The sequence below is a fragment of the Fringilla coelebs genome (assembly GCF_963513975.1).
Source record: "Fringilla coelebs genome assembly, chromosome: 1".
NCBI lineage: Eukaryota > Metazoa > Chordata > Aves > Passeriformes > Fringillidae > Fringilla > Fringilla coelebs.
In genome coordinates, this window is record NC_140028.1 from 150,254,972 (window position 1) to 150,506,618 (window position 251,647).

General features: G+C 42.8%; 1 protein-coding gene across 1 annotated transcript; it reads right to left on the reverse strand.

Annotated features, from left to right (window-relative positions):
* Nucleotides 1-22,778: 22,778 nt before the first annotated feature.
* On the reverse strand, nt 22,779-133,029 carry LOC311152154 (vasoactive intestinal polypeptide receptor; the record flags this gene model as incomplete). Its single annotated transcript, XM_084203003.1, has 13 exons — nt 132,426-133,029; nt 85,845-85,941; nt 71,419-71,526; nt 60,379-60,482; nt 54,612-54,712; nt 51,964-52,096; nt 39,745-39,898; nt 36,704-36,764; nt 34,335-34,404; nt 30,460-30,551; nt 25,856-25,985; nt 25,204-25,245; nt 22,779-22,970 (listed from the first exon to the last, which is right to left on the reverse strand). The coding sequence occupies exons 1-13, from the start codon at nt 132,501-132,503 to the stop codon at nt 22,779-22,781; spliced, it is 1,362 nt and encodes a 453-aa protein (XP_084059129.1). The 5' UTR covers nt 132,504-133,029.
* Nucleotides 133,030-251,647: the final 118,618 nt, after the last annotated feature.

Sequence of the window (251,647 nt, forward strand, 5' to 3'; positions counted from 1 at the left end):
TTTGGGCTGGGAAAGACTTTAAGGATCATCCCATTCCACCCCTGCCATGGCAGGGACACCTTCCACCATCCCAGGCTGCTCCAAGCCCTGTCCAACCTGGCCTTGGATACTCCAGGGATCCAGGGGCAGCCACAGCTGCTCTGGGCACCCTGTGCCAGGGCCTCAGCACCCTCCCAGGGAGAATTTATTCCAAATATCTCATCTAAACCTGACCTCCTCAAATCAAAGCTATTTCCCCTTGTAAATGTGACAAAAGTCCAGAAAACTATCCTTGGACAAAAAGAGACTCTTTGCCACGTTGGCAGCAGGTGTTTTGGAGGAGGAGCTGTAGCACCTGAGTAAAAACCCTTCATTCTCTGATTATTTCTGCTCTACCAATACTCAGCTGCTCCTCAGGTTTAGTGCAGGGATGCAGCAGAGCTTCCAGAGCAGAAATCCCCCAGGGCTCTTCGAGGGAGGGCAGGAATGAATGCAGCCCCTCCTTTCCCACAGAGGGAGGCAGGCTGGTGCAGAGATGTGGAAAAAGCCCCTCTGAACCACATCCAAACCTGCTCCTCCTGCTGTGTCTCCATCATGGCAAAGCCCAGGGAAAAAGAGGGATTCAGGGAATTAAAGAGTGATTTGTGTTGGAAGGGAGCTTAGGGATCATTCCTGCAGTTAGGAACAGTTGCTTGAGGTATCATTCACAGGAAAGAAAAAGAAAGATTTTCCTTCATGCTGTGGAAACGGGGAATGGGAGAAGGACAATGAGTTAATATGCTTTGATCTCTCTTTCAAGTGCCTCCAACAGCTGCCAGGCCCTTCTCCCTCCTCCTTTTGGGCTCCCTGCCAGTGCACTGCACCTCTTGAGCAAGGAGAGAGCAGCTCCTCTGCATGTTAATGTCTTACAGCTCCTACAGGGGCCAGGCTGGGCCAGGACACACCTCTCACAGAGTGCTTTTGATTTCTGGCATGCAGAAAGGGCAACGTGCTGTGCAACCCTCTGGGACACTGTCATTATCACCCCTAATAATGAAGGCATGGGGCTATTTTCAGGATAGGAACAATTTATTGCTCAGATAAACATCGGGCTCAGAGGCTGTGAGATTTTAGAGGAGCAAGCAGTCGGCCCTAGCTCAAGAATATTCACAAGTTCTTTGTTACAAGACAATATAGAACCTTCTAACCCAATGGACAGTTGTGCCAGGGTTTATTTTGCTTTTCTAACCTATCACCTTTACCTCTCCTGCCTTGTGGATACTTTTATCCAGTGGGCTTCTGTCTCACATGCACAAATATGCTTCTATTATAGCTTCTAAACTCCTAGCTTACTCTGTACAAGCCTGTATCATAAACCCTTCACCATCTTATCAGTACAGTTTTTAACTTACTTAAGGCATGTTCCTATTTACAACTACAGAAACATCAGTTCATTATTTTACTGCTAAATATCTGTGTAGTGTATTTCTACATCAATCCAAGCTTCTGCCATGCCTGCAAACCAAACCCTCCCATGACTGTGGAAGTTTCTGTTTTCCTGATTCCCACAGGACACCCCCATGGTGCACCCACCCTGCACAAAGGCTGCAGCACAGCCTGCAGGAACATGCAAAGCTTCAGCACACGCTGCAAACACACCAGAGGCTGACAAAAATCCTCCAGGTGCCCTCTCTGCAGTTGAAAAATGCAATGAAAGTGCCTGGTCCTTACCTGTGTCTCACCTGTCACAGCTGCATCACAGATGTGGCACCTGAGCTGGCACTGCAGGAGCTCAGGTCATGGTGTTTGGTAAGGAAATGCTTTTGGTAAAAGGCAAAGATTGTCTGAGGTTCTGTTCTAAATCAGAGGGAGCTGTAGGGACCCCGTGCTTGTTCCCACCACCTGGGGTTTAGCTCCTTCTCTGATTCCAGCTGAGGAGTGCACTCTGGAAAAGCCATGGGCAGTTTGGCTGTGCAGTCTGTCCTTGTGCTAAACAGGATTTAGCTGAGCTCAACCTGTAGGCAAATCCTCTTCTGTACCAGAGAATTTCATTTTAGAGTAGAAAAGAATTATTCTGTCCCAAGCACACACACAGCAGGATTGTGTGCAGTGACTCCAGCATCCCAAAATCCCACCTGACCATCCTAGACATGGATTCCTGGAATGGTTTGGGTTGGAAAGGACCTCGAGGGTCACTCAGTTCCAACCCCCTGCCCATGGAGGGGGTTGGAATTAGGTGGTCTTTAAGGTCTTTTCCAACCCAAACCATTCTGTGACTCTATGAAAAACCACAATGGCATTGATACATTGACCTGTGACGCTGCTGACATAAAATCAGGTTTACAGATTGGATTTAACCCCCTGGACAGCCCTGTGAACAATTTAAATTATGTCCACAAAGTGCCAGGGAACATTTCCAGACACTCAGTTGATCACCTATATAGTGAAATTATTATAAACCCCCTTGGTGTTTCTTAGGCTTGTTTTTCTGCTGCTACTGCTGCCTGCATAAAAATGTGGTTACACAAGTTAAATAAATGAGCCTGATCACACCCCTGATCAGCTTGAGAAATTTCTCTCACAGTTACACCCAGTAAAACAAAGCTATTTTAGGACAAGAAAAATTCAGAAGGAATGAGTTTGAGGGGCTCATGAGGCTTTGCAAATCCGGTCCAAAACTTAAGGCCTTTAGGTAGCAGTGGCAATACTCTTACATGGTATGGACCAGGCATCTTTTTTCTTTAATTTCCCTGCTGGAAGCTTTCCAAATGGCTTATCATTGATGATTTTTATTCAAAACCACATAGTTGACAGAGATCATCTGCAGGGGTGGCACTAACTGGAGCTCTGGCTGAATTTGGCAATGATGGCACTGGCAGCTCAAAAGAACATTTTGGCCAAGTTGAAGCTTCAAAGCTCTCAGCAGGTTTCCCCATTCTTGGTTTTGATCCTGGAATGGTCAAAACAGGGAAGCTTGTCATAAAATATTAACCACAGACCTGTCTGGATGGAGAGGTGACAGCAGGCAGAGAGATCTCCCTGGTGTGACCCACACAAGGAGATGTGGAGATCTCCATCCAGGGACAAATTCCTCTTCTCCAACAGGCTGTGTTAACAGAAAATTCCCCTTCCCTGGAAGTGCCCAAGGCCAGGCAGGGCTTGGAGCAGCCTGAGATAGTGTCCCTGCCCATGGCAGGTGGTGGAATGGATGATTTTTAAGGTCCCATCCAACCCAAAACATTCTGGAATTCTGGGATTCTCAGAATGAGCCTGTGGCCAATGCCGTAATTCAGCATATTTTTATCAATCTTTGTGGTGCTGCAAAGTCCTCCTTGGGCATTTTGTCTTGTCTGCACCCCTAATTCCAACCCTCATCTTGCTCAATTAGCACAAGTCATTCTCTGGAGGATAATTCTGTGGTTCTATGGCAGGACTTCCTGCAGCAGAGGTCCTCCTCTGCTTGTCAAGCTCTTCTTTCTCTGCTTTAATTCACCTTCTAGGCAGAGAAAAAATTCACAATTGAATGCTTTTATTTCAACAAAACTTACCAATTTAGCCCATTTCAGTGAAAGAAAAAGAATGGCTTTGCCTGTCTCAGTGTACTGAGGTCATCCCAGTGTCATTGGATCAGAAGGCTTCATTATTAAAAGATATAAATGAATTAATAAAGAAGCCTTCAAATGCCCCTTTGCAACTGTTCCAGGGGTAAGAGTGCTGTGTTTCTCAAGGTAAACCAGGTGTGGCACAGAGCTCAGGAAAATTAAAAACACACACACACAAAACCCAGCCTCCCCTATGAAAAGCTGCCTGATATGTTTTCACATGAGGTTGTATTAACCAAGCTGCCACGACTCAGACAAATGGTCTCATTTGTTCAGATTTTGCACAGAAAACAACACTGGTCTGGCCAGTCAGCAGAAATGATGGTGTCTGGAGGAGGACAAATCAAACCAGCTTTTTGCCTCAAACACAGAGCCACTCATGGTTTTTTGGGGTGGTGAATGGAGATCTGTGAATGCCTCTTCAATGCCTTGTTTCTCTGTGGTTTTTGCTTGGTAGACGAAAATCAGGCATTCCCCAAAGATGCTGTGAGGAGCTGTCCTGGGGTAAAGGAGATATGATTGCAGCAAGACAACAAGGTCAGGGGGATGAGTGAGAACAGGGACAAAAAGAGGTGAAATGCATTTGGCCTTTTTTAAACTTTGATTGCAAATTTGCTCTGTACTTGAGATCCTTTGTAATTCTTTTTTGCATTGGATTTCAAGCTTAGCTCTACCAGCAGCTGTGAGTCAGCCACTCCTTCCTACCACTGGCTCGAGCCTTTAACAGCACTCCTTGAATTTCTGCATGGTCTAGAAGCTGCTCTAAATCCCACCAGTGGCTGGGAAACTAAATCTCAATTTCCTGATTTCCAGTTGGATTTTTTTGGGGGGAGGGTTTGTGAAAGCCAGTATGGAAAATGTGACTTTTTCCTCCAGAGTCAGAAAGTTTCTCTGTGAGGACACAAGCTGTCCTAATTTCTCTTAGGGTCAGAGAAAATGAGTCTTTCACCTTTCTATTTAGGGCACTGGTGAGGTTGTTGAGTCAGCTTCTTCCTCAGCAAGATCATCTTTTCCTACTTTTGCTTCCCTTAGACATCCTACAATGTGGATGCTGAGAGTCTGGTCAGAAAAAGAATCAGATAAACTTTCCCAGACTGTGAAGTTTTAGGAAGTTTCAGAGAAAAAAATTAAAACAATTCCCAATCTTTACAACTAGTGTTTTTAAACATGTTGTTTTCTTGTAAGATGTTTACAAGAAGGGTGTTATTCCTAATTATATCCCATATTCAATAGAGTGAAGAGTGTTAATTAAGGACCAATCAGGTCCAGCTTTATTGTAATTGTCTATAAAAAATGTGTAGTGTCTAATAAACTTCACATTTACCTTCTGACTTAGAGTCCATATGTCACTTTATTCACCCTTCCTCAGTAAAACAGCGACACTACAACTCCATGGACAACTTGCAGCTACTGTGATGTATTTTTGGAGCCCAAAGCTAATTTGGGGAAGCATCATCAGCACCAACACAGGCTGCTGTGAGGAGAAGGAGCAGCAGGGAAAAGCAAGAGAGGATTCTGGCCATTTTTAAAATTCAAAGCCGTTGAGGTGGATGACCCTTTTGCATACCACGTTTCCAGATGGCATGAGGAACTGAGCCAGGACAAAAACTCCCAGCAGCAAACCCTTCTTCTTGCATGAAGTTCTTGGTGCTTTGATGGTTGGTGTTTGCAAGGTCACCCTGTGTGGGAGCAGCCCCTTCCCTCCCCTTTGTGCCGTCTCCCGTGGTCGTGGGCAGTGACGTAACGTGCAAAAGCGTTGACATCCTCCTGGAGAGCAAGAAACTGGAAATACAACATGGGGAAAATGTGATTCCAGTCAAGTCACTGAAGTGCTTTGATAAAAAAAAGCAAAGATATCAGATAAATGCATTCCTAAGTCACCAGGGAGGGATGAAGTGTCACTATAGGACATGAAAGAACACACACGCGCACACCGCTGTTCTCAATGTGAAGAAAAGGGAAGTTTATTTTCTGACTCCAACATTATAGATTTCCAAAAGTGACAGTGGATTGGAGGGTGACAGTGCCACCTCTCCAATGACACTGGACAAAACAACAGCCCATCAAATTTCTCTTCTTCCATAAAAGAATGCAAAACAATGAGTTGATTAGAGAAAGTGTGTGAGAAAGTTCGCTACAAAAATGTCAACATCAGAAGGCTTAGAAAATATTAAAAAATAAGAGCGACAATGAAGTGCTCTGAAAACCACATTGGGTAATGGAATGATCTAATTCCCTATGATATCCAGTGGTTCTGTTGCTGTCAGTTGCCTTTTACAGACATTTAGAAAGTGCAGGGAAACAGTTTTGAACCTTCCTGAAGGAGCTGAAAGCAGGCTCTTCATGTGCAGGAAGAGGGAGGCAGTGGAGAAGGTGGAGGAAAGCAGGAGCTGTGTGAACATCCTGAAGGCCACAGATCTTGGCTCCATCTTCAGCTACAGCCTCGTTTCTCCCACAGTGGCAGCTTTATCCAGAGCTGTTTTTTTTAAGTTTGGGATCTTGGAAGCCATAATGTTGCCTTTGGACTGCACTGGCTCGCCCAAAACTGTCCCAAACAATAAATTAAAATTTAGATCATTAGATTTTGCAGCCAAAGAAAAAAAAGGCTCCTTGTTTTGTAGTACTTACAGTAAAAAAAAAAAAAAAAATCACAATGTGCAACAGTGGGTGAATTGTCCTGGCCTGGCATCAGACATTGCCACTGCTAACAACTCCAGCTGAGACTGCCCCAAGGAATCCTTTATTCAAGGAAAGAAATGGGCACTTTGGGTGAGGTTTTCAACTGCCCAAAAACAGGCTTGGAGAGCTGTAGCAGATGCTGTGGGGCTTGAAAAGAGAGTAGGTTTAGATTGGATATCATTAAGGAATTCTTCCCTGGGAGGGTGGGGAGGCACAGGGTGCCCAGAGAAGCTGTGGCTGCCCCTGGATCCCTGGAAGTGTCCAAGGCCAGTTTGGGCAGAATTTGGAGCAGTCTGGGACAGTGGAAGGTGTCCCTGCCATGGCAGGGGTTGGAATGAGATGAACTTTGAGGTCCCTTCCACCCAAACCATTCTGCGATTCCATGGTATTGACAAAGTCTCCCATGATTATAAAGGAGATTCACTGTAAAAATGCAACCCAGGAAATGAAAACATGATTTCAACTTGAACAGATTCATGGCAAAGTGGAAAAAACCGGCCTGAGAAGTTTTTCTGAGCTGGTTTCATGGCTGAGCTGGTTTTTGTAGCCACAAAATGAAGCTGTGGAGAAATGCCTCGATGTAATCGTGCATTGGGGAAGAGACAGAGTCAGCAGAGAGCAACACACACCTCTTGTCACACGTGCAGGATAAATGGAACAAGCAAAGGTCTGATCTGTTACTGCTCCCATCTGGAGGGTAAACCTGACATTTCTATCTGCCAATAGCAATTTATTGTGAAGCAGAGCTGCTGGGAAGGTTTCCTTGTGCTAAATCAACCAGCAGGAGAAATGAACCTTGTGTTACAACCAAATAAGAAGCTTAATCACAGCCTACATGTCTGGCTGCATAAATAATTCAAATACATACAGCTGCAATTTCAATATATTAAACCCCTACCTCCCAAACAGCCCTGTGAAAAACAAAAATTAATATTCCATTAGTAAAGAAATGGAATCAATTGAAGTTCAGGTTTGTTCTCATTTTGTCTTTGGGGAAGAAAGAACTTTTTACAACCCACAAGGAAAATAACTGTATTAGTGATCATCTGGGGGTTATTCTCTCCCAGTTCATCTCTTTCCTGAAGCCACAGTCAAATTCTCTCTGTTGAACCAACAGTGCCCCAAAAAATTATTCCAGTCACTGAACCAAGGTCATGAGTCTTAGGTGTATTACTGGAGGTAGAAAATGTTTTCTCTACTTTTTTTAAAAGCTCTGAATTTATATTTTTCTTACAAATGGGAACATTCACTAATTGCTAATGTAGTAAAGATAATTATGTTCTTAACAACAGCAGTGTCCTTTTGGTGACAAGTGTTTTCCAATACTGTAATATGCAAGGTTTCCATACACATTGCTCACCAAAAAATTCTTGTTATAAGAATTTGATTTCAGTATTAACTTAGAGCAGAAGCAAAGCCCAGTTATTTCTATGAGGAGAGAGTAGTGGATATCCTGTGATGTGTACAGGTTTTTCAAACAAAACTATAATTGTTGTCACTTTCCTCCCCCAGCTTGAAGGGAAATGGGTTTGTGCAACATCTTCTTCATCACACCTTTTTTACTGGGGTTGTTTCCCACATCTTTCTTCACAAGAACTTGTTAGCAATTTTTGTATTCACTAATCTGACAGGAACCAGAGCAGCTCTGTCTCAGAAGGCCAAGGACAGCTGTGGATGCTGCTGATCCATCCATTCCTTGGATGTCCAGTTGTAGCCCTGGATACTGAGAATTTCAGATTTCTGTGCTGCCAGGCACTGACCCCCCAGAGAACATTGCATTGACCTGAGGCCATGGAGAAGCTTCCAGAATGGAATGACAGAACTGGGATTGGGGTGTGGAGTTTGGATAGAAGTGTGTGATATCACAGGGTGGGAAACTCAGAGTTTAAGGGTTAGATATGGTAATGGATATAAAGCCAGAGGGAGGTTTAGAGTGGAGGCTGCTCCTTCTTCTTCATCTTCTTCTCCTTCCTCTTCACCTCCCTCTCCATGGGTTTGGGTGGTTTTGTGTAATTGGATAAAAAAGTCCCCATTGCAGCCATGGGTGGTTGGTTATTGGGTTAAAAGTGAAAATAATTGAGGTGTCATTTCTTAATTGGACAGTTGATCCTTCAAAGGCCTTGGAGAGAGAGAGATGGGGCTGCATTTTTAGTTTGTGAGAGTGAAGTGCTGCAGAGCTCAGGGTTTGTGAGGCTGTGACAGAGATAAGAACTGATAAACATCTGAGTCTGAACATGAAACACCGTCTCGAGTGCTTTCAATCCCCACCCTGACCAAGGCAGAAAAGAAGATAAAGACCTGACAGTCCAGGTCTCCTTAGCAGCACCTCTGTAGTCATCACCTCAGACCTTTGCAGAAAAGTTCACACCCATCAGGAGTCTCTAAATTCCTCCTTTATGGTTTCCATGCAATGCATTCAGCAAGAGGAGGACTTTGTGCAGTGCACATTTTGCCCCTCTCAAGGAGAAAAATTGGAAATTTCAGTGTCTTCTCTGTCTTTTAGTTCCCAAAGTCTTAAATCAGACAACCCAGGGTTATTTAAATATATTTAAATTGAGAATAAATTTGTCTGCTGCACCTGCACAGATGAATTTCCCCCTAAACTGAATTAACTACATTGACAAGAACTCCCTAGAAATGAGTTCAAATGAGTGGCTCTGGCATTAATAGCTGCTTAATTGACACTTAAAACCCCTTTCTCCCAGAAAATCAATGCTAAAATAACAAATATGTAAAAATAAAATAACAATTCTCTTTGTGTTTACAAAGCTGACAATAGTTTTTCACATCCTGTCCCATCTAGCAGAGGGAAACCAGCATTGCTCCATGTGCAATGAAATGCAGTTTTTCAGCTTCTCTCTGTAGAGACACCTTGTTTTTCTGGAGACAAACATTGGGTGGAAGGTTTTTCCACATTCTAGGGCTAAATTCTGCCTGTGGGATCTATTCCTAAGATTTCTGTGAGGAATTTGTGCTCACCCTACTAAGATTGGGTGAGGAAAGAAAACTTTAGGTCAGAACAGCTTTAAATGGGGGTTCAGAATTAACATTAACAGGAATTCAGAATAAAGGAAATTTTCATTGTCCTCCTCACCAAGCTGTGCAGTGAGGACTCTCATTTATCTTCATTGCTGAAGTGCTTCAAACCTGTGTGTTTGAAGCAGCCTGCACTTCTCCAGCACCCTTCCAGCCCTTGGCTCCTCAAGGACTTTTTTACCTCCTGACAAAAGATGTATTCCAGCTATGTGTGTGGGACCCCATCTCAAAAGCTCCCTGGAAATTTCTTTCTTGCTGGAGAAATTTCTGCTTTAATCTTTGCCTTAATGACACCTAAAATGCTTTCACCTTGTGAACAGACCATAGCACTTGATGTTGAATCTGAAGAATTTCACTCTTGTTCAAGGCTTGGGCAGCTTCCAGAGCTGGCATATTACTATGGATGTGAGCAGCTCTCCAAAGAACATTGCATTAATTTACATTTTGCACTGTAATTAGATGGGATTTGAATGATGAGAGTTGCTGAGTTCTATACATGGTGTTTTGATGTTAGAAAAGGTGCTCGTTGACTCTTGCTGCTCCTGAGCTCCACAGAACAACCCTTGTGTTTCTCACCTGCCACGAGAATTATGTGTATTATAACTACAGACAAATAAATCATTGTGTACATAGAAAAAATGAGCTGATACAGCTGGGTATTAAATGCCAGAATGGTTTGGGTTGGAAGGGGCCTTAAAAACCACCTTGTTCCACCCTGCTGTCATGGGCAGGGACGCCTTCCACTAGAGCAGGTTGTCCAAAGCCAGGACTCAGTCCTGATCTGAATTGTTGCCCTCACTTTATTTAGTTGCCCTGACTAAGATGAGTCAGTGGGAGGGAGGCAGAGCCATCCTCCTTTTTTTCAAGTTCTTTCGAGTTTTTCCTTTCCTTTCCTTTCCTTTCCTTTCCTTTCCTTTCCTTTCCTTTCCTTTCCTTTCCTTTCCTTTCCTTTCCTTTCCTTTCCTTTCCTTTCCTTTCCTTTCCTTTCCTTTCCTTTCCTTTCCTTTCCTTTCCTTTCCTTTCCTTTCCTTTCCTTTCCTTTCCTTTCCTTTCCTTTCCTTTCCTTTCCTTTCCTTTCCTTTCCTTTCCTTTCCTTTCCTTTCCTTTCCTTTCCTTTCCTTTCCTTTCCTTTCCTTTCCTTTCCTTTCCTTTCCTTTCCTTTCCTTTCCTTTCCTTTCCTTTCCTTTCCTTTCCTTTCCTTTCCTTTCCTTTCCTTTCCTTTTTCCCCTTTCCCCTTTCCCCTTTCCCCTTTCCCCTTTCCCCTTTCCCCTTTCCCCTTTCCCCTTTCCCCTTTCCCTTCTGAAGTGAAATGTTCCTCTTCGTATCACAATAAAATTTCTATTCAAAAGGTATTTTTATGATTCTCTTTTCAGGGAAAAAAAAAAAAAACAACAAACCCATAGGATGTCTAATTTAACATTTTGTTCAAAATAAAGCTCAGTCACTTCTGTCTGGGTTCCTTTCCCTTTCCTTTCCCTTTCCCCCAGCAGCCAAACAAATGCAATCAGCCTTAATCACTGATCCAGCTGATGAATTCCAAATCTTTCCTTGGAGATGGGGGAGCTGCTGAGAGCCCAGAATTCAGTTGTACTCTATAATTTTGATTCCAAGCTTTATCCTTGCCCAGTTCTGGCCAAAATTACAGCAATTGTCTCAGAAACTGAGGGTTCCTGCCCAGAAATGGAAGCAGGGGGAGGATAAAACCATCCAGTCTTCTCCAAATCAGGTAATTTGCAAACAGATCCTTGGAATGTGAGCATCACCAGCTGGGAAAGGGCTGAGTTCAGACCCAGCCAAGAGGGACCATCTCCCATCGTGGACCAACATGTTTGGAATTATCTCAAAAGCCAGAGAATTCCTGGAGCCCCCTGTTTGAACTCCTACCATGAACTAAATAGGACATGAGGAGAGCTGGAATTTAGTGGCCAACTAGATCACACTTGATGGGAACTACTTGATGGGATGGAATGAAAACCTTCATGCATTCCAACCCAAAAATCACATTACACACATAAATCTATTCCATGTAATAAATTCTTTCATCACTGCCAACTGAGGTCATATTTCTACCTGATCCTCATGGTTTTTTTAGCTGGGAGCAGAGAGGACATTATGAAATATTATGGATTTTAATGGCTTTATGCCAAAGAGCTCAGGATTAAGTGGCTGATAAGGAACAGCCATTAAATTAGGTATCCCAGAGCAATAAATCTGTAAGAGCTGGGGGAGGCAGATTCTTGGCAGCAGTGCCCAACTCAGTGTTGGGGTCTTGCTGCTGATATTTTACTTCCTTTTAAAATAAGTTTCACAAGTGGATTCAGGTTAAAAAATGTCAATTGGGTGCAGTCAGTTTTCAGGAGAGAAAGACAAATCTGTGGGTGTTGTTTCAACCCTAGCTTATTTCACATCAAATATTGGAATCCCTGTGCTTTAAAAGCCACTTCCTTCATTTGGACCTGATATTAAGTGACAGAATTCCTGTTAGTCACCCAGAACACCTAATTATCAAGGTATTGAAGTTCTGAGTTGAATTAATTGTCCCATCCCTGGAAATGTTGGATGGGGCTTGGAGCAACTTGTTCTGTGGAAGATATCTGTCCTAGATTGCAAGGCAGTATGTATTCTATTTGCCATCTGTTAGAGGTGGGGCAGTTATCTTCTGTTCATTGGGCAGTTTTCTTTATCTCTTCCACAAACCAATCCTCCCTCTGGGGAGACACCTGCTGTTAATGGGCCATTGAATGTCACTGCATGGCTGATAAAAACTACAGCATCCCATCGTGGGATGCCCTGCCCAGAGGGAGGAGCCAAGCATTCCTACCTGGATATAATCTCAGTTTTTTGGGACACCAGAGCAGCCTTTCCACTGGATTCCCAGAGGAACAGCTGCCTTTTCCACTGGATCTTCAGAGGAAGAATACACCCTTCTACAGGATCCCTGCTCCAACAGAACCACCCCTGACACTGCAGGAGGGCTGCAGCCACAATTCCAATGGGACTGCTACCAACACCTGACCCACAGGGTATCATGTTGAGTTCTAACTCCATCAGTGGCTTTTCTTTTGTATTTTGGTTTGGATTTTTTTCCCTTTTCCTAATAAATTGTATTTCTAACTTGAAGTCTCTCACTGGTTTTGCTTTCAAACCGGAACAGTGTGCCTGGCCATTGCAGGGGGTGGAACAAAATGAGCTTTGGGGTCTCTTCCAACCCAAACCATTCTGTGATTTTATGATTCCTCTTATGGACAGCAAAATATGCTTTAGAGTGTCCTGTCTTCTCCAACAAGCACATCAAATCACAGGTTTACAAGCCAAATGTTCTCCTTTCTTTTTTCCTCCCTCTACCTCAGTCATTGTACAATAATTATGTAGATTTGGGCTGCAAACCAAGGGCAGGGGTGATTGATGTTGGCTGGTTTCAGCATCCCAAGTTACTTCCTGTACCCTTAGGCCATGTGTGGGGAGGATTCAAGGTGTTGATCTAGACTGGGAGGAGTGGAGATGTTTCCAAGGGGTGAGGTTTAATCCGTATTGATTTGTGGGCATGGACTCTGGGAGAGGTTTAGATCCATAAAAAGGGATCTGTTGCCATGTACAGGAAACTTTTGCCTCTCTGGTCTTTGGATGCAAGGCCAGTTTAGTTCTGAGCTTTCCACACCTGGACCAGTGCCTGACCGGAGTCCCCACCCCTGGAGGTGTCCAAGGAAGCGCTGGAGGTGGCACTCAGTGCTCTGGGCTGGTGACAAGAGGGGGATCAATCACAGGTTGGACTCAGAGGGCTTTTCCAGTGTCACTGTCATATTTTCTGAAAAATCCCTTCAACAGGATTTCTTCTCCTGGGAAGATGAGAAGCCTCAGAGAAAAAACAGTGTTATCTCATTTGCTTCTCCCTGTTTTGCTGCTTTGGAATGTGGTCTGGAGATTGTTTACCAACAGTTCATGATTTGATTGGTTTCATGTGAATTGTTTTTACTTAATGACCAATCACAGCCAGCTGTGTCAGACTCTGAGGGGGTCAGTCACGAGTTTTCATCATCATTCTTGTTAAGCCTTCTGTCTGTATCCTTTCTCAATAGTATAGATTTAGTACAGCATAATATAATATAATATAATATAATATAATATAATATAATATAATATAATATAATATAATATAATATAATATAATATAATATAATATAATATAATATAATATAATATAATATAATATAATATAATATAATATAATATAATATAATATAATATGCCTTCTAAGAACATAGAGTCAGATTCACTCATCTCTCACCTTGTCTTGGGGACCCCTGCAAATACCACGTCCCAGCCTCAGTGATCCTGTGATTCTGTGACCTGGGAAATGGCCATTTTAGATGGCATTGCCACTCACCTGCCTTTGCTCTTATGATCCAACACAGGAGGAAGTGTATAGGGATAAAATGTTTTTAAAATCATGGGATATTCAGGGGAGTCAGAAAAAGTTTGGGCCTGGTAGGCCCTGGGAAAATGTTAGACTTTACTGGATCATGCAAAACTATACCTGTATAATCATTTAATGACTACGATAAGTGATATGATTGTTTGGAAATTGGATATAATTATTGTTTAATCGTAACAAGAATCATGAGAAACGATGTTTGGGGGGTTTGATGGAAATGACAAAGATCCATGCTTGGATGAAATCAATGAATGTAATAGAACAATATAAGTTTGATAATTAATATGCAGTTGTATAATGATAAAGGTATAAAAATATATTCATCCCAAACCCATGTTGGAGTCAGATTTGGGTGTGTACCCCTGACACCCAGAGCTCTCAATAAAGCACCTGCATATAATCATTCTGTGATTATGAGTTCCTGAATGCTAACAAGTGCACAAGGAGTTCTACAGGAGGAATGATTTCCCTGTGAGCACTGTCAGTGTCAGAAGAGGTTTTTAGGCTTTCAGGAAGTGTTACAGCTGTGACACCATGCCCAGGCTCTTTGTGACACTTGTCCTTGGAATCTCAGGACAACCCAACTTATCTCTGAGCAGAGGACAGCCAAATTCCCTCTGTGGATCGTGCTGAGGCACAGTTCAGTTTATATCCCAGTGTGAGGGTGTAGATACAGCCAACTGCATATGGGGTGAAGATGATTTAACCACTAGGATTGATCCACTACATGGGAAATTGCTTTAATGTCATGGAGTGGAGATCACAAAATTCCTCATCCTGGTATTTTGCCATGGAAACCACGGGGGGATCAAAGGAAGAGGGTGTCATTTGCCATCTTTAAACATGGTTCTTTCTAATAGAGAAAGATGCTTTTGCAGTCATGAAAACTCAGCTTACACAGAGAGGCCCTAAAAGCCAAGCTCAAAAACCTTTCAGAGGTTGTGATTGCATGTTCCATTGAATTCAGAATAATGGTGTGTGCCTAAGAAAAGCCATGCCTGGCTCTTTGCCAGCCAGGAAGGACACACAGGATGCACAGCTGGGACCAAAGAGGGTTGGACTGATTTTTTTTTTCTTTTCCAGACTTCTCAGATGACCTTCATCAAACCCACTTACATTAATTTCTGAGCAGAGATTTGAGTTCCACATGGGGAAGATGTTTTTTGGCAGGATGGGATTATCCTCACCTCTACAGACGCAGAATAAATGTAAGTGGCTGGTTTTCCCTTTCCTCAGAAATCAGGGGAACAAGCTGTTTTCCTGATTTCTGGCTTAACCCACAGAGAGATCCAGTGGAAGTCAGTACAAAGAGCTTCACTTCTGAGAACAGCCCAGAGCATCAGATCCCTTGATTTTAAATGAAAATGGTTAATCCATGCAGAAAGAGGGACCAATATAGCCAAGACTGTCATTTCCAGTTGTAGGTTTGGCCTTTATCAGCAGTGTCAGCACTGGGTGTAAATCAGTTTAAGGAGGGGGTGAGTGGCCAAACTGGCCCTGTGGACATGGAAAAGCTCACTGACCTCTTGTTGAGACCTATTTTTCACTGCCTGATATTTGTGTGCATCAAATAATGCCTTTGATATGAACAATTATGGTTCACTTGTGGTCGCCTGCCAGGCTTTTCTCCAGCACAGAGGAAGGCTCGTGCTTTGTTCTGAGCAATAAAGATGTTTGCTGGAGGATATTCCAGAAACAATCAGCACATCTGTATTTGTGTGGGAGGGTTGTAGGTTCCTGTGAATGCAGGAATCATCTCACACCTGTGGATCGTGACAAAATCGTGACAAAATTATGGACAGGGTGTTCGTGATTTCAGGGTTGTCACCTCCACACATCAGTCCTGCCTCCAAAGCTCCATCCATGCCCCCAGCTCGTGCAGTGGAGGAGGTTTTGGGGTCCATTATGTGGGATTTGTTACTGGTTCTTCTACTGGCACAGATATTCTCAAATAAGGTCTCCTCAGAACTCCCATCTGCTGCTCCCTGTTCCCTGCAAGGACTAAATGGCCTTTAAAGGTCCCTTCCAATGTTAATGTTTCTGTGATTCTCTGATTTTAAGAGTGATTTGGTCTATCTGATTAAACTTTACAAGTATGAGGTCATTACACTTAATTCTAAGCAAGAACCTCCCCAGCTCACAACTTCCTTCTTAGTTTTCCTTCTCTGTGTCTTCTCCAGGACTGTGAGGAATGAATTAAAATATCAGGTGGAACATCTCAGACACGATATCTTCACAATGGTTTTATTGCTTGTTTTCAGCAGTGTCAACCACAGAGAAGAACCCCCTCTGAAGCAAGGAGGTGAACCAAATACAGAGGGGAAAAAAAAAAAAAAAAGAAATAAAAATAGCCATTTCATTGTTTCATTGCATATGTACAGAGTCAGACCAAAAATAAATAACACCAGGCAAAAGGCCATGGAACAAGGCAGAGATTTCACCTGTGCTGAGCAAGCAGGCCTGTTCTTGCTGGCATGGAGGAGACATCACAAGCACCTGGTAGAGAGAAGCCCACAGAGACAGAGATTCTCTGCTCACAGCCAGTGCCCATCACCCTCTGCTGCCAAAGCCTATTTACAGGAGGGCAGAGCAGAGGTGTTCACAGCTGGAGTGAGAAGGGTCAGTTGCCACCAGCTGCTGACCCACAGCTTGAGGTGTTTGAAACAGGCTCTGAAAAATGCACTTTTGAGTTCAAAACTGCCTTTTTGAACTCGATTTATCATCACCGTCACCCGAGTATCAAAAATGTGGTGTTTATTTTTTTTTTTCTTTTTAAATGTGCTATTCGGATTTCCTCTATGTACAAATGTACAATATCCACAAAACTTGGGTATAAAACACTGGTGCTCTGCTGCTGCCAGTGTGTGTGTCCTCAGAACACAAGTGGGCATTATTTTCCTTACAGACCTGTGGCCTCCAGTCCCAAATGTTTGCTTTCTTCCCTGTGATTTCACAGTATTCTAGAAATAACCAGAATTTCAAACCCAGGGCTCTTCAGCACAGCATCATGCAAGTTAGGAAGAGGTGGAAAAGATGATCTGTGCTCCCAAGAAACTCCTGATTAAAAGCCATATTTTCATCTGCACAGGTCTCCAGGGGAAATAACAAGGTCAGTCACTGAAATTAAACCTCATCAGACTGAAGTGCAAATATTTGGTTTAGAGAGGGGATGAAAAGCTGACTGACTGAAGGGAAATTGATTGAAATCCACATTTTGGGACATCCACCTGCTAGTCTGGGACTCGAATTTTTTCCTTTTTGCAGCAGTTTAGTGCCTGAGTGATGCCAGCAGAGTCCTTCTGGATAGATGTGGGTGTTAGTGAGCCCCTGCTCTTTGAGGTTCATCTCCAGTGAAGCAGCTTTGTGGTGCTGGCCCCACCAGCACCAGGGTGGGAAAAGTGCAAATTTGCATTGTGAGCCAGGGAATTCAGGACTGCAGTCCCTGTCCCCAGGAGTTTGGCACATTAATGGTTGCGGAGATGCCATGGGAAGAAGCCCAAGGCTGGGAGGGAACCTGGGCTGTGCCAAACACCCAGTGGGACACAGAAGGAGGAATGTTTTATGTGTTCTTTCCTGTTACAGCTGCATTCACCTGCCAGAGAAGGGACATTGCTTCTGGTCCACCTGTGCTTCCACAGGCCATTTATCAAAGCAAGATGTACCTGTGTGGTCAGAATAAAATAAGATTCATGGAGACACACACTGGCACTTCCCAGTTGGAGAGATTCCCTTTTAGTCTGAAATTATTTTGTATTTCCTTTCCCCATATTTTCTTTCCCCTTGTTTAAACCCTGGGGTGAAGCTGGAAGGAATGGAGACAAAAAAAATCCCCCCAAACCCCTTTAATCCCTGCCATGGAGCCAAGTGGTGTTCATTCACTCCTGAGCTTTCTGGGGAACTTCATTTTGCTTTTGAAAAACTGCCATCAATCTTTCATTAATCAGCAGGTGCATTTCTCTCTGAAAGCATTTCCATCAGATTGGAGCAGAGATTTGGGTTTAATCCCTCTGCCCTGTGGCACAGACATGACCCTCATTGCTTTTGAGATGAACAGGAACCCAGTGGGATATAAAGAAAAAAGGAAATTTGGTGATTAGTTCACGTATAAAATATCTTTTCTCCACCAACACCTTCCTGGAGAGAAACATAACTTGTTTCATAGCAAAAAAAAAAAAAAACAAACAAGCCAAAAATAAAACAAAATGCTCAAATCTTTCATCTTCTGGCCTTTCTCCTTTTTGATTCCACAACTGCAGTAATGCTGCTGCTCCTGCATACATAACTGATTTTAAAAACTTGTTTGACTTTATTGCCCCTAAAATTCTGCAATTTCATTTCTAAACCCTAAACATGGTCATATTCTCATTTCTTGCTGTTTGTGAGAGGGTCACAAAGCAACACAGGTCCCAGCTGAACAGAAATATCTCCAGTCTAATGTTAGCATTGAACCTGCTACCTCTAGACCTTGACAATAATTAATTGTTTATATTTTAATTGTTCTATACTCATTAATAAATAATTCAATCACTGAAGTATAGAACAGGAAGGGCTTACTCTATCCCTGATGTAAAAAGGGAGTAAACAGCTCCAGAATGAAGAAGAAGGAATTATTTTGAAGGCCAATCCCAGTTTAATGCTGGTGTAATTCAGGAGTCACTGCAGTGAGCTGACTGGTGCAAGCAGGATCAGAATTTGCTTTATTTCTATAAAGAGTTTTGGAGCCCAAATTCATGATCCTCAAACACATCTGTGCCTTTGGACAGAGGCAGAAGAAGCTTTCACAGAATTCCCAGAATGACCAGGTTGGAAGAGACCTTCAAGGCCATCCAGTCCAACCCAGCCCCAACAGCTCAACTCAGCCCTGGCACCCAGTGCCACATCCAGGCTTTGTTAAACACACCCAGGGATGGGGACTCCACCATTCCAGAACTTTATCACTCTTTCTGGGAATAACTTTTCCCTGCTATCCAACCTGTATTTCCCTTGGTGCAGCTGGAGGCTGTGTGCTCTGGTTGTGTCAGTGCTGCTGCAGACAGAGCCCAGCCCAGCTGAGCACAGGCACCTTTCAGGAGCTGCAGAGTGATGAGGGCAGCCCTGAGTCTCCTTTCCTCCTTTAACACCTTTTAAGAGGCACATCTCTGGTCTCTGATGCAGCAATGGATGCAATTGCCCTGCTGGGGTCAGTTTTGGGGTCAGGCTGGAGCTGGGGGAGCAGCAAAAGTGCTGAGCTCTGTTCTGTGCTCTGTGTGGGGCCAGGCTGTGGGGCCAGGACAGCTCTCTCCACGTTGTCATCTGCAGTGAAGTCCTTGAATTCCATTTTATTGATGAGCTGGATGAAATACAGAGTGGAGCTGGCCAAGTTACGGAGCCAAATTCCTGCACTAAGCCAGTCAAAGAGGGCCCAATCCCAATGTCATCATTCACTTGATTGCTCACATCCCCAGAGTGAAAAGACTTCTCTCTTTTTAAACTGATTTCACCCCCAGCTCCTCTGTTTTCCTGGAACACAGCTGGGCTGGCAGCTCTGCCTTGCTGACATTGCCATGCCTGTCGCAGCAGGTCCATTCAGCACGTTCATTTAATCCCTCAAACACCCTTGACAGCAGAAAGGAGGCATGGCTGGATGCTCAGTAATGAAATAATTGTGAGTAGGATGCCTGGGGGCACAGCCCTGGCATGCTGATGTACTCCACATTTTTGAAGGAGCCCCCTCAGCTTAGGAAACATCCCATCTTCAGGGTCCTGTGCAGAACAGCCTGGTGGGGAATGTGACAGGCTGCAGAGAGCCTGTGGTGAGGGTAAATAACCAGCTGGGGTTTTTCTCTGTCACATCTCCAAAAGGCAAACCTTTCCTGGCAGTCTTTGGCATATGGCTGGTGCTGGCATGGGTTAGCACAGGGCTGGAACACAAGAAAAGCTGCAAACACACAAATTTCCTCCTGCAAATGGAGAGGGAGCACAGGGAGAGGAAAAGGAAGGTGAAGACCAGAAGGAAAATGCTCAGTGTGTCTCAGAGCTGGTGGCTCACAGGCTTTCCCCCAGCAAAGCTGCCTGGAACAGATGGGAAGGGATTCCCTCACATCCCACAAAGGAGGCTGCTGGCAGTGGTGCTGCACTTCTGCTCTACAGCTCTGTGCTTCAGTTCCTCTGCTGCTTGCCTGGGACCTGAAATTGCAGTTCATACTTCAATGGATGTATTCCCAAGACTGGGCAGTGCTCCTCTGCAGCCCATCAGTTTTGTTGGGTATAAACATTTACCATGACAGATGAACAGGGGGAATGGCTTTGCAGCCTAAAGGATCCAATCTTTCCCAGATTGACATCTTTGCTTCAAAACTTTGAACCAGTGAGACAAAGCATTTTACACCAAGTGGAAGAACTTGGAAGCTGAGACAGAATTTTCTTTTGCTTCTTCTGGGCTTCCTTGCAGTTAGTCATTCGCCTGGAAAAATGCAGGTCAAATCCTTGCTTTGAACCAGGCACAGCAGCAGAACTGGTGGTACTGGTGGGATTTCTCCAGTATTTCCTGGGTGAGTCCTAATCCAGGTCCCAAAATGCTCAGCAGAGCAACACAAGCACCAAACACAAAGAGAATCACAAAATATCCTGAGTTAGAAGGGACCCACAAGGATCATCAAGTCCAACTCCTGGTCCTGCACAGGACAACCCCAAAAACCACAGCAAGTGCCTGAGTGCATCATCCAAACTCTTCTTGAGCTCTGACCAGGACCACTTCAAAGGTTCTTGCCTCTGAGAACCTTGTGGATTTCAATGGGATATTGTTTGAGGGGTGTCAAGGAATCAGGGCTTCAATGCAAGAAAAGTGGAGAAATCTTGAGCATCCTCTTGTTTTCTCTGCCTTTTGGGAATCAGGGAGCTGCATTTTGATGATCTTATGGCACATCAGAGTTGGATCCTCACTGTTGATGTGGGCTCAGTGCACAGTAGCCATAACAAAGCTGCCTCACACCTGGCCAGCCTGGGATCACCAGCACAGTAATTCCAGGAATTTTCATGTCCTCCTATCTTCTGAGGACCTACAGGCTGGGTAGCCATGGCTGCACTGTGACAGGATCTGAGCTGGCTCCCTGCAAACTCAGGACTGCAAGTTTGCCCTGGGTAGATCACAGCTCCTCGTGGCCCTTTACTGACTCCAGCCCCCACGCTGTTCTCAGTCCCAGAGCTGGAGAAATCCTTTGGGAGCACCCAGCTCAGCTGATAGCAGACTCTGGGAGTGGTTATAGCATGGAACACCGCCCTGTCAGGGCTCAGAAAGGAGCTGGATCTGCCAGTCTCCTCCTGTGCTTTGTGTGGTTTGGTGGCACCCTTTGCTTAAGGCCAACAACCCCCCAACCCCACCAGGCTGCAGGTGCTTCCCTCCATTGAACATTCATTTCACTGTGGAGAAATAAAGCAGGTAAGTCGAGCTCTCTGAGCTCTAAAAGAGGAGCCCACCTCCCTCTCCAGTGCCTGTGTTGGTGACCCAGACACTCCTTTTAGTAGGATGGCAGCAGCTGAATTGCTGAGGGTACACATGAGCTGGGCAGGGATTTCCCACCCTCAGCATAAAACATTTTCAACCCCACTTGTTCCAGTTGAGTGGGACACAAACATGAGCATCTGTATCCCTGTATTTTCTGTCTTCTGACTGAGTTTGGGACTGTGGGGCTGCCTCGAATGAGCAGGACAGGGCTTTAGCATTTCTCCTTTGCCTCTCCACCACAAAAACAAGAATTAAAAAAAACCCTACTCCCTTGGTTTTAATGGGATCCATGTGCATTCTTCAAATAGGAATTGCCCCTGTGTGGAAACTAATAGGCCTTCAGAAAAGAGGTAAAATGCACACAACACATCTTAAATATCTAACAATGCCTTCATATAGGATGAAAGCTCCCCAGAAAAGCTGAAGAAGAAATCTATTTAATAGCTCCTTCCCTCCTGCCTCCCTCCTGGAGTGCCAGTTGTATGCTGAGAACAACCTTGTCCTGATGAAAGCAATTTAACCTGCTGCTGTGACTCTAATTTTTTTTCATCTGGAGAGTGGCTCCTTATGGCAGCTCTGATTCAATTAAGGATTACAGGGCCCTATATTTCCCTTTCCTGACAGTGTGTGCTAAGCAAGTGCAAATGAATTACAGCCCAATTATTTTCCCCTGATCCCTAATGATCCTGGGTGCATCCATGCACCGAAATCTATGGGACAACTTAAAGAGAATGAAAAAACACAGCCGTGCTCTGCTTTTGGCATCTGGCCCTGGTTTTTATACATGCAAATCGAGTTTCCTGTTCATGGAACACAACCAAGCAAAACACCATGTCACCAACACAGTGCAGAGAAGGTCCTCATGCCGGTCCTTCTCAGTGATCTGCTCTTCCACAGGGTTTCTGGAAAGTTTCTGCTCCCAAGGATGGTGGGGAAATAGCAGAACACACTGGGGCATCCTCTGAGGGGCTCTCCTGGTGCTGCAGCTTCATCTCCACCCATGTAAAACGTGGGGGCCATGTGCTGGCCTCTCCCTTCCTGCTCATTTTCCTCCTGTCCCTTCTACCCATGTCCCCAGCACCATCTTGGTGCTGTATCATCACCTGTTATCCACAGGAATTTTGGCACATTCATATGTTTGGTGATTTTTTTTCCTGCTTCCTGCTTCTGTCTCTCCTTTACTGGCTCATTAAAAAAAAAAAAAGAAAAAAAGTGCAATTTGTCTGTTTGAGAGATGCCAGTTCTGTAAAGACACTGAGGCTCTCCCTCCCTTACCCCCAGTACTTCATTATTTATGACACACCAGCATCTCCCAGGCTGTCCTCAAGCAACTTGGACAGTTCCTCAGAGCTATCAACCCCTGAGGGCTTGAAACTGAAGAGTGAAAGGCCTGAAAAGAGGAAGAGCAAAAGTGTTTCTCTGCCTCTTGGCTTGTCCGATCTCATCCTGGATGCCAGCGGCTTTTCCAGTTGCGTGTCCTCCGTTGGCTCATGTGGAGCAGGTCATTTCACAGGGGTTTGTCATGGGATCACCGATTCCCAGGGATCCTCGTGTCTCAGTTTTGGATGCTCAGTGCCTGGGGAGCCTCTCACACCAGGGAGAACTCGGCCTGGAAGCCGGAGCAGCGGCGCGTCTTTGGCGAGCACTTGGTCAGCATGGAGATCTGGGTGCTGAAGTTGGTGCCGTTGCTGCCCAGGGAAGGGTGGTGGTACTTCATGTCCGAGCCCAGGAACCGCTCCAGGTGCCACCTGCGCCACTTCCTCTTGAGCTCAGCCTGCACCTGGGCGTGGGACAGACAGAAAAGGCAGCACAGGGCATCACTTGATGTTGTTCATAGAATGACCAGGTTGGAAGAGACGTTCAAGGTCATCGAGTCAGCCCAGCCCCAACAGCTCAACTCAGCCCTGGCACCCAGTGCCACATTCAGGCTTTGTTAAACACACCCAGGGATGGGGACTGCACCACCTCCCCGGGCAGAACATTCCAGAACTTTATCACTCTTCCTGTGAAAAACTTTTTCCTAATACCCAACCTAAACTTCCCTTGCTGCCGCTTGAGGCTGTGTGTGGCCACATTCCTCCTCACGGAGAAAAGCAAGGCACAACTTCCCAAGGATATTTCTGGGAATCACAGCGAGCAACCTCAAAACAGCAAAAACCAATTCTTATCTCAATTGCTGCTCCTCTTGTTGTTCACAAGTGGAATGCCTTGTTTACATAAAGGGAATTGGTAATTGGATTCTGGTGTGTTTTGATTCATTGGCCAATTAAATCCAGGTGTGTGTGGGGGGGATTGTTGGCTGACAGTCACAAGATTCTGTGAAGTTGATTTGAGTGCTTGTGCAGATTCAGTTTAGATGTAATGTAATATAGTGTAGAATAATATAGTAAAATAAAGTAAATAATTAGCCTTCTGATATCAGTGGAGTTCTCCTCATCATTTCTCCCTCCCACGGGGGTCATTTTGATTTCAGATAACTGTGTGCTCTGGTTGTGTCAGTGCTGCTGCAGACAGAGCCCAGCCCAGCTGAGCACAGGCACCTTTCAGGAGCTGTGAGAGTGATGAGGGCAGCCCTGAGTCTCCTTTTCTCCAGGCTGAGCACCCCCAGCTCCCTCAGGGCTCCTCTCAGGGTTTGTGTTCCCAGCCCCTCTCCAGCCTCGCTGTCCCCTCTGGATGTGCTCAGTGTCCCAAGGTCCTTCCCAAGCTGAGGGGCCAGAGCTGGGCACAGCACTCCAGGTGTGACCCCAGCAGTGCCCAGGGCAGGGCAGAGTGACCTCCCTGCTCCTGTGGCCGCTCCATTCCTGCCCCAGGCCAGGAGCCATCGCCTCCTTGGCCCCCAGGGCACTCTGCTGGCTCATGGTCAGTCTCTGCTGGCCGGTGCCCCCAGGTCCCTTTGTGCCACTGCCCAACCACACCATCCCCAGCCTATTCTGACCTGATTGTGTGAACAGCCTTGGGTAACCCACTTACCCCAGGGGCAAGAATTACTTTATAAAGGTCACTTCATACTTCTGTAAAGGCCACTGAACTTGGCTTGGCCAGAAATTTTAACCACATAAAGGGATGTTCCAGTCAGTAAATTACTGGAGCAGAAATCTCTGAACTTCATCAGAAAGAATATTCTTACTGATACAGTCAAGGTGCCAGACTACTTAACTTCAATGACAACACTTGGTGAGTATAATTAAGATGCTTTTTTTTCCACTGCCCTGGTTTTGGTCCAAATAGAAAGGATTTAACTACAGCTTGTTTGTAAAGCTGTCAATACAGCTGTGCTTTTTTTTGACAGAAGCTGCTTGATGCTGCTCAGAGTGTTTACAGAAATAACCTGGTCTATGTCGTCCCAATTCAAATCCTGAACAAACCTGACCACTGTCCTTGTCCCCTTCTGCAGCCCTCCAGTGCAAATTTTTAGGTAACAACATGAATTAGAAGGAACAGCTGTGTCTGAAGGGCTCTGGGAAAAACAAACACAGGAACAGCACAATGCCAGGATGAGAGTGCCAGGACTAAAATGTGGGCAAGTCAAGATTATTCCTGCAAGGCAGAAACACGTTCACCTGCACTGCTGTGTGCAGTCACACCAATGCCTGTGCTGGTTTTGGCAGTGGATGTGATCCTGGAGGGGATTCCTGGAGGCACTGAGCATCAACAGGGCTTAGGTGGGATTTATCCTGCCCTGCTGAAGGTGGTGCTTTGGGATCAGGGATTGTGCAAGTTCACACAGGAGCTCTGCTGATGCTGTCTCATGAGGAGAGGATGGGCTCAGCAGCAACGCTGCAGTGCAAGCACGAGTCGTGATGTGTTTATTAATTATTGTTACTAATTGTGCTGAAAACTGTCAGGCAAATGGTTAAATTGCTTTCCTGGAGAGAGAGGTGTGATTTGGATGCTTCCCCCCAATATTGTAACACCAGAATCAGGAATGGGACACTTCTCAATGCACTCTCCACATGCATTCATTCTGTCCTAGCTGCAAACATTAACCAAAAACCCTGATGGTCTGGTCTTACCTCTCCATTGAGAAAGCAGTACAGAACAGCCACCACAAATCCCTGGGGAAAGGAGAAAACAGGATTTTAGCACTACAGACAAGGGCAGAGTGTAGATCCATTCAGCTCCCAAAGGAGAGATCACACAACCACAGAATTGCTCAGATTGGAAAAGACCTCTAAGGTCATCAAGCCCAACCATTCCCCCAGCACAGCCAAGTCCACCGCTGCCCCATGCCCCCAAGTGCCACATCTGCACAGTTTTTGAACCCTTCCAGATGCCAGATGTGCAGTGATGATGATGCAGACAGGGATGTTAATCATAATTCACCACTGAATGAAACTTGCTGCTCAGAGCCCCATCCACCCTGCCCTTGGCCACATCAATAATACAAAATCTGAACTGAGGTGTTTATTTTACTCCCTTTAGTATGAAAAAACACAGACATGCCAATGTACAGAGGAACATTTTCTTTTCATTTCCTAAAATGAGGGAAGAGAATCTCCTTCTGGAAGGCAAAATATAAATTCATCTTTCATCCTGGCTAGGCTGGAGTGAGTAGATTTCCCACAAAGGTACAAGAGCAGTGTGGGGCATATCCAGAAGAAAACCATGTACAGCTCTTTGCATTTGTCCCTGGTGACAGACCTGGTGACCCAAATGGTGGCTTACCTGGAATGACCCAACCACGAGCTCAAAGACCAGCTTCACTTCTGCTTTGAAATTGTCAGGGAAGAAAGCAAACATGATGTAGTGAATGCCAAAGAGAGGGATCAGCAGCAGAGTGGACTTGGCCAACCTCCTGTTGGAAAGACAAACATGAGGCATGAGGGGAGAGGGAAGAGGGTAAGAAGCTGAGGAATCCTGCAGCTGAGCCCTGAAATAAACCCTGAAAATTTATTATTTCTCCTTGTCCCACAGACTGCAGATGGCTGGTGATTTCAGACCTGGTGGCACCATAAAATGTGACATTTTTATTCCCAGTAGCTCCACTGGAGGTATTTCTTTCTCCCTCCTCTCTTCTTCCCCTCCCACCAGAGATCTTTTTTTCATCTCCACAAGCTAAATCATCATCTACCAATGTCTTTGTTTGCCTGGGATTTCTGAAAATTACAGCTTCTGGGAGAGAAATGGTATGTTTAGCTTGGAATAATGACAGGCTACTGCACAATGAATGTCTCCAAAGGAGGGGGATGAACAGTATTAGTGCTTAATGGCATCATGCTGGGTAATCAGGGGTCTAATTAGGAAGAGATGACAATGTATTAAGTGTAATCATTATTAAAAAGTAGCTGGCAGAAAGAAAATGAAATCAAGGGTCTAAGGATGCTTGTGGGTGTTTTGTCTCCCTTGGTCACTCGTATCTTGTGACATCTCCCCCTCTCTCAGAGGCTTCTGGAGGAAATAAAGCTAAGGCTGGGATGTTGGAAATATTCATTTTCCACCTGCAACCCCTCCACCTCCAAAACCTCATCAGGCTCAGACCTCTCAGACCATCCTCATTTATTTGGCACCTGCAGGAGCTGGTGGGAGGCTGATGTGGCAGCTTTGTGCAGAGGATGCTCATCCCTGTGCCTGCCAGAGCTCCTCTGTAGCTCTCCCTGGGCCTGGCCCAGAGACAGCTCAACATTAAGGCTGTGATTGGAGGCTGTGGCTCATCCCAGGCAAAATGAAAGCCTGCAGGAAGATGAGGAACTTTACAGGAATTTGCCTTTCCCACCTCCCTCCCTGGCAGGCACATCCCTGCTCATAGGGATCCAAAGTCGGAGTTCTCTGAGGAACATCAGCTTAGAGGAGGAGATGTGATGCTACCTTTGTGTCCCACATTGACACAGATGCTGTTTGCAGCCTCCAGTGGATTAGAAAATTTCATCTTATTATTGCAGACAACATTGGGGCCTTAATTACAATATTTTCCCTCCTGGCTGAACTGTGGTGATGGAAAGAACATTAATGACAAAACTTGAGCCCCCTCCTCCAATCTGCACACCTCACCCCAGTCTCTTGCTCCCAACACTGAGCTTCACCAGATACTGAGTTTTAGATTTTATTTTGGCATCAAGGCAAGGACTCTGTGATTTTTAAAAGACTCCACCACCTAAACACTGCACTCAGGAAAATCATCACCCAGTCCCGGTGTAATTTCTCCCAGGAAGCTCAAGCCTGGCTGTGCTGGAGGCAGAATTGCTTGGGGAATTGTCTGAAACTGGTTAAATCTGCTGGATTCTCAAAACCCTCATTACTCTGATTCCCAGCACATCCCAGACCTCCCCTCTCTGACAGATACACGTGGTGACAGGTAATTTTGGGAGAGCAGGTGTCCATTAACCTGCATGGAACCTGCTCCTGTCCTTGGGACTGGGCAAGACTGGACCAACATTTCAGTCACGCTCCTTGAAATCATAATGGAAGAGTTACTCAGAGGACTTTAATGACAATATTGATCCACAGATATGGAGAGAATGGGGAGATGAATTTTGCTCAAGTTTTCTGTCGCAGAAGACAAATTCTATTTGCCTGAAATTTTGCTGTCCCATTCTTGCACATGTCCCTGTCATTTCCAGAAACCTGTTTAGGGAGACTTGTTTTTAGAGCTTCCAGTACAGTTCCCTGTCTGCAGCATTAATGAGGGAGTCAGCAGCACACCTGAACTTCCAGCCTGCAGCTAAATTCAGACCTTTTGCAGTTGAGCAATGCTGTCAGCATGTCAGCAGGCTTTGTTTGTAGAAAATAAACAATATAGAACACACATGAGAAGGAGGGAGAAATGCAAATGAGCTATCCAGGATGCTGTTCATTTAAAACAGATTTGTCTCAGATTTGGCAGGAGGAATGCACACAGAATCACAGAGGCATTAGGTTGGGAAAGACCTCCCAGCTGTGCCTGATCCCCACCTTGTCCCCAGCCCAGGGCTCTGAGTGCCACATCCAGGCCTTCCCTTGGACACCTCCAGGGATGGGGAGCCCACAACCTCCCTGGGCAGCTCCTTCCAATGCTTCACAACCCTTCTGCTGAAGGAATTCCTCCTGATGTCCAACCTGAACCTCTCCAGGCACAACTTAAGGCCATTTCCTCTCATTCTGTCACTTGTTGCCTGGGAGAAGAGCCCAGTCCCCATCTGGCTCCGACCTCCTTTCAGGGAGTTGTGGAAAGCAACAGGATCACCCTGAGCCTTCTCCAGGCTAAACACCCCTAGTTCCCTCAACATTTCAGCAGAAGTTTTTTGCTAAGAACTGTTGGGCCCAGCAGTCAAACCCCAGAAGTCTCCACAGATTTCTGTCTGAAAGTAAAAATCTTAGGACCATGCTGAGAACTTGCCTTGGTGGGGCCCAGCCTTGAGTTTCAGACAATTAATATTTGTTTCCAAAGGAAAGTGGGGTGTCTTGTACCTGCTGCAGTGAATTCAGTCAACAGGGTTTTCCAGATGTGGCTGGTGGCCAGGTGCCACTGTACAAGGGGACAAGTGTCCCATAGGTTTTCTGTGTCCTGGGTGACCTGGGGGACAGGTCCATGCAAGTATTGGGAGTGTCCTAAAGCACCTCATGTGGCTTGGAAACCTAAAATTCTAGGGCCAGGTTGGAAAGAGCTCTGAGCAACCTGGGATAGAGGAAGGTGTCCCTCCCTACGGCAGGGGTTTGGAAGTGGAGGAGCTTTAAGGTCCCTCCCAACCCAAAATGTTGTGGGATTCTATGATTTTGTGAAGTGAGCAACTGATTAATTCCCTAATGGAACTGAGCCATCTTTCCAGGTGGCGAAGGGAGGTGAGGACCTGTGGATGCCAGGATCAGTTGTCCTTCAGCAGAACCCCCTGTTGAGCAGGTCAGTGAGGGGAGCTCTGTGTTTTACCAACATGCCCTACGTTTGTTTACAAGGCAAAAAGAGCTTTCCTGGCAGCTCCACCTCACTGGAAAATGTATTCTGAACCCAGAGCCCAGCGTGACCTCTGAGATAATCTGGGCATAACTCATCAGGTGCACGTTGGCAGCACTTCTGCTGAGGTGAACAGGAGCCAGCAGTGCCAGGACACTGCTCAGTACTAGAAATTATTTAAATATGCTGATTTAATCTCTGCACCTGCTGCAAACCTGGGGTGCAAAGATAAAATTCCCAATTGGAAATCCAGAAGGGCAGGTGGTAGAAAGCACAGGGTCTGGTAATGTAGGTGTGTTGTGATGACAGAAAAATAGGTAATTGGCTTTGGCTGCTGCCGGGAAAATTAGGGTAAAAAAACTGGCATTTCCTTTCATAAATCTGAGAATCTCTCGAGGCAGATGAAATGAATAATTCACCATCACCAGAGAGAAAGTCTCAGTGCTGTGGCTGGGCAGGATTTAAGGAACATATTGTTACTTTTTTCCATCCTGCAGGAAGATGAACTGAGATTTTTCAGGGTACCCAAAAGCACAGCTCCCTCAGAAGACAAAGATTTACAAGCAGTGACCATGTAGACACTGGACTCTCTTCTTTTAATTCTTTTCTAGGAAACATTTAATAAATATCCGGAGCAGAGCCAGAACAGTGGGAAGAGTCAAAAATAACCTTGTCTGGACTTTTATTTTATTTGCATTGAAGCCAGAATAAATCTATGATAGACATTTCTTTTACTCTTAAAATACTGCAGCTGAGACCAGCCTTGGCCATTGAGAGACATTGATCTCTCTGGCATCTTGTTCATTATATAAAGCCCCATTAAGGTCAAACTCATATCCCTGGAATAAAAGTATTAAGTCAACTAAAACTTCTAAGGCAGTGATCCTTCTCAACAGCAAAGAGAAATGTATTGAGTTAATCCAGTCTTGTTTAGAGATCTCTTTTAGGATAAGGAAAATTTGTCACAGATCCCACTGAATGGTAAATTTCTAGATCTTTCCTTCTTTAAATCTGAGGGTCAGGAAAAAAAGGCTCTGTACTGTGGAGATCAACATTTTGTTTTCAATCAGGGTCCTTCTGCCTTCAGAATCCAATAAATATTAAATATTCAAAGAAAAATTATATTTGGCTTCATGATCATTATTATTACTCTCATTTCTTCATCATTAATCCTTGTTGAAATCCCTCTCACCTGCCACAAACTGACATAAAACCTGCCCAGCTCTTTTAGGAAATGCTCCATTTCCTGATTTTTAATCTGCTTTAAGCAATTAAAATTAATTGATTTTGATCAGTGCAGACAGATGCAATCATGATACAAGATACAATAATGAACTATCAAGCAGCCAGGCAGGTTTCCCAAAAAACCACTTTTAGGATAGGCTTGGAAAAGTTTGGGACTTACGAATATTGGCTGGTTTCATTGTGCCCAACATCTGGGGAATGCAGCTTCTGGACTAAGATACGGATGATGCAGATGAAGAGGATGAAGTTCACCTGTGGAGATGGGAAGAGAGGGGTAAAACATCAGCATTTTCCTCCAGGGAAAAGAGCCCATCACTAGAGGGGAACCCCTCTCACTGGAATGGTTTTTGCCATGGAAGGAGCTGCCGTTTAACAAGCCATGAGCAGAGAGCCCCTCTCAGGGGCGGGGAGCACATGGAAAACCGACACAGGATGGCATCTTGGGCCTGACATCAGCCTGCTTGGGACTTCGTGTCATACATCCCAAGTATGATGATGTCAAGCCCAACGAGCACAGCTCCGCACGACGTCCTGCTGCGCGCGCGCGGAGGAGCCGCGGCGCCCGGCGGCTCGCGAGGCGGTGGCATGGGGCCAGCTGCTGAGCGTGGTGAGCCAGGGAAACCAAACCAAAGCACGAAGCAGGATCCACTCCAGCGGGCCTCTGCTCAATCCTATTTGATGCCGTAGGATTTAGGCTTTTTGTTTTTCAGATCCTGTACTGCTTTAGGGTATAGGTCTACAACTCCATAGCCTACCAGCTGCTGTTCTCCCGTCTTATTCAGACAAAACAATTCCTCTCTAAGCCTGAAACTCAGGGACACCTGACTGTCTCAGGCCCTGAAAAGTATAAACAAAAATGAGAAAACTGGGGGTATATGACTTCATTACCTGAAGCTGTACTTGGAGGATTTGATGCCTCGGGTTTTAGCTTTTCATTTTTTTTCAGATTCTGTGCTGCTTTAGTGTGTGGGTCTGGGTTTCGTATTAGGGGATGGTGAGCTCTCTTCACAAAGTAGGGAGACAAAACAGTTCCTTCTCTAGCTGGGCACCAAGGACTAATGATCCAAATCTCAGCCCAAGAGCATAAACAATGTGGGGTGAAGAGAGGAAAAAAAAGGAGGATGGGACTTTATGGGCTGGAGCTGTGGTTGGACAATTAACTCCAATATGCAAATGGACCAGAATTTATGAAAATGTGAGATCTTGTGACCAAGCCCTCTTTTACTTCCATCTTGGAGGCATCCGGGCAGAGCCCTGACTCTGGCTCCAGTACTGCCAGGGTGTGGCCTTTGAAGGCTCTTCAGTAAATATCCTCTTTGTTCCCCTTAACTCTGTATAGCCTCTGTTCTAGCTGTTTAAGGCATCAGTATAACCTCTGGTCTGTAAATGGACCAAACTTATAGCTGCATGAAAAACTCATGGCCATCATCCATCCTGGGTGTAGCCCCTCTCAGAGGTTTCTGACTGCCCAAGGTGAACCTATTGAAGGTTCACTTTTATTCTCTTAATCTTGTCTAGCCTGTTTTAGGTAGCCACTCCAAGGCATCATATTGGCCATGTCCTGTCTTGTGCAGCAAGGGATAGACCTCACCAGGGCAGTGGGGAATGTTCCCTCCTGGGATGTTAGACCAGAGCAGCCTGGCTGATACCCCGATTTTAGGTGGTTCTTTTCACCCCAAAATCTCACAGTGCTCTACCAATGTACCCAAGCAATGCGAACCCTATTTAATAGCAAAGGTGTAGAGCTAGGAATGGGAATGTCCTGATGGCATGAACTGAATGAAAATCTGCTTCTTTCAAGGTCCTCTCTGTTGAGTCATCCTGTTACTCATGCAACACAGACAACAGAAAAGCAATGACAGATTTCTGGGGATTAGTTCAGTTTTAGTTTGGCACACAACCCCTTTCTTTATCCTTTCATGGTCAGTGAATGTGCAAATGATTCTAGTTTTTAGAGGCTCAGCAACTGGAAGGGATTGTGTTAAACCAGCCAATCTGATTCCCTGCAAAAATAGATGATAAGATTTCTTCCAGCAATTCCTACACTTATCACAACAATAGAATAAAACAGACTGAAGCCCGACTCTCAAATAGACAGTCTTTCTTCAAAGCCTATGAGTGATTGGATATTCATTGCATTTCTTGGTTATGATGCATTGCTTAATCACTTCTTACCTTTCCTGAGCAATTTATCATAGTTTCTGTTTGTATTTACTTCCTTAAAAAATGGTTTGCATGTCTAATTTGGTGGGAAGTGAAATTTATTAGTCCCAACCAGCATTATCTAGATCAACTACACTAATGATCATTGATAACACACAGGCTGCTGCAAGGAAGGCAAGAGTGGAGCAATTAAATTCTGACTGTGTTGGCTTGGAGAGGTCAAGAGCAAACATGGAATGGAGTGTAATGTATGGGCTTGGCATAACCTTGGAATTCCATGGCAGAAAATACAGGAATCAGGATACTGGAGAAGGTGCTTAAAGTATTTTTTATCCCTAGAGTATGATGACCATACTCTATGATCATAGAGTAAGGTGATCAATGTGTTCCCCGTGCTTAACACCTTGTACACAAGATATATCTCATGTATCATAAAGATCTTATAGATCTTGTCTATGTATTTCTTCCTTGTACACAAGATATTTCTCATGTACCTCAAAGGTCTTACAGATCTTGTATATCTATTTCTTCCTCACACTGAGATATCAGCTGTATTCCCGTGGATTTGGAGGGAATGCTGCATTGGCCCCTGGAGAAACCTGCTGTTCATCAGCCAGTGGCCATCATGCCCTTCCTTTAGGACAGATTTATAGGATATCTGCTGAGGGAAAATCAGGAACTGCTGGGTAAATTCTGTTTGGCAATGAGGAAAAGATTTATTGGCCAAAAGAAAGACCCATTGATCTGAGGAGAATAAAAGGGTGTATTTTTTGACTGAAATCTTATCTCAGGAAAGGGAAAATGCTATCTATAGCTTTCCAGGATGATATAAATATTTGGAAATGTGTCATCTAAGTACTCTATTTCTTTCCAGTGACGTAAACAGAGCAAGATGTCATTATTGAAACTTTCAGTCTGGAATTCCTGCATGATAAATGCCACAGAAAAAAAAAAAATAGTCTTCTTGTAAAAGTCATAATGTACATGGAATAAGAAGAATGTCTAAGGAAAGATTTTTGTTTAAAGAGATAAATTTGATTTATTTCTGTTGTATTTTTTTTTTCTTCCCTTCCCACATCCTTGACTTCATTTAAGAAAACTCAAAACTAAGTTTAACTCCAGTTCATTTGATTTTAAGGCTTGGATCCAGGCCCAACAGAGCAATGTTCAACAAGGATGGAAGGGCCCAGAGTTCCTGAGAAGTGTCCTGGTTTCTATGGTCAGGATTGATCATATCCAGAGAATGAAAATAAAATAAATGAAAATAAAACACTTCTGATGATTTTTCTGGAAATTAGCCAAACTCCTCTAGAACTTACTCCAAGAATATGCAGCTAGAATGCAACTCTGTACTGCATGCAAGAGGCAAATTCCTGAGGGAAGTCATCTGTTCCCTTTTTATCTAAGTGGAAATTCATGGTGGGACTCATGTTAATTTGCAGTGTTGACATCTACAACTGAACAAGTCATCCTGGTCAGCTCAGAGAAACAAAACCCCCCCTAGCACGGGTCATCTGATGGAATTCACTGATTCCTGGGGCAAAATGAGCCTTTCCTGGATGTCCAACCACATTCCTCCACCTCCCATGGCCACCCCACCAAGGAGATGGAGGTGGTCAAAGCTACATCAACTCAGCTCCACCCTGGTGCCCTGCTCACTGAAATTCCTCCTGTGGTCAAGGCTGCAGGTGAGGGTGTTTATCTGGAGGAGGAATTCCCTCATCTTAAAGCAAATGTTCAGTGTGCAGTGGGGTTTTACCTGGCAGTGCATTTTCCATGGACATTTACAGGACACTTCTCAACACCCCTTCACCCCTCCCCAGTTAGGACTAAAGATGGCTTTGCAGCCAGCAGAACGTGCTGATACTTTACCAAAATAGACACCAAAATAGGAGTTTTAATGATCCACCAGAATGGGGATTCCACTATTTCCTCCCAGCACCTAAAAAGAAACAAAGCCAGACTTAAAACATCAAGCGCAGCAAGCAAGCGGGGCTGTCACCTTCTCAGCTTTCCCTAAAAGCTAAGTTTTGCTAGGCTGGGTTGTGTGAAGAGGACTAAACCTCATGTGTGTGGACTGGGAATGGACAAAACTTGCTTTGCAATGGCTGTGAGCACTGGTAGGTACCAAATATCCCTGAGGTAATTTTTTCCCCTTGGCCATGGAATGTTAGGCAGGGTGAACGAGGGGGAGGATGGTGATTTTTCTTAATTTCTCCTACACTGAGCTCTGCTGCAGGGAAATGCTATTGCAACCATGAAAATTGATCAAAATTTATGAAAAGATTCATCAGGGTTCCAGTGCTCTCCACCAGCCTGGATGGAGGGGGTTTGAAAAGCACAGAGCAATTGGCACCAACAGAAAAAAAAATAAAAAATCACATCTTTCTGAAAAAAATACCAGCCAGTGGTGGGGTTAGTCCCACAAATCCAGCAAACTGCACCTGAACTATGGATGGAGTTAGGAAAGTTAAAAAGGGTCCAGGGTGGGATTTATTTCATCCTGAAGCCAGAGCTGCCTGCACACACCACCCCTCACCCGGGACTGCATTTTAAAGCCAACCAGGAAATGAGAGGAAAGGACTGATGTAGGAATCCCTGATATTTCTTGGGACACCTTTATCTGCACAGCCAGGTGACAGAAGGTGCATTTTTAGGAAAGCATTCATGGAAATTGGGCTGCTTTCATGTAAAAATAGCTTCTTGGAGCCTACTGCAGACAATTTCCCCCAGATTCAGCTCCTCTAATTCCAAATATTGGCAGTGAAGGCTGTAGGAGATGAAGAGAGGCACTTTTAGAGCACAGTTCCTGAGACCTATTGTAAGCATCAACTTTAGGATGATAAAAATTGCACTCTGTGGACTACACTGACTAAATCTGCCCTAACTCTACAAGGAGATGAAGCAAATTTCTCACATACAGATGCTTCCAGTTAGGTGTGTGCTGCCCTCTCATTTAGAATTCAAGTGGCCCTAATTTTGTCTAGTGCGCTTCATTTTTGAAATAAATTGAGACAGTCTGAATGAAGGTCACTTTCACTTGGAGTTAGAATGTTTAAATAAAGTCTTAGTGTTGTTTAACCAATCTTACCTAATTAGGGTTTATTTAATCTGGATTAATTTCCTGTAATTTTTCTCTGCAGGTAATGGAAAAAAAAAATCTGTGTTAGGTATTAATATATTCTGTAAATTCATTTTCTGTTTTACTCAGCACAGAAAATGCAAAGATTTCTGTATTTTCATTAAGAATTTTTGGAGCTGAATGGGAATATATAGTAAGAAAAACTGGTATCCAGAATGGTTAAATGCTCCTGTCTCTGTCTCATTGTAGAGGCTATTTATTAACAGACTAAATAAGGTCAGCTTTATGCAGATAGAGTGAAACCATAAAGGAAGTGAGTAGCCCTCAGGAAATGTGCTGGCATGACTATAAATCAAAAATGCAGTGAGAAATCTGAGCTGCTTCTCATAGTGAAAAAGGGGCAAACCAGGACACATTTGGAGGGGAAGAATGCATGGGAGAAAATGGATTTAACTCCAGGATGCAAATGCAAGAAGTGAGGGAATGCAAACTGAGGACAGAATAAGCACTTGATTCTGCATCTCTCTGGGGTGTTTTCCCATAAAACCCTTTCCAATTACTGCAGTCTGACCACTTGAATAAAAGCAAGAATGAGGATTTCAGGATCAAATCCTCTTTGCTTGCTCATATCCTTGGATAACTCTGGTGTCTGCCTCATTTTCTTAGCTAAATTCTGTCTGCTTCTTATACAAAATATCAAAGGCTGCTGCTAGGTTAAAAGGGATGAAGAATTAGATCCTAAAATCTGCTTGATAAAAAAACAATAAAAAAAAGAATTTTCAGCCTTTTCCTGTGGGAGAGAATTGGGTGTGTTTATAATTTCCCTGCTGCATGTTTAGGGTCAATTCTGCAGGGTGCAAAGCTCTGCTCTGAGCACGGGGACAAATGCAGCCATCAAGGTCTGCTCACAAATTCCCTGCAAATATCCTGACCAAGGCACTGGGAAGTAAAGAGGGGGGTGTTTGGCCTAAAATGATTTTTCAGGGAGACCTTGGAGCGTTTCCTGGCTCCTGGTGGCAGGGGAGAGGTGCTGCTGCTGCTGGATTTTGGGTTGCTAAGGCTGCAGGGCTTTCCTTGGTCATATAAAGGGTTTACAGAGGAAAATATAACTGATATAATTTTCCTTATAAAGGAAATAGAACTGAGTGCACAGGCTTACCCAACATCGAAAAAGTAAATCCTGACAATTGTCCAGGCAGTGATGAACACGGAGGGGGCACCTGAGGAGAGAAGAGATGGTGTTGCTGTCAGAAATCATGATCAAGTGGTTACCTGATTTCATTACCAGATTATTTAAAATCTGCCTCATTTCTCAGGGCTCTTCTCCCTTGCTCCCCACCTCTCCTGAGTGACTGAGGGGATGCCTTCCCTCAGGGGTGGGAAAATCCTTCACATTTTCAACCCTCACATGCCAAACAGGCAATGCTGCCTTTCCCTCCCTGTGGCCATGCAAGCTCTCTGGAACTGCTCCCAGCAGGCTGAAATTCCTGTTGCAGTGCCTGGAAAAACCTTCCAGGAGTGAAATGCAAGGAATAGGAATCACTTGGGCCACCTACAGAGCAGACTCCTGTCCCTTGGGAGGTCACCACAGGCTGTCCTGAACATCAAGGGGCAGAACTGTGTGTTCCTCACACACAGGTCATCCAGCTACGTTAAATGTTTGATTTAGAACAATAAGAATGAAATATCCCTGGGCTCTTTTGCCCTTTAAGGCAGCCTGGAGTGCCAGGTTCACACACAACTGTCTGTAGTTGGCCAGGTGAAGCTGCCTCTGCTCCTCACTCCATGATCTGCCACGTTTGGGTGGTCTCGTCCTTGTGCTGGCTCTTTTATCTTTGACTGGATTTAAGTTGGAAATACTCATAGGAGGACACATCTCTGCTCTGTGTTACTCACAGCTTGTGTACCCTTTATTCCCAGTGATTTCTGAGTGCAATGGTACTAAAACCAGTAAAAACTGTAATTAGTGCATCCAAATTATTAATTCATGCGTAATCCATTCCAGATCCATCCCTGATGCTCTTGCAAATGATGGATGACTGAAAGGCCAAAAGTTCCCTCCAGCACTTGCCATGTACTGGAATTGCCCTTCTGCACACAAACAACCTCAGGACACATTGAGTGCAAGAAATTTCCTTTGATTTAAATCATTACCTTCATGCATTTTTCTTTAAAACCTGCCAGCTCTCCATGCTGCAATAAAGAATATCTGGAGCACAAGGTGAGTTTAACAAAGGTAAGACCTGCTCCCATCATCCCTCCTTCTGCCCAGAGCATGGAGAACCATCCTGCTTTGCAGTGTGAAGCCAAGCATAGCTCCTGCCACTTTCAGTGGAAGTTACTCCATGGATAATTGAGCAAATCCTGAATCCTGCCATGTCCCTGGACATGGCACAACTTTATTTTACCTTTTCTTCTTAAGATTCTTCCCTGCTCTTATTATTTCTCTGTTTCAGCTATGGAGAGCAGGCAGTAGAAAGTTATTTGCTTACTTAAATATAAATCTTCAACTAAATGGCATGAAAGGGGAAAAATTATCTGTTTCCTTTTTGGATAAATAAAAGAAGTTGATCTGGTAGGATTAATTTGCATAAGTCGCCAATGCAGTTGTGAGTTACTTTGTGAAGAGCTTAATTCTCTCTTCCTTACCATTTTTCTAATTTTTTTTTTTGCTTATTTTTATTTTATTTTATTTTATTTTATTTTATTTTATTTTATTTTATTTTATTTTATTTTATTTAAAAATATTTTTAAAATTTTATTTTCATTATATGATTTTAATTTAATTTAATTTGATGCATCTGAGACTGGATTTGCATGAAGGCTGGAGAAATCACCAATGCATGAGCAGAAGGTTATCAGCATTAGCACACAGGTGATGGGATCTCAGGGCAGCTGGCTGGCCTGAATTCAGTGTCTGGTTCAGTCCAGGAGTTCTGCTTTGCTGGGATCCATCCTTACAAGGTCAATCCATGATATCAAATTTGGAATTCCTGCCCAATATCCAATCTAAATCTACTCTCTGTCAGTCTGAAGCCATTCCCTGTGTCCTGTCCCTCCATCCCTTGTCCCCAGTCCCTCTCCAGCTCTCCTGGAGCCCTTCAGGCCCTGGAAGGGCTCTGAGCTCTCCCTGGATGTTTCCCTTCTCCAGGTGAACATTCCCAGCTCTCTCAGCCTGGCTCCAGAGCCAGCCCTGGAGCAGCTCTGTGACCTCCTCTGGAGTTGCTCCAGCTGCTCCACAACCTTTTTATTTTGGGGACCCCATGGCTGGCTGCATCTCTGCAGGTGGGATGTCAGATGAGGAGAGCAGAGGGACGGAATCACCTCCCTCAGCCTGCTGGTCACATTACTTTTGAGGCAGCCCAGGACACAGTTGGGTTTTTGGGCACGTTTTGAACTCATGTCCAGCCTCTCATCCACCAACCACCCCAGAACCTTCCTGGGACTTAGGGAGGCTGGATGCTGTCGACAACATCTGTCCTAGGGTGACATTAGGATGCTTGTATCCCCATTGGTGTGCTCTGTTTATGCTGGATATTCTGTTCTGTGCCTTCAAGACTGGCTCTGAAGGGTGAATGTTTTGTTTTGGTTTCTGATCAGCCGCTCCCCCACAGCTGGCAGCACACAGAGACAGGGCAGTACAAAGTGCTGCTTTTGCTTTTTGCCTGGCTTTTGGCTTTGCTCCTGCTTTTTGCTTCTGCTCATCAGTTAGTTTAGCTAAGCAATCAGAATTTTTCCCTGGACTGTTTTTCCTTTCCCTTTCTTGGAACCACTCAAGCCTGCTCTGGACTGGGACCTGGGACACCAAGAGTTTGCACCCTGTGGCTACAGCAGCCATCCCCAGCACCAGAGGGACTGATAACAGAGTGACCACCCCCAAGAGAGACTTTCTGAATTTGTCATCTTTTTCAGAGTGGTGAAAGACTGTTGTCACCTGGTATTGTTCATTCTGTGTGCTGGGGGATGCTGTACCTGGTAAATAAACAGGTTCTTTCCACTTCTCTCCCAGGAATTCTTCCTGAACCGGTTGGGGTGAGGGGCCCTGTGGGTTTTCTTTCTGGAGGAGCCCCCTTTGGAGGTTTTCTCCCAAATTTGCCCTAAACCAGGACAACATCTCTGCCCCACCTGAGTGCCCAGGTATCTGTGCTAAATTCCTGCTGAAAGCACCAGCCAGGACCCCCTCCTGGAGGAGATGCGTACCCCAGCCGATCAGGATGTACCACCAGAAGTATTTCCTCTCGGAGAAGAAGGAGATGACCAGCAGGGTGTGAAGGTACAACCCCTCCACCAGCAGCCAGAAGAAGTTGGCCATGACACAGTACTGGAAGAAAACCATCATGGCCTTGCAGCCCACCTGGAAGAGAAGAAATGAGCAGAGGTGAACTGTTGGAGCCCTGGCTGCTGAGAATTTCAGATTTCTGTGCTGCCAGGCACTGACCCCCCAGAGAACACTGCATTGACCTGAGGCCGTGGAGAAGCTTCCAGAATGGAATGACAGAACTGGGATTGTGGGTGTGGAGTTTGGATAGAAGTGTGTGATATCACAGGGTGGGAAACTCAGAGTTTAAGGGTTTAGAATGTAGTAATATATATATAAAGCAAGATGGGGGTTTTAAAGCAGAAGTTAGTCCTTCTTCTTCACCTTCTTCTTCATGAGTTTAAGTAGATAAAAAAATAAGTATTAGATAAAAAAAATCTGCATTACAGACCACGAGTAGTAAGTTATTAAGCTAAAAGTAAAAAAAAACTTGTGTCATTTCTTAATTAGACAATTTATCCTTTAAAAAACCTTATAAAGAAAAAGATACAGCTCAATTTTTAACTTAATAGAAAGTATTATAAAAGTCACCCTTTATGAGACTGTAATGTAAATAAGAACTAATAAACATCTGAGTCAAAACAAGGAATACCATCTCACACATTTAAACCCATCCTTAACAAAAAAAAAAAAAATCCACATAGTGGTGCCCTGTGTTAGGAACTGCAGCACATTCCCACAGGAAAGAAATTTCCACCAAATTACCAGTGACCTTTGCTCTGGGTGTATCTTTGGGATTGTTTTGTGCAGCACCTGATTCCTTATGGAATGAATTCTGTGGTGAAAAAAGTCTACAAGAAGTCACTCCTCTTCAGGAAAAGAAGCACTGGGATGTGTATTTTTCAATAAAGGACAGGCAGGAGAAGCAGGGCAAGCACACAAAAGCACGCACAGCTTTCATTGCTCTGGAAGGCGAGAGATTTGAAAAGGGAAGGTGAATTGTTTACCTTCAGGAAATGAATAATTAAACACAGTAACTTCCTGTGTGGAGACTTCACTGCAGCTCAGGTAATGGGAATAGTTCCCTTAGCAAAGAAATAAATACAAATGGAAATTTCTGCCACTTGGCACCCACTGCATCATCACACATCCTCCAGGTGTTGTCAGCAATTGCCCTGCTGCTTTCAGTGGGTCTGCTTTGGTGACACCCTGCATTTTCTGGAGCAAGTGTTTGCTCTCATCCCCTGCTTGGTGGCACTTCCCTGGTGTCCTGCACGTGTAGAATGTTTAATTGAGAGCAAAAATTTTAATTTAGAGCACCAGTGACAAGACCCCATTTTCCCCTCTACTCCTCTCCAGCTGAAAGCAGTTGCTATGAAACACTGGCTAAAAGGAGAAGTGTGGAAAGAGTTTTTTCAATGCCACCTGTTTTGGGGGGACTGTCCCCACGCTCACCCCTAAAGCCATGAGTGTGTGACCCTGGGAACCCTGCTGGGCTCCTGATAACCAACTTCTGTGCACATCAGCTCCCTCCTGTGAGGCACAGCATAGACACAGACTTGCTGAGGGGTGCTGATGGGGGAAGGTGGAGGCAGAGCAGGAGGTGAACTCCCTTCCAACTCAGAGTATTCTGTGTGTCACTTCAGGGACTGCCTGAAGGAGGGAAGGTGGCACAGGGCTGGGCTGGCAAAGCTGGGGATGAGGCAACCTCATCCCAATAGCATCACTGTGGAACTCACATTCTCTGAGAAATCCCTTCGCCCTGGATTTTCCTCCTGGGAAGCTGAGAAATATCCCAGAAAAAGGAAAACAACTCTTATCTCATTTGCTTCTCCTGTGTTGTGCTCATGTGGAATGTGTTTGGAGATTGTTCACCCACAGGTGATTGTTCCATTGCATTCTGCTGGGAGTTGTTTTCACTCTTTGGCCAATCAGGGCCAACCTGTGTCAGGACTCTGGAAAGAGTCAGGAGTTTTCATCATTATCTTTTTAGCATTCTGTAAGTATCCTTTCTGTGTTCTTTAGTATAGTTTAGTGTAGTATTCTTTAATATAATATAGTATCAGAAATGAATAAATTAGCCTTCTGAGCACATGGAGTCAGATCCATCATTCCTGCCTTCGTCAGGGATCTCAGCAAACACAATACATCACCACACTTTTGGTTTCTCTCTGACTTCATGTGCACGTGGCTGTGTGACATTGCCAGCCCTCCTTCCTTTCCCCCAAAGCCTGAGTGCCTGCTTGGTGTGTCTGCAGCCAGCAGGGATCTGTGTGTGGGTGAATTTCTTCAAGGTTTCCCTCTGTGGGTGTTTGGCCCTAATGCAGCAGCTCCCAGGTGAGACAGGAGGTTTGAGGGGGCAGATCTGGTGCATCTCAACCACCTGCCTGTAAAACAAGGGTTTCCTGTGGGGATTGTGCACCAGGGGATCCCTTCTGGATGGTTGCACTGAACTCAGGGCAGAGGCAGGAGGCTGGAGCACAGCACAAGGGGCAGCAAGGCTTCACAGAACAAGGGAAGGCTGCTCGCAAACACTGCACGTGGTTTCTGCCCAGCAGAAGAGGAAAGGAAATCCCTCAGGAAGGCATTTCCAGCCTGACTTGGCAGAGTTATTGCTGTACAGAGAGAAAGCTGTGCTGAACTCGAGCAGTGGCAGCAGAAATCGCAGATCCAAATCCATCCCCTCCTCTCCCAGCACTGGCAAACATCAGTTTTGTGGCAGTCTCTGACCCTAATTCCTCCCTTAAAGGAGTGGTGGCTTGTCACAAAGCTGAGGTGGATCACGGTTAGCAGCTGGATCTGATAAGCTGTGAGGTCTTTCCAATCTTAATAATTCTATAATTTTTATTTATTTATTTATTTTATGGTTGTATTTCTCCATGAACATGGGCAGCAGCTAGATTTTGGCGACTTCTCTGCAGCAGATCAACTCTTTGCTCCTTGCTGAGGGATATTTGCTTATTTGATCATTTCCTACTACTCTTGGAATTTTTGGTTTTCCCTGGAGAAAAGACCATTTTGTGCAGCATTTTGAGCGCATGGCAGTAATGTCTTGCAGCCAGGGATCCTCTGTGGCACTGGAACAGAGCTGGATGCACTGTCCTGTCCATAAAATCAAATCATAACATTTTTCCACTGCCTGGCCTTGCTACTGTTGCCTAAAGTGGGTAAGTTTAATGGAGATATTTCTAAGAGAGGTGCAGTTTGATTGTTGATGATCCAATTGATCCTGTTTGACAGTGGCACATTTGGAAAACAGCTCTTCCTGGCTTTTGGGAGACCTTATTCCTTGCAGCACTTGGTAATAGGTCTCCACCTTCCTGACTGATTAAATTCAGCCTCAGAGAGGCTGGTTTAATGGTGGGGAATAAAATCCTCTTTTATGTAAGTTATCTTACCCTTTAGATGACAGGCACAGGGCAGAGATGAGCCATTACATCTCTAGAATTTATTTTTTTTCCATAAAGAGCAGAGCTCACCATGTGTCACTGTTGAAAGAGTAACATGGGCTATTTTTAGAACAGACATTTTCAAGAGAAAAAAAGCTGAATTGCATCACTGCTTTTGTTACTCTCTCTTCTTCCACAGGCTCATTTACAGATTATTTCCTTGTCTTTCCTCAGGGATCTTGCTCTGCTCATGTCCACAGCAGATGTGGCAGTGAGATGGTTTTTCCCTTAGTTTTGTGGCTCCTCTCTTGTTCCTCTCTTTAGAGCTGCATCAGGGATGTGCCATTTGCTTTTCCCATGAAAACCCCTCCCTTTCCACATGTGTTTCCAATGGCTGAACTCTGGGAAGGACTCTGCCTCCAGCCAACAAGGCATTGGGCTCTTGACCCCTCCTGACAAACTCTTGGACCCCAACACATTTGTGCTTCTCTGCCAATTCCAGACAGTCAATAAGAAAATTTAATTTTGATTATTGTAAAAGTTTGCTTGAGGGTGGGGCCTGTCTCAGACCTGCTCGAGGGCTTTAAAGAGTAAGAACCAAAGAGAAGGGACACAAGGATGGGGACAAAAAGGCTGAGAAACAACCCTGCCAGGCTTCTTCCTTGTGCCCAGTAGCACATTTTATTTTTGGGTAATGTCAGCCCTGAGAAAATATCTTTATTTTCATTTTTTAGGTGGGTCAGCTGGTCACTACACCAGTTTTATGACCCACCTATAAAAGTACAGATGCTGGAGGCAGTAATTAGCTCAGAGCTGAATCTGCACTAAATATACATTTATCATTCTCCTCAGAGGCAGTAACTCATCCATAGCTCCTGAAATTTGTCAGTCTGGACTTTTATTATCCTGGAGTCCTACTGTAAATCCAGCACTGCAAAGGCCACCACCAAAATGTGTCCCCAAGAAAAAGAAAGAGAAAGAAAAAGAGAAAGAAAAATAGAGAAAAAAAGAAAACAAAAATGAAAAAGAAAAAGAAACTAACTTATGCTAACTTAGGCTTAGCACACCCAACCTGTTGTGTAACGACAGCAAAAAAGCAAGTTAAAAACAAACAAGCCACTGCCTGGCAAAAAGCCATCACTTTAATTTCTTCCCTCAGTTTAATTGCAGCTGCAGACCAGGTTCAAACAGGTGGGCTATAAAAAAGCCCACAAAGTTTATGTTTGATAATCAAAGTGAATTGTCTTCAAAAGCTCAAATGAGGAAACTCCTCCTAAATCATTTGGGTGCCTTTGACTCCTTCCCTCCCTCCCTATCACAGGCTGTGACAAGCAGAGAATTTCCAACAATAAATTGTGGGTGGCTCTGCAGGTTTTCCTGGGAGATACACAGAAATTTGGGATGTTAAGAACAATATCTATGACTGAAGAAATGTGATTGAAGAAATTCTTAAAAGGCCATCTTGACAGAAGCAAAGGGGCTCACGATGGAAGCACGTGGACTCCAGTCTGAAAGTCTCTGTGAGAGCAATTTACGAGCTATCAGGACTTATGAAAAATAAAAGACCTTCATGGGAATAGTAATCTTATGTCTTGATGATGAACCTTTCAGAGGCTTCAACTCTAAGTGTAAAAATGTATTATTAACAGTACAGGCAGATCAATTTAATTGGATTCATGGTCACTGCCTGCCTCAGGCACAGGAAGAAGAGGTCCCAAACCCACATTTTCCCTGTTAACTTCCTGCTCTCCACCCATGGTACCCCAGAAACATTATGCAAGAGCACTCTACAGCCTTGCCAGTGGCTAATTAATTCCATTTATCTTAACCTGCTCTCTTTCAGGTCACAATCCATTACATTTTTATACACCCATCATTGCCCCAAGAGCATGCCCTGCCATACTTGCCTCATGTCAGCTGTCATTGGGCAATTTATGAAGCCATTATAACCTGGATTTGTGTCTGGGCTTGTGGATTTGTTACCACTTCATAAAGCAGAAATGCCATTCCCAGAGGGATGAGCTGGGCTGTACAGCCTGACCCAGGCACACCCCCCTGCCTCAGCCAGATAAGACTGTCCTGCTCCCATCAAAACTGTGCAGCAATGGAGACATCAGGAAGAAGCTTTTGGATCAGTTTCTATCTATTTCTATTTCTATTTCTATTTCTATTTCTATTTCTATTTCTATTTCTATTTCTATTTCTATTTCTATTTCAATCCTATTTCTATTTCTAATTTCTATTTCTATTTCTATTTCTATTTCTATTTCTATTTCTATTTCTTTCTATTTCTATTATTTCTATTTCTTTTCTGTGCCTCTTCTAACTGCAATAAAGGTTGGACCACTGATGAACCTGCATTGTATCCCTCATTAGGGAATTATTTCTGCAGAAAGAGCTCAATCCAAAGTCATATGAAATCCAAAGTCCCAAGACTTAACTTAAAGCTGATGTAAACTTGGTTTTTCTCTGTGCTTTCACCTCCTCAGTGCCAGCTGAAAATGGCAAGGGATTTATAAAGACAGAGTCCCAGAATGTTTTGGGTTGGAAACCTTAAATATCAACCAGTGCCACCCCCTGCCATGGGCAGGGACACCTCTCACTGTCCCAGGGTGCTCCAAGCCCTGTCCAACCTGGCTTTGGACACTTCCAGGGATGAGGTGAGGATTTACAAGGAAATTACATGAGACAGCCTCTATTCCATGTGCAAAGCATGTCAGGGGCAGATCCTGCAGTGATTAAAATAAATGGAGTTGCACCAGTAAATTTTGTATTAAAACAAATTGAGTTGCACCAGTGAATTTTGTATTAAGATAAATGGAGTTCCACCTGTAAATGTTGTAATAAAATAAATGGAGTTGTACCACTTTACACTGATGAAAAATGTGGTGCACATGGCTGCTCTTCATACCTTGCCCACTTCCCATGCAGGCTTCCTCAAATCCAACACTGGATTCAGGATTCAGGAAGAAACCCCTTTGTCTGCTTTCCCTCACACAAGAAGCAACTTTAAGTCCCATGACTGTGATCCTCAAGGCTATTTAAGAATTTCTCTTTGCTGATTTTAACAGGGGTTATGTAACTGTCAGTCTTGAAGGACTCAGCCTTTCTATTTTGTCTCTTAGGAATTCCTGTTTGATTTTTGGGAGCTGTCTTGTGAGTGTTTCTGAGATGCTGATTAGCTCTGGCTGGTCTAACCTGGGTGTCAGATGACTCAGAGTTGAGTTCAGGTGTAAAAATAGAACTATCTTGGTAAATGGGTTAACTGTGCCTGTTTTGTGCTCATCAATCACAGGATAAAGGCACTCATGAGCACATCTGCAGTGGTAAGCCAAGTCAACCACAAGGCAGCAACTAAAAAGAGCAGGTGATCAGGGTTTTAATAAAGTCCTTCCTCACATTTATCCCATTTTCCCTCTTTTTTGGTGTGTTGGTGCCAGCCCATGACAGTGGCACTGCTGTGTCCAGGAGTACAGAATCACTCAAGTAAAGAAAATTCCTCCTCCAGAGCTCTGCCAGTCTGACTTTCATTCCTGGGTGATTTCCTTCTGCCTCCATTCCTGGGTTTTTTCCTTCTGCCTCCATTCCTGGGTTATTTCCTTCTGCCTCCATTCCTGGGTTTTTTCCTTCTGCCTCCATTCCTGGGTTTTTTCCTTCTGCCTCCATTCCTGGGTTATTTCCTTCTGCCTCCATTCCTGGGTTTTTTCCTTCTGCCTTCATTCCTGGGTTATTTCCTTCTGCCTCCATTCCTGGGTTTTTTCCTTCTGCCTTCATTCCTGGGCTATTTCCTTCTGCCTCCCTTCCTTCCCTTTGCTTCCTTTCTGTTGTTTTGCATGATTTACAGGACCTTTTTCGAGGGCTTGTTTGGGGTTTTTTTTGTTTTGTTTTGTTCTTTTTTCTCCCTCCCCTCTGTTTTGCTGTAAACCTTAGATTGTAGCAGTGATCATCAGATATCACCCAAGGAAACAGCTGACTCTCTAATATTTGTTTTGCTTTAACACAAATGCATAAAAAACCTTCTGCTGTTCCATTTCTCCATCAGCCTTCAAATCATGGTGCTCCCACATGGATCTGAGTAGCCTCATTGCTGGAAATGAAAATGTATCTGTCTTCAACTTCCATAAATAAAATTCATTTAGGGGCCTGTAGCTGTTATCAGTTTGTCCTGAGGGAATTAAAATAAAAAGGCACCAATTTTTCACTCTGAAAATATGAGATATGCATGTAAATTCTCAACTGCTGAACTCCCACTCTCCTTTGCAAAGACTAATTTTTGCGTTGGAAATTTTTTGTTTTACTGGAATAATACAAAAGGGAAAAGATAAATGATGTGATCTCCCTTGGCTGTATCTCCAGCAAGGGCAAGCTTGCAGAGCTCAGAAAAAAATGTCAGCCTAAATTTAATCTGTAGAATCTGATCTTTGTTTACAGCAAACTGTTGGCTTTGTCTTCAGCAGGGCTGGAAATGTAAGTGGTTCATCATTATTATGCCATCCAGATATGACAGTAATGAAACTATATCAAAACCTATCCCTAAACCAATAAAAAATTAAATAAAACAACTATTGAAGTGTTCAGTTCAATCCTTCTACCACATTTGTTGTTTTGACTGTTGTTTTTTTTACAGGGTGTTCCCCAGGGAAAGAAAGGAAAGGGGAAGATAAATTGTGGAAATGCTAAGAGAGAAGGGCACTAAACCAAAGGAAATGAGGGAGAAAAACTAAAACTTCTAAGGAGGTCTCTTGAGTCTGGCAGGAAAACAAAACCAAACCAAACAAAACAAAAACAGAAAAAAATGAAGGCAAATCCAGACTGTAAAATGGTGCAATTTTTCAACACCATGAACAATTTACAGATGTAACAAAACCACGTGTGGTGTGAGTTTTCCATCAGAAATGACCAATTAGTGAGACAGAACATAACCTGGGTGAGTCAAAACCAATACTGAGGAAGCTGAATTGAAGAATTATTGAAGAAGTCAGGGTGGGTGGTTCCACAGAGCCCTCTGAGCTCATCATCTCCACATCCAAGTGCTTAAAGCACCAGCTGACAAACACACTCCAGCAGATGCCTGCTTTTAATCCATTTAAGCCAACAGGATGATTCAGTTACATATAATTACAATTAAAAAGCTACAGAAGTACTTTATGAGAGAGAAGGATGAAGTGGGTTTGATCTCCTCATGGTACCTTGAGCACAATGTTGTGTCTGTGCATGGCCACACACCCCTCTGGAAAATTCCCTGCAGGGTTTGGTTTCTTAATGGAAAATCTCACCAAAATCCACTTTTGGAAGAGGTCAGTCTAAGGATTCCCCATGAGCTATGAGCTTTAGCATAAGTCTCTGTTAATTTGGTGAGAGTTCTTCTCTATTTGACTTCTTATAGTCTGCATTGTGAATCTGTTAAGATTGTGGTGGTAATATATTTGCAGTCATAAGGTACTAGATCATAATTACTAAAAGGGGTTTTTGATAGTAGGGAGAGCTTAAGCTACTCTCTTTAATTGTTTCTCTCAAGTCTTTAATTATGTCATGTGCCAGTGGTACGTAACTGGGATTTGTATTTTGCTTGCTGTATTTTATTGGTATGGCAATTATTTGTGTTGATGTAATGTCAAAATCTCCTTCCTTTCATGTTATTTTTTTCTAATCTCTGCTTAATTGGTAGCATTTGGAATGTCTCTTGAAGGATCCTTTGTATTATTATTATTTGAGTTGACTCTTGGAAGATGAGGAAATGGGACTAATTCTCTGTTTCTATTCTGTGGGTTTGTGTCTTGCAAAGATGCTCCTTCTTCAGGCTTTGAGGCTGTATTCCTTCCTTCATTAATTGTGCCTAGACACAAATCCAACAGACTGGGACACCTGGGAGGAGGAGGAGTGAGGGACATTTACAAAGACACCAGTGCTGAGTTTCCTTGGAGTGGGAAAAGGGGCCTTGTGCAGGTTTTGGGTTTAAAGATCATTTAAACCTGCTCCATTTAGTCATAAAAACAAGCCCTGCTTGTCAGCTCATGGCTCTGCCCAATGAAAACAGGTTGATTTTTTCACCCAAGCAACAAGACTTTTCTTTCCTCCAGGAGTGAGTTTATCCATAAAGTGGGACCAAGGACCACACACCACTCTGCAAACATCACCCAGTGCTGGCTCACACCATCACTCAGTGATGCTCATCACATATATTTTATATTTTGGCTGCACTGGCCCTGAAATGCTTACAGCCACATTCTCAGGCACTGTGGCCCATAGAAATGCTCAATAAATTATTTTTCAGGGTGTTTGTTCATGTTGAACTCAGTATCAATCCAATTCTCTTTGAGTTTAAAGTGGTGGAGAGTTAACACCACACCTGCAGTGTCCCAAACTAGGTAAAATGAAGTAAAAATGCAGTAAAGCCTATTAAAAAAGGGGTTTTTTGATTACACATACAACTTTCTGTGTTGGAGTTCCTACTTGATTGACACATTGACACATTTGCTGGTTAATGTATTTTTGTGTGGCTGGAGCCCAAAATATAATTTAAAGTCTTCTTACTGCAGCAGGTAATATCAAATTGAGGACTTTGGTGCCTTCATCAGAAATGCTGGGAAAGGTTTCTATTCATCTGTTCTGTCTTTACCCTTTCATTCCCTAAAGGAACCAAGTGTGGGGTTTCTCTTTGAATGAAACACTTTTATTGCTTTGGGTTTGCCCTGTTGTAAACCAGAGTAGCAGTGAGAGCATTCAGCAAATTGTTTGTTCAAATCTCTCCCCAGACTGAACGAGCTCAAGGCCACATCCATTACACACACAGCCTTCAGTGAATTGTGTATAAAATCCTGACTATATGAATTAGTACCAGGTCTCCCAAGTCAAGCTTTATCCTGCAAGTTCAAAGCACAAACTTAGCTCAAGCCAACCTAACCTAACCCAACCAACCCCACAGGAATACAGTGGATTTTATAACAATTTTTCCTAACAAGATGAATGTCAGGAGAGGCATTTTGTATCAGTGTTTTTAGACTGTGACCTAAAAAGTTGTCCAAAATGCTGGTTCAAGACTGCAAGGGGTATGCTCAGCCTAATGTGATGGAGACAGGTTTGTCCCACATAAATTTATAACTGGTGTGTATCATCCAGCCATTCACCCTGAGCTGGCAATTAACTCAAAAATCTTCTGATGGGGAGAAACATAAAAATGTTGTAGCCATGGGGCTACCTGAAAGTGCAGGTATTCTGTATTCTGTGGGAAAATTCTGTGTTTACACCCAGAAATGTTTCTGCATGGATGAGAAGCAAACATTTTTCACTCAGCTCTCTGCAGCTGTGCCTCAGTCCTGATGCAGCAGAATCCAGTGCAAACTCCCACAGGGATGAGAGGCTGGTTCACACTCTGGCCTCTCCTGGCTTGGCTGATCTGCCAATTGGCATTGACAATTAATCTGTGGCAATTGATTCCTGTTTCCATGTCTTTATACCCGTTCATGGACCTTCCCAAAAAAATCCCATTCCAAGAATTCAGATCCTAGTGAATCACAGAGAGGAAGGAGCAGACAGGGAAAGGAATCATGCTGCACACAGTTCTTGGGAAAAGCTGAGAGGAGGCTGCTCTGGGTTTCAACTCAGACTTGCTCAAGCAGAAAGGTCATTATACCAGCAGGGACAGGACTCAGGGTAAGGATACAGGAAAGCCAGCAAGCAAGGAAGAAATTGGGTGGATGGAAAAGAAAAGAGAATCTTTTTTTCTGGTGGTGTAAGGCATTAAAAAAATTCCAGAGGTACCAGAAAGCAGTTCATCTAATGCTCTGAATTTACTATGGAGGGTGCCTGGTTTTCTTCTTTTTTTTTTTTTTTTTTTTTTCCTGAATAACTTCTGGTCACATCTTTTCATTTTGGTGATTTCAATTTCCTTCCTAAATTTATTCATGACTGGTGTCCTCTTACGTCAGCGTGGCCTTTAGATAAACAGCCCTTCTCCCTCCTTAATGTTTGCTCCAGCTGATAACACTGAGTTTGAAAGGTAAAAAAATAACCCAACTCCTTTATTCCCCTTATTTATCATCCCAGTAGGGAAATCTCACAGTTGCAGACAGCGAGCGTGGGATACTGCTTCAGATGAAAAATGGATGATGATGTCTGCACAGAGATTTCCTGCTTAAAGTCCTGCAGGGATCTGGTCACTGGAGCCCAGAGAATCACCCACACGCAGGGGCCTTCTCCCAAAGGACTGAACAGCATTCCAGACTCCAGGGAACAGATTAATTAGAGCCCACTATCTGTGGATGCACATAACACACACAGCTCATGTGGAAATTCTTACCCCACAGATAGCTAAAATTAGTTATGTGAGTATAGATCTGACTCCTATCCTCATGGAAGGAAAAGGTTTTATTGATTTCCTAATCACCTTTGATCAGGATATCCAAGAAGTTAGCATGTGGTTGGGAGATGGACACAGGACTGACAGGAGCCCCACAGTCCTGTACAGCCTCACTCGGGGGTTTGGTGTGATAAAATCCTTAATGTTTGAAAACACCTCTAAGACCATCAAGTCCAACTTCAGAAAGGACCAGACATAAAATATAAATATATACATTTTGGACTCTGATAGTCAATTTATTCCTTCTCCATATAAGTCAAATGGCAGCATTCATGGATTTTTTTTTTCCTTTCAAATGAGAAGAGGATTTGAATTCTTCCCAAAGTACCACCTCACATGCATTTGCAAGGTAATTTTTGGTGCATAGCTTAAGAGGGGCAACAAAATGAGGTGGAAATTTCGAGGCTACTTACTGAACTCACGAAGCAGTGCTCAGACTCCCCACTTTCAAACAGGATGACATCCTTGATGAAGACTGCAATGGCTCTCATGATGAAGGACATGAAGAGGTGCATGTGAATGTAATTTCGAGTACAGTGTAGTTTTCTGTTGGGAAGAAATTAAATTTTTCTGAATAGCAAACCTTCTCAAAAGCATTATGTTTATATTTACACATTTTTCTACTAAGACATAGAGTCCCAATTAAACATTAGAAACCCTGAGACAGGCGACAGGCTCTGGTCTGATGAACATCACCACAAATCCACTTAAGCCTCCTTAATTCCACAGGTTGTGGCAATCCATGTATCTGCAGCAGTACTGCTGCTTTTTCAATCCTCAGAAAAACAGGAAAAAACACAGGATGACAGAAAACAGGTCCATCCCACTGCTCTCTACTGGAAAAGAAATGTTTTTGACTGAGCAGACTGTGCTCATGATAAAGGGCTTTTTTCTGCAGAATGTTTCTGCTGCAATAATTCTTTTCAAAGTGAAATGTCTTTTCAAGCAGGCAAATAAATTCTTAGCATCTGTTCCCAGAATTAACACATATTACAGACTTTCTGGAATAACATGAACTATATTTTCACTTAAAAATTACTGGTTGTTAATGATACTGAGAACTACACCAGAGTTTTTCTATCCCTTGCCTGCTAATATTTTGAAGATGAATTCTGATCAAAGGGGACATTTTTTTTCAAGAGAGACTTTACAAAGTGAAAGGCCTAATAATCTGGAAATGGGTGCTTTGTACAGACACCAGAACCACACCAGACCTCACTCAGCAGCACAATGAAATTACCACTGGGCACTGGCAGAGGATGTGCTGCTAATCTCTGATGATGACAAAATAACGGGGCTGAGCTGAGTCCTCTGTGCCTGCAGGCCAAGGCAAGCCAAGCTAAGCTGTTTCCCACCAAGGAAAAACAGGATCCTCAAAGGTTTCACCAGCCTGGCTGGCACCTTGTACCTTGTGGAGGTTGTTGGCATGTGTCTGATTGACTCCTCCATTGTAAGAGGAGGGGAGAGAGCACTTGGGAGAAGTGCCAAGTTCTGAAGGGTGAGGCCAGCCTTGGTGTGAGTTGCCCTAGAGAATGTGCTCTGTCTTACATGAGGAGATGGAGCCTCATCCAATGGGTTCTTCCATCTCAGCTTTTTGCTGATCTCCCTCTACAGAAATGCATTTATAACAGATTACATATATGCAGACATCTTCATTGGAGGCACCCAAATTTAGATACCTGAATCTACTGCAAAAAAATAGAGAGCAAAAATTTATCCATTTGCTGCAATCTGGGATTCCAGTGCCTCTTGGTGGGCTGCAGACTATCTGCCCATCCATCCATGAGGCCCTGGGTCTCCTGCAGGCCCTGAATCCCATCTGCCACACTTGTGCACATCAAGGACACCAGCAAGTTAAAATGGTCCTGGGTGTCTCTGTCTTGCCATAGAGTGACAGCAGGAAGTGTTTTTGGAAAGGACTTTGGGGGGAAACAGGCTTTCCAGAGAAACTGTGGATGTTCCATCCCTAGAAGTGTCCAAGGCCAGGTTGGATGGGGCTTGGAACAACCTGGGATAGTGGAAGATGTCCCTGCCCAGGGGATGGAATGAGATGATCATTAAGGTCGCTTCCAACCCAAACCATTGGGGGATTGTGTGATCCTGGATATTTTTGGGTGCAATTTTGGATACCATTTTGAATACCACTTTAGGTAGAAATTCCCTGGTGTCCATATACAGGACTCTATGGACTGTAACCCTCTAAGAGAGATCCATCATAGAGCAATCTGCCTTTGGTGAGATGAATCCACCCAAATAACTGGATTTGGGTTACAACTCCCACACAAACGTGACAAATCACACACCAAAACACAGTGACACTGAAAGATGGAAGAACCTTCCTCCCCTATCCAAGACAGACTGACAGAAATCTTGGGCATCTTCTTGTAACACTCAAAACCTGCACAGCTGTCCCCCTGTTCTTCTAAGTTCTTCTAAGCTTCTGATGTTTACATTCTTGTAATGAAGATTCTCACACACTTTTCTGTACAGAATTATTGTTTTACATTCTTTTATGGAGGAGGAGAATTTGATGGACTGTTGGTTTGTCCAGTATCATTGGAGAGGTGGCACTTTCATCTTCTAATCTATTGTCAATTTTGAAAATCTATAAATGTTGGAGTCAGAAATTAAACTTCCTGTCGCTATAGGACACAAAACAACACAAGTGCACACACCACTGCTCTCAAGGTGAGGAAAAAGGGAAGTTTATTTTCTGACTCCAACATTTATAGGTTTCCAAAAGTGACAGTGGATTGGAGGATGACAGTGCCACCTCTCCAATGACACTGGACAAACCAACAGCCCATCAAATTTCTCCTCCTCCAGAAAGGAACACGAAACAATGAGTTATTTACAGAAAGCAGGTGAGAAAGTTTGCTACAAGAATGTAAGCATCAGAAAGCTTAGAAAATCTTTAAAAATCAAGGTGACAACTTCCTTCTCTTTCCCTTGGAGGTTCCAGCGTGCGTGTCGTTTTATTTCGTGTCCTGTAGTGACACACAGCCAGTAAATCACCAGCCTTTGAGCCCCTTCCTGAGCCTTTTTTTGTTGGCAGCCTTACCTGAAGAGACACAGGATGATCATGGCAGCCGTGAGGGCGATGAGGGACAGCGTGTGTCCGATGGTGTAGCCGGTCTTGACCGTTCCATAGAACGCCGTTTGCTGGTGAGAAAGAAGGAAAACAGAGCTTTCAAAGAGGTCCAAAAAAATCCTAAATGCAGCATCACTGACTGCTGGGACAAGGAAATCTTCCTTCTCCATTCTCTTAGACACCTCTGAGTCCTTCACCCTTTAAAATCCTGTCCAGAAGCGCACGTGACTCAAACACCGCCAGTGTGAGTGTGGAGAACTCATCTGGTTTCAGCAGGGCTTTGGACCACTCCAAACCCGGGTTAAAGTTACACAAGGGAAAGGTTCCTGCTGGAAGGAGGCTGATTTGACACCTGCTCCAGCCTGAAACCTCGTGGAACAGGAGCGATCAATGTTCAGCTAAACAGTGCACGACACCGGGTCTGATGTGGTGAGAGAAGTGAGATTAATTTTATTAAGGAGGTCTGGGGGCAGAACTGTCTGGGAAATTGGTTTGCTTTTGTGGGATTTACACTGTTGTTTAGGCAAGTAAAAGGTTCTCACTGTTTTCTCAGAAATATGGGTTAAGTTGGAAATTGGTTCATCGTTTTTCTCTTTGACAGCACACAGAGGGAATCTCTGAGCATGGCACACCAAAGGGCTTGGATCCAACAGGGAATCCCAGCCTGAATAAAATGGGCAAATAAGCTCCCAGCCTAAAAAAAAAAGGGCAAATAAGCTCTCCAAAGCTCTCTAGCTACACTCAAAATCAACAGCTTTCAATTTCCAGCTTAAAAAAAAAAAAAAGAAGAAGAAGAAAAAATGAAGAGGTAAAATTATTTAGGCATGTATCAATTAAAAACTCTGCCCTCCTTGTCACCATCTTCTATAAACAACCCAAACAACCAAAACCACAAAGAGCAGGTTAGGCAGAAAATCTAAACCCAACCTTGTTTGGAGAAATACTCTTCCATAACACCGAGAGTTGACATTTTTATGTGCTATTTTCACAGGCTTTGACAAGTATTTGGTACTTTACAGAAGCAGGGAGGCTGGGATGAGTTGCAATCCTTTAGCATTTGCACAAGCCAGCTTGGAGAGGGGTTAAAACAAGAGAGATAACACTGGTCATATCTTTGGTTTTCAGAGATAACACTGGTCATATCTTTCATATCTTTGACCACAGATCTCAGAGGTGATTGAAGCACGTGTCCTTCCAGCCTCATTACTGAGAGCTTTGGGTCACTCTGAATGGATAATTCAAGGGTTTCAGGAGAATTTATCTGCCTGGTCTTGCCCAGGTAAAGCTCTGCAGGTGGGGCCTCACCTGAGGAGGGAAGAAGGGCAGAATCCCTCCTTTCCCTGCTGCCCAGGCTGTGGGATCAGCCCAGGATACAATTGGATTTCTGGGCTACATGTGCACATGGTCAGCATGTGTCCAGCCTCTCATCCACCAGCACCCCCAAGAGAAAGTCTTCTTGCCAGCCTTCCTGGAGTTTGGGATCCCAAAGGCAGCTCTGACTTTTCTAATTAAAGCAGTCAATCTCCCTCATGTTTAATCTTTCTCTATTATCTCTGTTTTTGATGGCACCAGGGCAGAACTGTTCCAGGAAAGACTTGGCCAGGAGAAGGAAGGAGCTCATGGCAGGGGACTGTAGGAGGAAGAGTTTGTCCCACACTTCATTTAGGAGAACAAAGTAGGCCCTTCTGCCTCTCAGAGTTATTCCCAGGAGTAAGTTACACACAGAAGGTTCTTGGTGTTATTCAACAAGCAATTCCCTGCTTTCCCCCCCCATATTTTATGGTGACTAATCCTTCTTGTGCAGAGAGGGATGGTTCTGCATGCAGCTTTAATGCAGGATGTGGGGTCATCTCTGCTCTGGAAACTGCACATAACAGCTTCTCACTCTTCACTGCACTTGCTAATGACAGTTGGTTCCTATTTCAGAGATATCAAAGCAGAGAATTTGACCCAAGATCATAAATGGAATTGAAATTTCACTCAGGGTCCAGATTATAAAATATTCTTATTAGAAAAGAAAGGGATGTAGATAAGTGAAGGCAATGCATGCCAGGATGCCTGACTGCCTTATAGAATGAAATCAGACAACTTCATCATTGTCTCTTTGACTTCTAAAAGCTTCTGCTTAATTTAACAGGAGTGTGATAATAACAATTATTCTAAGTAGATGCTAAATTGGTTTCTATTCAGTAACCTCAACATTTGTCCTTTGGTTGACAATGGGAAACATTTACAATTTTGAGAGAAAAAGAAGAGAAATACTGATGTGAAGTCTTTCAGGAGCCAAGTGTTTTGGGGTTCATGTCATCCAGCCCAAAGTCATCGAGGTTCCCTTGAGAGTAAGTGAAAAGAAATTTCTTTGGAGAGAAATGTGGGCTGAAATGACCTCTGGAGGAGTCTCTTTATTTCACCATTTTCAGGCAGAACCTACAGAGACCCGGTGCTGGAACCCTGGATACTGAGAATTTAAGACTTTCTGTGTTGAAAGGCACAGATCTTCAAGAGAACACTATATTTGACCTGAATCCACAGAAAGCTTCCAAACTTGATTAATAACACAAAGATTATGAGCGTATAGTTTAAATAGAAGTGTGTAACATCACATAGAAAACTTAGTGTTTAAAGTTTTAGAATATAGTAATATATATAAGGCAAGATAGAAGTTTTAAAGCAGTAGCTAATCCTTCTTCTTCATCTTCCTCTTCATGAGTTTTTTATACTAGTAGTAGTACTCTTCAAGTAGTATTTTATAATTAGAAAAGTCCACATTGCATAACACAACTAGGTAGTTATTACATTAAAAATAAAAATAATGTAAGTATCACTTCTTAGTTAGATAGTTTTTCCTTAAAAGACCTTACAGAGTTAAATACAAAGCCATTTTGTAACTTATTAGTGAAATACTGTAAAACTCACAACTTATAAGACTACAATAAAAACAAGAACTAATAAACATCTGAATGCAAACACAAAATACCATCTCTACGCATTTAATCCCAACCATGACCAAAGGAAAAAAAAAAACCAACAAAAAACCAAAAAACCACAATAGCCCTGGGGTGGCCCCTCTGAGCAGATGGAAACACAGCAGGGAGAAGAGCATCACATCTGACAGAGGAGCAGGATAACAAACCCACTCCCCATTTGCTAATGCACCACTTTTAAAGGTCAGCTTGGAGAAGGGCTCATCATCCCTGCATGGACCCCAAGAGCAGCACTTTGGTGCCTATATCATCTACTGCTTTAGGGACTGCCAGAATTCACAGCTAAAACCTCACACACTGCCCCTATTTATTTTTCATATTTTTTTCTTGCTGTTTCTGACCTGAGACCAAAAGTTCATGAAGTTTTTAACTCCTGGAAGCTTATCAGTCTTTTCTAGACCTCATGTCCTGTACAGCCTGCTGGATTTTTTCTGCTCCCTTTACTTTTTGCTCCCCAAACTCACTGCCAATTCAACAATAAGAAAACAAAAATCTATTCTTCTTCACAGGCTGCTACTGCGTGTTCACCCCCTCAGCCACCTTTCACACAAATTGGACTTTAACAGCAAGAAAAAAAAACCTGTTGAAATCAAGGGAAAATAATTAAGAGCGAATTAAAAGAACACAATAGAAGTTCTCCTGGTAACACAGCACTCTGGCAACGCTGCAAGCTGCTGGGTGGCAGGAGCATGTCCCAGGAATTCCCAAATCCCCTGTGCAGCAGGGACACAAAGCAGAGCTCTGGTGGGGGTCCTTGCCCAGCAGAGCTGGAGCAGTGGTTTCTGCAGGCACACAGCTCTGAGGGACGGACACTTGGGGCTGTGAAGTGCTGGCTGACCCTGAAGGCACACCAAGGCTCTCTTCAGCACAGCCCTCGAGTTCTTTGTGCACCTCTGCCTTTGCTCTTTTCTGTTTTCTTTCCCACTCAGAGCTGGCTCAGATCCCCTGTTAACTCCTGGAGTGCCTTGGCAATGTGTGACAGTGCTCAGAGACCTCTCACCATATTTAGTCACTGAATCCCAGAATGGATTGGGTCAGAAGGGACCTTCAAAATCATCTCATTCCACTCCTGTCGTGGGCAGGAACACCTTCCACTACCCCAGGTTGCTCCAAGCCCTGTCCAACCTGGCCTTGGACACTTTCCAGAATGGGACAGTCACAGCTTCTGTGGGCAGCCTGTGCTGGGGCCTCACAGTGAGGAATTTTTTCCCAATATCTCATCTAAACCTGCCCTCCTTCAGCTTAACACCATTGCCCCTTGTCCCATCACTCCATGCTCTTGTGAAAAATTCCTCTCTAGCCTTTTTGTAAGCCCCCTTTAAATACTGGAAACACATACTAATTAATTATTGAGATTCCTATGTCCAACATTCATGAACACTGAGGTGTGTCTTAAACAGCAACAACAACAACAAAAAAAAAAAGCATGAGCAGAGGTTGAATATAAACACAGCAACCTATTATATAAAAATATAAATACTTCAACATGTGATTGCAGCCAAATCCAACTTTCCATGCCTAAGCTTTTTCTTGTTGACTGTGGGACTGCTTCAGGTGATAAGTTTAGATTAGATGCTGAACTTTGAGTTAGGTGAGGTGAATCTTGCTTCTAACATTTGTTATCCTCTTTAGACTTTACCCTTCATGTCTCAGCATGCAGCAAACCAGTAACAAACTCCTTCTTGTGGAACAACAATACTCTGCAGAGCTAATTATACCTAGGCCAGTGATTGCTAATTTATACACAAACAATATCCCAGAGAACTTTCATATTTTCTATCAAAATGTAGTAAAATTTTGAAAATGTGTGTTCCCTGCAGTGATGTAGCTATTTAGCTGGTTGAGATCTGCAGAGCAGCAAAATACAATTTTTATCTCTTTAGAGCTTTTTATGCTTATGTTGCCATAGAAAGACTGGAACCACCATATCTAATTAAGCATAAATATAAATGTGGAGGGCTTGCTTCAAAGTGAACTGTGGAAAATAAAACACCTAAAGTTATGTGGGCATCACAAAGACAATGGTCTGATCTTCTCAGGTCCTAGCATCCTGGAAATTTTGGATGTTCCATCCCTGGAAGTGCTCAAGGCCAGGTTAGAGCAGCCTGGTCTAGTGGAAGGTGTCCCTGCCTGTGACCGTGTTCACAGGGGTCCCAAGATGAGAGAAGAGACGAGAATCTTGACTCCATGTTTCAGGAGGCTTGATTTATTATTTTATGATATATATTACAATTAAACTATACTAAAAGAATAGCAGGATTTCATCAGAAGGCTGGCTAAGAATAGAAAAAGAATGATAACAAAGGTTTGTCTGGACAGCTGGACTGGGATTGGCCATTAATTAGAAACAACCACATGAGACCAATCCCAGATCCACCTGTTGCATCCCACAGCAGCAAACAATCATTGTTTGCATTTTGTTCCTGAGGCCTCTCAGCTTCTCAGGAGGAAAAATCCTAAGGAAAGGATTTTTCATAAAATATCATAGCTACACCTGTCCACAGCAGGTGGTGGAATGAGTGATCCTGAAGTTCCCCTCCATCCCAAGCCATTCCATAATTCTGTGAGTCTATGACATCAAAGGGAAGATAATTTCCTTGACCAAACATTTGAACTCTGCTTCCAAGGACGCTCAAGAGGATCCTTCCCTCTTGAGGAATCAGAGGGGGAATGGGAAAAGTTGGGCATGGGAGGATCATACAATTCTGATATTGATCTCTGTTAAATCTTGATGTCCACCTAAGTTTACAAACCTCTTCCCCTGGAGTGCTGTTGGAATCATATCCACAAGCTACAGCATAGGGTGCAGGGTACACATCTGACCAGCCCTGGCTTGTACAATTCCTGGTCACATTCCCTGGAAGAAACGGAAAAAAAAAAACATGATTAAAAAAAACCCCTTCAACTCACTGTTAAAACAACTTCTGCCTCTTGTGGTATAAATGCCAAAGCACAATTCTTGTAACACTTGGAGAAAAACTCTCATACTTTTTCCCTGTTATTAATTTTTCATATTACACAGAGCTCATAAATGGGAGTCATCTATTTTGTTTTAAAGTCCAGACCTCAGTAGAAAAGTACATTTTAATACAGAGGTGCACAGAAAACATCTCTTCCAGTGGTACCATGCTGCCAGTTGTACCCAGACCTTTGGTTCCTGGCACTGCACCAGTATTATTTGAATGTTTTATTGTCACATTGACTTTGTTCCTGGAAAATTTTTATCTAAACAGAGCAGTGAAGTATTTATGCCTTTCACTGTGCCTGTGAGAAACCAGGACAGGGATAGATAAAGGGCTCATTTCACACCATGCAGATAAGGCTGGGGGTCTGGGAATTGAATCCAGTCCTCCACACCCAGGCCTTGCCTACAACTGAGCCCTGGGCAAATGTGATTCCTGGGAAATGTACTGCACTCCTGTTTGTGAACAAAGCACTTCAAAATTTGGCTGTGAAGGGAGAAAATCCGCACACTGACAACCTGTCTTGCCTGTTTCAACTTGCGTACTCCAGGGCAGGAAGATTTCCTGGACTGTCAAGGTTGCTGAGTGCCTGGAGCCCCCTGACCAGCTAAAAAGAGCTTTAATTAACACAAGAACGTCTCACTCCCTCAGCCAAACTGTCAAAACTGAAGTTTGCATGGCTCTTTGGTACTCAGAACTGCCTGATCCATCCAGGACTGTGAGAGCAAAGCGCTTCTCACTTTGTAAAACATCTCTGCTCCCTGTCCCAGCTGGACCTCAAAGCCAGATAAGCTTAACCCAGCAAAAGGAGAGCCCAGCACTCAGGACAAGCCTTACCCCAAGAGGTTTGTAGGCTAAAAGGCCAGGAAATGGGTTTGTCAAAAAAATAATAAAGTAGAAGTGCACCCAACAGCACATTGCAAATTCCCCCAGCACCTTCCTGGCCACTAGTCTCCACTCTGCCCACCTCACTAAAATCCCATTATTGGGGCATTCCACTGGTGCCATTCACCTCACAAAACTGGAAAACTGGTCAATACACCAGAATGAACAAAGAGAAGTGAAACCTTGCTTCTTAAGGTGAAAAATTATACCAGTGAAGCTCAAAGAGCTTTGCAAACATTTCCAACAATAGAGCTCTTTGCACACAAGAGTAAGAAAACTCCTGCAAATGGGACCAAATCAGTTATGCAGCTGTGAGTCACAAAAATATTTGAGTATCACCTCCAGCAGTTTCTGACACTTGAGTCATCTGAGCATCTTCCCAACCACGGGCCTGTTCTGCACTGAGAACAATCCCCTGCCTGAAGTCACTTCTGCAATCCCTGTGACAGATGGATTTTGACCTTAAACTTGCCCCTCTAATCTGTCTTTGCAGCAGATCTGAATCTGGGAGGTTTGTAAAAGCAGGGCCCCCAATGCAGGGAAGAATGATGAGGAGGACTTCATTGATATCAGGAGGCTAATTAATTACTTCATTATACTGTTATTCTATGTTACATTACACTACATCTAAACTGAAACTGCACAAGCACTTAAGTCAACCAAATCTCCCAACAACTGTCAGGACACAGTTTGCAGAGATTGATCAAGAAAACAAAACACACACCAGAATCCAATCAGGCAAATTCCTTCAGGTAAGCAATCTTCCAACACATTCCACATGTTCCAAAACATAGGAGCAATAAATGAGATAAGAACTGTTTTGATCATTATTTTCTCTGCTTCTCTCAGGTTCAGAGACTGTGAATCCCACAGGGAGGGCTCTCAAGGGTGCTTTTCTTCACTTTCACAGCTGCTCCAGGAGCAGCAAGTCAGCCCAGCTCCATGGGCTGCTGTTCCAGGCTTTCCCTGCATGGCCACTGTTTGCAGTTCTTTCCACCAGGGTTCATATCAGGACCATAAAGGATCTTGTGCAAACAAATCAAGGACACGACTGTTTGGTACTTTCAGCTTTTTTGAGTTATGCAATTTCTGCTATTTCTTCTTTGTTACAATGGATCCCATTATCTGAACTTCACTGCTTTCCATTTCCTGCTCAAAACTCTGTTTGGGGATGGCTTAAGATTTCACGGTGGTTTTAAATCTTTGTTTCTTATTCTCAGTGAGTTAAGGTGTGTTTCTTTCAGCTTATTTTTCTCCTATTTCTTCTTTTGAATTGCACTTCCTCACAATTTTATGATTATTTAAAAACTCTCACCTCTCTCAATACTTTCAAAAATTGTCCCAATGCTTTAGCAGATGTGGAAACCAAGGTAGAGGGAAGAACAATGACGAAGCATCAGTGGGATTAAATAAATAATAATAAAAATTACTCTGATTTTAGGGAACCTCACTTCCCAGAGAAGGTTTTCTGCCACCCTTTGCAGTTCATGTCACTTTTAGACGTAGAAATTCTCACACAAGTTGTGACACAAGACAGCTTTCTAAAACCTCTCAGGTTCATCTGACATCTGAGAGGTACAAAAAGTACAAGGTGAGAAAACAAAGATTTGATAACGCTACAATTTACTTCAAATAATGGATGATGTTTCTCCTCAGACCAAATAGCATTCCTAATTACTACTATTTAAAATGTCACTTTCTATACTGAAAATGAGCATAGAATTTGGGAAAGTGCACCACAAGCTTAGCTTTCCTCTGAGGTTTACAGGTTCAGGTTAGACTGAGGCACCACAGATTTTTATGTTCCAGTGTCAAATCCCAGCTCTGCCACAGATCCCTGATGAAAATGAGATATTTTTTGTGGTCTCCCTGACACTTGTTTTTTCCAGACTTTGGTCATAAAGTCTAATTATTTGTCAATGGAAAGGCAAAATTTTCAGAAGTTGTATTTGCCATTTTCCAGAGCTGTTTCTCAGTAATTTGTGTAACAGGAGTTCTCCCTAAAATGAGCACCAATGGAGTACATTGAAATCTGGAGTACATTGAAAATGACAGCATCAGAAAACACAAACTTTCTGCACTTGGAATTTATCTCCAGCCTTTCAAAGTCCACTAGATTTCCCAAAAGTTCCCATTTCCTATCAGACTGGAGCTAAAATTTTCAAACTGTACTCCTGGAGATTTAATGAGAAAGGAGACCAGGGGTTTGTAACTACATGTAATTAGCAATGCAGAGTGGAGGAGATTCACTGAGAAATGGGAAGCATCCCAGTGCCAGCAGGTTTGTGCTCCAGACTCTCCTCTGTGTGGAGAAAGAAGAGGCAAGTCCCTGGTGAGAGCAGAGTCCCCTCATTCTCATGGTATTAGTTAAAGCCATGAATTAATCTGGGTTTCTTGTGGGGTTTTTATTTAATTTTATCAATCTTACCACTGTTTAAGTGGTATGACTGTTCCTGAAAGCAATAAGGTGAGGTTTTCCATTTTTAAAAAAATTGCAAAAGCCACAACTAACTCTCATTCATTTTAATAATAACCTCATAATGCCTTGCAAGAGCTCAGTGTCCTGCTTTCATAGCATCCCAGAATGGCTGAGGTTGGAAGGGACCTCTGGAGATCATCTGGCCCCAAACCCCTGCTCAGGTGTGGTCACCTAAAATTTAAGCATGACCAGATGCCTTTTGGATATTTTTGGAATCCTTCAAGGATGGAAGTGGCACAAGCAAATCTTGTCTCTGAGTTCAGAATCATGAAATCATCAAGGAATGATTTGGGTTGGAAGGGACCCTAAAGCCCAGTTCCAACCTCCCTGTCATGGGCAGGGAACCTCCCACGAGACCTCCTTCTTGGCACTGAGAGGAATTTCCTTCCATTTGATGTGATTTATTCATGACACAGCAGAAGAGGAGGGAGGAGTTTGTGGAACAGAGATAAAACCAGAACATTTTCTTTATCAAAGGTGTTTGATCTGGGTGGGAGTTAAACACTAAACAGATGAACTGAATAAATGCACAGAGCTGTTGTCTTGCTCTTCAGTTTTTTTTCTCCTACCTAATTTCTTTCTGCCTCTCATCTGTTTCAAACACACCTTTCAAACTCTGAGACGTGTCTGAAAGTTCATGTTACAGCTGAAGTTTTCCCTCTTTGATCTTCTTGGGAAAAACCCTCTTATTGGCTTTTAATGGGAGTTTGAATTCAGACAAAGAGATCTGAGGTCAATCATGGCTCAGGGGTCTTGGGTATTGCCCCCTCTTGCTTTCTTTGCCCTTTTCTGTAACAACTTCTAAAGCAGAGGGGAAGGTGTGCTCTGCCCAGCAATCAGTCCTGCTTCTCTAGCCTCATATTCCACGGACAAAAATCAATTTTTTCAAGCAGAAACTATTAAAGCAGTAACACTTCTATTATTTACCATTCCTGAGACACCGCTGAGCCCACTGGCACATCTCTATTTTCATTTTTATTATTGATCTGTCCCACTGTTCCTGGGAAACACTTGAAACTTACAGACAGCTTGCACTTAGCTGGATGCTGAAGTGCTTAGGCCTGGGAAAAACTTGTGGGGAAAGTCATGACAGGATAATTTTCCAATTTGCTTCCTCTGCCTCAGCAGTGGTCTCACAATATCATTCCTTCAGTGCAATTTCTGCCCATTGTTTAATGTTATTTTATATTTTTGTATTTCATAACTTCATGTCATAGTAGAACCTGTGGCATTGGGTCAGCACATCAAACAACACCAACTTAATTTTCTTCTTCTGCTGATTTTCACATCACCTGCCCTGCAGATATTGCTGCCACATGGCAGTGGCCTTAAACTTCCTGCATCCCCGTTTTTGTGGCAAAACTCAATTTTCCCTCATTTTCCTTTGCCCTTCCTGCACATTTCACTTCTAAGAATGAAGATCCTGATCCTTAATACAAATAATTCCCCCTTTCTTAACAATAACAGTGTTCCCCTTGATTAGGCACCTTTTGTAAACTGTTTGTTTTCTCATCCTGAAAGCAGAGCTGTCAAATTTTAGAATAAAATTCTCATTAGATCTTTTGATCCTGCAATTATAGGATTCCAGGAAACATTTAGGAGAAAAAGATGCACATTTTTGGGTAGAGGTGGAGGTGTAGCCCCAATCCTTCAGAGGAGTGGGGCACAAGCATTGTGACACCTCAAGTGCAACAAAATCATGGAATGATAGAATGGGTTAGGTTAGAAAAGCCCTCTAAGATCATCAAGTCCCATCATTAAACTCACACTACCAAGGCCACCATCAGACCATGTCCCCACATCCACACTTTTTTGAGAACTGCCAGGGATGGTGATGCTCTTTCTGAGCCTCCTTTTCTCCAGGTAATTTTGCCTTTCTAATATGAAGGCACATGTGGACACCTGAGCAGGTCGAAGGTTCTCAGTGAACTCCACAAAAACCACACTCAACTTCTTCGGTATTTTAATGACCATTGGAGCAAATAAGGAATGGGTAGGGTTCATTTTGGGGTTCTATAGGGAGGTGGTGTCTTCTTATCTGCTGCTCTCTGCTCCTCCCTATCCTCATTTTATTCAACTTTTGCTCCAGTTTCAGAAGAAATGCAGAACAAAATGTGTTCACGAAGGAGGGGAGAGGGGAAATAAATTTAGAACACCCGAGGAGAAAAAGGAGTTTGGCAAGCCCAAAACTCAGATGGATCTCACCTCTCTGAGTGGGATTCCAGAGCTTGGTTGTGCCCATCCCCACCCCCTTAGGTCAATTAATCTCAGAGCTGAAGCTTAAAAACTGTCAGTGCTAATTTAACTTGTGCATGGCGGACAATTTGCTTTTGGAGAAACTGTGAGACATAAATCCCCATTACAAATGCCATCTTCCACATATGGAAAGAGAGCTGGAACACTCTGGTCAAGGGGTGGAAAGCAATGCACTTTGATAATGAAAGGTGCCAAAAATATTTTCATCCATCTCCCTCACATGGCACTGATGAACGTCATGAAATAATGAAAACTTTCTGGATCTGTGAATGCCATAAAAAATTAATGTCAAATGACATCAGGACAGTTTAAGGTTTTGAAATGCCATGAGACATTTTATCCTTTATTAACCATGAGATGGGATATTAGTCATTTGAAGAGCTTATTCTCCACGAGGCAGGAAAATCACATTAACTCTTTGTTCCCTGGTATTTCACTCTTTTCCTGCTATAAACACATTAAAAAGATTTTCTCTGGCTCACAACTTGATAAAAGCTTTCCTGTTCCTGCAAAGGGATCAAAGAGTATGACACAAACATTACCCAGATGATTGAGTTTCTTGAAAGCTGCTCAATGACACTCACTGCTACAAAGGAAGACCTGCTTCACAACATTTAATGGCATTAATTTTGCAACATATCCTATAAAACAGGAGGCAATCTTCCCCTCCCTTTATTTTAGACCATAACTGCTTTCCCTGTTTGTTGATGGTTGTGTACAAAATGTCTGACTCAGAGAGAATCAAAGCTGCTGCTTCTGCTTTGGGAATGGCATCAGTTGTTCTGTTGGTGCTCTGCTGAGGTGGAATTCAATCCTCTTGGGAAGATGGGAAGACATTCCCATCTGCCAGAGCCACTCTGCAATATTTTGATTGCAAATGGAGAGAAATATGTGGTTTATGGATGGTATTAAACTCATCCTGGAGTGGGAATCTAAAAACCAGCTGAACTGCACCTTAAAGGAGCCGGTTCCTCATCTCTGACAATAAAAGCAGCTCAGAGATAGAGTCCTTGAGGTTTAAAAAGACCTCTAAGAACATCAAGTCCAACCATTAACCCAACACTGCCAGGTCCACACTAAACCACATTCCTATGTTTGAACACTTCCCTGGACAATGAATCCACCACTTCCCTGGGCAGCCTGTTCCACTGCTTGCCCTCTATATAGAATCAAATATACACAGTATTCTCCTCATCTCTCAGCTCTGGTGGGATGATGTACTAGAAGGCATTTTTAAGAGATTTTTCTTGGTGTTTTACTAACTCTGCTGGTATATAAAACCCAGTGAGTGACTGCTGTGCTCAGGGGGAGGGCAGAGAGCAGGAGCAGCAGGAAATTATTCCACACAACTGATCCTTGTCCTGCAAGATGTGATATCACAGCAGCTTCTGCCTCTTCTCCCTGGGTGTTGACACAGGAGTGATGAACTACCATGGAATTTTGGAAACAAGGAAGTCAGGGCTAGGATAGTGTGGGAGCCCTGGCTGCTGAGAATTTCAGATTTCTGTGCTGCCAGGCACTGACCCCCCAGAGAACACTGCATTGACCTGAGGCCGTGGAGAAGCTTCCAGAATGGAATGACAGAACTGGGATTGTGGGTGTGGAGTTTGGAATAGAAGTGTGTGATATCACAGGGTGGGAAACTCAGAGTTTAAGGGTTTAGAATATGGTAATGGATATAAAGCAAGATGGAGGTTTTAGAGTGGAGGCTGGTCCTTCTTCACCTTCACCTTCTCCTTCACTTTCATCTTCTTTTCCTTCACCTTCTTCTTCTTCACCTTCTTCTTTGTCTTTTTCTTCTTCTCCTTCTCCTTCTTCTCCTCCATGGGTTTGGGTGGTTTTGTGTAATTGGATAAAAAAGTCCCCATTGCAGCCATGGGTGGTTGGTTATTGGGTTAAAAGTAAAAATAATTGAGGTGTCATTTCTTAATCAGACAGTTGATCCTTCAAAGGTCTTGGAGAGAGAGATGAGGCTGCATTTTAGTTTGTTAGAGTAAAATGCTGCAGAACTCAGGGTTTGTGAGACTGTGACAGAGATAAGAACTGATAAACATCTGACTCCCAACAAGAAACACCATCTCACACATTTAATCCTGACCGTGGCAGAAAAAAAGAAGCCAAAAATCCTCAGGATAGGACTCCAGGGATTTTGAATTTCCCTTCTGTGCCTGCAAAGACTTTGGTGTGGCCTTGGGCAAGTCATGTAATCAGCATGTGCTGGTTAATGAGTGCAGTGCCCAGGCCAGTTAGACAGGGGTGATATTGTAGCCCTACCCCCATTCCTAATTTATCATGTGTGTTTGCACTACAAGGCTTTAAAAATGGAGGGTCAGCTCAATGCAGGATCTCCAATGCAAAAGAACTTAATTCTCTGTTAAGGCCTTCAAGGCTTCAGCAATAAAAATAGTGAAAAATAACTATAAACTACCAGGAAGCACAATCAGCCCTGCTGCTGCACAGCCCCTTGAGACCTGAGTTTTAAACCAAAGCTTCTCAGAACACTCTCAACAATGAGTTAAGCTACCTCCTCCATTACCCTCCCCTGCCCATTTCTTTGTCAGGTTAATTCCTTGGCCTGTGGTCAGATTTGTCATTCCAGCAGAAAAAAAACCAAAACAACTTTATTATGTCCAGGTCCATCTTGTTCATTTTCAGTCAGAGACTTAATTAATAATTGTACTAAACTGCTCATTTTGCACAACAAACACAACTGTCCCACAGGTTGATTCGATCTTCACTGCACAACATCCATGTTATTGGATTTCACCAGGAGCCATTTTTGCATCCCTGTGATCCACAGCAGCGCTGCTGCAAGTGCAGGGAGGATATTTTGATGTTTGGGAGCTCATGAATGGCTTGGAAAACTCCTTTAATTCATATCAAAACAGGATGACTCCCACAGCAAGGAGGAATGATGAGGAGGACTCCATTGATTTCAGGAGGCTAATTAATTACTTTATTATACTATGGTATTCTATATTATATTATGTTCTAGTGTGTTTTCTTTGTTTGGCAGGTTCCCTGTTTAATTTGTGGTTCTGTAATCCCCCTGTATTGTCCTCCCCCTGTCTTTGGAGTGGCACAGGCTCCCCATTTAGTATCTTGTGTTTCTAAAATTAGAGGTACTCCCTCATTGCCAATCAGTCCGGTAAGGTGTCAATCTTTTTGTTCGTCACCCAGCCACTCCCTATGAAGTTTTAATCCCCCACCTTCCCAGCTGTCAATCCCTCCTATGCCCTTCTCCCTAGAATCCCCCTTGCTCCCCCCTCCCACTGAGTGCCAATCCTGCCCACTCTTCTGGAGAATTCCCTGTCTGTGGTGGTGTTCACAGGGGTCCCAGGATGAGGGAAGAGAATCTTGACTCCATGTTTCAGAAGGCTGATTTATTATTTTGTTATATATATATATTATATTAAAACTATGCTGAAAGAATAGAAGACAGGATTTCATCAGAAGGCTTGCAAGGAAAGGAATGGAATGATAATAAAATCTTGTGACTGACCAGAGAGTCCAAAACAGCTGGACTGTGACTGGCCATTAATTAAAAACAACCACATAAGACAAATCACAGATGCACCTGTTGCATTCCCCAGCAGCAGATAATTATTGTTTACATTTCATTTCTGAGGCCTCTCAGCTTCTCAGGAGAAAAAATCCTAGTGAAAGGATTTTTCATAAAATACGTCTGTGACACCTATTATGTGTCCTTTAGAACCCTATTGGTTTACCCAATTTATTCCCCTCCCTAGTGCTCATTTATTAGTTCAAGTGTAAAATATCCCGCCTTCAACCCCTCCCCAGCCATACCCCTATGGTTTGCTACCCTAAACCCCTCCTCCTGAGAGGTGCTATAAAAGCTCTTGTTAGCCTTAGTCTTTGTCTTTGTGTGCTGGTCACGAAATAAAGCCACCCCAGTTTCACCCCAAGACCTGTGCTTCTGCCTTTTTGTTCCTGTGCTGAACCACTGCTGGGATTTGTGGAGTTTGTGAGGGGGATCTGTCACACCCCTGCTGTTGAACTCACCTGGCCAGGGCCTAATCCTCACTGCCACAATATTGCACTGTGTTACATTACATCTGCTCCAGATTGCAAGGCAAGATGGATTCTGTTCCCATCTGTATGGCAGTTGTCTGGTGTCTAGTGGGCAATTCTCCTTATCTCTCTCTCTGAGTGATCACAATCACTCCTCCCTCAGCAGGGGACATCTGCTGATAACAGCTATGGAATGTCACTGCATGGCTGATAAGAGCTACAGCATCCCATTGGGAGATGTGAGCCCAGAGGGAGGAGCCAAGCATTCCTACCCAGATATAATCTGGAGATTCTGACACACCAGCATAGTTTATCCACTGGATTCCCCAGAGGAGCAGCAGCTGCTTCTTCTTCCATGGATCTGCGGAGGAAGAATACACCCCTTTCCTACAGGACTCCCCTGCTCCAACAGAACCACCCCTGACACTCCAGGAGGACTGCAGCCCCTTTTCCAACTGGACTGCTACCAACACCCTGACCCACAGGGTGTCAGGTTGTGTTCTGACTCTGTCAGTGTTGTTCTAGTGTATTGCATTGTTTTATTTTATCCTTTTTTTTTTCCCCATCCTTATTAAAGAACTGTTATTTCCTGCATCCATATTTTTTGCCTGAGAACCCCTTAATTTAAAATTCATAGCAATTCGGAGGGGTGGGGAGGGTTTGCATTCTCCATTTCAGGGGAGACTCCTACCTTCCTTAGCAGGCACCTGTCTTTTCAAACCAAGACAACATCTAAACTGAATCTGCCAAGCTGTGTTACATTACATCTAAACTGAATCTGCCAAGCACTCCACTCTGCTCACCACTGCACTGAATCTCGTGACTGTCACCCAACAGTCCCGACACACACACACACACACACACTTGGCCCTGAGAGGCCAAGGAACAAAACACCATCACTCTGGGTAAACAATCTCCATGTTGCATTCTACTTTGGTGCAAACACAGGCACAGCAAATGAAATAAATATTGCTTTTCCTTTCTCTGCGGTTCAGAGAATGGGAAACCCATAAATATTCTTGGGAGGAATTGTGCCTCGCTTTTCTCTGTGAAGAGAAATGTGGCGACAGCCTCGTGCTGAGAGCTGGTTTCTGCCTCTTTTTGAGATGTTCCCCCCGTGGGATGCTGAGAAACCCCCCTGGGAGTGAAGCTGTGGAGCTGATTTGGGATTTGCTTACCCAGGTAGGAGGTCAGGAATCTGAAGTACTTGGGGCATGGCCGTACCACGACTTCTCCCACCTCTGCTTCGGGCCAGCACGTGATGTTGTCCCACTGCCTCCTGCAGCCTGGGGAAGAGACAAAAGCAGATGGTGGAGCACTCAGGGGTGCTGCATGCAGCAGAGCAGCTCTGCAAAGCTGTGTAGAGCCCCTCACCCCAGCTCAGGCACCTTTTGGAACGAAACCCCTCTGAATATTTCTTTTAAGCACGCAGCTTTTAGCTCCCCCAATCCTAAAATTCAGCACTGTAATTTTCCAGAAATCAGTATGGATAGAACAGCAGACAAGGGGAAAAAAAAAAAAAAGGCAAATCAGGCTTGATACAAGAACAGTGGCAGAAATTCCCAATTAAAAATCTCTCTTCCTTGCCCTTGTCACTCCCTGTTGCACCTGATCTGAACCTGTGAGATCTTGTCCCCTTCCTCCTGAGTTTCCCCCAATGCCATCATCTTTTCCTTCCCATTGCAGTGATTGTGCAGCTCTCACAGCAGGAAAGGGGCACAGATGACAATCAAGGAATCAAGGACCAATATACCAGAAACAGGTTTCTTCTTAAAAAGAAAAAAGGAACAAAACACTGCTGGAGGGTGAGCAGCGACAGTGCTGTGGCCAGGAGAGGATCCCTATGGAGGAGTGAGGGAAGGTGGCACAGCCAAGCTGGGAATGAAGGAATAACCAACACAGGGAGAAAACCCAGGGGTTTGTCAAAATGAGGCATTGCTGAAGATTTTCTGGGTAGGTTAAAAGATTTAGTGGAAAGAGAAAAATACCATGTCTTTTCCACAGATTTCTAATGTTTTGATTTTGCCCTTTTATTTCTCAAAAGGCATTAATAACACCTCATGCATGCTGCATTGTTGGATCATGTAACATTAATGCTGAAGCCAAAAAGGAGTTGGCAGGTTTGAATTTAAAAAAACCTAAAGGACTCAAACATATTTTTACATTGATATGTCACCATTTTAGAGTTCTTAGCAGAATTTTGACATTTTCCCCCCTGCTTTGTATTTCCAAGATCCAGGCACTTCAGTTGCTGCCTGGGTGAGATGGATGAGTTGTCAGCAGAGCTCCCTGTTTCCAGCACCTCTGCTCTCAGTTATTTGTCTATAATAAATGTTATTTAACATTTAACAGCCCATCAGATGGAAACACTCCCCCAAATGTGACTCACAGGCTGTTGAGGTCACCAGCCCCCCAGGAGAGAGTCTGGGGTGTGAGGAACAAAGTGGTGACAAAATGTTGAGGAAATAAATACTCCTCATGTGCCAGCAAAGGGAGCTATGAGAACCCCTGTCAGACTGCACTTGTTGGTAATTACACCCAAATTCCTCCCTTAAATCATCTTTTACTCCTTGAGCTAAGGAAAGGGCTGGTGTCATCACCAGGCAGATCTGTCTCAGATCAATAGAGAGCACACAGAAATGCTTTGAAGCTGTAAAAGAACCCTTAGCTGGCTTTTAAAGTGATTTTACAGGTTTTTCCTCCCCTCTTCTTTCACGGACAAACTGAATATTTCAAATAATGAAGTCCTGAGCTGAGTTTATCAGAGCCTGAAAAATGGAATAACTGATGTTATCTCCTTCAAGCAGAGCTCATTAAAAGTCAGGTTTCAGGTGCCCAGCTCAGGTCTCACAGCCTCACACTTATCTCCCACCAAACAGCCAGCAGCTCCAACAGTGTCAGGATATTAAAGATTCCATGGAAAATGATTCCATGGTGGAATATTTCACATTCTACAATCTTTTCCTCCACCAAGTGCAATAAATTAGAGTGCAGCCATTACCTCATGATGGGTTATAATACAAAATAAAAGCCATCTGATAGCATCAGATGGCTTTTTAAATGCCCTGAATTATGCACTCTGAGAGTTTTGGTGATTTGTATCTTTTTCTCTGTTGACATTTTTCAGCACCACCTGTGATGTGTGAAGAAAGCTTTTAGGTGCTCACTTTTGTATAAAAAGCTTTTTTTTTTTTTTTCCTGCTAAAAAGAAAATGAAACTGGCCTTGCAAGACACATAAAGTGTATTTTTACAAATTATTGCTTCTGTAAACACACCTTCTACCTGCCTGATAGCTCTTACCACACCAATCTTCCTCACTGCTGCCCCAGACATGCTGAAAATATTTCTGCCATAAATAAAGAAGGGCATGGAAAGCAGAACTCTGGCTGGCAGTGCCTGTCACCACAGGATCAGTGAATCTTGGAATGGTTTGGCTTGGAATGGACCCTAAAGATCATCTCATTCCAAATCCCTGCCACTGTCCCAGGCTGCTCCAAGCCCTGTCCAGCCTGGTCTTGGACATTTCCAGGATCCAAGGGCAGGCACAGCTTCTCTGGACACCCTGCTCTGAGAGGTCTGTGTCTTTCTTGGCTAATTTTCTGCAGTTTGAGAAAATCAGTAATTTTTAGTGAGTAGAAGAGAGTAACTGGAGTTTAAAGAATTGGAACAATTGAAGATTGATACCTGCAAAATGCTTTGCATGCACAGTCCGGTGCTGTAATAATCCCATCACAGGTCAAACTTTGTGCCCTTCCATCTAACCCAGCACACAGACAACATTCATCAAAGAACCTTCCAGAAAATGCTTTTCTTCCTCCCAAACCGATAGACTTAATCTTGGAAAACTGCAGGGATTGGGGGCTTGGCAGGCAAAAATCCATCTGAGGGCAGAAAGGGCTGCACTGTGCCTTGAAGGAAGGAAAACCCTCCCTTCCCTGTGGCATCACTTGGATGCAGCAAAGAGGACAAGTTTGGCCTGACCACATCTTGTTTGGGGATTGATTAGTGCTTCCCCATTAATAAATTAATGATCAATGTTGTGTTCTGCCATGCACTCAGTGTCTGCAGGGAGGTTACAAAGGTGTTTATCAATCCTCACCCAGTGCAGCAAGTGCCCCAATGAGTTAAAAACACATCTACTCTCCATTTCCATCAGGAGCACTGCTCTGCTCATGTGGCATTCCCTAAAACCAGGGGATACACACTGCCAGGGGCTGGGCTTTGCTTTGGGAAGGATCCCAGGTGAAGCTGGAGGAGCTGTATAAAAATAAGTGTGTGGCTTTTCCAGGTCAGCAGCACTTACCATCTCTGTGGGTGTCTCAGGTGCAGTCTTTAAAATCTTGTCATTATAAAAAAAACAAGCTTTAAAAAATTAAATAAATATTATTTAAAAGAAGAGGTGGGTTTTTTTCCCATTTTAATTATTTTAACAGTGACTCACACCCTCAGCTTTGCCCTGCCCTTCCTTGCCAGACCTTCAAGTGCTCTCTGGAGCTGAATATCTTCTCCTAAAGGGCTGCAGGGAGAAATCCTTCACTCCTCTAAAGAAGCTGGAGCTCAGATCCCTCTGCCCAGCAGCTCAGTCTTCCTCTCTGCAAGCCAAATACCCCAAGAGCTGCACCAGCCTCACCCAGAGCCCTCCTCCAAGAGGTTCTGGCTCAGAAGTAGCTGCAGACCAGTGACACAGCACTGGCTGCAGGGCATCTGGAGGCCCCAGCACACCTTTCCCACTGTCTCTGCTAAAAGTGGATCAGAGCTCTCATTTCCTCTCCCATTGAAAAGTTAATAAACAGAAAACAGGTCAATTTTCACACTGGTTTGCAGAACTGGCAGACTGGAGCATTAAAAAGCCATTTATTGGATTCATATCTACACTTACAGCAAATTGTGGTCAAAGCTTATCTAGGAAGCAGCAGAGAATAACTTTCCCTCATGAATAAACATGAATTCCAGAGCTTTGGCACGGCCCTGAGATGGGACTTGGTCTGGCTGAGGAAAGAGATGAATGGCAGCAGGCTGGTACCAGGCTCTCTCTGAAGCCAGGAAAACTCCCAGTGCAGGGAAAAACCCTTTCAGCACATCAGCCTTTCACTAAATCAAGGAATTATTAAGGTTGGAAAAGGCATCCAAGGGCATTGAGCCCAACCCCACCCACCAAATTCTCCCTGATGCTTGGGGTCACTCCAGGTTTTTTCTGAAAGACATTCCCTCACATTTTGCTCTTGGAATCCCTGCTCAGATGCAGGGCTGCCCATTTGACCCCTGGGGTATCTCAGGAGCTCTCAGCACCCTCAGGGATAACAGCAGGGCAAAGGCACAGCTCAGCAAAGCCAGGCTGAGCTATCCCAGGGCACCATCACAGCCTGCAATAAAATCTCATTTCCACTCCAATTTCATACCAGCAGGCAGTTCCCAAGCTGTCAGGACTGTAAACAGCCACGGGGGGACATTTATTGTCCCCATGGCAGGCCCAGCCTTGGTGCTCACCCTTGGCTTGCCTCATTAAAAGCATCTCATTACAGCCAATTATCACAGCATCAATCTCCCTGTCCCAGCTGAGCTCTGATCTCTCCCTGGCTGAAAGGAACAGACCCCAAAAGATGCCTGCAATAATCCATAACTCAGCACCACCCAGGCAGGTTGAATTAATCTCAGTGGATTTAATCTCACCATGAGCCCTGGGTCACTGCAGCCATCTCCAGAGATGCTGAGACCTCCCAAATGAGGGATGATTTTCTATTTAAAAGTTGTATGAAATAATACAAAATACCATAGATAGATTATTTTTCTCCCATAAATCTTGTAAATTAAATGCAATTGGATTTTGATTCTGAATCTAGGAAAATTTTCAAATTCACAACCTCCCGTGCCAAGGCATTGGTGTAAGTGTCCACTGATAGAAACATTCTATACATTTCTGAATTCACTTTGAATCTCTAAACAGCCACAGGGGGACATTTATTGTCCCCATGGCAGCCCCAGCCTTGGTGCTCACCCTTGGCTTGCCTCATTAAAAGCATCTCATTACAGTCAATTATCACAGCATCAATCTCCCTGTCCCAGCTGAGCTCTGATCTCTCCCTGACTGAAAGGAACAGACCCCAAAACATGGTGCCTGCAATAATCCATAACTCAGCACCACCCAGGCAATTTGAATTTAATCTCAGTGGATTTAATCTCACCATGAGCCCTGGGTCACTGCAGCCATCTCCACAGATGCTGAGACCTCCCAAATGAGGGATGATTTTCCATTTGAAAGTTGTATGAAATAATAAAAAATACCATAGATAGATTATTTTTCTCCCATAAATCTTGTAAATTAAATGCAATTGGATTTTGACTCTGGACCTAAGAAAATTTTTAGAATTCACAACCTCCTGTGCCAAGGCATTGGTCTAAGTATCCACTGACACAAAAATTCTATCCTTTTCTGGATTCACTTTGAACCTGCTCATTGCTGCTTTCACTAGAAATTGCTCAGTTCTTATACTAAGACAGAAATATTCACAGCCTAACCACAATATCCCTTTCCCTGGGGAGAAAACCCATAAAATCCTCTTTAACATCCCTCCTCAGGCATCTCATTTTCAAGCTGAAGTGTCCCAGCCTATTCAGCAGCTTCCACCATGGAAACAGCTCCCTATCATTTCTCCCCTGAATCTTTGGGGGGTTTAATTCTACTCCATCCTGCCCTGGGCTTGCCAGAGCAGAGTTTTACCCTATTTTTCTGTGACAGATTGGGTTTGGCTGGGGTTAGTTTGGCTCTGAGGTTTCACTAAATGCATCCCCCCTCCCTTCCCTGAAAAAGTCACTGCTGTGCCCTCCTGTCCCCAGTCCCACTCACACTCCAGCATCCTTTGGGCATGTCTCCTTCCCCCAGCTCCATCTCATCACATTTTTTATTTTTTATTTGTATCACCACTGACAGAATGCTCTGCAACAACCCCATCTGAGCTCCCCTTCCAGCTTTCCACAGCTTTGTGTTTAATTTGGGTATTTCTTGCCTGTTGTGCTGCCTGCTCTGCCTCCAGCCCTGCAGGCAGGATGTGTCAGAGAAGCCAAGCAGCTGGGGGAAAGCCACAACCCTGCCAGGGCTGTGACCCCTGGCATGCTGGCATCTCCTTCCCAGCACCCATGAGCTCTGCTGGTGCTCCTTTGCTCATCACTCACTGAGGGGTTTGCAGCTCCAGTGCAGCAGAAAAGCAATCACAGAGAGCAAAAAGGATCCCAAAATTCAGGATAAGTGAAAAGAGTTTGCTTTGGGCTTTGCCTCAATATCTGTGGCAAGTCTGTGATTTCATTTTTCCCACAAGCTGGACTTGATGATAAAGTTCTTTTCCACCTTAACAACTCCATGGTTCTATGACAAGGACACCATTAATTACTATAAAACTTGGTTTATACATCTGCAAGTAGAAGCTGTCTAAGCACTCCACAGGAATATATTAAAAAATTACTTTCTTCCTAAATGTTTGCAGAAATTTGGCCCAAAGACATAAAGAAGGAAGCCTCACCTTAAGGCCCCCAGACTGAATCAGTCTAATCAACATGAAAGAAATCACCAGTGACTGTTGCTGGAGGGTGATTTTTAAGCATGAGAATCCTGAGATTTTCCATCAACAACATCTATTGGGAAATAGTTTCATTTAAAAAAAAAAAAAAGTTTGTTATCTTTCAGCCTTTTTTAACCAACAAACTAAATAAACAGTCAACTTTTTTAATCCCTCCTTTTCATAAATCAATTTTGTGAGCAGAGCCCTTCTGCCTCACTCCAGAACATGTAAACTGAAAGAAAAGATCCAAGATTTAAGGAGGTTTACACAGGGTGTTGCCAAAACCATGACTTATCTCCTCGGCAGCCTCTAAACAAGATCTCCAGTGCTCTGGAACAGAGCAGGATTAAAGGATTGTTCCAGGGTTTCCTCACTCAAATCCCTCTGCTCTTCCAGGAGTTGTAGACAACTGGATTTATAGAAAATCAGACTTTGAATTTGGGGACCTTCCTAGATGGTTTTTCCCACATTGGCATCTCCAGAGAGAAATTAATAGCAAAGATGAGTGGTTCAACCTCTAGGGATGCTTTTCCCAGCTTCACTTTTGGTGTGTGCACTATTCCTCAGGTAGAAAGGGTGGACATCATCATGAAATTGCTCTGATAAAGTCAATATTAATAGAAAAACTAAAATAAAAGATGAGGAAGGAGAGTCTTTTTAACCAGGAATCTCATGGGATATGTGAGGGACAAACACAGGCTGCTGTCAGAAACAAAATCTCCGCATGGATTTAATCTGAGCTCCAGATTAATTTATTAATTTAACTATCCAGAGCTTTGAAAACACTTGGAACTTATTTTCCATGACACCAATGCCACTTCCTCTGTATTTCTAAAACCTCTGCATGGCTGTGTACATTTATCTACTATCCCATGTTTAAAAAAAAAGTAACCAAAACTTCTGCTGGCATTTAAGTGTGGCACATTCTCCAAACTAAAATGCTTTTTCCAACATGAATTTGTGTCCACTAAGTGGCTGCTAATCCTGACAAACCCTGGGACAGCTGTTCCCAAATCAAACAAACCCTGCTGCTTGTTAGAGAGCTTCCAGCCATGAGTCAGCAACAGCCAAACCAAGACAGAGCCTCCACCCCTGCTGTGTTTTAAGGCAGAAAAAAGATGTTGGAACATCTTAATATCTGTGGAAAGGTGAGGTCAAGGTGCAAAGCAGGGAGGAGTGATGAGGTGCTGAGTGGGGCTGTGCTGGAATTTCATCCTGGTTTTGATGGGTGGGTGGGTGGGTGGGTTCAGACAAGCAACTGAGGGACCACTGTTGGAAACATGGAATTGTTGAGATTGGAAAAACATTTTGTAGGCATTGAGGCCAAGAGTTAGCCCAGCATCACAGTGTTTACCACTAAATCACCAAAATTCAACTGGGAATTAGCAGTGCTCACTGGAGAGGTGGAGTTAAATCCAAGCACCTGGAGCTAAATCCCAATTTTCAGTGAGGCTGGGATTGCATTCCTCCCTTCTGAAATACAGAATCATGGAATAGTTTGGGTTGAAAGGGGCCTTTAAAGGACATCCTGTTCAAGCCCCTTGCCAGGATTTCACCTCAGCTGGCCAAATCCCCTCCAAGCCACTGAACACCAGCACAGAGATTTTCTGTGAAATGTGGGGGTTTTTCCCTCCATACCTGAGCTGCTCATTAAGATTTTAAATATTTAAATATCCCCTCATTTTAAATACTTTGACAACAGGCAGGACAATCTGAACAGGATTCATCACATCCTGAAAGAGCTGCCTACACCTGGCCAGAACACACCAGAGATACCCAAAACCAAGTGAAAATCCCTTGCCAAAAGTCATTCCCATGCCATGGCTGTCCATGGAGCAAGGATGGACAGAAGAAGAACCATTTTTAGGGAAAATTTTGCTGATTATTCTTTCCTCAGAAAGAAACTTCTGGTCTGGAAGGACAGCTTCAGCTTCAGGCTGGATCAGCCAACACCAAAATCTGGGGTTGGTTCTCAGGGTTCAGGCTGGTTTTACCCCTGTGACAACACTGCTCCTTCCTCATGTTTCAGGGGCCAGCTTTCACAGCAGGCTCTGCAAAAGTTCTCCTCTGAAAAACCCATGGCAGATTTCTTTATTTTGAGTTTCCAGGGAGTGGGTTCCACCTCTGTAAGGCTGCAGCATGAAGGTGTTTGGGAAGAGTCCCAGAGAAAGGAGGGAATGGTGAAGGAAGATCCTTTGGAAGGACCTGTCCTGTTGTGTATCGTGATCATTGCCAAAGAACTGGGAGAAAATTTCCTCATAAATAAAAGGGAGCTTGATTTTGGTACTGATCCTACAGGACAGTCTGGGATTTAAGGTCTTCAAGTCCCATGGCTGAATTTTCTACTGTTGTAGGGGAGGCGCCCCTGTCAAGGAATGGAGGGGACTGATGTCACATCTGGGAATTGCCCAGTGCTGCTGGTCTGAGCAAGAATGAAACTAAGAGACTCTTTGTATAACCTAGGCTGGAATAATAGGGAAAAAGTCAATTAAAAATTAATAAAAGAGAACATGGAAAAAAAGTCCAGCAGGTCCTTTTCCCTTTAGAGAGACCACCAAAATCAAACACATTTTAAACTGAGCTAAACTGGGGTTTTTGAGTATGTTGATAGAGGTTTGATTTAGAGTTTGATTTAGCAGATCAATAGCTGCCCTTTAATGCCATTCCTGTTGTGCCAGGATTTTTTAAGAGGCTGATGAATGTGGTACAAGACTTCTGAGAGCTCTACACAGCTCTGAAATGTCAGAATCACAGAATCTTTGAGGTTGGGAAAGACCCCCAAGGTCACCAAATCCAACCACCAGCCCAGCACCACCACGTTCACCACTGATGCACATCCTCGAGTGCCACATCCACAGATTTTCCCCATCCTAGTTTGGGCACTTTCTGGAATTTTTGAGCTGGATCAGCCTTCTCCAGCACCTGGAGAGCTGCTGATAACAAGATTGTCCCACAAATCCCACTGACACCTCATCTGCCCCAGGAGAGGAGGTGAGAATTCACTTGAACTTTTCCAAGCAAGGAACTATTAATTATTTCTTATCTTGCTGCACTATAAACAGATGGTGATGAATAAACAGGCTCCTAATTTAAACTTCATCAATGTTTTTTTCCAGCTTGATTTTTAATTTCCATATGTTCACTGCTTCTCCTCCCATCAAACTTGACTTGACTTCTTTAGGGGGGACTGACAGAGACTCCCCCCCCAGGCTCCAAATTTGGCTTTTTTAGCCAGCCTCCACTGTGGAACAGCAAAGGCAATATTCAGAGTTTAAACAACATGGGCCTGGGTTTTTTTCCATGTCACAGTGGTGATGATGAGCTTGCAGAACTCACCTCTACCTCACAAGTGTGAGGCATGTGCAAGTTAAGCAGATGTGAACAGGCACTGAGAGGGGGAATGCCACTATTTTTTCGCTGTGTTTTCTATTATTCTGGCTTTTTTTATTGGGTTTTATTCTGTTTCCAAGGCAGACAGGCTTAGAGAGCAAACAAAAAAGTGCAGTGTTGAAAGCACCAGGGGTATCAGGCCAGGTTGGATGGGGCTTGGAGCAACCTGGGATACTGGAAGGTGTTCTTACCCATGACAGGAGGTTGGAAGGAGATGATCTTTGAGGTGCCTTCCAACCCAAACCACTCCATGATTCTGTGATTCCATGAAGGCCATGCTCCCTGCACAGCTCTTGGTCTCCAGAGCTGCTCATCCCACCCAGGCACAAGTCCTGGTTCCTTATTCAGCTGTTATCCCTAAATAACTCTGCTGCTTCTGAAAGAGTATCTGATTGCAGAGCAAATTAATTAGCAATAATGGGATAAACAGATAATGAGCTGAGCCAGCCAACCTAGACCTGATTGATTTTCCTGCCTTTTCAAAAAAAGAGAGGGCTACTTCTTAAAATTTATTATCATTTAATTTGTGTGCTTCAGTTTAAGCTGAACTGTTTGTAATTACAACCATGGAGAAGAAAAGCCTTCTTAAAAAACAAAAAACACTTAATAAAAAAAAAAAAAAAAACCACAACAAATCAGAAATCCTCCTTTGTGCATGACATAAAAGAGGCAAGTGAAAGTCAGCAGGAAGCAGGGCAGTGGTGATTCCTGCCTTGCAGCCTTCAGGAGATCAAGAGAGAGGGATTTGCCTCTGTCTGTGAGTCTGGGAAGGAAATCCTGCTCTTCCAACCCTTGGGAGAACTTCCCTCCTGCTGCTCAGTGCATTGTCAGCTGAGCAGCCACTGTGTTGCACACACATGTCCTGGAAAAAGCACCTGGAGCTAAATCCCAATTTTCAGTGAGGCTGGGATTGTATTCCTCTGAAATACAGAATCATGGAATAGTTTGGGTTGAAAGGGGCCTTTAAAGGACATCTTGTTCAAGCCCCTTGCCAGGATTTCACCTCAGCTGGCCAAAAACCCTACAAGCAGTGAACACTAGCAGGGATTTTCTGTGAAATGTGGCTTTTTTCCCCTACATATCTGAGCTGCTCATTAAGATTTTAAATTTTTAAATATCCCCTCATTTCAAATATTTTGACCACAGGCAAACAGGATTCATCACATCCTGAAAGAGCTGCCTACACCTGGCCAGAACACCCCAGAGATACCCAAAACCAAGTGAAAATCCCTTGCCAAAAAGTCATTCCCATGCCATGGCCGTGTGTCCATGTGAATCTGGTCTTTGTCTACCTATTCCTGATTTGGATGGCAAGGAACCCACTCCTGTGGTGGGTCACATATTGCATTGGATGGCTCTGGCAGTGATTTCAGCATGGAAAGAACACCAGGGCAGAGCAGTGCCAGGCCAGATCTCACCAAATCCAGCCCCGTCCTGCAACACAACTGCACCCCACACACCCTTCCAGAAACTGGGCAAGCTCTGCCAGCAAATCCATAAAACTCTCCTTCCTGCAGGCCTGCAGAGAGGCTGCTGGGTGTCCTCTGATGGTAACAAACTCCCTCAAATGCCCAGACTTTGATCTTGGTGCTGTTTGGTTCTCCTCTGTACACACTGCCAGCTTCAACTGCTTTTCCCTATGGATTTCCCCCTGACTGAATCCTCTGCAGCCTTTTCTGTGCTGGAAAACAAACTAAATAAAGTTCTCCTCATCAGACTTAGGCAATATTTAGTGACCCCTGGGCTGTAGAATCACAGAATCATCAGGGTTGGAAAAGATCTTTAAAGTTATCAAGTCCAACTGTCAAACTTCCTAAAATATGGGTCAATCCACAGGTACTGAATCACACTCCTAAAATGGAACAGACTCACATGGATCATCTCCTTCCAACCCCCTACCATGGGCAGGACACCTTCCAGTACCCCAGGTTGCTCCAAGCCCCCTCCAACCTGGCTTTGGACACTTCCAGGGAGGGCAGAAATTTAATCTGAAAAGAAACCAGGATTTCATGCAGCCCCTGTGAGGAAGGGGTGGGTTTTTGAAGACAAAAAAGAAGAGGGTTTAGGAGGACATTGTTGTTTATCAGTGGAAATCTACCTGCTTAACTCCAGCCAGTGATCACCCTCAGCACCATCAAGTGCTCTTAAGAAGTGACTAATATGCCTGACACATCAAATTACAGCTGTGATTAAGCCCCTCTGATCAATACAATTGACAGTGGCTCCTAAACAAAGCTTTCTTTCCAGAATGTACCAGACACTGTGTTTATTTCCACTCTTTTGATTTGAAAGGATAACGAATCCCTCGTTAAACCTCAAGTGATTTTCCTTTTCCTGAAAAGCTGTGGGAAGTGCAGAAGGCAACACAACCAGCTGGCCATAAATCAAAGTTTAACACTGCAGACCACAGGAAGCCTCAATTTCTTTCTATCCTCCTGTTCTGGGGGATGGAGCTGGGTTAAAAATCATGTTAAAAATCAGAGTTTTGCTAGGATTTCTCCTTCCAGCAACACTCAGATGAAACAATCATCACCTTCACACAATCTCATATCATCACCTTCATGAGATTTCTCTCCAACAAACTCCCCCCTTGTCCCCACCCATCAAAGTTCAAAGTTTGATTTTTACAGCTCAGGCACATTTATTGAGTTACGGAGCCCCACTCCAGAAAAACGCCTCCTATGTCTTTCTTGTGCTCACATTCTGTGCACAGTCTGAAGGGCAAACACATCCTATGGAGGCACTTGGAAATTGTCTGTCCACATAACAGAGTTCTCCACACTCTCAGCCACAGCCCCCATTTCAGAGCCAGCAATTCTGCTTTTTCTGTTGCCTCCAGGACAGTTGTGAGTATCTGGATAATAAACCCAGCTACTGAGCTCCTAAATACCTGCTGATGTTTTGGGGTGAATGGATGCCAACTGCTTTCCACAAAGGAAGGGACCTTAAAATCATCTCCTTCCACCCCCATCCCATGGGCAGAGACACCTTCCACTGTCCCAGGTTGCTCCAAGCCCCATCCAGCCTGGCCTTGGGCACTTCCAGCAGCCACAGCTTCTCTGGAAACCTGTGCCAGGCCTCTCAGGAAGGAATTTCTTCCTAATATCCATCTAAACCTGCTCTCTTTCAGTTTGAAGCCATTCCCTGTCATTCCAGTTCCAGTATTGTTTCCATGGACAAAACTGTTTTCCTGTGCTTAAATCTGCAATTTCTGAATCAGTCCCATTCATCAGTAGTGACTGGTGGAGATTTATCCCAGTCCAATATTTCAGCATTCCATCAGGGAAAAAAAAAACCTCCAAAGGATTTCTATATACTTGCTTTGGGCATTAATGACTTCAGAATTGGGAAAAATACCTCCAATGGTTTACTTCTGTTATTATAGACAAAAAATAAAACCCAAACCAAACCAAAAAAAAAAAGTTTTGGATTGTACTTTCCAATGAGAAAAAATAATTTTGGAAAAGCAGAAAAAGTATTATCACTTCAACTATTTTAACTCCTTTTAATGTATTGTATTTAATTTAATTTCTTTAAATATCCATGAAAACAAAATTAAGCATTTAGCTGGCTTTTCAGATGAAGGTTTTTATCTACCCTGAGTTCTCCCTTTACTGGATTCCAGAAGAACACTTCTTCAAAAGACTCCATTTAAATGTACAGGGACACTTGAAACAGCTTCCAAATCAAAGACAACCATCCCTTAGTAGATAAAAGCTGGGGCCAAAAGCCTTCCTGGCATCCAGTGAAGCTCCTCCTGGGATCAGCTTGTCCCAGGATTCTGCTCCATCAGGACAGTCCTTCACTCTGTGGCCTGGCTGCAAACATTGCCAGGGGAGAGTTTCCTCTTCTACTTTTCCCACTTTTGGGAGGAGGGATGCAAATCTCAAGCAGGATTTCAGATTCATCTTCCCAGCCCTTTTCCCAGCAAAATGATCCCTTTCTGTTTGGATCCTGGCAGTCTCACCTGGGTCCCTACACACCTTTTACTGACTGGTAAATTGAAAGATGCATTAGGAGGGGGAGAGATTCGACTGGATGCCTTAATTTGGGGTTCTGACAGCTCTGCTGCAGGACAGGGTGGGATGGGATGGGGCAACACCAAAACCTTCCTCCTTTCCTGATCACTGAAGCAGGAAAAGGGTTAAGGAGACTGGAGACCCTTCCAGGGGGATTTCTCAGTGTGGTGAGTGCTCCATGAACAAGGAGAGGGTCTCAGCTGCCTGTCCCAACTCCAGGAATATTTCACAGCCTTGGAGCACCCTCTGCTTCACCATGAGGACAGGAGCAGGTTTGGCATAGGGAAGGGAGGGCAGCTCAATCAAAGGAGATGATCACCATGACTTCCCTTAGAGTGGTCCAAGACTTAGGAGAACTTCAGACTTTCAGCTCCCAAGGAAAAATTCCAGTTCAGAGAGGTGGACAGCTGTGATTAAACCCACTGAAACACCTCAGCTAGGCCTTCCCAGCCAAGGGAACCTGCAGAGCTGCTGGAACTCTTGGCTGACTTTGGAAGCACCAACTTCTCTCCCTCCTGAAGAGCAGCTGGAGGAATCCTTGCTCCAGCAGCAGAAGGGCTGGGAAACAGCCAGGACAAGGCAGGTGTGGGGGTGAGGGAGGTGTGTTTGCTGGCCAGGGAGGGACAGAAGTGTTGCCATACCTGAGGTCTGGTTGTCCCAGGTCAGCTCTGCCAGGCACTGGCTGCGCTCCTCCTCGATCTCCTGCATGATGCTGCACTCTGGCCGCGTGCTGGACGCCTGCAGGGAGGGCACAGAAGGTGACAGTGAGCAAAGCCCATCCTCAGGAAGGCACTCCTGGGGATTCATGGGGCAAGCTGGAGCTCCCCAGGACCACTGCACAGATGTGCACCCAGCCTTATTTTATGTTCACCCAAGAGGAGGGAGAACGACCCAGAGCTGCTGAAAAAAAAATCAGCATTTCTCTCCATTTCCTTAGGAAAAAACCCCACAACCTATTTTTTTCTGATGATCAGTACGATAATTCACTTGTGGGGAATTTTGGAAGGATTTGAGATGGGATCTCTGAGTTGGTTTTGATGATGCAGTTTATTTTTCTTATTTTCTACACAGGCAGGAAGGGTGAGCTCAGCTCACATCTTCACTGCATGGTTCAGAAGGTCACCAGACCCTCAGTTACAAGACCTTTTAAGGAGTTATTGACCAATAAAACACTGCCAACAAGGATATTTATGCTTTTGACCCAATCCTTAAATATTTAGTCTTATGGACTCATACTACAGTGTAAGCTTTCTTAGCCAGTTATGTTATGGCATGAACAAACTTAGCACAAACCTACAGTGCTGCATTCTAAACTCCTTGTTTACATCTGTAACTACTTTTATTTTTTCTATATCTTAAACTCTAAACTTCCCTTTACTTTGCTTAACATTGCTTTAAACTATAAATCCACATTCTTGTTTCTGTCACCTCAGTTTGGAAGCCTTTTCCAAGGTCTCAGATCAAATCCTGGGTTTAGTTCTAAGCTTTGGCTTACAGGCCCAAAGTTCTGAGAGTTCCTTGCATTTTGGGATTCCAACAGATCAGGAGCAATTCTGCTGCTCTATGCTCTGGAAACCCTGCCTGGCTAACCAGCACCACCAGCTATGTAGGGCAGGGCAGATTTAATATTTATGCCAGGAGCAGTGGGATCTGTGCTTCGTGGTTTATTCCCTGGCTCCTGGCTCTCACGCTAATTCAAAGCACAACAAACCCCAAATCAAATAAGAACAGAATCTCTGATGCAGATTAGGAGATCAAGGAGCTAAAAAAGCAGGAAATTCCCAGTGACAAGGCTTTTTCCCCTCAAGTGGTTTCTCCTCAGTCAGCCCTAATCAAGTTGTGTTTGTAATACAACAGTGGCCATAAACGTTCAGGTAATTAATTGTGGACTCCTCATAACATGCAATTCATTACCTGCCTCAATCACAAAACGTGGTTTTTAACTCCAAAAAAATGGAACTCACACATTTCTCAGTGTCCCCTTGTCACCAACACACTCTCAGCTTGGAGGGGACACCTTGACCATTGCTGTGGCCAGAAACTGAGGCTGCTCCCAACCCCAGCGCTTTTAAAGGGATTGCAAAGGGCATTCAACAGGGAGAAAACTTTTCAGAATTCCAGCTGCAAAGGGATGGAGAGAAGGGAATGATGTCAAGAGAGCCAAGCCTTGGCTTGAGTTCATCCTGTCCCTGTTAAATGTAATGTGGGAAAAAACATCAGTGGGGTGAACTTCAGGAACAGATCATGAGGACACAGGAGAAGTGATTGATTCAGTGTCCCCTCTTGAGAGTTTTGGGATAATCATATATTTTCATCAGAAATAAGCAGAGAAAATAAATTAAGGAAAGAAAAATAATTTCCTGTCTTGTTTCAAAATGCTTTGAGTTATTGCTCTGTTGATATATTTGCCAGTCAAGGTTTTCAGACAAAAAAAAAGTCCAGCAATCCTTTGAAGGAACAATTGTTTGATGTAAATTTGGGTTAAGATTATAAAATAATTTAACACATTAAATTAATCTCACCATTTCCTATTAACCTACCCTGCTATCTTCCCTGTTTCATGCCATGCCTGGTTTAGATTTTAATTTCCTTTAGGTTGGGAATGGGCCTTGATTAGTGGTGTATAAACAAATAATTGTGGTTTTCTAGTCAAATTAAAAATAAATAAAAATACAAACACCAGAAGAAGGGGAATCATTTGGAGTTGTCTTCATTCTCAAATATTTCTTTTCCCCAAAGGGAAACAGATCTTTGGAAATTTCATCTTGGCTCATCTGAAATACCATAGAGTTATTTTGTTTTGATTTACAGTTCTTCTTGCCATTTTATTTTAACCTTAAAAAAGCACAAGGGGAAGCGTGAGAGATTTGCAGAACACTTGCTGGAAAAATAAAGATTGAAATGTTTTCAAAACATTCTGACTTTTTCAAGGGGAAGTTTTAACCCTCTGGACTTAAACATTTGCCAAATTCATCTCACATCTATAAATACCTCTGGTTTTCACTTTATAAATTAATTCATACTACTCTAACTTTGATCAGGGCTGGCAGAGCACTCTATAGTTCTACAATATATGTGATTTTTTTTTTAGGCTGATTTTACACCCATTAGCAAGTACTTCAATGCCACTCCTTCCCTTCAGCAAAATCTCATGCCTGAGTTGGATAATTGTATATTCACCTCAATGGCCCAATATTTACTTCTGAGTAACTGGTTTTATCACCTTTAAAAACAAATGAGGTTCTGTTTTGAAAAGTGGGCTTGTGACAGGCTCAGGTAAATTTGATTATACATAGAATCTTTAAAATCTCTTTAAAATATTTTTTCTTTTTTTTTTTGCCATTCAATCCAAAAGAAAATGTATCTATGTTAGGCAAAACTCTGAAAAAAAAAAGAGTGGCCAGCAGCTAAGTACCAAAATAAAGAAGATCTTGGATTTTGTAGTGCTGGTGCTGACTTCTTGTGAGCTTTTAGGGAAGGTGGGTGCTCACAACGACCCCAGACAAAACTGCAGGTCGAGGGCAGAGGGGCTGGAAAGGTCCTGGGGTGATGGTGACAGAGCTGAACAGGAGCCCAGGTGGGCAGGAAGGGCAGTGGCACCTGGATTGGACAGGAGTTGGGTGCCCTGCAGGACCAGGGAGGGGACTGTCCCCTGTGCTGGGCACTGCTGAGGTCACACCACCAACCCTGGGGTCAGTGTTGGGCTCCTCATGACAAAAAGGACATTGAGGGGCTGGAGCGAGTCCAAGGAAGAGAATGGAGCTGGGGAAGGGTCTGGAGCACCAGGAGAGGCTGAGGGAGCTGGGAATGGGCTCAGCCTGGAGAAAAGGAGGCTCAGGGGGACCTTGTGGCTCTGCACAGCTACTGACAGGAGGGGACAGCCAGGCGTGGCTCTGCTCCCAAGTAACAAGCGACAGGACAAGAGGGAACGACTTCAATTAGCACCAGGGGATGTTTAGTTTGGATATTAGGGAAGATTTCTTCACTGAAGGGCCTGGCACAGGCTGCCCAGGGCAGTGGTTGAGTCACCATCCTCTGGAGATACTTAAAAGCCACGTAGATGTGGCCCTTGGGGACATGAGCTAGTGGTGGCCTTGGCAGTGCTGGGCTAATTACTCCTCCTGATGATCTTGGAGATCTTTCCCAACCTTAATGATTTTATGATCCCATAAAGAAAGAGCGGGAGGTATCTCAGCTTCTCTGTCAGTGGGACACATCATCCTCATTTTTAGCTGAGTCAGAGCTCTATGTTTAGTCTGACCTGATTTTTTCACCATTCCCCCAAGTCCACAGAGAGCAAGCAAACACCAGCTCTGAAGGCTTTCATCCCACTCCACTGCCTGTGGTTGGATGGCTTCAAACTTAAATACCCAGCACTCAGCTGGAAAAGGTCAGTGATGTGTGAATTTAATGTCCACAGACCTCTAACTCAATCAAGGTCAACAAAGAGATCCACGCTGGAGGACTTGGGAGTTTATGGCTCATTTTGCACATTAACTAAAGAAGTAAATAAATAACTCTATCACTCCTCCTTCCTCCTTCAGCCTCCTGAGTGATAAGAGCAATAACACATGTCACAGCAGTCACTGGTACAGGCTGACAAAGGCAGGTGGAATAAAAATAACTCAGAAGGATCACAGCTTTGGACATCATTAGGAAACAGAAAGTGTGGGGTTTTTGCTGGGGGGTCATCAGGGAACAAGTTCAGCTGCCTTAATTCCTCCCCAGGTGACAAAATGCTCATGGTTGGAAAGAGCCCTGAAGTGCTGTGAGTCCTGCCTGCCAAAGGGGATATTCCCTGGAGGAGGGGATAAGTAATTATCTTTCTTTGGGCTATTCCTCCTGGAAAAGTTGAATTAAACTTTACAGATAGCTTTGTACAAAGTCACTTTACTAATTCTCCATTTCTAGGCTGTTTTTTACTATGTTGTGTTCTGTTTGGGTTTTTTCCTGTGAAAAAGGCAGAGATTTTGGGCTTTGGCCTCTCTTTCACTGCAGTGGGCAGCTGGCCACACAGACAAAGGGCTGGGGAGCACATGAGTTCACTTTCCCCATCCAAAAAGTAAAGATAAAGCAAAAAGCATGACAAGCTCTGGTTAGCTCGTGTTAACATCAGAGGGTGAGCTGTAATGCAGTTTCTTGGGAATATCCATTGTGGGTGAGGCTGAAACAGGGTAACCACCCCCTCAAATCCCTCCTGGCATGCCCCAAACGCCCTGTAAAGCTGGGGTGGGTTTGTCAGGGGCTTTCCCACTCATACTCTGATGCCTGAGCAGAAAGATGAAGGGAATGTTTTTCTGGATGTGATTTCTTGCAGCCCTGAGCTCTGTAGCAGCTCTCACATAACAAGGAGTTGTAACCAAAGTCTTTATTAATGAGACTTTTCCTTCCCAACAGATCCCAGGAATTGTTAGAGGATTACTGTGCAGTCTGCTGCTGCAAATAAAGCCTTTGTGTACGCTCCTTAATTAAATACAATTCCAAAGATTGCCAAGACTGGAGGAGTTGCAGAAATGTTTAGTCTCATCTGCAGGGCCAGAATATCCAGGGGACACGTGGCAGCTCCTCAGAGACAGGTGGGAGTCACAGAAGAAGGGCTGTGAGCCTCAATGTGCCCCTTTCCCCTGATCCCAGGAGTGAGAAATGGATTTGTAGGGAATTCTCCGAGCCTGACAGAAGGCTCACAAAGTGTGTGCATCTGTGTGCAAACCTTGAGATAAAAAATACTGGTTTAGAAATACCATAGAATAAGACAGACAGCGTTGAGAGAGAAATGGAACTGCAAACAAGTTTCAAAAGATAACCTTACAAATAAGACTGGATACTTTGGAGAAATAGAACTATGGAAGATGCATTTTAGGGGGACCCACAAAGAATAATTTTAGATTATTTGCTTTAAAGCATTTTCATGGTGTGGCTAAAGCTGATAAGCCAAGAAACGCTTATAATGCATTATAATTTAAAAATAGTTAGCTTCTAATTATGTTAACATAAATTATAACATCTGTATTGTTTCACCCTTCACATAAAACTAAAAATAAAAGTTCTTTAAAACACCTCTCAATTACCCCATCTCCAAAGCAAAAAAAAAAACAAAAATATCCAACACTCAGGGTATTCCTGGGCCCACCTGGAGCTCACTGGATGGAGACCCCAGAGATGAGAAGCAGGGTGACCACAGTGACAACAGGATTTGGAGTCAAACAAAGGAGGAGTGGAACTGAAAAGTCTTCAGAGGATGCAATCCCACCCCTCACCCATTTCTGTTCAGCTCAGTGGATGAGGACACAGGGTCACCTCCAGTTCTGAGTGACAATTTCTCCCCATTCCCACCTTCCCAGAGCTTCTGTGAAAATAGGAGTGCAAAAAGGCAAGAGCAAGTTGCCTTCCAAGAGTTTCTGTAATTTGACTTCAGTCACTGCTCGAGGTGGAGATGAAGTTTCTTAACCCTTTCTCATGTGAACCACCAAGGAAATTAAAGATTTCAGCAGGCAGGTCTTATTTCAAGCATCAGAAATCGAACCTCCTCTGGCTTTCATCCATACTCTTTATTTGTAGGTGTACAGGACTGAATGAACTTCTCTCAAAACAGTCCTGGCTTTCATTTCTTCCCTAACTTCATTCAGCTCTGTCTTTAAACTAGATTTTCCGATTCTTTTTTGGTTTGTTTTTTTTTTTTTCCTTTTAAACATCCTCAGGAAAATAAAGCTTTATTCCTAAAACCCCTCTGAGTCAGCCAAAAAAAATACAGTGTAAAAGTGCAAGAATGAGAAAAGGAAGACACCAAGGATTTTTTTTTCCCCTATACTGATGGGTGACACAATTTCCAACAATAATGCTGTTAAAAGCTGCAAAAGCTCTGGTGGTCTGGAGGAAATAAAATTGTTTTTAAAAGGGAGTATTTATGAAGTATTATAATTATTTGCTCTTCTGAAGGAGCTTTGTGTAAGAATCCAAAACCATGTTACAAATGTCATGAAGTAAATTTTAAGTATCAGTAATATAGACAGAATAGGAGATAAATCCAAGTTTAAAACACCCCAAACCTCCTGTGTGCCTTTTGTAGGATCAGTCCGGGAGGATTTGCAAACCCAGTGATTTTTAAACAGAGAAAAGTTATTTTCTTTTGTGTTGTAAATAAATTTCTCTGTGACCAACCAGCAGTGAGGGACCACGGGCAGCAGCACATGTCCCTGGGAGACTTTGCCAAATAAAACAGACCCAGGCAAATTCCCAAATCTCCTGAGTCCCACTTAGCTGCTCAAACCACTCCACTTTATCTTCCTGCCAAACATAATCCTGCCAATGACAGATCCATCATGGGACAAGCAAAGCAGATGTCTTTTCCCAGCTCATCCAAGCAGGCCCTGTCAAACAAAGGCAACTTGGCCAAATCAATCCAGCAGCTTGGAGGCTCAGAGCCTCTTTTTAGCCCGATTGTCCCATTTCTGTGGAAGATCAGGGAAAAAGAGAGTTTTGCAAAAGGCTTGGAGAGCCCCAGAGAAATGGAAGACGAGCAGCTGTGTTCTTTAACTCCTTGGGGACAAGCTTGCAGATGCCTCTGCTGGGAAAGAAAAGAGATGAATTGGGGTTTTTAAGGAAGAAGAGAACCCTGGAATTTCAGTAATGACGCACAACTGCAAGAGAGGCAGCACCTGAGAGAATTCAAGTGAGCAGGACACAGCTCTGATGGCTGGGTAAGCACCTCAAATGATGAGCTGGAGTAGCCAAGGATGAGTTTCCTCTCCAGGAAGCTCAGAGGGAGGATCTGATTCCAAGCTGGAATAGAGGGATGCTACAACACTGGGATCAGCAGTGCTTAGATCTGCAATTAAAGTGCTGCAATATCCCTCATGGCTGAGGGAAAATAAGAGAGGAAGAACAATAATTATCCCAAAACAGGTAGGGACAGGAACAGAAAGGAGGGAAAGAAGTGGGCTCCACTACCTGGAGTGCAAATTATCTTGTAGCTTTCCCTGAACTACTGATTGTTGACTACTTTTAATTTCCTTTTCCCTTTGGTTTGAGGGAAGTCTGTTCTTTTTAATAAAAATGTTCCAAAATTTACCCATCAAACTACTTAAACCTTCTGGAAGAAATTCAACTCCAAAGCATCTGCTCAGTCAGTGACAGGAACAGCAGGAACACAAAAGAAAATGCAGAGCCAGGCCTGTCTGACCCCCAGGGCTCAGGAACAGGATTTGGGGATCTGTGGGCAAAAATCATGTGTTTGCAATGTAAACATCCACATCTGTCTTCACACTGATTATCCTACCTCACCTGAAGAGAGAAGCAGGAACTTTCAGGGCAGGAGTCACTCCAAACTGAAGGAACTCTCTAAAACAGGCAAAAAAGAAAACTTGCCCTGCACTGCTCTATCCAGGGAGCCTGAGGCTGGCTGGGTGGGTGCCTACTCTGCCACTATCTGAAGTTAAATGAGTCAAACCCCACAGACCTGGGCTGATCTAAACAGAATCATCCCCTCCAGACAGCCCCATCCTCCCCTGGAATCCCCCAAGAGCCTGTGGAGATGGAACCTGGCAGGATCCCTATAAAGGAGTTGAGTGAACACTTGGGAGTGCTCTAATTTGTTCACAGGCTGGGTTTTTATTCCAAGGTACAGCAACTTTGACATGCTGCTGTTCAGGAAAGGCCCTGGGCTCCAGCAGGATGTGCAGGTAAGCTGTTAATACTGTCCTGAATCCCTGCTCATCCAGCCCCGAGCAGCATCACCTCTTCACTGCTTTGCACAGGAAAAATGTTTCCCAATTCAGATGCAGGCTCAGAAGCCAATTCCTGATAGTCTGCATCCATCCATCCATCCATCCATCCATCCATCCGTCCATCAATCCGTCCATCCATCCATCCATCCATCCATCATCCATCCATCCATCATCCATCCATCATCCATCATCCATCCATCATCATCCATCCATCAATCCATCCATCAATCCATCATCCATCCATCATCATCCATCCATCAATCCATCCATCAATCCATCATCCATCCATCCATCAATCCATCAATCCATCAATCCATCATCCATCCATCAATCATCCATCCATCCTTCCATCCATCATCCATCCGTCCATCCATCCATCCCTCATCCATCATCCATCCCTCATCCATCCATCATCCATCCATCCTTCCATCCATCCATCATCCATCCATCCATCATCCATCCATCCATCCATCCATCATCCATCCATCATCCATCCGTCCATCATCCATCCGTCCATCATCCATCCATCCATCATCCATCCATCCATCCATCATCCATCCATCATCCATCCATCATCCATCCATCCATCATCCATCATCCATCCATCATCCATCCATCCATCCATCATCCATCCATCCATCCATCCATCCCTCCATCCATCATCCATCCATCCATCATCCATCCATCCATCATCCATCCATCATCCATCCATCCATCCATCCATCCATCCATCCATCCATCCATCCATCATCCATCCATCCATCCATCCATCCATCCATCCATCATCCATCCCTCATCCATCCGTCCATCATCCATCCCTCTATCCATCCATCCGTCCATCTGTCCCTGATTCTTTCCCTGGACAACCCCACAGGATCCCCACCCAGCCCTGCCTGCTCTCCACTCCGTCCATTCCAGCTCTGCCACCTAAGTCGTATTTCCCTCCTGAGCCCAGCCCTGATGTCACCCCCCAGCAGCTCCACCTGCCAGGACATTCAGCCCTGGAGCTGAACTCAGCTCTGGCCAGCTTCCCCAGAGAGATGGGAGGCTTTTTGGGTGGGGTATTGCAGGGGGGGTCCCAAATCCAGAGGAGTTGATTCTGGCAGGTTGTCCAGAAGAATCCTTAACCTGGCAAGTGGGAGTTCAGTGCAGAGCCTGGCACAAAATTAGAGCTTGATCTAAACCACAGGGAAGTCCCTGAGGTTTCTCTTCTCTGTCATTCCTCAGACCTCTCCCACTGCCTGGGATTGGTGTACACACATCACTTCCACAAAAGTTTTGGAAAACAGGAGCCCAGTGTGGTGGTGTCCACAGGGGTCCCAGGAAGAGGGAAGAGAAGAGGATCTGATTCCATGTTTCAGAAGGCTTGATTTATTATTTTATCATATATATTACATTAAAACTATACTAAAAGAATAGAAGAAAGGATTTCATCAGAAGGCTAGCAAAGAATAGGAAAGGAATGGAATGATAATAAAATTTTGTGAGTGACCAGAGAGTCTGGGACAGCTGGACTGTGATTGGCCATTAATTAGAGACAACCACATGACACCAATCACAGATGCACCTGTTGCATTCCACAGAAGCAGATAATCATTGTTTACATGTCATTTCTGAGGCTTCTCAGCTTCTTAGAAGGAAAAATCCTAAGGAAAGGATTGTCCAGAAAATGTGTCTGTGACACCCCAGAGGCCTCCTGCAAGGCTGGATATTGGGTATCACTTATAACCAGAGAGCTGGACAAAGCAAACTGGGCATCCTCCAGTTCTCAGAAAAGCTGCAGGGTCTTGGTTTGAGGAACAGCAGCTTTGGTCACAAACACAGGCAGCTCCTGCTAAGTTTTAGGGGAAGTGAAAGCCCTGAGAGTGTCTAGAAATCCAGTGTGAACCCAGAGTGAGCACACCACCAGGAAAGGAAGGGCTGGAGTGACGGACACCAGGCTTGCCCTGCATCCCTGCTGAGCTGGAATAAGAACCAACTTCACCTGCAGCTCTGGGGCAGTTTGGAGGGGAGGCAAATCCTGTCCACAGTTTCTCACTGTTTGTGTTTTTTTGTTGTTGTTTTTTTTCATGCACTCAGGTAAGGACAGCAAAGGGAAATGTTACAGGCCAGCTTTAAACTGAGAGAGAATAGGTTTTGATTGGATGTTAGGAAGTAAATGATTCACTGGTGAGGCCCTGGCACAGGCTGTCCAGGGAATTTGTGGCTGCCCCATCCCTGGAAGTGTTCAAGGCCAGATTGAATGGGGCTTGGAGCAGCCTGGGACAGTGGAAGGTTTAGTGTCAGTATCACATCCTGAAGAGCAACCAGGAGGAGACAGAAACAAGAAACAGAGAAAACAAGAAAAAGGGCATGCATAAAATAATCCTTCCTACGAGCTGTGTTATCCAGCAGTCACCACAGTGCCCTTCTAGAACACAGACTGGGATAAAATTTTAACCTTCTTGACTATCAGTACCTTCCACATCTTTTACCAAACCAACCTAAGAGAAATTCCAGGATGATTTTACTATTCTTACATCACTTCCATTCTAAGCTAGTGGCCCTAAACAGGGCTTGTTTGTGCCACTATTCAGAGCTTTCTGTGAAAATCCAGGTATGTTCCTGGAACAATCCATAAGCACGGCTCATTTCAAAGAATTCACTCTCAGAGGGCTGCTTCCCTACAAAGGGGAGCACAAAAAATACAAAGGTGCTGGCACAAGATGAGTTTGGTTCATTCAGACATTGGGCAAAAAAAGGAATGTTCCCTCTTTCAAATGGAGCAGAAGTGGCTCAGTCAAGGCTCTGGATGAGTACATTACTCATGGGTTTATTTTTGTCAGAGCCCTCTAGTGAATGGCTCCTCACAGATGGTCTGAAGCATCCAGGTGTGCCTTCCAGGAAGGAGGACATGCTGGGATGAGCTCTCAGCCTCAGGACAAAAGAAAAAGTCATTGTTTCTAAAAATGAGGGAGTCAAGAGTGTCCCAGAGGTTTGGAGCCACTCCAAGCTCAAGAGCTTCTCTGACAAAAAACAGGACAGGGCCACCTCTCCTCCCTTGGCTGAGGAGGGTGGGAAACAAAAGGACAAGTTATTTGTGAAACAGAGCAAGGTTAGGGCAACTCCAGGGAGCAACGCTGCCATGGGGAAAAAGGATTCACAAAAATGGGGAAAACCATGCAGAGAGCAAGCGAAGAGATCCTGACCTAAGGAATGTGCCTAAAAATGAGGGAGTCAAGAGTGCCCCAGAGGTTTGGAGCCACTCCAAGCTCAAGAGCTTCCCTCACAAAACTCAGAACAGGGCCATATCTCCTCTCTTGGCTGAGAGGGTGGGAAACAAAAGGACAAGTCATTTGTAAAGCAGAGCAAGGTTAGGACAACTACAGGGAGCAATGCTGCCATGGGGAAAAAGGATTCACAAAAATGGGGAAAACCATGCAGAGAGCAAGTGAAGAGATCCTGACCTAAGCCAGCAGAGGATGGACACATGGACAGAGCTGAATCAGAAGAACAGAACATGTTGGAGGACACTGATTGCCCAGGGATCTGCTAGAGGAGAGTTTTTAATTACATTTAATTTTGCCAGCTTTGAGGAAAGGCATTTTTGATAACCCTCCTGTGCCCAATGGCCAGTGCACATAGAGGACATCATGCATCTGAGCAGCTGCTGAAGAGGGACATCCCCATCAGGACTTGGCAGCCTGACTGCAGATTTTAGGAGGAATTTCACAGTCCTGGAGGAGTGAACATTACTGGACTCAGAAAACAAAACTATCAGCACTGCCTCTGCACAGTCCTGTGTGCAGGGCCAGTATGAAGACAGAAAATAAATCAAAATGTGGTTCCACTCCTGGTGCCTGAAAAGGGAGCTGAAGCCACAGGTTGGGCAGGTTGTAGTGTAAGCTTAAGAGCCTGAAATGGTGACAAACAGGACATGACACACAGGACATGACGCTCACCCACACTGTCTAAACCAGGCATGCACACAGCTCTTCCCCCTGAGGAGAGCACTGATGCCTCCCCAGCAGCCTGAGGGCCACATTTAATTCTTCTGACAGCTCCCACCAGCTTCCTGCTCACAGAGAGATGCTGTGACAGGGCTGCATCCCTGCCATCAACACTTCTGAGCACACAGCTGAGTGCCAGGTGGGACAGGTGATCCCAGGGAAGGGTCAGAGGATGGAAATATCCACGTTCCAAACCCAAACAAGCCCAGCAGCTTCCATGTTTTAAACACAGAATCATGGAATGGTTCAGGTTGGGAGGGACCTTGGAGATCATCTCATTCCACCCCTCTGCCATGGGCAGGACACCTTCCACTATCCCAGGCTGCTCCAAGTCTCATCCAACCTGCCCTTGGACATTCCCAGGGATGGGCCATGGTGAGCCTTGACCAGGGAAGTGATTTCCAATAGTTTTAAAGAAACAATCAAACCCTCTTGCTTCCCACAGGGGTTCACTGCCCCAGCTTGGCTGTTGGGTGAGAGCTTTGCTTCCCATCCATCCCCAAACAAAACCAACTTCCAGCACCCCCAAACTGTGCACCAGCTCATGGTGAACCTCATGTTCAGGTAGAAGATTAATTCTGCTTTATTCCCCCAGGAATTTCCTTTTGTAATTCCTTGCCTGCTAACAGCACAGACGGGGGAAAGAGATTAGAGGGAAGATGTTTCTGCTTTGTCTGGTTAAAAGGGAAAATATAGAAGAGCATAAATGACACAGAAAATGAGTGCTTGGATGACAAAACCAAATCTTTGTGGCACAGCATTGCCAGACCTCTCTCAGGTGATGCCACTGGCTGTAGATCTCAGTGTTTTACAAAGCTAGTGTCTCTAATGTCTTTTGACAGATGGAGAAACCAGAGCAGAAAACCCCAAAAAAAACCCCACATTAAACCAACCCAAAAAACCTCACAAGAACCTAAGGAAACCCCAAGCCACAGAAACCCCACCCAGAAACTCACAACAAAACTGTCAGTTGGTCTCTCTGCCTCCAAAATTTCCTTCCTCATAGAAGAAAAAAAAAATAGACAAAGCAGTAACAAACCCCCTCTAAGTACTTCACACTCTCTGTTCCCAGCATTTGAATGTCTCTAAAAGACCTTTCCATGTGCCAGTGTACATTGATATCCACATCTGGCAGAGAGATGAAATATTGCAATGTTCTCCTCAAAATACTCTGGTCTGCCAGCAAAGAGCCAACAGAAAAAGGGAGAATTTGTGTGGAAAAAGAAGTGGGAAAGAAAATAATTGGGTCCTTCTTCCATGGGAACAAGGGAAAGACTTCAAATCTCAATTTAGGAATTTTGGATATGAGGAAAACAACAGAGTAGGCAATTAGGAAGGTAAAACCTGAGATGGGCATCAGTGGTCAGGACACCTGGGAGGAGGATCTTGGAAAGAAAACAATGTTTAGAGCAGCAGGAGGAGCAGAAAACCTCTGAGCATTGCTAGAAGTCTCAGCTCTGGCTGTCAGGATCAACTCAGCTGAGCAGAAAATGCCTTTGAGCAACAGGGCTAAAAAGAGAACAGCAGGAAAAGAAACCAAGTGAGATTACTGTGCAAAGGGCTGAAATTCAAGAGAAAGCCAAATATAGCACCAAGAAAAGGAGAACTCACGTGGAGCCCCACCCCAGCTTCTGTTCACTGGCTTCTCCAAAGAACTGGAGGTGAAAATATAATTTTACTAATGCAAACTGGAATAGTTACACATGAAAATGATTTAGCTTGAATAATTGAGAACGACAACAGGGCTGGGTGTGAAGGGGTATGGAAACTGATGTGAGGTGGAAGCCACTCAGACAAGGAAAACGTGCTCAGATGGCAGGGTGGGGGTGGCACCATCTGGCTGAAAGTCAACAAAAGTAAAGCTTTTTTATTTGTAGGAAGGAGAGGAGGGGAAAAAGATCCAGACAGCTCTCAGCAGGTTAATCTGAGTTAAATACACAGGACTTTTGAACACGACTCAAAAGGAAGAGTGATGGGAAGTGGCAGCAAAGGGAGAGGGGAACAAAATGGAAAATGTGATTTATTGAAAGTAAATCACGGCAAGGTAACTTCTAGGTTTGTTTTATAAAGTAATTGTTTGGCTTGGGTTTTATTTTTGAGGGGGGGGAAGATGAAAGTCAGTGGATTTAAACTTTCCAAACCTCAGTAAAAAATCTGATTTTGTGCTGAAAGAAATGACTGCCATAACAATGGGCACAGGGATTAATAAAACTGGGGGGAAACTAAAGGAGATGGCCTGGTGAGGCTGTGAATTCCTCATCCCTGGAAGTGCCCCAGGCCAGGCTGGATGGGGTTTGGAGCAACCTGGGATGGTGGAAGGTGTCCCTGCCCATGGCAGGGGGTGGAATGAGCTGATTTTTAACCACTTGTGTGCCCACACCTGAAAATGGCCAATCCAGACCTGCCTAAGAATAAAGATGAGGCAAACACTGTTAAAAGGGGACAGAGAGGGGTAATTTAAAGGATGCTGATGGTGCCTTTAGAGTAATCAGCTCTTCATAGCCACCTCTTCCTTGCTTTAGCCACCCCTACCTGCCTGGCACCTTTTCCATCAGGAGCTGGATCTTTCCTGACTTTACCCCAGCATCCCTTGGTCACATCAAATCAGGACAGCAATAACCCTTGACAGCTTCCCAGAAACTGCAGCTCCTGCAGCAGGGCTACAATTCCCTGACTGGAAAGAGAAGGGGAAAATTAGGAAAAAAAAGGATTTTTTTTTTTAAGAGAAAAAAATATAGTAACTAAATTCAATTTAGGTTCTGAGGAAGAAAGCATGAAACTAAGGCAAAAAAAATTTCTGACTCCAAAACTCCTTAAGTGTGTAAAATCAATTAGTTGAGAGACAGGCAGCAGCAGGCTGAGCAGCAAGAACATCAGTGAGGAGCATGGGGAACATCTCCTTCCACAGCAGTCACCTCCAGAAGGGTGAGAGAGGAGGAAAGCAAAACTGCTGGGAAGAAATCAGCTTGTTATTTATACTACTTATGTTCCTTTTAAACACTGACTGTAACATGGGAGAGCAGAGGAAGAGGCTCTCAGGTGTCCCTGGGAGGTCTCCAGGATTTCAGCTCCCAAATGCCTTTCTGAGGTGGGGTGATTTCAGACTGACACTCAGCCCTTCTGTGGATGCTTAAAAAAAATATAAATAAATTCCCAGCCCTGCAAAAAGTCAGTAAAAAAGTGGCCATTTTTGCTGATGTGGCCTAGGAAACTCCTGACACAGGAGCTCCAGGCAGCTGAATGCAAGAGGCTGAGCCTCAAAAAACACTCAGCCCTCTCTTGGCGACACTGCCATTGTCACCCCTAAACACAACCAAGGTTCACCCAATTCTCCTCTCTGCTGGAAGTTCATCCAACAGAGCAGCAAAGTCTCCCAGGTGTGAGTTATCCCTTTCTCCACTGTTGAACAACCTCTCTCGCAGTAAATCTGGCCAAGGCATTGCCCCAGTCACCCCCCAGGAGAGGATGAAGCAGAGGCATCGTGGTGACCACAGCACAGGCAGTACCTGGTGCTGTCTGATCACTGAATTACAGAAAAATTGGCTGGCAGGGATCTCAGGAGGGCTGGACAGCCTTCAGCCTGAAGCTGGACTCACACCTATATCCCTCTTGCTCAGCCACAGGTTTCTCTACCCAAAAAACCCTCCAGCATGGAGATTGCACAACCTTCCTGGGTCATTTGTTTTGTTTTACCACCCTGGTAGTGCAGAAAGCTGCACTGTTTGTAGCTGCTCTCCAAGCACCTTCTGCCTGCAACCTCCTGTAGAACCTTGGGGTGAAAGAGGAGCCACATCTCCCTCTTTTTACACAGCAAATGTTCATCCACACAGCCAGGTGCTCCCCTTTTCACCTTCACAAACAGCAACCATGAGATTTGCATTGGCAGCCTGCTTGTGGCAAGGGAAAATTCTAAGACAAAATGAAGTCACAGAGGTTTTCAGTGATTTGGAAAGATTAGGCAGGATTGCACCCTGTTTCCAGGGAGCTGGCACAGTGCACACCCTGCTCCACCACTGAGAATGGCATTGTAGGAATGATTAGAAGCCTGGAAAATCTAGGATAAAAATAAATAATAATAAAAAAGCTGGGATAAAAAATATAAAGTTAGGATAAATAATAATAATAATAATAATAATAATAATAATAATAATAATAATAATAATAATAATAATAATAATAATAATAATAATAATAATAATAATAGTAATAAAGCTAGGATAAAAAATAAAAAAGTTAGGATAAAAAATAATAATAAAAAACCAAATTAAAAAAAGAGCCCATCTAAACTTAGAGAAAGCAAATGTGTAATCAATCACAACCAACAAGTGCCTCAACAATAAGATTTCTTCCCAAGAATGTCTATTTAATGTGGGGAGGAAAAAAGGGGTTAAATTCCAGGGACTGAACTGTCTAATGGGACACATGAGGATTAAAAGCAAAGCTGTGCTTGGGGATGGTTTAATAATGCCTGGCAGGACTGGCCAGAAGAGCCTTTCTGGAGGGTCTCTCCCAAATCATTTGGGTCTGTTTGTACTGCAGGTCCAAGGAAGAGCCTGATGGTTGGAGCTGTGCAGGTGGTAAAACTAAATTTCACAGAGGCAGACAGCTGAGCTCCACAGGTCCCTTCCAAACTCAGCTGACCTGGGTCTGCATGAAAATGATGTTGAGTTTGCCAGGAGTAAAGAGAGAAGGTGTAATTCTTGGGATTTTTCTTTTAACTATCAGAAAAAAAAAAAAACCAAAAAAAAACCCCAAAGATTAGGACAGTCCATAAGAGCCTGACTATTTTATCCCTGTTTAAAAGTAAGAAATCCCAGCAATGGTTTCTAAAACCTTTTGTCCCATCCTTTATCAGTGTGCCATTCCTGCACTCTCTCTGCTGACCATCAAAAAGCCTTGACCTATATTTTGAAACTCTAAATTTATGTGGCTGCAACTTCAGGCTTAAATTTGTAGTTCTGCCCTACCAAATCTGTGGTTCTAACCAGACTGGTTATGGAGCTTTTTTCCCCCTCCTGTTTTCTATTTGCAGAAGTTTTATCACATACTTAAAGACAAGTTGTGAGTTGTCCCTCAGTGTTTCATTTTCTAGAATAAACATCCCCAGTTCTTTCATTTTTTTTTTCTTCAACAGCATTTTTCAGACCTTTTATCATTCTTCTGGCCCTGCCTGGACTCCAGTTTCAAGAGTTTTTAGTCCAGAACAGATACATGTACTCCAGTTAAAAGTCTGTCAGGGATTATTTGCTTCTTTTTCTTTGGCCAAAACAAAAGTTTGGTTCCAGTTTATTGTTTATCTTACTTGCAGCCTGCCATAGGCAGCAGCCAGAAGTAAAAGGGGTTGTCTACGAGCCCAACCTCTGTAAAAATTAATTAAGACAAAAAACCAGAGAAATTCTGATTTTGCAGGTGGAAAAATGCATAAAGCTGGGGAGGACAAAAAGTTCTGTCAGGAACAGAAGCCTAGGGTAATTTTTCCAGGTCCCTTATCTGAGTCTTAGTGACATAACCACCTCCCAGCAAATTAAAATATCAGTGCACCAGATGAACTTTGTGTTGCAGAGTCACAGCTGAGCAGGGAAGATGAACTGCAAGGAATAACACCAACCCCAAGGAAAAAAGCAGGAAAAATCCCAGAAAAAGGCATCCCCCTCCATCCCTTCCTAAAGCAACAGCACATTTTCCAATAGCTTTTGGATATGTATTCATGTTGAAACAGAAGGGTAAAAATACAGCCTTGTCCTGCAAAATCAGCACCAAATGATAAAAATAGCACTTCTTAAAAAACAAACCCCAACATTTCCTCATTTTGGTCCTTCTCCCTTCACACAGCCCAGCAGCTCACATGCACATGAGTGAAGCTCACTGAGGACTACCCAGTTTCACAAATTCCTGGGAATTCCCTTTTTAATTAGGACTGTATTGTGCTCAAATATCAGGAAGCTTGGACATTGGAGGAATGAAAGCAATCAGGGAATCACAGAATCCGTCCTCTGTGGCTTTACTTTTCTCTGAGGGTTTGTACAGATGACAGGATCAGTCAGCTGTACAAACCAGACCTTGACATCATAGAATCATTTAGGTTGGAAAAGACCTTTCAGACCATTGAATCCAACCATTATTGAGTCCTCCATTAGTAAATTTGAGGACGACACTCAGCTGGGAGCACAGGTCCATCTGTTGGAAGGTAGGGCTCTGTAGAATGACCTGGAATGGTTGGATGGATGGGCAGAGCCCAATAAGATGAAGTTTAATAAATCCAAGTTCCAAGCCCTGCATTTTGGCCACAATAACTCCCTGCAATGTTACAGGCTGTCACAGCACATGGCACAGTTGAGACAGCCACAATGCACAGCATTCCAACACACAGCTTCAGGAGGCTTTCAGCATTCACCCAAACAGAGTAACAGCACACCACACCTCATCAGAAGGCTCCAGGCATTTGCCCATACACAGCTCCTGAAAGGTGCCTGTGCTCAGCTGGGCTGGGCTCTGTCTGCAGCAGCACTGACACAGCCAGAGCACACAGCCTCCAGCTGTGCCAAGGGAAATACAGGTTGGATAGCAGGGAAAAGTTTTTCCCAGAAAGAGTGATAAAGTTCTGGAATGTTCTGCCCAGGGAGGTGGTGCAGTCCCCATCCCTGGGTGTGTTTAACAAAGCCTGGATGTGGCACTGGGGGCCAGGGCTGAGTTGAGCTGTTGGGGTGGGTTGGACTCAATGGCCTTGAAGGTCTTTTCCAACCCAGTGATTCTCTGTGGTTCCGTGTGAGTAACCCAGCACTGTGAAATCCACCACCAAACCATGTCCCCATGGCACCTGAAGAGCAACCAGTGTAAGATCTTCACCTGCAATCTCCAGCCAGCAGCAATGTCCTGTCAGGATTTTAATTCAGGATGCAACTGGAAATGACACCTCCAAAGCCACATAAAAGATGACTCACAATGAATCCAGCCACGTTTACCCATTCAGGAAGGATAAATCTTGGGGCTCCAAAATGGTCTGGACTAGGCCATGGGTGAGGGGTGGAGCTGGCAGGGTTAAGGGTTGGGCTTGATGATCTTTGAGGTCTTTTCCAATCTAAACATTTCTACGATTCTGTGGATGCAGAGGTGAAATTGCACAAGCAGATTAAAAACCCCTTTAAAACTCCTTCTGCAACAGCTTGAGCTGCCATCAAAGCTTCTAATCACAAAATGCCTTAGAGGAAATAACCATAAAAAACATCCTAAAGGATTAAGGTGCTTCATTAAAGAATAAAAATAATAACGATTAAGAAATCCAGCCTCTCTTCCCTCCAGAGTCTGATCTTGAGCAGATTTTTCCTGGCCACATCACACACTCCTGGATATCCCAGATTTCCCACAGAAGGCATCCACAACAAGAACACTTCAAGCTTGGACACTTAACAAACATAGCCCAGAGAATTTTCTGAAACCATTAACTGACAAAACCCAGCCAAGTTCTTAAGCTGCCATCCATGCCCCATGAAGAGGAATATGTTCCATAAACACAGAGATATCTCCACAAACAGTGATACCAAACAGGAGATCCCCCTTTGCCCTGTTCTGCCTTTGTTCTGCTGACTGGAAGCTGAGTTTAATATACAGCACATTCTTTTTTTTTTTTTCCTCTGGTTTTATTAATTGTACCAAGTGTAAATCTGTTAATGAAACAACACTTAAATTGTTCATAATAACATTAAAACCACCCCCCTGTGAAATGAATGAGGTTCCTCTATCAGGTCCTCTCTGTGGGCTGTGGGAAATTTCCCTGTGCTGATTAGATTATTTATTAAAGTCAGGTTTGGAGTAAGCAATTGTTGTAGGGAATTGATCTCTGCTCTGTTGATCCTCTGCACCCTTCCAGGGAACTCCATCCCAACAATGCCATTAGGATGATGTTATCCAACTCCCACTGCCAAATTGCCATCTCTGACTTCCAGACAGCAACACCAGAATGCTGTAGGAGCCTATTAGAATATCTCTGCTGTTCCCCAAATGATGCTTCTTCAATAAAACCCATCTTCCTCTCACCATTTCTGCATCCTGACAAAAAACCTCCTTCTCCTGATGACCAGGCACCAGTTTGAGAGTGGGGGACCTCCTTCCCCTCCTCTTGGTTGTCCTTTTTATGAAATCATGGAATGGTTTGGGTTGGAAGGCACCTAAAAGCTCTTTTCATTCCAGCCCCTGCCACGGGCAGGGACATCTTCCACCTGACCAGGTTATTTTTTGCACACAGGTCATAGTTCTCCTGGAAGGAAGGGCCAGGCCACCAAAGACAAGAGGGTGATCCAAGCCAGGCACAGTTTCCCAATGGAAATTGTTAACTTGGAGTAAAAACTTTATCGTGGCTCAAGCATGAATTAAACAGGGGGGAATCGGAAGTGAAAATAAATAAGTGAACCAACAACCCAGTGTTTACTAAACTAAGGCAAACAGAGATGAAGAAATACAAACAAAGCAGCATGAAATTTAGAAGCATTATATGAGAGCCTGAAGACATCAGGAAAAGTCTGCAGCTGGAAAAGATAAGAGTTTAATGAGAAGTTAATATTTTTAGTTGTTTTGTTGTTTTTGTTGGTTTTTTGTTGTTTTTTTTAAATTTGATTTCTTTTTAGTTTGGTTTCCTTGGAGTATTTTGAGTTTGGAATTTTTTTTTTAACAAAAAAATTAACAGCAAACAACATTTTACAGACCATGCACTCCAGTAGAGGAAAGCTCAACATATAATAATTTTGATCTGCATTTGGAAAGCAGCAAGGCAACAGGAATGGCTCTGCTGATGACAGAGAAGCTTTTTCCAGCTCACTAGCAACAAAGGCAGATGTTAAACAGCATCCACGAGAGATAAACATTTAAAATTAGCAGGCTTGGACAACTTGCACCTAAGAGCATTTGTAAAAGCTGGCTGAGATCTGTTTGAACCCAGCCAAATGCAAAACCCGGGCTCGAGAAAGAACAGACTCAGCACAGCCCTCCAGTACAGCAGCCCAGATTTTGGAAAAGTGATGTGGCAGAGAATTTGGGGATGAAAAGAGGCAAATAACTCCACTTTAACTCCCAGAGTGTGCTGCTGGGAAAAGGCAAACACGAGTGTTTGCTGGATAAACTGAGCAGAGAGGAAGGACAAGAAGAAAATTCTCCTTTTTTACGCGGCACTGGAAGATCTGTCCCATGACACCACGTCAAGGATTTTAAAAGGCCAATAAAAACCAAGGGAGGGTGTGGAAAGGAAGCACAAAAGGAAGTAGAGGAGCTCTGCATCCTTCTGGATGCCCTCAGGTTATCTCAGTAGCCACTGGGAGCAGGTTCAGGCAACTTAACCAGGTGTTGAATGCGCTCAGAGCCCCTTTTGCTATCAGAAAATTCAATCTAGCAGAGTAAAGCGCATTGGGACATGAACTGAAAACCTCTGAAAATCCATAACCCTCTCCAGATTATCTCCAATAATAGCAAGGGCAGAGGAAATGTGTTGGGCTGCTCATCTGAGCCCCTTCAAAAGCAGAGTTCAGCAGAGCACGAGTCACATTTTATCAGAAGCAGGTGGTTGGACTCGTCTTACTGGTGGTAACTAGTGAAAATTAGCTGCTTTTAATAACTTGCCAAACAAAATAATCTGTCCTTCCCATCAGGGATTACTCTAATCTTAATATAGTTCCAACTGCACAGACTTCCTGGGTTTTGATGTCAGATTTTGGCCCAGGCACTGAGATGTTACATTTTCCTTGGACTTTCCCAAGTAGCTGTTGGCTTCCACTCATGAAAGCCCACTTGCTCTTGGTTGGGAAAAAAAACCCCACATTTAAATAAGGAAGTTTCAATAATGTTCTCAACTGCAAGAGGAGGAAATGCTGCTCAGATGTCCTTCAAAACTCCACTTCAGGGGCATTTCTCTTTGATTAACACCTTTGGGTTGGAGAAAGCCAGGTCAAGGTCTAACTACCCATGTCATGGAGCAAAAAGAGGCAAAGGAAAATCATATTGATCCTGCTGGAGCCACGGGTGCTGCCAGTTCCCAAAGTTTCATCAGAAAACTTGCATTATTTTCTTTTGTTTTTTTCCATATTCAGTACATCCTGGTGTAGTGGAAGATGCCCCTGCTGAGAGCAGCAGCTTGGAATGAGATGAGATCCCTTCCCACCAAAGTTATTCCATGATTCTGTGATCCCAGCCAAAAGAGGAGCAGCAGCAGCAGCCTTCAGGCCACCTTGGTGGCACAGAGAAGAAAGATGCCAAACCTTTGCAATCCAGCTGATAAATAAATGAGAAATTCCACTTTTATCTCTTTTTCTTTTTTCTCTGAATAATTTAATGATTTTTGCTGCTGGTTTTTCTGGTTTTTGGGGTTGCCAAAAGTGACCAGGAGCTATTGGTATTTCACCAGTGCAGACACTGACATGGAGCATGCAGGAATAGACAGAGAAATTGCACCCCAAGGCAGAATTCCTTTGCCTGAGGCTTGCTGCCCAAGTCCCAGGTGAAATTCTCAAGAGCTGGGAGAGCCCATGGTCCAAGAAAAAGTGTCTGAGGGACCTGTCCCCTCTGCAGCCTTCAGCTTCCTGAACTGGCACAAAGCCCTACCTGGGGGCAGATGAATCCAACATCAAAGCTCCAGTGACCACAAAAGCAGAGCTTGACATCTTAATCTGCAATCCACTCCCACCCTGGGGATGTTTTTACAGGACAAAAGGAGGATCTGATCCCGTTCTTGCTAAAAATGAAGAATGCCAGGAGCCTGCCTGTCCTCTGCATAACATCTCCCTCTGTTCCATGTGTGGGAGAAAGAAATCCATCTTGAAGGAAGGAAATGTCCTGCAATTCCAGGGAAGAGACACCACCTCTACTCTTTTTTTTTCTTGCTGTTTTCTGTTCTTCAAAGCAAGAACATCCATGTCATCAGTTCTGGGCTTGCTGGACCCCACAAACCCAGCCTGGGGCTGGGGACACAGTGAACTCTGGCTGCACCTGCCCCTCAGGAGCTCTCTGGATGTTACAAAAGAGAATGGATTGTGCAATCCCTGTGCCTGCAGATGTGCTGTGGGATCCCACTTTAACCCTCTTGCTATCTGTGAATGCTCCATTGTCATATTCACATTCTCTGATAAAATCCCTTCGCCCAGGATTTTTCTCCTGGGAAGCTGAGAAGCCTCAGAGAAAAGGAAAACAATTCTCATCTCATTTGCTTCTCCTGTGCTGTGCCCATGTGGAATGTGTTTGGAGATTGTTCACCCACAGGTGATTGTTCCATTGCATTCTGCTGGGAGTTGTTTTCACTCTTTGGCCAACCAGGGCCAAGCTGTGTCAGGACTCTGGAAAGAATCACCAGTTTTTAGTATTATCTTTTTAGCATTCTGTAAGTATCCTTGCTGTATTCTTTAGTAGAGTTTAGTATTGCATTTTTAAATATAATATAGGATCATAAAACAATAAATTAGCCTTCTGAGAACATGGAGTCAGATGCATCATTCCTCCCTGCCATGGGGCACCCCACAAATACAATGCCCCATCCCACAAAGGAGGTTTGCACTGCTCATGGTTTGTCAGACTCATTTGGGTCTTAACCTGGGAGCAGGGACCTAAAAATCATCTTCAGGGCTGGGATTTCACAACCCAATTGTTTGACTCTTCTGGCAGAGTTCAACCTTTTCCCTGGGGATCCTCAGAGCTGAAAATGCCTCTCGGTGGCACAAGATCACACTGCCATGGCAGAGGTTGGTCCAGCAAGGGAAGCTCTTCCAGACAAGAAGTTCAGGCTATTGCCAAGAGGAAAACCATGTTTAAGGTCAGGAGTCCTTCAGAAACTCTTCCCAGCTCCACAGACCAGCCCACCAGCCAGCCCAGTGAAAAATGAGAATTCTCTGTTCCACAGCCCGTGCTTAGCTCACTGCAGTGAACTTTGTGTTCACCATCATCTGGTTCCTACCATTAACTTCCCTTCACTGGGTTCCTGCCCCAAGGGGTTGCTTCCTGCCCAGAACATCCCATTCCCAGCCCTGCACACATTATTGAGGGCCAGTTTTTTGTAGATGAGAATTTATGGCACTTCTAAATCACAGCCAAACCAGCGCCAGGATCCAGCTGTGCCCCGTGCATCCATCACAGGTTTATCAGGCTGTGAGCATTTCTGGCACAAATTGGCTTCTCCAGGAGTGGAAATGCAGCTTTGCCCCTTAATTTCACTCCTAAATTCCCAGCTTCAGGGAATCACACAGAAGGGAATCACACACTCCTGCTCTCACCTGGCTGAAAGTCAAAGCCAGACACAGCTCCAAGCTTCAGCAAACTCCCATTCCTGCACTGCCAGGTAGATCCATAACTGCTTTGTTCCTGCTAAAGGTGGTCCTGCCTTGCTCAGTTTTGCCTGACAGGAAAATTGGCTTCTCCAAGTGTGGAAATGCAGCTTTGCCCCTTAATTTCACTCCTAAATTCCCAGTTTTGGGCTTCAGGGAATCACACAGAAGGCACAGCAGCAGCAGAACAGGGTGAGGAAAGAGAAGAAGCACCAAAGCATAAAATCAAAAGCTTGAAATCATTAGTACCTTTTTATGTGTGCTACTGTAAAGGCTGTTATTGCTGTAATTATAGCTGAGCTTACTGTCACTGCTAATGGATGTGCCTTCCATGCTCACAGGGCTGCAGGCAGGGAAGGAACCTTCTCCTTCCACAGCTCTCCCAAGCTGGGCATGGAGCCATCCCTCCACTGCTCCCAGCACGCCCAGAACCGAGACTTGCCAAGAGCTGGAGGAAAATCAAACTCAGGAACCCTGCCCCAGTGATTTACAGTGACACTCCAGACCACAGCTGTGGTTGTACAGCCTGGAAATATTCTTGTGGGTGAATAAACAAAATAAGTGAATAATTTTTTATTCTTTTTCTTTTTTTTTTTAATTCTGCAAGAGATTTCAGAATTCTGGGTTGAGTTTATAGAGATCACTTTGCTGTGTTTCTGCTCTTTTCTGTGTATCAGCCTTCTTCAGAGGGAGATTTGTGTCACTCATCTCCTTGGTGACATAAGTTAATATCAGACAGTTGTTTCTGGAGGTATTTGACAGCAGAATCTCGTGCCACAGCTAAACCTGGACCAGGTAAAGACTGAGCAATATAAAGATGTTATTTTGCTCCTTATTTTCTCCTAAGTGAACACACATCCCCTGGATTCAGCCTAGCACCAGATCCAGGCTTTGCTCCACAAAATTAAATACAGGATAGGAAATAGAGAGAAGTGCTCTCCTCAGCATCAAAGCACAGCAAAATGTGCAGATCTTCACTGAAAAGCCTTCATTTAAAAGCAAAAAATATCAAGGTTGGCTCCCCAGAGTGCAGCATCCCTCTGGGATGGCACCATGATCTCCTTAACACAGGGAATCAGAGCAAGGATGTCTTAAAGATGGGAGAGAAAAAAAAAAAAGAAAAAAAAATCATATTTCTTCCGAGAAGCAGAGAAATTATCCCTGCCCTGGGATCCAAGCCACTGAGGATTAAAACTCCTTGGAACAAGAAGACAATCACACTTTTTTTCTCCTTACACACAAAGCAATTTGCCTCTTCAATGGCATAAGAATTAAATCCAGCTGGAATGGCTTTTTAATTAAAATCATACTTTGCTTATCAGAGTGAGAGCACTTAGCTGATTACGAAGGGAACGTGGCAAACTCTGGCATCCCATTCCCTGTGCTAAACCCTGTGCAACCCTTTGCAGACTGCCCCAGCTGAGCTCTCCTCACCCCATCTGTGGGCCAGAAAAAGTCCTGTAGGACACACAGAGTCTCTGCAAAAGTTGAGACAAAAGCTCCTTCCCTGAATCTGCTGGAGTTCACTTTGCTGAATCCTGGGAATTTCCTAAGCTAAGAATCTCCATATATTTAATTTCATCTCCTTGGCTGGTTTTTTTATAGTCATAGACAGATGGTTCTCACTGTCCTGGAAGGGCCCTAAGGCCAAAGGCTGAGCCCATTCCTGGCAGGTTCCCCCCACTCCAATGGTTGGGGAGCCCTTTCTTCCCAAGCATCATCACCCACACCTGCTGCCAGATGGGGACCACAAAATTCCCAGCTCAGGAGGGGGACAAGGCAGGGTCACAGCTGCTCCAGGTGTCCCCTGAGGAACTCCCCACATCCCTGGGGGCACTGGGAGGTGCTGCCTGTGCCACATGTGGGTCTCAGCCCCCCGGGGCTGCTCCTGTCACAGCTTCCAGGAGCATTAATGGGGCACAGCCAGGCTCAGGTCAGCCCAGCTAAGCTGATTTATCCTGGCCAGGGTGGAGGCTGCAGGGCAGGATTTTCCCAAGCACAGCCAGGAGTTAAATTCCAAGGGCCCAATGAATGTGTGACCAAATTCCTGAGGGCTTTTATCTGCCTGTGTCCTTTGCCAGCTCCTTGGAGGGGAAGGGATGCTGGAGCTGAGGTCTCGGACTTTGAGCTGTTTCCAGTGATCCTTTGGGAATTCCCTTGAAATAGCCACAGGAGCTCAGCAGCACTTTCCTTACAGACAGAAAGGAGATCTGGTGCCACTTGCATCAGGAAAGACACAGGTTTTAGCTCCAGTAAAATTATTTCAGCCACAGGGTGCTGATTTAGGCTGAGTTAACCATCTTCAGGTGAAACCCAAGGACACGTGTGCTGCTCTTCATGTGCCTCCCACATAATGAAGAAAATGCAGCTTTTCCCTGGCACTCCTCCTGCCCTCTCCCTCCTGACACCCAGGAGTGCTGCCTTCCATCACACCACTTCAATGCCACCATTCTGCAGGGAAACAAAACAACAAAACCCACTGATAAACCCCACAGGAGACACCTGGTTGTGGCGTTGTGGGGTCCCCAGGATGAGGTGAGAGATGAGAATTTGACTCCATGTTCTCAGAAGGCTGATTATTATATTATATTATATTATATTATATCATATCATATTATATCATATCATATCATATCATATCATATCATATCATATCATATCATATCATATCATATCATATCATATTATATCATATCATATCATATCATATCATATCATATTATCTAAAACTATACTAAAGAAAGAGAAAGGATACATCTGAAGGCTAGACAAGAATGAATAATAAAAACCTGTGACAGACCAGAGAGTCCAACACAGCTGGCTGTGATTGGCCATTAATTAAAAACAATTCACATGTTTGGATAAACAATTCTCCAAATCACATTCCAGAGGAGCAAAACATGGAGAAGCTGAGGCTTCTCCTCTTGCCAGGAGAAGAAATCCTGGTGAAGGGATTTTTCAGAAAATATCATGGTGACACCTGATGTCAGTGGCCACAATTCCTCAGAATCCTAAATACTGTTAAACTCCAGACTTAGCCCAACATTGCATTTCTAAGCCTGAAAATGTTCTCCCCCAGTGAAGTCTGCTGCTGTAGAAGGGAGTTAGGGAACCCCAGACTCCCAGGCTCAATAGGATTGAAACTGATAGTTGTGATAGATTTTTCAAAAGTGAAACACTCCCTCTGTCTGATCTGTGGCACAGGTCATGATCCCTTCTCTGAGCTGGTCAGACTGACAGCCTGGGAATCAGGAAAGTGGCATTTCCCTCCTTCCCAGAAATGGCTCTGCTATCAAATAAAGATGTGGCCATCTTCTGCCCTAAAAAGAAAGTTTAAAAACAAGACTTTTTTCTTATTTATTCACCCCTCTGTTGAGAAAAGTAACTTAGGACTTCTGGACATATCCAGTCTCTTGATGGCAAGAAAAGGGGGAAAGGCTATTCTGTGTTTTTCTTCCTCATGAACTAAGAATGAAAATGATAAATCCCTTCACCCTCTCTCAACTTCACAAAATAACCCACCTTGGTGAGATTATTACTCAAGTGAAGGTTAGAGTTTTTGTTAAGGGAAAATATCTTTGGAAGGCAGAGTCAGCAAGGTCTAAAGTGAAGAGACCACTCACCAATCCTCATATCTTGGCCTTAAGATCAATAAAATCTCATTTCCCAGTAGCCACATGCCCCAGTCTCAGAGGGCAGCTCTGGTCACTCACTGATGAGCTCTGCAGAATTTTAATGGGTTCCCCACTGCAGACCTCACTGCTGGGGTACAAATTGAATTTTAGATTTCTCTCCCTCCTGCCCCTTGTAAGCAGCTCATGTCCCTGTGGGGCTGGAGGTGCTCACTGCATCTTTTCTGGTGAAAAGCACAATTTTTAATTTTGCTGTCATTATTTTAGCACAGTGTGAAGAGTCTGGGTGAGACTCTCTATTGCTCATACGAGGACAATCAAAAATATCAATCTCCCTCTCCATTCCAGTTATTTTACAGGAAATGGGCCACATCTGCTGGGTGAAACACCGTGCTGGGACTGTCACCCAACCCTGGTGTGACCACTGAGCACATGGCATGTGGCATCCTGATGGAAACCATTCCCTGGCTCTGCTCCCTGACAAAACACTTCTTTCCCTTCATGGCCACGGTCCCCAGGACACTTGGCTGGCCCAGGAAGGCCAGATGGATGGATGGATCCCTCAGAACAAGGGCGGTGTTGGCAGAGGGCAGTGAGCCCTGTCACACGTAGACCAAAGCTGTCCAGTTGGCTTTGAGCTTCTGCCACACTCACACATCCCCAGGAGGTGCACACACACTCACAAATTCCAAAATAAAGAGCCTAGAGGGAGATTGTGAAAAAAGGAATCATCACCCTGCCACCAGGGATCTGGCAAATCCACAGTACTGGTGGCACTGGGCTCTGAGGAGACACCACTGAAGTCTCCCAGTACTTAAAGGAGGTTTATAAAAAAGAGGGAGAACAATTCTTCACATGGGCAAATAGATATAGGGCAGGGGAAGGGTTCTAAACTAAGAGGAGAGATGTACTAGATGTCAAGAAGAAATTCTTCTCCTTGAAGGTGGGCAGGCCCTGGCACAGGGTGCCCAGAGCAGCTGTGGCTGTCCTGGATCCCTGGAAGTGCCCAAGGCCATGTTGGACAGGGCTTGGAGCAGCCTGGGACAGTGGAAGGTGTCCCTGCCATGGCAGGGGTGGGATGGGATGATGTTAATATCCTTTCCAAGCCAAACCATCCCATGACTCTGTGCTGACTACACAAACCCCTTGAAGATCCTGCCCATCCCTCAACAAACCACACTGGATTTCAATTTCTAAACCAGAAGAAATGTTCCTCTTTCCAGGATGACCTGTTCCCACCTCCTACTCTCACCTGGCTGAAAGCCAAACCCAGACACAGCTCCAAGCTTCACCGAGCTCCCATTCCTGCACTGCCAGGTAGATCCATACCTGCACTAATGCTTTGCTCCTGCTGAAGGTCCCTTGCTCCTGTCTCGCTCAGTTTTTCCTGGCAGGAGAGCAGGAGGGTGAGCACAGCACAGGGAACAGGATACATCTCACTCCCTCACTGCTGCAAACCCTCCCACACCCAGATAAATCCAGTCCCACTGAGTATAACACCCTCCTGCACCAGCACTGGATCTTTACTTTAGAATCATAAAACCCTTAAAGTTGGGAAAGGCCTCTGAGGTCACTGACCCAGCACTGCCACATCCACCACTAAACCATGGCCCCAGGCACCACCTTTACACATTTTTTGGACATTCAGGGAGGGAGATTCCACCACCAACAGGAGCAGCCTGTTCCAAAGCTTCACTACACGTTCAGAGAAGGAATTTTCCCTAACACTTCCATGAAGAAAAAGATACTTCCATTCCCCGATGTCACCACGAGTCCATGTCATCCCCATGACATCAATTAGCAATGCTAATCTACCCAAACATTAATTACAACGCCTTTAGGATGTAGGCAGGAAAAAAGTGAAAAGGAACAAGGCAAAAGTAAGTCTCATTTCAGGTTGGGTTTTAGGCGTTCAGCCACAAGACTACCCCCAGCAGAAAGTTCATTTTCAGAGTCTGGAACTGAGCTGAGCTTCCCAGCTTTATCCTGAGCTCTCCATCTGTGGCTGAATTTCTTGGTTCATCTCTTTCTCCTGCTGGTTTCCCCAGTGGATGCTGTTCCTTGCCTGTACTTTTCCCCAGGCTACTCTGCAAGGGAAATCAGCATTTCTTTCTAGGTCCATTGCTCTCTGACTGGTTGGGCTCTCCTCCCAGGGCTGCAATATATATTTAATACTTGTTTTCAGAGCTGACAGCCCAGGAAGTTTGAGTGGTGAACTAGCACAGGCAAGAAATCATTGTAAAGGAGAGGGGCATCAGCCTGCCAAACATTTTAATTCCCCTTCTGGAAAGAGAGATTTGAACTCTCAGCAGCCCCATAGTGGGGAAAGAAACAAGAATCAAAGACACAGTCACTGTTTGATGAGGATGATGATGGTGATGATGATAGTTTCACTGTGCAATAACAAATCTTGTCAGATCTGCAGCAGAGAGGAACATTGGGGGGGATACACGATCAGAGCAATTTGCAAAGGAAAAAAGAGTCAGTAAAAAAAAAAAGGCAGTACAGGAGAGAGAAGTGCACCTGGACTGCTCAGCATTCCCAGCACAGGGAATGTCCCTGGGAGTGCTGGAGCTTCTGGACATTGGTGATCCAGGTGGGACCAGCAGAGCCAGGGTATTCTATTGCTGGGAATGCCTCAACAAAGGCAGGAACGATGAATCTGACTCCATGTTCTCAGAAGGCTCATTTATCATTTTATGATACTATATTATATTAAAGAATGCTATAGTAAACTCTACTAAAGAATACAGAAGGGATACAGACAGAAGGCTAAAAAGATAATAATGAAAACTCCTGACTCTCTCCAGAGTCCCAACACAGCTTGGCCCTGATTGGCCAAAGAGTGAAAACAACTCCCAGCAGAATGCAATGGAACAATCACCTGTGGGTGAACAATCCCCAAACACATTCCACGTGAGCACAACACAGGAGAAGCAAATAAGATGAGAATTGTTTTCCTTTTTTTCTCTGAGGCTTCTCAGCTTCCCAGGAGAAAAATCCTGGGTGAAGGGATTTTTTCAGAGAATGTGAATGCCACACCAGGGCTCATCCCACACGAGGGATCCAGCTCAGAGTGAGATCTTTCCACAGTGGATCTCCCCAAGGGCTGTGCTTCCCAACCCTCTGCAGCTGGGCTCAGGACTCCTGCCCGTGGTCACCACAACCACCATCCTCTCCCTAATCCCATATCCTCAGGCAAATCCATGCTGGCATCACAGGTCCTGGCCGGACCCTGAGCTCTCCACCACAGCCTGCAGCAATCCCATGGATTCTTCTCCCTTCCCACTGAATCCTGATTTTAGAGGGTTAAGATTTTAGCTGAGGGTTAGAACCAGTTCATATTGAAGTTAGATACACAAACGATAGGTTAATGATTATTAGCTGCTTAAGCTAAAGCTAATTGTTACATTATGAGCTCATTTGTAGAAGAAAGTGGAGCAAGTGAACCGTTATAGGAACCATTATTGAAACCAGTTGAACAATGCCCAGCACCTTGACTCTGTGTCAATCCACCATGAACAAAGGGGCCTTGGATTGTGCCAGAGGGCCACAGAGACCTGACAAAGACTTTCCTGACTTCATCCCTGGGATCACTGACCCAATTCAAGACCAACCCAATTCGAGAGAAGAATTGCACAGGCATGAGGGACTAGTTGTTGGAACCCAAGAAATTCCTCTGACTGTCCTGGATGGCTCAAGCCCCTGCCTGGGGGGCTCAGAGACCTTGGCCCAGAGCCCAAGACCCCTGTGCCTCTGACCCACAGAAAAAGCAATTGCCAACCTTTATATGAAGAATTAAAAGTCAAGAGAGTTTAAGTAGAGAGTTTGTGACAGGGTGAAAAATAGATTTTTGAGGTTTTTCAAATGGGGGTTCAGGAGGCAAGATGGAGGAATCTGGGTGTGTCCTGTCTTTCTCCTTCTTAGCCTCCATCTTCTGCTGTGATGGTGGCACTTTTGGATTGGTGTAAGGTAGAACTCACTGTCTAACATAGGTGATGGGTATTGGGAAGTTATGGTAAATAATGTACATGTAGTGTTTAGTATAAAAAGATAAAACCACCCCAGGACAGGCAGTGTGCCTCAACCTGACCTGCCAGACAGACCTCGGTGGGTAAGAGAAAGAATGTTACAGATCAGAAATGATAAACAACTTTGAGAACGAGAACAAAAGAATTCTGACTCCTCCGTCAACTGCCGGGCTGGGAAGAAGAGGGTTGTACGTATCTCAGAGTCCCTCTGACCAGCAGAGATTCTGAGAACTAATAACTTCATTTTGATGCCCAGCAGGGATGGGAGGTGCTGGGGTTGGGCACGTGTATTATTTTTGGAAATAAATGGAAGGCAAAAATCCTTGTGCGGCGCGATCACGTGTTTCGGGGACGATCCCCACGGTGCTGCCTAATAAACACACCACTTTCTAATTTTCACTGGTTGGAGAGGCTTTGTCCGTGATTTCCAGTTTTGACTGTTCACCACCTCCCTTTCCAAAGAGCAGGGACAGTGCTGGTGAGTTACATGAGGGGTCCTCCCTTCAGGAAAACACCACCTTTCCTCAGGCCTTTGCTTTGCTCCTCTCCCACCACTCAATTGTGGATTTTGGAAGATGTCCCCTCAATAAATCTCTGCCTTTGTTTCACTTCTCTGCAACAACAACACTCAGCAAACAAATTCACCCAGACAACCAAAGCTTCAGCTTTGTAGCGGGGTTTAAAAAGATTTCCAGATATTTGCTTGGTCCCTTAAGGCTCAGGTCAAGTAGACCCAAGGCAGCGAGCTCCAACTCTAATTTCCTTTTCTGTCTACAAAACCATCAGGGCTTGGCTGACACACATTAACCACCAGACATGTCTGGCTCTGGGAACAGCTTTCCAGTGAAAGCAGCACAGCAAAAAGCTGGATTTTAAGAAAATGAATTTTACTTCATTAAATTTCATTTAAGAAAATGAATTTTACAGTTATGGTAAATAACTGAATACAGTTATTTACCAGAAATGCATGGTTAAAGTGGGAGCCCTATGCTGGCAGACAATTTAAGGAGACAGAAAAGTTGTTGATGTTATTTAATAGAATAAAATAATTCCTGTTATTTAATATAATAAATATTTATTTTAACAATTTAATATTTATTTTTATTTATTTAATAAATATTTTATATTTATTTAATAAATATTTAATATTTATTTTAATAGTCCTAATAGAATGAGGTAGCTTTAATTTTCTAACTTTAAAAGTTATCTTAAGAGTTGTTCCTATTATTTATTATAGTTATCATTTATTATATTAATAAATATTATTTATTATACTAGTTTAATGAATATAAAAGTTAAAATAATTATAAATATTATAATAAATAATATTATTAATAATACATAAATAGATTAAAATATTACCTTAACTTCCTCAAACATTAACTACTAATATATTAATTATATAAACAGTTAAAATAATTCTATTATAATAAATAATATTAATAATGATACATAAATATTTTAAAATATTACCTTAACTTCTTCAAATATTAACTACTAATATATTAATTATATAAATTCACAAATTCTTATAACAAAAAATATTCTTAAAGTATTTTTTTGAAAAATAAAAAATATTTATAAAATATTATTATAACCCCAACTCTGTAAGATCCAAATGAAAGCAACAGCTGAGGTGGAAGCACAAATACACACACCAATACCAGGAGTCCCTTCCTCATGGTGCATAAATTTAATTATAGTGTAGATCTCACACTTCTTCCAGAGCACCTTCAGCCTCTGGCAGACACCAATGGACCATCTCCAAAAGAAATAGGGAGCAAGATGGATGGATCTCTAAAAGCAACATCTCAAAGCAGAGTTTTATTAAGTGCTCTTCTAGTCGTGATTGACTGCTGATATATGACACAAGGTATTTTTTATTTGACTGACTAGCACAGCCAGAGGCAGAAAAAAAGCTTTTAAGGCTCTTTACCCCCTGGAAACACAGCGAGGAAATTTCCAGTGATGCATTTCATGGGTCTGCAAAAACTGTTCTGAGTTTTCTGTCAAGGTTGTTAATTACAGAAATAAAAATGAAAAAAGAGCAATTAGCCCCTGCAGAGACTAAACCAGCCAGGCAGGAGGAGCTGGGACCAGCAGCCCTTGGTGGGGATGTGAAGAGTTATCACTCCTGGGGCAGGTGGGAAGGAAATTGTGGCATGACATAAAAATCCACATCTCCACGGACTTTGGAGGGTTTAGTGCCCAGAAGAGCCAGGAATGTTAATTTGGGAGCTTGGCTGTAAATCTGAGCCTGTCAAGAAGGATGGGAGCAATGGTTTAGCCACAGGACACCCTCCTCAACCAGCACTGATTTCATCATTTTTGCTTCTATAGACAATATTTTATATTGTTCCCTCCACTATTTTAGTACTCTGCACCCTAATTTATCATTTTTACAGAAATTAAGTGTGCTTTTAACATCTGGGTATCCAAAACTTGGATAGACTTACAGATTTACAGGAAAAAAAAATCCAGTAGGATCATACATGAATCTAGGTATTCTACCTTCTTAGCAAGCACTGATTTGCAGGCTAAATCCACAGCAATGGCTTTATTCCTCTTTTGTCCCTCAGGAAGTATTGCTACACCTGAAAGCACACATTTTTATAAGCATAAATATATATACATATATATAAATGCCCATTTTCTTCCAATAGGAGCTGTTATTTCACTTGATAAAACCTTTCCTCATCTGTGCCTGTCATGAAGGATGGGAGCGATGGTTTAGCCACAGGACATCCTCCTAAACCAGCACTGATTTCATCATTTTTGCTTCTATAGACAATATTTTATATTGTTCCCCCACTATTTTAGTACTCTGCACCCTAATTTATCCTTTTTACAGAAATTAAGTGTGCTTTTAACATCTGGGTATCCAAAACTTGGATAGATTTACAGATTTACTGGAAAAAAAACCAATAAATCCAGTTGGATCATACATGAATCTAGGTATTCTACCTTCTTAGCAAGCACTGATTTTGAGGCTAAATCCACAGCAATGGCTTTATTCCTCTTTTGTCACTCAGGAAATATTGCTACACCTGAAAGCACACATTTTTATAAGCATAAATATATATACATATATATAAAAGCCCATTTTCTTCCAATAGGAGCTGTTATTTCACTTGATAAAACCTTTCCTCATCTGCATTGCACACAAAGAGGCAAAGATAAGCTTTTGATACACCCTGTGCTGGTGAATTCCCTGGAAAGGGAGGAGAGAGGGGGCCAAGGAGGAACAAAGCTTAATTTTGCTGGAGATGCTGCTGAAAACAAAACTGTTGGAACAATTCCTGCACCCAAACCACAAGGCATCACCTCCAGCAGGTGAAAAAACAAAAAAAAAAGCTTTGCACAGAGAAACTCTGCAAAAAACCAAACTGTCCAAGGAGAGTCAAGGAGCAAAGAGCAGAAAGGGTGGAAAATTTCCTTGAGGGGGATCATGGCTGAGACCCACATGGCTCTGCAGACATGTTTAATGTCATATTCCCCCCCAAAAAATGCACTCAGCCTTGCAATCAACATTTGAGCACATCAGAAATTCCTGGTGCAGTACTTGGCCTCCTCCTGGTGCCCTGGAAAGCTGGGAGCTCTCTCAGCAGCAGAGTTTTTCTCTGCTTCTGAGGATGTCAGGCAAAAAATCAACCTGTTCCTGTTGTGGAAACAGGCTGGAAAAGCCTAATTGTTCTTAAAAAGCAGGATAAAAATGGTAAAAACAGAGTAGATGGATGCTGATGTGGAAGGAAACAAGTGAAAAGTCCAATTGTTCTTAAAAAGCAGGGTGAAAATGGTAAAAAAACCAATAGATGGATGGAGGTGTGGAAGAAAACAAGTGAAAAGTCCAATTGTTCTTAAAAAGCAGGGTGAAAATGGTAAAAACCTCAACAGATGGATGGAGGTGTGGAAGGAAACAAGTGAAAAGTCCAATTTTCTTCAAAAGCAGAATGAAAATGATAAAAATCCAATAGATGGATGCAGATATGGAAGGAAACAGTTGAAAGCCTAATTGTTCTCAAAAAGCAGGATGAAAATGGTAAAAACAGAATAGATGGATGCAGATGTGGAAGGAAACAAGTGAAAAGCCCAACTGTTCTTAAAAAGAAAGATAAAATTGATTGAAAAAACCCAATAGATGGATGGAGGTGTGGAAGGCAACAAGTGAAAAGTCCAATTGTTCTTAAAAAGCAGGATGAAAATGATAAAAAAACCAATAGATGGATGCTGATGTGGAAGGAAATAAGTGAAAGCCTAATTGTTCTTAAAAATCAGGATGAAAATGGTAAAAACCTAATAGATGGATGGAGGTGTGGAAGGAAACAAGTGAAAAGTCCAACTGCTCTTAAAAAGCAGGATGAAAAAGGTAAAAAACCCAATAGATGGATGCAGATATGGAAGGAAACAGTTGAAAGCCTAATTGTTCTCAAAAAACAGGATGAAAATGGTAAAAACAGACAAGGTGGATGCAGATCTGGAAGGAAACAAGTGAAAAGCCCAACTGTTCTTAAAAAGAAAGATAAAATTGGCTAAAAAATCCCAATAGATGGATGGAGGTGTGGAAGGAAATAAGTGAAAGCCTAATTGTTCTTAAAAAGCAGGATGAAAATGGTAAAAACTCAATAGATGGAGGGAGGTGTGGAAGAAAGCAAGTGAAAAGTCCAACTGCTCTTAGAAAGCAGGATGAAAATGGTAAAAACAGAATAGATGGATGCTGATGTGGAAGGAAATAAGTGAAAGCCTAATTGTTCTTAAAAAGCAGGATGAAAATGATGAAAATCCCAATGGATGGATGCAGATGTGGAAGGAAACAAGTAAATGGACTCTTTTGCCATTTGCATTTTGCTTTGGGATGACCCCAGGGCAACAGGAAAACCCCAGGAGCCCTCAGGGAGGGGATCCCAAAACTCCATCACCCCTCCACAGAAGTCCCAGCACAAACCCAGCAAGGGGAGCAAAGCAGCCACATCATTCCTTGCTGAATTATCCCAAATTGCATGGGGAAAAAAGCGGCCAAAAAATGCCAGGCACAGCTCAGGGCTGAGCCCAGCCACTGATGGTGAGGAGGATGAAGTAACTTCAGCTTTTTAAACCAGGCACAGGTTTAATCTCCACTCAGGAAACTCCTGAGGGCAGTGAAAGGTGACTTTAAAAAAATGAAGAATAAAAAACTAAAAATAAAGAAGCAAGAATGCCACACATCCATGTGCAGGATGAACGAGTTCTCCTCTCCCCTGACAAATGGATGGGGTAGGAAATGTAACAATAATCACCACACTCACTTAAAATGAGAGGTGGATGTGGCAGAACAAAGGTGGCAGAGGTGTAAATCCCCAGCAGGGTTTTTGGATCCTGGCCATTTCTCAGCTGGGTGGATAAAAATGCTGAGGGTCAGCCTGGAGGCTGCTTTTTATTTTGGTGCAGAAGTGCAGAGCTGTATGTTATGTTATGTTCTTTTTTTCAGGGGTGGTGGTGATCACAAGCAGTGCATTTAATTTGATTTCATTTCCTTCCTGCCTGGCAAGGGGATGTGTGTTCCTCAAAGTCTGAGCTGCCACTTGGGAGAGATGAAATAAAACCTGGGCTTGGGTAAGGAATAAAGCAGGCTGCAGGGAAGAGCTCAGCATGGAGGAAATTTTTTTCCTTTTTTCTTTTTTCACTCTTACACTACACAAGAAACCAGTTTGAGGCTTAAGATCTCCAAAGAGAGGTGTCTGCCAAAGGAATGAAGTGCCACTGTACCTGTGCCAGGTGCAGAACGAGGTAACTTCAGTTTTGGGGTTCACAGCATCACAGGGTCCCAGAATCCTACAAAGGTTTGGGATAAGAGGGACCTCCCAGATCCTCTCCTTCCAACCCCACAGAGCATCTGCAGGGGCTTCCCTCTCTGCCAAGGGATGATGTGGGGATATTTTTCTATCCCTCCACTGGTCTGAGAGTGGTCAAGCAGCACTGACCCTGCCCTCACTGCTGACCCCACCGGAGCTCAGACCATCCTGGTCACTCAGAGACCCAAAATGCCAAAATTGGGGTGTCCTGATCTGCCAGGAGAATCCCACCTGCAAGGGAGATCCCAGGCTGAGCATCTGTGACAGCCAGTGACATCTGGGAGGGCCCCGGGGACACTGCTCAGATGTTGGTGGGGATGTTCCATATCACCAGGGATTAATTGAAACATCTGTTAAACACAGAATGCAGGCTGGAGCCTCAGATATGTCTGTTCAAAAGACACCCAATGGATTTCAGCTCTCAAAAGGAGACACCAGGTATTGACATTCTGCCCTCCAGACAAGAATTGTGTTTAAATAGATTTTTTTTTTTTTCCCCATAACTCTTGATGAGATGTCAGGGATGAGGATGGAAAAACCTGTGGAGCTGATGCAGGAGGAGGAACACCCCTGCTGAAAAAAAGAGCAGGATCATGGGGGTGGTGGCTCAGCAAAGCTGGGATCTCTGTATTCAATTCCTTTGGCCTCTTCTCCACTTTAAATCCATGCAAATCAACGGAGCCAGGCCATGACAGCCAGCAGGGTTTATCAAAACCACATCACCCACCCAGTTCTTAGTGAAACACAGCAAAAAATAACTCCACTTTGGTTCTGGGCTAGAAAACAATCACAATTCTGTGCAAACAGTGGCATTTAAATGCTAAGCAGAAGTGTAAATCTGCAGCTCCCAAGGCAAACAGTGAAATGGAGAGTTTGGGACTGCCCTGGTGGGGGGAGAAACGCACCTAATGCCGCTAATGGAGGAATTGAAAGCTGTCAATATCCACTGGTGCAGCTGACTGAAAAAGTGACTGTGTTAATTTAAAATACATCAGGGTCTCTAAAATTCCTGTAGAGGAACAGGGCTTTACATCCTGGAAATCCTACATCTATATATACATACATATCTATATATAGTATACACATCTATACAGATATATACACACACATTATATATATATTTATATACACATATATATGGGCATATATACACATATATTCACATGTATATATACACATATATATGGGCATATATATACACATACAAATTCATACACACACATATATATACAAATTTTTACACACACACACACCTATACCTCTACAAATAAATGCAAATATAAATGTAAATATAAATGTAAATATAAATACTATACATACATACACACACATATATATACATACACACATATATACATCTATACAGATGTATACACATACACATGTATATATATATTTATATACACATATATATGGGCATATATACACATATATTCACATATATACACACAGATATATGGGCATATATATATACACACATATATATTCATACACACATATATATACATATTTTTACACACCCATACATATATACCTCTACAAATAAATGTAAATATAAATGTAAATATAAATACTATACATACATACACACACACATATATACACACATATATACATCTATACAGATATATATCCATACACATGTATATATATATATATATACACATATATATGGGCATATATATACATATATTCACATATATACACACACAGATATACACAGATACATGGGCATATATATACATATATATTCATACACACACACATATATATATATTTACACACACATACATATATACCTCTACAAATAAATATAAATGTAAATATAAACATAAATGTAAATATAAACATAAATGTAAACGTAAATATAAATGAAATATAAATGTAAATATAAAATAAATATAAATATAAAACTATAAATAAATAAATACAAATACATATGTATATATATGTATATATGTATGTGTGTATATATATATATATATATATATATATATATATATATATATATATATATATATATATATATATATATGTATATATAACAGTCAGTGCTGGAGATAAGATCTGCCCCAATAAAGTGCCAGTGAAGCAGCACTAATGCAAGCTCTGCTCTGCTGCCTTGAGCAACCCGCAGCACACATCCCTGCTCACAGAAACCTCCCCAAATTCACTCCACAAACCGAGCAGCTCCAAATGGGGCTGCTGCCACCCCCCCATCCTCCAGCCAGGGCTGCCCTGACCTCGGGGCACTTCACTTGGGGCAGAAACAGCAGAGGCAAGGGCTGGAGGAGCAAGGAAATCTCACATCTGCTTGCTCCTCTGCACCTCACCTGCTTGCTCCCAGCAGGCCAGGCCTCGTTCACAGAGAATATTTATTTTTGTGCAGATTGGCAATTATTAATCAGAAGTGATTTGCTGTTATGGCTCTCCCCTCGTTGGGGATTATGTGTCAGGCAGAGCTGGTTCAAAGTGATTTGTGGCAAAGCCCCAGCCAAGGGGATGCTCCTAAAAAGATGAAGTTTTGGAGGGGAAAATATTTGTGCTGTGTAAAGAACATCCTCATCAGAGGGAAAGTTACTGGTTCATCCTCAGAAAGCTACATTTCTTAATTAAACTATTTATCCTTAAAAAAACTTATAAAAAAATACAACTCCATTTTTTTATTAAAATAAACTCCTATAAAGTTCACAATTTATAGAGCTAGAACAGAAATAAAAACTAATAAACATCTAAATCCAAACAAAAAAATACCATCTCACACTATTAATCCCAGCCCTAACAAAAAAAAAAAAAAAACAAAACTCAACCTGCACCTTTTCTATTACATCTTCAGGAGGTTTTAGTTTTTCTAGCAGTGCTAAGCAGCCTGGTATTGCCCCATTTAACAAATGAATGGATTTTATAATGATCCAAAGAGCATCCAATGGCTCTGGGAGCTCATCCCCTCCTCAAAAATCTCCTCAAAACCTCCCCTGGGCACTTCCTGAGTGCTCATGAATGAACTCTTCCTGTGTCAGAGTTCTGGATACTGAGAATTTTAGACTTTCTGTACTGACAGAAATGTACTTTTAGACTTTCTGTACTGACTAGTCCCCAGGAGAACACAGCATTTGGCCTGAAGCCATGGAAAAAACTTCCAAAATTGATTAATAACACTAAGATTACAGGTGTGTAGCTGATTAGACAAGTGTCATATCACAAAATACAAAACTTGGAGTTTAAAATTTTAGAATATAGCAATATATATATGGGACAAAATAGAAGTTTTAAAGCAGTAGCTAGTTCTTCTTCCTTACCCTCTTCTTCATGAGTTTGAGTAGTATTTTGTAATTAAACAGAAAAGTCTGCATGGCTGACTTAGAGAGATTAGTTATTAAGTTAAAAGTGAAAATAATTTGTGCCATTTCTTAATTAAATAGTTTAGCCTTAAAAAACCTTGTAGCCAAAGACTGTGAACCATTTTGTGCCTTGTTAGTAAAAGGCTCCAAAACTTCCTGCTGTGAGACTGTAACATAGATAAAAAATAATAAACACCTAAATAATAATAATAATAATAATAATAATAATAATAATAATAATAATAATAATAATAATAATAATAATAAATAAGCTAAACTAAGCTAATAATTATATAATAATAAATTATATCAATAATGGACTATCATCTCAAGCGCCTTCAATCCCAACCTCAGCAGAAGCAGAAAAAATCTGAGGAAAGGTGGAGGATGTGCCCAGGGAGGTGAATCAGCCCAGAGAAATCCCTGGGGCTCATTCTGCAAAAAGGAATGGGGACAAAAAGGCTGCTCAGGTGGGACCAGCCTTCTCCAGCCGTGCCCAGGACCTCCCTGCCATGGCAGGGCTGTGGAGCTCGGGGTGGATGCCACTGCATCACACCCCTGGCCCTCTCACAGACCCAAATATTTGGGTTTTCTGCCACTGCAGCCCCCTGAGATCTCATTTTCAGAGGCAAAAGCATCTCCCCTCTTGCTGAGGTCCCACCCAGCTGAAGCTGTGGGAGTTGGCACTTCTGGAGAACATCTGGGAGCGTGGAGAGGAGGGATTGTGGAGAAGCTGCACTCAGCAGCCACAGAGGGAAACCAGCACAGGAGGACAAACCCCTGCCTTGGCACAGGCCAGTCTGTGTGTCTGTCCATCCTGCTGGGTCACAGCTCCAGCTCCTCCTGCTCTGGGCTCTCCAGTCGCCTCCAGCTCCTTTTGTCTGTGCTTTTGGCCCCTGGCCTGGGGTTTTTTTCTTGGCTGCACTTCCTAGATTTTGATCCTTGCAAAGCTCTTTCCTCTTCTGTCCAACACAGAAGGGAGAAGGTTGATGAGAGCAGGGAGTGGGGCTATATTTAATCCCACAGCCTTTCCCAGGCATTGAAAAACCAGGAATGCATGTCCCCTGAGGCAGGGTGATGCAGCAGGGGAAGTGACAGCAGCTCAGAAGTGACACTGCCACGCTGGTGCTGACCTGGTCTGAGGGCAGGGCGTGACCTCCTGCATGCCTAAAACCCAGCTGAAACCTGCTCCCCACCAAAGCCTCACTTAGATTTGTTTTTTTTTATTTATTCTGCACAGATAATCGGAGCCCTTTCCTGAATTTCAGCCACTCAGGGTGTGACAAATCTCCTCCAAGTGCACTCAGGTCTGACTTAAAAAAAAGGTCATCAAATCTCAGGTCTCGCTGATCTCCACAGTGTCTGGCTGCCAAAAAATGGGACACTTGATGCTGAGCAGGGAGATCTCCCTCCTGTCCCTCTTGCCTCTGTTCCAAAAGATTTGTGTCTACATTCTAGCCCAAACACCAGAAAACTCCCAGTCCTCCCAGACTATCAGCATGTCATGTGGAAGAATGATTTTGACAAGTCACCAGTCTCTCCAGTTGTTTCTGCTGGAGACCATCTGGTAAAGGCAAAAACCTCTCTAATTTTTTTTTTTCTCCTTTTTTTTTCACCCTGAAAATGAATATAAACTCTGCAAGTTTGCCATTTCCAAGGCAGCCTCGCAGCTGAAACACCTCCCTCCTGACATAACCACTCACTCGGTCTCCACCTGCAATTTGCCAAATGTGCAGAGCATCCCCCTGTTCTGCATCCCCCGACTGCCCCGATGCCTCCTTGGAAAGCCAAGCGTGAGAGACAAAAACCCCTCTCCACAAAATCACTGCGAGAACAAGAACAAAACATTTTGTCAGCCTCAGGAGCCACCACGGGACAAAATGCAGCTCACCTGAATTTGCATTTTTATCCGGAGCAGCCCTCGGGCTCTCGCACCTCCCACTGAGGAGTTGGAACCAGAGGATTTTTAAAGTGCTACAAAAACGGGGGAAATGCGCCTCCACACCCAAAAATCACAACCCGGGCGGCTTTCCCTGTCCATGGTCCCACCTGCCTCCTGCTGCTGAGTGTCTGGTAAAAATCCCTCTTTAAATACACTTTTAAATACCTGGTGGACTCTCTGCTGTTACAGCCCATCCCAATTCCTGGCTGGCTGTGCGGAGTTTCCCTGCTGGAGACTGGAGACAAACCCCTGGGCTGCGGGGACAGTGTGATAATGATGGTGTAACACAGCTTTAAGTATTCCCTCTAGCACGTTTTTCCCCTCAAGATACTGTTCCCCGCCACTATTTTACAATTTTGCCTTTTTATGCCCTAAGTAAGAGCTCCCACAATATTATTCTTGCTGATTTATGTGTCCTCTCTGAAAACTTTATAGAGAGGCTTTCAGAGCTACTCACACACTGGGTTGGGCAACTGGTTCTCCTGAATAAAGTCAGTCATGCATTTATGCAAGCAAAAATGGAATAAATCATACACCCAGTGATGCACTCAGGGTTTGTGGCAAGGCCTTTGTTAAACACCTTGTTACTGCTAAAGGATCTTTGTGCTGGGTGCAGGAACTGGCCTGGAGGATTCCAGTGAGAACCTTGTGGTTGCTTTGTTTAAAGTATATTTATGTCACTTCACAGATTCTCAATCAATGACAGGAGGAAAGAGACACAGACACAGCTGAAGTGGTTGTCCCGATTTCTGTGGAGCTCAGATTTCACTGATTTTCCACACTGATCACATCTCCAGCACTTGGACTGATGAAGAATCAGATTTGAGCTGTTTTATTCTTTTCCATCACAAACCTACTTCAAGGCTGGAACAGAGCAAAGCTCTGAAGAAAAGCACAAATTACACCAGCTGGGCAGATTTGGCTAGCTCAAGGAGCTGGAAGTCTGAAGGCACGTGGAATCCACCAACTGCTTCAAATTATCCACATCTCATGTTCTAGACACACACTGGGAGAAAAAAAGTGCCTAATTTGTATCTCTTCAGGCCAAATTATCTTAATTACATCCCTAAAAACAACGCAGAAGAACCTAAAAGGGATTATTGTGCATTTACACCACATCCACACCACCATAAACACTTGAATTCCACCTTTTCCAAGCTGCCCTGGCAGGAGGGCAGGACTTTGGTGAGCACGGCCTGATGACCTCAGCAAATGATCTGCTCAATTCCCTCTTCTCCACAGAGGTGAAAGTTTATAACAGCAATTAGAAACCACATGGCTGCAAGAGTTTTATGGTGCTGAACTTGTTGATCAGCCACTTGTTCAGAGGTTTGTTTGGTTTTTTTTTTTCCCCCAAGGACGTACCAATAAAAATTATCACAATAAATTATACAAAACAAACCCAAACCAACCAAGCTCTGCTGAGCCATCACAGGTCCCAGAGCTGGGTTATGACTGCAGAGCTACTTTTGCTTTAAAAATCAGCACCAAATCCAAGGTTTAAGCTGAGAAACAAATCAGGGGTTTTCTCCAGCACTGAGGCAGTTCAGTATTAGTCACCTTGTAGATCAGTGCAGATAAGGAGCATGTGAATCTTTTTAACCCACCAGCGTGAACCAGATCCCAGGAACATTAACAACAACAACAGAATAATAAGAGGGTTGGAAAGGAAGCAGTTAGAGGATTGCACCCAGGCTCCTGCTGCCCCAAAGCTTTAGGGGTTTGTGCTTATTGATCCAGCCCAAGAGCATCACCCACAGCCTGATCCTGCCACCCCTTGCAGGGTGGATTTCAGCAGCCCTGTGACCTCACCCTCTGCAGGATCCGGCCCCAGAGGAGCCCCTCATGCCAACAGTCTTTAAAGAAATGGGAATTTTGCCAAGGGCTTCAGTGGAAGCAAGAGCTGGAGCAGCTCCAGCAGCCGATGAGAATGCTGCCCCCTTCTCCTTTCCCCTGCTCCAGCCCTGGACACTTGGGCTATTTTGGATCTTCCCTAAAGCAAGCTCTGTAGAATCCCAAGAACTGATTGTCTGGTCCTTTTTTTTAGTACTTTAATCTTTTTTCCCAACCTGTTCATCCTCTAAGAAAGTCTTTGGCAATGCAATAAGTGAGTGGCTCATGGCGACAGCCAAAAAAATATTACAATTCAGTTTGTACATTTGTTTCATTACATCTGTTTCATTCCTTGTGGGACAAGGAGAGAAGAAAGGGGAGAAGAAAGGGGAGACAAGTGATGCACTGACACATCTGGGTTAACTTCCACTCTCTGAGGCTCAGCTTGCTTGGTCTGACTCTTCTTTAAGACCAGGCTGGATGATGCTCTGAGCAACTGGTCTACTGAAAGCTGTCCTGCCCACAGGGCTTTGGAATCAGGTGCTGTTTAATTCCAACCATCCTACAGTTCTGTGGCGGTTCTGTGACCACAAGCACTGTCACCAGCCCAGCAGAGAAAACACAGATGACTCGCAATGGATGGTACAACCCAATTCTGGTGGGCAACCTCACCCAGCCCTACAGGATGTTGGGGAGTCAGCCTCACCTTCCCGAGAGAAAACAGCTGTGGGAGCAGGTTACACGTGAGAGGGAAACTAAGCCACAGCCAGCACCAAATCTCCCCCCCAACCCCAGGCTGCTAAATTAAAACCAGTCTCGCTCTAAATCAAACCCCGTGAGGAAACGAGCTGCGAGAACAAAGCGAAATCAGAGAACTGCAGACTCCCTGAATGGTCTGGGTTGGAAAGGACCTTAAAGATCCTCCAGTTCTAGCCCGTGCCATGGGCAGGGACACCTTTCCCTGGAGCGGGGAGCTGAGCTGAGCGTGCAGAAGCCGTGCCCTGTGCCTGCTGGCACGGAGGCTCAGCTCGGCTCGGCTCGCACGTGTGAGTCCGTGCGGGGCAGACGCAGCTCCAGGAGGAACAAACCCCCTTTGCTCAGCCTGCCCCGAGCCATCGCGGACCCGACAGCGGGGACATCACAGCCGGCAGGGCACGGCAGCCCGGACACATCCCCTGCTGCCGGCTCTGGAGCGCTGGAAAGCGGCGCTTTGCCCAACTTGGGGCAGCTGCAGGGGAGCCCATCGCAGAGCCCTCGGGGAGAGCTCATCCCGTCCATCCCGCTATCCCCAGCTGCGCGGCGGGCACTCAAGCACTCACCGAGCTCCCGAACAGAAACCAAAGCGAGCCGAGAGCCAGCAAACCTCACTGACAGCGAAACCCGGAGCCGCTCGTGGAACAAAACGTTAAAACCCCGGAGGGAATCCCGGCAGCGCAAAGGGATCCTCTCGCTCCCCAGGGGGACGCGCACCTGAACCTAAGGCGAGCCAAGCGCTCGCGATTTCCCGGCGCACGGGGAGAGGAGCAGATCCTCCCAAAGTTGCCCGAAGTTTGCCCGAGGCGTGCGGCGCTGCCCCGCTCGCTCTGTCTGTCTGTCTGTCGGTCACTCACCGCGGCCAGCAGGCAGCCCAGCAGCGGCACGGCGCCGCGCAGCCCCGAGCCCCGCATCCCGCCCGAGCCCCGCAGCATCCAGCGGGCACGGCGGCGGCAGGAGCGGGAGGAGGAGGAGGAGGCACACGAGGAGGAGGAGGAAGGAGGAGGAGGAGGCAGCGGCTCCGAGCCCGCTCCGCCGAGCGCCCGCACCGCCCCCGCCGCCTCCTGCGCGGGGCGGCTCCGGCACCGCCCCCGCCCGCCCAGGTACGGCCGGGCCCGGAGCCCCGGCTCCTTCCCCTTCCTTCCCTTCCTTCACACCCGCCTTTCCTTGACCTTTATTCATTTTCCCTTCCCTGTTTTTTTTTTTTTTCCGCTTCTTTCTCCCGTTTTTCCTTCTTGCCCTTCCTTTCTCCTTTCTTTCCTATTTCTCTTCTCATCCCCCCTCTTCCCTCCTTTTCATTTTTCCCCTTTACCTTTTTCCATTCTGTCATTTCTTTTTATTTCCTATTTCTTCTTTTTTCCCCTCTTCCTCTTCTCTTCCCCCTTTCTCTCCTATTTCCCACATTTCCTTTTTACCATTTCCCCCTTTCTCTTCCCTTTTTGCTTTGTCTCCCTTTTAATCTTTCTTTTACTTTCCCCCCTTCTGTCCCCTTTTTTCTTTCCCATTTCCCCTCGTTCTCTATTCCCCCCCCCTTTCCTTTTTCCCCTTTCCTTTCCTTTTTCCCCTTTCCTTTCCTTTTTCCCCTTTCCTTTCCTTTTTCCCCTTTCCTTTCCTTTTTCCCCTTTCCTTTCCTTTTTCCCCTTTCCTTTCCTTTTTCCCCTTTCCTTTCCTTTTTCCCCTTTCCTTTCCTTTTCCCCTTTCCTTTCCTTTTCCCCTTTCCTTTCCTTTCCTTTTCCCCTTTCCTTTCCTTTCCTTTCCTTTCCTTTCCTTTCCTTTCCTTTCCTTTCCTTTCCTTTCCTTTCCTTTCCTTTCCTTTCCTTTCCTTTCCTTTCCTTTCCTTTCCTTTTCCCCTTTCCTTTCCTTTCCTCTCCTTTTTCTAATTTCTCACATTTCCACTTTTGGGAATGGGACCCAGCAGTGGTGGGAAGGGAAAAGAATGATTGATTGAGGCATTTGGCTTCTTCTGAAATAACTGCTTGGTAAGAAGTGGTTAAATGGGCCAAAAATCCCAATTCAGTGATCTGTATGTATATTTTCCTCAGAAAAAGGCAGAGCAAGTCCATGCTGTAGGTCACTGACATGGAATTTCTGGATTTCTCAGATTGGAGGAACAGCTCAAGACCAGGCTGACCTTTATTTTTTAATAAAAACGTGGAAATCCTTCCCTTCTCCAGCACACTGGGCAGCATTTCATTTAATATTAAGGGCAATGCTCCTTTCAATTCAAGACAAGCCTCAGGTCTAAGCTTGCTTTAGTGTAGAAAGCCAAATAAGCCCTAGAAATAAAGGTAAAAATAAAAAAAAATAGTACCCTCCTTGCTGTTCCTTTCCCCCTAGCCCCACTAGATTTTCAAGCTCCAACAGATGGACAGATTTGTTGTTTTGTAAAGCACCTGCTGAAGAAAAAAAAACCCAAAATCCTCAAGGAAAGAAAACAAAATCCTCATATTTTGGAGGCTCCCTAATTCCAGGCTCTTCAATTTACTGACACAACCAAGAAAAATGCCATTTTTAGGGAAAAGGCTTAATGGTTAAAAATCCAAAGTTATATCTTTAGTTCTTGATTGCAAATCACTAAACCATCCATTTTTTAAAGCTAACCTGCAAAGGATGAGGTAAAAAAAAACAGTTTAGTATCTTTTCCCCCACTTTTCTGAAAAGATGTGAATTTATTGGCATTGAAAATATTTCCCCTCCCTTTTTTTTGCATTTCATATGAAAAATCACCATCCTCTCCCTTGTTTCTCATCATAGATCTGATGGTGGCCTATAAAAAAAGAGGGACCAGATGTTAATTACCTCAATTAGTTGTACAGAGGTTTATAAAGCTATATAAAGCTCAGTTTGGATCCCAAAATAACAGGGGCAGAGCTGATTAGCTGGTCACTGCATCCCCCCACTAATTACAGCCACTCTGGCTTTCATTATTTCATTTATTAATGCAGCCTGAATGCTTTCAAGCAGCTTGTTAAAGATAAATTTTGGGGGGAAGGAGGAGGGGAGCGAGGTATTGGTAGGTGCTGCCTTTTGGGCTCTTTGCAGAGAGTAAATCTGAAGGATTTGGGATTTTACAGGAAAAGTCTGGAGCACATTTTGCCCTGTGGACTGTGCTGGATCAAGGTCCAGCTCATGGAGTGTCCTGTGGGGTATGGAATTTTGGCAGAAAACCACCCTCTTGTGGTGCTGCTGGTCCTCAGGAATCAGAAGGGCTGGGTTTAATTCTTGATTAAAACCAATCAAGAATTGGTTATAATCTCTCAAGCCTGGTCCTGCTCCTCAAGAACTCCCACAGATTCACAAATAGTTTGCTTTCAACACCATAAATCTGCTTACATTCCATGAAGGAGGAGAGACACAGCCCTGAGCAAACAGAGCTATGTTCCCCTTCCCTTTTTCCCCTTTCTTCTTCATATTTAATTTTATCCAGGCTCCTGTACTATAATTTTTGGCCTTGCCAAAGAGTTGGAGCAATCACGTGTTACAGGTGGGGTTTTGTTGTCTGCATGTCATGTCTTCATTTGCATCCTTAGGAGTGTGGAAGTTAATATGCAAATGAGAATTAATGAGGGGTTTGGCTACTCTCAGTGAGAATTTACAGTGAATACAACAGGTAAAATAAACAGTTTGGTCTTCCTCCACCCTTCTGTGCCTCACTGGAACAACATCAGGCTGTGGGACCTCTGCCTCCCTGCAGGCATCATCCTGTTGTCACTCCTTGCTCTGGCCAGGTGCAAGATAAAAGAGGGGAAATCTCATGTTTTTCTCATCAATTCTTCTCCAAATCCAGATTACTCTCTAAAAAAATCTGATAATTCTTTACAAGTGAACACCCCAGCACTGGGAGAAATCTGCTTGTTTCATCCCAATCCCCAGATTTTACCCTGCCTGTATCAGTGAAATCACACTCCCTTCTCCACGTGGCTAAAGGCTTTTTCAGTGCAGGCTGAGAAGCCCCAACCTCTCTGGAGCCTGTGGAATGTCTTTGGCATCTTCTTTTTGCCCTCTTCTTATCCCTTTGTATCCTCTTTAAAACAAAATTTGGTGCCTGAAGAATTCAAAATGTCAGGTTTATGGCATGGCCTGGTGCTGGTCGTGGTTTAAACCCTCATTTTTGCCTTGTGTGGGTGGGAACAGGAGAATTCCCAGCTGAATTACTGAGATACTGCCATTCCAAGATGTATTTCCCCCAAAGCCTGGCTCTGTTTTGAGCTGCTGCAGTTCACTTCCATTTCTTCTCTGCTGGTGGGAACTTGGTGCTCACCTCACTGGGATTCCACCCAACACCTCCCTGCAGTTTTCCCTAAGTTTTGGGGCTGTGAGGGGAGGCTGGAAGGTGGCAGCTGCCTGGTGTTGAACAGCCTCTCAGCTAATGAGTTGATATTGCAGCCTAGAAAGTGATTAATTTTTTTCCCTTATCTCAGCTATGAACAATTTGAGAAAGCCTTGATCTAATTCCTAATTCCTCATCAGCAGCACAGTTAGCTCAGTGATCACTGTCCTGGGCTGCTGCATCTTCTCTGGGCCTGCCTTTCTTCATTACCATTATTTAACCCTCTCCCTCGAAGGTAATTAACATTTCTGCTGTGGCATCTTTCACAAAATGACTTCTCTCTCAGAGGGCTGCTTGGGGGAATGTCATCCAAATGCTAGAAATTTTGATGGGCACTAATGGCAGAGGTAAATAAAAGCAACCCTATTGTTTCCTGCCCCTGTTTTTTCTTTTTCTCTGTGCCTCTGGCAATCAGAAATGCAAAGACTAACAGCAGTGGTGTCTGGAAGGACAATATTTGAGGGCTGATTCATGCAGCAGTTTGCTGCAGGCTGGATTTGCTGTTCTGTGCCCTTGTTCCCCATTTAGCTTCCTCTCCAAAGCCAACACAATGCATCTGTTCTGCTTTCCACTGGGTGACTTGATTTGAATACAGCAATAGCACCACATCCCATAAACGAGCTGCAAAGTGAATTCCTGTGCATTATTTGCATCGGGGATTAGAGGCAGGCAAACACTGGCTGCGGTGTTTTGCAAACAGGACCATTCCATCCACCTACAGGACTTCATTATTTGCCAAATGGAGCACAAACCATTGGTGCTTTCCTGTGGTTTAAACCCCCTTTTTCAGCGAGGGGTGGAAAGACCAGAGTGGCCCTAGGGAAAATCTGAAGTGAGTTGACCACAAGCCAGCAGGGCTGAAAGCTCAGACTTTCTTCTCTTTCTGAAGTTTTCCCATGAAGTTCTGGAAGTCTCCACCTGTTTGATGACTAAAGCTGTCAGGGCAGCAGAGGTGGATGTGTCAGTGCAGAACATGAAGTATCTGAAGAGCAGGAGTGGGATATTTCAATTAAAAGGATCTACCTGATCCAAGCAGGCTAAAATCTTGTCCTTGATCTCTGGGGCAAGGGCAAATTATCCAGTTGCTGATGCTCACCTCACTCTGGAAGCTAAAGATAGCAATAATTACCTACCCAGCTCCCAGGAGAGCTGAGGATTAATTGCTTCATAGTACTCAACATTTATTTTCACACAATCAAAGCCACTGGGAGCAGAAAAAAATAAGCTTTGCAATTACTATTACAAATCCACAGGGGACTATCCACTCGCAAGATGCATGGATAAAACAGTTTTCTTTAAAATAATTAAAAAATAGCAATAATCTTACTTGTATTTGGGCAAAAAAAGAGAAAATCTTCTAGCTCAGGAAAAAAAAAAAATTAAAAAAACTATGCAAACAAACTACCAAGCAAGAACTTTCTCCAGACTGGGGATGGCAGGGATGGAATGAATTCAGGTGAGTAGCAAACCATGCATTATGAAAGCAGAGCTGTTTACACTGGGAACATTGCAGAGCTGCTCCAGGGCACACCACGTGCCCAAGGCACAGGGGAACAGGGCACCTCTCCCTCCTTTCTCCTTGGGGCTCTGCAGGGCCAAGGAGGACAGAGCAGGGGGCCAGGAGGTGGTGAGGGCACAAAGCTGCTCAGCATAGCTCCCAGCATGGCCACAACCACCTTTCTTAAAATCCCAGTGCCCAGCAGAGGCAGGTTGTGTCCCAGGTCATGGCCACGGTGCAGAAACATTTTACCCTCGCTACTGAGAGATTTTTATCTCCTCTAAGACTCACTGAGAGTGGTTTGGCAGCAGAAGAAGGCACAAGAAGCAGGGAAACCAACACGGTGATTGACACCAGAGATTACACAAGCTAAATAAAAGCTTGGGCTAAAACACGCTCCGGAGAGGGAGATAAAGCCTCCACCTTATCATTAGAGGATGTGACACAGCTGATGCTGCTGTGGAGGAGGCAGGAAATGGAACATTTTACACAGCGTGGCCAAATGCATCACAGAGCTGCTCTGCACGGAGAGGATTGGCTGCTGGTGTCCACAGAACCAGCCCCACTTTCTTCTGACTGGGTGATGGGAATCTCTGTTGTTAAAATAATGAACTGTTTTTAAGAGCTCAGCAAGAGGAATTTCTAGAATATGGTTAATTTTTGTGATGAATGTCGTGAGGCTTGGTATAAACTGACAAGTGCAATAAACAGTGAATAAAAAATTCAGGGCTCTTCCCAAGGTGTCTGCTTGGACTTGCTGGTGGCACTCAGGGACATGGTTTGTTGGTGGACTTGGTAGTGCTGGGTTGTTGCTTTGATTTTTTAAGATTTTCTAAGCTTTCTGATGTTTACATTCTTGTAGCAAACTTTCTCACACACTTTCTGAAAATAACTTATTGTTTTGCATTATTTTATAGAAGAAGAGAAATTTGATGGGCTGTTGGTTTGTCCAGTGTCATTGGACAGGTGGTGGTTTCACCCTCCAATCCACAGTCACTTTTAGAATACTATAAATGTTGGAGTCAGAAAATAAACTTCCCCTTTTCTTCACCTTGAGAGCAGGTGTGTGTGCTCGTGTGGTTTCGTGTCCTACAGTGACACTGGGTTAATGGTTGGACTCGAGCTTAGAGGTCTTTGCCAAGCTAAAAATTCCAAGATTCGGTAAATCTGTTGTTCTCCCAGATCCTATCTCTTATCCACCATGGACAAAAACCCCAGAACCTCTGAGACTGGATGTGCCTGATTCACTGAAACCAGTTTTGAGAAGGCTGAGCTGCCACATTCCCTTCAGGAAGGGTTAAGGAGGAAAGCCCACATTTCAGAAAGCAGCATGTTCATTGAATTCATGCTGTTAATGAGGATCTGCCTGATCCACCCAGCTGCTTTGTGCTCTGGGGCTGCTGGAGTCCTGAGGCATGAAAAGAGCCCTGGGGACAGTGGCTCTGATCTGTGCAGAGCCAGATGCTGGGAAAAAAGTGGAATAACAGAGAAAATGCTCAGCAAAGCATTTTTGGCCACACTGTGGAGCATGATCCTGTTTTTCAAACCTCCTGGCCTGAGTTGCCACTTTCTCTTTTCTAAACCAAATGAAAGGTGCAGGTGAGATCCAAAGCACTGGACATCCACCAGGACCCTCTTTGGGATTTATCAGTCACAAGAGTGAGTTTTTATCTTTTTTTTTTCCACTCCTCTTCTGAAATGAGCAGCAAGCTCAGGCTCCTTTCCTCTCTTGCCTGCAGAGAAGGAGACCTTTCATCTCAGCAGCCTTGTTCTGTTCAGCTCTGTCCAAGCCAGCTGCTCTCACACAGGGCTGGGCAGCCCTGCCCCATGCCTGGACCATGCCAGATTGTTCCTGCAAGCATCAGTCAGGAAAAAACCCACAAAAATCACAAGGCTAGGGTTCAAACGTGGTGATGGAGAAGGGAATAAAACCTCCTCTTCCCCTCAAACTCCCTCTTCCCCTCAAACTGAGGGATTTTTTTGCAGCTTGGTAAGAAAACACCTGAAGCCTAAAACTTCCTATTTGTCTATCATCTGGAATCTGATTGTTTCCACAGGATAAAGATTAAGTCAGAGGCTCTGTGTGTGGTTAGAGGGAAGGTATCTGCCTGTCTGAGGGCTCCCCTGTGAGCTCATTCCCCCACACCCCAAACAAACCAATGTCACTGTAAAGAATCAATTTCTGCCTCTGCCTGGTTGTGCTTTTGGCAGTCAGGGAACACTCCTTGTAAGATTATTGATTTTCCTCCTCTTTGTTTAGCTGGGGTATCCCTTGTTTCCAGCTCAAACCTGCTCTTCAAAATCCTCCTTGCACTAAGGAATGAGAGCAGCCCTGCCTTTCCCTTTTCACTCAGCCATAATCTCTCGGAGAGAAAGAATCCAAGCAGGTATTAGAGGGCTGGGAGTTCTTCCTCCAGCCCTCCTTGTTATGAATCAGATTTAAAGCAAGCCTTTCTGGCTGCTGCAGTTCATTTCTCTTGCTTGAACTGATGAATATCCCAGGATTCGTGCTGCTCATTTGATTCCCTTGCCTGATGCATTCCTTACATATCTGCTGCCTCCAGGACAGATTTGTGCAAGCAAATTAAGCATCCTCACTATATGTCAGCAAAACATTACATCCACTAATGGAGGGAAGTGTTATGTTCTAAGTCCTTTCAACACACATGAAAAATAAAACCCTGTTTCTTGGGGGGAATAAGAAATGACAGCACATTCTCCTGAATTAATGCTGTCTGGGAAGAATTTGTTGCACATAAATGTAATTTTCCAGATAATTTTGATATGTTTTTTTTTTTTCTCCCTTTCCCTGACAACTCTTCTTTCTTTGTAAGCAAAAGATAGTTTCATGCCCACAATCTGCCAGGCTGACTGTACAAAGCAGGGAAACCCTCTCCTAATCCAGACTAAATCGTGTTAGATTTAACAGGATTGACAACAACTGATTTTCCATGCTTCCCTTCAATTTCTGACTGTGCAAATGGCAAAATATCCCAAAAAGTCCCTTTTTCTTTTTCAGAATCAGAGGTGGGTGAGTGAATGAGCTGAACTGTGTGGCATTACCCTGATACCTGTGAATTGTGAGCCTCTCTGGGAAGTTTGGCACTGGATTTTTCAAGGGAAAAAGAGATTTTTAAACTGCAGATGCTGCTGTAGTCATCTAGAAAAGAAATCAGGCATATGAAACCACGCTTCCCAAGGAGAGCTAAACATTATCCAAGGGGATGCCATAACATAGGCAATAACTGAGGGAAGTGAAGCATTAGGCTTTTAGGGAAGATAATTGAATTTATTTATTGAGCTTTCCTGACATGCAGGCTCTGTGCTGGTGCCTCCTGTGTCACCTGGTGCCTCTGAAAGGGATTTCACAGAGAGGTGAGTGACCTTTCTGAAGGGCACAAGAGCTTGGGACTGGATTTTACCTCCGAGGTGCTGCCTTGAACTCGCTCCTCGCGTATCAAAGGCTTGGCACAGCCCCAGCCAAGTTCACCGGGGCTCAGCGAAGCTTTATTTGTTTTAACAGAAAATATGACCCTTGGCATTTGTAACATCAATCTTCTCCCTTATCTCTCTATTTACACTCAGCCCTCTGTGTTTTTACAGCGTCTTCTCCCCTGGCTCCCAGTCCCCTCGGCACAGGGCAGCTTTTCACGTTTGTGCCGCTGCCCTCGCTCTTTTGGGTCAGCAAACAAGAACTTTGGCTGGGGATGGCAAAGAGCAACCACTCCTGCTCCACAGCTCCACTCAGGGAGGGAGTGGCATCCGTGGGTTTATCTCCATTCAGAGATAGCCTGGGAGCTGGGCTGTGTGCACCTGGCAAAGGGAAAATTGTGGATGCCATGGGACAGAGAGAGAGAGAAACGGCCAAGCGTTATGAGAGTTTTTAGGGAATTGTAAGGATGTGATAACTTGTTAAGTATAAACAATCTGCAGGTGGTGTTTTTCTGCTTCACCTTTCTGTTCTTCTCAAAGATAGTGTGTGAGGAAGGTGCTTTTGTTAGTTAGCCAATCAAAAAGAATGTGTGGTATCACTCTATAAAAATCAGGCGGTTCTCTTGAATAAAGCTTCTTTTGCTCTTTCTACAATACTGCCTCCCCACTGCTCCTGTGTCATTCTTGGTGCAAGAGTGACAAAAATTATCCCAGTGCCAATGCTGAGGGCAGCACCAAGCATCAGGGAATGTGCTTGGGGGTTTTGGGGGGATTGGGGGGGTTTTTGCTCTCAGGCAGTTTTTTGGAGGCAGGTATTGTATTTGCAGGTTGCCCCGTGGCAGGAAGGAATGATGAATCTGACTCCATGTTCTCAGAAGGTTAATTTATTACTTTATGATACTGCATTATATTAAATAATACTATACAAAACTATACTGAAGAATACAGAAAGGATGCTTACAGAAGGCTAAAAAGATAATAATGAAAACTCGTGACTCTCTCCAGAGCGCCGACACAGCTTGGCCCTGATTGGCCAATAAGTCAAAATAATTTACAGCAGCATCCAATGGAACAATCACCTGTGGATAAACAATCTCCAAACTCATTCCACAGGTGAGCACAACACAGGAGAAGCAAATGAGATAAGAATTGTTTTCCTTTTCTCTGAGGCTTCTCAGCTTCCCAGAGGAAAAATCCTGGGCAAAGGGATTTTTCAGAAAATATGAATGCCACAGGCAGTAATATCAAGTACTTATAAAGCATGATCCCACTAAGGTGCTGTCACCTTCAGGCATTCACAGCAGGATTCCCAGGAGAAAATGGGGGTGATGAAGGTGTTTTCACTGGAGGAATGGGGTGATGGAGGTGTTTTCACTGTAAAACATTGCCAAGAGCAGCTGGGCTAGGAAACTGCCAGCGTCTGTCCCCTCTTTAATGGGAATAGTTCTCTGAGGGGGAATTTAGGCAGCTGTGCCACATCTCCCTCTGTCTGGGGAGGTGAGTGGGTTGGACTCGCTTCGCCGTGAGTCATCACCATCTTGTTTCACTGCAGCTTCACCAATTTTCATTTGTTTATTTGTGTGTTCCAGGCATATCTGATTGATGATGTGGCCCTGGAGTCTCACTGCACCAAAGCTCCTCTCATCAAAGTTTTCCAGCAGAAAGGGGTGAGACCACAGGACAAAGCATCAACCACGCAGATGGAATTTGCAAAACTGAAGATGTTCTTCTTTTACCATTTATTCATACTCGGGTCAAACTGAGGCTTTCTGTTATTGTGAATATCAAGGATGATTATAAAATATAGGCCTGTAATAAAGTCCAAGATGAAATTCAGTCTTTCAGTATATTTACAGGTGAGAAAATAATCATAATGACTTTAAACAATGCCAAGATAACAAGGAATCTCTGAACTGGGAGTTATAATCAGCTAAGGCTTCACTTTAGGAAATTTTCCACAATCAAGGGAAAAATCACTTCAGACTTGGTCTAGATTTCAGTTTACTCAAATCCTGTTGAAGCTGAGGAGGTTATATTGTCCAAATTTCAGTTTACTCAGATCTGTTGAAGTTGGGGATGGTTACAGTGTCCAAATTTCATTTTACTCAAATCTATTGAAACTGGGGAGGTTATAGTGTCTAAATTTCAGTTTACTCAAATCCTGTTAAGTTGGGGAAGTTATAGTCAGTGCTGAAAGCCAAATGTCTGTTAAAACTATTTCCTCTTTGGGGACTTATTCAGGGCTTTCCTGAACTGGCTCAAAACTATTCCAGAGCACATAATTAGGATTGTGTGTTAGAGCAACCATTTGGACCCAGAGTCAAACATGACATTAAGAGTGAGCAGGATGAGTTTCATTGCCAGACAGTCTCAGTGCCACCCACATTGATTTCCAGGGAAATTTATCATGGTGGAGATCTTTTGGGTTGATGAAGATAACAACATCCAGCGCTGCCCAATGTGCCAGCTGTGCCTTTCATGCTGTTGAAAGTTTGCTCTATTCCTGGACAGCAAAAGAGCCCTGCAATAAAAACCAGTATTTACATGTGATTCTTCAGCTGTGGCCCCAAAAGCAAACACACTTCCTGTCAGGAGCCAGCCAGTAAATAGTGAAGTGTTATCAGAGTGCACCCCAGTTTGCATCTTCAGATAATCTTCCAACTTTACTGGAGCCACCAATCCTTCTCCACATAAAACACTGCTCCTTTACACAGCCTCTTTGTTGGGCTTCTGGGTGGGATTTGTTTGCTTAACACAGGCAAAAGACAACGTTATTTGAGATTCTACCTCGCAGCCCTGTGAACCTGGCAAACAGGGATCTGCAAGATCTGCAGCACATCTGTGCTTTACAGGGTGGGAAGATGAGGCTGTGCAAGATGTGAGTGCTGTGTCAAAAGTATTCTTTCATATGGTGGTGGTTTTGAGCTGTGGAGCACCATGTTATAGGTGTTAATTTGTCTCAGGTCTTTAACAATCACTGGGAGTTAAATCACGTCCAGCTATGGAAAGATGGAGATAATCCTGATGAAAACATCTGAAAGAGGTTATGTGAACCCACTTCAAAAGTACCTTGTTTCTGTCCTTCAGCAGCAGCAGAGTTCAGGGCTGACAAGTTCAGGTGTAGAAGCCCAGAGTGTAAATATCTGGGGGAGGGATTTCACTGGAATTCAGGGTTTTGTTGTATCCAGCTGTGATTAGGTCAGCAGAAAACACACGTGGGACCCACTTGCCCTGGCTCCTTTCCCCTGGGCAGTGCCCTGATCGGGGAGAGCTCAGTCAGGGCTGGTGAGGTGTCCCCAGAGGTGCCCTGTGCTCTGGCTTTGGCCAGGTACCAGGTCATTCCAGGCACTAAAGTCACAGAATGAATGGAAATCCTGATGCTGGAATGCTCCCAGACTTTGTGCTATTGGGAGTTTCAGAGACAACCTGAGAAGCAGGACCCTGAATTCAAAGCTGGTGCAGTTCTTCAGCTCTTTCTGAGGCTGACCCCTCTGTTTGCCCTTCAGTTTGGTTCGATTTTGGATTATTTGTTCAAGCTGTAAAACTTTTTAAGTGCAATGGTTATACAAACAATAACAACCTGAGCTGAAATTATCTGCTTGGACTGAATTCTGTTTTGAGTTGGAAACGGGAGCAGTGACCTGTGGGCTCTTGCAAAGAATGGTTATCAGTTTGAGATCCAATTGCTACTTTGATTTTGGTACATAATTAAAAATTAAAAACTATCCTAAATGTTTAACCCCTTATATTCTGTTCATCTCCAAAGCTTATCAAGACTTCCTCATTCATCCACTGTTTAAAAAATGGGGAAAATAAAGCCAGATCGCTTTAAAAGTCCATAAGTTTCATTAGAAGGATTTTAAAAAATCCTTTTTTTCCCTACTCAGTGTTCTATTACCAATCACATTATGTAGGCAACCTGAAGAATATTTACAGAGGCTAAGCAATAAAACCTTTACACGCTCTGTACCCGTGAACCCCTTTCACATTTATCTCATATCAGTGGTAACATTTGCATAGATATGCTATGGAGAACTTGAGGCAGCTCTTCAGGCACGTCCTCTGCGTGGGTTTTAATGAATTCTGTGTGGCAAAATATTTTTAATATCCCTGAGTGACTTCCAGTGTGAGGAATTTTGAAAGAATTCGAGATGGGACTTCTGAGTTGCTTTAGATAGTGTGATTTATTTTTCTTATCTTCTACATAGGCAGGAAGGGTGAGTTCAGCTCACATCTTCACTGCATGGCCCAGAAAGTCCCAGGACCTTCAGTTTCAAAACTTTTAAAGGATTTATTGACCAATAAAACACTGCCAACAAGGGTATTTATGCTTTTGACCCAATCTTTAAATATTTAGTCTTACAGACCCATGCTACAGTGTGAGCTTTCTTAGCCAATGTCATGACACACAAACCTACAGTACTGCACTCTAAAACTTCTCATTACCTTTGTGAATACTTTTTTTTTTTCTATATCCTAAACTCTAAAACTCTACACTTTCCTCTAGTTAGCTTAACCTGTCTCTGCTTTAAACTATAAATCCACATTGTCCCTTCTAGCACCTCAGTTTGGGAGCTTTTTCCAAGGTCTCAGATCAAATCCTGGGTTTAATTCTAAGCTTTGTCTTACAGGCCCAAAGTTCTGAGAGTTCCCTGAGTTTCAGATTCCAGCATTCCAGCTCTGTTGTTCAACATGGTCACAATGCTCAGGGCTTGACTTCTGGCTAAATAATTATTGGTGTGGCACACCCAGGAGCACCGGGAGTGTGCTGGCCAGGGAATCCTGCCAGGCTGGGCTCCAGCACTGCAGGAAAACTTCAAATCCTTTGGATTTGCACAGAAGATGGTTTGAGGAAGGCACAGGCTGGAGCTGAAGGGAAGCTAAGCCATCCTGAAGGCACTGCCAGCATTCCAATGCTGGCTCTAATCAGCTCACTATTTATATCCCCAGGCAATTATTCATCAGGAGCTGCATCAGCAGACAAAAAAGATTGATTGCAGTAGAGGAACCAGGGAAACCTCACACCAGCAGCATGAGAAAGGAATCCAGAGCAGGGCCCAGACTTAAGGGAGCACAGATTTCCTCCTCAGAAGAAGATGTATTTCACACAGTGAGGGAAGCAGTTCCTGGAGGATGAGCCTGTTTTGATCTGAGCAGTGAGACTCTGATCTCCCTTGGCTGCCAAGCCCCTCCAAGTTCTGTCTGTCCTCAGAAGTGCAGTGCTGTGTAGAAATGTCTCCAAAGATAATTTGGGAGGTTGTGAGTAGATCAGGCTTCAAGCATGAGGGAAGCATGCAGCTCCTGGCAATTAATTAATTAATAAATTAACTGCCTGATTAACTTGGGTACATCACCATGATGACGTGATCAGTTTTCCTCTTATAGCGTATCTTGTCTGCCAATATTTTAGATATCTCTGACTGGGTTTGAGGTGGTTCTTTGGTTTGGTTTTTTTATTTGTTTGTTTGTTTTGGTTTTTGGTTTGTTGGTTTTTTTTGGTTTTTTTTTTTGCCATTTCAAACCAGCTGTGATCACAGAATCCTGGAATAGCTTAGGATGGAGGAGACCTTGAAGTTCATCTCATTCCAACCTTCCAGGGGCAGGAACACCTTCCACTATCCCAGCTTGCTCCAAGACCCGTCCAGCCTGGCCTTGGACACTTGCAGGGATCCAGGGTCAGCCACAGCTGCTCTGGGAAATCTGAGGCCTTGTATTGGCTTCAGATCCTTTTATGGGTTCATTAGGGGTGAAATGTGAGACATCACAGAAGATCACAGGATAAATGTTTGTAAATCTCTAAAGGAACAAGCCTAAATCCTTTTATCAGAACACCACTTGAAAATATCACCCCTCCACAGCCAGCTAAAATCCATTTTACTAATGGAGTTTCATTTGTGCCCTCAAAGTTAATGGGATGTCCTAAAATAACCCAATAATTGGGGTTATTTCCTCAAGGGTTGAGCAGTAATGTGCTGTAACACACAAGCCTTGTAAATTTGTTACTGAGGAGTCTTCAATGATTTTGACACAAAAATGTGTTCAATTTTTAAAGAGATTAAATCAAAAGGGGTACAAATATTCTGAATCCTTCATATTTTACCAAATCCACATCCACCCCATGACCAGAGGCAACTCCTTGTCACACTCCAGCTCACCATCCTCACAGGGAAGATTTTCTTCCTAATACCCAGTGCAGGATGCAGTGGAGAAAAGGGGAGAATCTCCTCTGTCAGTTTGCTGGTCACTCTTTTTTTGCTGCAGCCCAGAATTCAGTCTGTGAATCCACATTTCTGAGCCACTTCCACCAACACTCAATTAATTTTCTTCAGGGCTGCTCTCAAATCATTCTGATAAATGCCTGGTGGTTGTGGGGCCATCTTCAAATCCCCATTGCCATGGGGATTAACTAAACCCTAACCTATACTTATCACACTATAAAACAACAAATAAAACCAAAAAATACCCCCCAAAAATGAATCAACAACTACCCCAATCACTAATTACCCCAACCAATACCCCAACTACTCAAATGATATTTAAACCAAAGAAAACCACCAATTTCGTGCAGTGGTTTTGGTTTTTAAGTTGAGGTTTTTGTTAAGTTTGAGATTTTTTTGGTTAATGTATTATTGAGTGTGGTGGGTTTAATGTTGGTTAATTGTTAGTGTATTTATTTTTTGTTGTGAGGTTGGATTAGGAGAAAGGTAAAGTAAGTTTAAAATTTTAAAGGGTATAAAGAAAAAATTATTTACAGTAATTAAAAAAAAGAGCAATAAGAATTAGAATAGAAATTTTAGAATATTTTTTTTCTCTTTATAACTTTTGTTTTTCTAATGATAATGAAAAGAAATAAAATTTAAAATTTTTGTAGTTTACTATTTTTAGAATAGATTTTAAAAAATTTATTTAGGGAGAGAAGTTTTTTTTGTAATGTTATGGAAATGTTTTTATAAGGGAACAAATAGGTTTTTTGTGGGTTTTTATTTTTTTTATGAATAGTAGTTGTTTCGGGAAACTTGTAATTGTGAAGATTTATTTTTTTTTATAAATTTTTAACAGTTGTGTTTCTGGGTTATGTTAATTTATGGGATATTGTTTTATTTTCCTCTGGATGACAGTGACAGTGAAGTGTCAGCCTGTAACATCTCTAGAGGTTGATATATCCAAAGACAGGGGTCCTCTAACTGTGCAGAACCATTTACTACACAGGTAACTGGAAATTTATGGGTCACCACTAATCACATTTAATTCCCATCAATCCCCAGTGAAACCACTGGAATCACTGAGACTTTTTTCAGAAATGGAATGAATTTCAAAAATACAGACACTTTTTCATCAAAACCCCTATAAAATCAATCTTCCACTTCAGAATATAGCCCTAAGGCTTGAAGATGACTGAAATTACTTAAATGCAGAAAGAATCTTTAATTACATGCTCATTTGAGAGGAGGGATGTAAGACTGTGTCCCTGGATTAATTTTTCTGACTGCTTTAGTAGCCTTTGTGTAGAACATTCTCCTCTGATGGTGGACTTGAGCCATACATCCAACATGGAAATTTGCCTTGTGCAGAGACTCCATTTCAATTAAAGCTGTCTGAGTAAAATTGAGATAAAATGAATGATGGATGAAATCATGATCCATCCTTTGAGCTGTCTGTGACAGTGACAAGCCTGTGACAGACCCTTCCAGTTAGGAAAGACTTGTGGGAGACACACACTAGGATGCTCCACGGAGAGGGACAGCTCTTCATGTGATGAACATGGCCTCAGGTCAGATTTTCAATGTCACAGGGAATTTTAGGACCATGTCCTGTGATTCCAGCATGAAGTGGGACAGGTCTGGTTTGGTTGGCAGCAGAAGGAGCCTTGAAGCTGTCAGCTCTGGGGTAATTTAATCACATGGGTGCTTTCTTCCTAACCCCCATTTCTTGGTTGTTTTATCTCTGGAGCAGAGAATGTAAATCCTTCCCCCCCTCCCCAAAACCATTCATTATTTTTAAACCATAATATTTAACTCTGCATGTGCTTTTGAAATCTTGGGGTTTTCACACATTTAAGGGCCAGATGGGATCATTAGCTCACCCACCTTGATCTTTCATGAAGCCTGTGGGATGGGATTCACCTCAATGAATCAGTTATTTAAGGAATGAAGTTAGATCTGGAATACCTGTGCCAAAATGAGCTGTCTTCCCTCTGCTTCTTGTGCAGGTAATGGAGAGGGATCATTTCTTTCACAGGGTAATTCTTTCTTCCCTGTGATAGATTTGGGAATAGGATGTATAAATTACTGGGGCTGTGGCCTTCTCACAGTGGGTTCATCATCCAGCCTGAGGAATGTCAGCAGTTTGTGCCTGAAAGTGTCAAGAAATGGAGAATCTACTTCTTTTCTTTCTTGTGCTGCTGATTTATCAGCCTTGGTCTCAGAAACCAGACTCCAAAGGTGGGACTGGCTGGGCTGATATTACTTATAAGGGAATTTTGTGTAAGCAGCCCCGGGGAAGATACACAGCCTGCACCATGATGAATCCATCTCCATTCCCTGTTACTGGCTGCCTGATATCCCAAAAGGCTGAGTGAAGAGCAAAGAACTCCAGGATGAGGTGATAGCAATGACTGCTGACAGGGAAAGGTTTCTGCAAGGGCCAGAGGGAGGAGATGGATGTGGAGGGATGTGACAGATGAAGAGAAAATGAGTGTTGAGGAAAGGTTTGCTCAGAGAAATCAGGTTGTGGTGAGCTGACCTCAGCTAGACACCAGGTTCCCTCCAGAGTCACTCCATCATTCCCTTCCTCAGCTGGACAGGAGAGAGAAAATATGAGGAAAGGCTTTTGGGTCGATGTAAGGACAGGGGGAGATGTCTCAGTGGTTGCTGTCACAGGCAAAGCAGGCTTGACTTAGGAAAAAAGAATAATTTAATGTATTACCAATAAAATCAGAGCAGGGTAATGAGAAATGAAAACCAAATCATAAAACACCTTTCTCCTACCCCTCCCTTCTTCCCAGGCTCAACCTCACTCCTGAATTCTCTGGAGCTGGCTGGAATTGCCTCCTTCACACATGGGGGGAGCTGCTCACAGAAGCCACCCCTGAGGTCCCCTGTTACCAAAACGTGGCCTCCCAAAGCAATACACAGAAACACTCTGGTGCTAAAGCAGGACTGATAAAAGTGAATGATGACTAATTTAAAATCAGTAAAACCAAGCTTGTTTAATTGCAGGCAAAATAAATAACCTGAATAATTAATAATGAGGAGATAAAGCCCAGTATATGTTTTAGAGGGATAGTGCTTATCTGAGGTGGCTTTTGGGGATGACCATGTTCCACTGAAAATCAGTGGATAATAGGAGACATCTGCAGCAGTGTCAAACAGCACAAACAACAGCTTCAGAGTGAAACTGATGACAATGACCAGGTACAGACTAATGAAAATGTAGAAGAATTTGTATTTTCTCTGGCAGCTTCCTCTGAAAAATGCAGGATTCGCCAGTGCTTGAGCCAGACTTGCTGTGAAAATGATATTCTCTGCCACATTACAGTGCCAATGAAGATATTTTTATGACACATTTTTTTTACTAGACAAATAATTACACAAACAGGGAATTACCTGGGAATAGGTAAAGAATATATTTTCATGTCCTGATATACATTAATTCAGACACCAGGTCTAACCCTCCTCATTGCACAGTTAAATGGAAATAGAAACCCTAAACTCTGAGTCATGGGCTTTTCTCTCTTGATCAAAAAGTCTGTGGGATTTGTAACTCAGACGTTGAGTGCCTATAAGAGATGATCTGGTTAGATCCTTTAAGGATTTGTCTGAAATAATCCAAGTAGTTTGTAAAGGGTCGTGTAGTTAAATCCTTGTCCCTCACCCTAATCACTGTTTTTTTGGATATGGAATGAGATATAATCAACATTCATGAGGGTCAGGGTGGCCTGCAGATGAGTCAAGCTGTTATCCTCCCCCTGTCCAGCACTGCCGGGGTCACTCCTGATACCCTGGAGACATTCCTGCTCTCCCCACCCCTTCTAGGCCAAAAGAGATGTGAAAAAATAAAAGTGATTTGAAAAGGGCTACCAAAATGATCAGGGGCACAGCAAACATGCTGGCAACTGCCAGCTAGGAAATTCCCAATTTGTACTGATCCATGGGATTTTCCCACGCCCACCTGCACAGCTTTGTATTTTGTCACAGGGACACACCCTCAGGGAATAAAAAATAAAAAATAATTTTAAAAAAATGAAATCAAGAGGTTGGGGTTCTATTCCAAATCAGTTTGTGGTGGTTGTGTGGTTATGCAGAGTTACATGAGTCATATCCAGCACCATGATTTAAAGGAATGTTTCTCAAGCCTGGGTCTGGCTGGCATGGAGAAGGAATAGATTAAATCACATTTTGAAGTTCCTTTCATGCTTGTTTGTGTGATGCTGCATCCTGAACACTTGTCTTGGCACTTTTGTATTGCATTTGCTGAGAAATGCCCCAGCGAAGGCAGGAATGATGAATCTGACTCCATGTGCTCAGAAGGCTAATTTATTATTTTATGATCCTATATTATATTTAAAAATGCAATACTAAACTCTACTAAAGAATACAGCAAGGATACAGACAGAATGCTAAAAAGATAATAATGAAAACTGGTGACTCTTTCCAGAGCCCTGGCACAGCTTGGCCCTGATTGGCCAAAGAGTGAAAACAACTCCCAGCAGAATGCAATGGAACAATCACCTGTGGGTGAACAATCTCCAAACACATTCCACATGAGCACAGCACAGGAGAAGCAAATGAGATAAGAATTGTTTTCCTTTTTTTCTCTGAGGCTTACTCAGCTTCCCAGGAGAAAAATCCTGGGCAAAGGGATTTTTTCAGAGAATGTGAATGCCACACTTTTGATTCATCCTGGGTGTAGAGCAGCGATGCTCCCGCTGTCACAGCGTGCACTATTGATTTATCACGCTGAAGTGAGTACAACTGAAACAAGGAGATTCATTAAGAGAGACCATTTACGCCTCTGGACTCGATATGTTTTCAAAATTATACACTACAACCTCATTAGTGTCATGTTCTCATTCATGGATTCACCTGTCGAGCGACAAGAAAAGAAACAACAAGAGCAGAAAATTGATCCTTGGAGCTGGTGTCAGACTCCTTGGGAATTCAGCATTTGCCTCATCATTCTGGGATGCCAGGTGGATTCAATAAGTGCAGTGAAGCTCTAAAGTAGAAGTATTGATGGCTCAAACATTGAGGAAAGAGGATAAAAGGTACAGGATTACTCCAGCCCCTTCCTTAGAAGTACAGCAGCTGCCTTTGTGTCATTCCTCATATGCTCTCAGATAAAAAAAGAACACATTCTGATTATATTTGTAACAGTGTTTTGGTCTCATGATCCCTTGAATAACTCCCCATGAATTTTCCAAAAGGTAGTCACAAAGCCATTTTTCATTCCTCTTTAAGGGATGTATTTTCTTCAGGACACATGAGTAATCCTCTCTGATGTTGTCTGCCTTAGATCTCTTTTAGCACTGAAAACTACAAAAAGGTAAATTAAATGTATCCATTTAGATGCTTTTAATTGGCAGCCAATGTCAATTAGAAACTTTGGACTGGATTTACCCAAAGGGAATTGCTAAAAGATTTATGGAGAGAAGTGAGATTTTTACTGAAATGCCACTTTTTACTATTTTTCTGGGACAGTGTTTGTATGAAGTTGATAATTCCCATGTTCAAAGCAGAATCTCTTTCTTCCCTGTTTCATGATTTCCCTGGAATGTGCTCTAGACGCACTCTCCCCAAGACTGAGGTTTTAATGGTTTTAGAAAAACGTTCAGATGGGATAAAAGGTGTTGGGAGCACAAGGGCCTGTGGAGGTTCTGCTCCCAAATCACAGGAGCAGGTCCATGGATGCACAACCCCCCTGGATGTGAGCAGGAATCCTCACGGGAGGGTGGGTGCAGCAGCAGTGACAGCGGTGAAGATAAATTTGGAATACGAGGATGAGAGACACTCATAGCTCCAGACACCAACATCTGACTCAGCCTCTCTTGGGACATGTTGGGTGAATCCTGAAATGCGCCAGCTGAGCCAAATCCAGTAACATCACCTCTCCTCCAGCAGGAAGGATTCACAACTGGCCCAGAGGGTGGTGGTGGATGGTGCTGCACCCAGCTGGTGGCCGTCACCAGGGGTGTCCTCAGGGCTCTGTGCTGGGGCCAGCTCTGTTCAATATCTTTATTGATGACATGGATGAGGGATTGAGGCTTTCATCAGTAAATCTGCAGGTGACTGAGCTGGGAGCTGTGTCCATCTGCTGGAGGGTAGGATGGCTCTGCAGGGAGACCTGGAGTGGGTGGATGGATGGGCAGAGTCTAACAAGGTGAAGTTTAGTTAGTCCAAGCGCCCAGTCCTGCATTTTGGCCACAACAACCCCTGCAGTGCTCTGGGCTGGGGATGGTGTGGCTGGACAGTGGCACAAAGAGACCTGGGGACACCGGCCAGCAGAGACTGACCATGAGCCAGCAGAGTGCCCTGGGGGCCAAGGAGGCGATGGCTCCTGGCCTGGGGCAGGAATGGAGCGGCCACAGGAGCAGGGAGGTCACTGTGCCCTGCCCTGGGCACTGCTGGGGTCACACCTGGAGTGCTGTGCCCAGCTCTGGCCCCTCAGCCTGGGAAGGACCTTGGGACACTGAGCACATCCAGAGGGGACAGCGAGGCTGGAGAGGGGCTGGGAACACAAACCCTGAGAGGAGCCCTGAGGGAGCTGGGGGTGCTCAGCCTGCAGAAAAGGAGACTCAGGGCTGCCCTCAGCACTCTCACAGCTCCTGAAAGGTGCCTGTGCTCAGCTGGGCTGGGCTCTGTCTGCAGCAGCACTGACACAACCAGAGCACACAGCCTCCAGCTGCACCAAGGGAAATACAGGTTGGAGAGCAGGGAAAAGTTTTTCCCAGAAAGAGTGATAAAGTTCTGGAATGGCTGCCTGGGGAGGTGATGCAGTCCCCATCCCTGGGTGTGTTTAACAAAGCCTGGATGTGGCACTGGGTGCCAGGGCTGAGTTGAGCTGTTGGGGCTGGGTTGGACTCCATGGTCTTGAAGGTCTCTTTCAACCTGGCCATTCTGGGAATTCTGGGATTTATCCTGGAGTTGTTTTTGGGAAGGAGTGCCTGGGAGAAGCAGTTAAACTATTTAGGGGTTTCCCTTGGAAGGAGTCCTGGGGCTTTCAGCAGTGTTTTGGAATGTGGCAGTGCAGGCCTGTGTCTGCAGAGAGCTCTGGTATGGAGAACTGAGAGCTGCAGGATAGATCCAGGAGAAAATCCATGCAAGAGCTGCAGGACAGATGCAATAATTGCAGGATGTCACCTTGTAGGGTCCCTGTGGTTTTCCAGGGCAGCAGCCCTTCCATCTGTCCTGTCCACTCCAGCTCCAGGGCCAGCTCTGTCCCTGATGCCTTGGTGGCACTTATGGACTGCCCAGAAGGCTCTGTGTGCACATGCCAAGGTTTCCAGTGGAAAAGGCTGAAGATCAGCTCCTGACCTCCTCCCTGAAGTGATTTATGAGGGCTCCACTCCCGAACTTCACCCTGCAGTGATTTATGAGAGCTCAGCTCCTGAACTTCACCCTGGGCTGATTTATGAGAGCTCATACACTCACTTCCCCCAGCTCTGCTGGGAGGATAATCCCAGAGGAGTGACAGAGCTGGGAGTCTGGCTGGCAGCTCCCTGAGCCCTGGGGTAGAGTTTGGCTGAACTCAACTTTTCCATCTGCAGGATGGAGCTGATAATCCTCTTACCTGCCGAGAATGTTTTGTGCTGTCCTCCAGAGGAAAGCACGATGTGGGAGTGTCTGGTGCTGATGACCCAGTGAGTGTTTTGCAGACACATTTTTGGTCAGGCAGAGATGCTGCTTGGTGCTGATGACCCAGGGAGTGTTTTGCAGACACATTTTTGGTCAGGCAGAGATGCTGTTTGAAGCCTGTGCCAGCTGCCCTCTTGGGAAGAAGGAGGACAATGCGCATCAGTGTCATCTTTAGAGAGAAAAGACACCAAAAAGGGTGGAAGGAGGCACTGTCAGCAGAAGAAATTCACATTCTCAACCACCTGAAAGAGAAGACAATGTGCTTAACAACTGTTTGAAGAAATATAGATGATACAGCAACAAAGAGAACCAGGAAACCCAGCAGGGAGGCACTTGTTTTTTATTAGCTCCATCATCTGGGATGGGAATTGAACAACCTCCAAAAACAGCCAGGAAATGTAATTGCAGGGAGACACCATCAGTGGGCTTTAATAATGAGCTACTCATGGAAAGGGCTGCCCTGGAGGAGGAAGCTCAGGGCTGAGCTGAAGGTATTTAGCAGATGGTGAGGATTATTGTAATCCTTATCCAAAGCAGCAAATAGTTCATTCTGTTCTAACCAAACCAGAGGCCCAGGTAGAGTGGCCAGCCTGGAGGTGCAAATGGAAGGGATGTTATGGTAATGAAAGGGATGTTATGGTAATGGAAGGGATGTTATGGCAATGGAAGGGATGTTATGGTAATGGAAGGGACGTTATGGTAATGGAAGGGATGTTATGGCAATGGAAGGGACGTTATGGTAATGGAAGGGATGTTATGGCAATGGAAGGGATGTTATGGTAATGGAAGGGATGTTATGGCAATGGAAGGGATGTCATGGCAATGGAAGGGATGTCATGGTAATGGAAGGGATGTTATGGCAATGGAAGGGATGTTATGGTAATGGAAGGAATGTTATGGTAATGGAAGAGAAAAGAGGTGAGAAAAGCTTGAGAACTTCTGGGTTAGAGGTTCTGCAGGACAGAAGTTTTTTTTTTCATTTGCTGAAAAACCCAAGCCCCCTGAGGTTCACCCTCAGGTAGATCATTCATCCAGACAGCAAGTCAAAGGATAGAACCCTACAATGGTGTGGGTTGAAAGGAGTCTATTTTCACCCCACACCTTCCACTAGCCCATGCTCCTGCAAGCCCCATCCCACCTGGCCTTGGGCATGTCCAGGGATTCAGGGGCAGCCACAGCTTCTCTGGAAACCTGTGCTGGGGCCTCAGCACCTCCCAGGGAACAAATTCTTCCCAATATCCCATCTAACCCCGCATCTTTCTTGGGATGGTTATGGGGCTCTGTTAGGAGTCAACTGGCTTGACTCATAAAATCTAAAGATGATGTGTGGGCTGGCCCTAAAGGGCTATAAGGAGCACCATTACCATCAAAATTAATCACTTAATGCTGAAAACACTAACATTTAACTTCTGGGATGAGATTCTTGGGGTTTTTTTAGGGAGCCAGAGAATCCCTGCTTAAATTCTGTGGAATGCATACAAGATGAGTACATGGAGCAAGAAGTCTCATGTTTACACTCAGTCCTCTTTTTAGAGCTGTGGCTTTTTGGCTGGGAGGGTTCTTCAAGCTGTGATTTTTTTTAACCACTTTAGCTTTAGTATTTTGAAACGTAGTGGCGCTGCACATGAGCCAATTACATATTTTTTTACTTAACACTGGGCATAACCCACAGCAGACCTTAATGCCACTCAGTAGAAGGCTGGAATCAAATTTAGAGGCAAAAGGAATTTTTATTTGCCTCCTGAAACCAGCTGGGTGAAAGAAATCCTCTGCTGAGAAGCCATGGGAGCTCAAAGGGCATTTGGACACCGTTGGTGAAGATTTGTCACCTCCCTCCAGCTCATACTGGTGTTCTTAGTCCACCATGCTCAGCTATGGTCATTAACATGCAAAACACACGTGCTGCTTAATTATGAAGTGATATTTTGGATTATCATGCCCAGCTAGGAAAAGTCTACATTTGCTGCAAAGAAATCCATGGAGGGCATCAGCCCCGTGAGGGGAGAAAATGGAACATTGTGGAAGCTTTGCTGCAGCACAGCTGCTTTTCCCCATCACATTTTATTTGTTTGAGAAAGTTTGCAATCCCAAAATATACAGGGCAGGGAGGACTCATGTAAACACAAATCTGGGATAGCAGGAAAAAGGTGGCTTAGTGCTCTGAGGGCAGAAAACCTGGAAAATGGAACAGTGGTTAATGGTTATCTCCTGTGAAGGGGTCACAGGGTGAGGTTAAAAGGCTGAAGGTTTTGCAGTGTTTTTTAAGGATCTCTGCAGTGTGAGATCCAGGTTTTTTGGATTGGTCTCAAGTCTGATATAAATAAATGAGTTTGGAAAGTGAGCTGTGAAATCTCAGCTAATTCACAAACTGGCTTCTCTCAGCTGCAAAAACCTTAACCTGTGTCAGGATCCAGCCCATGGAGGATGTCAAAATACTCTGCTGGTGTTGAGTCCAATCCACCTTCATTTTTTACACTTTCAGATTTTTCTGAGGCTGGCACCAGCTGTTGGGACAAGCAGACAAGATGGGCAGGTTTGAGTTATTTTTATCCCTCAGCTGTTCAATCAGACTCTCATTTAGCAGCTCAATTCTGTGGATAATCTCAATGTAATTAGAAGGTTTAGGTAAAATTCAGAAATGTACTTAAAATTTTGATAATTGTTATTCTAGAATCAGCACCAGTTACAAGCACATAATTATTCTTGGTGTAGTACAAACTCATTATGGGATATAATTCTGGCCTATGTTGTTTGCAATAGAGCTAAAAATTTTCTTTTTGCAGAAACCTTGTTTCACACAGGATATTTTTTTTTATATCAATCAGTTAAAGAACTGGGGATGTTCCTGTACAGTTCACAATTTAAAAAAAATAACAAGCTGATACCTTTGAATAGTCTTATAATATTGCATTGGTGATTTTGAACAGACTGCTGTTAAAAAATTATTCTCCATTAAAGAGAATAATTAGGATGAGGGTTAATTAGGATGAATGAATTAGTTGCCACAAAATATTTTTCCCCTTTTTAGTTTATTAAGGAATTAAAGTTTCGGGGATTGACCCAAATAATTTCTTTTCCATATTTCTGGTGGGATTTTTTTTTGTCACTGCAAAGAAAACTAGATTTAGCTATTAAGTTGTGAAAAGCAAAGATGGAATGAGTGAGGGACTCAGGAAAACTCCCAGTAGCTTGAGGGAGAAGACAGAATTCCACTGTTTCCAGCCCTGTGTTCCACCACTGGATTATCCACCCTCCTTAAGACTTCTTGCATTCTCTAGCAATTAAATCTGTGGCTTGAAACAGATATCTTTCAATTAATAAAATTATTTTTATTTATTTTCCCCCTCCATAATTATTTATTTAGAATGAAACAGTTCTTAGGTGCTGCTCTCACAAAATGTTTGTGATCCGCCAGCACACCCCAGCCAAGGAATATTGATAAATTGTTTTCCCCACACTTCATCTTACTTATTTCACCTACCAGACATGTTTGTGTGCTCACTTCCTACTCTGGTGCTGCTCTATGCAGAAAAACCCCCAATAAATTAAAAGTATTTTAAGTGAGGGGGTAAAACCTATGAAAACATTATTATGGATCAGTGCCCAGTATCCTGTCCTCAGTACGTCTAAAGCACCTTCCCAGGGACAGGTGCTGGAATATGAGAGGTTTCCTTCACACAGTCTCCTAAATTCCCCCAGGATGGGGCTTGGGTGTGAATGAGGCCTGGAGAACATCCTGAGATGTGTTTGCCTGCTTTATGCATTTTCCTTTTCTAAATATCTCCACTCATTTTTTAACTTGCCTGACCTTTTGCTCCTTCAGAGAGTTCAACAGTTCCACATCCCTTTTTCTGCCAGCTCCTTTGTTTGCTTTGAGCTGGGCACTCACTGATTTGATTTGTTGTGAGGTAATTACTGCACAAGAACAGATTTTCTGCCTTTTCATCTTCTCAGCCACTGCTCACATCACTCTGGATTCTGCAGGTGTCCATCATCCCTTCCTCACTCATCCCACTGCCAGGCTGGATTCCAACCTGTCCTTTTGCTCCTTATTCCAATCCATGATGGATCATCCCTTCAGTGATGGATTTTCCATGAGGATTTTACAGAATTATTATAACGTGACCAGAACCACACACAATTTTCAAGATGTGAGGACATTACCCATAGAAAAATGCCTTCTATTTTCTTCTTCATTTCCCTAGAATATCTCAAATTTCATTTGCTTTTCTGACTGATACTTCTGCTGAATTGACATTTCCATAAGAGAATTGCTGGCCCAAGACCTCATTTTTCAGTGCTAGCAGCTGTGCCAGAGCCTGCCATCGTTCAATCCCTCACCAGCTCTCTTGGACCCCCTTTAGGGACTGGAAGGGGCTCTCAGGTCTCCTTGGAGCCTTCTCTTCTCCAGGATGAATAAACCCTTATATCCACAGGAGAGCTGGAGGCTCTGAATGGATTTGTTTGAATGCAGGTCCCAGGAGCCCCCAAATTTATATCAGGACCTGTTCTTTTATGACTTTTCTAAACATTTATCACAGCACTAGCGAGGGTGGAAAAAGGCTACCATGGGTTTTTAAAAGGAAAAACATCATTTAAATTAACAGCAAAATACATAGACCTTCAGCAAAAAAAATTATACATCTCACCCACTCACCTTAAAAAATACAAAACTAGCATTCAGTAGAGTCAATAAAAGTTAAATTTTCTTATGTGCAATCCACTGTTGGCTGGAGAACATGAACATTTCCAATAGATTTGCTCATTAAAATGAAGATATCTTTTGATAAAATACCATTTCCTGGGATTTCAATTCTTGCACAAAAAACCAGAAAGAAGTAAAGGCAGAATTCGTTGGAAATCCCCTTCCCTTCCCTTCCCTTCCCTTCCCTTCCCTTCCCTTCCCTTCCCTTCCCTTCCCTTCCCTTCCCTTCCCTTCCCTTCCCTTCCCTTCCCTTCCCTTCCCTTCCCTTCCCTTCCCTTCCCTTCCCTTCCCTTCCCTTCCCTTCCCTTCCCTTCCCTTCCCTTCCCTTCCCTTCCCTTCCCTTCCCTTCCCTTCCCTTCCCTTCCCTTCCCTTCCCTTCCCTTCCCTTCCCTTCCCTTCCCTTCCCTTCCCTTCCCATTTTTGCAATTTCAGCAGGGACAGCTGTGCAGAGATGTTGAGGGTGGTGGCCAAGGACTGATGTTCCAGGGTGACAGAGTTTTTACCAAATTCCTGGGATGGGTGAGGCCTCAGAAATGTCCCAGTTTCTGGTTAGATCAGTCACATTTGCCAGAACAGCTGTGGAGCACCAATGTAGAACGAAGAGTTGGAACTATGAATCCCCATCAGTTAAAAAAAATCCAATTTTAAATCCAGGAGTGGCGTGTTTAATCCCAAATTCTGGAAAGTCAGTGGTTTTAATTTCATAAACTAAACACGTATCCTAGTTGAAAAAACAAACTAAATCCAAAAAATCCTGGCCAATGCTAAAAATACAACCCCGTGCCTCGTGCAATGTGATTGTTACATTTCTGTTGATGCAATCAGTGTTGTTTATGTCCTTAAATCCCATAAACAATGGCCCAGCAGTAAAGACCAGGCCAAACCCAAATCATGGGTATGTTGGCAAGAGGCTGGAATGTTGGACACACAGACTCCTGGGGTGGAAAAAACCCAAGCCTAAACCAGAAATGGGGCTACAGGAGCAAACTGAGCACCCCACAGGCTGTGCTCCACAGGCTTGTTCAGTGGGAATGTTGTAGGGGGAATTGTTTTCCTCCTGTGGAACGCTGATTTAATGCACCACTGAGCTGATGGTCAGTTTGATGCCTTGTGCAGGCTGACCCAGAACAGAGACTGGACAGAGCTAAAGAATAAAGCAGGGATTTATTAACAGCCTCCATGGATGCACCTTGGGCAGCACCAGAGCCCAGCCAGGGCTGCACCCAAGATGAACCAAAATGGCCCCAAAATGCACGGCCGGGCACGGGGTCTCTCCCTGGGATCAGTTCTGCTCCATTTGCACCTTGCAGTTCATTGTCCCATCCCAGCTTTAGCCCCTGCAGTCCCACCCTGCTTGTTTTTCTCTCTCCAGCCCACGGGGTTTGTGCTCCTGGCCTGAGATTTGGCTCATTTGTCCTTGGTGCCCAGCTGGAGCAGGAATTGTTTTGTCTCCCTGCTCTGTGCACAGAGCTCAGCATCCCCTGATGTGAAGCCCAGACCCACACACTAAAGCAGCACAGAATGTGAAAAATATAAAAGCTAAACCTGAGGCATCAAGTTAATATCCTTAAATAAATCATCACCGAAGGCAGTGGGGGAATGCTGATTGCTTCCAGTCATAGCCTGGCCTCAGTACTTTTCCTTCCAGGTTCATTTGTTTTTATTAAATAGATGGATGTTCCCATGATCTGTGGGTTTGAGGGGGTTGCCCTCATGGACAGGCTTCAAAGCCTCCAGTAGATGATGGGAATTCAACCTTCAGCCCAGCCCGTGGTGATGGAGATTCTCACTGCGGTGTAGCCTTTGGATCCTGCACAGAAATGCTGATTTCAGCTCCTTATTCATTAATCTCATCAAAGGGAAACAGTGCTAAAGACTTCAGCTCATACATGGGAGAGGAAAAAAATTAGCTAAGGGTGGCTGAGCACTGGCAGAGCTGCTGGGCACCTGGTGATGGAGCAAAAGAGGGACTGAAGTTCACAATTCCAGGGAATTCTCTGTCTTGTTTAGGAACCAGGGCAGAACAGACAGATTTCAGGACTAGGATTTCAATGGTTCAATCAGTAGGGCAGGTGAAGGAGAGGTAAAATACTGATTTTAATGATGCCAGGATCAATTTCATCCAATATCAATGATGTTAGCAACAGTCTTACTTTAACCCAGCAATGTCATCAAATCTGAGATTACCTTGCAGTTATTAAATCCATCCTTTAATCTGATAAATTTAGTGTGAGGACACTACCAATGTACTCATAATCCCCATTTATCTCTCCACTATTGGTGGCTGTAGTGTTGAGTCTGAGATAGAATAAATGAAATCTGAGAAGCAAGATCAATAGCTTTGAGCAGCAATACCTGTCTGCCAGCTTCAGAGATGAGAGAAGGAAGAAGATATGTGTTGATGTTTCAAGAAAGTCAGAAACATTATCCACTGTGTCTTAAATCAGGTGGATTAGCTGAACTTAGAAAATTTAATAATTGGAATTTTGTTGTGGTGGTTAATTGTACCACATTGATAATATCCACAGCCAAGTGTTGGAAGTTGTCTCCCTTCATGGCTCCCAATGGATGGAAAATGTGTGTAAGGGATTATTAGTGGGATTTATTATGTACAGATACACCCCAAAATGTTGTTATCCCTCTGTGAGATGAGTCCCACCCAAATATGCTTTTGAAAAGGCATTAGCCTGATTGGGAGAAAAACAAAATTATTTTAAGTACTGTGAAGAAAAGGGATGGGGATGGCAAGTGGAAATGATTGGCTTCTCAAATCTGGGATTGCAAAGAGGGGAACCTGCCTCCAGTTCCTCATTTGACAACAAACTTCCTGGTTTGGGGAATCTGTGTCAGAGCAAAACACTGGAGGTGTTTAGATTGTTCTGACATCCTCAGAACCTCCACTTAGATACTCCCTCTTCATCCCAAAGTCCAGCTCTGTCAGAAAACCTCTAATTCACCTGGAAATACGTTCACAGAATGCATGAAAGCTGAGGCTTTGCTTCTTTTTGCCAGGGTCAGGATTAAATGTGCGACACGGAATTTCTTGTTGGGATTCAGATGTTTATCAGTTCTTATCTCTGTCACAGCCTCACAAACCCTGAGCTCTGCAGCACTTCAACAAACTAAAAATGGAGCCCCATCTCTCTCTCTACAAGGCCTTTGAAGGATCAACTGTCCAATTAAGAAATGACACCTCAGTTATTTTTACTTTTAACCCAATAACCAACCACCCATGGCTGCAATGGGGACTTTTTTATCTAATTACAAAAAACCACCCAAACCCATGGAGGAGAAGGTGAAGAATAAGAAGGAGGAGAAATTGAAGGAGAAGAAAGAGAAGAAGAAGGAGAAGGAGAAGGAGAAGAAGAAGAAGAAGAAGAAGAAGAAGAAGGAGGAGGAGGAGAAGAAGGAGAAGAAGGAGCAGCCTCCACCCTAAAACCTCCATCTTGCTTTATATCCATTACTATATTCTAAACCCTTCAACTCTGAGTTTCCCACCCTGTGGTATCACACACTTCTATCCAAACTCCACACCCACAATCCCAGTTCTGTCATTCCATTCTGGAAGCTTCTCCACAGCCTCAGGTCAATGCAGTGTTCTCTGGGGGGTCAGTGCCTGGCAGCACAGAAATCTGAAATGCTCAGCAGCCAGGGCTCCAATAGGGGAACAACATAAAAAATCCTGGGAAAAAAATTTGGTGAAGCCAGAGTCATTTATTTGAGGCTGTTTCCAGATTAATCAGTGGCTCTTACAGGTAAAACTCAAAAATCTACCCCTGGATAAGTGGAGCCTCCTGGCAATTGCAAGCCTGAGGCAGCGACTGCAATGAGGTGACACCAACCTTCAGCTGCATCAAAATCTCTGTGAAAGCTTCTGCCATGACAGGGCATACTGATAAGGAGTGAAAAATGGAGAAGGAAAATCAGAATTATCAATCTGGAGTATTAAACTGGAATGACTTTAAGAGGGGTTATCCAGACCTTATACTCACAGGTCTCATGTGATCTGTCAGGCCAAGATTAAAGTGTCAGTCCTGTTTTGAGGGTTGCTGAATATCCACAGTGCCCCAGCTACATTACTTTGAAACTCATAAATCTTTCTAAAGTATGTATTAAGGAAAAAGGGGATTTTCAAGGTTTTCATTGCTATGAGAGCAAATTTGGTGAATTTCTTTTCTTAGCACAGGAGAAAGAAGAGACTAAAAACAACCATTGTTCTATTTTTTTTTTGTTTGAAGTTAATTTCTACAATTTATTTTTTTCATATGCTAAGATAATGACAGTTTACAACAGATAGATACACAACATTTGAGTATAAATCAACTGGAAAAAATTAAATAACCTTTATTATTGACATAAAACTCAAGGATAAAAAATAATAAAAAATTGAAAGGATTGAGAGCAAGTCTAATGCACGAGATTTTTGAGTTTTACCTGTTAGAGCCACTGATTAATCTGGAAACAGCCTCAAATAAATGACTCTGGCTTCACCAAATCCTTGGGAGTTTTCAACAGAAAGGAAGGCAGAAGTGCTGTCACCATTCCCACAAATATGAAATGTCTGAGCAGAATCCATCAGCTGCTAAGGTGGAGGAGAACAATAAAGAATTTGTGACATCCAAAAGTTGCAAGGTTTTCTCTCACAAAGATTATACATTCAGGAAATTAGAATAACTCCTAAAATTCTGAATGAGCATTGATACTGATTACTGATTTTCACAGTCTGAATATAAAAAACCTACAAGGAAATAGAGCCATGAGTATGAGCCTGTGTTCAACTCAAGCTGGGAAACCCACAAATAGCATGCAATGATTTTCAGGAATTATGGCATCTCTATAACCAGGAAAATGCAATTAACTGAACCAAAAGATAGAAAGACAGAAAAGATAGAAAACAAACCATTCCCACTCTAAAATTGTCAGAGTAATTTTCAGAGTGAAGGCTCAATAGGGTTAACGAGAAATGAACACGAGAAATTAAGCAGGGGAAAAAAAAGGAGTTGTAAGAACATCACCAAGTTCAGGGCAAAAATCAGGACTGAGGAGGTTTGAAACAGCATTTTGACATACAAGACAATCTCTGGGATACAGTTTCAACTTCTAGTCCCATAAATAAACAAAGTGCATAAATAGTTGCATAAAAATAGTTTGGAGAAAAATAAAGCATAATTCCAGCCAGAGCTGGGTTCATTGGGGTGAAATGTGAGACATCACAGAAGACCATGGGACAAATATTTGCAAATCTCCAAAGGAACAAGCCCAAATCCTTTAATCAGAACACCTCTTGAAACCATTTTACTAATGGAGTTTCATTTGTGCCCTCAAAGTTAATGGGATGTCCTAAAATAACCCAATAATTGGGGTTATTTCCTCAAGGGTTGGGCAGTAATGTGCTGTAACACACAAGCCTTGTAAATTTGTTACTGAGGAGCCTTCAATGATTTTGACACAAAAATGTGTTCCATTTTTAAAGGGATTAAATCAAAAGGGGTACAAATATTCAGAATCCTTCATATTTTAACAAATCCACATCTCCCCCATAACTCCTTGTCACACTCAGGCAATGCTCCAGCTTGAACTTTTTGACCATATTAAGTCCTAGTGCCTGAAACAGTAGCAAAAACAGGAAGTTAAACTGGGAGAAGTGTCTGAAAATGTTCATGTTTATATGACTGATAGCAAAGTAGTAGCTGATTCATAGCTGCAGTTTTTATTTAAAAAGATACATTGAAATTGCACCCAAAAAAAGATGAATGGGAGGTGAAACGAAAAGTTTTCCTATGGTTTGTTCAAAACAATTTGGGGTGACCAAGAACTGTGTGGAAGTAAGAGTTTTTCTCCCCTCCCTATAGTTTTTATTTAAATAATCCTTAATTTTTATTCTCTTGTTCTTTTCTTTTGTGTGAGGAGAGGGGTTGGTTAATTAAAAAAAAATTTAAAAGCCGTGTCCCTCTTGAATTGTTGTAATTTCATTAAATTACAGCGCAGCCCTTTTCAGGTACAAATCAAAATCTCCTAACAAAAAGTTAGCAAACAAACAGATTCCCCTAAAATACCATTATGTTGTAATGAGGGAATTTTTGATTTGTGTTTTACCTTCAATCTTTACAAGGTCTATCATGAACCCACTTTAGCCTTCATGCACTTGGTTATTTTGGAGCTGAGTCTCACCTGCCAGACTTACCAGGATAAATTTAGCATAAGAATTAATTATTTTTGACTAAAAATCACCATCAGAAGAAAGATGACCACACGAGCTCCCCCACCAAGAACTGAGATGGATCCTTTCCCAGAACTCCTATCTGGTGCTTTTAGAGCAGCATGAGTTAAAATAACCACACAGAAATTTATTTACTACAGGAGTTTCAGAAACCTGGGACTGCTTTCAATATAATTCTGTGAAATAAGTGGAATTTCATCATTACAGCCTGTGAGACCTGTGAAATACGTGGCATTTGCACACAGACTTCTTAGAGTAGTGTTTAATATTGGTTTGGAATAAGCTCAGCATTGCATTTATTAAATAGCAGGGGAAATTATTAGGCCATTTTACCTTATTTTGTGCTCATTTGGTCTCAATAATTTGCTCTAGTACAATCTAAACTGAGGCACCTGAATAATCAGATCAAACAAGTAGGCCATAAATATCAACCAGTCAAAAAGAAAGGAAAGGAAGAATTTTTGACATCAGCTTTCCACGATAAGTTTTAAAAAAACTTGAACATTACTATTTATCCAGCTTTTAATATCACTGTGGAGGAAGATTCAGTTGGGTCCCAATGTGGCACTACTTGTTTAAGATGTCCAGGGAAAAGCAGAGAAAAATGTTAATTAGAGGAGAGCTTATTGAAATAAGATTTTCCTCTGTTTATTAACAGCCTAGAGGCTTAGAGGGGGGATATGCAGCAGACTTTTAATTAAACTGTTTACTTTTAAAGGGAATTTGCTAGAGTTCATCATAGTCAAGAATGTGTTAGTGGGACGATAAAATGGTAAGAGTGGAAAATGTCCATTTTGGCAGGAGTCAGAGGAGGAAAACAAAATAAAAAATAGTCGTGGTTGCAGTATGAATTCCCAGAATTCCCAGAATGACCAGGTAGGAAGAGACCTTCAAGGCCATTGAGTCCAACCCAGCCCCAACAGCTCAACTCAGCCCTGGCACCCAGTGCCACATCCAGGCTTTGTTAAACACACCCAGGGATGGGGACTGCACCACCTCCCTGGGCAGCCATTCCAGAACTTTATCACTCTTTCTGGGAAAAACTTTTCCCTGCTATCCAGCCTGTATTTCCCTTGGTGCAGCTGGAGGCTGTGTGCTCTGGTTGTGTCAGTGCTGCTGGAGAAAGAGCCCAACCCCCAGATGAGTACAAATTTTGGAATTTGTATTTGACCACACAATATCTGGGAAATTTCTTCAGGGTTATTAGAAAGAAACAAGAGGCAAATAAAGATTTAAAAACAAAACACAATCAAGACCAAGCCTGGCACATGAATATCTTGCATGGCCACATGGGTCCATGGCAGAATTATCCAGAATCACCCAGAGAAGGCAGATTTGGACAGGAACTGCCAGACTGGCAGAGGCAGTGCCCTTATTGCTCAGCTGATTGAGTTCATCCTTGGTATAAGGGTGGGGCATGGATCATCTCACCAGTTTAAGGCAGCTCTTCTAGGATCACCCTCCGAAGATGCTCATCTCTCTACCTTGACTTCAGAAGGAGCTGGAACATTTATAGGCTGAACAGGTATTTGCTTTCAGTATTGGAGAGGATGAATCCCATTTTGATGGACAGAGATTATTGTAACTGGGATATTTTCAGTGTGGGGTGATTTTTAATGAGTGCAATTACCTTCATGGAACTGTATGAAAACATCTGCACCACGGCAAGTCAGCTCATTCTGTAAGTAAAAGAAATACTGATGTTGAAGGCAGTATTTGTCTGGCCTATTCAGATATCAAGTTTAGCAAAAAAATTAATTCTCTTCTGTACTCTGCTGACTAAAGTTCTACTGGCTGCAAAGCCATCACTCTCCAGACCTTCAGGATGGCCAGAAAAATTCCTGCCTGGGGTGGTTTCAGTGACTCCCACGCTCAGACACCAGGGCTGGATGGGATGATGATGTATGAAAGCTCCTTACAGCCGAGCGCTTGCCAAAGACAATAATCACTTCTTTGGGCACTGAGGTTAATCAGGAGCGCCAGAAATCTGCTGAAGACTTTTTGTCAGTGCTCTGACAGAGGAGGAGCCCGAGGCAGCTCTCAGGCAGGAACCAGCACCATGGACAGGGGCAGCTCTGCTTCCCTTCCAAAACCCTGGCTGGCAGCAAATGCTCCTGACTTCAGGGATCTTGGGTTTATGGATTCACAGAATGGTTTGGGTGGGAATGGATCTTTAATACAATCTCATTCCACCCCCTGCCATGGGCATGGATATCTTCCAGTAGACCGGATTGTCCCAGACTCCATCCAATCCGGCCTTGGACACTTCCAGGGATCCAGGGGCAGCTTCTCGGGGTCTCCCCACCCTCACAGCCAAGAATTCCTCCCCAATACCCCATCTAACCTTGCCCTCTGTGATTTTATACCCATCCCCTCTTGTCAATCACCCCATGCCCTTGTCCAAAGTCCCTCTCTGAGTTTCTTGTAGCCCCTTTAGGTGCTAGAAGGATCTATTGCATTTATTCTAAATTTCTTTTAATTGGAAGATCTGAGTGGCACTCAGAAGTGTTGGCTGTAACATCTGCATTGTCTTAGCAGGAAATACAACAAAATCCCTGTTGTGCACAAGAAAAAAAAAAATAAAGACATACAAAACCTGCCTATTCCAAAAACCAAGTAACAACAGGGCATAATTACTCAGTATCACACAGGAAAATTAGAAAAGTGTTCTTTCATGCCTTTTATCCTCTAAGTTGTACCATTTTGGCCTTATCATGTTGTTCTTTTGTCATGAGCAATGTCAGTAAATAGAATTTTGATGCAATTGTTGGACTGCTGTTCACATCATCACTTCATCAAGTTACAAGGTCATAAAACAGGAGACTAAAGCTAATCAGCTGAGCAAACTCAGGTGACGTGACAACTGCCAGCTGAATTGTTTCACTATTTTGATTAGCAAATGCCTCAGGAGTAATATTGTATTTACAGGGAACATGAGAAAATGCCATTGTCACCTGCTTGTTTCCAGAATTGCCTGTTCCCATCTTGACTGTGAGATTTTTATGAGGATTTTTCCCTCCCCATGCTGTTAAGCATCAATTTGCTCAACTTTAATTTCTTCAGGAGAGAAACTGCATTTTGCTAAGAAACAGTGACAAGAAAAGGAGGAGGTGTCTGCCCACTTCTGTTTTGTGAACAGGGGAAATCGTGGATGTACCTCTGGGCATTACCAGGACAGGTCCCCTGCCTCCAATTCTCCTGTGGGGTTTGGGGTTTTTTTAATGTAATAATGCACCCAAAGTCTTTTTTGTAATTTTCATGCACAAATTCACTCCTCTCAATGCTAATGACCTTCATTAAGTGGTGACTGGTGTAAATAAGCTTAGGCTATTTAGGATAATGTGTGTTTCATAGGCCTGCTAGATGATAAAATTTCCTTATTATTGCAAAGTTTATTGCCTTTGCATTTTCTCCTGACATTTTAAGTGAAAAGGGGTAAATTTTAGAGGTTTCTCTGACTGATTTCACAGGTGATTACATTTCCAAGACTTCATGAGTCACCAGAGATTACCTTTTAGGCCTCTGGCAAGTATAAAATAAAATATTGTGCCTGCAAATCTCCATGACCTCTGCAAGTGAATCAGTTTACCTCCACTGATAAAACTGTACAGATTTTGTCCAGAGAAATTAAAAGATGTGCCAGATAAGAAATTCCAGGGGGCTGCAGGTTGGTTTGGATCCTGGGGTTTTGTGGTGCAGCTCTGTGGGCTGCTGGGTGCTGTTGACCTGTTGGTACCTGCATCCTCTAACCCTATAAAAGTGGGATCAAAGTAATGGAAAAACAGCATCTTCAGCCACAAACATTCTTCATCTTCTTCCTCACCCATGCTTTGATTGTTAGAGTCTCTTTTCAGGTGGGAGGCTCTCAGACTGTGCTCTGAGCAGCAGGGTTTCACATCAGAATCAGGTCTGGCAGCCCTGCTGTGGGCAGGAGGAAGGAAATTCCCTGTGCTTGTTACAAGTCCCATCCAGGAGTCTACACAGGTGCCTCGGTTTGAAAAGACAGGTTTCTGTTAGGGAAGGGAGGAGCCTCCCTGAAATGGAAAATGCAAACCCCCTCCCTCTGAATTATTGTAATTTTGATATTAAGAGACTCTCAGGCAAAGATATGGGAATGGGAATAACAGTTCTTGACTAGGAAAAATACAAATGCAATAGTACAAAAAAACACCACTGCCAGAGGGAGAGCAGTGCCTGTCCCCAGTGTGTCAGGGTGGGGGCACAGCCCCATCCCAGGGGGGCTCAGCCCTCCTGCAGTGCCAGCTGTGGCTCTGCTGCAGCAGGATCCTGCACAAGGGGGGAGTTTTCCTCTGCAGCTCCAGGGCTGCTGGAGATGGGCCTGCTCTCCCTCTGGGAATGCAGGGCAGGAGAAAGCTGCTCCTCTGGGAATGCAGGGGGCAAAGGCTGCTGTGCTGTTCCAGGGCAGATTGTATCCAGGTAGGAATGCTTGGCTCCTGCCCTGGGCGCAGCATCTCCCCATGGGATGGTGGAATTTGATCAGCCCTGCAGGGACACTCACTGGCCATGGACAGCAGAGATCTGCTGGAGGGAGGATGGGCTGTGGGAGAGATAAAGAAAACTGCCCCATGGACAGAGATAACTGCCCCACCTCTGATGGATGGTGATAGAACACACAGCCCCAGCCACATCTTGCATTTCCAACCTAAGGTAATGGGATACTTTGGTTCTGAACTACTCCATCAGTTTGGGCTCAGCCTCCTGTTCCAGAACTTCAGTGGGGTATAATAACACATTTCCTTTCTTAATTAATCAAATCAGTCCAGTTGAAGGAATGAGAGGCTCTGCAAGTGTCTAGAAATCTTTCTGGGGAAAAGAGATTGTGCTGGGGGACTTGAAGTGTCCCTGGGTTTGGATGACTGAGTTATTTTGGATCTTGGCATTGTTTAAATTCCCATTTTAAGTTCAAGATCATGTAGAGAACTCAGTATCTTGATGCCAAATGCAGTTATGAGAGAAAGGAGACCAGGAGGGAGATCAGAGAGTCCCAGAATATTTTGGATTGAAAGGGACCTTAAAGATCTCCTAATTCCAATCTCTTGCTGCGAGCAGGCACACCTCCCACTAGAGTTGCTGAGAGCTTGGTACCATTTTACTCCTTTTGCCTGTTTCATTTTTGGGGTTTATTCTACACAACAGTGAGTAGATTGTTCCTACATTGCCCATTACCTTCCTTCCAAAATGCAGAGACTTTACTTCATATTTTTATGAGATGCTGAGGCACAGACTCAAATATTATTGTCCTGTTCCTAACCACCTTCAGGGTCTTCCTGAGACTGGAACTCTACACAGTGACATATATAAAACTTCCAGCTGCTAACACAAAGCTCTTAAATGTCCCTTCAGGCCACGTGAACCTCTAGAGCTCAGGTCAGCTGTGATATTAATTGCCATTAACAGCACATTTGTCTCCTTGCATAATGCAGCTGTGGCATTAATTACCACTGGGGTTATGGGTCAGGCTTAGAAACCAGCTGTAAACTTGAAGTATTTGACCCCTTTTTTTCCATAAATCTCAAAATTTTCTCCTTATTGACTCAATTAACATTAAATTCAGCTGTTCACCTTTTTAGCTGGATCCTTCTTCCTCTGCATAATAAAGGGCAACAAAACATAGCCCAGTGTTATGGGAGATGAACAAGACACACTTTAAATTAAGAGTTTGCAGATGGGAAAACAAATAAACAGGAGGATTAAAAAATAGAACAAAAATCCCCACCAAATCCAAACTATTGCAACCAACAAATTTTCAGATGCAGCCAAAACACCCCAACCATTTATTAAGACTCAGCAACCCCAAGTCCCATGCACAGAGTGTCATTTTTCCCTGTGGGTGTGCTCAGAATGGGGATTTACAGTTTGGGCACACAGCACTGTGTGTAAGGATGGCTGTCCCTCAGTGAGTGTGTGACAAAGGCAGCTTGTTGGCTGCAATATATTCCCCTAACCATCCTGCTTTCAAAAATCTCTGACAATAAAATGGCCTTTCACCTTTCCAGGTGCAAACACACAGAACTGCCTGGTGCTCTCACTGCATCTTTCATCCCATTTTGTCCCAGTATCTGGGAGGAGGTGGAGAAGGAAGAGAGAATTTACAGGCTGCTTAAGAGATGCTGTAGTTTACTACTCTAGCTTTGGAGTAATGTATAAATATAAATATAAATATAAATATAAATATAAATATAAATATAAATATAAATATAAATATAAATATAAATATAAATATAAATTACATACATGAATGTATGTATGCATGTATTTTATATATCTATTTATAATTTGTTGTTGTCTCTCTAAAATCCCTCTGGCTTTACAAAGACACTGACTGCCTCAGATCACTGCCTCTAAAAGCCCCACTCCCAAATCTGATGCTAAAGAGTGACATTGAACAGCAGAGCAGAGGATCCATGGCTTGGCTCACATTCTTTAAAGAGGGTGGAAGGAATTAATTGGGACCATGAATTGTGCTTTGACTTGGACTTAAGTTTATTATTTGTGCCACAGGGTGGGTCAGAACATGTCTTCTTTTTATGTCCACCAGCAAACTTCTTACAGGCACAACTTGTATATTTTTTTTTAACAATTTGAACCGGTTTTTACAGAAACAAGTCAATGTAGCAGCCACTAAAGCAGCAGCACTCATAAAGATCCACTCAGGACGAAGGTTTACTGCTTTATTGAATATTAGCTCCTTTTAAGCTGCTGAAAGGCCAATTATATGTTACTGGTATGAGTTTAAATTTCCTAACAGAGTCATTTTCTGCTCTACAACCTGCAGCCTGTATTACAGTTTGAACAGCACCAGTTTATCTCTGCTGCTTACTCATTATTTCTTTTTCCCTTCTGTGGTGGTGTTTGCTGGGCTCCCAGGATGAGGGAGGAGATGAGAACCTTGACTCCATGTTTGTGAAGGCTGATTTATTATTTTATTACATATAATATGTTAAAAGAAAATGATATACTCAGACTAAACTAAAAGAAAAGAGAAAGGAGACAACAGAAGGCTGAAAGCAAAGGAAAGGAATGATAATAAAATCTTGTGACTGACCAGAGAGTCTGAATCAGCTGGACTGTGATTGACCATTTATTAAAAACAACCACATGAGACCAATCCCAGATCCACCTGTTGCATTCCACAGCAGCAGACAATCATTGTTTACATTTCATTTCTGAGGTCTCTCAGCTTCTCAGGAGGAAAATCCTAGCAAAAGGATTTTCCATAAAATATGTCTGTGACACCCTTCCTGCCCCACAAACACATCTCCAGCAGGCTCAGCCGGGTGCTGGCTGCTGAGGAGCGCCCTTAGTGCTGTTCCATGGGTGCTTTTGAAGGAGGGATATTTTCCTTGGCGTCACCTGGTGCCTGGTGGCTTTTTGAGACCCTCTCTGCCTCCCCGACGGCGACGCTCCTGACGCGCCAGCGCCGTGCTTGGCAAACAGCTGGAGCCACGAGAGGCAGGAGCTCTGAATGCCACAACCTTTCCACAATGAGAGCCCCCCTTCCTCCCAGGCATAAACCGCAGGAATGGCATTAGAGGAGCTCTTGGATCTGGAATGCAGATGGTACTTGGGAGGAAGAACACGAAGACGTTTTTAGAAAACTTCCATTGTAGGGAATTGTAAGAGCTGGAAAAATAAATACTTATATAGACACAAGACACAGGCTTTTATTGTTTTTTCTTTCCATAGCAGGAAGCAAACATTTATTCTGAGCTCAATCCCTGCTCTTAATACATAATCCCCAAACAGCTCTAGCGTCATTAAGAGTCGCAATAAAATGATTTTCCTTTTTAAATAGCCTGGCGTGGAATTTCAGGCTGAGCAGAAATAAAAGAGACAACTGGAAAACCAAACAGAAATTCAGGTACAAAACATTGCTAAGACAACAGACAGTTGTATTACGTGACTAAACTCCCACATGTGGAAGGAGCTACAGGCATTAGGTGATTCACTGTTTAGTGCTATATATTTGTATATATTTATGACCAAGAGATTGTTCTGCAGGCTTCTCTGTAATGAAAGCCAGGAAATTTTTACGTGGTGATTCTTAAAGAAACACCAATCCAACATTCTTACATGTTCAGCAGTGATGGTTGCTCTATCTCTCACCCTTCCCCTCTATATGAAGAGCTCCTCACTTTAGGTGGAGGAAGAAGAGGTAGGGATGATGAACAGACTTGTTTTTTCTCACTGCAGGGTACATTTCATATCAACTCCCATTATCCCCATCCTGTCACATGTTTTATTTCACATTTCACATTTTTCATTCTGTTTTAACTTTCTATTGCTGTACAGCCCAGCTGTTGTAGAGTTTGTTTTCCCTGTAAAAACTCTCAGCAAGACTGGTACCTACACAAGGATGGCCTGAACTCCATTTTAAAAAGGAATTATAAAATCCTAGGATGGGATTTTGTTGCCCAGCCCATCATCCAGTGCCACATTGAGGTTCCTTTAGAGCACTGTTCTTCAGTGGGCTCCACTTCATATTTGGGAGCCTGGTTCAGGAGTCTCAGGCATCCCCAGAAAGCTGAATCCTGTCCTTCTGGGACATGTATTTAACCCTGTCAGTTAAGAACTGTAAATTTAGGTTTCTAAACCTGCAGGATGATAAGAAAAAACAGGAGGTGAGCAAAATTGTGGATCAAGATATTGATCATGGATTAGGGAAAGCAAAAGCTGAACACACACAAGTACTGCAGAAAGAGGAATTTTTCTCCCCCATCTCTGGGGAGATCCCAGCTCTTCCTGGAGAGCAGAGCCTCTACAACAGTCACTTGAGGCACTGAGTGCCATAATCACCAACAAGCTTTTATTGCTGAGCACATCATTATAAAAACTGTGTGTGACAGAAAATGCAGTGGAAAATGAAATGCAGTGAGGAATGTAGGAATTAGGGAAAAAAGGAAAACAGCCAGATGCAAATATCCTGTGGAGATAGGCCCCTGGGTTTAGGCACTGACCTAAACTGGATTTAATTAGACTGACAACCTTGGATGTAACGTGAGTGACAGCAAAACAAATCAGTATAAAACCCAGTTTTTATAAAACCAGTACAAGCTCAGGCCACTGGGAGGTCAGAGCTGCCACTCTCCTCCTTTCACAAAACACTCGACCCATTCAACTCCTGGGGGTTGCACCAAATTATGTCCAGAGGTTCCTTTCAGCCCAAACTATTTTCTGATTCAAATTTCCCTCCCAGGCAAGCCAGTTTGCATTTCAAACAAAGATTCATTCCTTGACAGGAGATGGCTTCCAGGCAGGACTTTTTTCATCTGACACTGAAGAGGATTCCTGGAAATCAGGAAATGGAGCTGGATTTTCCACCCAAGATTCCCAGTGTGTTGATCCTCATCTGGATAACCAAGTTCTGCAAAGGGATCTGGGTCAATGACAACAATTTAAATAATTTTAAAAGAGAAGCTCATTAATTTCTTTGAGAAATGCATTCTTTTCACCACTGGTTGCCTAAATGTTTTAAAAAATATGATCTACAAAATCTTTCTGATACACGGTTGAGATTCAATAAATTACAATAACTTAACTTCAAATGAAAATCTTGCAAACATAAGACCCAGCTCGTTAGCATTCAACACAAATCTCTCATTCCAGTAAAAATCTGCCTTCCCATCTAGTTACAATTCTGTTTCTGCATTTAATGGGTTGAAGGGTAATTAGTATGGGGTGGGAGAAGCTGCATTCAGGCACAGCATTCTGAACCATCTCCCAATATCATGCAGGTGCTGTTTCCTGTAATTTCATTACTTACTGAAAGCCTTGTAAATTCATCTTTTAAAGCATCAGGGGAAGCTGCAACCTGATTTATCTGTTCTGATTAACTTCTACAATTAATAAAGATATTTCCACAGTTTAAACTCATCTATTCCAAACTCAGCCATGGGTCAGATTCAGAAAGATATTTATTTTTTATTTAATAACCACAAAGATTCTACGTTTAAAATTAATTAAAAACTTATGCAAGCAAAAATAAAAGAAAAAATATTTTATTTAATCTTTTAGTGTCAAGTTAAATCTTTGAGAGGTTTAGACAGTGCCTTTATTAGCATGCTTTAACTTTTGGTCAGGCTTGGATTGATCAGGGAGTTGGAGTATATGATCATTGAAGGCAAATACAAGGCCAAATATTTCTATTCTATTCTCTCCTACTTTTATATCTCATTCCTACCTGGTTAGCACTGACCTCTGGCAATGTAACCTATAAAATAAAGGCAGGTATTTACTGACCGAAGATGTGTTTGTGTGTGTGTGTAAAATGTGTTGGAATATGGAGAAAAAGTTCAATTCTACAGGAAATCCTGGCATAAAGGCAAGTCTTGGTCACTGGTATGATGTCATGCAATATTTTCTCTGTCCCAAAAATAGTCAGAAAGTGACAGCCAGCATTTATCATTTCAGCCAGTTCCAGAAAGTGCTACTTTAATCCTAGTATCAATCAATTTTTATAAAATGTTGAACAACATTTGCACAATCCCCTGTGATGTCTGCACTTATGGTTAAAAGGAGAACAGCCAATAAAACACATTTAATAAGTTGATTAAATAATTCAAAATTGTGCTTAGATAAAGCAGTGAACACATGAGCCACAATTCAATGGACTTAATGTCATCCATGACACTTCCTCCCCACTTTGCATCCTGCTCTGAACAATGAGATGTGCTCAAACAGATATTTATTTGTGATTTTTTTAATCACATCTCAACATAAGGTGTGAGGTCGTCATAATAACACAAAACTCCCATGGGAGTTTCACTAAGTGGAGAACAAAAGAGAAATGTGGGAGCTGTGCCCACAAGGGGAATGCCTTGGCAAAGGTGATGGAAAGACCAAAGGTGATGGGCTCAGACTCCTTTACCCCCTGAAATAGAGGGACATTCAAACTTTCAGAGAACAAAACATCCCAGGAAATGTGCAGCATCCCCAGGTGTGCTGCAGGAGAGAATTGCAAAGGTAAAAGGAACTGATCAAGTTGATGGGAACAAGGCTGGGGTTGCTCTGGGTTTGACTGGGCCCACTGGGGTCCATCCAGCCACCTGTGCACTCACCACTCATTCTGCAGGAAAAAGAAATGTTTTCCTGTGCAGAGAGAATACAGAGAAGAGAAGGAAATGGAGACCTGCTCAGAGGATGATTCAGTCTCCTGCCATCAGCACTAGCACAGCCCTCTCCTAAGCTGTTCAAGCTCCATCCTGAAAGGAGTTTACACTTTTACTGCAAATGGTATTTTAATCAATGTGTTGTCCCTGAACTTCATCACTTCCTGATGCCCAAGATTACTTTGACCTTGACTGAATGGCAGACAAATGTAGAAAACCAGTAAGGTTCACTCTTGTTGGAAGAATGTAAATGTTTTTTAGTGGTTACTCACAGCTGGGGCAGTCCTTGACCACGAGATTTTGAGAGGAGTGCACTGAAATCCATTTTACATCCTCAGCATTTAAATGCATGGGAGTTGTTGCTCTCCTTTTGTAAGGAAGCACTGCCTCTGTGTCACAGCTTTCTTTCAGCTGCGTTCATTTTCCTAATGAAGAGGAAAACCATGGAGGAAATCACATATTTCAATTTAAAACTTTCCATGCAGAGTCCATTCATTCAGGTACGCTATAAAATAAAACCCCATTCACATCACGCCCTCATTTTAACTTGCTGATGCAACCTGTGGGTCATCCTGCTGAATTTCATTTCTTAGCATTTTGAACTTTTGAAAGGAAATGTTTCACAGTGGCACCTCAGCATTTGCGTTGTGGTATGAACATTGTGAGCGCGTCATAAATCATGTTCCTTCCTTTCACACTGCAATGTCACAACAAAAGTGAAGGTTAAAGCTATCTTTCCGGAGCTCTAAGCACATTCAGACAACGAACAGAAAAAGAATCTAACAACCTTCACCCACTTTCAGTATAAACCATTCAGCTAAAACTCAGAGGAGGCAAAGGAGCTAAGTTCAATGGGCTACAGCTCAGTCTTTATGAAAATATTATTTTTAAAGCAAAGGAAAGGAGACTTTCAGACTTCTCGTGTGTGGGACAAGTGCTGGCACCAGAAAATGCAGAGCCTACAAGGAAGAGACACAGCATCAGGTCAAGGAGGAGTGCTGGAACTAATCCCACTGACCCAAAGGATGTATCCTCCAAATCCAGTAATCAGTGTCCTGCAGAACATCTCCCTTAAGCCTCAGCCTGTTTTCTGCGTGATAAAAAAAATCCCAAAAGTTTCCCCTTGCAATTTTGAGGAATGAAATGCTCACAGGGCTCTGACAGTCTGAATGTAGCCTGATTTTTCTAGCTGAACACATGTGGATGTACAGAAAACACTTCCCCTTGTCCCAGTTGCCCCTCAGTATATTTTTGTCTTGTTTTCCTCTTTCTAGGTGCTGTAAACTGCACTGTCTTTTCAGAACTTCCTTTTCTGTTTCTCTGACTAAAATCTAGTGCGTACAAAATTAAGTTATAGAAGGCTGCTTGGAGTCTTCCCCAAACATTTGTGCAGAATTTGCTTCCTGCTGGTTCTCATTTATGGCTGAGACTCCAGCTGGAGTTATTTAGCATAGCTGGGCTTTGCCATTCACTTGTATTTCACTGGTGGTTTTGGTCAGGATGAAAGAAGTTGGAATTATGGAATGGTTTGGGTTTAAGAGGATTTTAAAACTCATCCCATCCCACCCCTGCCATGGGCAGGGACACCTTCCACCATCCCAGGGTGATCCAAGCCCTGTCCAGCCTGGCCTTGGACACTTCCAAGGATCCAGGGGCAGCCACAGCTTCTCTGGGCACTGTGCTAGGGCCTCAGCACCCTCACAGGGAAGAATTTCTTCCCAAAATCCCATCTAACCCTGCCCTCTGTCAGTTTATAACCATTCCCCCTTTTCCTACCCACACAGCAATGCTTTCCACAAGAACTCCCTCTGCCCACAAATGTTATCCTGAATGTCAGGATAAAAAGCAGCTTGAAGTGCTTTTCTGTCCAGCTCCATTTCTTTGCATTGCTGCTGATCAGCTGGACCTAGGCAAGCTCAGTAAATGTTGGGATGTGGGCAAACACAGCCAAGGGAGACGTGTGTTGCTTTATTACCTTCCAGTGGCATTTGGAGCAAAACTGATCACAGCCCATGTAGAAACTGCCTTTCAGGGTCAGCAGCAATATTATGTGTGCAGCCTGGATGTGGTTCCTTGAAAATACCTGAATCAGCTCAGAAACCTGAATTTGGGAAGCCTGGGGAATGTTTGGTAACATTTCTGAGTCCTGGGCTGAGGGCAGGATGACCTCCTTGCCGTAACGACCCCTTCCCACAACTCCAGATTTCCTCCAGGGGCCACACCAGGCACCTCCAACCAGAAAAGGGTTTCTGTTGAGTGGATATACACAAACCTCCTGATACAGCACCCTGAAGGTGGGCTGGAGAAAAACTGAGTTCAAAGAAAGCAAGTCTGTAAAGGAAGGGTGGTCTCCTTTCATGATGGGATTGCCATATCTGTCTCCTTGTTGCTCAGCCCTGTTTTGTGAACAACTGTGACTCTATTCTTTCCTCTGTGCAGGAGACACAGCTTCAAGCACAGATTGGCCCCTTCTGGATTTGTTTGACAGCTCTGGTTATTCAGTCCTGGAAAGGGTTTGCAGAACATGAATGAATTGACGACACAAGTAGCACTCAGTTTTTCACAGGGATTATTTTGGTGTCTGAGAGATTCCAGTGTGACACATGGGTGAGTCTGCAGCAGCTGGACTCAGAACCCTGGAACATTCTTGAGACTGTCCAACATCCTCATAGAGATGTAGTTGTGGTGAAAGAGAATTTTCAAGATTAGGTATTTAAAAAGTATGAGTGAAAAGTACAAGAGAAAAATGCCATTAATGTCAGAAGTTTCCTGCTTTAGCCTTTGTTACTGATTACAGGGATCAGACATGAGGATGAAATCTCATTCCGGAATAAATTGCAGCCACAGAGAGACATTTCTTAAAATCTAATGTTGATTTCTCAGTGAGGTAAATACTTGGTATTGCCTGGAAAGTGGTATGATCTTGTTCACCTCCGTGAAGAATTAAAATGCTGAGATGAGAAAGGAGAATAGGGTTAAGAATGAATAAAAAATAGGAGATAAAACCAGCCAAACCCTTTTAGCACAGCTGATTTGATTTCCCTTTAAATTGGCATAGGTTTTCCTTGAAGAAGGATGAGATGGGACCATTCACTGTGATACATCTCCCTGCAAGAGCCATCCTTTAGACTTTGAATGAAAATCTGCTTAATGCTAACAAGATTCGAGTCCTTTATTTATTCCCAACACACAGAGGCAGGGGTCAGACTTGAAGGCCTGTGATGGTTTTATTTGCAGACTATTTTGCCTGATGCTGGTTACCTCTGACAGCATCTGCTCAGGCTGGGCTCATTCCTCTTGTCACAATTACACATGTGACAGGTGTGGGATGACACCACTAATGCCACTGCCCTTAAATCTTCTTGTCCTTCTGTGATGCAGAATCCCTGTCCCAGCTCCCAGCCGTATAAATCTGCAGGGTTTAATCAATCAGGAGCAATTTAATGCAGTCACTAAGCAGTCACAGCTCTGTAGTCAGTGACAAATGAAGCAAACACGCTGTCACCAAGCAGCACTGAGGCAGCCCTGCACCTTTAGGTGTGCAATGAGTTTCTCTGCAATTTTCCTCCCTGTTACACTCCAAAATCTGGAGCAGCTCCCTTGGCCTCTACCCTTTCACTCCAGGTCAGAACCTGTTGCAGTAAGGTAGAAAAATCATAAAGGCTTCATAAAATCAAGACTGCTCTTCTGGAATCAGTGGCTGGCCTTGTCAAAGCTGGCATTTTGCAAGTTCCCATGTGAAAGCAATCTTGGTATGAGCAGTTCATTTACATAACAATCTATTCCTGGGTGAAAAGCAAATTGCATCTGTATAAACTGTTTTTACACTGTTAGAAAAATGAAAACTATCTCTTGCAAACAACTTTTCCTGCATGTACACACTGAGTCTGAATGACCAATCAATACAGAATAACAGCTTGTTAATAACCAATAAAAGTAATTGGCAAGAAAGCTCCTGACCAATTGGAGTCCAACATGAGGTCTTAAAACTGTATAAAAGGGAGTTATGTGAATAAAGAAGGGGATTTTTCCACCTTGAAGAAAATGGAGTCTGTGTGATTTATTAAATGATTTATTCCCATAAGTAGCTCTGCATGGAGGCCTTGGATCCATGCAGGGATGTTGCTCCACTTGAGGCAGAAGATTGGAAAGCACTTCTTGCTTTTTTATTCTGTTTTTACTGTATAAAGGTCTTTCTAAAGAAAATATCACCCAGTTTGGGTTCTTTTAACACAGCACTACAGATGGTGCAGCTGCTGATTTTTGAGGGATGAAGCCATCTATGAGTGAAGGTCCGTGTAGATTCCAGCACGTGGTGAACAATTAATATCATAGAATCATAGAAAAAATGAGGTTGGGAAGACCTCCAAGATCATCCAGTCCAACCTTTGACCCACTTAGTCAATCACGAAATTTTGCCATTCTCACCCATCCCCACTGAGACTCTCAACCCTGAGGACAGAGTTTGGCTCTAGGTCTCCAAGCTGAGCCTGTTGAATTTTTCTTGAAGATGTTTTTTGGTGTCTTTATCTCCAAGGGGTCCCATCAACAGCAAGACTCAGAATTCAGGTTGTATACAGGGGCTGAACTCCTCTGTGTGTGAGATTTTGAGCTCAGCAAGATAAATACATTTTTTTTCCTTCTGAGAATTCTCTCAGGTCTAGGTTGACTGATGTGTTTCATTTAATTGTCACTTGGAGGACTTTGGATTGTGTAATTTATTTCTTCTAAAAGTGAAGAGAGGTTCCTTGCACTCTGTTTTACTATCAACTAAATGTTTGCTTGAGGGACTGCTCCAAAATAACTCCAGTGTGCAGGAGTTTACTACACATCACATCTCTAATGGGAAAAGCTGTTAGAGACTCAGTAATGTTTTGCTAGGTTCCAAACTCCCTCTTCAGGAATTATTGACATTCCTGACACTTGTGCTGAGCTGCCAGCTCACACTGTCAGTGCCTGAAGATCCCAGTGCTGAACATCCCTGAGTATTTCTGCTGATGCCTTTTGAGGCTCAGATTGAGGTGTGGTACCACTGGAACATCCTGATTCAGGCAGTTTCCCTTGTTAGCTAGGAAATGAAAGGCAAAAATTAAAAGATATAGAGGTATTTTTGCCTTTTTTGTTCCCTGGCCTGCTCTTTTCCATAGCTCTTAACTTAGATGTTAAGTAAAGACTTTAAATTATAAAGCTCTGTACAATTTCCATGTGAAATATGACAAAAATAGAATATTTATGAAAGAAAACACTAACAATTCACTTCTTCCCATCTCCTGTCAGCTTGGATTCACCACCCAAGGAGCACAGAGAAGCAAATAAGACAGCATTTTTGGGTGGAAAAGTCTTGATGCTCAGCATACAGTGGCACCTCCAGTTCTCAACACACTTCTCCCTGAGCTGCTGCCTGTTTTATTGAGCTCCCATATAAATGGTTCTTTTTCCTCTTCTGAATTGAAATGAATTTCACACCAGCCAGGTTTCATTACTTTGTTTATCCTTCAAAAACACTTGTGTATCTCAAACTCACAAAACATGTCTGATTTTGTTTGCAGATGATTTTTGCCTCCCGTGAAAAAAACCAAGAGAACATTTGGTTTGATTGCACTCATTTATTTGCCCATTAGTCTGTTTGTAGCTGTAATAAGAAAGCAAATGATTTCCACTGTATATTTTATTTATGGGATTTTTCTGAAGATTAAGCTGCAGAGCCTGATTCAAATGTTGGAAATTATGGAGCTGTGGCATCCAAGGACCTAATTGGAAGCATTGTGCGAAGGATTTTTCAGCTGCAGACCTTGGGTGCAGAGTCAGAGGAAGAATTTGAACTTCCTGCTCCTCCTCTCATTGCATTCAAAATCCAAGGTTGCTCAAATCCACACAGAACACCTTTGCCCATCCTTGTCTAACCCCAAAGCAGGTAGGATCCATCAGGAATGGAGACATGGAGAAAGGGGTGGGAGGGATGGAACACTCGGAGGAAAGACTGGGAGTATTCACCTGGAGAAGAGAAGGCTCTGGGGAGAGCTCAGAGCCCCTTCCAGGCCCTAAAGGGGCTCCAGGAGAGCTTGAGAGGGACCTGGGACAAGGGCATGGAGGGACAGGACAAGAGACAATGGTTTCAAACTGCAGGAGTGTCCGGCTCGGCTGTTGTCTGTCTCTGCCCAGACACGGTGAGATGGGTTCAAAGTCGGGCTCCAAAAGACGAGGCTGGACTCTCTGATTTTTGGTCTTCAAGGTTGTTTAATATTTCTTATCTACAAAGTTTTATCTCTGCCCAGCCAGGATCTGACCAGCAAGGCAGCCAAAGGCACTCTGACCACCCACGGGGCAGTCGTGTCTTTTTATAGTAAAAACTGCGTAAATCTTATTTACCTTTTGTCCCCAATACCTTTCACCCTTGTTGGCAAGTGTACCTTCACCAAGAACCAATCCACAAGTGCCTACATCACACAGAAAATGGAAGACGTGAAGAAGAAAGAAGAACCACGAGGCAGGCCCAAATTCCTCCATCTTGTCTCCATAACCTCCCCGTACCAAAACCTTTAAACCTGTTTCACCTTGCAAATATACTGTTTTTACACCATTTAAACCCCAGTGATTCTCATATCCTCATATGCAGGTGGCACATCCCTAGAATGACCAAAGTCAAGCCACCAGGCACTTTTGGCAATATTTCAAGACCTCTGAGGCCCCCAAGGTTTCTCTCGGTAGCTCTGGACATCAGGAGCGATGTGCTGAGTTCCCACACAGGGGAGTTGATTTAGATTAGGCATAAGGGAGAATTTTTTCACTTTAGGTGGTGAAACGCTGAAATGTTGTCCAGAGAGGTGGTGGATGCTCCATCCCTGGAAACATTGAAGGTCAGGTTGGACAAAGCTCTGAGAAGCCTGATCTAGTTGAAGATGTTCTAGGTGACCTTTTAATGTCCCTTCCAACCCAAACCATTCTATAATTTGATGTTTCTGTGATTCCAAACAAGCCATGCTGGATTGTTCACTTGTCTTTAAGTGAGTGCTGGATTTTGCACTCTCCAGTGGGCTGATGCCTCCTGGTTCAATGGTTTGTGAACCTTCCTTGTTGTCTCTGGGGATCTAAAGTGGAAGAAGTGGCAAAGCACTTCCAATTTAATAATCCCAGGATTCCATTCAGGATCTCCACTCAGAATTTTTCACACCAGCTAGGGAAGTGTTGTTAATTCTTTCCATTAATTGTAATTAATGACATTTAGCAGGTTTTGCAATTCTTTTACTTCCAGTATTTCTGAAGCTCAGAGTCCTCCTGTGTTACAAACTTCAACATTTATTGCCAACATCATGGGAGTACCTTATGGAGGAGTTTTTAGTAACAGGTTATATCCTGCCAGAGATGGAAGAAAAATGAGCTTGGATTGTTGTTTTTGAAGCAATGTTCTTTTTGTGAGTGTTCCTAATGATGCAGACATCAGATCCATTTCATAATTGTTTCTGCGTCCTGCTACGTGCAAGACACTTTAAAAAGTACTTTATTAGTATAAATGAAAGAAAAATCCTGGCTCATACTTCACTAAAACCTCTGTCTTGATGAGTCAGTGTGTTTCTTCCTTCCACCTCCAAGCAATTATTTTGATCTATGGAACAGCCTTGATGAATCAGATGGCTTCTTTTAGTTATAGAGAAATAACTTGCAAAGTTTTAAGGAAACAAATGACTTAGACTGAATTTCGTATTAAATACAAGAGAAAGTCTGGTAAACAGTGCTTGGCATGAGGTGCTCAGGCCCAGTGAAATCTAATCCACTCTCCATAGCTTTTCCCTGCCACACACAGAAGTTAAACAGAAGTGAATGCAAATGAAAACTGAAGTAAAACTGCTGACCTACATATCTGCTGCTACAGTGACAAGGAATACCCAGTCTGAATATTAAATAGTAATCAATGAAATTAAACTGTTTCCTGGGAGGATTTGTGAAGATCTTAGCTTTGGATTGAAGCCCTAGAATTAGTACTGCGGAGGGAACAGATCATGCTCACCTTAGCCACAGGTATTAATAGATTGTATCAGAATTTGGGGGTTGTATAAGACATTTTGGGGTTCATTGATGGGGGAAATTACATTTTTTACATGTACTTAATTTTCAGTTCCAGCCTTTTCTCTTAATGGAAAACCTCTGAGTTTACACACTTCATATGCAGATCTCCCTGTCCAGGATGGAGAGCTCAAAACTGGATTGAATAAAACCCTCAAACTTCTACTGCCCAATTCACTTGGTCTATTTTAGACACTTATTTTAGGACCTGTATGCCTTTGAACATCCTGATTAGATTTCCTCTACCTGAAAGGCAGCTTAGGAAACAATCCATTTATATTTAGGCAGATCAATCCTATGCTCCTATGCTGCCATTGCTTCTCTTTTTTTTCTTTTTTTTTTGTACTCTTTTATTTGCTACCGGTTGTTACATAACACTTTTTTCTTTCTTTTTAAAATAAGTTATGAGGTGGAGACAAACCTTTGGCTTCTGGGTTTGCACAGCCCTTGAGGACCCAAATAGCAAACCTTTGATCCTGGAGTCCAGAGTTTGGAGGCAGTGGTGCCTCTTTGGATCCAGATTGGTTAATTGAGGGTAAAGTCTCATCTTGCCCTGTTTCAGCAACGCCTCAGTGAAAGCTTCAGCTAAAGGTCACACGCACTCCCATCCTGTGCTCTGCACTCCTGAGATTGTTCTGCTGCTGGAATCTTTCATTGTAGACTGTAGGTAGACAAATCTTTCAGCTCACGCCACTTTCTGCTGGGGAGACTCCTCTTGGCGTTCAGGTGGAGGTGGGGAGGAACCTGCACTGGGCATCACTCACCCAGAACACACTTCCTGAGGGTAAACTTTGCTTTCACAGCAAGAAAAGCAGAACGTAAGCTGAGCAGAGAAAGCTGAACCTGCTCTCCTGCAATCCCTTTCTGCCCCAGAATAGCCGGAAAAAATGTTTCAGAGGAGGAAATTGCTGCCTCATTTTTTGGACAGTCTGAAAACTCTCCCAAGTATTCCTGGCAAGGCAATAAATAAAACCAGCAAAAATAAAAATCCCAAAGATCCAGATCTTTTTCCCTGTGTGGTGTGTGTGCTCCTTGAACAATGAGAAGATCACCAGGTCCATAGCTCGTGTTTCGGCCAGGCTGGGGTGGGTGTCTCACCTCCCAGTGCTCCACCAGTGACATCTACTGGTAAATGCCACCCTCGGCATCCCAGCAGTGGTGGGACCAGGCAGTGGGACCTGACGTGCTCCAGGCACCAGAGAACCACCACTGCTGGGAGGAGCAGCCATGGGAAGGGCTGGCTCAGTTATGAAACCTTCCCCATTCTTCAGGCCAGCACCGTCCCTGGATCACGGCCAAATTATGTTTTCCATTACTGGTTAATACTCAAAAGGGCACAATGCACATGTGGGAACAACTGCCTTGATGAATGTCAAATAAATCTGATTTAGTGCTGTAGTGCCTCTTGAGGAAGTGGAGTTTTGGGATCAGCCCCATCTTTAGCTCCATTGGTTTATTTTATTTATTTTCTGAGTTAAAACTGTTGTGCAAGTTGGTATTTTTATGACTCTTGCAAAAGGGGAAAATTTGCCTACTGGTTTCAGCCCACTATAAGCACGTGAACCTTGAATGAAATACATCCTGCTATTCAGTCAGCTGTCACAATTTCCAAAAGAGTCCCATTCCTAACTTCCAGGCTCTGCATGGTAAGCCACAACCATGGGATTTGTAAACACCTACAGAAACCACAAACAACTGCCCTGAAAAGAGGAATTTCTGAGTGTTTGCACGCAATGATGTTTTATATTTGGTCTCTGGTCCAACACATCAGTGAGTTAAACTTGTCCTTCCTGAACTTCAATCATCATTAGCATTCGGTTGAATTCCCTCCTCCAAAACAAATACAAAATAAATGACAAACATCAAGCTGAATTCTAAAGTTCAGCCATGGCTGTGCCCTTTAGCATTCACTGTTTGCAAACATTGCCCAACATCCAGGCCCTGTGAGATGAACTGGAGGTTGCTTGTTTGAAGCCATTGACCCATGCGAGGCGGCAGCCCTTTGTAGCCTCGCAGAAAGCCAAAAATAAAACCTGCTGTGTCCTACCCTGACAGGAAATGGTGCTTCTCTCTTTTGGTTTTTAGCATCCTGTGTCTTGGCCAAACAGAAGGGGCAGTTCACTAACTGGTAGAAGACACGTTTTTACAAAATATCTTTTTGCAAAACTATTCCACGGCCCAAATCTCAACGTTCGGCTTCTGTTTGTGCAACTCTTGGAATCAAAGAGTCCCAGAACATCCTGAGTTGGAAGGATCCACAAGGATCATTGAGTCCAACTCCTGGCCCTGCACAGACACCCCAACAATCCCACCCTGTGCATCCCTGGCAGTGTTGTCCAAACCCTCCTGGAGCTCTGGCAGCCTCGGGTGGGGCCATGCCCAACCACACTCTGGGGAAGAACTTTTTCCTGATTTCCAACCTAAACCTGTCCTGGAACTGCTTCAAGCCATTCCCTCGTGTCCTGTCACTGATCATCAAAGACAGGTGTTTTAGGTTTTTTTTTTATTGTAGGGTTTTACTTTTTAAGTCAATTATTTCTTTAAATGGAGTTAGAGGGAGATGGCAGGCAGTGTCCTTCCCTGAAAAACAGAGAGGAGGAGCTTTTGCCAATGACTCCAGGTGATCAACGCACATGGAACTGCTTCATCAGCAATGCAAATTATGATCAAAGAATCATAAAATGGTTTGGGCTAGAAGGGACCTTAAAAACCATCAAATTTCAATCCCTTGCCATGGGCAGGGACACCTCCCACTGTCCCAGGTTGCTCCAAGTCCCATCCAGCCTGGCCTTGGGCACTTCCAGGGATCCAGGGGCAGTTCTACAGACCTGATTTTAATCCAAGTGTGCTCTCAGGCTGAATTCTCCTGCCACAGCTTCTCTGGGCACCTGTGCCAGGGCCTCGACCCCCCCCCCCCCCCAACCAATAAATGGACACTTTAAAAAAATTTGTTGTAAATAAGAATTACTGGCTTTGCTGAGGGCGTTACTGTCTTTCCATCTGCACTAGAGACACATTTCTACATGGCTTTTCCTCACATTTCTGCATGGCTTTTGCTATGAAAAGCCAAAGGAACCCACTTCAACTGTTCCCATTGCAGGAGACCTTCTTGCTCCTGTTATTTCACCTTAGCACAAGTTCCCAGTGAAAAGTTGATGGATCAGATCTATTTCTGCTAAACCACGGGCACCACCGGGGTCATTGCAATGATCACACACCCCCATCTGACTTCTAGACATGCATTTAATTTCCTTAGATTCATGCTATAAAAATATTTCCCTTGTGGGCTGTGACACGGCCTTCACATTATATCAGATGCTTTTAGTTGGACAATTATCTGAATGCTTTTTAAAATGCTAATTATCTCCCAGGGCCACAGATGCACTCTACAGAGCCCAGAGAAGCTGTGGCTGAGCTGCTGTCGGGTGGATGCAGCACTGTGATTTAGAGATGGTTAAACTTAAGCAGGATGGACACGAGCTGCAGTTTCCATTTGGGCTGGGAGCAGGGAAATCTCCCTGCAGTGAATTCATTCCTCAGAGCAGATATGGCTTAAGGCTTTCCAGGCTGCATCCTGAGGCACTTCCAGAGTGAGCTGTGGGAGTTCACCAAATGGTCATTTCTAAATTTTCTGCAGAACAGCCTGACGTTTTACAGACCTGATTTAAATCCAAATGTGCTCCCAGGCTGAGTTGTCCTGCTGCAACTTGGATATTACTTACTCAGGGGCTTACAAGATGCTGTTGCCTGTTGAGATCCTGTAAATTCATAGTCACATCTATATTTTGGGTTGGTTTGGAGAATGAGAGAATTGTTCATTTGGGAAAACAAATGGAATAGAAAAATCATTTCTGCCAAGTAACCATAATTTCACTGGGCTTTAGCTGTCTGCAGCTGAGTTAGTCACAGTGCAGACACTTGGAATAACCCTGGAGAGAAAAAGGTTTATTTAGGCTATGATTGACATATTCTGGTGGAATGCTCCTCTCAAAGGGCTTTTTTGTTTCAACTGACTGAAGGGAAACAGTTCAGGTCTGGATGTCTGTATGACAAATATCTATATTTTGTCTACATCCCACGGTTCCTCATTTCTACATTATGCACTTCTTGGGGAAGAGGTTAACCTGCTCTGGACAACATGCACAGCCAGCTCCTCTAAACAATGTCAAAATTCCTACCCTGCTCTTAAGTACATGTATTTATATCACAAAAAAAAATTAAAATCTTTGTGGCACTCTTCTCTGCTTGCCTCATTTGGCTTTGTAGGCTTTGAGCCAGGTTTAACCACCCCAGTGTTTCCTCTGATGGTGCTTCCATCGAAATGGAATGGAGAACACAAGGTAAAACTCAGCACTTGGAAATCCCAATTTAATTAAAACAAAGAAGCTGGGCATTACCTAATGTGCCATGTTAGAAAGTCATTTAAGGGTTTAAATGTGAAATTCAGCTGGAAAACATAGCAGTGCTGCTCTTTGGCTAAATTTTGAACTCCTTACCTAATAATTATTCTTAAGAATATAAAACAAAGCCACCCAGAAAGCTTCCCTGGAGTCCTGGGAAGTTTAGTTGACTTGGGAGTTATTAGGAAGGGAGATAAATCTGATTTCCTTTAATTCTTTGAAAGTCTCTGGCAAATCTTCAATGTCTTTGAAATGCCAGGCAAATGTTGGTGCTTGGTTGTACATAACTAAGACATGCTCTTTCTCCCTTCCATTTATTTTCTCTAAAATAAAGACCTTTTTTGGGTCTAAAATAAGGATTATTTCTCTAAAATAAGGACTGAATGCAAAGCTTTCCCTATCTAAACTCAAGGACACTGAGGGGAGATTTTGGCAATATTTGAACCGTGGCATGGTTGATCATTTTCCTTCATAGTGGATTGCAAACAAAACTTTCCCCTTACATATTTTTCCATTCTCCTTAACAAAAATTTGAAAATCCACTCAGAATCAGGCTGACACCTGAAACCTGATGAAACCTGAAACCTCACATCCCTGATGTGAGCAAGGTAACTACCACAGTACCTCGTGCTGCAGTAAGAGATAAAGGTTCGTGGCTCTCTAGGGTGGAAATAATATTTATGAGGAAAAATAAAAGAGGAAATTAGAAATACAGGCTCTGTTAAACGGCTCTATAAAGGAAGAAGAACAAATCAGCAGGACTAAACAGGTGTGGAAACAACCACAAATTGCACCTGGGGGAAGTTGGTGACTTGTAATGATAGAACATTAAGAACATCATTTACATGGACTGTCTCTGGAAAGTGTTTCTTGTTGTCCCTTCTGTTGCCTGAGAACCTCCTGCTTGTTGAATGCTTAAGGGGAAATAAAAAGGACAAAATTTCTTCTAAGGAGGAATTGCCCTCGTGAGATGTAACATTTGAAGCACCACTGTTAGATGGTTATGGAATGTTTGTAACTTGTGCACAGTCTCATACTTCAATAAACCAGAAGAGTGAGGTTTATGCAACTCAAGTGGTGATTCATATCCCATTTTTTTTTTCAATGTTTAAATGTTAAGGACGCAGGTCTAAGTTGTTGTAAGCTCAGGAAGGTTCTGTTTATAGAAAATAGAGATAACACAGAAGAAGTTGCCTCCAGAAATAGATTCATTTGGTGACCATTTTTTTACTGTAATACATGGAGATGAATTCTCCTCTGGAGGTGTTGATTTGTCTCCACTGTTGCTGAAGGGAATCCATTCTGACCAGTTCAGACTTAAGCATTTGAAAATGAGAGTTTGAAGTCAGGTTGCATGAACATATTGATGTGATGATGTTATGATCCAAATGTAATTAGTGGAAAGGCAATACAGAGGATTGGCAAACTATGGAAAGGATGAAAGCACTGAATTTTTCAAAGAAAGCAGAAGTTAGATCATTACTATTAAAATCAAATTCTGCTTTAGCTCATTAAACAGACACATGAAAATAGGATGGTATTCTTTTAATCTGTGAATTATCAAGGATTTCTTTTCACAGTTTCTCATTTCTGCGCCTACAACTCAAGTGATTCCCAATTTCACAGGATCACAGAAGGATTTGGGTTGGAAAGGACCTTAAAGATCACCTTGTTTGAAATACTGCCATGGGCAGGAGCATCTTCCACTATCCCAGGTTGCTCCAAGCCTCATCCCTTTGAGTTTTGACATTACTCTGCTGACAACTCTTTGAGAATGGACTAGAGAGGAATGATCCTCAGTGTGTAATCATTTCACCAAGGCCACTTTTCCTTAATTTCTCATTAAACTCTCATAACAAACAGTGTTAGAAGCCCTATCAGTGCCACAGTACTTCTCCTCAATTTGATGTTTTTTTCTTTTTCACAAAATGCATAAGATCAGACGTCATTAAGATGATTTCTGCTTGATGAATCCACACTTGCCTGTTACTCATCTTTTTTGCAACCACGATGAGAGAGATTAAATTGTCATGTTTTATTCCCAAGGGATCCAGAGCCCTAAGGAGCACATGTATTTTCAAAAGCTGCTTAGTCATTGCAGAATGAAAGTCCCTCTGACTTTCAGCCAGACAAGTGTTCCCTGATCAAAGTGACCTGTGGATAGATTCTGAGCACACATTAGATGTTGGAAGGTGGGGGGACCATATGGCATTGGGGGCAATTTCAGCTGGTATCCAGTTAAACCAGCTGAAGAGTGTGGAACCACAAAGGTCTTTCCACATTATTTGGTTTTCTGAGCTTTGACAGTTTTAATAGTTTAAATAGCTTAATAATTTTAAATGTTCAGTTCTTTTGAAAAGCAAGACTAAAGCTCATGTTGGTGATGCAATTGAAAATTGATCTTGTAGTGAGTCTATATATTACCAAATATATAGACTCACTACAAGATAGTGAGATATCTACATCTATCTACATCTATCTATATTTATATATATCCTGTTTAATACTTATCTGTATCATCAATATATCTATCATCTATCTATATTTATATATATCCTGTTTAATACTTATCTGTATCATCTATATATCTATCATCTATCTATATCCATATAGATCAATATATGCACACCAAGTGTATCAATTCAGGAGAAAAGATCTGTATTAGTCAGGACTTCTGACAGTCTCTGTCAAGTTTTAATGGAAACTCTCACCCCTGAGTCATGACAAAGACTGGTGGTAGAGAAAACATCAATATTGCAGTGGAGATATTTACAGGAGCCATGGTCATGCCTTGGGACTGTGGTGTAGGAATAACCCAAACCATCACTCCTCACTTGTGCCCTTCTTACTTCAGAGAAAGAGCCCAAATGTTTTCTCCCTGTACTTTCTCAGATATACAATAGGAATCTGTAAATTCCACAAATTCCTGGTCATGCCCCATGGGAACATGGCAGGCCAGCCTAAAGAGCACTTAATCCCAGACAATGATACCAAAATAACTGATTTTTAATCTCTGGTATTACTCCAGCTGGATTTTCAACCCTTACAGCCCTATGCACCTTTTCCAAGAGTGGTTTCATGTTGGCATCTTGGCTGAGGAATGTCTTGGCTCTGTTCTCCTGCTTAATTTCAGCTCTTACAGTCAGTCAGTCAGAGTACTCCAGTCCTGTCTACATTTTTCTGCTCTACTGGTCATGACAACACTGACTGACAACCCAGTTAAGTCTGCCAAGGTAGGAATGGGCACAGGACTGAGCATGGAGGGAAAGATCCTTGCATGGCACATGGAATTTGGCCACTCCTTAATTACTTTGGATAAAAGGATCAGAAACTTCAGTTTGAATGTACAAAACATTTTAATTCTGTTTTTTTTCCAGGATTGTAGGCTATCTAGCATGCAGATTTTAAGAGCTTCTTATGAACACTGCAGCTTTTTGATCTTTTTTCTTATTTGTCTTATTTACTACTGAGTATTCTCTATCAAGGAAAGTCAGTGTTAAAAGACTTTCACTATAAGCAGATAAAATAATTTCCTGCAGTTAAATACAGCCAGAGAAAGACTGTCCAGCCTTGGATAAAATGGCTGTAGATCTCCAAAGGAGTTGGGCTAATGTGCTCCTTCCAGGAAAAGTACACTTTGGTTTCTGTTTCTTGAGGAAGAGGTTGGTTGGATGTTTGGGGTTTTTCCCTTCTGATTTTGTTTTTTTTGTACCTCTAGAGCCTGAAAATGAATGTTGGAATAGGGAACAAACAGCAAACATCAAACAGACTTGTGCTAAATCCCTAAATGCACTCTGCACTCATGATGGTCCAAATACCTGATGAGAGCAAAGGGGTCAGGGAAATGTCCCTCAGGAATTTCCACTGGATATCCAGTGCTCCCACATCCCAGCTTTTAGCTGTTCACAGTTTTAATGTCCAGCTGAAGCATTCTGTGCTCCATGCAAAATGATACAGGAGAAATGAACACCCAATTCACACCATCCTGTGTAAGATATATTTTATATTTCTCCCCTCTTATTATTGAGGTAATCTCATTCCACTTCCAGACTTCTGCTACTGAAACAATTGTATTTATTAGTTAATCAAACTCTATCTTAAAATTAACCAGCCTGGTTGGTGTCTTCAACCAGCTAAAAGCTTGGCTTGGAATATGTTCTGCTTAAAAACACTTAACTAAGTGTAGCCTAAATTTACTGGTGGCCAGTTTAAATCTGTTTATTCTTGTGCCAGAAATGTCTTTCTTGTCTTTTCACAATAATTAGGAAAAATTACTGACACAGTTGATGATTCTCCAGCTGAGAAATGGGACAACATGAAAGCACCAAGAGAGGTCTGAATGAAGCGTGTGTGTTGGTAAAGTCAATTTTCTTTTTGACTTGAGATTTTCTTTTATTCTGCTGGAGCCAATAATAAGATCATAAAAGGCAGAGCTAATCTTCCCTACTGCTTTGAAATTTTCACTTTAGGTTCAGTTTTCCTTTCTCTAAGGGAAGCCTTTCAGACACTAGGACTTTTTTTTTTTATCCTGTTAGTTTTGAATGTTTGTCATTCCACACATGGAATAGTTCCTTCTATGAATTACACAGATTCAGGGTGTCCATCTGAACAGCACTTGGAGAAGCCTCTTAGAAGGATTTCAAGAAGAAAGTGCCTTGTTCTTTCTTTATTCTGATGCTTCCACATTAATGCTGTTACAGAGGAAGTTAATTAAAGAGGAAGGGCTGGCAATGTATCTGAGATCTCGTTGCAGAGAACAATTGATGGGAGCAGATTTTCAGCAGATTTAAACTGTGGTAGCTCTCTGAAAAAGGAGATTTGACAATGTGGGTCAGCGGGCTCCAGGGACAAAATCCTCCTTTCAACTTGTTACAGACTGTGCAGTAATTAGAGTCCATGAGGAATGAATAAAATGTGTGTGCAAAGGATGATAACACTTGATATCAGTTTTGAGGAGTCATAAAAATTCTCCTTCTCCATTATTTTCTCTTTTCAGAGGAACGTGCTGAGATTATATTGAAATATCTTAATTCCTTGTAATAAGGGGGGAAAAAAGGCACTGAAGAAAAAAAAAACCTTTCAGAGCTGATTTTTACAGAAGACACATTTATTCTGAAGCAAAATCTACTCCATGCTTGGCATATTTAATAATTTAGAGATGTAGTCTAAACCAACCGAAGAAAAATAAATTTGCAATAAATTTAAGACAGGGATAAAGGTATAAAGTCATTTCAGATTATTTAATTTACCCTGAAATATAAATGTTAACTTTGTCTTTCCTGCAGAGCTTGTTATTTTCAAAGTTTCCTTTGCTAATTAGGGATTGTCAATCATTGAGACTCATGGAAAAATCCAAACAAGACAAAAAGAAATACTTGGAGTCTTTCAAAAAATAAATATACATGGCTTGAACTCCTGGAACTTGTCTTGTGCTGGTGCTCCAGGGCTCCACTTTGCCCATCAGCATTCCTGCCCAAAGATTTGCCTGCTGACATTTACATGAGGAGGTGGCATTTGCTTTTGGGGGATGCATTTGGTTGTCACATATTCTTTGCAGAAACTCTTTTCTGATGGGATGTAAAGGTCATTTCTGCAGAGCAGGGAGCATTTGTAAACTTCCTGAGAAATGATCTGGGCATGAGGCATTCACTGAATAGGAAGGATGTTGTTTGTCTGAAAACTGCCAGGTTTTCCTCTCACACGTTCCCCCACTTTTTCTGTTTCCTTTTTCCCCCTCGTTTCTTTGTATGAAAGCTGCAGGACTAAAATTTTTTCCAACAAAATAATTTCTGCATTCTGGTTCTGCAAAGTTTCTTTAAAAAATTATATATATATATATATATATATATATATATATATATATATATATATATATATATATATACATATATATATATATACATATATATATATATACATATATATATACATATACATATACATATATATATATATATATATATATATATATATATATATATATATATATATATATATATATATAAAAAAGTTAGAAAATTACAAATTAATTTTGTTTGTGAAAAGCCAATTATTCTGATTTAACCAGAGAAGCTATGGCTGCCCCATCCCTGGAAATGTCCAAGGCCAGCTTGGGCAGGACTTGGAGAATCCTGTCTAGGGTTGGCCTCTACAGACATCCAATGTCATTATAGATATTCCTGAGCATCCCAGCTGGCTCCAGCTGTCAACTCTTCTGGATGCTTGAAACACCTTAAAGGCATTTCAAACGAACCTATTAAAATTTGTATTGTAGATAATGAAGTTTAATTGCTCAGTTTGTGGTTATCTTGATAAGAACATATGTTTGTTTATACTGTTATATTGATATAAATATAAATATATTTAGGTATAGATTTATATATAAATATATCAATATATTTTATCTTTTTATGGGTTTATATTTACGTATTTATATAAAATCATGTTGATACCAATGAACTGTGCAATAAATGTTCAATACAGAAGGTCAGTAGCACCAATTGATCCTGAGAAGTCACTGAGCTCATCTCCAAGTCCCAACGTGTTTGTTTATTGAATCACTCTGTAAGCTCCACTAATTATATTGACTGGGGTTTTAATTCCTGTCATGAGAATATAAATGCCTCACCCACTTGGAGATATCTGCATCTATTGCCTAAATGCAAACACCCAAATCTCGAGCTGAATCTCCACCAAGGAGCCTTCCTTCCCTTCTATTCCCAGATAATTGAATGACCTGAGCTCTGGGTTACTGATTGAACTCACACTGCAATAGGTCCCTGTGTCAGATTTGACTTTTCAGGGTCACCTTATAAAGAGCTTTGCTGGTGCTGAGGCATGTAAGTTGAGAGTGACAAAAAACCCTAAAATTCTTCCTTAGAACTGACCTGGTGTTATGGTTTTGTATGGGAAACATTTAGGGTAGAAATGTAAAGCTTTTATTTCTTTACTGTTTTATTTCTTTACATTGTCAATGAGGAAAAAAAAAAAGTTGTGAGAAGAGCAAAAAGTGTTCTAAAAAACTTTATCCTAATTTTCATTACTCTTTCTTTTAATTACTGTTAATGATTTTTCTTTGCACCCTTTTAAAGTTTTAAGCCTACTTTGCCCTTCTCCTAATCCTACCTCACAGCAAGAAGTGAATACACTAATAATTAACCAACACTAAAACCCACCACGCTCATTAATATACCACGCAAAAAAATCTCAAAAGTAACAAAATCTCATATTAGCAAACCACTACACAAAATTAGTGTATCCACCCAGCTCCAAACTAAAACCACCACATCTGCAAAGACACCATTGTATTCCTGGCATACAGATAAAAAGTGTGAATTATTTATTCACTTCTGCCTTTGTATTTCTAAAGAAGCAATGGAGCAGATGCCAGCTGAGGACACACTGGTTTTTTGGGAGAGTTTGGGTTCCCATGTATAACTTCTACCCACCGACAGAAAGAAAAGTAACTCCAGCTCTTCTGGGACATTGTCCTGGCTGTTAAGATCTGTGTGTGTTCTGTCACCATCTGTCAGAGGTGGGGCAGTTATCTCTGTCCATGGGGCAGTTTTCTTTCTCTCTCCCACAGCCCATCCTCCCTCCAGCAGATCTCTGCTGTCCATGGCCACTGAGTGTCCCTGCAGGGCTGATCCAATTCCACCATCCCATGGGGAGATGCTGCGCCCAGGGCAGGAGCCAAGCATTCCTACCTGGATACAATCTGCCCTGGAACAGCCCAGCAGCCTTTGCCCCCTGCATTCCCAGAGGAGCAGCTTTCTCCTGCCCTGCATTCCCAGAGGGAGAGCAGGCCCATCTCCAGCAGCCCTGGAGCTGCAGAGGAAAACTCCCCCCTTGTGCAGGATCCTGCTGCAGCAGAGCCACAGCTGGCACTGCAGGAGGGCTGAGCCCCCCTGGGATGGGGCTGTGCCCCCACCCTGACACACTGGGGACAGGCACTGCTCTGGCTCTGGCAGGGGTTTGTTTGTATTATTGCATTTTCATTTTATTTTTATTTTTTCCCCAATAAAGAACTGTTATTCCTGCTCCCATATCTTTGCCTGAGATCCCCTTAATTTCAAAATTATAATGATTCAGAGGGAGGGGGTTTATATTTTCCATTTCAAGGGAGGTTCCTGCCTTCCTTAGCAGACACCTGTCTTTTCAAACCAAGACAGGCATCAATATCTCAGGCTTGAACCCCTGGAAGAGGTGATGAAAATGTTTTTCCTGATTGCTACAGAGCTGTACAGCTGTTGTCAAAAACTCAGTGTTTACACCTCCACATCCCAAAAGGGGCAAAACTCTTGGTCACTTTTATAAACTTGTCTTTTGGGAGAATCCAGAAAATCAGCTTTTGCTGTTGTCATGCAGAAGAAAGAAGAGCCATTTAGCAACAGACTGGTTCGAGATTAATCATAATTATTGCATCCCAGTCTGTGGAGAAATAAATTACAACACCACAATAAAGCTAAAACTGGCTGCTCATGGGGTAGAAAATCAGTCTGGTTTAGAGCAGGCGTAGAAATTATGGACTCCACAAAAATATCATTTGGTCCTCAGATAAACATTCTGAACCCCAGTGGTTATCCCATCTTCTACACAACGAAACTGAAGAGTATGAATCTTTGCATGTCAATTCTTACATATAGTTCCTGAGGTAATTTGGATGATTTCAGATGTCCTAAAGATTCTGAAAAGTCAGATTTTTTTTTTATCATGTAAATGAATTAAGAATGACCACTCAAATATCTGTTCTGGGAGGGCTCATTCCAGTCAGGTAGGTGTAATCTGATTATTATTTCCCATCCTCAAACTGCCTAGCTCACTTGGAATATGTATTCTTTCTAATATTTATTTTTTTATGTATTTTCTGCATTGTGTCCAAGGCTGTGTCCAATGTAATTAACAGCAGGTACATGTCTGATGCCAGAACACCTCCAGTTTTGCCCAAAAAGCATCATTCAGGAGGCATCAGAACTTTTGCAAACTATATTTGTCATATCATTAAGCAGTGAATGAATAGAAAAAAAGAAATTAGTAGAAGAACCAGGTAATGAATTTATAGCAATAAAAATTTTTCAGCTGTGGAATGAAATGTAAACAGAGGAATGGGAGGGATGGTCAGTTTAAAAGGTTTAAATGTGGAATCAATCCATTGTTAGACTGAACTGTTCTGAAAACTATTTTTTTAATTAGTTTTTTTAAGTAATTAAAAAAAGATAAAATTGAAACCTCCCAACAATTTCTGAAAATTATTTCTGTTACTGCTGCCTTGGAAACACCATTACAGATCCCCTAATTTTGTAGAATTTATACCAAGAGATTTTGTTTTCACTTATTTTCCATTCTGAAGCCAGAAAGACAGAACCAGATGAGTTGTTCAAGTTCCAGAAAGTAATCAAAACACCAGAAAGTGCTTTCAGAAGTTGGAGTATATTTGTTGTAATATTTGAGCCTACCCAAAAATTTATACTAAAAAATATCAATCTTTTAAAATGGGGTCATTATGAAATTCTCTGATTCTCCTTTCCCTCCGAGAGGATGAGATGGTCCTTGTTGGCAAAAAGAGACCCCAAGGAGAGCATCATCCTCCCACACACCAGGGTACAAACCTGGTAAATCTCAATTTCTTGATTTCTGATTCTGTTTGCTGGGCTTTTCTGGAAATTGAGTTTTGGGGAGGTTTACGTCCTTTTCTCATTTTTATTTATAAACAAGAAATATTTGTGGTTCACGTTGCTGTGTCATTGGCCTTACAATCCTTTTCTCAACAGTTTGTAAATATTTTCACTATTTTGACAGTTTCAGTATTGATAATGAGGTTTTTCTTATGGTGGAGAAAACAGGAGGTTGGAAAAAATATATCTGTAAAACTCTGCAGGAGTAAGATCCAAACCACACTAGAACAGGACTCAGCATCCTCTTGAATATCTTCTGCTGCTTCTTTATTTATTTATATTTTTTTTCTTTTCCTCACTTACAATTTTCAAAGCTGTCCCAAGCATCAACTCCACTCAAGGTTTGATAATGGAATTTCATATAATTTTATTCCTTTTTCCCTTTTGAATTTCCTTGGTGCTTTCTTTCCCTTTCCTTCTTTATCACTCTTCCAGAGGGTTAGGCTAAGCCATAATTTTATTTAGCTTTATTTATACCAAGTAATTTCCTTATTTTATTGTCTTTGCCACAAGGACTACAAGGGAGCCCTTACTTTTGTTTAATGTCAGCTAATTTGAACATGTCTTTTTACCTTTAGGCACAGAATCTTCAATATTTACCACAGATGCAACAACTCAGTTATGGGAGACATGGGAGGAAAAAAACAATTAACGCAAAGAGAAAATGGTAAAAGGATCAAGAAGGAAAGAGAAGACAATGGCTTGGAAGCCAATATAAATAATAATTATAAAGAAAAGCAGTAAAAGTCACTATAATGCAGATTTCCCAGTCAGCAGACAAACTGATCTGAATTTTTTTAACAAGAGATATGTGAGTTGTGAAGGAATGTGTGAGAGAGGCACATTTCAGTTTGGAAGCACAGTCAAGATTTTGATAATTAAATTTTTGTCACACTTGGCTTAATCATTCACTTCTGGTGTCAGCTGTACAGGCTGCCTTTCATTAAAAACAAATATTATCAGCACAGCATTGTTTTGTTGCACAAAAATAAAGAAAATGTCTTGTGTATGAGAATCTTTAAAATGAATATTTTTATTGTGAAAATGCAACCTGTGCAAGAAATGGGGACACAACTTTCAATGGGAGAAAGACCAAATTAAAAAAGTTTGCAATTTGGACAGAACTGAGTATTATTTTCCTTAAAGACTTCAGTTGGCTTTGGACTAAGACATGTGATTATCTGTCTGCACTGCTCCCAAGGCCTGGAAATTGAATACTCAGCATATTGCAGTTGAATGAACCTCGTTTAACTCGGGCAAAAAATACAAAAATCATATTTTATTAATGTGAATAGGAAGAGAGAAGAGGAGATACTTTTTTGTTGTTTGCTTTCTGTAGCTCTTTAAAGTCACATCCAGTCCCTAAAACTATGCCAGGTTTTTGCTGAGGGAGCATGTTTTTAATATTTGGTGATTGTTTTAAAAAAAAATGTTGTAGCTGCTGAAAATTAATAAAGCTTAACGTATTTTCCTCTTCATGGTTTCCAGTTTACAGCAGGAAGAATGACATAGAATGCAAAAGAAAAGAAAAAAAATTAAACAATATTTTTCCTGGCTACAATAAAAAGCTTATAATTGTAATCAGGGAGAACTTTGAAGGAAAAAAAAAAAAAACAAAAACATGGCAAGATATGAGTTGTTTATTGTATCAAAGGAAGGCAGGTGGAGACAGGCTGAACATCACCAGGTAAATTCCAGGAAGGATAAACTGTTCCAGGCAGTAAAGGCTGAGAAACACGTGGGCATCAACTGAAACTGGGAAGAAAATTTATATCCATCACAACACAGAGTTCCTGAAAAGACTCATAGGAGAGTGTGGAAAGTGGAAAAAGTTGTGTTGCTTTGAAGGATGAAGATGAGAGAGGAGCCGACAAGGAAGAGGGAGGGGGACTTGTTCCAACTACAGGTAGTGACAGGACAAGGGGGAATGGCCTGAAACTGATGGAGGGTAAATTTGGATGGCCTGAAACTGATGGAGGGTAAATTTGGATGGGATATTGGGAAGAAATTGCTCCCTGTGAGGATGCTGAGGCCCTGGCACAGGTGCCCAGAGAAGCTGTGGCTGCCCCTGGATCCCTGGAAGTGTCCAAGGCCAGGCTGGACAGGGCTTGGAGCAGCCTGGGACAGTGGAAGGTGTCCCTGCCCATGGCAGGAGGTGGAACTGGATGGATTTGAGGTTTCTTCCAACCCAAACCATTCTGTGAGTCAGTGATTCCCTGAATTACACTGCAAGGTGGGTGCTGAAGTTGAACACTGAGACATCAGATTATGCTCCAAGCTGGTGCTCCTAAGGCAAGATAAATTCCTTTTTCCCCCCTCCTTTTACCTCTGGATACTTAAACCAGTGACACAGGTTTTCTTTTTTTTCTTTTTTTTTGGCCAGACTGAATGAGTCACAGGATTAGAGGAGACTTTTCTTCTGTCTGTCTAAGATGAGCAAAGAAACTTCAGATAAGGAAATTTGGAATGGTGAACTCTCTTAGTGGCAACCACTTGTGATTTCAAGGACATGGGATCTTATGCTGCCTTCAGGAAATTATATTTCCACTTCAGTCCCCCATTCATCACGTTTTTAACATTAGCAATAGCCTTGGGAAAAACTTTCTTCAATGCTTTGAATGGGGACTGGGAATTAAGCACCACTCCCTGAAGATTGGAACAAAAGAACCTGTAGGGATCCTTCCAACCCCAGCCATTCTTTGATATGATTCTTGTCCCCTGCCCAAGACTGAGAGCAGCACTTAAATGCCATATAAGGTCAAGGACTTTGGAAACAAAGTCCCAGACAGGTTTATCTTAATTTCATTTACAGTAGCACAGAAATGATATCGCCTAAAGTAGGAGGCAGAAACCCAAGAACTTGAAACTTACTATTTGATCTGGCCATGCTAAAATGCCATTCCTCCTTCAGAGTAACACTTCAGAAACAGGACAAAAAGTGTAATTTAATAGCAAGAGGATAACAAATGTTATTAAAAATTAATTATTTTGCTCCTCCAACATGACACACATATTTCTGATGACCATAGAATCATAGAATGATCATGGAGTCATTGAATGGTTTGAATTGGAAAAGATAGTAAAGATCATCTCATTCCAACTCTGTCATGGGCAGGGATGCTTCCCACTATCTCAGGTTACTCCAAACCCTGTCCTTGGACACTTCCAGGGAGAGTGGCTGTCTGTCTCCACAGGTAGAAGATAGTGCCAAGATCTTTCCTGCAAAAGTTGGGATATGCACAGCAGGAAGAAATGACTGTGAGCAGAACAAAAATAACAGATCCAGAGCCTCGCCACTCCCCTGAGTAATTGCACCTGAGGGCTGTTAAACAAACTGCCAGAGCCTGTGCTGTATTTACCACCCTGTGATGTTTATAAAAGCAAGATAAGGAACGCTCCTGGACGTTATCATTGGGCCAAATATGAAGCAGACTTTAATCAGATGAGGTTTACTGCTTCCCTTCAGTGTCTGGAGAGCAGCTGGGGTTGTGCCTTTAAAGGGAATGAAGCTTCTGTCACTTCAACCCGCCTAGGAAATTACCATGTGTTGGAGAATGAGATGGAAGGGGCCTTTCAACCCATAAATGTTTCTCAGCATTTTGCAAAAAATGACTGGGGCATTTTAAGGGGTTTCACCTCTGCCCTGGTGTGTCCACAGCTGGATACCCATTGCCATGTGGCCATGAGCAGTGACCAGACCCAGTCCTGACCCTCTCACTGTCCCAGGGAATCACCCACACCAGGCATGGCCACAGCTCAGAGCTGCCACCAGTCTCCAAAATGCATCCTCTTTATGTATTATTCAAATACCACAAATAAATTTTCTCAGAGAATAAATTTAGTGGTTTGGAGCAGAGTCAGCCCCGTGGTGCATTTCCCATTCTGCAGCCGTGCCTCCTGCCCGCAGCTGGGTACAAATGAGGAGAGTGCACTCTGGGAGGATTAGGAGGAGCTGAGATGGATGGCAAGGATGCTAAATCCTGCAGCCCAAACACTGAAAAGCTCACAAGGTCAGTGCTCACAAAATACAGTTCTCTCTGTGCCTAAAATTCAAATGAAATGCTTTGATCATTACATCTCCTTAAATCATGATACTTGGAAAACCTTGTGCAGGTAGGAGATGTGGGGAGCTGGATCTCCATGGAGACACAGCAACTAAAGCACAGTCCAACATTAATGCAGCTGTTTTATCACATGTTGGGTCTGAACTTGTCCTTTTCCAGTTCTGAAATGAGCTGGATGCAGCTTTCCTCAGCTTTTCAAAGATCGAGGACACCCACACCAAAACCTCTGTGGGAGCACAGATATTCCTACTTGGAAGGGATGTAACTGTCAATTCCTAAACTTCCTTTTCCTCCTCCTGAAAGAACAGGAATTCTCTGCACCTCTCAGGTTGGAGGGATGAGGTTTCTCCCTGAATTCCTTTCCCTGGGACCAGCTGCTGTCCCCTGGTGCTGTGCATGAAGAAGAGGATGGGACACACTCCCACTTTAGGGGGGGATTCCATGCAACCCCTGAATTTACAGGAAACTGTGGGTGCAAAAATTACTTCACCTGCTACCTGTAACTCTTTTCCAAAAGCCCAGGAGAGCTGCTGCCAGTGTGGCTTTGATATATAATAAATTTCCTTTTGTGCACCAACCCCTTTTGCTAAAATCCTGGAATGGTGTGGGTTGGGAGGGTCCTTACAGATCATCCATGCCGTGGTCAGGGACACCTTCCACTGCCCCAGGTTGTTCCAGGTCCTGTCCAACCTGGCCTTGGACACTTCCAGGGATGGGGTGGATGTTCCTCAGGTGTGTGATTTGCAGGGGCAGGCAGGACTAGGAGCTCCTCAGCAGCAATTTCAAACTTCCTCCTAAAACCCTGAATTAGACTGTTCTGCAAATAACTCCACACAACCCTCAAGTGCTTGAGAAAGATGTGAAAACATCAAAATCACCTGGTTTAATCCACTCCAAATCACCTGGTTTAATCAACTCACAATCAGCTTCCTTTAGAAAAGGGATGTTTTTGACCAGGGCTATTCCTCAAGCAGAACATTTATCTCTCAGCCTCTCCTTCTGTTAGAATTTCAATCTCCAGAAAAACACAATGAACATGGTTTGAGTTTGTTTTCTGGGCTCGACGAGGGCAGACAAAAGAAAGGAAAAGTTTTAATTTTTCCCAAGCATAAATGAACCAAAGAAATCATCACAGAGGAATAGAAAGCAACAAAGAAATTTTGGATTGAGTCTGAATCGGGAGTAAATAGTGTCAGGTTACTCAATGACTGCCACTTCCACAAGGTAATGGGAATTTTTGTTAGACATAATTTTCTACTCTGAGGCTTTTTATTTGTTTGATAGGAGAAATTCAAATAATGCTTAATATTGCTAACAAATATGAAGCCTTTGCTTTTGTAAGTCTGCAACTTGTGAATATTTCAGTTGAGAACAACCATTTTTTTTCTTCTGGGATAAGAGATCCAGATCCATGCTGGGTAAAACTGGTGGTAGCAGCTTGGTTGAGAGGTCCTGTAATAGTTTTTCTGGTCTGTATGATCCATTCAAGGAGAATTTTGGTCCTCTTTATATCCCACCTGCTTGTCTTGAATCCTCAGGTCATCTCCAGCCCATATGGCATCATGCTGAGTAGAAGAGCTGGAGAAGAAGGAAATGGGGGATTTTGGAGTTTTCTGCATTTCCATTTTCTCCATTCAAACCAATTTTTATTCCCAAGTAACCTTCATTCCTGATGGATCCCTGTTTTCCTGGGGAGGGCTGAACACCTGCCTGCCCACGGGAAGCCACGAATGAGTTCCTTGATTTGTTTTGTGGTGTGTGTGGGATTTAACAGTCTTCATTTCAACAAATGAGTTCCTTTCACTTTTAATCCTTCCAATTCTCTCCCCCATCCCTTTGAAGGGGTTTGGGGAAGAGGCTGAAGTGGGGCTGAGCATCTAGCTGGGGTTAAACCATGACCCACAGGTAGGATTGGCTTGTGGCTGGGAATCAAGGAAATCTGTTCCTCCAGTCCTACTTGCAGGCAAATTATTTTTCTGCTGGCAAAAAGGTTATTTTAACCCTTTGCTTTCTATGAACTACTTCCAAATTATTTCATGGGTCTATTTTGAAGCTCCTTCTCTCTGGAGCCATCAACTGCAACTCACCACGACTTCACTCCAGAGAAACATTGGATTTGTTTCCAAAATACTCCAGGAAAATTGCTCAGAATGTTTCAAAATACTAAACAAATAATGAATGGTCCATCTCAATCATTAAAAATCTGATTATTGAGTGAATCACTGTGTTTTTTATCTGAGGGAGCTCATGCTGAAATATGTGTCATACTGGTATTTATTCTAGCCTCTGCCAGAGTACCAAAACCCAAAACTTCTGAAAATTTATCAGAAATAAATGAAAATAAACAGGGGTCTGTTAATTACAACAATGATATGATTAGAGTGATTGTATTGGTAGCTGTTTATATTAAAAATTCTGTATGTATTCTGTAAAACACCAGTGGTGAGCCCTGGAAAACAAATTCAGAGACAATAATAAGGGACAAAGAAATAAATAGTTTCACTGTCTGGGAGAGATGAACAGTGCTAGAGATAAGAGTTGCTTGCTCTGTCAGCTGTTCTCTTCTTCCTTTTTCTGTCAATAATCCAATATAACTGAGGGAATCCAGACTAAAGAATGGTTTCTTTGGTGCATCCAGGACTCCATGCATTTATACTGCTTGAGGTGCCTCTAACCCAAGAGAGTTTTCCTGCCTTTTTTTGAGCTCAGAGTTGCCTTTTCAATGTTTCATTTGCTCAGTTTTCCCAGCGGTTGTTTGGTGTGATGGACCTGAGTGGAGCCTCCAGTCAGCCTCTATTCCAAACTCTGCACTATTAGAATAGTCTTAAGTCAATCTCATATGAATTTTTAAGTCAATTTTTAAGTCAATTTTATACTCAATAACTCAATTTTTAAGTCAATCTCATATGAAACTCTATCTATTTCAAATAGCTGAGGCCAAAATAATTGTTGGAGTTGGCATGGGAGGAGATAAAAAAACTGATTTCACTTTCCTGCCACCTTTGTTTCCTTGGAAATTCATGGAATACATCTCAGTCAAGAATCAGGGAACAGGAACACTGAGCTCTGCAGTGCTCACAGGACAGAGATCTCTTGGAACAAACAGAGTTTTGGCTGGCAGCAGCAGGAATAAATTATCCATAAAACAAACAGTGAGCCTGGAGTAAGGTGATTTTTGGGATGTGCTTTCACCTAGACGTGATCTAATCATGGGTTAGGATCAGTCTTTGCATGACTGTCCAAAGTGGAACATGAAATTAAAGGTTTTATTTCAGAACATGGTGAAAAGTCCTCTGTAAAAGCTCTCCATTCTTCTGACCCTCCTGATAGATTTGAGTCCTGCTCAGCAAGTGTCCTTCTGTTAGAGGTCTCCAAAAAGCAACGTGAAGAAAGTTCTAACAACTCTGCTCATCATGATGGAGTCATTTGTTTCTTTCCTTTCTCTCTTGAATCCCAGGGAAGGGTTAAGTTTCCAAAGGGAACTTTGATTCTTTGTTCAAGACATGTTTAGCACAGAATGCCCTGTGCCTCAGCACTGACACCTCTCTCTGCAATAAACTTTGAAAAAATTCCCTGGGGGAAAGTGCAATTAGAGCAGGAGAGGAGCACAGTGACTCAGAACACGCTGCTTGGAGCTGGCAGGGAAAGGATGCTCTGCTCAAGTTGGGGGGATGCAGCAGCAGTGAAAAGAACAGAGAGGCAGAGTGTTTGTCCAAAAAACGTGTCCCACTTTGCCTCCAGAAGTGCCTGGGCTTCTCTGAGGTTATTTTGTGCTCTCTTGTCTCCTGCAGCTGATCAATATTCAGGAATATAATCCTGCATGTCTGTCTTTTAACCATGGAATTGTCCCCAGAGCCAAATCCAGTCAGGTGACACTGACTGTCAGAAGTTTCTGAATATTGTACTTTGCTAACAAGAGTGAGAAGGAGCACTGGCATCTCTGGGGCTTTAGGAAAAGCTTAAAATTGGGGATCCCAAGCCAGGTGAGGCACTGCAACCATCCTGGGGCAGTCTAATCCAGGCCCAAGGAGAACCCTGCAGTTCTCAAAGGAACATTCCACCTGTAGCTGGTTTAAGAGGTTAAAGAGAGACCAACAGACCTCCTGGGAGATAAGAAAGGGAAAGAAAACTGTTAATCCTTTTCTTGCTCCCTGTTTCCAGAGCTGTTTGACATCCTGAAAAGAGCTGAATCCTCTGAGGTCCTGGGCCCATGCTGAGAGCTGCCTGGGCAGTAAGTCCTGGTGGCTGGGTGTTTGTGGAAGCTGTGACATCTGAGAGGCTGCTCCAAGTTTAGATCTTTATCTTTTGCCTGTCAATAGGTTTTTTGATTTTTCCATTCCTATGATTCTCTTTGACTGAACATTTCAGAAAAATGTATTTAGATCACTAGTAGAGATAATTCCCCAAAGGGCAGTTCCCACTAACCTTAAACACATGGTGGCTGTGTAGGATGCAGAAAAAAGAGCAGGTGAGTCACTGTTGAGAAGCTTTTTGACATTTGGTGTTGCTTTATGGTCTGTAAAATGTGGCTATTTCTGAGAACACTAATGAGATCAAATGCTTCTCCTTCATTAATCAAGTTGTCCTGCTGAATCTCCTTCTGGTCTTGGTCATGTTTCTGTTCATAAGCTGTGCCAGTAGCTGGTGTCCATTTCCTACCAGAGGCAGGAACTTCTCAAGCTGTATCCATGTATTTATCCCAGAACACAATCTCGTATAGTCTCAAAATACCCATTAATAATTTTGGTGCCCAAATATCAAAAACCTGATTTATTAAAATTCTGGCATTGTTTTGAATATGAGTAATGTTTGTCCATTAAGGTTCTCCTAAGGTGATGCCATTCTCAGATTATTACCTGGTAAGGCAATTTCAGAAAGAAAGAAAGTTCTCCAAAGAGAGAAACAGAGCAGCACTGGGACCTTTACTTGGGTAGTCTGACAGTAAAAGACCACTGGAAGATGGGAATGGAAAGGAGAAAAAAAAATCCTTTAAAGTATCCTTCTCCATCTTTTAGTTGGAGAAAAGTATAAGTGAAGAACACTGAGCAATGGAATCTTCAGCATCCCACAGGCAATTTTTGCACAGGCATGGAGTGACAGGACCAGGGTGAATGGTTTCAAACACATAGAGGTAGATTTAGATCAGCTATTAGGAAGAAATTGCTCCCTGTGAGGATGGTGAGGCCCTGGCACAGGGTGCCCAGGGAAGCTGTGGCTGCCCCTGGATCCCTGGAAGTGTCCAAGGGCAGGTTGGACATTGGGGTTTGGAGCACCCTGGGATAGTGGGAGATGTCCCTCCTCATGGCAGGGGGACTCAAATTAGATGGTCTTGAATTTCCCTTCCAACCTGAACCACTTCTTACCTGTCCCTTGAATAACACAGAATTTAATTCCCCCATTTCAAGTGTAGAACAGGAAACAGAAACTCCTGGGTGACGCTGGAAATGATGTGGAGATAACAGACCACAGTAAAGGGTAAAGGGCTTAGAAACAACAGGGGCAAAAGAGCAGCAAAGAGGAGGATGACCACAGGCAAGCCTCTGAAATATTTAATTGCAAGCTGAACCTTCATTTATTTAGAGACAATGTAGATCTGTGTCACTGAACTCTGTGCAAATTGCCACGGGGTCTTTCTAATGCCCACTGGGCCTGAGTTCAGCAATGTGATGGATTGTTCAATTTACTGAGTAAACCAAGAGCTCTCTGTGAATTTTAGATGCTAATCTTCTGATTGAACTCCATTGCCAGCGAGACCTGCCCTACAAAGTTTGCTAATAAGAATTGATCCAGCTATTGATAAGGATTTAAAGGGTTGATGCAGGATATTAACCAGGTATTGAACTCAGTTGCTCCCCAGCTACTGTTACAGAAAAAGTGTAAGGCTGTTTTTAACCTGCTAAAAATTAATACATATCATCTCCACGTGAAGTGACATCATTAATGTGTCATTAAGTCACAGGGCACCTTCATGTGAACAAGCTAATCATGAAAATTTGAGATGGGAGGGAAAAATAAAAAACATATGCCATTGGTGTGCATGATGAATCACACATTCATCCCCATTGTCCTTCTTGCAGCAGGAATTTCTTCACAGAAAGGGTTGGAAAGCATTGGAAGGGGGAGCCCAGGGAAGTGGTGGAGTCCCCACCCCTGGAGGTGTCCAAGGGAGGAGTGGAGGTGGCACTCAGTGCTCTGGGCAGGTGACAAGGTATGGATCAGGAAGATTGGACTGGATATCTGAGAGATCTTTTCCAAGGTAAATGATTCTGAGAGTTTTCAAAGTGAAGATACAATTTCAAAAATTCTGAGTAAAGGGGCTCAGAGAAGGCTCCAAACTGAACCTAGCTCTGAGCTATCAGTGTCATCATGGTTTAAATTACTGTGGGTGGGCTTGATGGTCTCAATAGCAAAATGAGTATGGTGTTGGACCTTGCATATCTAAAAGCCTGAGGACCTTTCCTTCCTGCAATTTTGCAAAAAGAAAAATCCATCCGTGTGAGTTCCTTGGCACTGTGGCAGGTCAGACCCATGCATTAGGACTTGGGTGTTTATTCCAAGAGGTGCAATGGGGAATATCATGGACATGATTCTCAGCAGCCTCCCAGGGTTCATGTAGAAAAGTCCTCCACATCCAGAGGTTTTTTGAATACTTCCAGGGATGATGATTCCACCCTGCACAGCCTATTCCAGTCTCTGACCATCCTTACAGTGAAGAAACTTTCCACAATATCCAATCTAAACATTCCCTGGTGGAAACTTGTGGATGTTTCCTCAGGTTCTATCATTTTTAACCTGGGTGAAGAGACCTGAGTTAAATCTTGGGAGAACTCAGTAGTTTATTCTGTTTTTTCTTCACTTATTACTCCTAAAAGAGATAGGGAAGGACAACAGGAGGAGAGACACAAAGAGCCCCAAAGTAACTGTCTTTTGTTGAAAATCAAGACAATTCAGATGTCAGGTTACTATTAGGGAATTTTAAGAGCTTTCTTAATTAGTCTTATGTTAGAAGGCAGTAATTTGGATGTGTGTGCAGTACCAGTCACTTCAAAAAAATTGATTTGGTTTAATTAGATTTACTCATCTGCCATTTCTCTAAACCCCAAAATAATTTGAAGCTGTGGGTGGGCCTCTACATCCCTAAATCAGAGGGTGAAAAACAGACATGTAGACCTGTAGCAAGATCTGCTAAATCTGGTTGAGTGCAGCAGAGTCACAACCAACATTCATATTCCAGAGTTCCTGGATACTTATCCCCCATAAATTCAGTCTGACTTTCATTCAGTGATTCTGGACCCAGCCAAAACTAAGCTGGTTTGAGCACCCAGAACATCTCAAGGGATGGACACCAGTTTCTGGAATGATGATTTTTTTTTTTCCTTATCCTTTATTGAAGGCCCCTGTAAAGGCTGATGTTCTCAGGGTCACAGAAAAGAGCATTTACTTGGGCAAGTATTGAATTGGATAAACTGAGATGAGAAAATAATCAATTAACGCTTAAAAATCCTTATCAGTCAATGGAAGAGAGTGAAAAAAACCCCAAGGATGTGTCTTATCAAGACTGAGATTTATGGATGGTTTGTTAATAGATTTTCCCTTAAAACTCAAATTACAACAAGAACTGATATTCAGAAGAGCAATCACAACAGGCAGGATCAGAGATGCTGAATAAAAGGAATGGCTTACAAACCTTTTTTGTTTGTCAGGATCCTCCTGTTGTTCTCAGTAAATCCATGAAAGTTTCTCAATGTAGAAGGTGAAAAATGGAATAACAGCTCTCAGACATTTGCTTCTTGGCTCTACCAAAACAGAAATGCAAAATTAACAGTTTGGATGCAGTTCTTCCACCTGATTCCATGATTCTAAGGGAGGCCAAGGCACAAGAGGTGGAGAGATCAGGAGGGGATAGGTTTGGTCAATATTGCAGAGAAAAATCTTCTGAGAACTTTGCTGGGATTTGTCATAAAGCATCTTTCTAGCTGTGAATGTTCACCCCAAAAAAAATAATTTCTTGCATGGAAGTTACCCAAAATTGCCTGTATTACATATGGTGGCTGACACCAAGATACCCAGTTTTCTACATTCCCTAATTCTACACAAGAAAGACTGGGATGATTATTTAATTTATTATTTCTACTTCATGTAGTAAAAAAAATAAAAATTAGAAAAAAGCTTTGTGTTTTTGTGTTTGAAGCCTGTCCTAGCAATCAAGATTCAGAGAGGCCTGTGTAGCAATAAATTTCATTTTGGATAACCTTGACATAGCACGTCTGTATTATGACATGTCCAAATTTTTAATGGCAATTTGAGCCATCTCTCCATTTTGATTGAGAGGCTGCAATATGAGCTGAGACCTAGAGAAAAAAAGCCCTTTAATCAATCATAAAATCTGCTTTGATGCACCTGGTATCACCTTTCTGGCTTTGTAGGGAATTACTTTTCTCTCTCTTACATCTTCTAAAAACTGATTTTGTGATAGAGATTTTAACCTGATGACTACCAGTACTTAAATCTGATGATGGTGGAAATCCTTGGTTGGAGTGATATCTCAGAAAGCCTGCCCCTGACCTCTGAGTTTTGAATCTTGTCTTTGGGAGATGTTTTCAGAGAGAAGAAAAAATCCCCCAAACAAACCCAAACCCCTGTGCATCTCTCTAAAACCATTCCTTCCAGTACAGTGAAATTTCAAGGTGATAGAGGTGTGATATCTCAGCTGTGCCTCTGGGCTTTCCAGACCTCTGAATAAAGTGTGGAGCACAATTCACCCCGTCCTAAAAGAGGCATCCAGAAGGGGCCCAAAGAGCTGCTTCTAGAAGTTTCCAGTCCTTTCCCCTGAGTGGCCACAGGGGAGCCAGGGGTGATTTCCATGGGTGAATTTCTGTTACAGTTGGGCAATGATACATGAGTTGGGTCTAACCATGTAATTAATTTTTAAATAATATTTAAATAATATTTAAATAATTTTTAAAAGAATTAATTGATTTTTTAAAATTTAATTAAATTAAAGTAGATGAATTCATTTTATCTGAATTTTACCCAGGTAAAACCTCTATTTCTGTCTGTTCAGTGTAGATGAAATTCAGATTTTTGCAAGCCTGGATAGAAACAGGTTGAAACACTTTGTCTTGAACTTTGTTTAACCTGAATAACTCTTGTGTATCATCTGGGATGAAGCTTGGAGCAACCTGGGATGGTGGGAGGTGTCCCTGCCCATGGCAGAGGGTTGGAACTGGGCTATCTTAAGGTCCCTTCCAACCCATCCCAGGATTCTGTCATCACAGAGGTGTGATTTGAAGTGCTGATCTGACAACAGCAATCAGAAAGTTTGGTTTGGCTCAAATAAATTTACTGAGGAAAAGGAGTTTTGCAGAGTATATTGTTATAAGCTGAGGCTCTGTGGCTGAAATTCACAATAAATTGTGAAATGCACATGCTGTTATGATCCTGCAAACAAATCAATAATGCAGAACATAACAAAAATATCTACCCATGGCTGCTTCTTGCTACTGGGAATGACTGATCAATCAAACTGGACAGTCCTGTCCTCAGTCAAAGCCATGAGCAGCCTGTGTCCCTCTTCCTAATCTAGAAAAGAGTAATTCAAAATTTTAGTAAGAACCTACCTATTTCAAAACAATAAGTTGAGGAGTGGATATTCCTCAGGGATTGTTACTAAAAGTCTGCTTTCTCTCTCTCTCTTTTTCTTTCTTTTTTTTTTTTTTTAGTTACCAAATCTCTCAGCTTGGTCCAGTCTACCAGGAGGAGGAGCCTGTTGAAGTGACAGATCCCAGTGTGGAGATGGAGGGAAACAAACCCAATCTCACAACCTGCTTTTAATGCAGCAAAACATTCCTTCAGTGCCAGCTGACTTGTCAGTAGCAGGGATAATTTTTCCCAGCAACACAATTATCACAAGCAAGGCCAGAGGACACCTCATGTATATCCTATAAAAATAAACATTCTTTCCATATCACAGTAAAGGTTGGCAGGTAGAGAACCTGGAAGGATAATCTGGATTGTCAGCTCGTGTGCAGCGGCTCTGTGATAAATGACACATTTCTCATATTCCTGGGTGGGAGGAAAAGTCTCCCAGGGAAGCAAAGGACCTGGCAGGAGGTGTCTTGGACCTGCACATCCACGAGCATCCTGAGATGCATTGGCGTGGCATTCACATTCTCTGAAAAAATCCCTTCACCCAGGGCTTTTCTCCTGGGAAGCTGAGAAGCCTCAGAGAAAAGGAAAACCATTCTTATCTCATTTGCTTCTCCTGTGTTGTGCTCATGTGGAATGTGTTTGGAGATTGTTCACCCACAGGTGATTGTTCCATTGCATTCTGCTGGGAGTTGTTTTCACTCTTTGGCCAACCAGGGCCAAGCTGTGTCAGGGCTCTGGAGGGAGTCAGGAGTTTTCATTATTATCTTTTAGCATTCTGTAAGTATCCTTTTTGTGTAGTATAGCATTCTTTAATATAATATAGTATCATAAAGTAATAAATTAGCCTTCCGAGAACATGGAGTCAGATTCATCATTCCTGTACATTGGATGCCTGGATTCCAAATTATTGCTGTCACTGAGATCACAGGCTCATATAGAATTATGGAGTGGTTTGGGTTGGAAGGGACCTTAAAGCTCATCCAGTTCCAACCCTGACACCTACCACCATCTCAGGCTGCTCCAAGCCCCTTCCAGCGTGGCCTTGGAGACTCCCAGGGATCCAGGGGCAGCCACAGCTTCTCTGGAAAATCCATTCCAGGGCCTCCCCACCCTCCCAAGGAAGAATTCCAGCTGGACTGAGCTGGGATTGGACCCCAGGAGCTGCCAGGGAAGGACAAATCTGCCACGTGTCATCACAGCCACCCCCACCACCCACCAAAGTCAGGGTCTTGCTTTGACCTTTCCAGCAGCACCTCCCTGGAGCAAATATTTCATGCAACAAATGTGTTTCTTCACTGTGCACCAAGAGCACAGAACCTGATAAACTTCTGAGGTTCCTGCCAAGATTCAGTGTGACAGACTGGGCTCCAAACCACCATACATGAGTTTTCACTCCTCATTCAGCTGCATTTCCACTGCATCCTATATATTTTTTTGTAGTGTAATACTTTGTTTTTTGACAGTGTCAGATGCTGAGTCAATAAAAAATTTTTGATAATAGGGCAGAATATAATATATAATATATAATAATATATAATAATATATAATAATATATAATATATAATATATAATATATAATATATAATATATAATATATAATATATAATATATAATATATAATATATATTCTATATAATATATTCTATATTATATATTATATATTATATATTATATATTATATATATAAATAATATCTAAGATATATCATATATATCATAAAATAGATATATATAATATACCTGGTTATAGATGTCCTAAACACGTTGAGATAAATTTTAATACAACTTTAATCAAGAATTATTATCTCACTACCTTCAAAGGTGAGGAAAAAGCCTGAACTCATCAGTCATTACTAAATGAAGGGAAACATCAGCGAAAAGGTATTCTTTAAAATTTTTTTCCAGCATTTGTTTTTGAGGAATAAAAATAAAAATCCTATGATTAATTCTATATTTTAATTAGCTAGAGCTGTAAGTATTCTTTTCCCCCCCAAATTTCTAGAGAGCTAATTTTAGTTATTTTTTGAGAAGATGGAGTTGAAGCTGCATACTTGAATACTGAAATAGAGCTGTTTTTCTCAATTTCTGATTCATTGCATATGGTGAAATTTTGTGTTCTAACTTGAAATCACAAAGCAGTTTTCCTACTCTTTAGTGTAGCAACTGAATCTGTTTTTCATCTGGTAACACAGATGCTTTTGGAAAATATAGAGCTGAACATACCATTGTGCAGGTTGCATCTGAAGAAAAACAATTAAAGTTACAAAATTCCATTGAAGTTACAATTAAAATAATTCAGAAGTCTGGAAACACTGGAAGAATTTGTCTGTGCAATCTCAGTTTTCTTTTCTATCTAAGAAACTAAAAGGATACTTTTTGACTTTGTTAAATTTTTAAATAATTTGTTAATTTTTTTTTAACTTTTTTTTTATTCAGCATTTTTTTTATTCAGCATTTACTCAAAGCCATTTTGGTTTCCATTCTGAGGTGGCAAATTTTCCTTAGACAATCTATGTGGAGTTCCATGTCCAGCAGCAAATCTGGGCTGCATTCTAGGAAGCTCAGATCATACAGAGATTCAGGCAGAGAAGGTCTCCCTGTAGTGGTTGAAGTGTTCCCTCTGCAGTCAGGGGATTTAGTCTTGTCTTTCTTATTAATTCTATTCCTGCTTTTAGACCCGGTGAAGATGATCAGCATAAATTGCCCAAGTTCACACGGCTTTCCTGGAGATAATTTTTTCTATTTCCTGTTGGGATCCACACTATTAATTTATTTGAGCAGTTCAACCAGCCAACATTGGAAGGTTCAGATGTTCCTACAGATAGGTGCTGACAAATATGCTAAAACACAAAGAAAGGATGTCTCAAGAAGCAGAAATCAACTTTTTATATTTGCTGGCCTCCAGCTGAGCTTGCAGCAATATTTAGGGTTCTTCCCAAGACTCATGTTCAACCATTCCTCACCACTGAGCTGTTTCACCCTTAAATTCATTTTATTTCACCCTGGCAATCCCATGGGGCAGTGAAAACATCCCTGGGGTGTCTGCCTTGTCTGTCCTTCCCACTTTACCTCTGCCAGTGAGCAGCAGACCTGGATGGAGAGTTCCAGAAGCACTGGGAACCAGGCACAGGGAGCTGGGGGAATGCTGAGGAGCTTTGGCAGGGCTGGAGTCCATGGAATCACAGAGAAAATGGTGTGTAAATTCAGGCTCAAGCCTCTGCATAAGTTTATATGAGCTCTTTCTATAAAAATTAGTGTATATATGTATAAATAATTGTATAAATCCATTAACACCAGTGGTATTGCAACCTTCTGGTTACTGAATCCAGGTTGTCTCTCCCCTGGAATGGGGACAATTAGTTCCAGCAATTCATTTTTAGTGCCTGCTAAAATTCCAGCTGAAAACAAAAAGTTATTCTATTCCAGGGCTGCTCTCTCTTCATTACAGCTCAGTTCAGAACCAAGTTCTGCCTCCCACAGTGTGTGGGTCCCTGGGATCCTGGCTCACATTCCTGGCTCTGTCCACACCATGCTGACCAGCTGATGATTCCAGAAGAATTGTCCTGGAACCCTCTGGGAGGAAACGTCTCCAGATTCTTGATGGAAAGCTGTTGCAGTAAAGTAGAAAAATTATAGAGAAAGGCTTCATAAAATCAGGGCTGCTCTCGTGGAATCTGGCGTTGTCAGAGCTGGCATTTTGCAGGTTCCCATGTGAAAGCAATCCTGGTGAGCAGTTCATGAACATAACAATCTATTCCTGGGTGAAAAACAACTGGCACCTGTATAAACTGCTTTTACACAGTTAGAAAAATGAAAACTATCTCTCACTAACAACTTTCCCTGCACATACACCCCGGGGGTTTGAGTGACCAATCAATACAGAATAACAACTTGTTAATAACCAACACAAATAATTAACAAGAAAGCTCCTGACCAATTGGAGTCCCACACAAGGTCTGTAAAACTCTATAAAAATTGGTTATGTGAATAAAGGAGGGGCTTTTTCCACCATGAAGAAAATGGAGTTTGTGTGATTTATTCCCATAGAAAGCACAGACCCAAGGCTATTTCAAAGAAGCAAGCCACCAGAATATTTCCAATAAAATTCACTCTCTGGTTATGTGAAACCCCTTTTTGTGACTTTTAAGTGCCTAAAAATAGCTGTTGAGCTTTGCCACTGCTCTGCCTGAGGCTCGTTTCCCCCTGAACCTGTTTATGGCCTTTCCTTGACCTCTGGGATCTTCTGCCAGCACTGGTGCTATCAATTGATCTCTCACTGCATGATGGAGCCAGCAAATTCATCACACTCACTTTCCATGCCTGAGGTCAGATGGAGCCTCAAAATTCCATAATATTTACCTGATAAATATTTACAACCCCCAACGTTAGTTATTAGCACAGGAGGTGTTGGTATTTGTATTAAACACTAATTAAATGCTTATTTCTAGTGCTGTCATGTGTATTACCCAGAGCAGAAGGTGAATTATGGCAGTGACAGATTTCAGAGAGCAGAAATATTTGCTTGAGGAATATTTCCTTGGAGATGATTTTCTTCCTGTTCCCTTTATGGCAAAACAATCCTGTTTGTAATAGAGAGTAATCTTATTTATCTCTCTGCACTTAAAATCATAAAGAGTATTTGTTTAGGAAATGCAATTGGTTGGAGCACTGAGAAAAGAGCAGAGGCAGAATGAATTTTTGGGCTCTATCTGGTTATTCACAGCATCACTGGGAGCTAAAAAGGGGGGAAACTCCCAAAGAGAAAGGAAACAGGAACAAAAATTATTTCTTTTTTTCTCAAACAGGAGCTGGAGAGAGGCACAGCAGGAGAGAAGAGCCCACAATTACCTGTTGCACTGGCTGGTCACTCAGGTGTGTGTTTTTACAAGCTGATTACTCATGGAGTAAATGTGAATCACACTTGCCATTCATGATTTGCTCTCCTTCCCTCTTTTGCTCGAATATCTGAGTGTGTGTGTTTATCCAGCCCTGCTCTGGAAAGGCTTTGAGGAGCAATTCCAAGGAGATTCCTGATGGATAGGCCTGCAAATTTCACCCTCTTCCTTTTCTATGGACACTCAGAGATCCTAGGGATTTTTATCCCCTTGGAAAAGCAGTGTATGAGGTCAGAACTTCTACCTCAGACCTGTCCTGAGAGCAGTGAACCCTCCCAGGCTGAGAGGTGTGGTTGGGAGCTGCTGCTTCTGCTGAGTTCTGCTCTGTTTGCATTGTCAACATCCATTTTAATATCTTTTTCTGGCAGCCCCACAATGCATATTTTCATTGAGTTCCCATTCCTAAACAAAAGGCATTGCCTAACCCACCTCTCTGGCAGTGTTTGCAGGAGTGGTGCAGTGTGTGCATGATGGGTTTTTGGCACTCCAGAGCATACCTTGCAAGCCAGAAACTTCTGTGTCCCTGAAACAGGGATTAAAATTTATACCACCAAGCTAAGGGGGTGGCAACATTTGGGGGTGATATTTGGAGTTTTAAAAAGCATTTTATTGGACATTCAAACACTAGAAGTAGGCAGCAGTTACCATAGGCAAAAGCTTTTAGTTTTCTTGTGGAGAACTCTGTAAGTGTCCTAATTATCTCAGAGAAAAATTGTAAAAGACTCTATCAGCTTGACAAAAAAAATAAATCAAGAATTAGAAAGGCAATTTATAGTCATCTATTTAAAATCAAATCAGAACCCTTTGCTTTCTGCCCTTATTTGTGCAAAATGCTGAAAGGTTTTGCTCTTGGAAATCTGAAAGCTCATAATACTTATTTCCATTGTACAGATCCAGGTGTTTCAAGCAGATATTATTTCCAGAATCAGATTCACACTGCAGAATCATTTGGGTTTTCTGAGAGAGTGAATTCTCATTTCACACTGGCTGGGTATGTTAATCCCCCAACATCAGCACTTAGAAATTATCCAGAAGTGGAGAAAAATATTTTGAGCACATGGGCTGGCACCACCTGAAGACACAGAAGGAAGCACAATGGTACAACAAAGGCTGTGAATTCTGCTCCCAAAATTCCTACTCTAGAAAAAAAAACATCTTTTCATGGCTGGTGGAAGTTTGTGAAATTAAAGTTTGCAGAGGAGCCTATTTAAATGAGGGGGTTGGGTCTCCTTAGCAGCTTGGTACCACTCATACATTGAAAATTCCTTCTGCTAATAGTGCCAGGGAAAATCCCCTCTGCCACTGTCTCAGTGCAGTTAAGTGCAGTCTATCTTGTAGAAGAAATAGATTAATTACTGACCTCCAGTAATTAATTATAATCCAGAAAAGGATTAATTTACATATGGGCTGCAGTGAAAAAAAAACCCAACAAACTATTTTCAGTAAGCACAGTCAAATAAAGGCTTGTCATTTCTTAATTATATCTAATTGAAGGAACACCTAACCTGTGACCAATAAAATTCAGGGGCAATTTTCTGTGTCTTGGTGATTGATTGTGTTTGTGCAAGGAAAACAAAAATGGGGGAGGTCAATTTACTTAACATCAGCATGAGTAAATAAAATATTGCTGGTTTATATACCTCATTAGATTTTATAATCAGGACTAAAATTAGGTAGTGGAAGCCTGCAGCCAAGTCTATACTTTGCCTTGCTTGAAGTGTGGGAATAGACCTCTTAATTTGGATATTTGTCCTGGTTTAGGGCAAATTTGGGAGGAAACTTCCAAAGGGGATTCTCTAGAAAGCAGATTCAAAACTAAGGTATCTCCTCTTTCTTCTCTTTCTAGAGGAAGAGACTTCTAGAGAAAGTCACCTCAGGACAGTTTGTATTTACAATTCTCCTGGGAGAGATTCACAGGTGGGATCACTCAGGGGGCTGTGAAAGAGCTCAGTATGCAACAGGGAGGAAGACAGACTGTGGTGAGGAGATTTATAGGTCTTGGCAAGAAGGTAAATTCCTCCTCAATGGATAAAGCTGCAAGAAAAGCATTTGGTTTTACAGAAGTTGCTGAGAGGAAGGTGACACAGAATCTGTCCTTGCCTGGCTGGAAAAGACCTTTAAGGTCATCAAGTCCAACTTTCAGCTTGGCACCATTGCCATAAACCACATCCTCACTGGCCACATCCATAGATTGTACACTTCTAAGGATGGTGACTCCACCATTTTCCTGGGCAGCCTGTTGCAGTGCTTGACCAACCTTTCAGTGAAGAATTTTTTTCCAAATCTCCAGCTTAAACCTCCTCTGGAGCAACTTGAGGCCATTCCCTCTCCTCCTGTCCCTGTTCCCTGGGACCAGAGCCAGACTCCCCTGGCTGCCCTCTCCTGTCAGGGAGTTGTGCAGAGCCAGAAGATTCCCCCTGAGCCTCCTTTTCCCCAGGACAAACAAGTCCCATCAATTTTCCTATCCCTTTAAATATCTCAGGGTTGCTCTGCTTCATCGTGGCACCACCAGTCCTTTTCCTTTGCAACACTCATGATGATTTTTCAATTTACTTCTTTTTTTTTGTTTGTTTTCCTCTTTCCATGAACTTCTTTTTAGTGGATTTGGTACCTCTTCATGTGTGCAGCCTCTCTGAAGTGCTGCTCTGGATTGAAAAAATTCTCCAAACCGTTTTTTTTTTTTTTTTAGGAATGGGGAAGTGCCTGGTGAGTCAGCAGAGTGAGAGCACAGATCCGTGGAAGGAGAGCTGGGTGGGAATTAGTGAGCCTGGGATAATGTCAGGGAGCATTCATTCTGCTGCAGGGAGCAGGAGGAAATAGGAACATCATTATGAGCAAATTCCAGCTGCTGGGAGGAGGAAACAGCACAATTGCTAATGGGATTTTAAGAGCTGCAAACTTGATAGAAGGGCAAGTCATTCACAAAAAGTAATAAAGCTTTGGTAATCCATTATTTATGTGTGCTGGAAGGGAATATCTTGAGTGTTCTTAAAGGAATACAAAAGCCTGCTTGTTTTCAAGGTGTTATTTTTCTGCTTAATGCCCCTCCAAGCCTCCGTGCAAGCAAATTTTAATGCAGAAATTAACAAGGTTTATTCTTATTTTTTATTCTTATTTCCTTTTTTTTTTTTGAAGTTTGATTGAATAGTAAATTCCTGGAGACAATCCTATGCTTATCTTCCTGTTACCACTAAAGTAAGAAGAATGATTCCCCATGATTCCACCAGGCAATCTGCATCTATTAAGGTTTTTCATGAGTTAATGGGGAAAATCATATCAACCTTATGGCAGCTGGATTCAGGCCTTCAACAGATAAGAGAGTTTTCCTCTCTGCTCATTGTGGAAGAGTTCTGCACTGAGGAAACCATTCAGCATTTAATTATGCAAAGCCAATGCTTTGTTTTATGAAAGGATGAGATTTGCTGGGCACACTCCTTACTATCTGTTGAGTCCTTCCTGACAAAATTGATTTGAGTTTATGGAATCCCAGAATGGTTTGGGTTGGAGGGGTCCTTAAAAATTATCCAGTTCTACTTCTGCCAGGGATACTTTCCACTACTCCAGGTTGCCCTGAGCTTCATCTAACCAGGCCTTAAACACTTCAGTGATTGGGCATCCAAAATTTCCATGGGAAACCTTTTCCAGTGCCTCACTACCTCAGAGTAAAGAACTTATTCCCAATATTTAATCTAAGCTTAGTCCCAGTTTGAAGCCATTCTCCCTTATCACCCTTGAGTTGCTGCTGTTTGGTGATTTCAAAAGAAATAATTCCAGGCTCTGTTTTTTCCTGTCCTAGCATTGTCAGCTTCTGCCAAAATGCAGAACCTGTGGCCTGGATTGGAAACCCACTACTGAAAATGAGGAAAAAAATCTTCAAACATTTGGATAGCTTTTAATAATAACAGTAGTTACTAATACATGGAGTTCTTTGTATCACAATTGGTAAGATCAAAGGCTGATGTTGCTGTGAAGGGACTCTCGACTTTATTTCATGAGGGGCAATGAATTTCTCCTGAAAATGGTAAGTGAAGCCAGTCACTGCTCCTCAGTCACCTGCAGCAAGAGCCTGATGTGCTCAGAGCAGTGAATCACCTGTCACAGCAAGCCAAACCATAACTCCACCGTGTCTCACACTGATAAATAAAATGGGCAGCCCTATGAGAGAGTCACTTTCTGGGAAAATGTCCCTTAACAATTTCATTGCTGATCCTGGCAGGGCCAGGTTTCATTCCTGTCCTGATGCCTTGTGCAGGCTTCCCTAGAGCAGAGGCTGGACAGAGCTAGAGAATAAAGCAGGGATTTATCCAAAGGATCTCCTCCATGGATGCACCTGGGGCAGCACCAGAGCCCAGCCAGGGCTGCACCCAAGATGACCCAAAATGGCCCCAAAATGCCCGGCCGGGCACGGGGTCTCTCCCTGGGATCAGCTCTGCTCCATTTGCACCTTGCAGTTCATTGTCCCATCCCAGCTTCAGCCCCTGCAGTCCCACCCTGCTTGTTTTTCTCTCTCCAGCCCACGGGGTTTGTGCTCCTGGCCTGAGATTTGGCTCATTTGTCCTTGGTGCCCAGCTGGAGCAGGAATTGTTTTGTCTCCCTGCTCTGTGCACAGAGCTCAGCATGCCCTGATGTGAAGCTCAGACCCACACACTAAAGCAGCACAGAACCTGAAAATATAAAAGGTAACACCTGAGGCATCTTTTCTTGTCTTCATAATGAGGTGGAAATAAAATTTGATCAGTCAGTCAAAGACAAAAACTCTGAAGATTTTAAGGCCTTTCAGCTCTTAGGGTTTAATGTCAGTCTTGCAAGGATCCGCAGCTTTTTAAATCACACAAGCTCATGAAAACCTCACCTTGTGGTGTTGCTCACTTGTTGTTGTCCAATAAAGTCCATGTTGTCTCCTGTCTCCTTGGTCACAGCAAAAAAAGACAACAGGGGCAAACTGTGAGCCCTGAACACTAGCAGGTGAATAAAATAGATTAAAATATTCCTGTTGTAAAATCTCCTGAATCTTAATTCAACTTCTTGATTTTGAATAACCTGGCTTTAGTGCTTAGTTCTAGCCACTCCACATGATTTCAATTTGAACTTTAGGACCAGAAAAGATACTTTGGCCCACTATCTGTAGGTTTTTGTCTGTTTAGGGGGACTTTCCCTACACAACCCTGAATATTGTTCAGTTTTTCTCTCGTGTACTATAAAGGCCTTCTGTGTAAATTCAAAATTAAAAGCTGGATATGATAAACCTAAAGGGACATGGGGAATTTTCTGCCTCTCACTTTTAATTTAGTCTCATTCTTTTTTTTTTTTTTTTATTTTTCTCTCCTTGTTTTCTATCCCCTTCCAAACCCCCACGTTCCTACTCAAATTTTGTCATTATCTTGGCATTTTCCTTTGCCCTGCAGCCAGCTTTTCCTATATTCCAGGCTTCATATTCCCTAACAGTGTAGTGAAAAGAATGAATGAATGAATAAATAAATAACATTCCTTCATGGCAGGAATAAATTTAAGAACCTCATGCTTATTTAAATTAAATTTGGCTTAAATAAATTTGGCTTAAATTTGGAGAAAAATAAAACTTCCTCAAGCTCTCCAAATTTTATCACTTTTGATTTGAAGTGTTACAGATGGAGCACATCACACATCTGCTGGGCTCCTCTCAAAAGGGGCAGGAAGCAACACCTGGAATTATTTGAGCTTTCAATATTTCTACCGAGCCCACTGAAGAACAAAAATCCTGCTGACAGCCTTGTTGCTAACTGATTTTTACATGATCAGGGACATCAAGGAGATGGGAGTGATTTAAATTTGCAGATGTGAACTGGAAAAAAGTCTAACTAAGCATTCTTGCTGGGACATTAAATAGTTTAAACTTAATCTTCCATGATGATATTCTTATGGGTCTGGCAGAAAAGAAAAACGAGAAGGGACATAATTGAGGCATGAATTATGGAATAGTAATACTATTATAAAATAAATGGTTTTGTGATTGGCACCCCTCAAATATAAATGCAGCCCTCTGCAAACCCAGTATTTAGTGGAAAGTGATTGTTAGGGCATAGTTCAGTCTGAAATGAAGACTTCTGGTTTTGGGCTCTTCTGGAAGAGCAGGTCACAAGCAGGAAATAAGAGTATTGTTTGGAAAGTCATCAGGCAAAAACTGATAGCTACACCTTTCTGGGAAGCAAACAAATCAACATTGCAAAATTCCCTCCCATTTATAAAAATCTGTCTTCTGAACTCTTGACAATCTTCAGTATTTCCTGCAGATGCCAAATTAATTTTGCTTCATCTTGTGGAGTGGTCTGGGGGAAGGCCAGTCTCAGACAGGCAATTAGGAACTGCATCTTCTAGAGATTGTCCAAAATTGAGTATATTCAGGCAGAACTGCACAGAGCTGTCTGCTTGTGTTGCAGGCATAAAAAAAATGTTAAATGATAAAAGCAGAGCAGCAAAACTCCAGCATACAAAGGACAGAGCCCTGAATATCAAGTGGATTAAATTCATTTGCTGCTCTTGCAGAGCAACTGGTGTCTCGTCACCACACGTAATTTCCATCTTCCCACAAGGACAGCTCTTGTTTTCTGGTTTACAGCAGTGTTTGGAAATAAAATGTGCACCTCCTGGAGGAACCCTCAGTTTGCAGAATGGTGAGGCTCATCCTGACATGAGTCAAGATTCACCCCTGCAGCAGGTTTTGTCCCCAGGGTGGGGGCAGGAGGGTGGGACCCTGGTTTGGGCTCCTGTTTGGGGCTGAAATGAGGTGGCAGAAGGAACAGCTCTGCTTTCCTCTCTGATGGCTCTGGGAGAAAGGCAGGGTGGATGTGGGGGCACTGAGCTTCTCTCAAGGAACACAGAGTCAGAACAATAAGGATGAACTGGTTTGTTTCTCACCTTCTTGAGTGCAAGTATCCCCAATACTGGGGGCTTTAAATATTTAAATATTTATATATTCTAATATTTGGTAGTTTACCCCTTTATTTATTTTTTTGTTTCTTTACCTTTATAATTTTTTAAGATAAACATTTCATAGCACTGTTAGTATCTCAATCAAAATAAATATTTTTTTCCTTCATTTTCCATCTAAATAACCTTAAAGTTTTCCCCATGACCATCACTGTTTTGCAGAGCAATCCTTCAAGGGCAGCCTTTTAGGGAAATGGGAAGAATATTCCAATGCTGGGGCACAAATCCTCTGATCAGAACCTGGGGCTCATCTCAGGTGTTGTCTGCTCAAAGAGCTGGAGTTTGACATAAATTTGTTGCTGAGTTTCTCCTACAGTCAGGGATAGATATGGATCCTTCCAAAAGGTCATTCTACACCAAAACAGGAGATATGAGATGGATGCTATAAACCACACTCGTTTGTTTATCTCTCTCTCCTCCACCTTTCCTGCAATTATTAGGTTAAAGTGGGATATATCTGATTAGAGATCTGAAACATGCACCCTGATGGGGACATGGTTTAGTGGTGGACTTGGCAATGTTGGGTTTGTGGTTAGATTCAATGATTTTAGAGGTTTTTCCCAACCTAAATATTTATATCATTCTATGATTTAATGAATAGCTCAGTTGGGGAAATGATGCCTCAGGTTTCAGCTTTTATATTTTCAGACTCTGTGCTGCTTTAGTGTGTGGGTCTGGGCTCACATCAGGGGATGCTGAGCTCTGTGCACAGAGCAGGGAGACAAAACAATTCCTGCTCCAGCTGGGCACCAAGGACAAATGAGCCAAATCTCAGGCCAGGAGCACAAACCCCGTGGGCTGGAGAGAGAAAAACAAGCAGGGTGGGACTGCAGGGGCTAAAGCTGGGATGGGACAATGAACTGCAAGGTGCAAATGGAGCAGAGCTGATCCCAGGGAGAGACCCCGTGCCCGGCCGTGCATTTTGGGGCCATTTTGGTTCATCTTGGGTGCAGCCCTGGCTGGGCTCTGGTGCTGCCCAAGGTGCATCCATGGAGGAGATCCTTTGGATAAATCCCTGCTTTATTCTTTAGCTCTGTCCAGTCTCTGTTCTAGGGCAGCCTGCACAAGGCATCAGAGGGACCTACAGAGACCATCTAATCCAACTGTCTGGTCAGTAAGCTCCCATTTTCAGAAGGAAATGGGTAATTTTAGATGCCTGGTCTGAATTTTATGCCTAAAATTTTAATGGCTTTCAGTCCATAAAGATTAATTCCTTCTTAGACGTCCATATTCATATTTATCTGAATGAACATGAACCAGCCTACTTTCATTAATCTCAATTAATCTGATATCTGAACTGCTAAGGAGAGGGGAAAAGTGCTGTCAGACTTGACTTGGGGAAATTAATTTAATTTATTCCAAGTAAAGCAGAGTGGGACAAGGAAGAATAACAACAAATTTTGGAACACCTTCCCACCACTCTTTCTATCTCCTAATTCCCTCCTTAGCCTATTGCAGGTTATATTTATTTTAAGGCACAAATCTCTTCTGAAGTTACTTTAAAGTTCACTTGCTTAGGCACTTGAGAACAGTAGTGAAATAAAGTAATTAAAAATCTAATATAACTGACAGGTCCTTGTTAAGTCATCCCTGCCAAAACTATGCAAAAACAATTACTGTATGCAAATGATCCACCTTAATGCTATTCCCTGTTAAATGTCAAAGAATGAAAAATGCATTGGATTATCATAATTTCCTTACTCTTATGATGATGCTGTAGTGATAAATATAAATGTCACTTTTCTGAGGTAGTTTATGAACAAAATCACATCACCACTGCAGGCAAATCAGAGTTGGTTCCTCTGGTCAGCTGTGGACATGGAAATTAATTCAGCAATATTTTACTATGTCTTTCTGAAACTGAGTGAAATTTTGCCTTCTCTTGCATTTGCAATAAGAGGCAGACATAAAAATTTCAAGCTTTTGAAATCCAAGCATTTTTCCTTTGACTCTGTGTGAATATTAATGTATTAATCAATACATTAATGTATTGATTGTGGTTGATGGACACAGGCTGATGCCAGTTCTCCACCAAAGTCACTCTGTCACTTCCCTCCTCAGCTGGACAGAGAGAGAATGTGCAACAAAAAGATGATGGATCAAGGTAAGGGCAGGGAGAGATCACTCAGTAATTGCTGTCATGGGCAAAACAGACTTAACTTGGGGAAACTAATTTCATTTATTCCAAATAAAGCCCAGTGGGACAATGAGAAATCAACCCAAATTTCATAACACCTTCCCACCACTCCTTCCTTCTTCCAATTTCCTCCTTCCCAAGAGCTGCAGGGAGATGGGCAATGGGGACTGTGGTCAGTCCATCACAGGCTGTCTCTGCTGCCTTTTCCTCCTTGTGGGGAGGATTCCTCACACTCTCCTCCTGCTCCAGTGTGGGATCCCTCCCATGGGAGAGTCCTTCAGGCACTTCTCACATGGGAGTCCTCACCCTGGGCTGCAGTTCTTCACAAATTCACACAGAATTCCCAGAATGACCAGGTTGGAAGAGACCTTCAAGGCCATCCAGTCAACAGCTCAACTCACCCCTGGCCCCCAGTGCCACATCCAGGCTTTGTTAAACACACCCAGGGATGGGGACTGCACCACCTCCCCGGGCAGAACATTCCAGAACTTTATCACTCTTTCTGTGAAAAACTTTTCCCTGCTATCCAGCCTGTATTTCCTCCACGTGAGCCCCTCCAATGGGGTCAATCCTTCAGGAACTGGCTGCTCCAGGGTGGGTTCCCCATGGGATCACAAATCCTGCCATAAACCTGCTCCAGTGTGAGCTCCTCTCTCCACAGGGTCTCAGGTCCTGCCTGGAGCTGCTCCAGCATGGGCTTTCCATGGGGTCACAACCTTCTTCTGGGCACCCTCTTACTCCAGCAGGGGCTTTCCATGGGGTCACAACCTTCTTTTGGGCACCCTCTTACTCCAGCATGGGCTTCACTGCTGCAAGTTTATTTCTGCTCCCCCATGAACCTCCATGGGCTGCAGGGCACCGCTGGCTCTCCTTGGGCTGCCCCAGAGGTAAATCCCTGCTCCAGCTCCTGAAGCAGCTCCTGCCTCTCCTTCTCCATGATCTCAGTGCCTGCAGGGCTGTTCTTCTCACATATTCCCACTCCTCTTTTCTCTGATTGCTCCTGCACAGCAAATCCTTTCCTCTTCTTAGCTCTGTTATCCCCAAGATGTTGCCAAAGCCATGATGGGCTCAGCCTTGGCCAGCTCTGGGTCTCTCATGGAGCTGGCTGGAATTGGCTCCATTGGACATGGAGGAATCTTCTGGGAACTTCTCACAAAAACCACCCCTGTAACCCCTCCATGACCAAAATCCGGCCACCAAACCCAGCAGAATTATCAGAACAAATTCTTTTCTAGGCAATGATGTTAGGGGTGAGACAGTGGAGCCGCAGTTGTGAGGAGGAAGACAACAGAGTTCAGTTGTGGTTTTATATCTGTAAAGAGAGATGAGAAAATTGTGCACAAATGCAGTGTTCTGGGGTCAACAGGAGGGGCAAAAATCAAATCACACCCCCAAAAGTTGCCTTAATACAGAATTGGCCAGAAATCCTATAGGCTTGTTTGTAGGACATGAGGTTAACAAACTCTAATTAAAAACAAACAAACAAAAAACCCTGCAAACCAAACCAAAAGAAACACCCCAAACTAAAGCAAAATGCAAACAAACCCAAAAAAACTTGACCATTTTTTACTTCTTCAGCTTTATCTAATTCCTCAATGTATGACATTCCAGAGGTCTGAGCTTGTATCACATACCCCTGTTTCTCTTTAAGAAATAAACCCAAATAGATTATTTCATGCCTCTCCTAAAAGTCTAAAACCATGTCAAACAACAAACAAGAATATCTTTTGTTTTTCCACTTTCTGCCTTATTATTTGCTGTTTGACACAGATGGTTATAAACAAAGATCTAAAGAGAATTTTAACTCCTAGGAAAGAAAAAAAAAAAAAATATTTCCTGATACTCTGATACTGCCTTTTTTTTTTTTTTTTAAGGATGATGGATTCTGCCTTAGTATTTCTAACTCAGTAAAATCTCTTATTGTGTTACAGCAAGGATTTGGAACTGGTGAGCTTGAGGGAGAGAAATGGAGATGGAGGAAAGAATGAGGGATGAAAGAGTGAGAACTGCTCATGTCCCCAGATTCATTTAAGTTCCATTCTTGGGGGTCAGTAAAAAAGTACAAGGCTCTTAATATCAATGCCTAAATTTGAACCCTAATGTTCACTTTATCCAGTCTGGTTTACAGATTTGTCCATGACTCATCCAGTATTGAAGTCTTTTTTCTTTTTGCTTCAGACAAATGCAATTCAATCAGTTCTTATCCTGAGGGACTGGAAAAGAAATATTGTTTTATTACAACCCTGATGTGTTCTCTACAGCTGTACAGCTCTAAAATGTGGGATCACTCATGGAAAATAATAAGATATTTGTAGCTATTTATTTTTGGGGACACTCTCCCTGGTACCTCTGGCATGTTGTAGAACAGAGTGCTTTGATCTCCTGTGGGGCAGAATTCCCAGTGCATGGAGAAATCAGTCCCACAATGGCTCTTCCACCAAAAGGGGACAGCAGCCAGCAAGAGGAGAAGAATGAATTGGAGAGACTCAATGGATCTTCTGGAGCTCACACCTGGGAAATGTGTGTTCACCTGGGAAATGTGTGTTCACCTGGGAAATGTGTTCAGGGCTGGGTGATGCCACCAGGGCCAGGAGCAGCCCTGCTCTGGGTGGGCTCCCAGCCCTACACACACACACACAGTCACAGCTGGACCAGAGGTGTAGATCACATCAGGCCTGATCCGTGGAAATGTTTGCCTCCAGGTCAGTGATGTGGAAAATCTTGTTATCCAGATGGGAGCAGACTGAGGGAAGTCCTAATCTCAGCCTGCAGCTTCCTCAAGAGGGGAAGGGGAGCTCTGATCTCTTCTCTCTGGTGAACAGTGTCTCAACCCCACGGAAAGGCTGGAGCTGTGCCAGGGGAGCTTTAGGTTGGACATCAGGAGAAGGTTCTTCCCCTGGAGGGTGGTGGGGCACTGGACAGGCTCCCCATGGAGCCACCAAGCCTGACAGAGTTCCAGAAGGTTTTGGACAACTCTCTCAGACACAGAGTAGGATTTTTGAGTTTGGCCTGTGCAGGGGTAGGAGCTGGACTTGATGATCCTCCCAGCTCAGGATATTCCATGATTCTGCAGTGGTTAATGCTGCTACTTAACTCAGCTACATTTTTTCTCAATTCCTATTTCATATCCCTCACACTTGTGTCCATAGCCCTGTTGATCCCTTAGGAGCAAATTCTGTATTTATATACCTGCACAATTTTAATAAAAACTTCCTGGATCTCTCTGTGGGGTCTGGATATGTCTGGATCACATCTGGGAACTCAAGAGAAAGAAATACAGACTGCAGGGAGGAAAGCAGAGCATTTCCAAATGGCCATTTCCCACTCTTTCCTTTATTTGCCATGAGAACTGGAGGTGAAGTTTTGGGGCTGTCGATGTCTTTCCTTTCCTGAGTCGTTTCATTTAATGAACCCTAAACACATCAGTTGGAAGGGCTGACATATGAGACCTGTCAGAGTGAGATCTGAGCAAGGCAACTGAGAAATGGTGGCATCAGTCAAGGAAACTGGTTATTTCAACATCCTTCTCAGGGCTTCTTTATTTTCCTGTTCATTTATCTGCTCCAGGGAAAATAGATGGAGAGGGGGAAAGAGACAAACAGAACATCTTTGCTTGGATCAACAAAGCCTCTGTTCCACCAACACCCAGATGGAATGGTCTAATGGGGGGTGGAAATGAAGATTAAAAGGTATTTTTGACACAAATAGTAGGTTAGAAATACAGGAAGATTGGTCAGTCTTTGCAAGGCTCTGTGGATTTATTAGAGCACCGAGGGGTGTCAGCATTCTGGGAGTGTGGAGAGCAAATCTACTGCAAAGCTTAGCATCTCAGGAGGAAATAATTTGCTACTGATCCTGTGAACAGCCAAGATTAGATTAGGTAAGAATTCAGTTTTTTCCAAAACAAATACAAGGATGCAACACCTGCCATTTTCTCTTTACTGATTTACTGGTGAATTTTGCTTTGCTCATACAGATAAAATGAATTCTAGAGGAAGATTACAGCTTCCTAAGCAAGATGCCAGAGTAAATTGAAAGCTACATAAAATAATCTTGGGTTTGCTTGTTCTACACTTATTATTATTTATTTATCATCTTCTTAGCAGCCTGGTATTTATTAGCCATAAATCCTTCTAGAATTTCCCATTTCTGTATTATTTGTGCCTCATTTGTAGCTGCAAATTTCAGAAAAAATACTGTTCCTGCATGAGGGGGAAGGTCTAGATGTGAATCCAGGGGATTCCTCCCACACCCAAGGGAATTTTTTGTCCTGATATTCCTTCTCTCAGCCTCTTGCTTTGCCTGAATTTTAATCAAGCACAGACAAGGCCAGATTTTGAACCTGGGGAGTCAGAGCATCTTCTTCAGGCTGCTGCACTTTTCTCCTGGGAGGAAGATTTCAAAGATCAATTTTTGGATGGTTAAAATTTAGTGGCACAAAGCACAGATGCAGTCACTGCTCCAGAATCCCAGGAGGGGATTCTCTGGGGTTTTTTAAATATAAGAGTAGCAAACTTGTATTTGTTTGTCATCTACCCTCAGCTTCAGAGGGTTTGAAGGAATTTTTGCTACAGAAAAAAAAAGGAAGTTGCCTTTCTTTTAGACAGATACAGGGTGGAAACAAATTCAGTTCCAAAACTGGCTGTTTGGGGAAATTCTGAGATTTTTAAAAATGCCAATAGGCTGCATTGAAACCTTGATGGCAGCAATTCTTCTGTGGGAAATCCTGACTGTAACTGACTTACCTGATCTGTGAGCACTGTCAGCTGATCAGAAACCTCTGACAGCTCTCTCTGATCAATCCATAATAATCCATCCTTCTTCAAAATAGATGCCCAGGAGGAACCAGTACCTGTCTGATCCATTTGAATTAGGGCAGAAATTAAATGGAGATCATCACTGGGACCATATGAAATTTTACAGACAAAGAAATAAACTATTAATAGCTTGTTTAAAGAAAAAGAATGAAAAAAATCCCACTAATGAATGGAGATTAATAATGATCAGAATTTCCTTTTGGGAAAAGATCCATTTAAGAAAAATCAATAATTGTTAAGAAACTAATCAACAGAAAAAGAAATGCAGCATTTTATTGAGAGAGAACTTTCAATTTTCATGTCTTCCAGATGCAAAATTTGCATAATATTTACTGAATGTCAAGTCCAGCTGGTGAAGAATTGAACTCTTGACTGATTTCACACCCAAGAGAAGATAAATCTCTTTTACCTCTGCCTTTGCCTGTGTTAAACTGAGCAATGAAAACTAAAAGTTTTCCCATTTGAACACTGCCTGCCAGATTAGAGCATAATAAAGCAGCCCACTATTTGTACACTTCGCAGAGATATTAAAAATACAATCCATAAAACCAACGAATTATCTGCAGGACACTTCTTGCTGATTAGGTTTTATCAATTTTCCTGGACATACCAACTTTCCACAGAGGCTCCTCAAGATTAAATTGTCTTTTTCTTTGGGGATTCAGAGCAAATAATTCAAGACTGTATATTTTCAAATAAAATGCTCAGCCAAACTCCAGAGAAGGCAGGTGGAATATTCTAACCAGACTAAACACTGTACGCAGAGAGCAAACACCACCTCAGAGGGGAAACCAGCACTTCACGTGTCCAAACCAGTCTGACAGGCTTTTGGAGAAAATTTTCATAGATTTTCCAACTATTTCACAAGCTGCCTTTCTGTATTACTGGTCATGAAGCTTCATTTGTAATATTTAATCAATTTCCAGAGGAGAATTATTTTTTCCTAGCTGAGGTACCTTTAAAAAAAGAAAAAAAAAAAAAAAGAAACTGAAAAAGAAACTTTAAAAAAAGTGTATTCTTTCTAACCTTGTACAGGTTTCTTTAGAAGACACAATGGGAATGAAAAAAAAGAAATAAAAAATAAAGAAAACCATTCAATTGTAACTCTTTTCATAGCTTTGGTTCTGTCCCATTCAGCCTTGTGGGGGAAGTGTCTCTGTTCAAGGTCTCTCAGTGACTAATTTCACATCCAGCCTCTGACTAACATGGACTTTATTATCTGATGTGATGACACAAACCTTTTCCCCAAATATTGATCTGACACGGAGAGCAAGGGGAATGTGGACTTTGTTTCTCCATGCAGTCCCAGCAATGAATTAAAACTTGCTTTGTGCCATATGTGAAACATTTTCAATTTTTTTTTCTTCAGAAATCCTGTGGAGTCTTAATTTTTTTTTTTTTTGGTTAAGGTTGGGATTAAATGTGTGAGATGTTGGGACTCAGATGTTTATCAGCTCTTATTTATATTACAGTTTCACAAACTGTGAGTTTTAATAGCATTTCACTCTAACAAACTAAAAATGGAGCCCCATCTTTTTTTCTCTACAAGGTTTTTAAAGAATAAACTGTTTAATTAAGAAATGACATCTTAATTATTTTTACTTTTAACCCAATAACTAACTACTTGTGTCTCACAATGTGGGCTTTTTTATCCAATTACACAACACAATGTAAACTTATGAAGAAGAAGAAGAAGAAGAAGAAGAAGAAGAAGAAGAAGAAAGAAGAAAGAAGAAAGAAGAAAGAAGAAAGAAGAAGAAGAAGAAGAAGAAGAAGAAGAAGAAGAAGAAGAAGAAGAAGAAGAAGAAGCAGCAGCCTCCACCCCAAAACCTCCCTCTTGCTTTATATCCATTCCCATATTCTAAACCCTTAAACTCTGAGTTTCCCACCCTGTGGTATCACACACTTCTATCCAAACTCCACACCAACAATCCCAGTTCTGCCATTCCATTCTGGAAGCTTCTCCACGGCCTCAGGTCAATGCAGTGTTCTCTGGGGGGGTCAGTGCCTGGCAGCACAGAAATCTGAAATTCTCAGCAGCCAGGGCTCCAACAAAATCCAAGGGCAGCCTGGAAGAAATAACATCAGAGTTCTCCTGGACTGTCTCCCTGATTAAACTTCTCTTTGTTTTTTGGCTTTATTTTGCAATAAATTCCGACTTTTTGATTTATAGAGGAAAAGACAAATAAAATGTGAATCCATTTTTTATGGCTCAAAAATTTGTTGTCATTGCACTGTGAAGCATTTGGGGCTGCATCAGTTAACTTTAGGAACTGCATTTCCTTTAAATTGCCTTCTTCCAACCAGGAAGAGAACACTTCAGAAGAGTCAATATTTTCCCTGCCCTAATGATCATATTTCTTCTAACCTTATTATATCACTGTTATCCCATTTTAAATGAGCTGGATAGAAGAGGAGTAAGTTTAGCCAGAGGTTGGCTCTTTATTCTGCTTGATTGATTTTTATGTACCTGCTTATATTTTGCTTCAAATCAGCTCGTTGTAACTCACTGGCCCAGTGAAGGAATTCTTGATTTTTCCCTTTCACCAATAAAAAGAAAATTGCTTTAAAGGCTTCAGGGCCATAACTCAACCCCCAGAATTTTCATGTCCTCACATCTGGGTTGCTCTGGTGACTGATAGGATGTCATAGCCTAATTACAAATAAGCATTGAAAAATGCAGCAGCAAACTCAAATAATTTTTAAATGAGACTCACAGAGCATAATCCCCATCATTTCTAGCTCTGCTTGTAAAAGGTTTTATGATCATTTGGCTTTTGCAGCATTGTTTACATTGGAAAATGGTGTGGACTTGATAGCAAAATACTGAAACTGAAAACCATTTATTTTTAAATCCTCAAAGGCCATTTCATGCCTCTTTGTGTCCTTGTTGGACATGATTAGATTGAAAACATCCGACAGCCTTCTGAAAAGTGCCACCAGCCAAATCCAAATCCAAATCCAAATCCAAATCCAAATCTAAATCCAAATCCAAATCCAAATCCAAATCCAAATCCAAATCCAGTCTGTTTTTCCACATTTCAAGTTATAATTACAGATGTACATCCATAGTTGAAAAAGCTCTTTTTTGCTGTGGTTTTCAAAAAGAAAGCAGAGGAAAAAGCTAAATGGAATTTAAAAAAAAAATTGGTTTGATAATTTATTCCAAAAGAAAAACTATTAACCTATGAAAAATCAAAAAAAAATTTTTTTGAGGTTTATTTTTATCTCTTTTCTCTATTTTTAACACTCACATGCATTAAGGTTTGCAATATATTTATTGTAGTATTATTATATACCTATTTTATTATAAATTTATGTTGATAAACAGGTCTCTCATTATTTATCAGCTATTCATTGGAGTACATAAAAATATGAGTAAATGGTTTTTCAAACAAATTTGTTCTTGGTTTCCAAAATTTTCATTTATGCCTCTGAAATAAAGAGACAATGTAATCCATGAATTAAGTGCTATTTCATTGGCCTTTTTTTTACTATTATTTATTTGCATTATTATGAAATTATTGATCTGATGTTATTTTACTTCAGGACATGTCTAAAGAGGTGGTTGGGCTTTTATAATTATTTCATTTTGGTGTGAGGACTGTTTCTGATATTAGAGAAGAAAATAATGATAATAATGATAATGATAATAATAATGATCATGACAATAGGCATGATGATAATGTTAAAATGATGACAATAATTATGATGATGATTCACAGTTAGCTTTTACTTATTAATTATGCACAAAAGCCGTGAAAATCTCATGTGATTTGACCCCAAGTGTTTAAAATAATAAATGTTTTATTAGATAAAAGGCTAGAGCTGTCTCAGAGATTGAGACACCTCTGTTTTGTCCCTGGCTTTGCTTTTTTCTGGTTCAATCATCTTGAGGAAAAAAATTGAGTCCACTGGTGGCCCTACATTTTTACATGTTTTTTTTCTCAGAACATCAAAATTTCAGATAATTTGTTCTTTGGGACCAGATCAGTGCCATAATTTATGGTCACAGAGCACTTAGCACAAGTGACTTCAGCCTGGAGCTTTGAGGAGTTTCAGCAGCACAGCAGATAAATAATAATGGGATGGAGCCTCAAACAGGGAAAATGCCCATTGGCTCCAAGGTGACAATATGGATGTGATGCCTCAGGTTTAGCTTTTATATTTTCACATTCTGTGCTGCTTTAGTGTGTGGGTCTGGGCTCACATCAGGGGATGCTGAGCTCTGTGCACAGAGCAGGGAGACAAAACAATTCCTGCTCCAGCTGGGCACCAAGGACAAATGAGCCAAATCTCAGGCCAGGAGCACAAACCCCGTGGGCTGGAGAGAGAAAAACAAGCAGGGTGGGACTGCAGGGGCTAAAGCTGGGATGGGACAATGAACTGCAAGGTGCAAATGGAGCAGAGCTGATCCCAGGGAGAGACCCCGTGCCCGGCCGGGCATTTTGGGGCCATTTTGGGTCATCTTGGGTGCAGCCCTGGGTGGGCTCTGGTGCTGCCCAAGGTGCATCCATGGAGGAGATCCTTTGGATAAATCCCTGCTTTATTCTTTAGCTCTGTCCTGTGTCTGTTCCAGGTCAGCCTGCACAAGGCATCAAATGAAAAGAGTTAACTGTTCCCAGCTTTCTATCCTGGGAGGGGATCAGGAGATATTCTGGGGCTGTTCCTGGAAAAGGGTTCAGAACAAATGTGCAGGTGTCTGCCCTTCACGTGAGGTGGAAATAAAGGCTGTTGATGTCCACCTGTGCTTTCTTTAGGAGATGGGATGAAGGAGTTTCTGTCTTTGAGGCATCTGAAGTGGGAAGTCACTCTTTACCCCCATTCCATCCCTGTCCCGAAGTTCTCTGAGTGCTGAAGAGATGAAGGAACTTTATTTGCCAGTTTTAATCAGAAGGCATCCACTGCTAAAAAACCAGCTGAGAAGTTCTTGCAAATACTCACAGAATTGTCAAGGTTGGAAAAGATCGCTAAGACCAACGAGCCCAACCCTTCACTCAACACCACCCTGGCCACCACTAAATCATGTCCCTAGTGCCACATCCAGTTTTTCAAAATAAAATAAAATAAAATAATAAAATAAAATAAAATAAAATAAAATAAAATAAAATAAAATAAAATAAAATAAAATAAAATAAAAATAATAAAAAAATAACTATAACTATAACTATAACTATAACTATAACTATAACTATAAATATAAATATAAATATAAATATAAATATAAATATAAATATAAATATTAAATATAAATATAAATATAAATATAAATATAGATATAAATATAAATTAAAAATAAAAATAAATAAAAAAATAAAAATAATAAATAAAAAATAAAACACCACTCCCAAAGATGGTGATTCCACCACTTTCTTGGGCAGCCTGCTCTGATCCTGAAGCCTCTCCATTTCCAACAAGTTGCTTCCCATTATTGGGAGTCATGAACTGGGACTCAACTCAGCAAGATATTTTCTTTTACTTAATTTGGGTTTAATTAAAAAAGAAAAAAATCCCACATGTTGGTAATTTTATTTCTAAGAAATCCATGTGTTTTCTGAACTAATCAGATTAGATAATTTTTAATAGTCTGGTAACACCTGAGTAGCCTGGGAGTGCTTGGCCTTAGACAAAGATTTCCACAAACACAGCATGGCCATGGCTGCCCTCAGGATATTTTAGTGCAGGTGGATGTTGAGTCTTAAATTGTTTTTGTCAGGGTCAGGATTAAATGTGTGAGATGGAATTTCTTGTTGGGACTCAGATGTTTATCAGTTCTTATCTATGCCACAGTCTCACAAATCCTGAGCTCTGCAGCACTTCACTCTCACAAACTAAAAATGCAGCCCCATCTCTCTCTCTACAAGGCCTTTGAAAGATCAACTGTCCAATTAAGAAATGACACCTCAATTATTTTGACTTTTAACCCAATAACCAACCACCCATGGCTGCAATGGGGACTTTTTATCCAATTACACAAAACGACCCAAACCCATGGAGGAGAAGAAGAAGAAGGAGGAGAAGGAGAAGAAGGTGAAGAAGGAGCAGCCTCCACCCTAAAACCTCCATCTTGCTTTATATCCATTCCTATACTCTAAACCCTTAAACTCTGAGTTTCCCACCCTGTGATATCACACACTTCTATCCAAACTCCACACCCACAATCCCAGTTCTGCCATTCCATTCTGGAAGCTTCTCCACGGCCTCAGGTCAATGCAGTGTTCTCTTGGGGGTCAGTGCCTGGCAGCACAGAAATCTGAAATTCTCAGCAGCCAGGGCTCCAACAGGTGAACAAGGGGGAACAAGGTGAGGTTAAAAGCTGAAGTGAATCAAGGTCACCTGGACCCAGATTCAGTCACTTCAAAATGTGATTTTTTTTAAGTTCCAGTGTTTCAGCTCAGTAGCCAAGTGGCCACTATTGGCAGTCAATGAGCATCAAGGCCAGACAGACAATGAGAGAATTTACCTTCAATTTTAAGTTTTTGCTTTAGATTGAGCTGATGTTTTTTATCTCTTGCTGATAACACCATTTAGATGTCCCATTGGGTGTTTACAGAGCATTCGCACCTACAGATGCTTGCATTTAAATATCTGAATTCCTTCAATGGCTCCATTTCAGTAGACCCATATGAGGTTTCCCAACCTTGAAAATATTTTGCTTAATTAACCTGATTTTTATAAAGCATGTTTGTTTTGGTTTTATTTTTAAACCTTTGAATTAAACAACCTTATTCCTCCATCTTTGCATTACTTTACAATTTCTTGAGGGATTACATGAAGAATTCAATGAGTCTTTTCTACCTCTCTGCTTCAGACCTAGGGATAAACATTCCTTGTACCTTCTGGAATTCTCAGTCTCCAATTCCTTCCTGTTACCAGAATTTTTAATTTAGTTTTATTTTCAGAGTCATTTCTATGGCTTTATAAACAAAATACAACAGAATCTCAGGAGGTGTGTATAAGAGTATTTATAACATGGAAATGACTTTTAGTAAAGCAAAAATAAGATTATGACCATTGCCAGCCATAACGATGTATTGAGTGAACTTTTTACAGAGAGTCCCACCACAAAAAGAGGTGGCAAGGCAGGAATAAATTCCTAGCAGTGACACTTTCTTCTGTGCACTGCTGCTTTGGATTTAAGCCCATCAAACCCTCATGTATTTTGACAGGCCTGACGTGGTTAATCACAAGCATGATTTGAGGAGTTTCAGACTCAAAAGAAATGTAATTAGAAGCTACTACAGGATAAGAATGCTTTCCTGTGGTGTATCAAGGTAGTAAAGGCTGCTGACAAGTTGACATGGAAAGATCTCACTTCTATTTTAAAAATAAATGTGCTAACTCCTAAATATCAGTTCTTAATCATTTAAACTACACAGCCCTTTGTGTGCTTAATAGGATGAAAAATGCAATAAAAATGCCACCCTGAGAAAGCAGCTGCCTCTCAGCATCACTAATGACAGCATCAGCTGCTTGTGGGCCCTGACTCTTCTGGGGGGAAGCAGGGAGAGATTATTTCTTTCAAATTCATTAAAAGGCTCAATTATATCTTAATTAAGCCTATTAGTTTCTCCCTTTGGGGGACAGCCTCACATTTCCACTGGAGGCAAGGAACAGATATCATGCCTTCCTTTGTTCCCCACCCCCTGTGCTAAATTACATACAATAAAAAATGGCAGCAACACCACACCTGGTGCTTTTATTCCATCAGCATCTCTTGGCTGTGCCCTTCTGGGCCACAGTCATTTTCAAACCTGACAATAACCATGGAATGTTTGAGTTGGCCTCAGAAATTTATTTGTTGTTGTTGTTGTCTGTGATATACCTCAGCATTTGGGTTTGAATAGTTTCATTAGGCTTCAAAAAAAAACTCAGGAAAAATTACAGTTGTTTGTCTTGGGTCAGCATTGAGTTGCAAGTTTATACAAGTCAAGGATTTATAACAAACTCTACAAGCTCCTGTGTTTCTCCTTCCTTCCTTCCTTCCTTCCTTCCTTCCTTCCTTCCTTCCTTCCTTCCTTCCTTCCTTCCTTCCTTCCTTCCTTCCTTCCTTCCTTCCTTCCTTCCTTCCTTCCTTCCTTCCTTCCTTCCTTCCTTCCTTCCTTCCTTCCTTCCTTCCTTCCTTCCTTCCTTCCTTCCTTCCTTCCTTCCTTCCTTCCTTCCTTCCTTCCTTCCTTCCTTCCTTCCTCCCTCCCTCCCTCCCTCCCTCCCTCCCTAGGTTAGGATCTCATGTAAATAAAACCAACAGGAAAACAAGCACTGGCTACATCTTCAACAATTCTAGATATTCCTGATCATTTCTCTTTACTAGGAAATAAAAATAATCCCTTGTATTTGCTTTCAAAACACCTGGCAAGGTGGATTTTCTCTCTTCTTTTTCCTTCACAGCCTTTGTGGTCCCATAAAAGATTCCATCATCTCCCTGGATAGTGTTTGGAATTCAAAGAAATTGAAAGAGGCGTTCAGGTATAAAAGGAGCTTGTATTCAAATGGGCAGATGAAGTTGTGGAGAAAGGGCAAAGAAGGGAAATATTTTGTGCTAAGTACATTGATCCGAGCTGTAGTTCTTCAGAAAGAAATCTTGTAGATTTGAATATTTGGGTTTCTTCCTCTTTTGTCCGGTGTCAGAGTTACGGGTTTAGATCAGAACAGAAAAAAAATTTAAATATTTTGGAAAATGGAAGCATTAAGAATAAAAGGTAAATGCAGGCAAAAGGAAAGGAGGATTTTATTTAGAGATCAGTTACAGTCCAGTTTTTTCCTTTCCTTCCTCTCACTTTTTCTCATTTTAGCAGTTTTAAAATGCACTCTGTGAATTCAGACTATTTCTGAGGTTTTGTTTGGGATTTCTGGGCTCTGGTTTACATGTATGTTCCAGATTGCAAGGCAAGATGGATTCTGTTCCCATCTCTATGGCAGTTGTCCTTTGTCAAGTGGGCAGTTTGCCTTATCTCTCTCTGAGTGATCACAATCACTCCTCCCTGGGCAGGGGACATCTGCTGATAACAGGCCATTGAATGTCACTGCATGGCTGATAAGAGCTACAGCATCCCATTGGGAGATGTGAGCCCAGAGGGAGGAGCCAAGCATTCCTACCTGGATATAATCTGGAGATTCTGGAACACCAGCACAGTTTATCCACTGGATTCCCCAGAGGAGCAGCAGCTGCCTCTGCCCCTGGATCTTCAGAGGAAGAATACACCCCTTTCCTACAGGAACCCCCTGCTCCACCAGAACCACCCCTGACACTGCAGGAGGGCTGCAGCCACTTTTCCAACTGGACTGCTGCCAACACCCTGACCCACAGGGTGTCAGGTTGAGTTCTGACTCTGTCGGTGTTGTTTTGGTTCACTGCATTGTTTATTTTATCCTTTTATTTTTCTTCCCTATTAAAGAACTGTTATTCCTGCTCCCATATTTTTGGCCTGAGAGCCCCTTAATTTAAAATTCATAGCAATTCAGAGGGGTGGAGAGGGTTTGCATTCTCCATTCCAAGGGAGGCTCCTGCCTTCCTTAGCAGACACCTGTCTTTCCAAACCAAGACAATGTAGAAAGGTTGGGTGAGATGAATCCCCCTTCCAGCTCAGACACAGCTCTGCTCCTCCAGCCTTTGCCTTCCTCTGGAGATTTTAGGTAAACCCAAGATCCATTTAGAATTGTTCAGTTCCCAAAATGAGGCAAAATCAGGTTCTTTGAGCCTGATGTAACTGACGGATTATGGTCAGAGGAGAAACAGAGTGACTGTAAGGAAAAAAAAAAAAAGAGTAGTACTGCAGTGTATTATGTTTAATTTTTTGATTTTAAACATGTCCAGAGGCAATTCAGTGCCTGGAATGGCCATTCCATGGCTACACCTCTGAGCAGCCATTGTGTACACAGAGGGAAGCAGGAATTGCACATTTATTTAAAGGATTTGTTGATGTTAAGGCCCAAAAAGATCATCACAAGCCTCAGGTTTGATCCAGAGCAGAGAGCACTCACTCACTTAGGGCTGGAGTTCATATTTTTATATTTGAAATATGGCATATAGTGCAGGAATCCTCAGTTTTACTCCTTCCTTTCTATTTCTGCCTCTAAGTTTATGTATGAAATGTTCTTTCAAACACTGAGAAGTGCAAGCTTTGCACTTTTGCCTTTGCTTGTAATAAAATCCAGCACCATTCTGGTGCTGCTGGGAATTCTGCTCTTCCTCAAACCCTCAGCTGCTCTGGCTCAACCCTTGGGTGTGTAAACCAACATGCCTGTAAAGCATTTGTCATTCAGTTTATTTTAATTTTTAGAATTTTAATTTATTTATTTTATTTTAATTTTTTTTTTCAAAAAAGAAAATCAATATTTCTCCAAATGATATATCAATACATGAAAACACCTGGAAGCTGTAATACTTTTCCCATGTATTCAGTAACAGGATTTTGGTTATTCCATTGCAAGAAATGTCTTTTCATAGAGTTATTTCTATATTAGTGACTTCAAAAGAGGCAAGGAATATTGAAGGGTGTAAATTTATTGGTTTATTTGTGAAGTTTTAAGATTTTCCCCAGTGTGAGGAACAGCCCTTCTGGGTGAGCAGACTCCAGCAACACCCCCAAAACACTCCCTGGGTATGGTTCAGGATTTCCAGTGCTGCAGGAGCCATTCCGAACAGGCAGTTTGTGTTTGGAATTGTTGGTTTTAGTGCTTTTTTAAGTGATTTTATTCTTTAGTTTTAAAGATGAGAGTGTCTGCATGTATTTGGCCTAAAAACCAGAAAATCTCTTGATTTAACTGGACATTTGAAGCTATGAAATATCTAAGAGGTGTAAGCAGATAGCTCTGCTTCCTGGGGGTTGGGGTAATTATGAAATCAGAGTGTATTTAAGCCACAAATTCCCTGCCAAGGGTCTTAAACGTGGGTGTTGGTAAAGGATCCTCTATGTTAAATTTATTTAAATTTATTTAACATATATTATTAGAGTGTTATGTATGCTAAAACATAAAGCAAATTATTATATGCATTCCTGGCACAAAGTTTATTAAATCAGTGATGGAAATGGTGTAAATCTGCCCCATCTAGAGATGTGTAATCCAGATTTGCAGGGCCACCACCTCTAAAAATAACATTATTAGTCTTGTTTCTTTATGTTTACTACAGCAGCAGTTTGAAAACTTTCTTGTTAGGTGCCATTTCCTGTTCTGTTCCCTGAAAAGTGACCATTCATAGAAATTAGAAGCAAAATATACTGTCAAAACCAGCTTTTCTATTTCCATTTTAAAGAGGAGAAATGAGGCCAATAGGGACTAATTATTTATCCAATGGAGCCTGGAACAATAGTTGTTAGTTTGATTAATTATTGGCAATTAGAAAGTAATTTTAATGTAATTTTTTGCTTCTTGGCGTTGCTGTCAAGAAAAAAATCCCTGTAGGGAAACAGACAAGGATCTGCAAAGTGGGTTAATGATTAGTCCTGGGTCTGTAGAAATTTAGATTTTTATTGGGATTTTATTGCTATTTTCACAACAGCTGCTCAGTGCTGGCCTGTGGAATGAAGAAGTGCCCTTCCTTATTTTAAATATTTTTATGTATTTTAAAATATTTTAAATTTCTGTGTCAGGGATATTATCTCCCCTCCTCTGGAGAAGCCACCTGTCCATGCTGGCTGTACCTGGACTTCCATCTTACACAAACCTGCTCATTTTACATGGCTCCATTTGGGTGTTGAATCCCATCCAGTGCCCATGGGTTTGCAGTTTGCATTCTATCCTCTTTCATGCCCTCAGGACTTCCTGGTTTTTTATTTTTCCACTGCAATAATCTAGTGGCAGCTGGGAGGATTCATCCCAGGTTATATTGGCAGCCCAAGGCAGGTGGCAAAACTGCCTGGAAAAAGAGAATCTCCCTTAGAGATCAAATGAGAAGAGACACATCTGACTCTGGCTCCCCTGGAGGAATTTCTGTTTCTCTTCACTAAAGAGACCAGGGGAAAAAAAATCTATGCTTAACCCTGATGTTTCAGATTGTGAGAAGTTATGGAAATGTGTATAAATTTTGCGGTATTAGAAAACCGAATAAATGTATTTGAATTATTTAATCCAATGTCCCAAATTACCACAGGGCCATGCTATTTTTTCCTACATGAGAAGGTGTATAAAAATTTAAGCATGTTCTGCTTTTTTTCCTTTCGTTTTTGGCACTATGTTCTTTTGAATTTCATATCAAACAGCATCAAAATACTACTTGTCATCCATATGTATCACTATAATAATAGAATAAGCAGAACTTCTCCAAAGAACTTGGAGAAGTAGGAAAGCAGTTGCTTTGTTTCCAATAACAGATGTAACAACCCTTCCATAAACTTTCAGCCTGAGATATAATAAGATTATAACAGTGAAAAATAAAAGTTTTTCCAGAAAAGTCCAAAAGTCCAAAGTCGTGTTTTTTTGTTTTTTTGTGATTTTGTTTTTGTTGTTGTTGGGTTTGGGATTTTTTGGTGGTTTTGTTTTTGGTTTGGGGTTTTTTTTTTTGTTTTGTTTTTGGTTTGGGTTTTGTTTTTGGTTTTGGTTTTTTCTGGCAGTGAACAATGGTAAAACTTTTCTCTTTAACCTGCAGTAAAATCCTCTGGAGCTGCAGCAGGTGAGCTCTGCCACTGAAATATCTTCCAGGTAGTTTGGTGTCAGATGGACTCCTGCCCAAAAACTGGGAGGAAAATTTGCTCTGCTTCCAAAACAAACTCGTTCTCGCTGGGAGAAGTCACACAAAAGAAGAGTTTTCATCTTTCATGAACTCACCCGGGTGAGGTCAGGAACTGGCAGTGAAAAGGGGAACACACCTGTGTTGGAAAAGGGAGCTCTCAATGTGCTGCTCAAAGGATTTAGAACCAACAGGACAAAAGGGGATTGTCTGCAGCATTCCAGTGTGGAAAAGCACATTCCAACCCCTGCCCTGAGCACGGGGCTGATCCACCCCAGGACTCTGCTGGAGGGCAGCTGGACGATGTTTTTATTGTTCCTTGTGCAGGCTGCCCTAGAGCAGAGGCTGGACAGAGCTAAAGAATAAAGCAGGGATTTATCCAAAGGATCTCCTCCATGGATGCACCTTGGGCAGCACCAGAGCCCAGCCAGGGCTGCACCCAAGATGAACCAAAATGGCCCCAAAATGCCCGGCCGGGCACGGGGTCTCTCCCTGGGATCAGCTCTGCTCCATTTGCACCTTGCAGTTCATTGTCCCATCCCAGCTTCAGCCCCTGCAGTCCCACCCTGCTTGTTTTTCTCTCTCCAGCCCACGGGGTTTGTGCTCCTGGCCTGAGATTTGGCTCATTTGTCCTTGGTGCCCAGCTGGAGCAGGAATTGTTTTGTCTCCCTGCTCTGTGCACAGAGCTCAGCATCCCCTGATGTGAGCCCAGATCCACACACTAAAGCAGCACAGAATGTGAAAATATAAAAGATAAACCTGAGGCATCATTCTGCTTTGGGCAACCAACTGATAGGGACACCTCGTTAATTAACCAAGTGTTACAGGCCCATCCAGAAGGGAACTCAGAGACTTGAGGGTTTCTTTTATCCTAAATCAGTATCACAAGGTGTTTGTTCCTTCCACATCCAGTGCAGGACTCCAGGCTTTTGCCCTAAAGCCAGGGTGATCATGACCTCATCCTGTGTCTTTCAGGACCCTTGGTCTCTTCATCAAGGCATCCAGTTCCACTCCTGACCCTAAAGACATCCTAAAAATCCCACCCTGTGCCTGGGAGCATTGCACAAGCATTTCTGGAATTCTTGCACCCTTGGGGCTGTGACCATTCCCTGGGGAGCCTGTTCAGTGCCTGACCATCCCCTGGGGGAAGAACCTTTTCCTGATCTCCAACACAAAACTCCTCTGCCGCAGCTTTGTGCCATTTCCACTCCTGGCACTTCCACTTCAGACCCTTGATCTGCTTGTGGAAAATCAGCTCTGCTCAACAGGGCTGGGCTGTGCACCTACCCAGCTCTTTCCCTGAATTCTGCTCCTCGGATGTGCCTTTGAACCCTGAATTCTGCTCCTTACACGTCCAATGGAACCCCAAATACCAAGGCTGGCCTCTTCCTGAAAGCCCAAAAAGAAGAAAAACTTTAGACAAATGGAATCAGCCTCTTCCTTTGGTGTCTGGAATGCTTTGGATGTTAAATCCACTTGGGTGAGCACCCACTGACCTGTCCCTCTGGATTTAGGGTCCTGAGATGCTTTGCTGTGGAGTTTGAGGCATCCAAGCAGATTTTGGAGTTGTTTGTTCTGTCTGTGTGCAGCTGGTGATACTTCAGAGGTTTTTGTCTTTCTCAAACCAGGCTCTTCTCTAAGAAGTGACAAAAAAGTCACATCTGACAAAAAAGTTGCCCTTTCATCCCCTTAAGATTTTAATGCCATCTTTCCCAAAAGCAGCATAAGAGAAAAAAAGGTGAAAGGCATTAATTTTTTTTTTAACATGAGTAGGGCAACAAATTTTCTCTTACTGTTGTTCTCAGAGAAGGATTTATTTTTAGTTTTTAAAAATTCATTTAAAAGGGAGAAATCATCATGAGGCAGAAATGGGAACTGGACCATTTCAGCCCACACTTGTTAATTTTGCAAAGTTATAAGCTATGAAATATGGGCTGATATGAATAAAATTATTGGGCAGCTGTAACTGTGAACATTGTGACCATCCCTACCTGTGATAAAAATGTAAAAGTGAAATAAAATTCTCCTCATCTGCTCCACCAAGAGTTAATTTTCAAGATGGTCAAATATTTCAAAATACTGAACTAAAAATAGCAGTGTTCCTGTAAGTTGTTTAAACTGCTGGAAAAGCTCAGGCTGTAAGAACAGGGTGAAGCCTCTCACATGAGCACAAATTCAAACATGTACAGTCATTTCTTTGAATTAAACTATTTAGAAAAAAAGGAAAAACAAAAAGAAAACCAGAGCTGCTATGCTGTTTGATCAGCTGGGCTCATGTTACCAGTGGATGTTTGGCTTGAGCACTGTGGGTACCAAGCTGAACAATTGCAATGTTTATCACACTGTTAATAAAAATATTTCTTAATAGGGCTTCTTATTTTGATGTTTCACTTAAAAAAAAAAAAAATAAAATTGGAGTCCTAGTAAAGGAATCCTGCTTGCAGGTACTATGTTGTCTCTTTTCCAAAATGTTATCTCCTTCCATTTGAGGAATAGTGGAAGGGATGCACGAACTGGGCTTTGCCCCTGGCATTTGCTTCTACTTTTTACAGCAGTTATTCTCCATGTAAGGAAGGAATCAAGTATTTTCCTTACAGAAAGCATAAAAGCAAGTAAATAAGGAGAAATTCAATTAAAAACCCAGAAAGACAAACAGAACAAACACCAAATGAATTGGTGGAGTCATAAAGCAAAAAAGAACTGAGATCTTTATCACACAAGAAGTTACACTCAGAGCAAACAGCCTGCAATGGGCAAGGATGAAATCATAAAGGTGAAATTCTATAAATTTGCCTTAAACTGTTCAGTTTTTAGCATCAGCCATGACAATTTGCATTTTCAGCATCTGCCTTTGTTGGAATGATTCCCTTTTAGGAAATGCTTCTATTTCCACAGCATAAATACTTGAGCATAGAATTAAAACCCCCTAATTATTAGGTAGCTGTGGTGAATTTTGGCTTGGATAAAACCACATGAATCACATTTGGTATCTTTTGCCATTCTTTCCATAAATAGAGAAGCGGGTCCTGAGGTCCATGGGCTTTTACCAGACGGTTTGCATGGGATATTTTGCACATTCCTGAAGAAGGAATTTGCCTCTCTTTATCTTGGTTGGTCTTTCAAGACCAGCCTCATGTGCTGGCCTAGATGTGAACCCTTCTCTCCCCATCTGTGCCTCTCCTGCCTCACAGCAGTTCAACAGCTGCTCCACGAGAGCCAGTGCCAAGGCTCCTTCCAGCTTTTCCTCCAACAGCTCCAGGGCTGGCCAAGGTTTGTCCAACAGCTCTGTCCTGTCAGAGAGCCAGCCCAGAGCACCACCAGGAGCTCTCCTGGGATGGGGAAGTGTTCTCCAGACCCTGCCTCCTGCACTGATTCCTCCTTGTTCAGGCTGCCCTAGAGCAGAGGCTGGACAGAGCTAAAGAATAAAGCAGGGATTTATCCAAAGGATCTCCTCCATGGATGCACCTGGGGCAGCACCAGAGCCCAGCCAGGGCTGCACCCAAGATGAACCAAAATGGCCCCAAAATGCCCGGCCGGGCACGGGGTCTCTCCCTGGGATCAGCTCTGCTCCATTTGCACCTTGCAGTTCATTGTCCCATCCCAGCTTCAGCCCCTGCAGTCCCACCCTGCTTGTTTTTCTCTCTGCAGCCCACGGGGTTTGTGCTCCTGGCCTGAGATTTGGCTCATTTGTCCTTGGTGCCCAGCTGGAGCAGGAATTGTTTTGTCTCCCTGCTCTGTGCACAGAGCTCACCATCCCCTGATGTGAGCACAGACCCACACACTAAAGCAGCTCAGAATGTGAAAATATAAAAGCTAAACCTGAGGCCTCACTCCATTTCCTAGCACAGGAATGGTGCTATCAATGTGCTTCCAACCCCTTTGCTCATCCTCCTCCTCTCAGGAGCTGTTGTTGGTGCATTTCTGCTCCTCAGCCTGGTCCATGCTTGGCTTGGGACCTCTGCTAATCATCCCTGATCCAGCCATGGGTGGGATAGGAGGTTGCTCAAAGCCAAATGATTTCCTCTTCTTGCTCACATAATTTAAAGCACATTTAATCACTTCCAGAGGCCTCAGTCATAGTGCTGCTCTTGGATGGGGTGGGATGTCCAAGGAGCAGGTTGTGCCACTCAGATTGAACTATTTTTTCACCTTTCTTGGTTTTTTTTACCTGATGCTGCATCTTGATCTGTCAGGAGAGATATTGTCTGTGTGTCAGCACTGCTCTGGCCATGTTAAAATATTTTTAAGTATTTTAAATGAAGTTTTGCCCCATTTACATGGCAAGCCAGATGTCACCGTTTGTAACTACATTGTCAAACGTTTCTTGATTAAAAATACTAAATCACCAGCCATTATATCTTAAATAAAGGGTTGTAGGATTTGAATTCTCATCCAAATCCAAGAATTACATTTGCAATACCTGTCCTTGAGACCAAACAAACCAAAAGAGCCAAAGGTGATTGCATGGTCAGATCTGAATGTCATGATAAGCCTGCAACACAAGGCAACAAAAATCAGAAATATCTAAACTGAAATACTACATATAAAAATTCTGGGGGAAAATAATCTACTTTTCCAACTCCTGTCCAAGAAGATAGATTGTGGCAGAGAACTGAAAAGTGTTCCTGGAAATGTCTTTCTCTGAGAAAGCACAGGTCTACTCTGAAGCCAGGGAGCAGCATAACAAATATGATTTCAGAATCTGTTATGTGGCTCAAGCTCAGGCACAAAAATCAATCCTATTGACTTCAGTGCATGTGGGAAAAGCAGGGCTGGAAATGGAGATAGGGACTGGGGTGGATCTCTCAGGGTCAAGGTTCACTCTTAAACCTCAGGTTGTCCTGCAGTGGAAACATTGAAAAATTATTTTGTCCCATCCAGTGTCCTTTAAAGAGATATCTCATATTTTGGATTCATCAGGGAATCTCTCTATCCCAGAACACTTTTAATCTGTCCTGGTTTTGTCCTGCCATGTGGCCATTCAAGCAGAGGAGTTGTCATTCAGGAATTTTCATTCATTCATTCCTCTCTGCCTTGTGGATTCACCACAGGAGAAATGAGAGAAAACCACTGAAATGTCTTGTTTAGTGCTTTGGATAACACAAACAAGGAAGCTCCACCAATTCCTTCTCTCTTTGCCCTCAGCTGACACAAAAGTAGCTACAACATAATTTCCACAGTCATAAAATTCTAAGTGAAGGCATAAATCCACCATGCAATAATTCATTTAAGGGACTAAGCAGTCTTAATAACCACTCTCTCATTTTAAAGTTTAATTATTTAAGAGTTTGTCTGTCAGAATAAACTCCCAAGTAAAATAATAACTGCAGCATCCAGTGACAATTGTTCAGTATTTTATAAACTGTTGAAGTTTTTAACAGTTATTGTACAAACTGTGGATGGCTGACAACACAGCATGTCAGGAGGTCTAGAGAATGTTGCAAAAGAGATCTATTATGGGACACTGCAAAAGTTCTGTATTTCAGATTTGCCAAGAGTTTTGTAGGAATTTATGAGCCCAAGAGAAGAAAGTCATGTAAAAGCCAGGTGGTTCATAAAATTATCTGTGTTAGGTTTTCTGCAGAGATGAGAGAGGGAGGCATCTCCAAAAGGTGATTTTTTGGCAGTTGTGAATGCTAAATTTCTGTCTGAAAATATTAGTAATGCTCTATTGATTATGTGGGGAATTTTTAAAACCAGATCTGAATAAATGCTTAACTTTGACATATTTGATTCTTTGGGTCTGAGAACAAAATTGCTGATGTGTGTCTGTAATTTATGACATTTTGGAGAATTCTGAGACTCAGTATCTCACTCTGACAAAGTGTTGCATTTATTCCTGTTGAGATTAACTTCATTTTTTAATTCTCAAAGAAGAGAATGCAGATAGTCATGCAGATAGTTCCTTTTTTCTGGTAACCCTTTTATCTACAGATACCACATGCAGGGGCAAAACACTTCAGCTTATTTTTATTTGCTGTGAGTGGAAGGAAGATCAGGAGAATGGATTCAGAGCTGGAGGTGTTCAACTGTTGCTGGGTAAAGGACATTCAAAATGCACAAGCAGAAAACAAACATTCTGGCACTCCAAAAAAAAAAAAAAAAAAGGGAGATTTCTTTTCTGGGAGGCATTTCAAAATCTCAAAAATAGTAAAAATGCTTTTGAATACACAGAATTCTAGAAAAAAAGGGGATCCAGTTCGTTTTATGGAATTATTCAAATCAAGGCAGGTATTTTCTTGAAACAAATGAAGCTTTGCTGACCCATGCAACACTCAGACCTCTTGGTGCTATTCCTGTAAATGTGGATGCACAAGCTGACCTTGATTAATTGTCCAGTGGAAATCCAAGGGGATTTCTTGTGAAATAGCATTGCCTGAAAAATAGGTGTATGAAGATTAGGTCTAAAAAAGAAAATCAAAGGAATTATTATACATCTATAGGGACATAAAAGCAAGAAAATAGCAGATTTAGGGTTAAATTTGTGAGTATTCTATTAAAGGTGAGGTGACATCAGCTCCAAAAAGCCAGAAAGTAAATACATTTTATAACTTTAACATAAATATGCATAGTGTCCAATTATGTGCACAATGCTCAGAAACAGGATGGAATTAATATTTAATTATTAGAACTTGCTATCAATTATTAAACATTTCCCCCACTGGAGATTTTTAAGGGCCAACTTACAACAGAAATTAAAAAATAACCAAATAGTTCTGAGTCACTGTCTGCCCAAACTAATATCTTCAGAGTGACTCATTCTGATGTATTTAGCCCATAAAATACCAGCATTTAAACTGTTCCTGAAAATACATTTATATCCCTTGGAATCAAAGTTTTGTCTTTAAACTCACTGTGAACTATAACACTTGTCTTAAAAAAGCCCATCAGTTGACCATTACAGACTCTTGCACAAGAGAAGATGGAAGATTTCTTGTAAAATTTATTTCCCCATTAATTACAGGGATTTGTCTTTTCCTGAATGAATCATTTCTACCTCATGGAGCCAGGTTCCCATAACATTTTTCAAGGCAGTTGAGGCAATCAGACAGCAAAGCACTTAAAATGTAAAATCTCTTTCTCAGAATTGCTTTTGTGTTTCCAATGAGTTTCCTTCCTTCTTACTGTGCAGTGCCCAAGGCAGAGTTTCACAGGATGGTGGAATGGTTTGGGTTGGAAGGGGCATCCAAAATCATCCCATCCCACCCTCTGCCATGGGCAGGGACACCTTCCACTGTCCCAGGCTGCTCCAAGCCCTGTCCAAGCTGGCCTTGGGCACTTCCAGAGATGGAGCAGCCAACAGCTTCTCTGAGCACCCTGTGCCAGGGCCTCCCCACCCTCACAGAGAAGAATTTCTACCCAATATCCCATCCAACCCTGTCCTCATTGAGTTTGAAACCATTCCCTGTTGTCCCATCTTTCCATCCCTTGTCCCAAGTGCCTCTCCAGCTCTCCTGGAGCCCCTTTAGGCCGTGGAAAGGGCACTGAGGTCTCCTTCTCTTCTCTTCTCTTCTCTTCTCTTCTCTTCTCTTCTCTTCTCTTCTCTTCTCTTCTCTTCTCTTCTCTTCTCTTCTCTTCTCT